Source organism: Ursus americanus, chromosome 22 (genome assembly GCF_024610735.1).
Source record: "Ursus americanus isolate L20-20 chromosome 22, mUrsAme1.1.p, whole genome shotgun sequence".
Taxonomy (NCBI): Eukaryota; Metazoa; Chordata; class Mammalia; order Carnivora; family Ursidae; genus Ursus; species Ursus americanus.
In genome coordinates, this window is record NC_142148.1 from 17947760 (window position 1) to 18177780 (window position 230021).

Consider the following 230021-nt stretch of genomic DNA (forward strand, 5'->3'; position numbering starts at 1 on the left):
TAAACTACTTGTATTCTTTTTACATGAACTATCTATTCATACTTTTGCCCATTTTTCTGATGTAGTGTTGCTCTTTTCCTTATTGGTTCATAAAAGCTCTTTATATATTAGATTTTAACCTTTTGATTGCCATATGTGTTACACATACTTTCCTAGTTTGTCATTTGTCTTTTGACTTGTTTATGGTATTTCGACTGTACAGAAGTTGAAAAATCTTTAAATGGTCAAAATCATCGAATGTTTCCTTACTAGCTTGGCAAAGAGGCTAAAGTTTCACAATACACAACATGGGAAAGGCTATCCCTTCTATGCAATTGTTGGCTTAAGTAGCATGGACTGCAACCACTTTACATTTAGATCTTTTATGTCTCACTGCTCTGATTCAAATTTTCTCATTATGTAGTGTTCCTATGTAGACTTGTCTTCCACATAGATGTAAGCCCAGGGAGACAATGCACTGATCACACAGACTTGAGTATTCTAGTCTTCTCAAAGTTGCATATCTCATTGAAAATTAATCGGGGCACCTAGGTGGCTCAGTCAGTTAAGCATCTGACATTTGATCTCGGCTCAGGTCTTGATCTCAGGTTCTTGAATTCAAGCCCAGTGTGGAGTCTACTTAAAGAAAAGAAAAAAAGAAAATTGACTGTGATCTGGTTTATACATTAGTCTAATGAGTTTGGTTAGTGTGAGTCTGCCTGAATCTCAGGGCTGACAAAATCAGGTCCCTAAACTATATGTAACTCCAAGAGTTAGACTCTAGGTTGTGTTAATTCATCCAGAACTTCCTGAGAAACTCAGTCTCACCACTTTTTCTTGGAGATAATCCCCAATGTTTCCATGGCTATGCAAGTATTTTTCTCAATAATAAGTGGTGGAGGTGAAAGTGCCAGAAACCCTATAACTAGTAATAATTAATAATCATACCTATGCCCTAATTGAGTACTTTTTAGGTGCCTGGCACTGTTGTTGGTATGTATAACGGACTATTTAACAGCTACAACATTCCAACATAATGTAAACAATGTTATTTCTGACTTACAGGTGAAGGAAAAGGGGCCCAGAGAGACGGAGTAACTTGATCTAAGTTACAAAGTCAGCAGTGCTGCTAGTATTTGAACCCTGGGCTGTCTGCTCTATGCTTGTGTTCATAATAGTTGATTATGATCCTGTCTTAAAGTCTCCCTTTAGCTTAGAGATACTCGCTTTTATCTAGTTATTCCACTAACTACACCAAAAATAAGTTGATAACCTTTTTTCTTCATTTCTTTCTGAATTTTCAAGTCTCCAGCATTTACACACATAACTGAGCACCCTGTGGGTAACACATAGGGAACTCCTGCCAAATCCCTCTTCCCGGGAAGTATGGGCATCCATTCTTCCACTATCATCATGGCTGCTGTGTCGAATTTAAAATATAAAGGATTTCTTGTGCACTGTCTTCCAGCCAGAAGAAGCGGCAATAGGCTGACACATTCCATATGAGGCCGTGGGCCTCCAGGAAAAGTGTTTTTCTTTAAAGTATTGATTTAGCTCTTTATTTTCTGACTGAGTATAGACCTTTACCAGTTTCAGGTGGCTTAGTAATGTTCAGATAACTAAAATGGACCAGTCTATAAATGAATTGAGTTATTCGGAGGATATAAAAATACAGTGCAATTTTGTTTTATGTAGTGCTATTTTTATGAGAGCTAGAAAACGTTCTGTAGACAGAACAGTGGAAAACAGAAAGGGAGACAGTATTGTGCCACAGGAAGAAACAAGAGAGAGAAACCTGGAAAGAAAGAAGGGAAATTAGTAATGATTATCATATACTATTGCCAGTTACTGTGCTAGATCCTTCCTTTATGTCATCTTGTTTAATCTCCACGCCACCCTGGAACATAGATTTATTGTATCCATTTCATGGATTAGCAAACAGGCTCAGAAAAGTTAAGTAACTTGCTCAAGGGCACACAGCTAGTTCATGCAGAGCTGGGATTTGAGTGCAGTTCTCTCAGACCCTTGGTGTGCTGGGCACAGAAAGGAAGAATAGATCACAAAACTCAAACTGAAGCCTAGCAGAGAACTGAGAAGATCAAAGTGAAACTGACAGGAGACCAGAGAAAAGTAGGATGATCACAGTGACAAGAGAGTTTGTGCTAACTGTTAGTAAGTGGTGTGGCCTCTGAAACTGCCCGCCTCGAGCTGGGCAGGAGCAGGTGGCTGGAACTGGTCCTGACGGAGGCGAGGATGGCTGGAGGGCCTCATCCAGTCAAAGAAGAGGCTGGTTCCAGGAGAGCTGAGAGTCTGAGAGACTGAAGTAAGGCAAAGAGATGGTTGGGCTGGGCCTGAGACGGGGGCCCTGGTCTCTCTAGAATGGTGGGGACACTGAGTTCAAGGGGATGGCCCCTCCCTTTGGGAGGAGCACTCTCCTTGTCAAAGTCTTACATCAGTAAATCCAGACTTAGTCACCATGGTATCAGTAATGCCCCAGCAACCCATCAAGATCTTTCCTGATGATCTGAGTGAGAAAGCCACAGGAAGGTTTCAATGCATTAAAAGAAAAAACACCACTTACAAAAAGCGTGATTCCTATGTGCCAGACATGACTTAAGTGATGGGGACCAAATGGTATGCCAAAATACTTTGATCCCTGATCTTTAGACCTAGAGTCTGGTGGGGGACACAGATACTAATCATGATTATATATTAAATTAATATAAAACTGAAATTTTAACAAGTATTTACTAGGAAAGGTACACAATACCATAAGGTATGGCTTCCCTGAGAAAGCAAAGCCTGTGCTGTGATGCAGGGAATAAGTTGAGTTCATTATTGAAGGAAGAGTATTATATTCCAGATAAAGGAATCAGTAAGTGCAAACTTCCCTTGTTTTAAATGGTTCACCCTGGAGGAGGGAGGCTCAGTATGCAATCAGGGCTTTGCACACATTTTACATTCTATCTGGACGTTTCCTTTCCTAACTGGAAACTTCCCTAATGGCCAACAAGTCCACATTTCAGGGCGAAGATGGTGCTTCTGTTTTTAGGCATAATATACTTTTCATTTATTTATGGATATGTGCAAGTACCCGTCTATCCAATCAGATCGCCAACCAAGCATCTATTTGTTTGTCTGTTCATTCATTACGCATTCATATATCCATTTAATCATCCATCATACCAATTATCAATCCATGCGTCTGTCTACCTATCCATTAGACAACCATCCATCAATCCATGGATCTATACATCTACACACATTTTATCTCTCCGTGTGTTTATACATCCATTTATCTATCACCCACCTACCTATTCATCCAGTCGTTTACCCACATATCCATCTATTCATGTATCTTTTTATTCATTTATTCCTCTGCAACATAATAAGAAATATGTTTGGTCTCTGTTCCCCGGTTCCTGACACAGAGCTCTGAAAATCCTTATAATTTCCTGAGCGATGGGGGTGATAGAACTGTCTTTCACAGAGGTCCCAAATCCCTTGGAATTTGCTGAGTGGAACGATTACTGCTTGTTCTAATGATGTGACTCTTGGTGGGCCCCTGCATAGCTTCAGGATGGGGACCAGTCACCAGATAAATCAAGCCATATTTGGAATTCCCATTCTCTGAGGAGAGGAGAGGAGCTGGAGATTGAGTTAATAATTAATCATGCCTACGTGATGAAACGTCCATAAAAATCCCTAAAGCATGAGGTTTAGACAGGCTCTGGGTTGGTGAATCCATCCATGTACTGGGAGGGTGGGCACCCTGACCACCACAGGGACAGAAACTTCTGTGCTTGAGACCCTTCCAGAACTTGCCCTATGTTCCTCTTCATGGGGTTGTTCATTTGTACCCTTTTCAATAAACTGGTAAATGTAGGTAAAGCATTTCCCTGAGTTTTATAAGCCATTATAGCAAATTCTCCAACCTGAGGAGGGGGTTGTGGGAAGCTCCGATTTATAGCTAAGTTGGACAGAAGTGTGGGTAGCCTGGGAACGCACTACTTGTGATTGGCGTCTGAAGTGGGGGGGGGGGGCAGTCTTGTGGGGATAAGCCCTTAACTTGTGGGATCCGGGCTAAGTCCAGGTAGTGTTAGAATTGTTTAATGTGAGGTAAAACTGCACATATTTGGTGTCAGAAGTGTAATGAGTGGAGAAACAAGTCTTCTTTTACCTTCCTTCCAACCAAGCAACCATTTATCTATGTATTCTTTCACCCATTCTTCCACTCATTCATCCACCCATCCATCCATCTGTATATTCACCCAATTATCATCCATTCATTTAATCATCCAAGTATTCATCCATCTTCCATCTATTTATTTACCCACTGATGTATTCATCCATTTCTATTGCTGCTGTGACCAATTACCACAAACTTAGTGGCTTAAAACAACATCTTATACAGATGGTCTCCAACTTATGATGGTTCAACTTAAGATTTTCCGATTTTACAATGGTGCAAAAGCAATATGCATTCAGTAGAAACCATACTCTGAATTGTGAATTTTGATCTTTTCCTGGCTAGCCATATGTTATACTATCCTCTCTCATGATGCTGGGTAGCAGCAGTGAGCACAGCTCCCAGTCAGCTGGGTATGACAACCAATACACTTACAACCACTCCACACCCATACAACCATTCTGTTTTTCATTTTCAGTACAAATTCATAAATTGCATGAGATATTCAACAGTTATTATAAAATAAGCTTTGTGTCAGGTGGTTTTGCCCAACTATAGGCTAATGTAAGTGTTCAACTCAGGTCTGAACGTGTTTAAGATAAGAGAGGCTAAGCTATGATATTCCGTAGGTTGGGTGTATTAAATGCATTTTAGACCTAGGGTATTTTCAACTTAACGACGGGTTTATCAGGATGTAAACCCATTCTAAGTTAAGGAAGATCTGTAGTTAGAATTCAGAAGTCCGAAATGGGTCTTAAGGGGTTAAAATTAAAATGTTGGTAGAGTTGTAGTCCTTTGGGGAGAGTTGGTTTCCTTGCCTTTTCCAGTTGCTAGAGCCCACCTGCATTCCTAATCTATTGTCTCCTTCCTCCAAGTTTAAAAGCAGCATGTACATGCATCTTCAAATTTTCAAATCTTCAGAGTTTAAAATCAGTATCTGTGTGCATCTTCAAATCTCTCTCTGATTGTGTCCCTTCTGCCTTCCTCTTATAAAAATACTAGTGATTACATTGGGTCCATCCAGATAATCCAGGATAATCTTCCCATTTCAAAGCCAGTTGATTAGCTAATTTAATTCCCCTTTGCCATGTAATCTAACATATTCACAAATTTTAGGAATTAAGACATAGACATTTTGGGGGCCATTATTCTGCTTACCATACCATTCATCCATTTATGCTTTAATCCATCTAGTTCTTTCATGAGTTCATCTTTGTGTTCATCTACCAATCCATCAATTTGGTCATCCATTCACTCATCTATGTATGTATGTATGTATGTATGTATGTATGTATGTATCTATCTATCTATCTATCTATCTATCTATCTATCTATTATCTATAAAGCTGTCCATCCATCCATCCAACCATCCAATTGTCCATTTATTTATCCATTCATCCAACCAGTCATTCACTTGCCCACCACCCATTCATCTGTCATATCAACCATCCATCCTAATTTCATTATTTCCATTTATTCATTCAACATCCATTCATCTACCAATCATTCATGCATCAGTTTATCCACCTATCTAACCATCCATCCATTCATGAGCTATCCTTATCTACCTTGCCTCTGACCTTTTATTTAACTAAACAGTATCCTTTCAAGACCCCAAACACACACACACAAACACACACACACCCCAAAATTTGGACCTAATGACCAAAACAGGTCATCCTACCTGGTAATTTATTCTCAACCACCTCTTTTTCTGATTCTAACTCCAAATGATTTGGAGTTCCTGGATCCTAAGCCTCTCTCAGTTTTGCCTGTAGTAATTTGTACTGGCTGCATGCCAGTGGGTCTTCCTGTAATCTTAGTTTATGGAACCCTGCCTGTGTTGACTCTGTGTTGACCCTGATCTGCCCTTCTCCTGGTTATGCCCAGAAGGAGTGAAGAGAATAAGCAAACCTGCAGTATGTGAGCGTGTGCATTGAGAAGGTTCTGGGTTAGAGCTGTGTGTTTCAGTGTTTTTTCTGCTCTACTATTCCTGCTCCCAAAAAGGAGGTTTGAATGAAAGTCATACTTTTCACAATCTAGGTTGATTTCCACCCCCCATGGGGAAGTAAGACAAATAGTACTGAAAACACTTGTGGTATGGTGGTCAAAAAAGCATTTTGAGGGGCACCTGGGTGGCTCAGTTGATTGAGTGTCCAACTCTTGATTTCAACTCAGGTCATGATCTTGGGGTTGTAGGGTTGAGCCCCGCATCAGTCTCCATGCTCAGTGGCGAGTCTGCTTCTCTCCATCTCCCTCTGCCCTCCCCTGCTCGTGCTCTGTTTCTCTCTAAAATAAATAAGTAATTCTTTAAAAAAAAACATTTTGAAAATATGAAGAAAGTCATTTAAAAATCTCAAAAATTGCCATTAGATAAGGACAAACTAAATAAATATGGCACACTTTATTTTTAACAAGTTTTGTTTCCCCCTCAGACTTTTCCTCCACAGATATTACTAATAAGGTGAGAAAGCACATATTACTGAAGCAAAAACATTCATAGTGGCAATAAAATAACTTCAACGTCACCACTCACTCACAAACGCCTCCATAATTTACAGTTGTCAGGCTGTTGATGGTCTCTCACCACTGGCTGAGCCACAGATAAGGTAGACTACGGGCTGTGTGACATTCCCAGCACTTAGCAAAAATGCCACCCCCTGCTCTGTTGCTCAAGAGAGCACGTCGGAATACAAATGAATAGGAGGGATACTATTATAAGAACACCCACTCCCATTTATTTGTTTTTTAAAAGGTATCTCATTAGGGACAAGACACTTGCCATGTACCTCGTCATTGGCCATGTCAAGACATGACCACTGAAGACCACGACTGAATGACTGCCAGATTCCTATAGAGTTTTAGGGTCAAAAATTGATGATGGTCATACAAGTTTAAACCAGAATGAAATTGTTTGAGCAAGTCTTGGTAGACCAGCTCCTGTCCTGCAGATACCATGAATTCGTTAAGTGAGCAGAAGGCTGGTACATCTTCATGAAGCTCAAAACTGGCCCTTTGGGGGCACAGTCTACATTTTTTCAAAACCATTCAAGGAAGGCTTCATGGAAACTGTGCTGCTATCAGAGCCTTGGCCAAAAAGAATATTTCAGAAATGAATGAAGAGGGGCAGTGCTCTGGCAATTCTCTGTGACAGACTGGCAGTCTGGTCTGGGAAGATATCACTTCTTAGCGGTTGGAAGATTCTAGGGCCCTGAATCAGAAGATTTTGAAGGCACTGACATTCCAACACTGGGAGGTCACCGGTTTATGAATAGGAGCTCTGGCCATCACCAAGACACATGCAAATTATACATAAAGGGTTTATACTTTAACATCTCGTATAAAACACTACTTGAAATCCTCAACAATAATTCTTAGGTTTATGCCAAAGCTCTTTCACATGCTACACCTCATTTGATCCTTACAACAACTCTGAGAAATTGCCTAGACGGGGCATATCACCATTTTATAGACCATCCAGAAAGTCGATGTCCAGAGATGGCCAACAGTTTTCACGCTGTGAGCCATTCCTAGTTGGCGCTGTTGAGGATGGGAGGGGGCAATATAAGGATGCCTACCATGCTTTTCCTCAGCAAAAACATGGAAACTGGTTAATTTAAAAAACTAGTGCTTTCTTCCTAGACGGTAAAACAGTGCCGCTCTTTTATTGTTAATTTGCCAGTGATCGTCTCTCTGAGTTGGTCAGTTACACTGATGGTAGAATTGTGTTCACATGGACAAGGAATCCACCACAATTTGAGGCTTGGTGAAAAGCCTCAGCTTAAGCAAGTTTTTATGGCTAAAATTATCTAACTGTCGCTGCAGGTAAGTACACTGCTGAGTGAGAATGAAGGATTTATGGAACTGTTTCAGGGTACGGTGACGGTGTTTTAAAAAAAAATCCTGCCCAAGAACATGTGAGGTATGACTTTTTATAAATCATAGTTACTAAAAGTGAGCACAATCATATGTATAAATTCAGATTAAAAAAAATAAAAACAGTAGTGTTATACATGCGTGAGAGAGCTCTGTAGCACTTTAAGAGTTAAATCAGTCAGATCAAATCCTAAAGGATGGAAGTCACTTTAAAAGGCAAAAGGTCCCCCAGGCCAAAGGCAAGAACAGAGATTGACTTCAGTTCAATCAGTGGAATTAGTATGTTTCAAAAAGAGCAAGTCAACAGAAGGGGGAAGGTCTACACAGTACAGGGGGAAATGAGGGCCAGAGGAAAGGATGTAATAATGGAGTAATTAACAATTTGGTGAGCAGTTTTCATGTGCTAAGTAGTTTGAATGAATCATTTAATCCATACAACAACCTTGTTATCAGAATCAAAAAACTTCACCGGTGGTAAATCTGGGATTTGAACCAGATCTGTTGGCCTCCAAAGCCTGTGGGCTTAACTAGTCTTACCCAGTTTTGTCCTGGGGAAGGTTGCTTTTGGCAGGCCAGGGCACTGCCATTGGCTACACACATTCTTTTATTTCTTCTTTGGAAGTTACCTCCACACACCATGGGTCACTGTTGGGGATCTCCTCAGTGGCAAGCCACAGACAAATGATTTTTGAGCTATAAGGGAGAATAGACATTGTCCACTCTCCTCCTTTTACAGATGATATCTGTAACTTTGTTTTCACAAACTGCCACGAACACCTGTCCCCCAGCTCTGGAATAAGGTTCATGACCCAGCAGGGGAATTCCGTTTTTGGCAGTGAGATGTGATTCTAAAAGAATGCAGTTGATTTTCTTATGTGATTTGTTATGTTTTTCATGGTCTAATCAGAAAACAAAAAACTCTAAGTGGTTAAAACATAAGGACTTTATTTGAGGACAAACAGGCGTAGGACTAGCACACTCATAAACTGCCTTGAAATTGTTTGCAAGGGCAGCATATTGGAAATAAGCACATGGCCTCATAGGATATTACTCTGAAAGACGAAACTCATTGGGGTGATAAGTCTTGCATACTTCTGCTTTCCTGACCTTGACTGAGGCAGATCCTTCCAGCATAGGCTCTCATGGCACCATGTGCCACTCCCTTATGGCCCTTACCACTGCTGTGATGTTACATTTGTTTGTGCGATTATTTGACTAATGCCTGTCTCTTCCATAGACCACACAGGCTCCACAAGGGCTGAATTTGTGCTGCATTTTTTTCATCATTGTATCCCTGGCACCTAATACAATGCTGTGAAAGTCAGACCTAGGCATTCAGTAAATGTTCTTTCAGTAAGTGTGTTCCATTTTAAACATCAATCTCCTTAAGTATCTTCCCAAGAGAAATGAAAACATATGTCCCCACAAAGACTTGTATGTGAATGTTCCTAGTAGTGATATTCATCACAGACCCAAACTGGCAACCATCCAAATGTCCATCAGCGGGTGAGTGGACAACAAAAGGTGGCATATCCATACAATGGAATACCATTCAGCAGTAAAAAAGAACAATGCATTCTACAACATGGATAAACCACAAAGACATCATGTTAAGTGAAATAAGCCAGACACAAAAGGCTACATATTATACTATTCCATATGTATGAAATTTCTAGAAAAGGAAAAACTACAAAGAAGAAAGCAGATCCGTGGTTGTCGGGGCCTGGGGGGTGGGAGTAGGGATTGCCTGTATATGGGACGAAGGGAACTTTAGGAGGTGATGGAAATGTTCTAAAATTGGATTGTGATGACCATTGCACAACTGTATAAATTTACTAAAAATCATCAAATTATACATTTGCAGTGGTGAACTGTATGGCATGTGAATTATGCCTCAATAAAGCTGTTAAAAAATGTTTAAAAAAATCAATCTCCTTAGTCATTTTATCCCAACTTATGTTCTATGGAATATTATCTCTGTGGGGCATTGTGCCAGAGACTGCTAGTTGAGCCTCTCAACTCTTTAGTGAGAGAACTTCAATTTTTTTTTAAAGATTTTATTTTTCTATGAGAGAGGGAGAGAGCACAAGGGGTGGGGAGGGGCAGAGAGAAGGGGAGAAACAGGCTTTTCACTCGATCCTAGCACCCTGGGATCATGACCTAAGCTGAGGGCAGACGCTTAACTGACTGAGCCGCCCAGGTGCCCTGAGAACCTCAATTTTTAATGTGGCACATAGGCAAGCAAAATAAAATGCCGTATTTTCCAGCCTCCTTTGCAGCTCCATTTGGCCATGTGACCAAGTTGTGGCCAATGAGATATAAGCAGAAGTGATGTGTAGTATTTCCAGGAAGGTTGTTTAAGAGACATAACGAGCTCCACTTTTTCCCTTTTGCCTTTCCTTTCTTCCTTCCAAGGAAATGTGGACTGGTGCTCCAGCAGATATCTTGGACCTTGGAAATGAAAGCAAAGATGGTGGAGCAAAAATATTAAAGCTTGGACTCCCGACAGTCCCATAGAACTACTATGCCATTCTTGAACTGCCTGCTTCCCGTATTTCTTTTATGCAAAACAAAAATAAATTTCAATTTTATTATGCCTTTTTTCTGTTATACATAGCCAAATCTAATCCCAATACCAGTTTTAATAGGTATTAAATGAAAAGAGGGTTCTGTGGTCAATTAATTTTGAGAATTATGAAAGTTTAACCAACTTCGTTAATGCAAGACCTCTCAGTTTTTAATATGCTAATGAGCAATGGCAACCTCCAAGATGGGCTAGAGTATGCACAACTTCCTAAACCTGAAACTTCTCTTTTTTTTTTAATCTTTTATTTTTTAAAAAATAGGCTCCATGCCCAACATGGGACTCGAACTCACAACCCCAAGATCAATAGTTGCATGCTCTACCCATTGAGCCAGGCAGGTGCCCCCTGAAACCTCTTTTTATTGGATCATCTCATGGGATGAATGACTTAGGGGCAATGGGAAATGTTGCTTTAAAAAATTTACATTTTTGCTTCTTCCTTTCTAATTCATCCCTCTTCTAGGCTGATAGATCTTTCTTAAACATAAAGTTGATGCTATCACATACGTGTTTAAAATCCTTGAACAAGTCCTATAGCATAAAATTCAAACTCCTTTGTGTAATGAATAAGACCTTTTGTGATCTGGCCTTTGCCTTCTCTCTAGCCTCACCCTAGCAGTCTCGTTTTCACATCATGAACCATTTGCACTGTTGAGAACTGTGCATGTTCTCCTCGGTCTCTTTGACTCTGCATATGCTATGCCACTGTAAGTGGAACACTTTCTATCTGCCGCCTTTACTGGTATTCTACCTCTGATCCTTTAAGACCAGGCTGAAGTATTAACTCATTCACTTCCATTCATGCTTTGAGCAATTCCTACTATCAGGCAACACACTAGTGCTTGGGTTCCAAAGCCAAACAAACAGAATCCCTACCCTGGAGGGATATCAGATCAAATGAAGTTAAACAAGTACTGTATTAGTCAAAGTCTGCTAATAGCCATAACAAACAATCCTCCCATTTCAGTGACTTGGCATTAAGACGGTTCATTTCTCACTCACAGCACAGTCCACTGCGGGTAAGCACGGGGGTTCTGCTCCATGCAGTCAGTCAGGGACCCAGGCTCATTCCATTGCCACTTTTGGGGGCTTCTAAGTCCTCCACTGGATATTTTTGCATCTGGCCAGCAGATGAGGAAAGGAGAAGAGTTTGGAGGCTCACATAGGAGGTTTGGGGGGATGCCTAAAAATGAGACGTATCTATCATTCTGCCCAGATTCTATTACCCAGATTTTAGTCACGTGGACCTGATTACTGAGAAATGTGGTTTTTCGAAGAGCCTAGAATGAATATGAAATGGGCTGGTGCAAATAGCCTTTTCTGTGACACACATATATAAACAAGAACAATAAAGAAGCTCACGGTCCAGTGGAGGAAACAGACAAGTCAATAGAGGCTGGAAGGCAAGAAAGAACATGGTCAAGCAGGATGTAACCTGTGTTTATGGAGTCACTATCAGAAAGTTCTAGGGGCGCCTGGGTGGCGCAGTCGTTAAGCGTCTGCCTATGGCTCAGGGCGTGATCCCAGCATTCTGGGTTCAAGCCCTGCATCAGGCTCCTTGGCTGGTAGCCTGCTTCTTCCTCTCCCACTCCCCCTGCTTGTGTTCCCTCTCTCGCTGGCTGTCTCTCTGTCAAATAAATAAATAAAATCTTAAAAAAAAAAAAAAAGAAAGTTCTAGAACTGCAGGAAGCCCTTCTGTGGCTCCCCTTCAGAGCCCCTAAGAATTGCTCTTCTAGGCCCTCTGTAAATATGGACACATTATATGGTCCAGAAAGTTGTGCATCATCACTGTCACCTCCATAACAGACCTTCAGGGTCTCTTAGTGCCCACCATCTCTAGTCCGAGCAGCTGCTATGGTGTCCAGCTCTGCATGGGCTCCATTTGACTTCATGAGCTGTCTCCTGATAAATCTTTGCCTCATGACCCCGCTGTAAGCCTCTTAACGCTGAGTTTTGGGACACCACAAAGCCCCACTTGGCACCTGTTCATGAACAACTGAAGTGGATCTTTACCGAGTGGGAGGTGAGCTGGTGAATACATTTCCTTCCTTTTCCTCTCCCATAGGCTATGCTATGCCTCATGTCATGTGGCTTCTCAGAGGATAATCCCTTGAGCTGAAGCCATCAGCCACACATAGTGGAGGCCAGATGAAGAAGTAGAGGCCAGATACCATCCTGGTATCAGTTCTTCTCACTTTCCTACCCTCCTCCTTTTGCCTCCTACTTCTGCCCTGTAGAGTCAAGCTCTGTGTCCTAGAGGCTAAGATATCCCCATGGATGTGCTAAAAGCCACTTAGTGGTCTCATTTCCCCTTCTAGTGCCTATCTGTAGGTCCCTGGATGCTGGAGAAATGGGGTTCCCCCCCTTTTCTAAAGATTTAATTATTTATTTATTTCTACACCCAACGTGGGGCTCGAACTCATGCCCCCGAGATCAAAAGTTGCATGCTCTACTGACTGAACCAGCAAGGTACCCCACAGCACAAGTGTTTTAAGGGTCAGATTCCACCAACCCTGTTCAGTTCTGCAGACCTGACTATGATGGTCAAGCCGCTGCCTCTCCTGAGTGTAGCCTCCAGACCTTCCCTTTGCTTGGACATGTACCACCCATTTGTGGATCCGTTGTGGACTCCTATTGATTTCTTGTTTGGTAACATAACATCTGTATCTCTATGTTTGACTTCTTATGTGCTACAGACTTTTCTCGAGTTTAAGAACAGGAATTACTGTCTGACGAGTTTGCCTCCTTCCTGCTCCCACACCTCTCATTGCTGTCTTTTGCTTCTGTGCCTTGGCATATGCGTGCTGCTCCCTCTGTCTGGAGCTCCATTCTTCCCCACCTCGTTTATGTTATTTCATCTTTTCTGAGAGAAGGACATGATTTTGTAAAGGGAGGGCCACTTGACTCCCATGTAGGATTCACCAAGTCTGTCTCTGATATAACTCTGTGCCCAGCCCCGTTCCAGAAACTGAAGTGCACAGACCTGAGCCCCATCAGCACTCTTGAGAGTTTTAGACCCTTAATCCTGTGTTGGACTGAAGGGTTGTGGCCACCAATTGCTTGGTCCTGCCTCAGCCTCTGTAGCGGCTGGTTCAGGAGGGCAAGCGTGCTGTCTCTTTGCGACGGGGGAACAAGCATCTCTCTCCATACTTACGCACCAACAGCTTGGCAGGATTGGAGATCCTCAGGATCAATGTGTCCATTTCCATCTTGATCCCAGCTAGTTTATGAGCTCCCTGAGGACAGGGTATTGTCTGCCTTTGTGTCTAGAACAATATCTGGAACACAGTTGGTGCTTAAGAAATGTGTGTGTGTGTGTATATATATATATATATATACATATATATATATGTATATATATATATATATATTTTTTTTTTTTTAAGGAAGAGAGAGGAGGAAGGAAGGACCAAGAGGTATCTTAGCCAGCCTTAAGTCCAATGAGAGAAATGTGCACAAGTGAGGTAGACAGGGGGCAGGAGGCTGCTATCTCCGTATTTTCAACCTGGAGAAATTTCTGGTGTCTCTGGTGTCTGCCAAGAACTCAAGAAGTGGTCCTCAGAAAGGAGTTAGGGTCACAGGATGAAAACCACAGGAACACTGGGGCTTCAAAAAAACTAAAAATATCCTCTCTTTGGGGGTACAGTAAGCCTTGGCTACATCATTACAGCTACTCCTGACAGAGTCAAGCCATGGTCATCTTAACTGTATCCAACAAACTGCTCTTGGAATCACCAGGACTCAGATCATTCCTACTTTGAAGAAAAATGAGTCAGAATCCAGCCATTTCTTTTAGTGGGTGCTAAGGAAACACCCACAATAGGGGCAGGCAAGGGAGGGAGGGGGACAGGTGACTATTACTGCTCGGGAGGAGGCCAGGAATGGGATGCCATAGTGTACTGGGCCAGGCAGGTGGATAACTCTCCCTCCCTTGCTCCACATATTTTCTTAACAGCATTTTTCACTACCTGTCCCTTGTATTTATTTATTGTCTTTCTTTCCCCTTAGCATGCCTCTTCCACGAGAGCCAGGCCTTTGTCCTATTGACCGCTGTATCCCCTCTCTTATATCAATGACTGACCTTTAGAGGATATTCAAAAATTAGCTGCTAACGAACGAATTAAAGAATATTAAACAATCAGTTGAATCTCTGCCATATGTTGGGCCCTGTCCTTGAGGATGCTACAAGGATGGTGGGGGAGATAGGCCCGAACATAAATACACCATAACTCGACACCTGATTCTTCGGAGGTATATCAAGGAGAAGCAGGATCCCTGGGGCTCAAAACTCCTGGGGAGTACGGGGGCCTTGGGAAGAAGCCCGTCGTGTGCCAGGAGTGTCAGGGAGCCAGGCGGAACGGCAGGAGATGCGGCTGGAGACACAGAATGAAGCTCCTTGGCTTTTTGCTTGGCTTCTCGGCATCTTTTCCTGACCTGCGGGACCCTTGCCTCTTCTCGCTTCTGTCTGCGAGACCTTGGCCCAAGCAGAATCTCTCTCTGTCGCGGGACCCCAGCCACATCCTCTCGCACCCCGGGAGACGCCAGCCCCGGGTCTTCCAGCTCGCTAGCCTGCTACCTGCGAGACCTCCACCTGCGCTCTGAGCCCCCTCCACGCCCGCGCGCGCTCCAGGTCCCCGCCTCCTGCCTGCGGTCTGCGGCGTGCAGGACCCCGGCCCCGCCCCGCCCCCGTAGCCCCGCCGCTGTGTCCCGGGGGGCGGGGCCGCGCGCAGCGGCGTCTCCGAGGCGGGGGGCGCGAGGCAGGGGGCGGGGCGGCCCCGGCGCCGGCCAATCAGAGCCTCGATCACATCCATGCAAATACGAGCACAATGGAGCGAGCCCATCACTCGCCCCTGCAAGCAAGCTTGAAATGGGCTTCCGCCTGAGCGGCAGCCAGGATGACCAATGACTCTGTGTTTTGGGCTGGCGAAGCCCAATGGCGTTGCAGGGAAGGCGGGTCCGAGCTGGGTTAGGGTGTCCTTGCAGGGTGTCTGAGCTAAACTTCACCAAATAATAGCTGTTTGTATTTTGGCTGCTGCAGGAGCCATTTTAGGTAAGTTCTTCTCTTAACTTTTTATTTTCCTCCCCGGCCTCCGCTGGCCGGCCTTGTCCGCGGGTCCCTGGCCCCGCCCCGCCGGCCGGGCTGGGGTGCCCCTATGAATGGAGCCGGGATGAGGGGCTGCGGCGGTGCGGAGGCCCGGCCGGGGTCCGAGCGGGGCCGGCGGCGGGCGGCCTGGCGGAGGGCAGGCGGCGGCCTGAGGCCTGAGGAGAGGAGCCGGCCTCCGCCGCGCCCCGCTCGCGCTCAGGCCGCGCTCGGGCCGGGCGGCCGTCCTTGGGAGTGCGCCGCTGCGGGCCGCGCGGAGGGGCGGGGGTCCGGGCAGCCCCCAGCCCCTGGCCTGGCGGGCAGGGGCGGGGCGTGTGGAGGCCCCCCCCGGGGCGGGCCGTAGAGGGACCCCCGGGCGGGCCGGGCCGTGCGGCGCGCGCGGCGGGGGTGACCGCTATTCCGCGGCCGCCCCCGCGGAGAAGTTGCTCTATTGGCGTCCTGCGTCTCTTTGCAGGGGTGGAGGAGGGTGGGCTGGTGCCAGGCTGCTGCTCCGGGAGGGGGCGGGGGCCCCGGCGCGTCCTCGGAGCGCGCTCCCCCTCCGCCCCCTTCTTACGCACTAGCGCGCACTCGCCCCGAAAATTGGAACCCTGGAGGTGTCCAGCAACCCCGCAGCCAAGTTTTGTGCATTATTAGATTGCATGCTTGAGCTTAAAAAAAAAAAAGAGTAATCTGTCCCCTTTACGGTATTTATTTTTTTCACTGTTGAGAAGTAACGGGAGTCTTTTGCTCCCAAATTTCCAGGGGCATGCTTGTCAGATGTGCAGAGGGTTGGCAGCTACTTGGTTTTTAAAAAGACGGTATTAGGAAATCCCCTCACTAGTGAGATAATTGAAATTTGAGTTTGTTTGCAGCTTCAGTTTTATTTGATCCAATTAAAAATACATAAGCAGGCACTTATATTTGTGTACATAAAGTATTCCTAGTTCCAGTTATGACCGATGTGACTGTGGTTTCGCTAGTGTGGGATCTAATAAGGCAATATAATTCAATTTTCAACTTGTAGGCCCGTGTTCTCCAAATTAGGGTTTATGGACCATTAGTAATCTGGCCAAGGTTTCTAGTGAATCCTTGGCATCTCCAGGCATCTCTGGAACTGTTGTATGTGCTTTATTCCCCACCCCTCCAAAACTGTTCATTTCTGGTGTAACAGATCCACGAACAGAGAAGATACACATTTTAAAAATTTTTATAATTTTCAGAGTGTCTGCAATATTGCTTGAGATTCAGTTATTGTTTCTCAAATGGCATATGGGAATACAATCCTGTTAGGCCCCCAGTTTTGACATACTTTATGGGGGTATGCTTTGATACTTACAAAAGTCCTGATAGGGACCACAGTACTGTGCTCCCAAGGCTGATTGTGAGCTGCCTTTCTTACTGGAGATCTGTAGTCACTGCACTATACGGTAGTTTTTTGGTAAGCTAAATTGGTAGATCATGTTGGCAACCTCAGGGAGATAGTTTTTGTGAACTTTGTGGCTCTCCCGCAGTACAAAGAAGGTTTGAGATCTATGTATGAAAAAATGATTAGGCATGAATCTTCAAGTAACATGGTTTATGCCAACCAGAACAGGTGGTTTCATATAAGCAATGCGTGACTGTAACCGAAGGCCTGGGAAAATGGGGAGTGGTAAATGATTAATTTTGGACTTCTTTCTGTCCCAGGGCAGATCTCCTAGGTGAATTGTGATAGATTATTTAAACCTTTTTCTTCATTCATGGACTACTATTAAGAGCTAATCTTTACAATTGTTTTTTTTTTCCATTTCGCTAACTTTGGAATCTCCTTTATAGTAACCAGAATATGATACTGTTTTTGCTGTAGTCTGGCCATGGGCAAAATAAATCTAGATGTGTTGTGAAATTATTTGTGTCTCCTAGTGCTATTACAGTCTGCCTGGAGTCACATCTTCTATACTGTGGTTATTCCTTTGCTTTTTTACATTTAGTTTTAATGGTGTTACAGTATGCAGTCATTCAATGTGATCACTTTTACCACAACTTTTTAATATTCTCTATCCTTATAATTATTTTTATAATTTATTGATGTAGTTGGAAGTTCTCTGAGCTCATCAGTATATTCATGCCAACCACACAAGAAGTTGAAAGACCAGTTTGGAGCGAAATGGGAGAGTCACAAGTAACACTGCTGTATTTCTGGACGATCCTTTGGCAGTTAGTTTTTTTATATTTATTGATTTACTATTCTTGTAACTATTTCAAATACCAAAGAAGATCTCAAGCACAATCATACCTCTTTAGAAACCAAATCTCAGTTGTGATTTTTGCCATTATGTTACAGAAAACTTATCAGAAACAGCAGACATTTGGAGATCTCTTTGATTTATAGAAGTTTCAAACAAGTTTTTTGGTTTTCTTGGAAGCATGGCTTTGCCTCAAGCAGGGGTTGTGGTTATGTCTTCCTGTGTTAAACCATGAGGGAAAAGGGTTCCACACTCTCAGGCTTGATTCTCACTGTAGGGGCCCACATTTTTCAGTTTTCATGGAAAGACTATGTGTTAGTAATAGCCAAACGGAGTCAAACATGTTCTGAATCCTTCTGATTTAAGGATTCTACCTGCAAAAATATTTTCGGTATGTGACAATGACTGTATCTAAATCAACTGAGGAGACTATGTTTTCACTCCCTTCCATCCCCTTTGTCCCCCCTCCCCCCAGTATAGCAAGGTTAGAAATAGTTTTTTGGTTTTGTTTTTTTTTTAAGATTTTATTTATTTATTTATTAGAGAGAGAGAGAGAGCACGCAGAGGGAGAGAGGAAGAAGCATACTCTCTGCTGAGCAGGGAGCCCAGTGGGGGGCTCAACCCCAGCACCCTGAAATCATGACCTGAGCCAAAGGCATACGCTTAACTGAGTGAACCATGCAGGTGCCCTGAAATAGTATTATTTTTAATAAATATTTGGTGGTTCACTTTATACTTCCATTCCTCATACAAAGCTTTAGTTTAATTCAGGTGAAAAGCTGCAGTGAATTCCATGGGACTGCCTGCATTCTCCTGTACCAGCTTATTATATTGAAAACTCTTTGAAATACATAAAATAATAGCTAGGGCTTAGATATCTGTTTCCTAGAGAACAGGTTTGGGTGGTTTATTTTGTTTTTGTTTTTGTTTTTTTCTTTAATAGAATGTGACATACTTGTGAGAGAAGCAAAAAGAACTAGCATTGAATAAATACCTGGTGTGTGTCCAGCACTCAGCCAGGCACGGGGCTGCAGAGAAGAAAAAATGTCTCCCATTTTCATGGTCACTCCATGAGGCTGGACCAAAGCTCAGAGAGGTGAAGTAGCTTATTTGAGGTCATAAAGCTAGTAAATGTTGGATCCAGAATTTGAACCCAGATCGTCTGAATTCAAAGCACATATCTTTTCACCAACTACCCTCTAAAGATTTCTTTAAAAGCTGGAGTGTGCTGTCATGTTTTAGTGGTATGGGACTAAGCTGACTGACAGAAGGTGTTCTACGCACTCATCTATTTTTACTTCTTCAAGAATTTGTCACTAAAGAGGCAAATTAGAATACAGTAAGGGCACCCTTAACCCCCCTTGTCTCCATAGTGTAGGAGAGGTCCTTGTAGGGCACTTAAGAGTTCAGCCTAGCCTGGTACTAAGAACCATGAAGTGCAGAGGGAGAATGCATCACTTTTCCTTGCCAAAATGTTCTTTTCTTTAGTTCATTTTGTGGAGGCGTTGATACCCTCTTGAGAAATTCTGTTACTTCCATAAAAGTCCTGAAGGTAGTAAAATGGAGTTATTTTAAAATATCCATCCCTGTTCCCATTTCTGAACTAAATTATTTGCATAAAATCCAGAGAAAAATGTTTTCTTTTTGCTTGTAGTACCTGTATTCTTTGGTTTTTATAGTCCGTAATAGTGACTCTTTACATCCTCCTACACTTATTTTTGTCATTTGCCATCATTGTACCTTTAGAATCTTTGATAATGTATATGACATTAATAGTTCCTATTCTGAGGAGTCATTTTTTTTTAAAGATTTTATTTATTTATTCGACAGAGATAGAGACAGCCAGCGAGAGAGGGAACACAAGCAGGGGGAGTGGGAGAGGAAGAAGCAGGCTCCCAGCGGAGGAGCCTGATGTGGGGCTCGATCCCATAACGCTGGGATCACACCCTGAGCTGAAGGCAGACGCTTAACTGCTGTGCCACCCAGGCGCCCCTGAGGAGTCATTTTTTTAAGTTGATGAACCTTTTTTCTTTATAGTCATAATGTAGGACTTAAAATTTTTAGCAAGGAAGAAAACCTGATATTTCAATAGATTTCTGTGGTGCTTTTATCCATTAGCTGTTCCAGAAGACTTAGCCTGCTAAGACAATATTTGAACATTTCAGGAAAACTAGGAAGTAGAATTTTAAGATAACTTCAGGACACGAATCAAAACGTAAGTTGGGTTTGAATTTTCTAAATAAATAAAGGGAGATTTCTTATTTTTCTACTCCTTTATTAATTAAAAATTCTTGTAGGGAGTATTCACTGATCTAATTTTATGGATCAAATATATTATCAGTAAATTTTAATTATATTTTGAAATTTCTTGTACATTATGTGACCAAGGTATTTTATTTTTGGAATCTCTATACTTCTTTTTAAAGATTTATTTGAGAGAGAGTGAGCATGCATGCACGTGGGGTGCAGGGGTTAGGGCACAAGAGGGAGAGAATCCCAAACTGACTCCCTGTGGAGCAGCGAGCCCAGTGCAGCTCCATCTCACAACCCTGAAATCATACCCTGAGCCAGAATCAAGCATCAGTCACTCAGCCAACTGAGCCATCCAGGCACCCCTGGAATCTCTATACTTTTTATTTATTTTATTATTTTTTAAATTTTTTTAAAAAGAGATTTTATTTATTTATTTGATAGCACAAGCAAGGGAGTGAGAGGGAGAAGCAGGTTCCCTGGGGGGGGGGGGGGCACGTGTTGATCCTGGGATCATGACCTGAGCCAAAGGCAGACACTTAACTGACTGAGCTACCCAGGCGTCCCTCTAAACTTTTTTAATTGTAAGATTGTCTTTATATATAAGGTCAGGCTTTGGCTTAAAAGAACTGTGGAAACCTTGGCCTTTAGTTCCTACCTGTTTAGGTTGATGCTTTTTGTCCTGGGATTCATGGACCCCTAGGTCTGGTCTGGTCTGTGAACTCCCCAAAATAGTATACAAAATTTGTGTGTGCACTTTTATGGGAAGTGAATCCATTCTTTTTATGATTCTCAAAGGGATCTGTGACTCCCACCCTCCTTTCCTCTACCCCACCATGTCTTCCCCTCCCCCCTTCTCTTCCCCCACCATCTCTTCCCACCTATGGGCAAAAACAATATTAAAGATCATTGATTTAGGTCATTTCAAAAACAGTTGTTTTGTATGAGCAAAATCTTTTCCTGGAGGCTGACTTTGTTGGGCTTTTTTTTGCCCCTTAGGAGGTACTCTGGTCTCAGTTTGGATCAGTTGGCCTGGGCCTGGTGAAGTACTTAGGCATCACTCCCGACAGCATCCAGGCAAAGGATTATCCCCAGAATTCTTCCCTACCTTATTTTTATACTTGGGTAGCTGCTCCATACCCTTGCTCGTGCACATTGATAAAAGAGTAAAGGTTGGAGCAGGAGCCATGAGGGCAGTTACAGAACAGTCTTAGAGGGTCCTGGGCCTCTCTGCCTCAGCCATCTGCCTCTGCAGATGGGACTGGAGGGGTGGCCACGGCAAAAGCTCCTGACATTTTCTTGCTTTGAATACTTCTTACTCATTCTGTTACTGCTTCATTCAATTTGTTAGGAGGAAAGGGGTTTTTTTCTAACATTGTAAGAGGAACAATTAAAAAACCCCTCCATTTTTATATTCCCCAGATTTTGTATGTGATACCTCGCAACTTTTCTGTTAATGTTAGTTTCAAGTTGAAATTTTCTTAATCGCTGGTTGAGCATGGGAGCTTATTTTACAGATGAGATGCGTATATGTCGAGTTCTGTTAAACCAGATGTTACCATAGGAAAAAGGATCAAATGTTAAATTCTTAGAGCCTTATTTTATAATTTGCTTAAGTAAAAGTCAAGCAACTTGGTAAAACAAAATTCTAGAGTGACAAGAAAATTCTAAAAGTAGTCTCTAGGAAGTGGCCAAACTTGAGAAATCCTGGAAATTTTCTCATAGAAGTTCATTTATTGGGCCACACCAGAAACTGAGTAGAAGAAAAATCCATTTCTTTGGTTTGATATGTAGATGAAGGAAAACACCTTAAGCGTGAGGCGGTTTGGTGAAGGGCATTGACTTCTATGAAGGACTGTTTGGTTTGTTCCTTCCCCTAAGTGTACATGAGCGAAGAAGTGTGCTTGTATTGTTTACTTTGGGTTCAAGGAAACCATCAGTATTCTGAGAAATTCTTTGAAAGATTATGTCCAGTAAGCTAGTTCAAATCATAGATTTTATTTACTGAAAGACATTTTCTATAATTTAACACAAAGACCTTATTAATGTTCATTTGCATATTTTGGCCTAACAACTCTTACGAAGTTAGCAGTCTAAATTCAACTGTAGTTTAGCCTGAAGAAGTCAAGGCACCATCCTTGCTGACCACGTGGCAGAGTCAGAGGTAATTGTAAAAATGTGAAATAAGCTCTTCTAGAGCGAGGCTACTCTTCGTATGCAGATCTGTGCAGGTCTGTGGACTATTCGTTCCCTGTCTGTGATGAGGTAAGTACAGAACTTGAAACATGTAGATGTTTTTACAGCATTTTTTATAAAATTGATTTGTCTGTTGAGTCTAAGAATACAAGATACAAGTTTCTAGTGTAGTCTTTGTTTTAAAAAATTCTTTTTCGTGGTAATTCATTTGTCTGGTATTTTATAAAAGTATTAGTCCATGATGGATTGAGAAATAACAAAAAGTAGTGTTTTTGTTTTTAAGATTTTGTTTTTATTCTTTTATTTTTTATTTTATTTTTTTAAAGATTTTATTTATTTATTTGACAGACAGCCAGCCAGCAAGAGAGGGAACACAAGCAGGGGGAGTGGAAGAGAGGAAGAAGCAGGCTCCCAGTCGAGCAGGGAGCCCGATGCGGGGCTCAATCCCAGTACCCTGGGACCACGCCCCGAGCCGAAGGCAGACGCTTAACGACTGAGCCACCCAGGAGCCTCTAAGATTTTGTTTTTAAGTAATCTGTACACCTAATGTGGGGCTCAAACCTACACCCCCAAAGTCAAGAGTTGCACACTTGCAGCGCCTGGGTGGCTCAGTTGGTTAAGCCTCTCTCTGCCTTCTGCTCTGTTCATGGTCCTGGTGTCCCAACATCAAGCCCCACATCGAGCCCGGCATCAGGCTCCCTGCTCAAAGGGGAGTCTGCTCCTCCTCTCCCTCTTCCTCCCCCCACTCCCCCCCCTTCGTGTTCTCTCTCTTGCTCGCTGACTCCCTCTCTCTCTCACTCTCTCTCAAATAAATAAATAAAATCTAAAAAAAAAAAAAAAAGAGTTGCACGCTTTGATGACTGAGCCAGCCAGGCACCCCCCAAAAGTAGTTCTTAACTCTAGGCAGCAGTACTTAAGGTGATAGGTAACATCACCATTATCATGAAGCTTGTTTAGAAATTCACATCTGGGGCCCCATTCTAGACCAACTAAAATAAATGACCTGGGGTAGGGACCCAGTAATCTTTGTTGAGCAAGCTATACTGATGATTTTTGTGCACATTTAAATTTTAAGAAGCATTGTTCTAGATCAGCACTGTCCGGTAGAAGTTTGTGCTATGATGAAAAATGTCTTACATATGTGCAGGACCTACTAGTCACACATGTGGCTTTTGAGTCCTTAAATGGTGGCTGGTATGACTGAGGAACAGAGTTTTAAATTTTATTTAATATTAGTTAATTTAAATTTAGTCACATAGTGGCACTGGCATTTGACACCATAAGTCTAGATCCTTTAGGGTCCCCCTTTCTTGGGGGGGGCAAAAGCAGATTTTTCCCCCCTTCATTTTGAAAATACAGGATAGGACAGGACTATCCTATAGCTTTAAATGAGACTGAGCAAATTATAGAATAAAAGTTGGCGTTTATTTGCACATTTATATTTACTATTTTTATCTAAAAGTTGATTTGATGTTAAGAAAATAGTAGGGTCAGAAAATAAATTTAGATCTGTCACAAAAGGTTTTGCAAACAGCAGGGTAGCTGTTTTAGTGAGGCCTTGTGACCCTTCATGGCTGTGACTAACACGCACGATGTCTTGCAGTATGACTTCTGAAGCTTTTGTCTTTCCTATAAAGATTTAAGCTTTTAAGTGCAATACTGTAGTTTTCCAGTTCTCAATAGAAAGCACTGGTCATTGGGAGTTCTCATTACTTTAGACTGGTTAATGGAGATTTTTCCTATATAAAGTATTGTTGGTTTATCACCTTACTTAGAGGACGGTTTTTCATTCTATAAAGGCAATCTTTGTTTTCAATAATATTCACCAAGGCTCCCTTGAAAAGTTAAGCTTTGTCTTCTGTCCCCTTCCAATATATTTGAAAATCGATTTGTTAAAAGGATTTCTTTTACTTATTCAGGGTTGTATATGTTTCCCTGCCTCCATCCCCATCTACTTGTACTTCATTTCTAAACTCCTAAAGATCAAGGATAACATCGACTCTAATTGATCAATATCCATTGCAGGATTGGAGATTATTTTGTGATTGATGAGTAGAAGGAAATATCGCTATAAAAGTAAATGAAGATGCACGTGTAGAATCATAGCTTTTTAAAATGCTGCCCAGACACAGTGAGTCTTTTCTAATTGTACCGTAATTTTATTAAATATATTTGCCAGGTTTTAGGTTTTCAGGCAGGAGATTGTTAGTCATATAGGCAGTGACTCTTGAAGCATGAGAGACAGTAGGGGTGTCCCATGTTGTTTATACACTCATATACTGTTAGAATGGGTAGATTCCTTAAAGACCATGGATAGGGCTGCAGGAATAGCAAAATTATTAACGTAGCAGTGTCTGTTGGCTTTGTTTATGGCATGAATTAATCTGTTGTCTTCCATTGGTGTTCATTAAAGACCAGCATCATTTCCCATTTTGTTGTAGGGACGGTCTTAATGTTCTCAGAGTGACAGGTTGCCCTGGCAGGGGCTTCTGTTTAGCTGAAAATGACACAATTATCACTGATCTGGGGACCTAACATTTTGTAAGGTGCTGCTTTGGGTTCTTTTGTTTGACTTTATCCAGAGAGTTTCAAGTTCTTGATCTCTAGGTATGTATACATTTGGATTACTGCTTTGGAGTCTCCTTATTTATTTATTTTTTTTAGAGAGAGAGTGCACACAAGCAGGGGTGGGGAGGGCGTGGGGAAGAGGAGCAGAGGGAGAGTCTGAGAGAGAATCTCAAGATGTCAAGCAGACTCCACCCCAGTGCAAAGCCGGATGCAGGGCTCAGTCTCATGACCCTGAGATCATGACCTGAGTCGAAATCAAGAGTTGTACGCTTAACCGACTGAGCCACCCAGGCACTCCTGCTTTGGAGTCTTAAGGAATTGAAAAACCTGCTCTGTTAGTACTGAGATCTGATAGTTGACAGATCCCAAATTTAAAATGTTTGTCCATTACTTGCTTCAGGGTTGTTCCCATCACTGTCAATTAGTTCCCAGAGCTGGGATTGGAATGTTGTATGAAATGTTACCAAAAGCCTGATTTCATAAGCCATGGCCAAATACCAGTCTCCTTATTTACACATAGTAGTCCTACTCTGTCCACCTTTATCCGCTCTAACGCAGCATTTCATGCAGGCAGAGAGCTCTCCCTGGGTACTGACTTTCCCTGTGTTCACTCCTGAACTAAGCTTTGTTGCTACCATTATAGCTGTGGTTGTGGCAGTTATTTCTAGTTTAAGCTTTAAGCATTATCAGGGCTTACATAATTCAGCATCTCAACTAGATTCTTCTAAACCAAAGCCTCCTTCTGGCTTCTCAGGATTGTAGAGTATTGTCGGAAGGGACTTTGGAGGCCCTCTAGTCCAGTTTCATCGTCTTATGGATGATAGAATGGATTTCTGGTCATGTAAATATTTTGTGAGGCCGTAGAGCCTGTCTATGGGCAAGTTAGGCTTAGAATTCAATTCTCATTTTACTAAGTAGGTCTCTTTCCCTGACTGATGATTGAGGTCCTAAAAACCCCCATGGGAGAATTCCCTTAAGAACTTACAGGGATAATATGGGGGAGTTGTGTTCTGAGATTAGTAGTGAATTTGTGGAAGGCTGAATAATTTTTTTTAATGTTCTCAAAGGTATCAGTGAAATTTTACATGTCTTAAATGAATAAGGATGAGCGGTACTATTTTGGTAACTCTTGTTTACTATGTCTTGTTTACTAGAAACATTTTGGCATGTCGCTCCCTTTTATATCTTGGTAAAAGGCTTGTGGTACTATTTTGGTAACTCTTGTTTACTAATTTTTGCTTACTAGAAACTTTTTGGCCTATCTCTCCATTATATCATTGTGAAATCCTTTGTAAATTTACCTTTGGGTTATTGCAAATAACGTGGATGACGGTTTTTGGGTTTTTTTTTCCACATCTGCATGGTCGTTCAGCTTTTTAATAACAGGGTTATTTGGATAGATTTTTCCCAGACCCCTCAATTATTGTGATCATAATAGCAGCTGCTAATCATTGAGCGCTTACTGTGTGCCAGGTATGGTGCTAGGCTCTTTCCTAGTGTGGTGGTTATTAGGGCTGCTCACTGATACTCTTTTTTTTTTTTTTTTCCTCTTCTGGGTACATGGTAGGATAGCACTTCTCCATCACCTTGAAGTTGAGCGTGGCCATGTGACTCAATTTGGATATTGAAATTTGAGTGCAAGTGATGTGAGACACTTCTAGGCAAATACCCCTCTTTTTCTGAAAGGATTCTGAAGTGGTTACATAGTGTAAGCAATAAGCCTATGCTTAAGCCACTGAGTTTTTTAAATGTAGTTTCAGCTGTAGTATAAACCAACCCATCCTGATGAATGTAAGTATACATGGATTCTCATTGTTGATCCTCATGGCTAAGTGCTGATATTAGCCCATTTTATAGTTGAGGCAGTGGAGACAAAGGAATTATATTTACTTGTCTAGCAGAACTGGTAGCCCAGGCACTTTGAGCCGTACATTCTTCTTTTTTCTTTTCTTTTCTTTTCTTTTCTTTTCTTTTTTCTTTTCTTTTCTTTTCTTTTCTTTTCTTTTCTTTTCTTTTCTTTTTTCTTTCTTTTCCCCCCAAAGATTTACTTATTTATTTGAGAGAGGGAGGGAGGGAGAGAATGTGACCAGGGAGTCAGGGAGTCAGAGGGAGAGAGAAGAGAATCCTCAAGCAGATTCCCCCCTAAGCGTGGAGCCCAGTGTGGGGCTTGATCCCAGGACCCTGACTGAGATCATAACCTGAGCTGAAATCAAGAGTCAGATGCTTAACCGCCTGAGCCACCCAGGCACCGCAAGCTCTACATTCTTAAGCACTACTTAAGTTTGCCGTCATTCTGTATGCTGTACCACCTCAGTATCCATAACTTCATGCTGGAGCTTATGTTTACTTCTCTCTTCCATCCCTTCTCACCGGTGCTCCTGAAGTTCCAGGTCCAGCGGTCTCTTACCAGCATTTATCCTTCCCAGTGTTGTACTGCAGAAACCTCCATTCCTTTTCTGTCATCCGTTACCTACTTTTATTGCCTTCTGGAGTTCCATCTTTCCTGTGACAGGTATAGTTCCTTGCCTTGGATATCCTTGCGTCTCTAAAGTTTTCAGAGTAAATTTCTCAGAAGGCCACATTCAGCTGTACGAGTAGGAGGCTGCCCAGCAAAGGCATTGCAGCATAGTGGTTAAGGGTTTGGCTTCTGAATCGTAGTTCTGCCACTTACTGGCTGTGTGAACCTCCCTATTCCTCAGTTTCCTCATGTGTACAATGGAGGTAATAATAATACCTATCTCATATAGTCCTTTTGAGGATTAAGTGAGTTAATTTATGTAAAACCTTGGAATAATGCCTGGCACATTGTAAGCATCATATAAGTGTTTGGTATTATGATTTTAAAGAATCAAGCATCAGGGGGCCAAGATGAGTAGAAGTAAGTCATTACTGATCTTAATCTTTCTGATGTTAACATATTAAAGGTTTAATACCACACTTAATATAATTTTTCCTTTTGCTTTAACAGGGATTGCTGAGCAACTCTACAGGGTACTCTGCTCTGGGGGAAAATGACCTAGAGCTTGCCCCCAAAGAATTTATAATAAAGGGGAGAGAAGATATACATAAATACCTGTATACAGATAATTGTGCTATTGCCAGGTAGTCCATAAAAAGTGTTCTTTGGGAGTTCAGAAAAGAAGGAGGTAGGAAATCAGAGAAGGCTTTGAGTCAGGACATTCATTCAGTTTGGAAGGGTAGGCAGGATTTGGATGTGGAGACTGGGTGTGGTAGGGAGGAAATAGCCAGGTGAAAGGAAGCCTTAGATCAGAGGCCTATAATAAACATGTTTGTTCATCCATTCAGCAAATATGCAGTGAACATTTACTATGTGCTAGGTATTGATGTAAGCCCTGGGGATGCCGCAGTAAACAAAACAAAGTTCCTGCTCTCAGGGAGCTGTGTTACAGTATTTGAACGTACAGAACCATAATGTATCAAGCAGTGATAAGGACTAAGACAAGTGTTAGGAGACAGAGTAGGTTTAGGTAACTAAGAACAGTATGATTCATTTCTAATGTTTTTCTTAGGGTATCTTTTGAGGAAACCCAAAGCCGAGCTAAATGGCTTTTTCATGTGCACCGGGCCATATCTGTGCTGTTTTCTAGTTCTCTGTTCTTTGTTCTTGGCCTGTCTAGATATATTTTAAGTCCCAGTGTCTTCATGAGGCTATCCCCCTCTGTATCTGCCAGAAGCACCCCCTTCCTTTCTGCACTTCTGGAGTCAGTTTTGGCCTATATAACTAATTTGGCATTTCCTACTTTTTAAAAAAAGATTTTATTTATTTCACAGAGAGAGAGGGAGCATGAGCAGGGGAGCGGCAGAGGGAGGAGAAGTAGGCTTCCCGCTGAGCAGGGAGCCTGAGGGGGGGCTCGATCCCAAGACTCTGGGATCATGACCTGAGCCAAAGGCAGATGCTTAACTGACTGAGCCACCCAGGCGCCCCTGGCATTTCCTATTGAACTGCCTTTGTCTTTTCTCATATTGTTCATCATTTATTCCACAAGAATGTGATGCCCATTTATTTAGTAAACAACTTATTGGACTTTGATTTTGTTTCAGCCATGACTGGGCACTGGGAACTTGAAGATAAATGCACATGGCCTATGCCCTTGAGGAATGCACAGTCTGTTAGAAGGGGAGAAATGTAAACTGCTACTACAGACGTGATAAATGTCAGATTAGAGCTGCGTCCAGAGTTTGTTGGAATGCAAGAAGAGGGAGCAACCATCTACCCAGGGGAGTTGTTTAAGAGTTTTACAAGGAAGAAACTTTTAATTTGTTCTCGAAAGTTGATTTGGAATTTAATAGTCAGAGACTGGGATTGGTGTCTGTGAGTTTGGAGAGCCTTTTATGCATGGGACATACCGTGTGAAGGGACGGAGGGGAATGGTAAGTTCCTTGTAGCTGGAGTACAGTGCAGGGTTGTGGATTTGTGGTGGGCGATAGGCCTGGAGGAGTAGATTGGAGACATTGAAAGGCTTTGAAAATGATGTACGGAGTTGAGATTTGTGTGGGCAGTGAGGAATCATCAGAGGTTTTACAGCCAGGGAGTAGTTTGTATTCTGTCCTCGGGCAGCAGAGGTTGGTTTAGATCAGTGCTGCTCAGATTGTCCTGCACATGAGAATTACTGGAGAGTTTTAGAAAATACCGGTACTAGGCCACACACAGTAAGATCCTTGTCTGAAGCAGGGACTCAGGTATTAGGTTTTTGATAACTTCCCAGGTGATTCGTGTGCCACCCAAGTTGGAGAACCTGTGGTTAGAGAGGTCTGATGACAGGTCAGTAAATGAGGAGGCTGTGGCAGTGGCCTGGCTAGGAGAGAAGTCTTTGAATTGAGGAATTGGGAACTGGGACAAGGGAAGACTGAGCCAACCATTGTTATTTTTCTTCAGTTTTCTCTGTGTTTGTTTTCAACAATATTGCGGCCCTCCGGGGGTGTAAGGTCCAGTCTTTGTGCTTTGAATTCCTCAGATATTTGTACATAGTAGGTTCTCAATAAATATTTGCCTTGATTAAAGTTCGTTTTCTTTTGTTCAAGTACTCAGAGTTGATTACTTAAGGCATTTTTATTTCATTTGCTTCTTTCCCTTTTGTTATTAAATGGAAGTTCCTTTAGGGATGCAGGGGGATGGAAATGAGACTTTTTGGTCAGTTTTACTTCCTCATAATTCCAATTAAAGATCTAGGAAGTTAAAATTCAATAATTCAACAATAAGTCTGCATATGGATTTGGTTTATCTGTATGATCTTTCCTTAGTAGTGCAACTAAGTAAGTTTAACTCTTGACATTTGTGTAAAACCCATCATTGGTGGTACACCGTTAAAAAAAAGTATTTTTTTGTACAGTTTTATTTATTTAAGTAATCTCTACATCCAGTGTGGGGCTTGAACTCACGACCCTGTGATCAAGAGTTGCACGCTCCACCGACTAAGCCAGCCAGGCACCCCAAGATTCTTAAAGTATCGTTAAGGTTCATCTTCCACAACAACATGTAGAAAGTGAGCCTTAACCCTAGATTCTGTTAATGTGTGTAACTCAGGAATTTATCCACGTGGTATAGAATCTGACTTGCCTTGTGCACTTGAAATAATTTTTCTTTGCCAAATGTATTTGTTTCTGAATGGGGATAGTATTTTAAAAATGCTGTGAATCATTTTTATGTGAACTCTTCATTCTCTAGTCTCAGAGAGGGGAATTGGAACATACAGAAATTAAAAACTTTTTTATACGTGACACCATTTATACCTCCCCTCTGCCGTTTGGTATCTTGAAAAACATCAGACCTATAGAAAGGTATGGAAATGGTACCATTAACACCCATCTCCCCTTTACCTAGATTCACCAGTTACTGTTTTGCCAGATTTTCACTTGCTTGCTCGCTTGTGCATGCACTCCCTCTTTTTGGCCATCTTCTTTGAGAGTTACTTGCAGACAGACGTTATGACACTTCACCCTAAATACTTTTGCATCTTCATCCTGAGAGAAAGGGTACACATAATTATAATATAATTACATCATTCAGGACACTTGACATAAAACCAGTACTTAGTCTGTATCAAAATCTTACCATTCATGTATTCTCCAGCTTTTTTATTTTTCTTACTTTTGAATCCAGTGAAGGACTGTGCATTGGATTAAGTTGTCATGTGTCCTTAACATTCCAGTATTGATTAGTGTGACCCAGTAGTCTCGGGATTTGAGAAATGGAATGAAAACCTCTGTTAAGGGACATGTGGCCCAGCTTCCCATCCTTCTTCCCTGCTTGCCTCCTCCACGCTCTCCCCGGCTGGCTGGGAATGGGCCCTCCGAGACTCAGAGTTCTGAAGTGGAACCTTACATACAGGGCAGACCTGCCTGTACACATCTTCCTGAGGCTAGGAGAGACTTTATCCTGAACAGGGTTATTTTTCATTTTAGGAGTAAAGCCATTCTGGTTGCCCAGGTGCTTCACTAAGGAAAAGAAAATATGATCGTGTTAATGAGACTATGAGAAAAGATTTTCATAGTTGATTCTAAATCATCTGAAACGTTAGAAGTTAGTTGTCCTCTGCTGTTTCTTGAGGACCACTGATTATCAGGATCTTGTCTTTATATAGTTCATGGGGTTTTCTTTTCTTTTCTCTTTTTTTTTTTAACTAGTAGGACCTCCCTGCCCCTGCCCCCCTTTAAATAGTCCAGTGGTTGTATGGTTTTGCCTTTTCACTCCATCCTAGGCAGACTTCTTTTGCTTTAGCTCTTCGTGCCCTACAGTCTGTTTCCATCCTCCCCGTTTGCTCCAAGCCCTCATTTCCAGCTACCTGTTCCACATGCAAAACTGAACTCAATATCTTTTTGTGTAAACCTGAGCATGGGTTTGAATATCGGATGGGGGATTCACTAGGGAAGATGGTGTTTCACTAGGGAAGTAGGAATATTAGGGCGCTGTCCCTTATCAGCCCTTCCCTCTCCCCTCTGCCTCCCCACTACCTCATGGGAATCAGGTGAGCCAAAGGCAGGGCCTTGCCGGTACCACCATTTCTGGCTCAGTGTGGAGTCTTGGAAGTTAGGCTTCATGGAATGAATTCTTTTAACCCAGTGTTTTTCTACTGTTTTTTTCATTATGATTCCAAGAAGCCCTTTAGGACAATTCTTTTTTTAGCATTAAAGCCCTCCTACCGATGACATTTTAATACCATGAATATATAGTGTATCTGTGTATATAGTGTGTGTATGTCTGTATCATACATGAACAAGTGAGATATTTTAACCCTCAAGAACCACTTTTTGTCCCCTTGGAGTGATATTGCCCCACTGAAAATACATGTTTTAACCAGACTAGAGGCAGTCTAATGCCTTAGAAACAAAGCAGGCAGAAGAGTCCATTTGCTGACTTTACTGTCCACAGAGAATTTACCTTAGGCTCGCATCTGACTGCTGAAACTGGAGTTTCATAATCCTGTTTTGACCACGACTCACAGTAATAACATCACAATATATTGTGCTCAGTATACACACATATATGTAATTCAAAGGTTTTAATACTCAGTATTTATTCTTACTACTTGTGATGCACTGTATCCACTGTATTCTTGTAAAGATAGTTTTATTAAGGTAATTTACATATCATAAAGTCACCTGTTTTTATTCTGTAAATTTTTTTAAAAGATTTTATTTACTTATTTATGAGAGAGAGAGAGCAAGTGCGTGGGGCGGGGGAGGAGCAGAGGGAGAGGGACAAGCAGATTTGAGTTGAGTGCGGGGCTCTATCTTACGACCCTGAGGTCATGACCTGAGCTGTAATCAAGAGTCAGGTGCTTAACCAACTAAGCCACCCAGGCGCACCTATTCTGTAAAATTTTTAATTTAAAAAGAAATGCTTGTTGTGATCCACTGACTCACAAAAGCATGACAGCCAGCAGGAGGAGCAATGCTGGGGAGTCTAGAGACTACTGTACGTCCACTGGAGAGGCAAGAAGAAAGGAGTGAGGGACGTCCTGAAACACTGTGTTCACTGTAGTCATTGGACTTTGTTTCAGTAAATGCCCTTGAACTTGATCAGGCTGGCAGTTTTACTTCTTGGTATGGAATGAAGGCTGGGGAGCTCATGGCAGGAAAGGGCTGCAGTGAGTTTTTTAAGCCCACAGGTAAAACTGCTCTGATGGCGACCATGGCTTGCTTCTCAGGAAGGTGAGTGACATGGACAACTTCATTCTTTGATTTGTGGTGCCCTGCTCCCCTTAAAAGAAAGGAAGGAAGAAAGAGAGGTCGGGTTGGAGGAGGGATAATAGGGGGAAGGTTGATTTAACGTTAGACAGTAGAGCCTGAAATTCTTGAAATCCTCATTATTTAGTGGGTTTATGCATAAGAATATTTGAGAGAGTGACTGTAAGGATCTGTGTATTTGATTAATTTGCTGTCATTAATCTGCTAAAAGAGTATAGAGCAGTGAGGAAATGAAATAGGAAACTACCAGTTTTTATTAGAACAGAAGGAGAGAGGGTGTAAAGAATGAGGTGTAGCTTTGCTCTGTTGGGGTGTCTTCATGGTCAGAGGAAAGCCTGGGATATAGCTACTGGGTATCAGCTGTGCAAACAAGGAAGCCAGTGCTAGAAAGGCCAAGAAGGTAGATTTTGCCCATCTAATTTTGGCCCCAGTGCCAGACAAGGCAGGAATATGATAGAACCAAATAAAGCTGAGGCATCCCATCCCAGAGAGCAGAATAATTAGAGCAAACTTGTATTGAGTGCTTCCTATATGCTAGGTATTAATCATTTTATATTCTCTCACTTAATCCTTTAAAACAGTATGGGGTTATAGATAACCTATTACTCCCTCATTTTACTAATGAGGAAACTAAGGCACAGAGAGGTAAAGAAACTAGTTCAGGGTCACATGGTTATTTGTTCTTACATGGAATAGAAATGAGCAGGGCACTGGAGACCCTGCCTTCAAGTGAGTGAGCTGGCTACTTCTCAGGCCATGTCTGCTGTGCCATACCTCTTTTCAGGAGCATGGCCTTACCTGGCGGATCCCATGATCTTCATTTGTCATTTTGTCTCCAGGTTGCCACCCTGAGGTTCATTCTTAGAGCCTGGTGACCACAATACTAAAAATAACATTGTCCTAGACAATATTTATAGTTTTTTCACTCCCTCTTGAGTACAGACTGTGCCTTATCTGGGAAATACCACTTATTTTAGGACTCTAGAGTTGGACATTTAAATGGTAAGGCTTTTCCAATTTGGTAGTCATATTTCAAGTCAGTGCAGCAGGCATTTACATGCTTCCTAAGTACCCTGCCGTACACTTGGTCCTGGAGGTAATAAATGTGGTCACAGTGTAGTAGGGGAAATAGACAAGACCAATATTCAGATTGCAGTGAAACTAAGTAAGTAGGGAGGAGAGAGAAACATAGAGGAGGGTAAGAAGATTAGGAAGAACTTCCCAGAGGAGTTAACATCCAAGCTGGGTTTTGAAGGATAAATAGGAGTTTGTCAGGTAGGTAGACAATTGCAGAATAATTAAGCGAGACTTGCTGGAGAGATGGGCAGAAGTTCCCTTCTGATATTATTGCCAATGTGTCTAGATTCTTAATGTAGTAGAAAGAACTTCCGGTTGTAAAATTCCCTTTCTTCCTCTAGTGTCTTGAAATGCCATTGGGATCCCAGGTTTCAGCAGTAGTGCTGTACAGGTAGGGATTCTGCTTTGGGCCTCTTGTAAGAAGGAGAGAGGCTTCCCAAGTAGCACATGCAGGCATGCTGCAACTTTGGACAGAAGCAAGGGCCCTGTGTGAGGGGGTGATGGTGTTCCCTGCACCCTAGCTCTAACCAAGGCTTTGATTGCAACTGCTTGGTGAACTTTTTCTTCTCTCTCTCTTTTTAAAGACTTTATTTATTTATTTATTTATTTATTTATTTATTTATTTATTTATTTATTTTAGAGAGAGAGTATGAGAGAGCACGAGAGCATGGTGAGGAGAGGGAGAGGGAGAAACTCAAGCAGACGCCTTACTGAGCATGAAGCCCGATGTGGGGCTTGATCCCATGACCAAGGGATCGCAACCTGAGCCCAAACCAGGAGTTGGATGCTTAACCGACTGCACCACCCAGGCACCCTGAGATTTCTCTTTTCTTGTGTGAAAATAGTTGATTAATTGTTGTTATTCAGAAGGAATTTAGTCATTCAGCCACAGATGTTTTCTGAGCACTAAGTTTTTGGGGGTGGAGGGTAGATGAAGACCATACATAGAATTTGGGTCTTTGAAATAGAACATTATTCATTAAAGTGTACAGATCTGAAGTGTACTCCTGGGTGGATTTTTGCATGTGAATATATCTGTGTAACTACAACATTCAGATCAAGATAGAGAACATTTCTAGCACCCCAGAAGTTTCTCTCATTGCTCTTTTCTGATAATACTTATGCCGCCCCACAAACTCCCCAGCATTAGTCTGATGTCTTTTGCCAAAAATTAGTTTTGCCTCTTTTTGAACTTTAAGTGGAATCATAGAGGATGTACTGTTTTGTATCTGGCTTCTTTCATTCAACCTTATGATTGTGAAATTTACCCACCTTTTTGGGGAGCCTTGATTATTTACTGGTCCCCTGCCAGGAGGGGCCTAGAATAATCACATGTGATTGATGCCATTGAGTACTGGCTTTCATTTGTTCAGTGGACATTTCCAAGTGCCACATAGCAGGTGCTTTGGAAGGGCCTGGTGACCAAAGATAAGTAAGTGCTTGCCATCAAGGGGCTTTCAGTCTAGTGAACGGGATGGGCACTTAATTATGAGAATAAAGAATTGGTCGCCTTTTAGGGGTGAAAGTGGTTTTTGAGAGACTTATAGAGGAGGTGAGATTTCTTCTAGTAGTCAGAGGATTACTAGAAGTTTTCCAGGTGGTCAAAAGGTGATAGCACAGGTGTGGATGTATGAAGCAGCATGGTGTCTTCAGAGTCCTTTGACTTTAGATTGATCTAGAGGTGTAAGAATGCCAAAAATATCACTTTGGGAAGACATTTTGAGGAAACCGTTGGTGTAGAAGTTTGACCTCCATCTTAGGCTGGGTCCATGGGAGATGACCACTCTAGGGAATGGTTGTAAATGTGTCATCATGGAAAAGGCAGGGAGTGGAAGTGAAATTTAGCTGTAGCTAAGGAGAAACTTCCAGCAGTGCTTCTACTGTTGTGGTAAGAAAAACTTTTATAAGGTTAGGTGAAACTACAGAGATGCTTATTATGAATGTGGTGTCTTTTCAGTAATTGAGATGACTTGAGATGTCCCATAAAGCCATCAAAAATTCCCTGAGGTGGGGTGGCTGGGTGGCTCAGTTGGTTAAGCATCTGACTCTTGGTTTTGGCTCAGGTCACGATCTCATGAGCTGGTTGAGCTCTGTGCTCAGTGGGGAGTTGGCTTGAAGATTCTCTACTTCTGCCCCTCCCCCCATTTGTGCCTGCTCTGCTCACTCTCTCAGATAAATAAATAAATCTTTCTAAAAAATTCCCTGAGGGTGGATTTAGATGCAGTTTCTGTCCTCCGTCATGGGATTTTGTAGCAAAATGTGTTCCAAATGTGTTCCCTGTTACATCAGTTTGCTGGGGCTACCGTAACAAAATACCTGGACTGGGTGACTTTCACAGAAATTCATTTTCTCACGATTCTGGAGGCTAGAAGTCCAAGATCAAGGTGGCAGTTTTGATTTCTTCTGAAGGCCCTCCTTGGCTTGTAGTCCTCCTTCTCACCATGTCCCCACATGGGCTTTTCTCTGTACTCTGTTCTAATCTCTTCTTAAAAAGGAGGCCAGCCATATTGGATTAGGGCCCACTCCAATGACCCCATTTTAACTTAATTACCTATTTAGTAGCCCTGTCTTCAAATACAGTCACATTCTGGCATACTGGGAGTTAGGGCTTCAGCATATGAATTTGGTGTGTGGAGAGGGTTACACAGTTCATTTCATAACACCAATGTTTCATAAGTTGCCATAATGTTGTCAGGCTGTACAGGGGTTGTCACCTGAGAAGAGTGGGGCGGGGGTGGCCAAGGACAGCACCAAGAAAAGCAGGTTGTAGACCAGTCTGGTGTAACCCCTCTGAGGGCTGGACTTTTTCTTCAGTGGCCATCTCGAGTTCATAGTGGCTCATCTGCACGCACAGACCTGTGAGCCTTGGCTCACCTGTGGTATTTTATCAATTAATAAAGGGTGAAAATAGGGACTAGAAAGAAAAGAACCTAAACTGAAGGCCAGGTGGACATCACAAAGAAGATAGTTTCATAGCTTTCATAACTTTTTTTTTTTTTTTTTGAAGATTTTATGTATTTGGGGCTCCTGGGTACCTCAGATGGTTACGCGTCTGCATTCAGCTCAGGTTGTCATCCCCGGGTTCTGGGATCGAGCCCCGCCTTGGGCTCCCTCCTTGGCAGGGAGCCTGCTTCTCCCTCTCCTTCTACTGCTCCCCCTGCTTGTGCTCTCTCGCTCTGTCAAATAAATACGTAAAATCTTAAAAAAAAAAAAGATTTTATGTATTTATTTGAGAGAGAGAGAGAGCGTGCATGTGAGCTTGAGCAGGGGGAGGGGCAGATGGAGAGGGAGAGGGAGGAGCACACTCCTTGCTGAGCAGGGAGCCTGTTGTAGGACTCAGTCCCAGGACCGTGAGACCATGGCCTGAGCCACAGGCAGACGTTTAACCGACTGAGCCACCCAGGTGCCCCATTACTTTCATAACTTGTAATAACCTGTTCCTCTGCTGAACAAATCATATCCCTCTGATCTGCCATCTAACCATTTTCTTTGATTGGGCTGGCATTAAACAGCCTTGACATTCTCCTTATCAAAACTTTAAATGCCGGAGAGTTGTTTCTAAATCAGATCGCCTCAATCTTCTTCCTCCTGGGGGCAGGAAATTGTTGTCTGTGGAAGGATTTTATTTTGAATTTTCTCCTATGGCCACTGAGAGGGTGGTGGGTGGGGATTTTTCTTTCTGTTGATGAAGCCTCTTGAAAGTGCTTTTCAAGAGTCACACCTTAAATTTGTTTGTTTGGAGACAGAGAGGACTCTTAGTAGGACTGCTTTTGTTGTAATCAGCATTGAAATTCTGTGGTAGCAGATGAGGCTTGTTATACCTACCTGATAACTGGAAGTTTTTGATTTTCAAGGTAATGGTGTTTATTATAATGGTATTATAATGGTCTATGTCTTAGAGTTGCTGTTCGAAGAACCTTTTCCAGAATTAGATCTTTAAAGCTTCTAGGCTATTAAGAGAACTCATGCAGAGTTGAATGAGATGTATTCACTCACACGCACTCATATTAGACCTAGCCTAATGTGAGGCAGGGATCTGGGGAAGTCCTGGCATGCCCCAAGTGTTTTCATGCTGCATCCATTAATGCCAGGGCAGTTCCACTGTCTTTTTGTTCCGTCCATTAGTGGTGGGCTGGTTGACCATGAATTCCATTTTGCCAGGATGGTTTGGGTCAGAAGTAAGCATTTAAAAATCTTTGAACAACAGTCAAAGATAGTGTGCATTGTGGCTCTAATTTCTGTTTATACTAATAGAATATTTGTGTTGTCTTTGACTTACTTAGCTGTTCACTGAGGAGTGAGGTTCTTTTAACAGATATTACGGAGTCATTGTTAATTCACTTAACAAGGAATAAGTTCATTGTTTGAAATGGGTCATAGTTCGAAAGTGTACCTAGCATTTTAGTTACTTTTTGAAGAAAATAGGACTGTTTTTCTCCAGACTTTCTCTCTTTAAGCCAGTAAACAGTATTTCTTGTAACCCCAGCAAATTAAGTATTTTAACTTTCCAAATTTTTATATTTTGTTTTCATTATCTTTTCTACCATTTCATTCTACTCTAATCTTAGATTTGACTCTGTCCACCCTTTTTTCTTTTTGTGGTTTGTGACATTTTTCTTTTGTACAAACTAGGTCAATAATACTATTCTATAAAAGTGTTTTTTAACCATAAAAGTGCTGACGGTACTAAAGCTCAGGTTATAGAAAATCTGGGACCACTGGACGGACAGCAGACTGATTTGAAACTCTGTGTACCTTGGTAGAGTGGTGTGCATGTTTTATTGGCATCTTCCATTGGTGGAAATACTTGAGCAGTTGCTGCCATATATTCTAGACATGTCTCGACTTTCTTAAGAGGTGTTTTTTTTTTTAACCCATTTAATGAGAAATATTTCAACAAAACAATTCAGATGTTTTCTGACCTCTTAAAGGGGAGAAGGGAGAGATGGAATCCATAGGTTACATTGCACTGGGGATTAGGAGCTCTCAGTGTAGCCTGTCAGTGCTCCTAGAGAATTTTCTTAATCCTTGTGTTTTAGTTAGGTCCTTTTAATTGCAAGGAACAGAGATTTAGGCCAAGTTAGTTAAGAAAAGTGGTGTGAAATGGTGTGGTAGACTGAGTCATTGGCCCCACTTACTCTTCTGTAGTAGTATTTTACATTCATACCCTTGCCATAATTCATGGATGGAATTATATCGCTATTCCTTGATTTTAGGGTTGGCTGTATGACTTGCTTTCACCCAGTAGCATGTTTCATATATTCATGAAAGCACAGGTTTGCAGCAGGTTTCTGTTGATAGGCTTGTCCTCTCATGCCTTTGCCATCACCAAGAGAAGAACCCTGAGTAGTTATAGCCTCTTTAGCATAGACCTCAGAGTGAGACAGCAGAACAGGGCAACCCCAGCAGACGTGTAGTTTAAAGCAGAGTCAACCCAACTCACATGCCTGAGGTAAAGTTAAATGCTTATTGTTGTATGCTTCCAAGATTTTGTGGTCTGTTGTTATGCAGCATTATTTTGGCAATAGATGACTTATATAGTCATCCTGCTGGATCCAGGACGGTTCCTGGGCCTTTAGTGACTGTCTCTTTTGGATGGTCTGTCCCAGTACTGTACCATTTACGGGACTCCCAGTGAATCTGCCCCATTCTTCTCTTCCCACCCACTGACTTCTTCATTCTACCTTACTGCTCTCCTTTACTTTATAGTTTCTGTTTACTTATATGTTATGTTCTCTCTTAATTTTTCCATGACCAGGGTCCCTGTGGCTCCTCCAGGGTCTCAGTCTCATGATTTCTCAACCTATCCTATTGCTTAATACCCTCTTCTTTAGATTTCAGATTTGAGAGGAAATCAGTTTTGCCTTGTAGGGTTTTTCCTCTCCCAGAAATGTCATGTCCTCACTTTTTGGTCTTTTTAGGAATTGGCTGCCCTTGGGTTAAGGGTCTGCCTCTGGCCCAATTTAGATGTGTCTGGGGGTGTGTTGGGAGGAGGAATGTGTCTGAAATACATAGGCGCCTAGTACTTGCCTTACTAACAGAGGCTGTGAATGTGTGGAAGACTTAGTGTTAAGACAAGTCTTTTACACAGTGTTATATGTCATCTGGGGATTTTAGTGAGTGTTAGAACTTGTCAGTTCCTGGGCTCATCAGTTCACCCGAGGGCAAGCTTTTAACTTGGCTCTTGAAAGCTTTTAATTTTCTGGGGCTGCATTCCATTTTTCATTTTCCTAGTTCTAAGATACCAACCTTATAGCATGAATTCACAGGATGAACCTCTTTCAAGGGAAAAGTGAGAAAAGAGATCATCTACTGGAAGAAAAGCTGACTCATGTAAAACCTTCCAGAGTTGAGAAGCAAATAAGTCCACTTATTCTGAAGTTCTGAATTTGCTGGTTCTTGAAGCTTTTTTGTAGATTCTTTGGGATTTTTTCCATTGATAGTTATGTCAAGTGCAAATAAAGACAATTTTATTTCTTTTTGTTTAATCTGTATACCTTCTTTTTCTTGTCTTATTGCACTGGCTAGGACACTGGTATGGTGTTGAATAGATGTGACGAGATTAGACATCCTTGCTTTGTTCCTGAATTTAGGGGAAATGATACAGTTCCATTAACCGTAGGTTTTTCATTAGTGCCTTTTATGGGGTTGAGGAAGTTCCCTTTTATTCTGAGTTTGCTGAGAATTTTTATCATAAATGGTTGTCAGATTTTGTCAGATACTTTTTGTGTATCTATTGAGATGATTCTGTAGGTTTTTTTCTTTAGTCTGTTGATACAGTGAATTACATTAATTGATTTTTGAATGTTGAATCCTTCTTGCATACCCAGGATAAATCCCACTTGGTCTTGATGTAGTATCCTTTTCATCTATTGCTGTATTCAGTTCATTATAGTATTTTGTTAAGGATTTTATTGTCTTTGTTTTGATCTTTGTGTTTGCCTTGTGGTTTCTTATATTACTAGATTTGGTGTCAGGGTAACATGGCCTCATAAAATGAGACAGGAAGGGTTCCCTCCTCTTGTGTCTTCTGGAAGAGTATATGTAAAATTGGAATAAATCCTTAAATATTTGTTAAAGTTCACCATTGAAGCTGTCTAGGCCTGGAGTTTTCTTTGTTGGAAGGTTTTTTGGTTTTGCTTTTATTAAAAAAAAGATTTTATTTTATTTCAGAGAGAGAGCACAAGTGAGATGGAGGGACAAAGGGAGAGGGAGAAGCAGACTCTCCTCTGAGCAGGGAACCCAGTGCAGGGACCTTGAAATCATGACCTGGGCCAAAGGCAGATGCTTAACTGAGCCACCCAGGTGGCCCTGTTGGAAGGTTTTTAACTATAAATTCAGCATCTTTAATAGATGAAGGGCTATTTAGGTTCTCTATTCTTAAGTGAGTTTTGCTAGTTTGTGTCTTTTAAGGAACTTATCTGATTGATCTAAGTTATGCAAATGTACAGGCATAAAGTTAATATTTATCCTTTTTTTTTTTTTAAATTTTATTAGAGAGAGAGAGAGAGAGAATCTGAAGCAGGCTCCACCACCAGCACGGGCCCCACACCAGGCTTGGTCTCACAACCCTGCGATCACGACCTGAGCCAAAATTAAGAGTCAGACACTTAACCAACTCAGCCCCCCAGGGGCCCCAAATATTATTATCCTTTTAATATGTGTAGACTTCCTAGAGATGTCTCCTTTTTGAGTCTTGATAATGGTAATTTGTATCTTTTGTCTTTTTTCTTGATCATTCTGGTTAGAGGTTTGTCAATTTTATTGATCTTTTTGAAGACCTGGCTTTTGGTTTCACTAATTTTTCTCTTATTTTTTTGTTCTCAATTTCATTGATTTTTATTCTCTATTATTTCTTTCCTTTTACTAGTTTCGCGTTTACTGTGGTCTCCCTTTTTAGTTTTTTAAGGTAGAAGCTTAATTTATCAGAGGGTTTTTTCTTTTATAATAATTTTTTAATGCTTATAAACATTCCTCTAGGCACTGCTTCAGCTGCATTCCATAAATTTTCATATATTATGTTTTGATGTTCATTCAGTTCAAAATATTTTCTAATTTCCCTTGTTACTTCCTTTTTGACCCAGGGTGGTTTAGAAGTATGTTTTATTTCCAAATATTTGTGGGCTTTCCAGCTATCTTCATGTTAATGATCTCAAATTTAATTACTCTGTGGTCAGAGAATATACTTTGGTGTAATTTCAGTTCTTTTAAAGTTGTTGAGATTTGTTTTATGGTCAAATAGACTGTATTGGTGAATGTTCCATGTGCACTTGAAAAGATTGTATATTAAAAAAAAGAGACTATAGATTCTGCTCTTACAGGGTGGAGTATTCTCTAAATGTTAATTAGGTCAAGTTCGTTGATAGTGTTATCCGTATCTTCTGTATGCTTACAAGTTTTTTGTCTACTCATTTTATGGATTATTGAAAGAGGAGTGTTAGCTTTCCAACTATAATATATATATAATTGTATGTTATATATTTTATTAATTATATGTAATATATGTATTTCCTTTGAGTTCTCAGTTTTTGTTGCATGTGTTTTGAAGTTCTCTTGTCAGAGGCATACAAATTAAGGATTTTTTTTTTTTTAATATTCTATTTATTTATTTGACAGACAGAGACAGCCAGCGAGAGAGGGAACACAAGCAGGGGGAGTGGGAGAGGAAGAAGCAGGCTCCTAGCGGAGGAGCCTGATGTGGGGCTCGATCCCAGAATGCTGGGATCACTCCCTGAGCCGAAGGCAGATGCTTAACGACTGCACCACCCAGGTGCCCCCCAACAAATAAAGGATTGTTATGTTTTCTTCATGAATTAATCCCTTTATCATTATGTGAATGGCTTTCTTTGTCTCTTTTAATATCCCTTCTGAAGTCTATTTTGATATTAATGCAGTGTCTCTGGCTTTCTTTTGATTAATGTTTGCATGGAATGTCTTCTTCCATCATGTTACTTTTAATCTATCTATGTCTTTAAAGTGGGTTTCTTGTGCACCTAGGTGACTCAGTCAGTTAAGCGTCTGACTCTTGATTTTGGCTCAGGTCATGATCTCAGGGTTGTGAGATTGAGCTCCATGTTGGGCTCTGCAGTCAGCGGGGAGTCTGCTTGAGATTCTCTCTCCGCTTCTCACTCTGCCCCTCCCCCCACTCTCTCTCTCTGTCTCTCTTTCAAATTAATACATAAATCTTTTAAAAAAAATAAAGTGAGACTTATGGAAAGCATGTAATTTATGTTAATCTGTGCCTTTAATTGGGGTGTTTAAACCATTTACATTTAACATCATTATTGATATGTTTAGAATGAAATCTGTCATCTTGCTAGTTGATGTCTGTTTGTCCCATCTGACCTGTTCCCCTTTCTTCTTTTTATTCCTCCTTTCAGATTGAGGGTTTGTTTGTTTGTTTGTTTTCAGATTGAGGGTTTTTTAAAATTTCATTTTATCTTTATTATCAGTGTATTAGTTATACCTCTTTAAAAAAATTTAGTGGTAACCCTAGGGTTTACAATATTCATCACAGTCTACCATCACGTAATGTACTAATTCACATTTCACTCACAGCAGAAGATCGTCACAACACAATATACTTCTAGTTTTCCCCTTACATCCATTGTGATATTTTTGCCATATATTTTACTTTTACATATTTTATAAATCCACAATACACTGTTATTATTTTTGCTTTGACATTTACCTTTTAGAATGATTAAAAATACGGGGAAAAGACTGTTAAAAAATATATATATATTTATTTATTTGAGGGGTGGGCAGAGGGAGAAGGAGAGACTCTTAAGCAAACTCCCTCTTGAGCAGGGAGCTGATGTGGAGCTCCATCCCGAGACTTGAGATCATGACCTGAGACAAAACCAAGTGTCAGATGCTCAACCTACTGAGCTAGCCAGGTGCCCCTAGAAAAAGGGTGTTTTAGATTTACTTCCCTTTTTATCATTTCTGGAACTGTTAACTTCTTTTTGTAGATCCTTATTTTTGTCTGGTATCATATGCCTTCTACTTGAAGAACTTCCTTCACCATTTCTTGTAGGGCAGGTGCACAGACATTGGATTACCTCAGCTTTTGTTTGTTTGAAAAGCCATTGTTTTGCCTTCATTTCTGAAAGACATTTTTGCTGACTATAGAATTCTGGGTCATGAAGGCCCCCCCTTCCCCTTTAATACTTAGAAGATTTCTAGGGGCACCTGGCTGGCTCAGTTGGAAGAGCATGTGACTCTCTCTTGATTTTGGGATTGTGAGTTTGAGCCCCACATTGGGTGTAGAGATTATTTAAAAAAAAAAACTTAAAAAAATAGTTTAAGAGATTTCACTCCATTATCTTCTGGGTTGTATAAATTCTGATGAGTGGTCTGCTGAAAATGTCATTTTCTTCCTCAGAAGGTAGTGTCTTTTTCCTCTGGCTGTATTTAAGATCTTCACTTTGACTTTTAGCAGTTTAACTATGAAGTATCCAGCTATGTGTTTTTTGTTATATTTATTTAGTTGCTTACTTGTTTATATTTGTTCCGTAGGGTTCTCTAAGCTTCTTGGATCAGTGGTTTGATGACTTTAATTTTGGAAAGTTCTCAGCCACTTTTTCTTCAAATGTCTTTTCTGCTATGTTCTCTTCCTCCCCTTTCTGGGACTCCAGTTGCATGTATATGGTATCATTTGATCATATCTCAAAGCTCTTCAATGTTCTTTTGGTTGTGCACATGCCCCCTACACACTTCTTTTTTTCTCTGTGTTACAGTTTGGGTGATTTCTAGTGATTTATCTTCACGTTTATTTATTCCTTTCTTATTTATGTTGAGTGTTAGGGTGAGCCCAACAAAGGAATTTTTCATTTCTGTTAACAAAAATAGCATTTCTTTTTGATGCTTTTGTACATAATCTTTCTGTTGAAATTTACAGTCTGTTCATGCATATTGTCTACTAAATTCTTTAACTTATTAATCATTGTTATTTTAAATTCCCTTAGATATAGCATCTGGGTCATCTCTCATCCTGGTTCTCTTGATCGCTTTGTCTCCACCCTCCCATCCACCCTGCTTTTTGTGTATCTTGTAATTTTTGATCGACTGCTGGACATCAGTGTTAGGAGACTGAGGTGGACATTAAATATTGCTGAGACTGCTGTTACATTAGGGGTAGGTTTTAGGGAAGAGAAGTTGCCACATTTGTATGTATAGAATATTCAGACCTGTTTTAGAACTAGAAGGTTAATTTTATTTTTTTCAGTTATTATAGAATTTTGCATTTTTATATCTTTTCCCTTTTATAGCATCTGTAGGAGTTACCTGGTCAGGACTTCCCCTTGTAATTGCTTTCTCCTTTATTTTGGCTCACACTGTATTTGAAACTCTTCCTTAGTTCTGTTGTCTTCCATACCAAATGATATTTGTTAGCAAGTTTGTCTTTCCTCACTAGACTGTAAGTTCTTAAAAGTAGGCACAGTGTCTTATTTATATTTGGATCTCTCTGGTCTTTTAACTACATTTTATCTAAAAGTCTTTTTCTGGTTACAATTGAAATTATCAAGGGGTGCCTGGGTGGTTCAGCTGGTTAAGTGTCCAACTCTTGGTTTTGGCTTAGGTCATGATCTGAGGATCATGAGATCGAACCCCACATTGGGCTCCATGCTCAGTGTGGAGTCTGCTTGAGATCCTCTCCCTCTCCCCCTCCTTTACTCAGGTGCATGCACATGCGCGCTCTCTCTCTCTCTCTGTCTGTCAAATAAAATAAATAAAATGCAAAAAGAAAATAATGCAATAAATGCTAGTTGGTGCATTCCAGTTTAATTATTATTAACAGTGCATGTTAGAAAGGCAAATCCAATTTTTAAGTTCTTAGAAGCTAAGTTCTTTCAGTAGGAGGACTTTTAATATCGTAAAACCATCTGTCTCAGTGTGGATAAATATAACCATGTCTGTATTAATAAGGGAAATAACCTTTGGTGTGAGTATTTACAGTAGAAAGGGAGCAGAACTGAGTAGTTTCTACCTTACTAGCAATAATATATTCTTTTGCCTTCTCTCTTATCCTAGGACAGTGTGCCCTATTCCTAGGGGAATAAGATCAATACAGAAATAGATTTCCCAAATCAGCCTTGCCTGGGACCAAAGGCACTTTATCTTATAGCTCATTTTCAATTATATGTTTATATTCATCTTTAGGTATTATTTATTGTTTGTTTTTATAGTGTCTTCTTCTTTACCATCATTGTTGATCAAATTACGTTCAAATAGATATATTAAGCCCAGAGAGAATCATAGAAGGGTGATGATAGCCTGGTGAGAGTTATTAAAATATTTGGCAGACAGCTATTGGGACAGACAATATTCTGGATTCACGGTTTTCCTTACCTAACAAGAAGGGGTACAAAACACAGTTGTGGATCAAAGAGGATTATTCTTTGGGTACCCTTGGTGCCTAGGTCACTGAACCCCTTTATTAGGTTAATAGTTACCACATTTAGACAGTATCCTCTTCTGTAAATGCAGTACACTACTATATGTGGGACAAGAATAATTATTTATTTTTCAAGTTTTGGAAGGAAATAGGTGATGTATTTGACCCACAGATCTGGTATAATTAGGTGATGTTTTAACTGCTCTGATAGCAAGTATGAGGTAATACTAGCACAGCATGAACATGAAGGAATGGGAGTGGGGAAAGGATTGGAAGAAGGGGGATTGAAATAACTTTTTTTTAACAATAGTGAATTTTTTTTGTAATACCAAATATTATTTCTTGAAATTGGAAAACAATATTTATTTATATGAATGTCAGAGACTGAAAAGTATAAAGAGACTAACTGCCATTAAAAAATACATTTGACCCTGAACAGTGTCGGAGTTAGGGTCCCTGACTTCTGAGAAGTCAAAAATCCATATATAACTTTTGATTCCCCAAAGACTTAACCAGTAATAGCCTACAGTTGACCAGAAGCCTTATCGATTAACATGTTTTGTATGTTACATGTATTACATACCGTGTCCTTAACAATGAAGTGAGAAAAGAAAATGTTACTAAGAAAATCATAAAGAAGACAAAATATGTTTACAGTACTGAGCTGTGTTTATGAAACAAGATATGCGTGTATGTGGACCTACACGGTTCAAACACGTGTTGTTCAAAGGTCAACTATATATGTTTTGGTAGTCAGTTTCCTTGGACAACTTTTCTCAGAGTGAAGAGGCTGAAGAGTTTGGTTTGGTATCAAGACATCTCCACACCTTGGTAATGGAACATTGTCTAATGGAAAGCACACCCCCACGGGAATGTTGTAGAATTTCTGCTGACAAAAGAAATCTGCCCGAAGTATCTCACATATTGTCTTTAGAGGTCACTACTGTCAGCTTTTTTTAGTTTGTTTTACATACAGGCTTTCTGCAAGTTTTCATGCCTCATGGATGGATGGTGGCCAAACTTAGATTTGGTTATGAATTTCTGTTCTTTCTTTCCCTTAACCTTTAAAAAATGTTTTATTATGGAAAATTTCAAATGTACAGACAAGTAGAATAATACAACAGATTCTCATACCATTCTTATTTTGTGTGTCCCTTCTCACTTTCTTTTTGACTTGTTTTAAAGAAAATCCCAGACAACCTGTCGTTCCATCTGTAATTACTTTAGCATTTGTATCTATTCAATATGGACTTCATAGAAAAGCACATTATCGTACCCAACAAATTTCTTAAAACCTAATTCCTTAATATTATCTAATACTGAATCTCTTCCCTTGATTTTTCTCAAAAATGTCTTTTTACAGTTGACTCTTTGAATCAGGTTCAAATAAGGTCCACCTAATGCATTTCATTGATATATCTCCTTAATCTTTTAAAATCTATAACACTTTTTTTTTTTGCTTATGCCATTTGTTTATCAAAGAAACTAGTTTGTTCCCTCCCCGCAACATTATGGATTTTGCTGTGTCCTTGTGTTGTATAACATGTATTATTTTTTCCATGTTACCTGTAAACAGGTAGTTAGATTGGAGGCTTAACTATTTTTTAATCATTCATATTTTTTATTATTTATACATGGTTTATTAAACTTCCTTTCACATTCGAAGACCATATTTGATTGTCCTACTTTGTATACTAAGATTGATTGGTGGGCTCATGTTGGCCTAGCCCTTTGTTGTCAACTGTTTTTTCCCATTTGACCAACAAAATCCCTGGGGTGACATTGTGACAACCTACAGATTTCCAGGTCTGTTCATCTTCCAGCTAATGGTTTTAATTTTACATTCATTGGTGATTATGGCCTGTATCATTTATTTCACTGCTATTAACATTTTAAGAAGACTTGAGAAACTTGTAGAAAAGGAAGAGAAAATTTTTGATTAAGAACTTTGGAAAAGAACTGCAAGTAAACTCTGAGGTATCTGGAAAATTAATTTATGCAAAGTATTTTTTTCTCTGATTATGGCTAGTAAAGGACATGTCGTGTAGAAAAGAATGTTTAAAAGTTGTGTGTTTAGCTAACACACAGCTTACTGCCCCTCTATTTGTTTTTTAATAAGTTGTCCTTAAAAGGTTTTATGAGAACAGATTTTGAGTTAGATTCCTGCTTTTGGATTATTATGCATTTGTGAAATATTTTTATCTACATTGGATTTTGCTCCAAGGATAATAAAATTCTAAGATTACTTTGGGGATTATCGGTCATGAATCCATACAGGTCACTTGAATCCATGTAGGTCATTTCTTCTCACTGTTGTGGTCACATGTTTTTTTTGGTAAGCCTACCTAGAAGGCTGTTCTGTAATATCAGTAGAAATAGTTGACATTATAAAGTACTTCCTGTATGTCAGACATTGTACTTTATAATTTGGGTATACTAATTTATTTAATCCTTACATGAGTATCATCCCTGTTTTTCATATGAGGAAAATGAGGCAGAGAGATTAAATGATTTGACCTGGTCATACAACTAATGAATGGCAAGGGCCCGGATTTGGACCTAGATAGTTTGGTTGTAGAATTTATGCTCTGCTATAGCAGAAAGACAGAGTGGATTAGGTAGTGTCTCTGTTACTAGAAAAATACCTCAAGTGTCTGGTTCTCTACTAGTCCTGGAGGATAATCTGTTTGTATCCATATGTAAATAATCCACATATATGTGTAGTGTGTGTGTGTGTGTGTGTGTGTGTGTGTGTGTGTGTGTGTGTGTGGAGAGAGAGAGATAACACTTATGTCCAAATGGTGGAGCAAATATGTAGAGTTTTCCCTTTAGGAAGGTCTTTCTGACTCTTAAGACCTTTTTTGAATCTCTTAACTTTTGATGGAGGTGGAAACAGCCCCCTGACTGTAGTATTATCATCTTGGATAGAGGGACTTCGGAGGTCAGAATAGATGGCAAGGTCACAAGGGAAACCTAGCAGTCTTAAGGTCACAGTCAGATTCACACAGGATACTACTCTGGCATTTGGACCCTTTTGTTCTTGAAGTTCAAGTTGCTTGCTCTCTAACCATCCATCTAGATCTTACCTATACATTTCAGGTTATTTTTGGAGCAGAAAGCCATATAGCTAGTATTCAATACCATAGGAATAATTTTTCAAACTCTCCAAATCATAATAAATAGCAGTCACAGGTATCAATTATAGAACCAAGAATCAGGAGGCACTATGTAGACTGTCTTGTCCCAAGTTTATCTTTGGTCTCTGCTAAGTGATTATTTTCTTAAATTGAGGTAATGTGTCTCTCCACCTCTTTTTCTGTCCCTCATTCTGTTTTTACTTTAGCAAGTGAATTTATTTCTACGAAATGTCATTTCAGATGAGAACAATAAATAGAGTGTCATGTTCTTTCACAAGAACATCTTTACCTTTCTTTATGTTTTTATGTTTGACCTGTGGTTGTTTTGTGTTAGTCTGGTAAGAGGTTAATCTGAATAAGAAAATGTCTAAATCCTCAAGAATCTGAATGTTGTAAAAATCTGATGGTTTGAACAGTTGGATATCATTTATAGCAATGTGTTACACAGAACTAATGAGGAAGCTTCCTCAGGTCAGGAGCCAAAAGAGATGGATTTATGTAGTGTCTTTCAATCTGTGTTCGAAGCTTCAAGCAGTTGTGTGCCAGTGGTAAAACTTAATAGGAAAGGCCTCAAGGGACTGATTCTCTAGGTATAAGAGAGAGGATGGACTTAAAGACAACATGTTTCTTAATTTTATTTATTCTGTTTACAGTTTCAAATGTTGACATTATATATTATTTTGGTAATCATTGCATCACTAACTTTTCCCGAATTTAGAGAATTTCTTAAAGTACTTAGCATGTTTTAGTGAGGATGTTCATGCCTTCTAACAGAAACATTTCCTGAATCATCTTCTTGACTTCAATGCAGCCCTTCCTTTTTAGTAAGTTTTTCTTGGGAGGTGGTGGGAAGAATTTATTACCCAGCTTTTCTAATTCCCTTGAGAATGGAAAACAGTAAAACAGAGAACATAGTAATGTTTTTGCAGGATTCACTTTCCGTTGTCTTTTTTTTCTCTTGCTATGTAGTTATTCTATGTACAGAGGTCATAGAATTATAGGATTTTAGAGCATAGGATCCTTAGGAAAGGATTTTCAAAACCTCAGGTCAAACTATTTCATTTTATAGTTGAAGAGACAGTTCTTCAGTTTCATTGGTGACTGTTCTGCATATCTTCTCTTGTTGGTTCCTGAGTGAGGGGGCCAGCTCCTTGGAGATAACAATAAACCATAAACTGAGAGGGAGAAATTTGAGAAATGGTTGAATTTGGTATAATAGAATTTCAAGATGAATATTATGTTGGGCATAAAGAATTGTGTTAATGAAGATAAGCTAAACATGCATTGTCCTTGCAGGGCCTTTTGGCTGATTGGGTCAGTTCCAGTATGGTGCTAAACTATGGGAGGTTGGCCTTTCATGTCTGGCCTGTATAAGTAGGCCTTTGCCCTGGTACTAGTCCCTCAAATGGGTAGTCAGAGGCAGAGCAGGAGAGTTGGTTTCCCTTGGTATGTAGGACATGGACAGCAGCAACTGCATACATGAAGAAAGCTTGAGGTTTCTTTCCACAAAGTTATTGATGTTTGTATAAACATATTTTTTACTGACCATTTTGTAAAATGGTCTTTTTCTTCTCATAATTTTTAAGTTGTTTCTTGGGCTTACAAGAGAAACAGTCACATCATAAATAAATGATAATTCTGTATCTTTCTCTCAAAGTTAATACATCTCATAGTTTTCCCCCGTATTCTCTAGAATGTTCAGAGCAGCTCTTGATGGATGGCATCCTTGTCTTTTTCCCGACTTCTTAATAGGAGTGCCTTGGACATTTCACCATAAGATTTGATGTGGTTTCAGATGGATATTTATAAGGGACGGTAACAACTTCAACGAGATAAAGTATATCATAGTTCCACTTTTGACTTTGCAAATTAAGGGAAATACAGAACATAGAAAACTCAGGAGATAGCCAAAAACATATCGGGTATTAAATAATATTAAATATCTGTGAAAATTTATCCTAAAGAAGTATAAAATAATAGGATGATTTCATTATCCTCAAATACAAGTAGGACCTGTGCTGGCAATTTAAAGCTTCTAGATCAACTTTGAGAATGAAAAAATAGTCTGATGCTCTGGGCGTGTGACTGGAGCAGAACACACCACCAGATGTTCCTATATACTCTCATGGGTGACCACGTGTAGGAGCAAGAACAAACAAAAGCGCTGTACTCTTGAACCTGAAAAGACAAGCTCCCTTCCTCCTGTGATGTCCCTCCAGTGCCCTCTACTGACCAAGCTTAACATCATGCTCTGTCAAGGAGAAATGCTTCAAGAGCTCTGTCTCTTATCACAGAGCAGGTACTGAAGGGTGAATTTGATGTTGAGAGGCAATATATTGATAACTAGTACTGAAGCCAGGCATAATTACTATATAATTCCAATATAATTCCACTTTTATAAGGTACAGAAACAAGGAAACTAAACTGTTAGAAGTCAGGCTTGTGGTTAACCTTGGAGAAAAGTAGTAGTGACCAGAAAAGAGCATGGATGGGCCTTTCGTGGTACTAATAATGTTCTTTTTCTGGATGTGGATGCTGGTTATGTGGGTGTGCTCAGTTTGTGCAGGGTAGTATTTTTTTTTTAAGTGCATATCTTACTTCAACAGAAGTTAAAATGTGGTATAGTTTGATTCCAAAAGTAAAAGCTTAAAAGGAAGATCCAGTCTAGAATAGGGGAAATACAAAACAATCTTGGATATCTCACCCTTTTCTTATTTTTAAAAACTGGTTTGGGGGTTGTACATCTTTTTTTTTTTTTTTTTTTTTTTTAGATTTTATTTATTTATCTGAGATATTTATCTGAGAGAGAGCAGAAGCAGGGGAGGGGCAGAGGGAGAAGCAGACTCCCTGCTGAGCAGAGCACCCCACTTGGGGCTCCATCCCAGCACCCTGGGATCATGACCTGAGCTGAAGACACACACAACCAGCTGAGCCACCCAGGCACCCCAACAGTTGTACATCTTAAAGTCGAAAAACAGGTGTCTAATTCATTCAGCAAAAATATTAAGCCAGACTACCTTTCTTTCCATTTGGAATCAAACTGTTAATAATTGAGGCCACCTGTAGAGCAGCTTCTACTTCCTTTTGTTGCCATTCTTCTTACCAAGTCTTTGAACAGCAGCTTCTTAGTTTTTTTTTTAATGGCATTTTAGATACAGTATAAATAAAATATCACTGCTGTTCTCTGTAAGCATTATCTTTGCTTTTATCTTTGTCATGATATGCCCGTCCTCTTGTAGCCACTGGCAAATCACCAGATCCCTTTTTTTTTTTTTTTCCTTCCGGTTGAGAGATTGGGAGGCCCACAGTGGTAACTTCCATGTAGGGGACTTCCCCTGACAATGGGAACCGTAGGTGGTTGGTTCAGGAATTGGTGGTGATAGCACAGACTCAGTGTGTGGCTTTTAAAAGCTCTAAACAGAAACAGCTTAGTACTGTGGTTTGTTCAGGAGCAGTAACCGAGTGTAGAGTGGAAGGAATCTACAAGTTGGGAGTCAAACCTGGATCCAAGAGGTGGATATGGAATCTAGATAGGAGTCACATTCCCAGAAAGCAAAGGTTGCTAAGAAACTCTGGCAGTACACTGTGGATAGAACTTAGACAGATTTTAAAGTGGAGCTATAGCTGTTTAAAGCCCAGCTGTTATTAAATCAAATTAAAGTGATTAATAGTAATGATTGGTATTACCACCTTTTCTGTACAGAGCTTCATATAGGATAGGAGGTTGTTTTCATGCTTTGAATGGCTGTTTATATCTTACCTAGTGAGGCTTTGACCAGGGTAAGAGTCACCACAAACCTGTAACACAGAAGGCTGAGAACCTAGAGTGACTCCCTTGCGAAATTGTTTCCTTATATTTCTTTTTTTTTTTTTTTTTAACATTTTATTTATTTATTTGACAGAGATAGAGACAGCCAGCGAGAGAGGGAACACAAGCAGGGGCAGTGGGAGAGGAAGAAGCAGGCTCATAGCAGAGGAGCCTGATGTGGGACTCGATCCCATAACGCTGGGATCACGCCCTGAGCCGAAGGCAGACGCTTAACCGCTGTGCCACCCAGGCGCCCCTGTTTCCTTATATTTCTTGACCTTACGTCATTTGAGGGTAAAGGGAATAAAATGGTGTGAATGGTGAAACTAGCCACTGGGCCTTTCATTTATAAATTTAGTACATGTATTTACCCAACTTATATGTAGCCCTGTCCTAGGCACTGGGGACTCAAAGGGGAATTTGGTGCAGTCCCTAGGCCCTCTGGAGGATTATTATTTTGTATTCTTTGAGGGCTGCCTTTATTATACTCGTCTGTGACATACGGCTTTGTCATCAACTCCTTTAGGATTCTATTGAGCCTTTAAGATTGGTACTTGGCTTTCATATCTAGGCAAATGAGTTTCCTGACTTTTATTTACTTCATTTTATTACTAATTTGGGCTTATACTATGCCACTAATAAAGGGCTTCATTTGCAAATTTAGCACCTTAAGGAAAGGGTACCCATGATTGAAGATATGAATCTCATTGTGCACATGTACTCCAGAGTGGCAGTTTGGAAATTTTCTGTCCTCCAAACTGGTCATCTGTATGTAGCGCAATGTGAAATCACATCACTATAGCTGGTTCTCAGTCCTGATGATGGAAGGGAGCATCGGAATGGTAATACAAATATAATGTAATATAAGCACGAGATGATGGGTATTAAGAAATTTATATTTCAAAACGGTTGTCCTTTGATCTGGGAATTGATACTGTTTGCCAAGTAAACCAACAGGCTCTTCTCTGCGGTTTTCTTGCTCATTCTATCATGATTCTGGCATCTCAGACCAGTCCTCCTAAAACAGTGCCGCTGAGTTTTATTTACAGGTAAGTAATTACTTAGGTGTTAGGTGTTAGAAGTCAGTAGTTTTAACAGCACAATGTTTGCTCATATGTTAATTTAAAATAGGTGACTACATCTATACCAATTTATAGTTGGGTGAACACACCTAATGTAGATGCTGTTAACAGATTTTAGTCACTTGGCTTAAATTTGCCTAAGGTGGCTTCTTGACTATTCTGCTGACTGCTTGCAATTTCTGCCCTTTGTGTCCTACTGCCAGATTCGGAGAACCAGGGCATTTTATTGGCAAGAGATTCCTTTTGCCAGCCACCTACCTCGCCATTCTGTACCTGCTTTTGCAAGAACTTGTCACATACATGTCAGTAACACAGCATCTTGCTTTCCGTATCCCCCCGCAGACTGGTCTGCATGTATCACAGAACTCTCTTCCTTTTTAGATTTTGGGGAAGGAGGACTTGAGGGTGAGAGAGGATTGGAGAACTGTTTCATCTTTTAAAAATTCATAAAATCCTTCTGAATTTCTATTAAAATTCTTAGACCCTCAGGGAAGGGTGGGAGGTGCCACTGTTGAACAGCTTTTAGGGACTGAAGTCCCCGTGGACTCCCTCAGGGTGCAGCCGCCTCCTGGTTTTGCAGCCCGTGATTTCATGTAGGATGTGCAAGTTAGGTGTCAGGATTTTTACCTTAAAACCGCAACGTAAGGAAATTTGTGTCAGATTCAGTAATCCATTGTTTGTGTTGTCTTTACATGACAGAAGAAAGCTCTTTGGAAGCATCTTGGCACATTATTTTACTTGAACATAGCAGAGTTGTAGATGTAGTGGGAAAGCCCATCTTTTTGGTGTTAGAAATTCCAAAAATGTAGGTGAAGGGATGTTTACAGATTATAGATTGGTTTGCACTTGGACTGGCTCTTTTGTTTCCTATAGAATAAAGAAAGCCGAGCCTGGATGATCATAAATATGTGATTTTCTTTTATTATTTATCCCAAAGTAAAAACTCTGCTGATGATTGTCTGTATTACAATTCTGTTAACGTGTTTACTTTGTTTCCCCGCAGTCTTGGATAGCTATCAGATAGACTTTATTCCTTACTACAAATTACTCCAAAACAATTTTGTGTAACAATTCAGAATTCAGATGGAAGGCGTATGACAATAGATAAAGAATTTAAACAGAATTACTTAACAGTTCTATATCCCTGAAGATTTTATCTATGTTTATCATAAGAATTACTTCATGAAATATTTTGTTGCCTTGTATGTAATGTTATCTGAAGGGTCCATCCGTCTTCTCTAAAAATGTGCTTAGCAGGTCTTCTTGACAGATAGCTTTATCAAGCTGTTTTAATTGCTTCCTCTTCACCCCATGGATGGATCAAAACCATGCTCTGCTGTAGCCTGCTTTTCTTTTTTTTTTTTCCCCATGCGGGCTTTCCTTTTTTTCTTTTCCAGACTGTTGTACTTTATCTATGGAATATCCGTCTGACCTCTGCCCACTCTCTGAGTACCCCAAATAGAACATCTCCAAGTCCCGACCTCTCACTTATGCTATTTTCATTTGCCTTTCATTTGCTCAAGGCAGCTCGATGTAGTGCGGAGAGCTGAATCGGAACCCCGGAAATCCAGTTCTTGTGCTTTGGAATAATTGTGAGCCTTTGGGCAATCAGACTCCTCTGACCCTTAGTTTCCTTATCTTAAGATAAAAGGGTTGCATTGCCTGAGCTTTAAGTTCCCTCCCTGTTCCTTCAAACTTAGCCTGTCCAAAATAGAACTCATCCATCTCCTCTCCCAAAAGGTGGTTTTTGTCCCTATTCTGCAAAATGAAGAAATTGAGACCCAGGGAGACTGAAAAAATTGCACAAATCATACAATCCTTGTGTTCAGAGCTTAGATATCATCACTCCCGGGTCCGCGGGTATCACTGTTCCCCCACCGAAAGGCATTAAAGTATGACGAGTCAAAAGATCTCGTTACTTGGTGAGGCCTGTTGAGAGTGAGCGTGGAGTGGTATTTGTTAAGCCCTTTGTCTTCCCCCATAAGGTTATAGCTTGAATTTTCAGGGCTCTGAACCTTGAGCTCTACTGTCAGGAGATTGGTTTCTTCAATCCTCTGTTCACTGATGGGATCATTCCTGATCTGGGTCAGTTGACATGATGGCATATGGTCTAATGATAAACAAAAAAAGTACAGTCAGGTTTTACTTTGCAATGTGATATTTGATAGAGCTCTGGTAGTGCCTGGCTTTCTTCTACTGACCTTAATGGTGATTCTTATCAAGCAAGTTGATTTTTATCAGCAGATTAGGAATTAAAATTATTTTCTCTGATTGAAGAGAGCATTTTGAGATAAGTTAGTGATTCATAAAAAACAACCCAGATTTTAAAATGTGGTACTTACTGGGGCACCTGGGTGGCTTAGTCGGTTAATTGTCTGACTCTTGGTTTCAGCTCAGGTCATGCTCACGGGATCGAGCCCTGCATGGGGCTGCCCTGTCAGGGCAGAGTCCGCTGGAGCTTCTCTCTCCCTCCCCCTCTGCACCTCTTCCCTCTCTCTCTACTGCCCCTGCCTCTGCGTGTGCATGGGCTCACTTTCTCTCTTCAAATAAAAATCTATAAAAAAATAAAATAAATAAAATGAGGTACTTACTATCTGTCGGAAAAAAAATTACACAAAAAAATTTTCTTAGCACAATATACTTCATGGCTTAGCTGTGAATTAGATATTGATTTAATAAATAATGGTGATAATAAGTATATTGGGAAGCCAATACTTCCATCTTCCATAACAAGAGGTTATCTGTTTTTGCAAGTAAAGTTTTATTGGAACACAACCAGACCCATTCATTTGCATATTGTCTGTGGCTATTTTCGTGCTGCAATGGCAGAATTCAATTGTTGCAACAGAGATCTTATGGCCTGCAGAGCGTAAAATATTTATTATCTGGCCTTTATAAAAATATTTGCCACCTCATATTCCAGGAAGAAGCCAACAGAGTAATGCTTAAACAATATTTTTTTTAAGATTTATTTATTTATTTGAGAGAGAGAGAGAGAGAGAACCTGAGCAGGAGGGAGAGAGCATCTTAAGGCGACCACGCTGAGTGCCAAGCCTGATGGGGCTCATCTCATGACCCTGAGATCATGACCTGAGCCAAAATCAAGAGTTGGACGCTTAACCAAATGAGCCACCCAGGTGCTCCTAGAATACTGTTTAAAATTGGAAAAATCGGGGCACCTGGGTGGCATAGTTGGTTAAGCATCTGCCTTTGGCCCGGGTCATGATCCCAGGGTCCTGGGATTAGGCCCCACATCAGGCTCCTTGCTCAGTGGGGAGCCAGCTTCTCTCTCCCCCACTCCCCCTGCTTGTGCGCTCTCTCTCTCTCTCTCTCTCTGATAGATAAATCTCTAAAAATAAATAAATAAAATTGGAAAAATCTAATAGCGGTATCAGCATATTTTGCAGAAGTATTATGGAAAGAAGTAGAAGGAACGGCTAAAGAGCAAATGATTTCCTCTGGGAAGAGTGACTCAGAAATGTGGATGAGTGGAGTCAGAGGAATTCTACTTGTTTTGTTTTGTTTTGTTTTAAGATTTTATTTACTTTTTTGAGAGAGAGTAAGCTAGTGAGAGAGCACAAGCTGGGGAGAGTGGAAGAGGGAGAATCAGAATCCCTTAGCAGGGAGCCTCATGTGGGGCCCAATCCCAGGACCCTGGGATCATGACCTGAGCTGAAGGCAGACGCTTAACCAACTGAGCCACCCAGGCACCCCAGATTTTTTATTTTCAGGTAATCTCTACACCCAAAGTGGGACTTGAACTTACAACTCTGAGATCAGGAGTCACATGCTCTACCAGCTGAGCCAGCCAATTCTCCAGGAATACTACTTTTTTGTGTTAAGCTTTAGATTATCGAATTCTTTTTTTTAAAGAGTTTATCTATTTTAGAGAGAGATAGCATGCCTGTGCAAGCAGTGGGAGGGGTAGAGGGAGAGAAAGAGAGAGAGAAAATCTCAAGCAGACTGTCCGCTCAGCATGGAGCCCAACACAAAGTTTGATTTAATGACCTTGAGATCATGACCTGAGCCAAAACCAAGAGTGGGACACTTAACCGGCTGAGCCACCCAGGTGCCCCTAGATCATTGAATTCTTTTTTTTTTTTTAAGATTTTATTTATTTATTTGACAGAGAGACAGCCAGTGAGAGAGGGAACACAGGCAGGGGGAGTGGGAGAGGAAGAAGCAGGCTCCCAGCGGAGGAGCCTGATGTGGGGCTCGATCCCAGGACTCTGGGATCACGCCCTGAGCTGAAGGTAGATGCTTAATGACTGAGCCACCCAGGCGCCCCTAGATTATTGAATTCTTAAGCTAAGTACTTGTATTACTTTGAAAAAGTATGAATGAAGAATACTAAGAGATTTGATTGGACTAGGAGAACAGAATAAACAGGAAAGGAAGAAAAGAGCCCACCAATTATGATGAAGAAAACAGGAGCTCAAAGCCTTTTCTTTAGTTTTCCCATTTATTCTCTCACTCATTCTGTAGATAATCATTCAGAAGTCCAAATATCAAGCTTGATATGACAGAATGGAGTTCCTTCCCAGAGAATGCTTGGGACTTAGTAGCTGATGGCACCCGCAGACAGGGAAAACGGGAAGACATGATATCGTGGTGATATAGTTACTACAATTTAGTGCTTTTCACAGGGTGTTTTCAGGGTTTAAGGAAGTTAGGTTAGACCTCCCCGAGACCATGACACCAGAGCGGAGTTTTGAAGGATGAGACTGGAGAGGAAGGGCAGTGGAAGGATTTTCCAGATGGAGATGGAGGCATAGCTTGAACAAAGATCTGAGCAAACAGTGCTGGTTTCAGAACGTGCAAGCGTTCAGAATAGCTGGATGAATGCGGGAAGGTAATGTCAGAGCAGGAGACAAGGGCCAGGGGCCAGATTGTTTATGCAGGGCCCTGTGCTGTGAGGTATTTGTATTTCTTTCTGAAGACGCTACAGAGATACAATCTAATTTTCTTTACACTTTAGGAAAGCGTACTCTTGGTGCGATGAGGGATGGGATGAGGGTAGGAGGCAGGAAGAATAAAGGCACTTGGGAGACTATTTCAAGTTAAAAAAAAAAAGAGAGAGAGCTGAAAGAGTGGGACTAAATTAAAGTCGACTGGGGAAGAACCAAGGGATTCAGGAATTTTGAAGGAGTTAGGGGAAAGGGAAGGAGTTAAGGATGAATGATTCTAGGCTGGGTGGCAGGTTGTGGGACGTTAGCTTCTTGGGGGGGGCATAGGAGCGGGTGCATATGTGTGTAAAGGTAGTACCGAGTTCGATTTGGAAAGAGTTTCGGGTTTTTTGTGCAGTCTGTAGAGCACCTAATTGGAACTGGCCAGGATATGTTCGGCTATGTCCACTTGGAAGTCAGGAGAAGGGCTTGGATTTGGGAATGTACAGTGGTCGTGGTGTAGAGGGATGAAGCTTAGGAACTGAGTAGAGAATGCAGCAAGCCCTGAGGGTGGTAACAATGTTGAGCCCTGGGGACACTGACATTTAATAGGCCTTAAAATAGGAGAAGGCTAGGGAGGAAGCTGAGCTTTGGAAGCCTGCAATCAGAGGAAAATCAGCAGAGCATGCCCTCCAAGAAACCAGTGAGATGAGAATTTTAAGAGGAGGAAATGGTCCATGGTTTAAAATGCTGCAAGGAAGTTAGAATAGAGTCTAAAAATGCCCGTTGGATTTGGCTCCTAGGGAGTCATTGCAAAGAGCGGCCTAAGGAAGTAATACGGGAAGAAGAGAAAATACAGGTGTGTGGGGGATTTGTTAGTGTAGTTACTACCCTAGGATCAAGTTTAACGGGATTCTCTGTTGAAGAGAGAACTGTAGAAGGAGAGATTTAGTGATAAGGAGCAGAAATGAGTCTTCCGTCAGCAAACGTTTATTGAGCACCTGTTACAAGCCAGGTGCTCGCTGCTCTGGACTCGGAGTACATACAGCGTGAACCGAACAGGGCTCACAGTTGGGTGCATGTGTGCACGTGTCTCACGGGAGACATATTTAGAATCACCTAGACATGATGTCAGGTAGTAACAAACAGGTGCCAGAAAGAAAGCTAAGGTAGGGTACGAGGATGGAGAGTGGGGCCGGGGGTGGGGGCAGAGGTGTGTTTCCTCTGGAGTGGTTAGGGAGGACATCACTGACAAGGTGACGTGTGAGGAGAGAGACCTGAATGAAGTGAGGAAGGACTAACTGCACAGGAGTCCAGAGTCTGCGCTCAGGCTGAGAAGTGGGAGAGGATGGATCCCAAGTACTGATGGCAGGGTTAGTTGTCCTCAAGAGAGAGCCGCCTTCCTGTGACGCAGGGCGGAAACCCGTAAGGGCAAGCGACGCCAGTGGCTGCCGTGTAGCCGCTGTTCCCCATGTGACAGACACTGGAGATCCTCATCCCTTTTAATTCTCCTGAATCCCTATGAGGTAAGGGTTGTCACCATTTTACAGGTGACGAAACAAAACTGGAAGAGGTTTTACCTGGCTCATCATTAGTAGAGCCTGGATTTACACTCTTTTTGGCACTTCACGGTCCTGCCGTCGTCCTCCTGTAGATTGCTCCAAGCCTAGCGACAGGTAAATTCGTGCAATTTATGGAGGGTGCTGAAGTTGTGAAGTGAGAAATCGAGGGGTGTCTCACCCACTGGACCCTCTTCCTGGTCCAGAATGTCTGTCAGGCCCCTTGGTAAGGGGTGCTTGGACAGGGCTGTAAGGAAGGTGGCATTACCCAAGACCTGTCTGCCCTTTTTCATAAACTCTTCCCGGGTGCGTTGTTGTTGCCCACGTTCCATTCCTTTCCCTTCTAAAACTGCCCCCGCCCTGTGGAAGTGTGGGATCGCCTTATTTGTGACTGCGGTTGTCAAAGCGGTTCTTGGGAACCAGTCTCAGGGCTGAGGGTGGGCATAATTAATTATAAAAATACATATTCACTGTGGAAACTTTGAGGTGTATCTGACTTGTAGAGTTGCTTCCCATGTACTCTTTGCTCCAAAGGGCCTGACAGAGTTCAAGGGCTAGGAGCCTGTTAACAGCAAAGGTCCTTGTTCTTCCTGCCATCAGGTGTGTCTTGTGCTGTCCTTGTGAATATGAAGGACCATGGGAGCAGTGCGCTGTATGTGCACTTGTCTGTGTGTGTCAAATCACATGTTCTTGAAATGAAATAGACCGCTGGGACCGAGCAGAGATTGTTGGAATGGCAGAGTTCTCAGGATATAGTAAATACAAATAATTTCTGAATGAATGGTGGAATAGTGTGTACCTGATGTTTTTGGGGTTTTAAGCGTCCATAACACAGCACAGAGGAGCTTGGAAATGGCACAGGCGCTCTTGCAGAGTTTTTGACCTGGAGAGAGAGAGAGTAATAAAACAGAGTAACTTTCAAAATGTTACTACTGAAACCTGGCACCCGTTTTTCTTAACAGGAGTATTGTTAGGTGGGTGAGTGTAAAAAGGAATGGGACCTTTAATATTTGCTTTTTACATTATTAGCAGCTTATCTCGTGAAGGTAATTAAATGCTATGTTCATACATAAGCACTGAAACGCAGTGAGGAGAGCAGGTGTCCCACCAGTTTTCATCTAATTCAGAAGTCATACACATTACTTTCCCCCCTGTTGATGAATTTCCTGGTTTGTACACACAGGTGTTTCAGAATATGTCTGTATTATCTTTCTAATTAAGTTGTGGGACCCTGAAGTTACTTTGTTCATTATTGAGCCCAGAGTATCTAATCACAGCTTTTGAGTGATGGCAGCACAGCAACAGAAGCTGTAAACCATTTCTGGTATTGTGTGGAAGTACATGCTTTGGGTTATATTTGTCCATTCCTGCTACATAAAATTTAGCCTTGCAAAAAGATTACATAGTTTTAGTTTTATATTTGTTAAACATGTGCCATAAAAGGGAGGTAAAAAAGTAGAGGTAACTTGAGGGAGTGCTTTGTAAATTATTAGATACTGTTTGGAGAAATGAAAGTCAATAAATGCTTACTGAACACCTACTGAGGTTGTCGATGATGTCTGCCATCTTGCAGGACGGCAGCGTGCCGGTGTGTGGCGATCCATCGGGGCTGCAGATAATTTCACGGTAATAACGTCAGGTCTGTCAAAGCTCGCTTCTAGTGAACAAGAGCAATTATTCTTGTAGTAACATCATTCCCACTCAGGTTTCACACCCACGTTCTCTCTCTCTCTCTCTTTCAGAGGGTGGGGTGGGGTCACCTATGCAGCATGAGTATCAGGGAAAGTGCTGGTAGTAGTATCTTGCTGGTGAACAAATTGGCGGCGGGGAGATTTGGTTTAGTCCTCCACCATTTCTTTTCTCCAGGCTTTCTCTTTGCTGGGTAATCAAGTTTAAGCCATATTTGGGTGAGCCCACCTCTTCCCCAGCTTGTGCTCTTCTTCCCTCTCTGACGACAGGTCCTGTGATGACACAGGCTCTAGAGCCAGTGGGCCTGTGCTCCTCGTGGCCCCCTCCATTGCCCGGGCTCTGCTGTGACAGGCATGTTCACACTTCCCACCTCCTTGAGCTTCCTCCATGGCCCAGCTTTACGTCCTACTGGCTTATTTCTTGCGATGTGTTCCTTAAAGTGGAGTCGGCAGATAAAAGGACTCAACGGTTTATGGATCTAGTGGCACCTTGCCTGAGTGCTCGTCAGAAAGCTTGAAGCAATTAGGGAAGTGCCGTCAGCAGCGATAAGTTGGACCTGTTTTCCCCACGTTCCTGGCAGTGCTGCAGCCCTGCTTATATGTGCATGCTAGTTTGTCATTTTTTTTTTTTTAAAGATTTTATTTATTTATTCGACAGAGACAGAGACAGCCAGTGAGAGAGGGAACACAAGCAGGGGGAATGGGAGAGGAAGAAGCAGGCTCATAGCGGAGGAGCCTGATGTGGGGCTCGATCCCAGAACGCCGGGATCACGCCCTGAGCCGAAGGCAGACGCTTAACCGCTGTGCCACCCAGGCGCCCCTAGTTTGTCATTCTTAATCAGAAACTGGTTTTTGATGGCTCTACTGCATTATACTTTAGATATTAAAAAATAATTTTTATTGGCATTGGTGGGGTTTTCTGTATTTTTTTTAATGATTTTCATTTTGTTGGGCAGAATTTTGAGTACTTGTGTCCAATTATTGATAATATTCCTATTTATTAGTTGGAATTTATTTTTCCAGTTTCTTTCTTCATTTCAGAATTTGTGGCCATTTATGGTGGCTGAGAATGTTGTTTTTCTAGGGTCTGATAATTTGAAGTTGACAGATAAAGGAGATAAACTTGTACTAACATAATTTACCTAGAACTGACTCCAGTATGATGAAATTAGGGGTAAAATTCTTTTAACTGCCCTGTTTAAGAGCTCTTACCATTTCTTTGGAATTCATGGTTTTCTTGAAGTGAATACTTGTTTCATCAAATGTTAATTCTCACAGCAATTCTTAGAACCATCATTTCCTAATTTGACTTTCCCTTCTGATTTGGCCAGTTCTGTTCTTCTCTGCCCTCTTCCCTTTCCCGCTGACTCTGCCCACTTTGCAGCTTATTAGCTCCTTGGATGCTATGCTGTTCGTGAACAGTAGTATCCTGGTAGCATTTTATGGTTCTTCTTACAGGAAATCCCTCTGACCCTTGGAGGAAAAAACTTAAATGGACAGACGTTAAACTGATAAACTGTAATTGTGGCCCCACAAATCCTTCATTTTTCTCAGTTTGCATCAAACATCACGAAGGCACTTAAAAAACAATCCATCACACTTTAATCTTAAAGTTCTGCTTACTGCCTACACATCATGTTCATGGGGATATAAGAAATAATTATGAACATAAGGATAATTATGTACCTCCGGGATGGTTTCCTGAGGGAGTGGTGTTTTGTAGCTCTTTGGGATGTCCAGGAAATCAAAGTACACAATAAACATGAGGCGGTGTCTACATCCGGGCTAGAGCTGGAAGCTGAAATTCTGGGATCCATCCCTTGTTTGTATATGAGGAAGGTGAGATCTTTAGACCTGAGGTGGTACTACTAGTTAGTGATTCAGGCAGCCCCAAATTCCAGATTTCTTAGACGAGGGTTCTTTCTGGTTCCCAGGATGCCCCAGAGCCCTTCTGGACCTCTAAAGCCGGGCTCTTACTATTGTGGTGCATAAAAGTCATTTACGAGAAAAAAGTTCAGTGTCATCATGGGTGTTATTTGGGGTAGAGATGGGGGCTTAAATCTGGGTACAATAAAATCAGTCATTTAAAACTCATACCAAATATTGGAATGGAACTTATTTTGTCAAATAACATATGCACATGGTTTTAAACCATCAAATAATATAAGGGGGCATGTGATGAAATGCAAGACTGACCTGTCCTATCTCACACCAGATTCCCCCTCTGGCCTTCAGGAGAACTTTAGCTCTCTTTTTTTTACTGTGTATATTTCTATTTCTTGATTTATCAATTATGACATGATTTATTGATCTCCTTCCAGAAGAAATGAGAACTTATTTTTACCCCCTCTCTTCTCCTCTCAGTATAGTCACATCATTATTTTAGGTTCCTCTTTTAGTTTCCTTTGTAATTTAATATGCCAGCATCTTTTATAACTTATTTTATCTACAAAGATAGTGTCTTTGACTCCACCCATCTGAAACAATAAATAGGGTTCAAGATAGGGTTAGGTAGGGTTAAGACCATACTCTGGGGGAGACACCTGGGTGGCTCAGTTGGTTAAGCGTCTGCCTTCGGCTCAGATCATGATCCCAGGGTCCTGGGATCGAGTCCCGCATCAGGCTCCCTGCTCCGCGGGGAGCCTGCTTCTCCTCTGCCCCTCCCCCTGCTTGTGTGCCTGCTCTTGCTCTCTCAAATAAATAAGTAAAATAAAATTTTTAAAAAAGAAAGAAAAAGACCATATTCTGGGGGCTGGCTGTTGACTATTGTTCGATGATTGTAAATGTTCTGTAGAAGCAACCTCTCTGCTGTGTTTTCCTCACGTGTCACAGTTAATCCTGAGGTCACCTTAAATTTTGGATTTTACCATAATCTTTGCCTTTTTTTATGTTTTACAGGTATAAGTATCTTCCTTCAATAGATGATAATGAAAATACAAAAGAAAGAGAAGCAGGTAAGTGATCACATATCTTTCATGTGAATGCATCCAGCATACACTCACTGGTGCTTCTTCACCAGAAACAGTTGCTGGCAGTTAGGGCTTGTCTCTGAGCCTCTGGTGGCTACCCTGCTGCTGCTTTTCCCCATTCTCCACGTGGTCACTGAGCGCTCTATTCTGAATGACTTAATTTTTACTTATGCTTAGGTCAGCTCCATCTAGGAATAAGTATAATGAAGACTGTAAGTCAAAATATTATTCAAAATCAGCTATGTGGAAGAGAAATTTTTCTTCCCCTGGAACAGCTTTCGAAGATGTGGTCAGTGCTTTATTGTTTATGTATTTATCATTTTGGATGTTTGGTTAATCTAAAAGCATTCTCATTTAGAAAATTCATACTCCTAATGATCTGCGGAGGTTTCCTCCTAAACAAAATAGTGAACTAATTGGAAGGATGTGAACACTGATTGTTTCGCATTTGATTTCTTGAAGGGGAGGGGAATTAATAAAAACATTTGGCCTGCATGCCCCATCCTGCCAAAATCTTTTCCTTAGTTGATACTTCTGTGTTCCAGGTGGTTCCATATTCAAAGGAACCCAGAGGCCCCAACCAGTGTGGCTCAGGGAGGAGAGAAGGGACCTACCTGCCTCCATCTCTTGGAAACAGGCTATCTCTGATAGGCTGGTTTTCCTTTGACAGATATGAGTGACAGTCCGGTAACTGGGGATATCTGAAGCCCTGCCCTCCACTGAGACTCTGTGCAAAGAGGTTGGGTGGGATCAGCCACTTCGCTCTCCTCTTCTAGGGAGCACTGCCTAGTCAGATACAGGGTGGCCTGGGGATGTGGTTACAAGGATTATTCTCTGTTCTGTCCCAGTGGATAGTGAAACCAAACCAAAACAAATTGTTTTAGAAAATAATCGACTCATCTGCTGCCAATTCTTAACAGGAAGAGCGATGACGAAGCACTGTCCCCACACTGGTTTCTTCCTATCCTGGCTCTCTAGCGCCATCCGCTGGTACACAGACATCGCAGAGAACGCAGTTCCATCTGCCAGGAGTTTATCCTGTGCAGATACTCAGACAAGTGTCAACTGGGTCGGAACAAAGGTTTTCACTGCTGCTTTGTTTATAGCAGCAAAACAGAAAGTGTCCATCGAAAAGGGGTGTTTAAATCATACCACCTAGTAGAATGTTAAAATCTCTGTTAAGAAGAACACATTGCCGAAGAGAACCCCAAGCCTTCAAAACTATCATCATTTATGATACATGGGCAGGTTTATATATATATATTTTTTAAGATTTTATTTATTTATTTGACAGAGAGAGAGAGTATAAGCAGGGGGAGCAGCAGTGGGAGGGGGAGAAGCAGGCTCCCCACTTAGCAGGGAGCCCAGTGTGGGATTAAGTCCCAGGACCCTGAGATCATGACCTGAGCGGAAGGCCGATGCTTAACTGATGGAGCCACCCAGGCACCCTGGACAGGTTTCTATTTCTTAAAACATTCTTTATGATAAGCTTTTATTTCAGTAAAAAAATATATATATTTTTAAGTAATCTCTATACCTAACGTGGGGCTTGAACTCAGGACCCCTTGTTCAGGACTCTCATGCTCAACCAACCGAGCCAGCCAAGTGCCCCTCTCACTAAGAGAACTATTTACCAAAATGACACCGGCATGAATTTACAGTTCTTTCTCTTGAGATTTTACTGATGCCTGTGAAGACCTTAGTCGGTCAGCCAGCTGTGGCGCTGCCTCAGTTAGATGAGTTTTCATGTAGACGGTAATAGTGACGAGCAGGGCGGGGTTGCTCCTTAGTAGGTAGCACTAGCTATGGTAGAGGAGTGGAGTCACCTTCAGGAGGAGTTGATCCTGCTTCTCTTCCAGGTACAGGTGATAGACCACACTGATGACTGAACTGCAGGGCGTGAAAATAGAAACTATGTTCATGCCCAAGCAATCCGTAGGTACTGGGATTGAGCATCTGTATAGAGGTATTGCCTGACAGAGGTCACTGTGTAACTTTGAACAGGTTCAGCCTGTTTTTCTATCGCCTGAATGGGAGCAATCATACATGGCTTACAGGGTACTGGATTAAACGGGTAGCTCATCAGTTACTTGGCATTCAGCATGTCAGTGGCAGGCAGATCATCCAGTAGAATGAGATTAACCATCACACTTTGTCCTTCCGCCTCCCGTGTTTCTAAGGTGTTGGAAGTAACAGCAGATAAAAGGTCCACTCTTTAAAAACTCTCATTCCTATGAATTCATTTTTCCTCTTCTCTGGAGGAGGAAAATGACATGTAAAATGTGTTCCAATCTCGCAAAATCCTCATTTCCTTGTCCAAAATTTTATCAAGGTAAATTAAACTGAGATGAAAGATTTTACAAGTTAATCAGAGCTTAGTAATAAATAATCATACTTCTTATTAACCAGAAAGGGCATAACAGGAGTCGTGTGCCAAGGACAAAGGGTTTAGAGATTGACTCTGTATTGCCTAAAGAAGTGTTCCAAGAAAAATAAACTTTAATAAAACATTTAAAAATTAGTCACTCAGGCGCTATAGTCTTTTATCTATATCAAAAAATAAACTTCTTCTAAGAAATATGCATTTTAATCCCTAAGACGACTAAGCAGTATTAGGCAGAAAAACATTTTGCTAGAGGAATACAATGTGAACGCTAATCACTGAAAACCTTTGTAGCACTACTGACGTGTAACAGCTGGAACTACTTCTTCGTAAGGGGACAGGTCTGTAGTTCATGTTAGCGGTAACAAACCTATGGTGAGAAAGTACTGGTTTTTATTCATCCCAGCTCCTTGCATGGTACTGAGAGAAATACAAAATGTGGTTAATATTATTTGATATATGATACAGGTAAGAGGGTTTTGGTGCACATATCCAGTTCATGAGCATGCGTGCGACAGGAATAGGTAATACCGTGAGTAGGATTAACACCTGGAGCCGTGACCCGAAGGTTAAACTAGACTTGCAGTAATTAGGAGAGAACCTTGTCTCCAAACCCCATGACCAAAAGTCGGATCAGTAGAGCCCGTCCTCCTGAGACTTCTAGAAAATGAAAAGGTGCGGGAGGGTGTGGTGGGAATCTCAAAGACCTTCGGATTAATAGACCCTGTTTCCTTCTTTAGAGTGAATATGGATATAATTTACTCACTAAACACATATTTGTTGAATTTTCCCAGCAGTTATTCATCAAAAAATGTTTGAGGGTCTGCTTGGGGCCAACTACAAAATTGACCTAAAGTTATATTTTCTTTTCTCAAGAAAGTTTAGTCTGGTTACAAACAGGCAGTTACAGTAGGACATGGCATATGCCTCAAAAGAGCCAGGGTTTCTGCATTGCGGGCGGAGGAGTGACGCTCTGGAACTGGAGAGTATGGAGGTTTGGGGCATGTCAGCCCCACCAGAGAATCTGAGAGTGTTTTAAAGAGGTGGTGTCTTCTGGGTAGAGCCAGGTTTAGTCGGGTTGTTTCTGAGGATCCAGGAGGAAAGCTTGGGAGGGAAAAGAGTAGTATATGGTTGGGTTTGGGAAGGTGAAGCATATGATAGTAAAGGAGAGTGGACAGGCCTGGAGTGTGGAGTGCTAAATTTTGGGTGGTGACCAAAGATAAACTAAGATAAGAGGCATGGTGGATTGGGGTGGCTCAGTCGGGTAAGCATCCCGACTCTTGATTTTGGCTCAGGCTGTGGTCTCTGGGTTGTGGGATTGAGCCCTGCATTGGGCTCTGCGTGCAGTGCAGAGTCTGCTTGAGGTTCTCTCTCTCCCTCTCCTTCTGTCCCGCCCCCCTCCCCCCACCCCCGCACTCTCTCTAAATAAATAAATAAAATCTTAAAAAAAAAATGTGGATTTCGCTGGCCATCAGATTCCCAAACAAACTGGTCCCAGCTGTGCTCTCCTGGGGGAAGGTGAGAACTCCCATCCCTAAGATGGTGTGTACCACCAATATGTCACCAAATCATGACACACAATTCAGAACAGTGAAAGAGGCAAAGTTGATCATGTGGATGAATAAATAATTTATTTCTTAGACTTTTCAGTGTCACACTGCAGAGGGTCTTAAGGTGAGAGCTAATACCAGTCAGACCTTCCATTTGGCAGTCATTGGAAGGCCTTTTCAGCATGCCTAAAGAGGGAGTGTTAGTATATTGCTTAGTGGAACCAAGATTTTAAACAGCCTCCTCACCCTGGAGTCATGTTTCAAAAGGACTTAGAATGGACCTTACCCAAATTCTCCCTCCTCTAAAGAAAGAAATCTGAGCATCGAATGCTTTTCTCTATCTTTTGACATACTTTGACAGATATTTTGTTGTCCTAACTCATTCTGTATTCTGAAACATACTTGAGAAGCCCAAGCACAGTGATGAGGATGGTAAAAGAATGTTGACTCATTTCATATGAAGTATGATGGATGAAACTAGGATTATGTAGCCTAAAGAAGGGAAGGTTTAAAAGCATCCTGTAAAGAAAAGAAATTAAATGTATCTGTTGCTGGACCTGTGGATGCAAATGGTCACGTGGGGAGCATTACTGGAGGGCAGGCAAGGTACCTATAAAGTATTGTTTTCTCTCTCTCCTTACTCTTCCCTGTCTGCATCTAAATTTAATAATCTACCTCCCCCCGGTTTTTGTTACTGCCTGGAATTAACAAGGTTTAGATTGACTTTGCAGATCTGGAGAAGTTGAATCTCTGAGACTCTTGAAACATCATAAGAGAAAAATGCCCCCCACTCCCTGGTTTTATTTTTTTATTTTTTATTTTTTTTATTTTTAAAGATTTTATTTATTTATTTGACAGAGATAGAGACAGCCAGCGAGAGAGGGAACACAAGCAGGGGGAGTGGGAGAGGAAGAAGCAGGCTCACAGCGGAGGAGCCTGATGTGGGGCTCGATCCCATAACGCCGGGATCACGCCCTGAGCCGAAGGCAGACGCTTAAGCTTAATGACTGAGCCACCCAGGCGCCCCCACTCCCTGGTTTTAAATACAAAAATGTGATAATAGAGGTGGGGACTAAGAATGACAGAGTCTAGGACTTTGGCAAGAGGGAGTCTGAAGCTTTCAAATCTGTCCACCGCTCTTCAGTCCTTAATCGACCAGCTTCCAGCAGCATTTGATGCCTGTAATCATTCTGTCTTGAAGTGCTCTCATCTTCTGGCTTCTGCGATACCACACTTCTCTTACTTTTCCCCCCACTGCATCACTGACCTGATTGCACCCTCTCTGTAGGTTCTCTTTCTCACCCTCTCTGTAGGTTCTTCCCCCGGGGGCCCTTAATATTAGTGCTTGTTAGGTTTTGGTCCTGTTCTTCTTCTCTCTTTGTCCATTCTTCCTGGGCAGTCTAATTCATTCTTATAGAAATGTCTTTTGGAGGGGGCGCCTGGGTGGCTCCGTCAGTTAAGCGTCTGCCTTCAGCTTAGGTCATGATCCCAGGGTCCTGGGATTGAGCCCCCGCATCGGGATTCCTGCTAGGCAGGGAGTCTGCTTCTCCCTCTCCTCTGTCCCTGCTCATGCTCTCTCAAATAAATAAATAAATAAATAAATAAATAAAATCTTAAAAAAAAAAAAAAAGAAAGAAATGTCTTTTGAAAGTATATGCGAGGGGCGCCTGGGTAGCGCAGTCGTTACGTGTCTGCCTTCGGCTCAGGGTGTGATCCCGGCGTTATGGGATCGAGCCCCACATCAGGCTCCTCTGCTAGGAGTCTGCTTCTTCCTCTCCCACTCCCCCTGCTTGTGTTCCCTTTCTCGCTGGCTGTCTCTCTCTGTCAAATAAATAAATAAAATCTTAAAAAAAAAAAAAAAGAAAGTATATGCGAGAACCTCTTGAATACCTCTACCTGCATTATCCTTAGATGCCTTGAAACTGACCTCTCCTCCTCCTGGTGCTAACCAGCTGTGACTACGTGAGGAGCCACATCAGGGTCAGAATGCCTGCTCTATCATCCAGAGCACAGGACTCCTGGGGAAAGAGGGATTGAATATTCTGAGTGGAAGAGGGAACACACACAGGGTTGGACATTGTTCCTGGGTCTTGCTCACCCAGCACAGCTTGCTTGCCAAATGACTGAACTCAGTACAATGGCAGTTAGAATGGCAAGAAAATGTGGGTTTTCACCTTTAGTCTATCCTGTGGTCAGATAACCATAGGAAATATTCTTTCAGAAGAAGGTGAAGGTGAAAGAATAAAACAGTCCTAATTTTAATTGGAAAATAACTTTTGCCACCTGCAAATGTCTACACGCCGACTCATTAATAATAGTAGTGGTTCTTATTTTCATTTGGACTTTTTTTTTTTAAGATTTTTTATTTATTCATTTGAGACAGATAGAGAGAGAGCATGAGCGGGGGAGAGGAAAAGGAGAGGGAGAAGCAGGCTCCCCGCTGAGCCAGGAGCTTGCCGTGGGGCTTGATCCCAGGACCCTGGGATCATGACCTGAGCCGAAGGCAGACGCTTAACCATCTGAGCCACCCAGGTGCCCCTTTATTTGGACTTTAAAGAAGTCAGAAGGTCTCAATTTAGATAAGCTATTCTACTCATTTTTATGTTGAGCTAATTTCTTAACATTAAGTAAGTCTAAACATAGAACATTTTCATCTTCCTGCTGGAGAAGTTGGAAGACCATGAGGCAGGCAGCAGCAGGAGCTGGGCCTTGCTTACAACTGAAGCGCTTGGGGATGGGGGGTGTGCGGGGGCCTTTCCGACGCGAGGGCAGTGAGCACTCTCTTTGCCCAGCACTCAGTTGAACGTGATCGCAGTGCTGGCGCCTTTCATATTCTGCCTTTGATTCCTGAATCGTAATTTGGAGGAGTGTGAATTGTCTGGTAAAAAAGCTTTTCCTGTTCATTATTAAAGTCTTTAAGATTTTTCTATTACATGTATGTGAAAATATTTTTATTACAAGTATTGTGAAAGTAACATCCTTGTTATCGAAAATGTAGATGTCTATAGAAAAATTAAACAACCAGATTTGCACAGCCTCCAATGATTACTGCTAACTTTTTGTCGATTTTCTTCCATTCTTTATTCTATATGCAGGAAGTTGTCATTTTTGTTTACATGTACAATTTTATAGACTTCCTTTTTCTGTTTTTCACATGGAAAATACTCATTTCATTCAATAACTGTATGATTGCATGTTACCGTAAGCCACAAAGATTGGGGAATACCTCAGTCACTGCCTTGTGAAGCTTAACATTTTAGTCATGGAGACAGATGGAAACAAATAATAACTTTCAGAAAGTTATAAAGAAAGAAGTGAATGTTACCCACAGTCCTGTCACCCAGACATATGATGGTTAACATCCAGTATGTCTCCTCAATTTATTTTATAAAGGTAGTGTTGAAAAATAGCATTTTTAAAAAACAAAAATGGGATCAGATCATAGATTTTTTTTTTCCACTTTCCAACATGTTGTGGTCTTTTTTTATGTTAACTAAAACTTTGTAATTAATAATAATATAATACAATATAATAATATAACAATGGCTGCATAATACTGTTCCATCTGATGGATGTGCTATTAATTTAAGCATTTTACTAAAGATGAATAGGTTATAGTTTTTTCCCCCTCTATTAGAAATTCTGTATCAGATATTCTAAGCCTTTGGAGAACCTTAATGTTTCCTTAATTTCTGTTGTAAAAGAGAAATCGCTCAGTTTAAAGGCATATCCATAATTAAAATTTTGGTATTGTATTGTTGCTCTACTCCCCTGCAAAAGGCTTTTTAATAGTTGATGGAGCTGTCAGCAACGTCCAAGAGGACCATTTTCGATCTGTCTTTATATTGGATTTTTAAAAATTGAGATATAATTCATGTTCTATAAATTCTATTATGCTTTTAAATTGTGCAATTCGGTGGTTTTTAGTATAGTTACAAGATTGTATAAAGATCACCACTATTTGATTCCAGAACATTTTTATCACCCCCAAAAGAAACCATATGCCCATTAGCAGGCACTCCTCATTTCCTCTTCCCTCAGGCCCTGGCAACCACTAATTTACTTCGTGTCTCTATGGATATGCCTATTCTGGGCATTTCATATAAATGGAATTATACCATATGTAGTCTTTTGTACCCGACCTCTTTCGCTTGGCATAATTTTCAAGGTGTATGCATGTTGTGCCCTGGGTGATTTTCTTAATTAGAGTCTATTTTGACTTTCAAGTACTTGAGTGATTCTTGGGGGAATAACCCTGGTTTGTCTTGGACCTGTGTTTGGGAACCATTGACCTAGGCCATAATCTCTCCATTAGTTCTTAAATCCTTTACAACTGACCCAGATCGAGTTTTCCTGGATTCATATCTTTAAGTGTCTTTTCCAGGAATATCATAGGTTGCTAAATTTGAGTCAAAGAAGTGGGTTTTATTGCTAACAGTGCGGTTTGTGAGCTAGTGTTGTGTTGTTAGGTGTTTTTGTTTTTGTTTATCAGTTGGCTTCTCCATTTCATCCTGTGTTCTATGTGCTTGTCTCTATTTAGTAAATTGTCAGTATAGTGTAAAATATTGTTGGTACTGTGGTCTGTCATTGCCAACTCTTCCCTCTAGGGCCATTTTCGAAGTGATGATTTACTATCCTTCTTGGTAGAGGCTGAAAACAGTTTATTAAGGCTCTTTGTCTCTTCTCCACTGATCTTGAGACACTTGGAAGAAATATTTTTTGTCAAATTTTTTAATCCTCATCAGGTATCTTTTCCAAGCCCCTCAACATGGTGCCTTAAAAATAAATAAATTTCTGGTGGGTTATTGACTTTGGGGATTTAATTTTATTTTTTTCAATACTAGGATCTTACTTTTGGGATACTTCTCCCCTTTTAACATTGACTAATTGTGCTGCACTTCTTGGGGTTCCCTTCTTCCTGTAGGATGTCCCCACTCTGCCATTCCTTAGGAATATAACTTTTTTAAAAAATATATTTTATTTATTTATTTGCCAGCGAGAGAGAGAGCGAGTGAGCATGAGCAGGGAGAGCAGCAGGCAGAGGGAGAAATAGACTCCCTGCTGAGCAGGGAGCCCAATGCGGGACTCAGTCCCAGGACCTCGGGATCATGACCTGAGCCAAAGGCAGATGCGTAACCAACTGAGCCACCCAGGCACCCCAGAATATAACCTTTTGACAAGTTGCTTCATCTCTCTGACCTGACTATCTTATCTGTAAAATGGGGGGTAGAGCTGATGACTATTGGTAATTCCTTAGAGTAGAATTGCTGGGATGTCAGGTAGTTTTTACATTTATAAAGAACTATCTGACCTTTTCCCAAAGTGGTTGTATAGGCCAAGTCCATTTAACATTTCTAACCAAGTCCAATCATGCTGGTCTGGTGGCCTAGCGATCATTATGGTTTCCTGGAATGTATGCCATTAAGTGCTCAGTGAAGTGAGCCCTAACTTTTGGCCAGAAGGTTCAGATCCAAGTTTTTCTACGCACTAGGTGTATGTTTCTGGGTACGTCACCTAACATCAGTAATCTTTTTCTTCATATACAAAATAGGTGTCTTTACACCAACCTTTCAGGATAGTTGTAAAGATTAGAGATATCAAGAAGCATGCTTTGCGTAATTCCGTGTATATCCATATGATACATGTCCAATAAATGTTAACTGTTACTGCATAATGATTGAATATCCAGTTTCCACCACCTACCTCCATTTGCCTCCGCTTTGGAAGGCCCTAGCCTTCAAAAGATAGACCTTGAAATGAGGTACGAATTGAAAAGAGGGTCCCACTTTTATCTACAGAGAGCTGCCTTGGTGGAATTAGGTCTTGAATATGTGGTCTTTGAAAAGCTTCTTTAATAAACTGACTTGTATCTCATGCTTTTTTAGTGTGTCCACCCTTGCATGCTAAGCAAAAACTTGTTTCCTGAGGGTCAAGTGTCCCTGGCACAGAATTCATTAATATCCCAGGGATGGCTGTATACTCTCAGGTTGAGTTTCAAGGGGGTACCAATTACTGCACTCTTGGGTTTCTTGTTGCCTTTTTTTTCTTTTTCTCTTCTTTTTTCTTTTTCTCTTCTCTTCTTTTTTTCTTTTTATTGTGGTAAAAAGTGTAACATGAAATTTACCATCTTGACCACTTTCTTGTATTTGATTTTAAATTCCTTTTAAGTTTGCTTAGCTTCTCTTTTTCCTAAGCCATCCTAAGTGCTGAATTAGCAGTGAGGTAGTCAAACTGAGTTTTCTTTTCTTTACTTTTTTCTTTTCTTTTCTTTTCTTTTCTTTTCTTTTCTTTTCTTTTCTTTTCTTTTCTTTTCTTTTCTTTTCTTTTCTTTTCTTTTCTTTTCTTTTCTTTTCTTTTCCTTCCTTCCTTCCTTCCTTCCTTCCTTCCTTCCTTCCTTCCTTCCTTCCTTCCTTCCTTCCTTCCTTCTTTCTTTCTTTCTTTCTTTCTTTCTTTCTTTCTTTCTTTCTTTCTTTCTTTCTTTCTTTCTTTCTTTCTTTCTTTCTTTCTTTCTTTCTTTCTTTCTTTCCTAGTAGCGAGTGCCGCCAGAATGACCAGTACTTTCTGGACTTAGGCTTGTTTATGACATTGGACTTTATTTACGATAAAGATCCAAAAAAATCCTTCTTTTCTTTCATCTTTTTCTCGTGGGATTTTCAGTGTTATGTTTGGGAGTATTGGACTAGGAAAGGGAGCTGCAAAACACAGAAGGGGAAACATGCAGCTGAATTTTGCACTCCATCACTCCCAGGGTGGGCCAGGAAGTCTGAGCACAGATTGGGTAACCAGAACACTGGAAGGAAGCCACGCCACCTAGGCAAGTGTCTGTGCCCTTTAGCACACACCAAGCCTCTTGTAAGGGGAGCATACTCGTCACAAGTGGTGCTGTTCCTAAGCCATCATGCAAAGATGATTGTAGCCGGCTTCCTGGAAAGCCTGCTTGTCCCTCCCAGGCTCTTCTTAAATTATTTCTTTGTTCCTTACCCAGGAGAGTATGCTGTTGCCTGAAACCAGCACCTACGTTATCGGATTATTGCCAGCCTTAGCTTGGTTATGAAATGACAGATGTACTCTGTGATACCAGACCTGAAAGTCTGAGATCTGACTTCTGCTTCCAGAGGGATGTTTCCTGAAGGCGGTCACCTTGGGAAGCTGCACCTTTATTTCATGGTGCTCAGAAAAGCTTCAGAACTTCCTTTTTAGGAAGATGCCTTCAGCTTCTGTGGCACAGTCTTTCTAACGGCATCTGTACAATAAAGCTTTCTCCTATACGGGCAGGGTGTTTTTGTTTTGTTTTGTTTTTTGTTTTTTGTTTTGTTTTGTTTGCAAGTGGCCAGAGGTTATTTGGCACTGCGTCTGGGGGCTTAGATGATCATACAGAGAGAGGAACGCCACTTTCAGTTAAAAAGGAAAGATGTAGTTTTGAGTGGTCCAGGTTTTCTTGTTGAAAATCAAATCAGCTGAATGTTGATGCAGCTTGAAGATACACGAGAGCAAAGATTTGGGGAAATCGGCACCCTGCTGAGTTTGCCCCTGCATCCTTGCCATCCAGTGATACCACTTTTATTTATGAGGACATTGGTGTAGAACTTTTGTGTACTCGCATGAGAAATGCCATTCTGGGTCAGAACAGTGTGCCTAGAATCTAAAGATGTCTTGTGGGACATCATTGTTGTTGCCTGTTCTAGATATGGGACTTCTAAGATGTTTCACATTTTGGCACATAACATGGAAATCCTTCAGAGTGGTAGGGTTTTGTTTTGTTTTGTTTTGTTTTGTTTTGTTTTGTTTGTTTTTCATTTTTACATATGAATTTTTTATATGCTAACAGTACCTTGGTTCAGGTCCACAAGGGCAAAGGCAGACACAAAGTGTGTGCTGGTTGCCACTATCTCCCCAAGACCTAGCACATGAAGAACTAACACATGGCAGGAAATGAGTAAATGTTGAACAGATCCACGCATTCAAACGTCATAGCGCTCTTTAGTATGAAGCATGCAATGGAAAAGTAATACTCTTGTTTCTCTGTCTTTTACAGTTGTCAAATTTAAAAGTTCTGAATCACTCCCCAATGTCTGATGCCTCTGTCAATTTTGACTACAAATCCCCCTCCCCGTTTGACCGCAGCACTGATCAGGAAGAGAAAATTGAAGATGTTGCCAGTCACTGTCTGCCTCAGAAGGACCTGTACGCTGCAGAAGAGGAAGCCGAGACCCTTTTTCCTAGGAAAATGACATCCCATAATGGAATGGAGGACAGTGGAGGGGGAGGCACTGGAGTAAAGAAGAAAAGGAAGAAAAAGGATCCAGGAGAGCAAGAGGGTACAACAAAGGGAAGCAAGGACAGGGAGCCCAAGCCAAAGAGGAAGCGAGAACCTAGAGAGCCAAAGGAACCCCGGAAGGCCAAGGAGCCCAAGAGAGCCAAGGAGCCCAAGGAGCCTAAGCCGAAGGATGGAGCCAAGAAAGCGCGGAAGCCCCGGGAGGCCTCGGGCACCAAGGAGGCCAAAGAGAAGAGGAGCAGCGCCGACTCCATAGCCAGGACAAAGTCCAAGAAGGCCAGGTGCGTCTCTTTCCTCCCTCTCAGCATGCTTGGCTCTGACTACACAGAATGGTTTGCCTTTGGCCTCACTGCAGCCCCTGGACGTAACTCTACTACTTTCATCCAGAATGAACCACTTTCTCACCTCCTAATGAGAAAAAGATAACCTTAATAACTGTTCCTTTTGGATTAAGAAGAATTAAAATACATTTGCACTCACAGGGTGTAAGGGAAGGGACGTCAGAGGTGACACACAGAGGGCAGTGGTTTGGGGGACAGCATCAGTGTGAAGTGGCAGAGGGGCAGCTATCAGGACGGTGCCTGGTCCTGGGAATCTGTGTGCGGGCAGTCTGGGAGAGCCATGGGCATGAGCAGACAGAAGAGGACTGCCCAGCTTCCCTCGGCCACAAGCTCTCTGGTGTGGGACCACTCCTGGTCTATTTCTCTCATTCAGCGTCTAACACAGTGCCTGACACATCAACAGGTACTCAGGAAGGGATACGTAAATGAGACCAGTGGAGACCACAGTAGAGAGCTCAGAGGGCCTGGGTATAGATTCACTGCGGGGGGGGTGGCGTTAAGGGTCCTGGCTAGAGATCCTGTCAGGATCCACATGTACTCTTCACTCCGGAAACTCTGTATAGGTCGTTGTGTACAAATGGAATGTTTTTCATTTTGTTTCTTTCTGAATTCTTTGTGCAGAACATTATATTTAAACTTTCTGAGGAAATGCAAAGCAAAAAATATATAACCCCTATATAGTTAAAAGGAACTTAAGTTTCTAAAATCTCAGCGCAGAGGCAGAATGTAGAGCGGGAGCACCATAAAAACACAGAAATTGATGTGACTGCTGACATGACAATGAGACCGTCAGACCTGTGTGAGGTCAGGCATGGAGGAGTAAGTTTTAAAGAGAAGAGAACATTTTGGGTGGTTTATGCTATGACTCAGAATTTACTATATAGTTCCATTCATTTTCAGAAGGATTTTGTTGGGACCAGATGGATGATTTCATAATCCAAGTTAAAACTGCCTTATAATATTCATTCCCTTCGACCTGGTAGGGGATTTCGTCTTTTGTCTCTCATAGAGGCTTGGCGTGTGGGGTGATCTTAGGAATGTAGTTTATAGACAGGACCTAAAATACCCTATAGATGGTCAAGAGATGTAGGTATAAAAGTCAGGATTCTCACTAACAAGAAATTTAGGGGCTCTGTTTCTTAGTGAACCTAGTGAGCATACTCTGATCTCTATGTGTCTCTGATGTAGCAGAGTGAGTCTCTGTCTTCTGCTATTAACTTTCATCTCCAGGTTACTTTGGAGAAGCTGAAGTGGTTGGTTCTTCTGGGTAATAACACATGTGAGGGAGAATCAGATGTGAGCCAATGGGGTGACTTTCAGAAAACAAAGAGGAATCCCTGAGGGTAGTGTTTTAGGGTAGTTGGAGGAGAGTTTTCACACCTCTACTAAGGATTTTGGTTTGTTTGTAGAAGGTATTAGAAAGCCATAGGTGTCCGAGCTCACTGGCCCTGGTCTCTGGCGTTGACCTGCTGAAAGCATTTCACATTTACTTGGTGTGAGCTCTGAAACAAGGAGATGAGCGTACAGACATTGCCATAAGTTCCATTTGGGGCCCATGAGGAGGCATGTCACAAAGCAACTTTAGGTGTCCTATACATGTGTAGCAATACTAAGGGAACCTGTCTGTGATCTAAGTAGGCTGTATACAATACAAGTGAACTGGAGAAGTGCTCGGTAGTGTTTCCAAGGGCTGCTAACTTCTGGCAGCAGCAGACACCCTTTGAGAGGATGCTGGCAGAGCTGGTTGTCTCTTCAGCAATGTGGGCAAGTTACGTGAGGCTTTCTGTCTTGACTCTGGGGCTATGTAAAACTGTCTTATACCATAGAATTCTATGTAGCTTGGTAGGATTTTGTACTGGTGAGCCTTTCATTTCTTGTCCTTTATATATTTAGTAAATTGCTTTGGTTCCTTTAATTAAAGATCCCACTGGTCAACAGAAGCAGTTTTAGTTATGTAAGGACATTAATTGAAAAAAAATGTTGGCAAGTGAGTCTCAGTTTTTTGTGCTCCTTGATTTACTGTCTTGTAGGTTGGCTCAAGTACATGTTTCGATTTGAGTAGTTATTGATTAGACCTGGATATTGGTAGTTGCAGATCATTCACTCAGCACTTGGATTATCGTGGGAGCTCCATAATTGATTTAAGGCTTCCAGTCTTTTTCATCTTCAGTCCATCTTGCCAGCTTTCACTGGTGAATCTTTTGGAAGCACTGTTATCTTATTTCTGTTTGTAGTTGGAAAAGGTGGATCAAATGCCTTCATCCTCTCTTCCTTCCAAATCAGTTTGCAAATAGTCAACAGAGATGGAGGTGCAGTGACCAGCTTTATTATTATGAACTGGATTGAAGAACCTCCACCAGCTTGTGGCTGAAATTGGGCTGCTTGGTACTCCCTCAGTTGAGTTTATCCCTCAGAACTGCAGGCACTGAAGCCTGGAGCACACTCTGGGCTGTGTCTGCTCTGTTCCTTTTCACAGGCTTTCCAGTCCAGTAGGTCCCTGATCAGAGACGTGGGAGGAGTTTGAAGAAGGGCTGAACATTTGTCAGTATTATTCCCTCCTTAGGAGTAAAACTGGGGGACCGGGAAATGAGATTTCCTCTAATGGTTTATGCCTGCTTTGAAACTTCCGATTGTTCCTACTGCTTCCAAGACAGTCCAGACTCCTTTCTCTGTTATTTAAACCCTTCCCCCACTTCCAGTCTCTGGCAGTAGACCTCACCAGCCAGACTGATGTCACTGGCCCTTAAAGACACTTGACTCGTTTCTCCTGGATTGCTCTTGCTGTTCCTCCCAACATGATTGCCTTGTCCTTCTCCCAGTATCCCAAGTCCTTTCCATTTCCAGCTCTGAGTGCAAGTCCCAGTTCTCCATAGAGCTTCCCCAAACCAGTGTGCTGGTGTGTTCCTTCTTCCATAACACTGGAGCCTTGCTCTGCATTGTAAATCAGAGACTTTTTCCCTGGGAAGACTGAAGGAGAGCTAGTCTGACCTGTTGTACTGCAGCCAGGAAAAGGGAGACCCGCTGGGAAGTGACTTGTGTACAGGGGTGTGTCATAAACTCAGACCTCCTGATCCCCAGCCTTGTACATTTCCCTCTGCAGAAGGTGCCTTTCAGTTATAAACTGTCATTGTCATGTGTGTATGACTTGTCTCATTAACATCAGTTAAGTGCCTGAGGTTGGGACCACTATGCTTTGTGTCTTTTATGCTCTTGGGGGTCAGTCACCAGCGAGGTTTGTCGGGTTGTTCGACACATTAAGAGTATTTATATGTTTATATATTATAATATGTAATTTATATGCTTTGCATATATATATATATTATATATTATTTATGTATTTATATGCTATATATTTGTATATTATATCTTATGTATATAATTTGTTTTCCTAGAACAAATGGGTAGAGCTCTTCTCCCTGAAAATAAGACCCATATAAGATATAAGAACTCCCATTATTTTTTTTCCATTGTTAAATAATAATAGGTGGTGTCTCAATTTTAACTAAAGAAATGAACATTTTAAAAATAACTTGTCTAAGGCACAAAGCTAATGGGCAGCACTGTTGGAATTTGACTCCGAGCTCCCACTTTCTTCTCTCACAGTTTTGCACGTGTTTATGCCTCACTGGGGAATGTCGGGAATGGAAAGTGGGGAGATTCCAGTGTCAGAGAAATTGTTTTTTTATTTGTAGGAAATGACCCTTCTGTAGATTTCAGTCCGCACACTCCATAGTGTCCTCTAGGCCTCTACAGGCTGTGGGGCGGCTCCGGCTTTCTCCCGTGCTGCCGTGCTACTTCTCATGCACTTGAGGCAGTAAGCACATAACCAAACAGGTCTCTGCTTCTAAACAGGTGACAGAGCCTCACAGATTTTCTTTTCGAGGATGACATCAATAGTGATGAATATTCATTTACTGCATAGGGGATAAAAGTCCAAAATGCCCAAGTAAGAGAAGCGAGAAGCTTTTTTTTTTTTTTTAACTACTATCTCTACCTTTCCCTTCAAATTATCTTGGAGTATGAGCTTAATTCACTTCTTTACTGTATGAAACTTAAGCAAGAAAGTTCTTCTAGGAGGCCAAATTAGGCTGTCATTTCCTGACTCTGATATGTAAATTTCACTTAGTATAGATTAATTGCTTTTACAGTTTTTTAATTACAGTACCTTTTCCCAAAGAGGAAAGGGCCACTGCTTTAAGAAGTCATACAGACAGAGATACACATGCACATGGACATCCAGACGTACACAGATGTATGCATATGTAGACACCCGGGGCCGGTATGGCTGCAGCAAGGTAGGCAGGTGTCAGGTCCGATCCTGGGGGGCCCAACATCGATAGGGCTCTGGGAGAATGCTTTGGTATTAGGAAAGCACTTCGGCACTTCCTTAGGGTGGCCAAAGAAATTTCTCACTAAGGAACCTTATAAGATGTAATAGATTCTGTGCTCAGCAGCAGTTTTAGGATCAAATGCTTCTATGTGCCTATGAATTTCATATTTCTCTTTCTTGAAATAGCCTTTAGTAAAAGTTAGCTTAGCTTCATGGCATTAAAGCATGGTTTGATGAGCAGGAAAGACGACCCATTCGAGTGTGTGTGAGGCCATCTGGTGTTCTTACTCCATATCTAGGGAGGAGTGCCTAACGCCTAGATTGATGGCCCTTTATTTATTTATTTTTTTTTTTAAAGATTTTGTTTATTTATTTGACAGAGACACAGCCAGCGAGAGAGGGAACACAAGCAGGGGGAGTGGGAGAGGAAGAGGCAGGCTCATAGCGGAGGAGCCTGATGTGGGGCTCGATCCCATAACGCCGGGATCACGCCCTGAGCTGAAGGCAGACACTTAACGACTGCGCCACCCAGGCGTCCCAATGGCCCTTTAGACTGTACTCTCTTAAATCAGTAGTTGAGCATCCTGATTCAGCTGGAGGTTGTTTTTTGTAAGCCTGGGTCTTGAGTGTTGGTGTTCATTTTGTTGAAGGCAGAGCATAAGCTTTGGAATTTCCACTCATGTCAGAATGGTTTATATTCTCTCTCTCAAAAGTCAAACTGATCAGTGGGGGCGCCAGGGTGGCTCAGTCAGTTAAGTGTCTGCCTTCGGCTCAGGTCATGATCCCAGGGTCCTGGGATCGAGCCCCTCGTTGGGCTCCGTACTCGGTGGGGAGTCTGCCTCTCCCTCAGCTCATGCTCTCTCTCACTCTCTCTCAAATAAATAAATAAAATCTTTAAAAAAAAGAGAGAAAGAAACTGATCAGTGAACTAGCCTAAGTGGAGGAACATCTACTTGGATCTCTGATGCTCAGACTTTGCTGTGCCTAAGGAATTACCTGGACAGCTTATTAGAAAAGTAGATACCAGGGGCGCCTGGGTGGCACAGCAGTTAAGCGTCTGCCTTCGGCTCAGGGCGTGATCCCGGCGTTACGGGATCAAGCCCTACATCAGGCTCCTCTGCTGGGAGCCTGCTTCTTTCTCTCCCACTCCCCTTGCTTGTGTTCCCTCTCTCGCTGACTGTCTCTATCTCTGTCAAATAAATAAATAAAATCTTTAAAAAAAAAAAAAAGAAAAGTAGATACCAGACTACATCCCCAGAGAGTGTGATTAGTGAGTGAGGTAGACCCAGGAATCTACAAATTCAAAAGCCAGATAATTAAAGTATACTTGGTTCTAAGACCATCCTTTAAGAAACAGATAAACGATCACTGGGAAAATGGAGCATATTTACATTTTTACATTTTTATATTTAACATCTCCTAGGAATGGAAAACCAAAAAGAGGAAAAGAGATGAATGGTGTGATGAGCCGTATGAAGTAATAAGAAATATACATGTTTTGGTTTCTGCCCTGGTTCCTGGCACAGAGCTCCTGAAACCTCTGTACATTCCTGAGTGATAAGAATACCCATCTTATCTCTTATTTAATATTTGGTCTTTGACCCATCCTTGACACAGGCCTCCTGAGACCATTGTAATCTCAGGGATAAGAGCACTAGGAGCATCCTTGTTCTGATTTTGTCTCTGCTCTGTTCCTGGATACGGGGCACCTAAACCCTTGCAAACTCCTAAGTGATAAGAACACTAGAAGCATCTTTTGCTCTAGTGAGGTGACTTTGGGTGGGCTCCAGGATTGGTCGTGAGAAAGACCAAGCACGATTAGAGGCTTGGAGTTTTCAGCCCCACCCCTCATTATCCAAAGGGGAGAGAGGGGCTGGAAGTGGGGTTAATAATTCATCATGCCTACCCAATAGTAGGGGGTTTGGGGAGCCTTCAGGTGGGTAAATACATCCACGTGCCAGGAGGGTGACGCACCTCAGCTCTCCAGGGACGGGAGCTGCTGTGCTCAGGATCCTCCAGACTTCGCCCCGTCTATCTCCTCATCTGGCTGTTCGTCTCTGTCTTTTGTCATATCCTTTAACAAACTGGTACATAAGTGTTTCCCTGAGTTCTGGGAGCTGCTCTAGCAAACTAATGGAACCGGGGGGGAGAGAGGGTCATTGGAACCTTTGGTGTATGGCAGTTGGTCAGAAGAACAGGTGAACCTGGGCTTGGGACTGGCGTCTGAAATGGCAGGGCAGGTGGGCGCGGCGTTGGGGCAGTGAGCCCTCAACCTGTGGAATCTGATGCTATCTCCAAGTAGACCGTGTCAGAACTGAGTTGAATTCTTGGACACCCTGCACCTGAGAATTGCTTGTTCGATGAGTTTTTCTTTTTGTTTTTTGGCTTTTTTTGGGGTTTTTCCCCCCCAAAACAGACCAAAGTTTTGGGCCTCAGCTTTTACCCTCATTTGTTTTGGCTTGTCAACCCAGAACAGAATATCTCTCTCCCAAATCCAGTAAGTTTAGTAATATCCGGTAAGAAAGGTTTTACCTTTTCTGGTTTTCTTCTTTGGGGGTTGCTTCTAGGAAGTTAAGCCCAGACCTTCTGTTATATAACCCTTAGAGCTGTGATGACGCTGTGATGCAGGAGGGCAGTAAAATCCAGTCAGCCCAGCTCCATCACTATTTGAAGGTTAATCACCTGTCTTTTTTAAGAGTGCAGATCTTTGCTGACTGAGCCTGAGCCCGGCTCCAGATGTGGAGCTCGAGAGTGTGTGTTGACGGCATTCTTTCTGTTGGGGGACTTGTTTTAATATTCTGACCAGTTATTAGAAGGAAGAAGACAAATGTGAAGACATAGGAGTTCTGAGTAGAGACCTGTGCTTGGAACCCACGGGGTTTTATGTGAAGTAGGGAGGAAATGTGAATGACAATGGCAAAGACCCCCTTCTGAAGCTTTGGACTAAGTCCCCATCCCTTTTTTTCCAGGAGTACCTGGAATGCGTATTACTCTGGAATCCCCAGGGCTTTTGAAGTTAGGCTTGGTACATAGTGGGCTTTACTGAATCTGAAAGGAAACAGTTACTAAATAATAATGCTGGATGAATACCTCCTTCTTATTTTATTCAGTGTACTTTTAGTGCCTCCTGTGTGCCTTGCTTTATTTATGAGTACTTTTGGTGGGAGTGGGATAGTGGAGGAAGGAAGGTGTCGTAGAAGTGTCATCTGTACTCCTCCCTATCTCAGAGGAGCTTTACGAGTTAGAGAAAGAGTCTTGCAAGTGTTCCAAAAACAGGCAAAAATGTAAACAAGCGAAAGAACCTAGTATAACTATATACAGAATAACTGAAAGGACTTGGCGGATTAAGAGTGTTTCAGTTGCGGTCCAGAGAGTCAGTCCCTTGGAAGTGGTGAGTACTGAGCCAGGTATTAAAGGAATTAGTAGATAAGAAAAGACTTAAAGCAAAAAGACCAAAAGACATTTAAATAAATGTTCTTGGGGAGAGGAGGGGCTTCCAGGTTTTTTTTTCCCCCTGCACTCACTTTTATTTGCATTTATTTTATGCTGAAATTATTCCCAGGCCATAAGGTTTTGTTTCTTCTGGGATATCTTTTTCTTCTGTGCAGCCTTCCCTCCTGGTTTGGGAACAGTCTGCTCTTTTTCAATAAGGATCATCTCAGTGTCCAGGGAGAGCTCATATACGAGTTAATCTGACCATGAACTGTGTAAATTCTGCACCGCATCTCGGGGACTTTGTTCACCTGGATGTGCTCAATGGCCAGAGAATCTGCATCTAGACCCTGCACATGCTTAAGCCTGTGCGGTAAAAATTCAGCACACTTTATGGGCCACCGAGCCCGTGCGCAGCCCCGCGCCGTGTCCGTTGTGGCGCTGGAGCGGCTCACACACTGCTGCCATACAGCGGCGTCCTTCAGATACTTGCGGCTTTTCGGATCTGCATACCCTAGATGGCCTGGGCACTTTCACATGTGTTCTTAAAGTGAACACGAAGATTTGAACCTCTTGATTTGCATGATTTTGTAGGGTTTTCTGGGTCAGGCGAATAGCAGATCATTTTCAGAGATCGCCGCAGGCTGCTCACGGGAAGAGGAAAGGTGGTGGCTCCTGGGAGAATTCATGGTGGGTTGCCGAAAGGGGGGGGTGGTTTTTGCTTTTGTTTTCACTTCTTAACCAAATAATAACGAAATGACAGGAAGGACAGAGGGGAATAAATCTTTAAAGATGAGAAATGTTGTGAATTTCTGGGCCAGGAAAGCCACTGTATCATACAAGTGGATAAATGCTGTGGGGGGATTCCTGTCCCAGCTGAGTATATGCAGGAGCTCTTTGTAGCAGAGATAGAAATGCTTCTTCCTCACAGTGGACCTGGCAGCCCTGGAGAAGGAGTGGGAGGCAGGCCAGAGATGGAGGTGACTGATGAAGGGACTGTCTGTAGGATGAGTGGTCCTATGGCTTGTCAGCTCCAGGCTGAAATCAGGTAGTTACTCCAAAGATATTGAGCAGTTTGCCCTGAGGGGTAGTCTGGGGCTCCCACATGGAGACTCCCATCGACAGGAAGGGGACTTAGGGCTAGTTGCTCTGCCTTTTCCTGCCAATACCCTAAAAGGGGGCAAGAAGGGCAGCTACCTAGGTGTGCAGAGTTCTAGGCCAAGCTTCTCATTCAGGATGAGGCTTGGTCTCACCAGCCACCTCTATTTTCAACCTCATTCATTTTATTTTTTAAAAAATATTTATTTGACAGAGACAGCACAAGTAGGGGGAGTGGCAGGGAGAGGGAGAAGCGGGTTCCACTCTGTGAGGAGCCCGGAGCGGGGCTCAGTGACCCTGGGATCATGACCTGAGCCAAAGGCAGATGCTTAACCAACTGAGCCACCCAGGTACCCCTCAGCCTCATTCATGTTAAATAAGAGCAATCCACCAAAGATCATGAGACTGTAGAGGAAAATTTTAAGCAGCAAAGAAGAGGAAAAAGGAATGAGCAGAACAATTGTCCTCTGAAGAAAGAGGTCCAGGAATAAAACTTGTCAAGATGTTAAGTTTGCATCCAAGATGATATTTTGTCTGCAAAACAATGATGAGTTATGAAACAGGAGCAGTCAGAGAACAAGAAAGAATTAATGGAAATTTAAAACATATTGCCTAAAATAAAAGAATTCAACAAAAATATTGAGTAGAGGGAAGAGTAGGGGAGACATATAAGATCTAAATAATCAACTTTCATATCAGGGTGTCACTAGCTTTTGCTTGATGTTGGTAAGTAAAGAACTAGAGGCGTGAACAAAAGGCAGTTCTTTCTGGAAAGCGGGAGTTGGTGCAAAGGGTTGGCTTGTCATTTGAAATCCTACATTTTTTGAATTTTCATTTGCTTTTATAACTTTTAATAAGATTGCTTATTAAAACTTTTTCATCTTATAAGTATGTAATGTTTTTTGTATCAGTTTTTACTAGGATAATATTAAGCTGGTATCATCTTTGTTTTTGATGGTGCTAATAATACAGTTAAAGGGATGGAGGACAGGGTAGATTTGCTTCTCATTTAGTCTACAGCTGCCTACATCTGTACCAAAACAATTAGTTCTGTGTATGTTTTTCTTTTTCATTAAACCAGTATTTTTGCAGTCTCTGCCCAACTCTGTTCTCTGTGTATAGACTGAACCAACATGGGCATTAAGTAAAAGTTGAATTAAGGGTGCAGAGGGGCTCTTTGGGGGTAATATCCATGTTTTCAGTATTGTCCTTCTGGGAAGAGGATCAGGGCCTGTGGCAAGGCCTGGACTGGAAGCTTCTCTGAAGGGGTTGTTCCTGGAGTGGAAGTAGTTCTTGAGCTGTGCTCCCCAGCCACGTGCACATCTGTGAAGGCAGTAACTGGCATTGTGTGCTGTTTACAGTTCTGAATTGGGAAATTACAACAATTCCCTGTGGCAATAACTGATTTTTCCGGCTGACTTCTATGGGTATTTTATAAGATTTAATTTAAAAATGGAATGATGAGTTATTGTGAAATAATGGGGTTTGATAGATAAAAAATTTTATCTGGAATCTAGGGCAGCAGAGTAATAAATAACTCGTAGTAGAACAGTGTTGTGACACATACCCAGATCTTTCTCCTCATACTCAGATCCAGCGCTCAGTTTCTAACTCTCAGTTCTATCAAAGAAACCTGGAGGTTGGGGTTTGGTGATGAAGCTGGGAGGAAAGTTTGAGAAAGTCTTGTCCATCTAGTGCTTTCATGTAGTTTTCTGTAAGTAGCTACTGTAATGTAATTTCCTCTTCAGAAGGCCCCTCAATTACTTATTTCCCTAATACATACTGCAGAAAGGAAGGATGTAGAAAACCTTCTTGGCTGGTGAAACGGTGTAGAAGACAGCTGAAGGAAGAGCTTTGGGGTGAGGCCTGCTCATCAACTGTTGTTAGTCACATGGGATAGTGGTCCTGTGTGTGTTGTACCGTTTATATATTGCAAATATCTTGCACGTCATAAATATGTGATAGATGCTTTCTCTAAATTTAATAGGTACGTTTTATTGTAAAATCAGGTTCGACTTTTGTTACTAAAACTAAGTGCTTTGAGCCTCAGAAATCTTGTCTGCCATTTTTCTTTCTGTCCTTGCAAGTTAGTTTGTTCTAACTGAAAGCTAGAAAAGAGGATTATAAAAATGAAATTGCTTTGATCCAGCCCCAAGTGCCATTAAGTGGTGAGAGTATTACATCTTTGTATTATACAGAACTCCCTTGGTTACAGATGACAAACTCAACTTGAATTAAGTTTAAAAAAAAAAAGGAACAAAGGCTTCTTGGACTTAAAGAATCAGAACCAGGCAGTATGGTTGAGGATTCCGCCAGTGTGCTTTGCCTCCAACCCTCCCCTGCATCTCTCTGGGTATCAGCTCCATCCTTTGCAACTGCTTTTCTTCTGGAGGCTGAACTGTGGCTGCCTGCAACTATGGGCTCACAGCCTAACAGCCTTATGTTGTAGGAGGAAAGAGATTCGTTTTCCTACGCTATCCTGCTGAAAATTATTTTTATTTATTTATTTATTTTAAGGAAGGACTCCCAAGTTGGCCTGGCTGGGTCATGTGTCCATCCCTGGGTCAATCACTGTGGTAAAAGGAATAGGATATCATAGCCCAGCCTGACCTTCTGCCCACTCTTGTAGTCTGGAAGGTCCATAGTGGTTATCAGCAAAAAAATGCAGAACACACACAGGATCCACTTTGGTCATGGAATAGGTATTTATCAATATAGATATTATATTCATGTTTTTTCTTGAACCATTTGAGAATATCAAATGCAGGTGCATATATCATGACTTTTATCCCTAAGTACTCCTGTGAGTCTTTCCTAAGAGTAAGGCCATTTTCTTATCTAACCATTGTCTAATTACTGCTTTTGTTCACTTGCAACAAATAAGCAATCTGTGGGGAGACACTTTAAGATCATGCAAAAAGCCTGCTCATCTTCACATTGTTCTCCCTAGATTTAGCATTCCTTGGTGGTTCTGGACTGTGCTTATGTTTCCTATAGTGGTTACAAAATGATTTTCCAACTCCGCATTTCCTCTGCATTTACCAGTTGGGCTCTTTTGTAAGCAAGAGGTCTCCCTTCTCCCTTATTTATTCATTATTTATATTTCTATCCGTTATTGGTATGGATTCCTTTTGTTCTCAGCTTCTGTAATTCATTACTGTCCTTAGTCACTTTGGTGCTCGGACGGTCCCAGTTTTGGCCCACAAGAGCTCTCCAGGTTGACTCCTATGTCTTTTCGCCATGCTGCCTCCATTTTTTTGAGCACTCCCTTACTTTCTGACATAGCAAGAATGTTTCAGGCTCATCTCATATCTTCTCTTACCTCAGCCTTAGAATCAGCTATTTCTCTAAGGAACTTTGGTATTAGAAACCAAGATGTGGGGCGCCTGGGTGGCTCAGTCGGTTAAGCATCTGCCTTCGGCTCAGTTCATGATCCTGGAGTCCCCACATCAGGCTCCCTGCTTAGTGAGGAGTCTGTTTCTCCTTCTCCCTCTCCCTCTGCCCCTACCCCTGCCCTCTTGGGCTAGTTCTCTTGCTCTCACTCTCTGTCAAATAAATAAATAAAATCCTTAAAAAAAAAAAAAACAAGATGTGAGTGCTGGGTGTGCACATGGCTAGTGGGGTATCTTCACTTTGGCTCTTTTAGTTGTCAGAGCAAGGGGAAAAACACATACACATATACATATATGTACATACACATGCATAATATATTCATAATATATGTGTGCCCATTTATATGCATGTGTTCATATATATGCTTATTTTAGAAAACCTGAGTCCATGCTGATGCCTCCAATTTAGATCCCCTATTATCACCCGCTGTTATCTTCCTTGCCTTACAACATTTCATATTTACATCTTCCCTCTTCCTTAGTGAGAACTCCAGCTCCTCATATCAACACATTTACTCATTTGCTTAATCCTATATCACATTTAAAATGGTTTCAAAATTGCTTCACCCGTATGCCTACCAAAAAGTTCAAGATTTTTTCACTGCTCCAAAAGCTGAAAGTACATAGTCAGATACAGTTGATCCTTGAACAACACAGGTTTGAACTGCATGGGTCCACTTGTATACAGATTTTGCTAATATATACAGTACAATAGTGTAAATGTATTTTCTCTTCCTTAAAATTTCATTAGTAACATTTTCTGTAGCTCACTTCGTTGTAAGAATACAGTACAAAATACATATAACATACAAAATATGTGTTAATTGACTGTTTATGTTATCAGTAAGGCTTCTGGTCAATAGTAGGCTACTGGTAGTTAAGTTTTTGAGGAGTCAAATGTTATACAAGGTTTTTTGACTCTACGGGGAGTCAGTGCCCATCCCTGTGTTGCTCAGGAGCCAGCTCTGCTGTGTTCACAAATTAATGAGATTTTCCCCCTCTGTTCAGTGTGGGGGGAGGAGGGACACACTTGGATCGATTCGTTTAAGCTTGTTTTCATCTTTAATTTTTAATTTTTTATTATGTAGAACTTCAACATGTTTCCAAAAGTCAAGTGTATAAAAAGATACTTTCAGGGAAGTATCATTCACTTCCTGTATAGGGATACAGGAACGCAACCCTTCCCTCCACCTATCCCTGTTTTTTTGGTGCATCCTTCCTGTGATTCCTTTTAATTTTTTTTAAAAGATTTTATTTATTTATTTATTTGCCAGAGAGAGACAGTGTGTGAGCGCAAGCAGGGGGAGTGGCAGGCAGAGGGAGAGGCAGGCTCCCTGCTGAGCAAGAAGCCTGATGCAGAACTCGATCCCAGAACCCTGGGATCATGACCTGGGCCGAAGGCAGACGCTTAACTGACTGAACCACCCAGGCATCCCTATTTATTTTACTTTATTTATTTTTTTTAGAGGGAAAGGGAGAGAATCTTTTTTTCTTTTTTTTTAAGATTTATTTATTTGAGAGAGGGAGCAGACATGGTGGGGAGGGGCAGAGGGAGAGAATCCTTAAGCAGACTCCCTACTGAGCACAGAGCCTGGCAGGGGCTCTGCCCCAGGACTCTGAGATCATGACCTGACCCAAAATCAAGGGTCAGCTGCTTAACTGACTGAGTTACCCAGGCACCCTGGGGGAGAGAGAGACTCTTAAGCAGGCCCCTCATCCAGCACGGAGCCTGACGCAGGCTCGAATTCACCCTGATATCATGACCTAAGCTGAAATCGAGTTGACTGCTTAACTGACTGAGCCACCCAGGTGCCCCTCTTTTAAAAATATAAATATATATATGCATGTTTTCTTATTTTCCCTTTATTCTTCCGCAAAAGGTAGCATAATATACCATTTTGCACTTCACTTTTTACACTTAGCAGTGTATCTCAGAAATCATTCCACATCAATGCGTAGGATTCTTAATTGTTTTTACAGCTGCATAGTACTCTGCTGTACGTATCTGAATTTGTTCACTTTCGTTTCTTCATGTAGGTAGTTTCTGTTAATTTGCAATTACCAAATAATACTGCAGTGAGTAACCTCACTCATATATTTTCATGTTGTCGGAGGTCTATCTTTAGAGTATATTCCTATAAATGGAATTGCTAGATCAAAGGGTATATACATATGTAGTTTTGTTACATATTATTTAACCACTATTTTTGAAGTACTTGGGGTTTCAGAGAGCAAACAAGCATCCATGGACCAAATCCATCTAGCAGTTTGGAGGTTAAATGTCTTCATTTGATAAAACTCTCAAGCATTAAGTTTTCACAAGTTATTGCAAAGAGGGAGAAAGCATATTTCATCTTATCTTCCTGGAGAATGAATTCAGTGATATTTTGTGTCCTATTTGAAAATCCCATTTATAAGCTTACAAAGAATCTTTTCTTCCTGATACTTGTCTTTATAAGAAGAGCTCCAGGAAGAATTTTTGGAACTCAAAATTGATTCTGTTGCCAAAGGTAACCTACAGAAAATCACTTTGAAGATTTCCCAGCTAGAATATCTTCTTACTTACCCACAAATAAGCAAGCAGTTTTCACCAGTCATTTTCCTATTTTACCAACATATATTTGAGAATGTGTTCCCTCTACTCCACACTGGCCCCAGCTTCTGGCTAGGAAAATCTTGTAGTGTCCCAGGCTTGACTTTGGAAGTGCCTCAGTGACTCTTCCTTACACTCATTATTTAATGTGACTATGAAAATGAAGACAAATATAAAATATATATGAGTCTTTTTTTTTTTTTAAGATTTTATTTATTTATTCGACAGAGATAGAGACAGCCAGCGAGAGAGGGAACACAAGCAGGGGGAGTGGGAGAGGAAGAAGCAGGCTCATAGCAGAAGAGCCTGATGTGGGGCTCGATCCCATCACGCTGGGATCACGCCCTGAGCCGAAGGCAGACGCTTAACCACTGTGCCACCCAGGCGCCCCAAAATATATATGAGTCTTATAGTAAAGACTCATATTTTGAGGAGATTCTATTTCTTAATTATGGCTTGAGCTTGGTTTGGTTTTGAGTTTGAGTTTGAGTGTGAGTTGAGTAGTTCTGAGTATGTATATAAATATATACATATAATGAAGACTAAACATATAGACAAAGTTTTCTAGTATAATGAAGCCGTATTTAGTAGATAGATAAATTGATTTCAGTTGTTGGGAGAAAGGATTTCAGATTCTACAGAAGATTAAACAGGACCCTGAGTGTGTGATTATTATTGTGACTCTGTATATTAATCAGCTGTCTTTAAATTCATGTCCAAAAAAATTAAGCACAAACCTTCTTTTGTTAAGAGATCCATTTTAAAAAAAACTATCAAGAACTATGGATTTGTGGATTTATTTTTTCTGTATTTGGGTCATTGGAATATTTTGTTGCTAAGTCTTTTGGTCAATATATTGAGATTCAAATACATTAAAGGAGATTTGAAGTTTTTAAAAGGGAGACTGGGGTTTAAAAAAAAAAGAAAACGCAGTATGATATTAAAAGCAACAGGCTGTAGGTCAGATGAGCTGAGTGTCGGCCTCTGCTGCTGACTTTGGGAACTTTGCCGCTTTTAAACCTGTTGCTTCTTCTGGAATATGAGGTTCATTTACCTGCCCTCACTCCCTCGCGACACTGGTTGTTAACAGTGAAATGAGACAGGGAACACACAAGTACTTGATAGAATATACATTGCTATGCAGTTTTCTTAGTGAGGAGCTATATAACATGACATAAATATCCCTGGGACAATTTAGAATCTGTATAAACTCTTCCACCCGTCTCCCATTCTGAACTGATAGTAGAACCTCTGTTTTTTCCTCTGTGTTTGAGAATACAGGTCCCTTGTTAAAATGCATAATCCTCCAAAATGGCAGGACCCCTTGAATTTCATTTCCTCAGTTTGGACCAAAGTAACTTTTCCTAAAGAACTTTCCTGGTAGGTAGGCAGGCAAGCCAGTCTTCAGCCCGGAGAATCAAGGATGTGCTGTTTGTGCTGACCTGATTGAGGGTCCGTGAGTAGTTAGGGGTGTTTAAGAGAGAGGCGGGCTGGTCTCAGCAGTCAGCACTGGTTGTTCATCATGCTGGGTCTCCCATCTCTAAACGAGGCCATCTGTTTCCCTCCCTTCCCCCACACCTTCCGATAACTCACCTGATAGAAAATGCTAGTGATTTTGGCTCTTTCCTCATCTTCCATAGTCTGTCCCTTGCTCACACTTACTGGTTGTATTTCTGCTGGATCTTTTAAATGATTTTCACCTTTGAGTTTTCATTGATTATATTTAGCCTGGGTCTTCATTTCCTCTTGCCTGGGCTTGCCATCTGGCCTTTGTCACACAGAATGAAGTCAAAACTGTCTGGCTTGGTATGTACCAATTTCTTTGCAGCTCCATTACTTAGTGCTACTGTTCACTCTCCCTGTCCTCCAGCCACGCAGACTATCCTTTAATAGATGTGCGCTTAACACTCTTCCATTCCCCAAGAATGCCAGGGTAATTAAGAGCATGCCTGGGCTCAACTCCTTTCTTCACCATTTACTAGCCATATTACCCTGGAAATTAACCATACCTCACTGTGCTTCCTGATCAAATGAGGATAGTAATACTATCTGCCTTATAAGATTGATGTGAGGGCTAAATGAGGTAATCCATGTGAGAGACTTAGAGAGCTGTGCCTGTATACAGTAAGTGCTATATAACTAGTAGCTGTAATTATTATTACTACTACTGTTACAAGTACTGTTCCATGTACATCCCTGCTGAGTTGCATTTTCCCATATCTCCCCAGTGATGAGTGATCTTGATGCACCCATCTATTCAGTAAGCTTTTATTGGATACTTACTATGTATAAGGCATAAAACTGCTCACTGTGAGGAATACAAACTTTAATCAAGTACATACTGTCCTTTAGGAACTTAGAGTCTAGTAGGAGAGATCAGAGATGTATAGAATATTTATCCACTCGCAAATGTTTGTGGAGCAACTACACAGGATCTGGGCACAGTGTCGTTCTGACACTGATGTTGTAGTTAGTGACTAACTTTGGTGAAAGATCAGAGTTTGAGTACCTTAAGCAAAGCATAGCCGAGGTGCTTTGGGAATATGGAAAAGAGATTTTATCAGCTAGGAGGGTCAGGAAAAGCTTTTTAGAGGTGTTGCCATCTTAGCAGGACCATGGAGGATGGATAGACTTCGCCTGGCTTCACCTGTCTTGGGAGGCATTCAACTATGGCCCTGCCTGGGCTATGGCTCTGGGTGGCTGGTAGGATTTTCAGAATTGTAACCTCCTCAAGGGCAGGGACAGTATTGTTTTCATTTCTGAGTTCCTGTTACTTAACTCCGAGTCTTACATAGACCATTTTCAGTAGAGGATGGTGACAGATTGGGGAAATGTCTCTTCCCATGTAACTTAAAGGGAGATTAAAATTTATTGATTCTCAATATCTTAATAACTAGCAATTTAAGTTACTAGAGAAGACATTTATATAAATTGGAAGTGAGGTTTTTGGAGATGCTCATATTATTTTATTTCTTACCACATTAATCATAGCCAAAGTAGTCATGATAGGGGTGTAAAAAAGTGAATTCTGCATCAAGCCATGTAGGTATTTCTTCCCATATTTCTGGGTAGTTCTGGGAAGAAACTCTTGTAGATTCCCCATTAAAGCCTATCCCAGGACAAGAATTCCAGCATGTGATACCATAACTTTCATCACGTGAGAACTCTTACTTTTAAAAAACTGCCCAAGAGTTTTAATTCTGAATTTCTCCTTGTAGCAAGGAGCAAGGACCAACCCCAGTGGAGAGAAAGAAGAAAGGAAAAAGGAAAAGTGACACCACAGTGGAGAGTTTAGAGCTGGATCAGGGCCTGCCGAACTCATCCCTGCGGAGTCCTGAGGAGTCCACTGAGTCTACAGACAGCCAGGTACAGCTGTGACCGGGAGCCCTGCTGGAGGTTACGGCTGCCGCACTGGTCTCGCTGACGCGGGTTTTGTTGCTTTTCTCTCTCCATCTCCAGCCCACACCCCTTGCACACAGACCTGGGCTGGGCTTTCACTGTTGGGTGGGTGAGCACCGAAGACCACAAGCTTTTTCCCCTAACATCCTGATCCTTATACTAACGGTCTCCCAAGTTTTTAGTGGTGTTTGTTTCCTTCTTGGGAAGTAGCATGGTATTAGGCTGCAGAAGGAATGAATATGGAAAATGGAATTGTGGGGCACTCTGGGTAAGGCTTGGGGGGCCTGACTTGCCATGTAGGTGAGGTTTTTAGGGCTCAGAGTGCTATGCAGTCTGCATAAGGACATTTTCATAGTCCCAGATGCTATAAAAGTCAGAGATGCATGTATTCATTTTGCCAAAATAGTCAAAGAAGTTTGACCAAACATGGAAACAAGGAGTTGCCCATCTGAATGAGATTGCTAAAACTATGCCTAAGTGAGCCCATGACTGGTAGGAATTTCCTCTCTCAGTTGAGGCGACCTGTCTTGGATAGGAGTTCTGATATTGAAAGTGCTGTTTCCTCTGACATCCACAACAGTTTCTCTGGGCTATGCTGCTGCAGGGGAACCATGTAAAATCACCCAACTACTGCACCTTCACCTGTCCTCTGAATCGTCATAGATTCCTAGATGGTTTTCATTGTAGGAAGGTGTCAGCTTCTCATGTCACGGTGGTAAGAAGTAGTAGTGTCTGGGATGTCAGAGCAGAGAGCCTCCCTCGCCGCCTGTGAACTCAGGCTAGTGGCTGTCAGGTGTCCTGATGGGCAGAGCAGCAGGCATGTCGGCTGATGGGAGTTGGCAGGGGGTTGAGTGTTTCCAGGATGGTGATCTGTACATTGGATTGGGGGGCAGGTTTTCATGTGGAATCCCTCATGGAAAATGAAATGTCATAGAAGTGACTTAGTGGAGAAACACAGTGGGAACACAGAGAGAGGCCCAGGACATATGCTTTTAAAAATAAGGAAGGTAGTGTTTGGTTTTCGTTTTTGCTCTTTAAGGTTGAAGTATTGGGGAGAGAACCAGCTGGTGAATGGTTCCCAGAAGTGTTTCTGCTGCTTGGATATGATGTGTACATGAGATGAACCATGTGCTTTTCTGTTTGAGGAAAGCCACTGGGCTGCTTTGTTGTAGAATGTTGTCTCTCTAAAAGGTCAAAGTTACTTAATTATAGATGAGTCCTCAAATGGTGACTCATGAATCTTGCTTTGTCACACTTAAGATGTCTCCTTGCATTTCAAGGAGTGGTATGAGGTTCTCAAAGTAAATCCTAATAAAATTGATAATACTTAGTTTTTTAGGGATATATGGTAAGTATGGTGAATTCGACCAAAACCAAAACAGTTCTATCTCCCTAAAATCAGAGCTTCCAGCTATGCTGGAAGGGATCTGAAAGATGACGGAGTTTACTTCCCATCCCTGTTTTACTGGAATAGAAATTGATTCCAGAAAGGAGAAAAAAAAGTCACTGTCATTGATGATCAAAAGACATCTCATTGGACCCTGAGACTATATATACCTTCTTCCCAGGGGATCTTGGCAATTTGGATCTTCTCCCTCAGCTAGATTTCAATTTGAGTGAATTTAATTCTTAAAAGAATTTGTGTTTAAGGAAGATTTCTTTAGTAAAAGTAGGAAAGGCCTCCCGTGCATGTTAGTGAGTGTAGATGAGTGTGTTCTTTTCGTGCAAGCTTTTGCCTTTGACTCAGAGCATCTCTCCAATGGGTGTGTTTGCCCTGCAGAAACGACGCTCAGGACGGCAGGTGAAGCGCAGAAAATACAACGAGGACCTGGACTTCAAAGTGGTAGATGACGATGGGGAAACGATCGCTGTTCTCGGAGCTGGCCGAACATCCGCCCTCTCGGCTTCTACACTGGCTTGGCAGGCAGAGGTACGGCCTTTGGATTGGGGTGCTGGCCTGGGCCGGACAGCCATTTTGGCCCCATGTTGGGTGTAGAGATTAGTTAAAATCTTTAGAAGGGGGGATGCACCTGGGTAGCTCAGTCAGTGAAGCGTCTGACTCTTGATTTCGGCTCAGGTCATGATCTCGGGGTGGTGAGATGGAGCCCTGTGTTGGGTTCCACACTGGGTGTGGAGCCCGCTTAAGATTCTCTCTCTCCTTCTCCCTCTACCCCTCTTCTGCTGTTGCACTCATGTTCTCTCTCAAAAAAAAAAAAGAAGAAGAAGAAGAAGAAGAACGTGCTAGATACAGTGACTACACAGAAGGGGGAGTGGACAGGAAAGGGGGGAGGTCAGGATTTTAGGAGAGGCACTTCCAACATGAACTAAAGCCCACAGCCTGAATGGTACTGTGGGTTGTGGCATGATAGACAAGCTCAGCTGGATGTTGGGGTCTGATCTGAGGAGTGGTGGGAGATGAGCTTTAAGTGGTCTGAAGAGTCACATCATGCAGGGCCAAGATATTAGCTTAAGTATTTGGCCTTTATACTGCAGATCAAATGGTAGAGGGGAGGAGGCGCTGAGGTCAGGGTTCAAGCAGGGAAGAAACAGGATGGCCCCATTTGCACTTTAGGGATTTCCATTGGCAGCAGTTTCAAGGAGGAAGAGGGACCTGATATCCAGACGCTAGAAGGAAGAGAGGTAAATGTTGAGAAGGTCTGTGCCAAGGAGCTGACAGAGAAGACATTAGAAGCAAAAGAAGAAACAGGCTGTGCATATAGGAGGGGCATCATTGCCAGCAGCACATTCTGGGACACAGCCTGGCTGTTGTTACAGAGTCACTGTCGCTGACTTGGCAGAATTCACGCTCTGCATGCGTGGCAGAGCACAAATACCTGTCCTTCCTCCCGGGCACTGGGGTGGCTTACTGAAGCCGATAAGACTTTTATCTTTTTAAACCACCTTGCCTCCAGCTTAAAGCATTTTCATATAATTTCACATATCCTTTCACTCTGTGTGTGCATGGAAAGTAGCTGGGAGCAGGGGTCATTGTCCCTATTTTAACAATCAAGAAATAGGCACAGTACCATCCAGGTCATGGAATAACCTAGCAGCAGCTGACCAGTGCCTAGTGTGTCAGAGTTGATTTCAGGTCTCTCTGCCAAGAGTTACCCAAGCAGTGAACACAACACTTAATAGGAATAGTAATTCAATGTACTGTCAGTGCAGTACTCTTCAAGCAGATTGTTCAGAGTAGTCCTTGCAAGACTGCTATGAGGCGATACGATTATATTGCTCCAGAATGGGTTTTCCTTCCTTGGAGATGTTATGGTTGGTTTGGTCATTAAAACACTGCACGGGAATTTATTTTCTCCTAGTAGCCATTTAGCCCGCCGTTAACCGTATTTCAGCTGTTGTTATGACTTCTTTCGTGGTACCTGAAGGGCAGCATTAGCTGATCTGACAAATAATTCAGGAAATTTTATGTATCTTAACAAGACTCTTTTTATCCTCTTCAGGGTGCAACAAAAAGAGAGCTAATCTATGGTGAAACATAAGATAGTATCTGAATTTGCATTAATTATGCCTCAAAAATTGTTGCTAAACTGAGGCAGAAAGAGGCCTGATATGTGGTTTGGCAAGCACAGGGGTTTGGCCCCTGTGGCCCAGGCCTCGGCCAGCAGGCAGGGCAGATAGACAGCCTGCAGGGGCATCGAGCGGGTTTCAGTGGTTGTTCCACAGAGCCCCTAGCTGCTCGCTGCTGCTCCACGTGCATCTGGTTTACATTTGGGGCTTCCTGGTGAAGTTTGAACAAAGACTTCCCAGGCTGATGCAAAGTTTGAAAGCCATGAATCTCCTCTAGGATTCCAGACAATCCTCAGTGCCCAGTGGCACAGAAAATGAGTTGAAGAAGAAGAGGGTTTTTCTTGTGTCCTTCTCCCGAGGCCTTTTGGATGAGGCCTTTTGGATGGGTGTCGCCTGCTTGCTGGCTTTGGCTTGGGGCCAAGAAGGGTGTGGTATCACCACCCAGAAAGGCCCTGCTGCTCCCTCGTTGCATTTCTGTGCAGTGTCTTATCAGCATGCTCTGCCTGATTCTGGGGCTCCTGGCCTGGCCCCAATTTGCAACCTCAGCGTTGGTTATCTAGTGGTGAATTGCTAAAAACATCTTTACACATGATGCGTTGTAGCCCAGGACTGGCATGGTAGCACAGCCCTGCTTTGGAGTCTAGAGGACAGTACCGTGACTGAGATATGGGATTCTGGGGCAGGAAATAAGTCTCCATCCTGACTGTGACTCTCTGCTTTCTTATTCATTGTCAAACGGATTTTGGTGCTTGGAACAGAGACAAACTTTTGCAGTTGGTGTACATTTACAATGTATAGATTTTTACAAGGCTGTCTCAGTTTCTGCCTCCAACAGTTTGTGCAGTTTATGTGATTTTTACCTTTTAGAACAGAATCTGAATGAGGCTTCAGTTCCCTGTGCCCTCCTGCGCCTCACTCTGTGTCTCTGTAGCCAGTGCCCTGTGTTTTGTCTGGCCTTTTGCTGTGCCTGGCAGGCTAAGCCCAGTTGTTTCCTTCCCCAGGAATCCCCCAGCTCCCCCGAGCTGTGGGGGGAGTGCTCCTGCTCTGTGCTCTAAGGTGGTTGCTTCTTAACTCCTATATTAAATCAAAATTCCTGCCTGATTTTTTTTTTAATGCCCAGCATGGAGCCCAACACGGGGCTTGAACTCAGAGCCCTGAGATTAAGACCTGAGCTGAAATCAAAAGTTGGACGGACACTTCACCGACTGAACCACCCAGGCATCCCCCTGCCTGATTTTTTTAAAAAACGTGGCCACACACTATCTGTTTACCCCCATTTATTCCCCCTCCTTATTCTGTGTAATGCTTTTGCTCTACTGAGGCTGTTTACTTAGTATTCCGTATATGCATCCTGTTTGCCTGTGGACTCATTCTTTCATCCTTTGGGTTTACTTGAGTTTTCCTTCCCACTCCTTGTCTTCTTAGGAGCCGCCATTCCTTAGGGCCCGACTAAAACCTCACCTATTCTGTGAAGGCTGTTCTTGCTTTCTGCACTCGTGCTGGACTTAGGGTTACTGTCACGCCGCTTAGCATTTACCCCGGGGCATTTCTAAGAAAAATGTTTTGTGTTGCTTTCCCTGCATGAATGTTAGCCCCTGAGACTGGCCATCTCGTTTGATGCTACTTTTGTACCCTCCATGGCACTCAGTAAATACTTGATGATTTGAAAAGTGGTTTGCTTCTTGCTAGAGTCTCTCCCATGTGCCTACCTAAATAGAAATAAATCAGGTGGTCGGTTGAGATTGGGGGCAATGTGGGTTGACAATTTTTGAAATTTTCCCTAAGGAAAAAAAAATTATATGAGTCTCTGACATGAAAGAGAATGAATTAAAATGGCCTTCTTTGAAGGATAATTTGAGAAAATTCCAAGTAGCTGAGAACAGATGGTTGTTATGGAAGTGTGTTTGGCAAGCAGATTTAGTTTATATCTGTGTGTATCTGTATACACTGAGTGTTTATACACATACGATCGTGCTTATGCACAATCTCTGTTTAGAAAAGTCCTGATTTTCTAGTTTCCTTCCTACTTTGATGTGTATTTTGGAAATGAATTCCTTTTTCCTTTTATTAGGATAGGGTAAAACCTGCTCTCAGTATTTTGATGATAACCACTGTTCTGGGTTTTTTTGTTTTTGTTTTTGTTTTTTTGACACTAGTGTTCATCCCCCTTTCTTTAACCAGTGCCAAAAGATAAATTGAAATTTTATTTCAAATTCCTTAATTTTTTACTTGAAAATTTTCTGTTGCAAAGAATGTGTGAAGCCCTCCGTCCTTTCATTACTCAGAGTAAAGTTCTGTCCTTTCTTGTCCGTGTGTTAACCTTTCCTTGTATTTGGCTGGTCCTACCTAAAAACTCCAAATAGCCATCAGAATCCTACCACTAAAAACCATCTTTTTCTGTTCTTCATGGTAGATAAGAATAAGAATGTTTGAAACAATCTGGTAGTGAGGAAGAGATCACTGTTCCCTTTCAGCATGCGTGTACATGTATGAATGCTCCCTGGCTAGTCTGGGTTATACACACTTGGGAGTGGGCAGGAAAGGTAGTCAGCAATGATGAAAGTTTAATGCTGGTTAACCAAGATCTAACGTGGTGCCCTTCTGTGTTCCCAAAGCACTTGCTTTTTGCTATTACAACCATGTTGTATTACAAAATCTCTAAACATTATTTCTTCAAAAATACTTACTGAGCACCTGCTACATGCCGAGGACTGTTTTGTGCTGGAGATAACCTCAGATAACCTCAAGGAGCAAAAGAGACAAAAATCCCCACTCTCACAGAGGGAGCCACAACAAATGGAGAGGAAGCCTGCAAACCCATGCATGTGCTCTCTCCCTCACATGTGGTACATTTTGAACCTCATGGGATAGGAGGCCATAGGGCGAAGCTCAGAGCTTCCAAAGGGTGGAAATAACGAGGGAGAGGCTAGGAACAAACCTAAAAAGTAATAAAATTGTATAGTTTTTCATGGTAGTAAGTCCTATGGAAAAAAAATCAGAAGACGAGCGATGTGGAATTGACGAATGAGGGTTGCAGTTTTAAATAGGGTGGGCCGTTTTGGCCTCACAAGGGTAACATTTGAGCAAAGAATTGAAGAAAGTAAATGGGTGAGGGAGTCATGAGGGGGAGAAGAGCATTTCAGGCAGAGGGAATAGCTGGTACAAAGTGTCTGGGGTAGACACAAGCTGCCCTTGTATATGAGGAAAACAGGCAGACCTGAAAGGTAACAAGGTGGGAGGCTTAGTGAGGCCCAGCAGAGTTTGTAGCCTTTGAAAGATCCTTGGCTTTACTGAGTTAAGAGAGAAGCCATGTAAGCAGTTTAAGGAAAAGAGGGACATAATAAAAAGGGCATTCTGAATGTTGTATTGCAAATAGACGAGTTGAGCAGGAGTGGTAGCAGGGAGACTAGTTAGAAGGCTTTTGGGAATAATCTGGGTGAGAAATGAAGGTGGTTTAGACCAGGGTAGAAGCAGTGGAGGTAGTGAGAAATGGCTGGATTCTGGACATATTTTGAAAATGGAGCCAACATGATTTCTTGGCTAATCAGACATGGTATATGGAAAGAAAAGAGGAATCAAGGATAACACCAAGATTTTTGGTTTGAACACCAAGAAGGATAGAGTTCCCTGTCACTCAGATGGGAGAAAACTGCAGGTGGAATGGGTAAGGGTGGGAGGTTGGCTAGGATAAGTTTACTTGTAGACATTTTAAGTGTGAAATACTTCTGAGGTAATCAAGTGGAGACGGCAAGTAACAAGTAGGTATATGAGTCTGTCAATTGAGGGGAGGTTCTGAGCTGGATACGTAAACTTGGCTGGTGTCATGATTTAGCCCATATTTAAAACCACGAGACTGGACAAGATCACCAGGAAAAGGAGTAGAGATAGAAAAGAGTAAAAAGTAGGCCCTAGGGAGCTCCAGAAATTAGTGTTGATATTGGAGGATTCCTACTTCCAGGGAAGATACAGTAGGTCGTAGCAGGGTTACACTCACTGCAAGGAAAAAAACAACAACAAAAACCATAAATTGCAAAGAACATATTTTTAAAGACATCTGATATCTGTGGAAGCAACAAGAATTAGATGAACTAAAATTCCAGACAGCAAAGAGCTATTCCTAGATGAGCCCGACAATTGCAGACTGTTTCTTCTCTGAAAACGTTCCTCAGTTCTGGGCATGGGTTGAGGATCAGGCTTGGCGCAAACAGACTATTCTGGGTTGAAGAGAAACTGTCTGACCCTGCTGGTGATGGATTTTACAGGGTTGTGAGATGATTGGAAACTAGAGGAATCCCCAAAGCGAGGGGCTACCCCAGGAGACTTCTGGGGTAGCCCAAGAAGTTAGTGGCTCACCCAGAAGGCAGATTGAAATCTCGACAGTCTCACAGTACTTAGAGGGAAAATCTCACTAAAAGGATGGGCCTAGTGTAGAAAAGCGGACTGTCCCTTAAGAGAGATTTTTAACCTGCTTTGGGATTGGAGACTCCAGGGCTCAGGATTAAAAAGATCTGCCAGACTCAGTTGGTAGTGACCTTGGACATTCATGCTCGAGAAATAGAGTAGAACAAGAGATGCGCTGAATTTTAATGGTAACACAAGCCTGACCCAATTCAGTCTCTGATTGGACCCAAGGGACCACCCCCTCTCATAGTGTCTAAGAGAAAATAGGAAACAGTTACGGAAAATATTGTTTGGAGCTTTATGGTGCCTTTATTCACAAGATCTACCGTAAGTAAAAAACTACTGGACATTTGAAAAGGCTGGGGAAAAGCAAGAGAATACATATATGATACAAGCAGACCCTGGATGGTCCAGATACTGGAATGAGCAGAAAAGAACTTGAGAATAACTGTGATTGATGTGTGAAAGAAAATAAAAGAAGTTGGGCAAAAAAAGTTTTAAAGTGAAGAATTCCAGTGGAGAAATGAATCTGTAAAGAGAAATCAACAGTCTGGAACTGAAAATTCTAACTTAAAAAACTTAGAACACAGTAGATGACTTTAAAAGCAGATTAGATAGAGCAGAAGATTGGTGACTTTGAAGACAATCAATAGAAAATTTCTAACCTGAAGCATAGAGAGAAAAGAGAATGCAAAGAACAGAATGAGGTGTAAGAAATGATTGGGGTACAGTGAAAAGGTGTTAATGTATATCTGATTAGAGTCCTAGGCGCGGAGGAGAGAGAGGGGCAGAGGAGTGTTTGAAGATAAAATTAATGGCCAAGACCGCCCCCCCCCCCCGCCATAAACTGATGGGGGGGTATCAACCAGTAGATTCAACATCAGGTATAACTCCCATGCAGGAAAAATACAAAAGTGAAAACCATACCCAGTAGAAACCAAAGACTGAAAAACCACAGGATAAAAACGGAGTACTAATATTGTATTAAATGGAATGATATTGAATACTTTCCCCCTGAATTTGGGAATAAGAAAAAAATTCCTCTATTATCATTATATTCAGAAATGCACTGGAGGGGGCGCCTGGGTAGCGCAGTCGTTAAAGTGTCTGCCTTCCGCTCAGGGCGTGATCCCGGCGTTCCGGGATCGAGTCCCACATCGGGCTCCTCTGCTGGGAGCCTGCTTCTTCCTCTCTCACTCGCCTGCTCTGTACCCTCTCTCGCTGGCTGTCTCTCTGTCACATAAATAAATAAAATCTTTAAAAAAAAAAAAAGAAATGCACTGGAGGTCCTGGCTACTGCAGTAAGGAAAACAAAGAAATAAAAAGTTTAAAGATTGGAAGGGAGGAAGTAATATTCATTATTTGTAGATGACATGACAATGCACAGAAAATTCAACAGAATTGACAAACCATTAGCATTAAGAAATGTGGATTTAGGTAACTTTTTGGACACAAAGACAATATATAAAACCATCTGTTTCATTTCTATAAACTAGCAACATGAAATCAGGAAAGATCATAAAATGCCGTTTGTAACATCATCAGAAATACTAGATATCCTGTAATAACTCAAAAGATACACAGGCTCTCTCTATATGAAAAACATTGCTGAAAGAAATTAAAGGAGACCTAAATAAATGGAGCAGTATATGATGTACATATATTCAGTATTGTTAAGATGTCTGTAATTCAGTCCCAATCAAAGTTTTAAGTGGGGTGTTTTTTGATAGAAATTGATAATAGAAACACAAAAGACCTAGAATAGCCAAGGCAGTCTTTAAAAAGAAGTAAGTTATAATGAAGACTTGTAATCAGGCTACAATAATGAAGACATGGTGGTGTTGCCATAAGAACAAGTAGACCAATGGAAGAAAGCAAAGCTACACTGCTCAGTAGGGCTCCTACTAGCCACATGTGGCTGTTAAGCACTTGAAGTATGTCTAGTCTGCGTTCAGGTGTGTTTTAAGTGTGAAGTACACATTGGATTTTAAAGACTTAGTATGAAAAAAGAATATAAAATACTTCATTAATAATTTGACATTGATTACATCTTGAAATGATAAGTTTTTAGATGTATTGGCTTAAGTAAAATATTTATTAAATTAATTTCATCTGCTTTTATTTTCTTAACGTGGCTACAAGAAAATTTTAAATTACTTTATGTGGCTTGATGAATGACCTTGGTGGCAGCAAAAGATTCTTTAAACAGGGCACAATAATACGTAAGAAAAAAGATTGAGATGGTGGATTATATAGAACTTCTGTTCGAGAGACACATTTACAGACTCAAAAGGCAGACCATAGATTGATAAATAATACTTGTAATCTATATAACTGACAGGACTTTATTCAGAAACGTGTAAAGAACTCTCATAAATTAAAAAAAAAAAAAAGGATGATTCTTAGAATAGGCAAATGACTTGAGCAGGAGCTTCAGAGAGGTTACCCTCATTGCCAATGTATGTGAAAAGGTGCTCGGTGTCCTTAGTTATCAGGGAGATGTGACTTAGAGAGATAATACGACATATCCACGAGAATGGCTAAAATTTTAAAGACTGACAATATCAAGTCAGCTGGAATTCCTCCCATACATTGCTGATAGGTGTAAAAATTGTTACAATCACTTTGGAAAAAATTTTGACGATACTCATTAAAACTAAACGTACAACCTACCTCATAACCTAGTAATTCCACTTTTATGTACACATCCAAGATGAATGAGTACGTTTGTCCACCAAAAGACATAAAATTTATATGAACGTTGGAAGCAACCCAAATATTCCTCAACAGTAGAATGGATAAATAAATGGTAGTATATTTTTGCAACAAAATACTATGCAGAAATACGGAAGAATGAACCACATACTATATAATTCCATTTACGTGAAGTTTAGTAATAGACAAAACTAATCAGTGGTAGAAGTCTGAATAGGGGTTACTTCCAGTGGGGGCACAAGTCTTCCAGAACATCGGAAATGTTATGTAACTTGATCTGGGTGGTATTTCTACAAGTGTATGTGTATTTATGTAAATTCATCAATTGTACACTTGAGATCTCTATATACTGTATGTATGCCATACCTCAGTAACTTTTAAAGTGTTATGTTAGCATATCTGATAGTTCCTTGCTGATGAAGACTATAGCTCATCTATTTCTGTAAGACCAGAGAATAAACATAAAAGACACTCGATAAATAATGTGGAAGAAATTTAGGAAGGAAATGAAGTAGGAAGTTAGGAAGAAAGTTGGTTCATTCATTAATCTACTTTCTCTTAACCTAGCACCTGCTCCTTTGCTCACGGCCCACTTGCCATAGTCAGAGCTCTGTTTGTTCGCTGCAGCATTGGGGTAGTAATCTTTCGGCTTAAGAAAGTACCCCTGGCTCTGGCCCTTTACTGTTAGCTGTTCTGAAGGTATTAGATAGATCTGAGTGTCTGGAGAAGGGGGAGACTTTTTAATTGTGATGTAGATTAAGAATAATAACCATTTCCAGTCTGTGACCCCAATGAGTTTGATGCTTTATTTCCTCCTTGTGTCCTCTTTCCCTCCTGCTTGTATTTAGCATTCAGCAGATATTTCTTGTCACCCACTGCTGCCATGCCTCTTCAAGGCATTAGCTATAGCAGCATATAAAACAAATGGGGATCCCTGCCCTCAGGAGGTTTATACTGTAGTGGGAGAAAACAAGCAACAGTCAACTGCCTCCTTCCCCTTTCCTTACTTACGCTTAAGAATCAAGCAGAGCTCAGTTGGTTAAGCATCCAACTCTTGATTTTGGCTCAGGTCAAGATCTCATGGTCATGAGATTGATCCCCGTGTTGGGCTCTGCGCTGAGCTGGAGCCTGCTTGGGACCCTCTCTCTTCCTCTGCCCCTCCCCCCACTTCCACTCCCACCCCCCCGCTTGTGCACATGTGTATGTGCTCTCTGTTCCTCTCTCAAAAAAACAAACAGACAAAAACCAGGCAGAACAAATACTTGAGCAGAAAAACAAAAGCTTAGTCTGTCTTCGCATCCCTTCTTCCTACTATATGGTAGGCTCAGTTCATTCGTCTTCTTGTTGAGCAGTGGGAAGAGACTCTTGTCACTTTGGATTAACTTTGGCATGGCACCTAGCACAATGCCATGTGTCTAGGGGAATGTAATAAATATTTGTAACCTTTGGGAGCATCTGTCAACGCCTGCTGATCTTCATACTTCTTTTCTACCATCTGCCCTCCTCATCTTTTTTTTTTTTTCCTTTATTACTTTTCTTTCTTTTTTTTTTTTTTAAGATTTTATTTATTTATTCGACAGAGATAGAGACAGCCAGCGAGAGAGGGAACACAAGCAGGGGGAGTGGGAGAGGAAGAAGCAGGCTCATAGCAGAAGAGCCTGATGTGGGGCTCGATCCCAGATTGCCGGGTTCACGCCCTGAGCCGAAGGCAGACGCTTAACAACTGTGCCACCCAGGCGCCCCCCTTTATTACTTTTCTAGGGGAAAGCTTGATTTAAGATCTTAGAAAATATGCTTTCTATAATGGTACAGGTCTGGGACGGCTGAGCCCTAAAATGGGTAGGACTAAAGACAGTGAGATGTAGCATAAGTCATCGTTTTGAAAAGTTCTGATCAGGAACCCAAGTTATTTTGGGAGTTAGGGCCATCGCGATGAGTGTTCTTCTCGTATACCGTTCTACTAGATCTGACACGGTCATGTAGTGCATACGAAACCTCTAAAATAGAACGGCTCAAATAAAATCCTAGGAAGAATGTCAAACACAAGAGTGTTCTGACTCAACGCACCCTTTTTAAGTTTGTCATTGTTTAATCAAATACTCTGTAGAAAGAGATTTCATAGAGCTCAGGAGCCTAGAAATGTTGATGTGTATCTGGGGTAGAAAGGAAGATATTAATTTGTTTTCAGTTAGGATTTATAGTCAAGGGATGATCAGTGAAACGACCATTTCCAGCCACAGAAGGGAAAGACGGTATCATTTAGTAGAGAATAATTATACCTTGCATTTGCATAGTGCTTACTGTTCCAAAAATATTTTCACATACCATTTTATCCTCCCAATAACCCAGTGAGATAAGTATTTTTAACTCCTATTTTAACAGATATGGAAACTAAGAGGTGTTAATTGACTTATATACAAAGTCAGTAGCTGGTAGGTGTTAGAATTAGGACTCTCTGATTCCAGGGCCCCCAGACTCCTGTGTGCTACACCTTTCTGCAAATTCTGTGCTGCAGCATGTAGGCAGGTTTGGCAGAAAAGAAAGTCCTAGGACCATTTTTAGTGATACTGAAGACAGATCTGAAATTAAGAGTCTGAGAAGCAGAGTAACTTCTCTGCTCACGTGGAAGGGGAAGGTGTTAGGGTTGTGCCCAGAGGTTAGAATGTTTATGATCTTTTGAGCACTCTGTGGACCGATAGGAGGGAGGCCTCAGTGCTCACAGGTGAGATTTCAGACAAAGTAGTATCTGCTGTAGTATTTCTTATAGGATTATTTCTTGGATTCTGTGGTGCCAGTAATTTTCCATCTTTTTAACTTTTCTGTCTCCAGGAGCCTCCAGAAGATGACGCAAACATCATTGAGAAGATCCTGGCATCTAAGACCGTCCAGGAGGTTGGTGGCTCATGTGCCAGTTTTTCTGTCACTAGCACAGGTTATACCCTCTGTGAAGAGGTATTTGGCTAAAGAACCTGGAATGGTCGTGACTGGCCAGAGTGAGAGCTAGGCAAGAACATTGTCTGACTTTTCACCCCCATGGAAGATTTTAGATCGTAAAATTCTTAAATATTTGAGAGTAGAGCCCCAATAATTTTTTTCCTCCATAGTGATCGTAGCAAAAGGTATTTGTCCCTTAGTTGCTGTAGCCCATGGAAAGTCCTCAGGGGGCCAGAAGGAAGACATGGAAAGAGTCCTGTTGAAAACCTTTGGCGGGGAGGGGGGGTTCTTCAGACACGTTGGGGCCATTGTAGGGATCCTCTAGAGAGCATGCTTGGGGTGAGGGGTATGTGTGCTGGTGAGGACACAGTTTTACCTTCAAGTATTTATGAGAACACACTTCCTTACTTTGAGAGTGAACACCACGGATGTTTCAGGGTGGTTGTTGGGGGGCATGCCAGAGACCCAGGTTTTCACTTGCATGGTCCTGACAGCTCTCAGAGCCCTGGGCCAGTTTGAGTTTCTCAGCTGAGGGCTGTCCCAGCCTGGACCCTGAAAGGACACCAGGAGGATAATTTATTTTTTGCCTTCTAGCTAGTTGTGGATTCATCCTTTGGGAAAGCTGCTCAGTAGCTGTCAGGAAAAGACTTGGGAAAATGAGAACATCCTCAAGAAACCTGTACTAAAACCAGGGACGGGTGTTGATTTACCTGTTTTCTTGTGCTGTATAAGGATGATCTGAGGGGTCTGGGCTGTTAACTCCTTGCTATTGGTTACAGGTTCACCCGGGAGAGCCCCCATTCGACTTGGAGCTATTCTACGTTAAGTATAGAAATTTGTACGTCTTTTTCCTATATTATTTGTGTTTGGATTTATATGAATAAAATTCCCTTTCCCTCATCACATCATCCTCTGTGTTTTCCAAGAATGGCCCCTGAGGCCTGATCCACAGATCTCAGTTGACTCCAAGTTCACCTTAGATAGTGGTGCTCACCTTTGGCTACACAGACAGTCACCAGAGAAGCCCTCACTCCACTCAGGACCAGCTGACTCAGACCCTGGGAGTCGGTCCCAAGGATCGGTGCTTTATTAAAACCTCCCTGTGCCATCTCATTTGCACCCAGGTTGGAGAACCATGGTCCTATAGCTCTTGCATTTTTCTTTCTTTCTCTGCTATGTGCCCACTTAACCTGATGTGTATTAATGATAACCTGCCCATGCTGCCCTGCCTGTGCTCTGAGGCAGTTCCTGTAGAAGCTGCAGAAGGACCGGTCGTGTGGAATCCCTGCACTGTTTCATGTCTAGTTTTGCCCTTAGCGCAAGGCCCTTCTGAGCCCAGTCTCTAGCGGTTTCACTACAAACCACACCTTCTGGATTAGATGGTCACCCTGTTTACTGAAACACTTTAAAGCTCAGTGATTTGGTAGTTTGCACTTGTCTCACATTTATGTGTCTTTGGATAGTTCCTACTTACATTGTAAATGGGCCACAATGGAAGAGCTGGAAAAGGATCCTCGCATCGCACAGAAGATCAAGCGATTTAGGAATAAACAAGCCCAGATGAAGCACATTTTTACTGAGGTGAAGCAGTATTTACCAACTAACTTAACCGTTGCTTTTCTTGCAGTAGTGAATGCTGAGTTTAAGTTTCTTGAAGTCGAAGTCCTGTGCAGATCCATTGCTTAAGTCTCATTGCTAAATGTGCACTGATCTGCAGCAAAACCAGTCCAGATTTAAGCCAAAGGGAAAAAATTATCCACCAAGTTATAAGGGTTGAGCCTTACAAACTGACAACTCATAAGAACGTGCGTCTTGGTCAGAATATCTATAAATAGCTAGGGCAAGAGAAATGTGCACAAAACCTTCATTCCCTCCTCCCCCCACTCCCCAAAACAGAAATCCAAAAAGATGTAAACTTTGAATGTAAAAAATAAAAAACTATTATTAAATATATTAGAGAGTAAAATATTAGAGAGTAAATAAATAAGGAAATTTATATAAGCTTGGGTATTCCTAAGTATGGTCCCTATGGTGAGAGGAAGGATTGATGGATTTGAGCATTAAATGAATCTATTTTAGATTTGGGCATTAAATGAATCTATATTAGAAAATACTACTAAACAAATCTTAAAGTAAATAATTAGGAAATACATGCATTACATACATACACGTATTTCTTAAATATATACTTATACACATATGTATATATGTGGCATACATTCTTCTTACCCAGTATGAGAACCTTCCCGTTTGTATTTATACACACATACATGCACACGACAAATAATGTTATTGATAAGAAATGCTTATTAACCATACAAAAATGTGGTCACTTTCACCAGTAGTCAAAAAAATGCAAATTAAGATAGGAATTTTCTAGTTTTTACTTACCAAATATTTGAAGGTTTTAAAAATAAGTATTACTCATTGCTGGTGAGGATGTAGGGCAGAGACAGTCTTATATCTAGCGGGGGGACCAGAACCTAGTACGACCTGTCAGAAGAGACGAATGGCAGCAGATGTGAAATATCTCAAAATGTTCACATCCTTTGTCCCAGCAATTCTAATTCTGCCATGTGTTTTAAGGAAATTGTTGAGTCCTGGTACAGAGTTAGCTGTGACATTCAGTCATTTACATTGGTGAAAAATTGCAAACACACACACTGTTAGATAACAGGCGTTTGTTAAATTATGTGTACATCCCACAGAACAGAGTACTGTGCTCTGGTAAAAGTGATATGGGAGAACAGTTGTTAATGACACAGAAAGAGGCTGTGGTGCTATATGTCAGCCTTTTTCAGTGCGGGGGGCAGTTCCATTTTGGGGGGAGTGCAGGAGAAAAGAGGCACCCTAATAATATGTGGAAAATGTCTTGAATATACATGAAAATGCGGGTGTCACTTCTCTGGTTGATGGGATCATGGCGACTTTCATTTTTTCTTTTCTATATAGCATGTAGTTTTAAAAGTTTATACAGATAACTTAAAAGAAAAGAAGCCATAAAAATTATTCTTAAAATCTAGTTGCAAGCGCTCGTCTCCAGAGTGCACTCGGGTGCCGTCAGACTGTAGTACATTGCTGCACTGCTTAACCAACTTATTCGTCACGTGGTGTGCCTGTTCCTCAAGTGACAGAAAATTACTTTAGGATGATGTCAGTAAGCGTTCTTCTCATCCCGGGGTGGGGGCCTTCATCTTTGGCCTTAGTATTTGGCCCCAGCCCTCTCCGGATTGTTTTAAAGAATGTGAAAACTCTCGTGGCGTTGTTCTTGTCATAGAGAACTGGGGAAAGAAGACGACAAGTAGAATTGGAAGACTGTCTTGAGGCCCCACTGGACACTCTCCCTCTGTTCTTGGAACATTTTATTTGCACCTCTATTTTAGCAAGTCTTTTCAGTGTAGTAACGTGTTTACCTATCTCTTTCTTCCGTTTTAAGCCCTATGAGACAGACGGGGACATGTCTTCCTTGTATTTCTGTCCTTGGTGCCAGGCACAGGGTCAGTGCTCAGTAATTATTTGGCTGCTCCCTGGTGAGGGACCGGGTTTGCCTTATGCTCTACGCCTGCTCCAGACCCTTCAGCGCTTCACATTTTCTTGAAATAAAGTCCACAGCCCTTCATGTAGCCTACAAAGCCCCATGTGTCTTTTTTCTGCTTTATTCCCAAGGGAGTGATTTTTTTTTTACTGGGTTGGGAATAGAGAGCTGAAGCTATGTTACAGTGTATAGAAAAAAATGTACCAGGAGCGCATAACTCTTGTGGAAGGAAAGGCTTTTGAAAAGACTGGAGGAGATCCTGAGATTGAGGAGGAGGAAGAGTGGGGAGTGGTTCCTGTAATACTGTCTTCAGTCTTGACCTGTTCAACATTTTTATTAATGACTTGGATAAGTAATATTCTTATGAGATCAGTAATAGCTTAGTTTTGGATAGAGCTTCTTCATATCCACTATTTCCAGCTGCGTTATGAGGTGGGCAGGGGCACCTGTGGAAGAGACTCAGGCGCGAGAGGCAGAGGCTCCCCGCCCTCTGCAGGGGTCAAGGCCGTCTACACTTGGGCCCCTGGAAACCAGACCTCATGCTGGGAGAATAGATGAGAGAATCAGAGTTCAGGTTTACTGGACAGGCTAGGATGAATGAAATGGAATGGCAGTCAGTATATGTAATGTCACACATTTGTAGTTTTTGAATCTTTGTAACTTTGGACTGGGGAAAATGACTGACTAGCAGTTCTAGGGAAAAAGATAGTGCCCGTTAAATGACAAGTTTCCGGTTGGTCAGGAGGAGCGTGTGCAGCTGCCTAAGAAGTAACCGTAATCTTAGAACATTCCCGAGTGTTGTGTTCATTTGAGTATCAGGTTCAGCAGGGACTTGGTGGGTCTGAGTGCAGCTGCAGGACTGTCAGGCCGGTAAAGGAAGCACAGCTGAGTGCTTCTCAGCAAACATGGAAATGGGACTGCGTGGTGCTAGGAGCCTGGGCTCTGCAGCCAACCTCCCAGGCTGCGGGTTTAGCTCCTGCATCCCCCCGCCCCGCCCCAACCCCACCACCACCACCACCACCACCACCACCACCACCACCACCACCACCACCACCACCACACACACACACACACACACACACAATTCAGTGCCCTTGGGCCACTTGCATAAGCTCCTTCGGACCCAGTATCTTCCGTGTAAAGCAGGACTCCTAATAGTATCAGCCTGACAGAACACCTGTGAGGATTAAATGACACAGGGCTTATAGAAGTGCTTAGCACGGTGGCCCATGGCCACTGTTCATAAGTGCTAGCTCTCTACATCACGAAGGGATCTGGAAACTTGGGCCCCCAAGAACTGTCGAACACCTTGAGTAGTTTCACCCAGATCGGGTGGAACTTGTTGAAGAGCCAGCATAGACGGAGAATGAACTTAGTTACGGCTGCTGAAGAGGAAGCAGTCGTACCAGTGAGCCCCAGTTCCAGGAAGGAAACGCGGCTATAATTTAATACGATAAAGATAAAGATCATGATGCTGCCACCGAGCAGGCAGAGGTAAAGCTGTCTGGGCAGTGGATCAGGTCTTAGAGGGTAGTAAATTCCCAAACGGAATAATGGAATCTGAGGGAGGGTTGCCAGGGATGTTATAAAAAGCATTCCTGTGTTGAAGATGAAACTAGATAGCCCCTAAAGTGCCTTCCAACCAAAGGGGCAATAAGAACATTCTAGCAGTCTGGGAGGAGGGCTTCTGGGTAAGAAAGACCTGGGTAAACCTTCCAGTTCACACAGCTCTGTGGCTTTGGTCATATTACTTATTTAACCTCTCTGAGTCAGTTTCCTCATCTGTAAAATAATTATTGTATCTAGTCCATAAAGTAATTTTGAGACTTAGAGCACTTAGCATCACCCTGGACACAGGTTAAATATTTCCATGTGATGCTTATGATTATTTCGTAAGTACACTTTTTTGGAAAGCATAATGTACACGAAGGTAAACAAATCCTAAGCGTGCAGCTCAGTGAATTCTTACAAAATAAACACACCTGCGTAGCCACCACGTAGATCAGGAAATAGAACATTATCAGTCCGCCAGAAGCTCCCCTCGTGTCTCTTAATGTTTGCTACTATTGTTGCGATATAGAAGAAAAAGGAACAAATTCTGGGTTTCCAAGGATTATCTTTGGAACGAGAAGCAGTAAGAAAAAGGGAATCCTTGTGCTGTGTTTTGTGCAGTACTATAATGACCATTAGGAGAGTCTTACTCTGGCTGTGATGTAACCTAAAAATTCAGTCATGGAGAGCAGGATTTGGGGAAGTGAAGAAATGCCTGTGCTGTGACTCTTATTCTCAAGCTACTCCTTCTATTCTGCGCTCCCTGATAAGCCCAGAGTAGGGGGTCACGTACAGGTGAACCCCTGGATGTTGGTTTCTAACCCCTCTCCTTTGTCTGCACCAGCCTGACGAAGACCTGTTCAACCCAGACTATGTAGAAGTTGACCGCGTCCTGGAGGTGGCCCACACCAAAGACGCAGAGACAGGAGAGGTGGGTGTTTCGTCATTGTGGCTCCCCTAAAGAGCCTTCCCTTCTTAGTGTGTATTTTGCTTGTTTTGTTAACGTGTGGTCTTTGTTTTAATGGCATTTATGTGTGATAGGGTGGGTTTTTCAGAGGCTGGCCAGAGTATGATTGACTCCTTTAACCTAGTAGAACATAGACTTCTCTCCTGTTTCCCACCAGGAGGTGACGCATTACCTGGTGAAGTGGTGCTCGCTGCCTTATGAAGAAAGCACGTGGGAGCTAGAGGAAGACGTAGATCCTGCAAAAGTTAAAGAATTTGAGTCTCTTCAAGTTCTCCCTGAAATTAAACATGTGGTAATGTATCCCTGTTTGGCACCTCTTGTAACAGGTCACTTTATGACCTTGGCAATCCTGGATGTCTGTGGGCCTGTGCTCAGAAGTGGTCTTTGTTGGTGTCTTAACCTTGGCTACTCTCCATTGAACTGGGAATTCAGTGCGTTTTTCTCCCCAAATCAGACTTTGCTAGCACTCTGGTCAACATTTGGTCTAGGCTCTATTTTGATGTGTGTGACATTTAAGAACCTTGAATATGAGCTTCGATTTCTTGGTATATGGTGCTCTATGGAGTCAGTAAGATAGAGCGTGTAAGAAATGCTTGGCATGGGAAAGAGGCTCAATAAATTGGTAGTATCTTTCTTGTTTCCTATTACCTCTTGCTCCATCAGTGATCTTTTTTCTTTGTTTTTATCCTCTGCCTTTGCTCACCTGGAATATTCTTAAGGGGAAGGACGATCTTCTATCTATAGATCCCTGGGATTCACAGAGAGAACATAGGTTTTCAATATATATTTATTTACTCAGTTTGTTTTTCTGATTCTGGATTATTCCCACCAAGCTGTATAAATGTCCCAGGGTACCTGACAAGTAGTTGTATATAGAGTGTCAATAATTAAAAAGATGTAGAATTAGGAGAGCCTAGTTAAGATGTGACTCACTTGGGAAGAGAATCAGAGTTGTTGAATATGGCTATAGACCGGAATGATATGTTTCTATTTTTTAAAAGTCACCGCTTTTATATGAAGAACCCTTATCCAATTCCTTATTTGTTGTTTTTACATCCCTGGAAAGTCAAGACTCAGGAGACAAGAGCTTGACATTGAACTTTGATCTCTGTCAGAGTCTACTCAAAAGCAGTGTTTTGTTTTTGTTTTTTGGCATGTGAAGTGTATGGAGGAATCTTGAGGTGCAGAACTGTGATTAGAAATCTACATAGTTTTTAATGGTGCTTCGTCTGTATGACTAGTTAATAAATTTCTCTTTCAACCCTCTCCTACAGCTGTTGTCTGTTGTTCATCAGTCACTGTTAAACATCTGCTGTTGGCTGAGTCTTGAGTGACATATAATAAGAAAGAAGGTGCACGCCCAGCCCCCAGGAGCTCACAGGTTAACGAGAGAGGCATGTGTGTGCGTGGACACACGTGGCATCACACTAATAGGGATGTGTGGCACAAGGCAGGGACAAACTCTTGTGGGGGCAGAGTGTAGAGAGCATTTCCATTCTGAAGCTAATTGTAAGTTATTATCTCTAAGTAATCAGGATTCTTACTCTGTCAGCCTGAATCCCACTTGCTTCCTCAGACTGACTACCTGCATTTGGCAAGAATATGAATTCTCAAGTGTTTTCAGGCAATTTCACTTTTCTTTACTTCTTTGATATTGCGATGCTGCTGTTTTCATCTCTCAGTGAACCACAGTATTATTTCACACTTGTCTCTTTGTTTCTGATTTATTTGTTCTCTCACTTAAAATGCAAATTTTGAAATTTTATCTCAAAAATTCTATATTGGAATGGTATATTGGAATGTGATAAATATGGCGTTTCCTTCAGTACAGAAAAGATAAATTATATTTGGAAATCAGTATTTCATACAGGAAAATATGTTTATGGGGTATTTAAGGAAATTGCAGTTTTGCTTTTACAGGCTTTTTGCCTTATACTGACTCTAGGAGCTAATCAAGAAAATATTTGACCCACTGTACTTTCCTGAGCTGCTACCACATGCACAAAGAAATAACAAAGAAAAATTATCTATAGAAGCCAAAACACCTGACTACTATTGGTTTGTAGGGAGTTGGAAGTGTAAGTGGGAGTGGCATCCAGGAGTCTGGGTAAAACAGTGTAACACTTACCAAGGTTGTAGGGGTGTCTGTTTCTCTTTTTTTTTAATTACTTGCGAATTTTATAGAGGTGTTCTTAGTTTAATCTGGTGAAATCTAGAAAATGTAGGGGCTTGCCTTATATTAGGCGTGTGTGTGTGTGTGTATACATATGTATACCTTAGTCAGATCATAGTAACTGCAGCTTGAAGCCAGCCAGCTTTAGGACAGTGTTTTGAGATTTGCCACCTACCCCATTATTATCCTGTGTCCCTGTTCATGTTATGCAACTCAAACATCATTCTCTGTGTGTTTTGTTCTGTCTGCCTTCCTACACTAGGAGAGGCCTGCTTCAGACTCCTGGCAGAAACTGGAGAAGTCTCGAGAGTATAAGAACAGTAACCAGCTCCGGGAGTACCAGCTGGAGGGGATGAACTGGCTTCTTTTTAACTGGTATAACAGGTGAGGAACCAGAGCCTGGGCTGTGTTCACAGACAGTTACCCTCCCACGTGTTTGTACCTGGAGGTAGATGTCGCCTTAGCCTGCTTAGAGCAGCAGTAGCTAGCAAGGTGGTGAGAGAGTGCAACCTAGCCATGGGTTTAGGGTGGTAATCTTTGTATATGAGGCATGCCAAGAATCTATATCAGGTGATTCTCCAACCACAAGGAATGACTTTGGACATTGTTGACTTTATGCTTATTTTTTTCTTTGCCATTCTAGCCAAGAGGTTAGGCCCAATTAGATGAAACAAAATCCAAAAGATCGTTTTCTCTAAGTCTTTAGAAGAAATTGACTCAAAAGGAAACAGATCTGGATTGTAGCCCCACCTCTGCTACTTGTTCGTGAGCCCTGGATATTCTAGATTGGGGCTGTACCACTCAGTTTTGGACTCTTCGTGCTTTAGTTCCCATCAGAATCTTGACGAAACAGATGAAGTTTGAGATTTTTGTAACATCCTAGAGTGTACTCCTAGTATGAATTCTAAAGACAGCATACTGTAGTGGAGAACACATACTACCCAGCGTAGTCTGTGCCACTTACTCATAGAGCGACTTGGAGCGCTGCTCCCCTAAGCTTTCCAGTGCCCACTCTGCAGTGAGGAGTGAGACTGGCGGGGCCACACCCTTTGAGTGTCCCAGCTCTGTGCAGTCTGGGATTCTGGATCACCAGGAGAGACCAACATTTTTACTCTGATAAGGAATTTATTGTGTGGGTTAAAAGTTCACCCTCGATGACACAAATAACGACAATGAAAATCACACAACTTTTTATTTTTGCCTTGGCTCCCATGAAGTGTGTCAGGTACAGAAATTGGCTTAGGTTTGAGGCATATTTTTTTTCTCCTTGTGTCTCACTTTATAGTATATGGACGTCTTTCCTGTATTTTCTCTCAAGTGGCTGTAATTCCTTTTTGGGAAATAGGCAGGGTGCGAATCATCATAATGAAAACTTACCTCAGTTGCATCTCTGGAAAATGCTGATAAGGCCCTTCACTGATGACCTTACAGGTCACAGTGTGCTTCTGAAGTGTCTTTTTAGTTATACCCAACCTCTATGCTTTCTTACATCGATGATGAATTATCTGTATTTCTTACTGTCTGCAGAAAAAACTGTATTTTGGCTGATGAGATGGGCCTTGGGAAAACCATCCAGTCCATCACATTTCTCTCAGAGATATTCCTCCGGGGAATCCACGGCCCATTCCTCATCATCGCCCCCCTCTCCACCATCACGAACTGGGAGCGGGAGTTCCGGACATGGACAGAGATGAATGCCATTGTGTACCATGGCAGCCAGATCAGCAGGCAGATGATCCAGCAGTATGAGATGGTGTACAGAGATGCACAGGTGAGCCTTGCACAGGTCTCAGAGACCTGGTGACAGCCTGATGTCATTGTTCAGAACAGCCTTCCTGTCACTTGCCCTCAAGAGTTTTAATACCCTGCACCTTGGGTTACCGTTGACTGACTTTGTGGAGTCTTCTATTTATTGGGGCAGACTTCTTGCTTCTCCTTGGTAGTTTAGTTTGTGATAAAACATAGGATTCGTAGGGCATGCTTTTCACTCTCTGAAATATGCCAGAGGCTCTTTTTAGGATACTGAAAGCTTGGCTTCTTGCTTGGCTTATGAAGTTGCTTTGACATGCAGAAGACTTTATCTGGCTTATTATATGCTCAGTGAAAAAAGTGAGTGGAAGAATTAGTGTACAGAGGATGAGTTCTTAGGGAGCTTGGAGAGGAGGTTAACACATTTGACAGGGAAGGATAAAGAGAAGACAGGATTTAAATTGTTGAAAGCACAATAGACTGTGGGGGTTTTGGGGGTTTTGTTACTTATAATCACTTTACTGAGTATGCTTGTAAGCTTGTCCTGGCCACTGGTTTTTATAATCAAGCAAGGTGAAAATTAAATGAATCCAACCAGAAGAGAGTCAGCGCTCTCCCCCAGGGATTTCATTAATAGCAAAAGGAGACACTTGGAAGAAATTTCAGATGTGCTGTAACATGATGCAGCTCTGCTCTTTAACGGCAACACTAAAATAGGTAAAAGATGAAGATGTGTCCTGCCCGGTAGCTCTTGTCCCGGGTGAATCAGGAACAGTACTTTGAACGTGTGCTGGGACCCCAGTTATAAGGTGAAATTAACCGTATTTGAAAAGGAGCAAAGAAGGTCTCCTTGGGTATTCAGGCTCCATGTGGTTGAGACCAGTCCTAGCTGGGAATGTGTGAATCAATACCCATCTGCTTTCCTTACTGTCACAATTAATAAATAAAAAGCTTCCTTGCTGCATCTTCCATATTTGCTCATATGTCTCACCATTGTGAGGGCCTGTGTCTCTTACTTCTGTTTCATTGATGTAATGAGGGCTCTCTCTTGTCTAAATAGCTGGTTCATCCTTATATTCTCTCTTCTCCAAAGGAGGAAGGACAGTGCTTACTGGCTTCTCTTACCGAGGCCCTAGTATTTTACACTGCTGCCTCCTGTGCCCCGCTGGGAACGCATTAGACAAATTCTGTAGTCATGGCATAAAGCTTCACCTTCCGTTGTGTCACCCTCAGGGAAACCCCCTTTCAGGAGTCTTCAAGTTCCATGTTGTCATCACAACGTTTGAGATGATCCTGGCAGACTGCCCAGAGCTGAAAAAGATTCACTGGAGCTGTGTGATAATTGACGAAGCCCACAGATTGAAGAACAGGAACTGCAAACTTCTGGAGGGTCTGAAGCTCATGGCCCTGGTGAGAGCTAGCAAGCTCTTTACATTGACACAGGTTCCACCTATGCACTATGGAAGCATTCTGTAGCCATTCTGTATGTTGCTTACTTGTGCGTAGTCTGTTTATTCTCAGTTTTCTTTCTGCCATCTCTATCTGTGATAGTGCAGGAATCAAAAGGTTTTTTGTTACAAACTGGGTCAACAATTTGACCTTTGCCACACATAGATTCCCAAGGGACCCAGGGTAAGCCTAAAATACCATGAAATTTGTGACCTGAAAACGTAAGGTGTTTCAGCTTGTTTCCAAAACCCTGAATGATCCAGTACCAAGGATGATGGCCTTGGCACAGTGCCCAGTATGTAGAGGGTAGTAAAAATGAATGAATGAATAGATGTTGCTTTCACTAACGTGAAATTGCTGCTGGAATCAGTGATGTGAAAGGGGGTTGATCTATTAGTTGACCATACCTGACCTGAAACGGTGTCATCCTATCTTTCCATAATAGCCAAACCGAATTGCCCGAAAGTGAGCACAGAATGCCCTGGCTTCAAAAGCATACTGTTGTGGTGGCTCGCACTGCTTATTGCGTACTATTAATTTGTGCAGGAACACAAAGTGCTGCTCACGGGGACACCCTTGCAGAACTCTGTGGAGGAGCTCTTCAGCTTGCTGAATTTTCTGGAGCCATCACAGTTTCCTTCAGAGACTGCTTTCTTGGAGGAATTTGGAGATCTGAAAACAGAAGAACAGGTAAATAGGGGCCTGAAAGATTGAGGAGACAATGTGATGATTACCTTCACCATCAAGGACGGAACAAGTCATTGTGAGGACAGGCATTAGTAGGTTCTCACATCCCTGCTAAAATGAGCATTAGCTCCTTTATTTAATTTGTTTATGTTGAGGAGGGTAAACTGATTATTAGGAGTTCCTTTTACTCTGGAGGTATAAATGAATCAGCATCTAAAATATCCCAGGTTAGCATATCAGGCTTCTTGCCTTCGTTGATCTCACGTGCGAGGTCAGTGATTTCATTCTATCCTGAACTCAGGAGCATGGTGCCTTCCTCTGCTTTCTTCCTCCTTCATTCTTCCTCCAACATAATCTGCAGCACATTCTCACGCTCATCTTCTTGAGTACAACAAACTACACAGATAGTAAGGAGAAGAAGGCAGTCATATACTAGAATAGTCGTAAGTCCAGTTTTGTCCAAATCAACTAGATTTCCTCGGTTTTCAAAGATGTGGCCCGGAGTCTAGCTTATTGGAGTAAAAGCTAATTCAGAACAGCCAACATTAATAAGTATCTGTCTGTGGTGGGTAGAAATCTTGACTAGAAATTACAGAAATAAGCCAGACAAGTTTAAATGCCATAGGAAGAACAAATAATAGATTTGGGGATTTTAGAAGAAAGAAACTCACCTCTGTTTGGGAATCAGGAAAGCCTTCATGGAGAGAGAACAGTTTGGAAATGGACTTTGAAAGGTGGGTATATTTTCAGTTGTGGAGAAAGAAAAGATGGTGTCTACGTTGCAGGAGAAAAAACACCTGGCATAATCAGCTATGGAATTTATTCAGTTGTAAGGAGTCGTCTGGTTGAGCTGGGAACAGGATCGATGAATTGTGGAGTATGAGGCCAGAGGGTTATACTGTGGGAAGGTCTTAGAAGATGGTTTGAAGGATTTGGGAGGTATTAGGGAAGTAATGCAAGGCTTTGACACATGCAGGAATGACATAATTAGTTCTGCTAAATTAACCTAGCAATGGTGTGAGAGTGGGTTGGCTCAGAGAACTGGGGGACTGAGAAGGTTTGGGAATTTCACTAACAGATGTCAGGAGTACACTCTGGTTCAAGTCTGTTTGTTTCTACTTCTGTGGCAAGTCAGACTTTGAGAGCAGTGAATAATCAAACTTCATTCTACTTCTCTACATTTGCAGTATCTGTTGATCTTTCAAAAGCCAGCTCCTAACCCTCTCTGCACTTTTGGACCATTAGCAATGTGTCCTCTTCTCCCGTTGCACTTATTTTGTGGTATGCATTTTTTCTTCTTCCTAGACAATGACCTCCTTGAGGACAAGGCCCACCTCTTCTCCAAAGTTGTGTTTGTTGTATTGACCAGCACAATGTCTGGCTTATAGTATACTCTAAATGATTCAAGGTATGAACCAAGTGAAGGGCAAAGCTGAACCCAGCATGTGGCAGATTGGCATTTGTCCATATCTTCATAATTACCTAGTTGTGTCTTTTCTCTTTGGGATCTTATATGGTAATTCCTAATCCACTTGGGGGATAGATTCCTGAGTACCATGGTTGGTAAAATCAAGGTCCCATGAGTGGGTTAGATTTAAGATTGGGATTAGTTAGGAGAAAACCACAAAACGGCATCAAATGTCTGTATTTTAAATCACAGGAAATAAAAGTTCCAGAATGCATCAGCTTCCAAAGCAAAGCATATTCATCGTTGTTTAAAATCTGCTCTGATAACTCTACTAAATCACCGTCTACAAGTCACTTTATATTTTTTTCAGGAAGCATTGACACTGCACACAACTTATTTATGCAGAATGTACCCCCTTTTAAAACATTTTTTTAAAGATTTTATTTATTTGAAAGAGAGTGAGAGAGAAAGCAGGAGAAGAGGGGAGGGGCAGAGGGAGAAGCAGGCTCCCCGCTAAGCAAGCAGCCCCACACGGGGCTCAGTCCCAGGACACCTGGACCATGACCTGAGCCAAAGGCAAACGCCTAACTGACTGATCCACCCACCCAGGCGCCCTAAAACAACCCTTTATGACTTGAAATTCGATCTTTTGCACTTGCCCTTCCTTATTTTATTTTCCCACCAGGATTAATCTTACTGGTATCATGTTATAGTTCAGGGTCAAGTCAGGTACCTTGATTTTGAATCCCTTGTCTGTCGTTGTCTTCTTGGGAGAGGGAGCAAGTCACCTTGCCAGTGCAGTCAGGTGAGTAGAGATCTGCTGTCCAGGTCTGGGCTGTTAGGAGAAGAACAGACAAATCATAGCAAAGACTGTCAGTTCAAAGTGCCCCTGATGTGACAGCTTGCATGATAGCATGGGAGACATGGTCTTACAACATGAACTCTCTACGTGCTGCTACTCCAGACATGTTTGCTGCCGTTACTTAGAAGCTGTAGGAGGGGTCCACTTCCAGATTGCCTCTACGTGTTTTTTGGGTTTTTTTAAATATTTTATTTATTTATTTGACAGAGAGAGAGACAGCCAGCGAGAGAGGGAACACAAGCAGGGGGAGTGGGAGAGGAAGAAGCAGGCTCCCAGCGGAGGAGCCTGATGTGGGGCTCAATCCCAGAATGCTAGGATCACGCCCTGAGCCGAAGGCAGACGCTTAACAACTGAGCCACCCAGGCGCCCCTCAACTTTTTTTTTTTAAACCTGAGATACGGTTGACATAGTCTCAGGTGTGCATGATAATGATACCATGCACATATAGTAGGTACATATTGTGAAATGATCACCATACTAAGTCTGATTAACATCTGTCACATACAGAGCTACAGATTTTTTTCTCTGGTGATGAGAACTTTTAAGATCTCCTCTCTTAGCAGCTTTTAAATGTACAGTATTATTAACTGTAGTCAGTATGGCCTAAATTACATTCCCGGGACTTACTTATTTTGTAACTGAAAGTTTTCACCCCTTTTGAGCCCCCTTCACACATTTCACCTATCCCCAGATTGCCTCTACTTTTTACTTTGTTCTCTCAGCATCTAAGACTCCCCTTTGTAATGTGTCACTTGTCCCTCCTCACATAGCTAAAGTTGTCCTCGGGTCATTGCTGCACCATGCGTGCATGATAGAGCGAGAGGGATTTATTTTCACCATCCTAGAGAGCAGGTACTGTCTCTTACATCTTTCTCTCTTGTAAGGTTGCCACCTACGTTCTCAGTGACTACTTGGGAATTAAAACCAGATCCCTTCTTTCCTTGAGGTCCAATTATAAACTCCCCATGTTCAGGGATTAGTCATGATCTTTCATTTAGTCTACTACCACAGTACTATGATCAGATGCTCAGGAGACTGTAGTGAAGGTTGGACTACCCCAGTAATCAGCTATTAAAATCAGATATGGGTAGGTGAACAGGTCTCATTTCCCCGGACAGGTGAAGAAACTGCAGTCTATCCTAAAACCCATGATGCTTCGGCGGCTAAAAGATGATGTGGAAAAGAACCTTGCTCCCAAACAAGAGACGATCATTGAAGTAGAGCTGACCAATATCCAGAAAAAGTACTACCGTGCCATTCTGGAGAAGAACTTTTCCTTCCTGACCAAGGGCGCAAATCAGCACAACATGCCCAATCTCATCAACACCATGATGGAGCTGAGAAAGTGCTGTAACCATCCCTACCTGATCAATGGTGAGTTGGGGAAGCAGGGAGCAACTCAGGCCTGCCGTGGGCCTCTGCCAAAAGCTAATGATAACCAACAGTCCTATGTATTGAGTTCCATTAAATGGTAGGATGTATGTGTGCTCGCCTTTTTCTGATGTATGAAACTGAGGCTCAGAGGTTGGTGGATCTGGGTAAGCCATCTAGTAGTGAGTGCACAGAGCTAAGTTGTCTGCCAACTCTCTGCCATCAGAAGACGGACTGCACTCATCAGTCTGCTGCCCTTTATTCACCTGCAGTCTGGCCCACATCATACCCTTGGGAACGGGGTAGTATTACTTAGCTGAGTAAATGATCATGATGCAATCCGCAGGTAAATTAACAGTTAACCGTACTAACCAGAGAACATGCAGAAGCTTTTTTTACAATAAAACTTCTGATAAAATTTTAAATCAAAATGTAGCTAGTTTTTATGTTGTCAAGAGGTGTGTCTTTTTGTCACCTTCCTGTGGAGGTTTCTTTACTCGAATGAGGCAGCTTGGTATCTAAAGTTCTTTCTTACTTGGGGTGGTTTCCCGGGAAAGCAGAGCACCTGTGTTCTCTGCACCGTGGCGCTTCCGCCGCTGCAGAGCCCCCTGCTGATGGCACAGACCGGGTGTGCACACACAGCATCGCCTCCCTGGACTGTTGGTCAGATCTAGGGGTTCGCTTCATTTTTTTTTTAGGATCTGTAGAGCAGAGAGCAGCTTTTACCCTCAGAGTTTGTTCAAGGAATAGTCTTGTTCCATTTCTTTTCAGGGGCAGAGGAGAAAATTCTGGAAGATTTCCGAAAAACCCACAGCCCTGATGCCCCTGACTTTCAGCTGCAGGCCATGATTCAAGCAGCGGGGAAGCTGGTGCTGATTGATAAACTGCTCCCTAAGCTGATTGCAGGTGGTCACAAAGTACTCATCTTCTCCCAGATGGTGCGCTGTCTCGATATCCTGGAAGATTACCTCATCCAGAGAAGGTGAGAACTTGTCTCAGAGCTGCGCGTCAGATGCTGCAGGCTGTCCTTTTGGGGGCACCTTTTTGATTCATCTAAAAATTATGCTTTATCAACAACAAAGCATTCAAACATGGAGAAAAGTAATCTCCACCTAAAGACTGACTGAAATTCAGAGTCAAATCCTGTGACCGAGTAGGCCCAATCTGAACTGCCTCAAGTGAATTTCACAGGCTATAATGTGGAGCCCTTGCTTTGCTTGAAAAGGAAATTCTACATGTTTATTTATATTCTCTTCAGTTGTAAGAAACAGAATTCAGAACAGTAGAGAAGGTTAAGATAGCAGTGCATTTGCTTTTTTTTTTCCTTCTTTTTTTTTTTCCCTTAATGATGAGAGAAATACATCCTGGAAAGCATCACTATATCAAATTGCTTAAAGAGTATAAGCTGACAGCTTACAAAAAAAGAATTGGGGATACTTTAAGTCCTTCCTCAGCAAACCCTCTAAGGTTTTATGATACACTAGCGATGGCATTCCATTCTGTTTTCTTATTCATACTCCTAGAATTCCCAGAGCCTAAGTTCCATCACTGGCACAGGTGACAAGTCTGTGGTATCACGTTACATGGGTTGTTTGAATTCTGTGTGGGCACTGCATTTGTTACTTTATACAGTGGACCTTATGTTTCCAGTCACTGGGATACATCAATGATCCAAAGATGATGAATGGGTTTTTAAGAATTTATGCAATGGTAAAAGACTTTTCAAGGTCATAGAAACTATTAGTTTAGGCACTGCTAAGTTTAAAGGAAAGCTTTGGTTCCATAAAGTAATCACAGCGAATCACAGTTGTCTTAAATATTCTGATCCTTGAAAATTCTGTTTGCTATTGTAACATGTAATTTATACAAGGAATATTGAAGGAAGTGACAGATTCAACTATGGGATATGCTGACATTTAATGTTGCATAAATAATTCTCCAAAATCAAATTAGACAATAAAAGATTTTCTCAGAGTCCTATATGGAGGTCTTTAGGTAGAGAATTCTTGAGACTTATATTATTTTTTTCTTTGAGGAAGGTATAATGAGTGAATCAAAACTAGTTAAAGCAGTTTCATATTTTATGAAGTCACTGTAGATTAGGAACTCATTGCCAGAACACTTGCTTCTTATAAATACATTATCCGACTCATCAAAATACGTACAACTACTAGTTTGCAGTTTGTTTTTGTTAAAGAACCCCCAAAATGAGTAACAATGTAATTAACAGACTCTTACTAAGTACAGATGTCTCTACTTAGCTCCCTTTTATGCTGTTTATCCTTAATCTATTCATTTTGCTTTCAAATTATTTAAGTATTAAATTTCTCTTGAAAATATAGGCATATGTAACCCCACCACTGCCTCCACGCTCCCACTCATACTCGGGGGGTTGTCTTTTTCATTTTGTGCATACAAACATTTAGTTTTGTTGTCCATTTGTTTATGTTCTACATTCTAAATTGGTAGTTCACCTTTTTATTTTATATCTTGTTTTTGTTTTTTACTCCTTTTCTACAACATAATTCTGATGATACTCCGTCTCATAGGTTGTTCCTAGTTTTTCAGAATTTTAAGGAGCTCTGTAGCTATGCCTTTAGGGTTATTGTGAATGTTTCCAGTTACTTCCTTAGGATAAATTTTGATGTACAATTTTAAAAGCACTTGATAACTCACTTCCAAAACACCTTTGGAAAGATATTGTTACTTTTATGCCTTTCATCAGTGCTCCCCCCCCCACCCCAGTACTCTGACCAGTAATGTTTTTGCCACTTAATTTTAGCTAATCCAGTGAGCCAGAATTATGGTCTCTTGTTTAAAGTTGTATTTCTGAGTAAGAATGAAAGTAATATTTTCCATATATATTAGCTGTTTCTAGTTTTATGTGCCTGAACTGCTTATTCATTGTTCTTCCTCCATTTTCTGTTGCTCTTTGCCTTTTTATTATAAGAATGATTTGTTTACTTAAGAATATAGCATAAATACTTCCCCAGTGGTGTTTTTGACTTTTTGTTTATGGGTATGGGTTTTGTTTTTTTATCTTATTTTTAGAAGTTTCAAGTTTTATAATAGTCAAAACTCATTCTCAAAACAGCTTTCAATAAACTTAGATGCTTATTTATGCTTAAATTTAAGGTTAAATGCTTTAAACTAATAGGCTTAAAAAGGCTTCCCCTATTTCTCAAACACACACTTACATAAATATTCTTAAGTATTTTCTTTACACTTTTTTTGTATGGTTTCTTCACCCCAGCTGTATCCAACAGGGCTCTTCTGGCCTGTTATTTTTCTCTTTTTAATTTAGTTTTTTTTCCCAGCAAAGTTATACACGCACATATTTTAAAGAGCCAAACTATTTTGTTAGACTTTCGAAAAAGTGCCTTTCAGATAGCACCCTTCCCACCCATTCCCAGTTTTCCCAGCCCCAGAAACTATTACTGTAACTCTTTCTGCGCTGTTTCTTTGGGTATTTATAGCTATACTTCAGTAACATTAGTAGTTGTCATTTCTTGATGATTTTTAGTTTTAGGTATTACCTGTTCCCACTGTGGAAGAGCTCATTTGTCTTCTCTCATTGCCCCTCATCACCGCCACATATTTACCCAAATGCTAAGCGACAGCCCGGCCATCTAGTATGCTGTTCACAATTTTTTTTTCTCACATGATTTTTTTTTTCTTTTTTAGTTTCGGGGAAACTAAAAATTATCTTTGTATTTGATTGCCTGTTTTTCTGTTTCCTTACAATTTCAGCTCCGAATGTACCCTGGTTGTCTCAGTCTCTCTCTTGTTATGGTCAGGCATGTCCACGGCATCTGCTCAGGGCCGCCTCTGGTGGGGCTGCCCACGCTGCCCTCTCCGGCCAGGTGCTCTTCTCCCCTGGTCCACGCCGCCACCTGTGCTCTCCCTGCCGTCATCACACTGACGGGTGTCTTCCCTTCCCTCTTGAATGAAATCTTGGTGGATGCCATGGACGACTTCAGGGAGCTTCTGAGGAAGGGTGGATGATAAGTGAATGTGGACACTCCATGGAATGTTTTCAGTCTGCTCTCATTTTTGAGTAACAGTTTGGCTGGGTTTGGGATTCTAGGTTAGAAATAATTCCTCACAGAATTTTGAGGGTTTGGTCCACTGTCTTCCAGCTTCCATGGTTGGTGCTTAGAAGTTCAAAGCCCTTGTGCTTCCTGGTCTGTGTATGTGACATGTTTTTCTGTTCAGAAGCTTTGATTCATCCTCTTTGTCCCAGTGCCGTGGAGTTAAACACTGAACTGTCCTTTGTATGGGACCCATTGAACTGGATACTGAGCAGGTCTTTCTCATCTGAAATCTGGGTTTCTTCAGTTCTGGGGAATTTGTATTTTATGTTCCATTTAAAAACTTTTGTTCTGTTTTCTCTTTGTGGAACTCCTGTTATTTATATGTCAGACCTTCTGGATCCGTCACCTGATTTTCTTTCCTTTCCATCTCACTGTTTTGCTACCCCTCTGATGGAATTTTTTCTTGTACTCTGTCCTCCCACTTAAACCCCTAGGTTTTCATTACATAATTATATTTGCAGTTTCCCAGAACATTTTCTTCTCTAATTTTTCAATTTTCGTAGCATCCACCTGGTTGTTTCACAGGTGCATTGTCTGCCTTTCTGAGATGAATCATTACAGAGGTGTTCGGTTTTTTTTTAATCTTCCAACAGTGTCAGATTTTTTTCTTTTTGTTTGCTTGTATCCCTTTCACGTTAGAATTCTAGGTTGGCCTTTTTTCTCCTTTCAGCACTTTGAAATGTTACTCCACTGTGTTCTGGCCCCGTGGTTTCTGACAAGAAGGTCTGCAGTCAGTTATGTCCCTCTTTCCCCTGTATGTAGTGTGTTGTTTTACTAAGATTTTATTTTAATTTTTGATTTTCAGCAGTTTACTGTGATGTGGGGCATTCATTCTGTACAGATTTCACTGAGCCTCTTAAATTTGTATGTGTTTATCTTTCGTCCAACTTTGAAGTGCTTGGTCAATATTCCTTCTGTTTCTTTTTTCCTTTTGCCCCATTCTTTTGTTTCTTTGTGGGATTCCAATCACCTGTATGTTTGACCTTCTCGTATTGTTCCACTTTCCATTGGTTCTATTCTTTTATTTGTTTCAGTGTTTTTTCTTTCATCTTCTGTTTTATCTGTCTTCCGGCACTCTGACTCTTTTCTCAGTCATTTCCACCGTGCGTATTACCCCATTCAGTGCTTTCCATATTTTAGAGAATGTATTCTAGTTCTAAGCTATCCATGTGATTCTTACTTTTGTGTTCCTTTGCTGTGATTTCCTGTCTTTTCTTTATTACATACATTCCTTCACTGAGCATAATTATAATAGCTGCTCTAATTATAACATTTTAGATGTGACACCTGTTGATTGTCTTTTCCCTTAATAATGGGTCACATTTCTCCTGTTTCTTCACACAATTTTGTTGCATAATTTTGGGGTTTCCCCTGAACATTGTATTTTGTTGTGGAGATCAGGATTCTGTTCTGTGGCTGTGAAGATGGCAAGTTTCATTTGGAGGCAGTTAACTAGGTGAGACTCAGAATGCACTTCCTGTCAGTGTCTGGTCAGCAACAGCTCCGGGCTGAGCTGAGGCTGCCTTCAGTCTCCCCAAGTGTGTGTGAATTGGAGAGGTCAGGAAGTCGTCAGTAGTCTATAGACGGAGTTTGGGGTTCACTGTCTCCGTGTCTCTACTTTCTATGGATCCCTTCTCACCCTCTGGCGGTCCTGGTTGTCCCAGACTCCTTCCTGTGGTGCTTCTGGTCCTAAAGACAGTGTCTTCTTGTCAGATCTGTAGCTGCTCTATACCCCTGTCGCCATGGCGGTGGCTTCCCCTCTGGCCAGAACTGCAAATTTCTGTTCCTCTCCAAAATCTGCCTTCTTTCCTCAACTCTCCAGTGCCCTCAGATTGGTTTTTCTCTTCATTCGTGGGTTTTTTGTTTTGTTTTTTTTTGTGTTTTGTCCATTTTGTGGTTGTTGCTTGCTAGAGGGTTGGTGTGTGAGGACCTTCCCACTCCGTACTAGAAGCAGAGCCCCTGTGACTCAAGTCAGAGGCTTTCCTCCTGTGTGTGAACATTATCCATTGAGCTGGGGAACGTCCTGTGTCTATATTTCAGGGTGTCTCTCTTCCTCTCTTGTGCCTAGGGGTTGGGAACTTGATTGTACTGGGAATCGATTGTGGAGAAGGGCTGGAGAGAAATAACTGTGGTTCGTATCTCCTGGGGTAGATCACAGTGCAGGTCTTCTCTTTTACCCTCGTCAAGGCTGGGGCGGGTGATCTATAGGCTGACACTTTCCCAGATAGCCAACCCGTTCCTCTGTTTTAGACTCTGCGCATCCCCATTTTCAGTGTTACCTGGTGCCACCAATGCCTCATCCCTTTGGATATTCTGCAGTATTGAATTCTTTCTTTCTTTTTCGTTCTCTTCTTTTCTCTTTTCTTCCTTTTTCTAGAGTGGGCTCCCTGTGAGCCCCACACGGGGCTTGAACTCACGACCCTGAGATCAAGAGTCAGATGCTTAACCGACTGAGCCAGCCAAGCATCCCTTGAGTTAGGTTATTTCTCACCTGAGAATCTTTAACTGGATTTTTTTGATTTTTTTCTTTTTAATTTTACATTTGAATCTTTAGTCTTTCTGTAATTTTGGTAAATGGCATATAATGGTGATCTAATTTATTTCCAAAGGTGTCTGATTTTTTGTTTATTAAATAGTACATCTTTTCCTCCATTCAAATAAAACATTGTCCATAAAATATACTTATTATCTATGCTGGTATGTGTTTACCTTTCGTATTCTTTTGATCAGTATTTCTATTCCTTTGCTCATGTATTATTGTGGATAAACTTCAGAATTGTTCTTTTTTAATCTGTCCCTGACTACAGTAAAAATATATATCCATATAAGTGTATGTGTATACACACCTATGCATATTTGTATTTATGCATATATATCCATTTGTTGGGATTTTGATTGGCTTTTCCACATTTAGTAGGACAGGACTGATATCTTTGTAAAACTGGAGAACCTGATACTGACTGCACGTATTCAGGTCTTTTATATACACTGCTGATTTAGTAAATATTTATGAAGTACCTGCCTTGTGCTAGAACGTTGTAGGTGTTAGGGTCATGGTGAACCAGCCAACATGGCACCTGGAGTCATGTTGCCGAGTCCTGCATATGTCTGACTCTGAGCCTATTCCTAAGTATTCTGTATGTGTATGGCTATTGTGAATGGGATTTTATTTGTTTAATTCTTTACGTTTTCCAGCTAGTTATTGCTGAGAGATGAGAAAGCTTTTCATTTCCCTTCAGGCCTTCTGAGGTCAGCACTTCCTGTTGTGCCAAAAACGCGCCACCGCCCCCCTCCCTAAAACAAAGCACACAGGTTTTCCAGACTGCCACCTGCTTCTTGTTGAAATTTGACAGTGACTGAGAATTACAGTTTGATGAGCCACATAAACTCCTAGGGACTTTGTTCAAAATATAGTTGACGTAGAGGGTTAATTGCTGCACTGATGTGTGGTGTGGAAAATTTTTTGATGTCTGATTTCTTCATTCAGACTTACTAGTCCTCAAGATTTTCTTTGTTCTCCAGCCTCGTTGCCTCTCCAGCTGTCAGTTTGGTTTTGTTCCCGTTTAATTTCATGCCATATTCTCGTACAGGGGTGAGGGCATAGCCAAGGGATCTGGCTCAGAAGAGAGGGGGTGAGGAACAGTTTAAAAGAACTCACATAATGGGATGGATCTTTAGTTTTGTGTTGAGAGCACTCCCTCAAAACTGAACAACAGAAGTGAGAATTAGTGTCCCAGTCATCCTGCACAATTTCTAAAATTGTGTCATAGCTGGCAAAATACTACGATCGAATGGGAATTTTTTCCATGGGTGACAGTTGAGCTCTCGCATCGCATTTATTGATCTCTCCTCGTCCTTAAAGCTGTGTGGATTCCCTGCCTCCCTCAGTCCATGGGCATCCAGCTCGTCTCTGATGGCTGGGGTGTCCTCTGTGCCTTCAGCATTAATTGTTCACATATGTGGCGATGGGGGTGTTGGCAGCTCCTGTTTAATTGAATCTCTACCTTGTCCCCTGACTCCAAATCCTGTGCTTCGTCCATCCCCTCACCCACATGTCCAGACTTCTGAGTACCCAGTACAGATCTGAGTGCACTGGTTTACCAAAACCATGTCAGTGCCTAGAGTTCCTGCCAGCTTCCACTAGAGTTATCAGCTTCCTAAATTTACCGGTGTCTCTTATTTATCTTTAATTTTCTATTTTAAGTTTTTAGGGCAGCCTTTTCATCCTCCTGCATTGAAGTGTAGGCTGCAATATGTAGGCCATACAGCAAACTGGTTAAGAATGTGGACTTTGAGTCAAGTGGGTCTCAGTTCAACTCACCTGCTCAGTGACTGAGCAAGTTAGTTTTCTTGTGGGGGTTTGTTTTTGTTTTTGAAGTTTCCTCAAATGTACAATGGGGATGACAGTAAAACCAGCCCTTAGGATTATCATGAGACGTAACTGTGATGGTGCATATCAAGCGTGTATCACAGCGCCTGGCCCAGAGCTTGGTGCCGAAGAGCTTGCTGCTAATATTACTGCTGTGGCTATTATTAATGATAATGACCATTATATCTAACTGCCTTCTGGTTTTATAGAATCCAGACATACAGCCCTTCACTTTCATCTTAGGACACGAGCTCGTCCTAGTCTGCCTTTCTGAGTCACCACTTCCTGCTTTATTTGCTACTGTAGTCCCACATAGTATGCTTAAGTTTCTTACATTAAAAAAGAAGAAAAAGGGAAAATCTACACCTGTAATTCCAGGTGTTGATGCACTGTAGCTTTGTAAAAGGAAGACAGTGTTTTCAGACTTGGTTTTTTGCTTTGTATGTGTCTCTTTTGAGCCTGAGTTGGTCTGGTTTCTCTACATGTTACTTTCTTGGATGGTTTCTTTACGTGGATTTTCCTTTTCTTCAAGGAAGTCAGGATTGTATTGCCACACTCCGTTTTCTAGAGCCATTCCCACACAGAGTCATCTACCCCTAGAGTGTCTATCCTTATTCTCTTACCAGTTATTTTTCTGAAGTTTTAAAGATCTGATTTCCCAAACTGTGGGCTACTGATAAGGTTTTTGTCAGAATCCATGTTCTTGGCTGTTGTTGGGTCCAGGACGACTTGGTCCTTTTGTCACAAGGTTCCTTTTAATTCTACTTTACCAGCCAGTTCCTGCTTGGTGGTTAGAATTGGGCCCAGGGTAACATCCCCTTGTGAATTTATTATTGTTAGGGTAAATAAGAAAAGAGTAAGATGTCAGCAGCTGTCCACATTGCTACCCTATGTTAATTCTGTATTAACCACATGATTCCATCATAAAGATACCTTCTGTGTACTTTAATTGAATGGACAGATAGTAACACGCTCCCACAGCAGTTTTAATTTAATTTTTCTTCCTTTTACCCTCTCCCCCACTGTGCTTTTCGCCCTTGTTTCCACACAGGTATGTGCCTTCTTACGATAGCTTCACTTCCCCATTTTATTTCCCTCTCAAAAGTCCTCAGTTGTGGTCCCCCTGCCCCCGACACAGCTCAGAAACCTTCCTGTGGTTTCCGTGCGTGGCGGCGGGCTGCCGGGGAGAACGGATAGGCCGGAAATGACCAGCACAGGCACACAAGGACTGCCTGTCGGTACGGTCTGCTTACCATTTTCAGGTTCCCCAGAGCAGCTGCACACTGATTTGAACCTTGACTCCTCATTAAGAGCACTACTTTAAGTAGACGTTTGAGGCCCTTGCTTTTCCTGGTCTTATGATTAGGTTCAGTGCAAGTAAAAACGGGGAAATACTGGAGAATAAGTTGCTCAGGCTGTGGGGGTTGATATTTTATGTTTACAATTCTTCTGGTCCTTAGTTCGTGGCTGATATTTTTGTTTTGGTTTGGTTTTTGCTTGCTTGTTTTGGGGGGTACGTTTTGCAGTGCAGTCTTAGGCGTCTGCCCTGCTGCCTATGTGGATGGGAGGGACTCCTCACAGACTGCTCTCGGTTGGTCCAGATTTAGAAGTGAGGGATGTAAGACCGCGGGTCAACAGCTTCCTGCGTTGTTTGCTGCTCTCCATTGAAGTATGATTAACACCTGGGCTTTCGTTCGTTTGGGTCCCCTCAGATACACCTATGAGCGAATTGATGGGCGAGTACGGGGAAACCTGCGCCAGGCAGCCATCGACCGGTTCTGTAAGCCAGACTCAGACCGCTTTGTCTTTCTTCTGTGCACCAGAGCGGGAGGCCTGGGCATCAATCTCACAGCCGCCGATACCTGCATCATATTTGATTCAGACTGGAACCCACAAAATGACTTGCAGGTAACCACTAGGATGATTGCTGTTTGCCTTAGCTGCCCCTGCGTCTGAGAACATCACGGAGGGGCCCGGCTTGCTGTAGGGCGTCTGCCCTGCTCGTGCTGTGCTGTCAGCTGGATGGCAGGCTTAGGGCCTCGGGCAGGAGTCAACTGAATGAAAAGTCAATGTCGCCCTTTCCCACTAATCAGGGACTGGTTCTTTCTTTTTGCTTTAAACCGAATGGTTTTTCACAGTGGTGGCCTCCAAATATAGACTAGAAGTATTGTTCATTTTTGTTATCCAACATAAAGAAAAATATTAAGCTTTACTAGTTCTCTAATTTTTGATAATACAGAGTGATTCAGGCATTTTCACTGGTTGGTTTCTTAGATGGTCATATGTCATGTATAGTAAAGGAGACAGATAACCCAGAATTCCATTGTGTGGCCAAGGGGACAGGCACCCTCCCCCTAGTTCATTTGCTCTCGACTTAATGCTGCATATTCGAGTTTGTACATGTCCAATCGAGTGAATTTGCTGACATTTTTTTTTAGTTTTAGCCAAATTAAATATTTGGTGGCTTGCAAACATTATTATAAAGATTGGAGTTAATACAGTTTTAAGGTTAAGCATAAACAAACAAGAAAATGACAGAGCTAACAGTTCCTTCTACCCTCCTTCAAAATAAAAACAATGGCACTCTGGCCACATTGGACAATATGTCAGCCAAAAAGATTCTGACTTGTCAAGAATACCATTTCTAGATTTATATCCAGTTTTATGAACGATAAACTTCACCCTAAGTATATATTGTATCGTGGGATATTTGCCAATACCAGGATTGTGAGTATGTAGTGGGGAGGGTGCTGGGTAGCTCAAAACCTTTTTCATGATACAGGTGATGGATAAAAGAAGTTTAGAGGCTGCTGTGTCACAAACCTGAAGGAGGTCCCCTTAGGGGACCCTGCAAGGGACGGCAAGCCTGGAAGGGAGCTCAGCTGTGGGCGTTTGAGCTGCTGCCTGACCCACCACTTCACACAGTCATTCTGCTTTGCCTTTTTCATTTAATGAGTTTCCAAATAAGATTTTGTTTGAAGAAAGCAGTCCGCTAGTTGAAAAAATAGCCCACTTTAAATTATTAAATTGGTGACAATTGGCCAGAATTCAGGGGGAAAAATCATTTGTAAAACAAACTGCGTGGCACTGTGTTCAACGTCCAGCTTCAGAGAAAATCAGTGGACATGACTAGTTCCCCATCAGGCCTCTTTCCTGGTGAAGGGATATTTGGGTCAAAGGTGAGTTACTAGATATAATGAATAACCACTTTTTAAAAGAATAATGTGCTTGACACTGGCATGAAAATAAGCAAAGACTAGGGGCGCCTGGGTGGCTCAGTCATTAAGCGTCTGCCTTCGACTCAGGGCGTGATCCCAGAGTTCTGGGATCGAGCCCCACATCAGCCTTCTCTGCTGGGAGCCTGCTTCTTCCTCTCCCACTCCCCCTGCTTGTGTTCCCTCTCTCGCTGGCTGTCTCTCTCTGTCAAATAAATAAATAAAATCTTTAAAAAAAGAAAAAAGAAAATAAGCAAAGACTAATATTTGATTAAGTAACTAGCAAGAATGTAATTAGGATAGTGATACAATCAGGTGGTGGGAAGCTGGTGCCTGTTGGCTGGCTAGTCGGCTTGAAGTAGTTTTATTGGAATACAGCCACACCCATCGGTAGACATACCATCTCCGGTGCTGTCATGTTACCGTGGCAGAGTTGAGTATCACAACAGAGCCCATAGCCCACAGCATCTAAAATACTTACTATCATAGCAGAAGTTTGCTGACCCCGATACAGATGATCCCTTAAGTCCTTGACAACTGTGAAGTTCTGTGCTCCTTTGCAGTGCTTACCTGACTATGAGCCTTGGTACCTGGGAGAATGATGGTATAAGAAGCCAAAATTAGGTGGCCAGTTTGAGCCCATGGATGGCGAGGCATGTCTGGAGGAATTTCCAGGAGGGAAATTGGAAGCATGAGGCTGGCATTTGGAGGCAGGTCATGGTCAAGACAAGGATTTGGGGATCACCATGCTTCTAGGTGAAATCCTGGACATGACCAATTGCGAATAGGTGCTGATACCAAGAGATGGAACTAGCAAGAATAAGAGTGGTGGAGCCTGGTGGGGAAGGTGAAGTCATCTGAGGTGATTGATTTGTATGCGTAGCAGCCAGAGAGGGTGGGTGGGGCTGTCTGGAATTGGGGTCCAGCGAGAAGGGAGAAGCTTTGGAGAAGCTGTTTTTAATGTCCGCTGCTGGGGAGCTGGCAAGAGATGAATGAAAGGAATAGCAGCAAAGTCAAAGGGAAATTGGACCATGTGAAACTTTTAGTCTGCTGAGTCAGTTTGTGAACTTGCTGTAATACTCAGGCCCAGTGGAGAAATAAGGACCACCAGCACTCCGGGCCATCCAGGGTGGGAACCTGAACCAGGAATGTAGCAGAAGGTAAATGAGTGAGGGTGGCAGCAGCAGTGGCAGTCCCAGGTCCAAGTTAGAGTGAAAATTCCTCAACTCGTGGGCCCCCAGATTGGCCACTGTGTCTTCTAGATCTGTTGTTGTTGTTGTTGTTGTTGTTTTTATGTAAAAGTTTTGAAGCTTAGAGGGAACTGTCCTTTATTTTTTGAAATGTCAGCCAGACTGGGTAGAAAGGGAAGAAGAGTAGTGTTAGGGCAAGGAAATCAGATCAGTGCAGTGTTATTGGGGAGTGGGATTGGTGGGCTGTAAGAAGACATGACAGAGGAAGGAAAGTGTAGTTCTGAGTGGCCCACAGAGATGGAGCAAGGTTGTGTACTTGCTTGGTGTGGGGAGGAGCGTGAGGGCTGCAGGCTGCCCACGGAGCAGTGCACACTCGGTACAGAAGCTCTCCCTGCCACATGACCCATGCTGTGTGCCATAAATACAATGTGGGGGAGAGTCTGGACACTGGGACCCTGAGACCATCATGTGGTTCCCAGGACTACAGCTAAGTTCAGCTGTGAACATCGGTGAAATGCATTCCTAACCCTAACAGTAGAAAACTTAACCAGAATTTTCCCTGGTACTATCCTTGCTAGTTACACCATGTTAACTTACACATACTCGTTCACACATATGTACGTAATCTAATATTTTTTGTAAAATGAGTGAAAGCTTTCAATCATCTGTAGTTCTTTATGGTTATTGAAGAATCACAATTCCTGCTCTGATAGAACATGATTGTATTTCTTTTGGAAGATGGCCTTGACACAGAACATTTATCTGTGTGTGGATTGAGATGTGTTCTCCCTGATGTAAATATCAGGGCCACAGAAAAAAGAATCTCATTATGGACAGGGTCTTACGCCCTATCCTAGTGGGATTTCAGCATGGCTTCAGAGGTCTGAGTTCAGATGGTAGAAAATGTGAGTGTTCCCTCTGGTCTCAAATAGTCTGGAAAGATCTGGTGCAATCCATGGTTATCCCCAGGCAGGCCAGCATGGGAAAGCAGTGCCAATGCTGGGAAGCTGTTTCTTGACTGATTGAAGGCAGACCCTCTCAGAGCCTTGAAAGTGAAACCAACCTGATTAGGGGAGGCTGGGCTCAGCTAAGTAGGCCTGAGTCCCTGAGGCAGGGACAAACCAGCTTCCATAGTTGGAGAACATAGCTCCTTCTCTGAGAAGTCGGCTGAAAGTCGGAGTGCACTATTATTTTTCTGGTGCTTTTTCATCATCATTATATTATTATTGTTGTTGTTATTATTAAACACTCATTCATCGTTTTCTTCTGATCATGTGGCTGGGATTTTCTATGCTTTGGGGATAGAATTGGGCTTAGGAATCACTAGAGATGTTTTTTTAAATCTAGGTCTTTATAAAACAAATAACATGAGGTATCATATGCTGTTTTCCTTGGTCTTGTTAGAGCCTGAGGACTCCAGCAAATTCTATCCCTCTCCCATGTCTGATCTGAACCAATTAAGAAACAGACACAGAAGTACAATGGAGGATCAAAAGATGAGCGTTAAGGGGTGCCTGGGTGGCTCAGTCGGTTAAGCGTCTGACTCTTGATTTCGGTTCAGGTCGTGATCTTAGGGTAGTGAGATCGATTGATCGAGCCCTGCATCGGGCTCCATGCTCAGTGCAGAGTCTGCGTGAGATTCTCTCTCTCCCTCCTCCTCTCTCTCTTAAATAAATAAATAAATAAACACTTAAAAAAAAAAAAGCAAGCTTTAATAGATCGTGAAGGTGGATTAGATGACACAGCTTGACCTATAGCCAGAATTAGGCTCCCTCAGACTCCTGTACTTACACACCCTCATCCCATGGTTGACCTTACCCACAGAGAACAGTCGTCTGCGGAGCAGAGGCTGCCCCAGCAGGGCTGCCAGTAATAGAAGAGACTCTGTGCTCCTGAACAGAGGAGGGGAAGGGGCGAGTCTACAGGAGCTCAGGTTAGGTTTCACTGATCAGACAGTCTCCTCCGTTTGGAATACGGACGAAGAGGAGGGTAGAGAGCAGACACTCCCTCTGGAAGCATGAGGATGGGGAGCTAGGACTCTTGCTCTAGTCTCTACTCTGTGAGCCTGGCAGCACTTCCCTCCCAAAGCTCCCTTGCTCCTGCTTCCAGAACAGTGAGGTTCATTAGGACCCAGGATAGGGACCAGGCACTACTTAGGGTTAGAGAATGAAGTGGCACCAAAGGACCGCACCTGTCTCAGAGGCAGACCAACTCAAGGTCCCTTGAACAGGCACAGCTTACCTAGAGGTATCAGGTAAATGCCACATCCTCTCTCAGTACCTTGAATGTGTCTGTGTTAGCTTCAGTGTGTATAAGAAAATCGAGAGTGTAAAGCCACCCTTTCTTACCTTCATTCGGGAGGCACAGCTGTGGGCCCCAGTCCTGGTACATCAGGTTTTCCAGAACACCGAGGGTAAGAAATGGCAAAAGGTATTGTCAGTAGCCTGAGAATGGAAATGAGCAGTGAAAACTGCGCTTCTTTTCTTCTGGTTTGCAGGAAGCCAGCTGTGCTGCTAGCTCTGAGGGCAGAAACAGGTAGCAGGGTACCACGCGCCCCCTCACAGAGGCCACCAGCGCCTTGCTTTCTCATTGCCCTGTGACACCTCAGATGCTCCCCGGGGAGCCTTTTGCTCTTCCGGGCCAGAGTTCCTGAGGGTCAGACAGGGCTAGGGGTCACCGCGGTAAGGCCACACGGTTCCTTGTCCCTCCTGTTGATAAGGTCGCTGGAGTGAGGGTTCAGAAAGCATGGGAGCAGGGCTGCTGGCAGAGGGCACAGCCACAGGGGAATGCGACAGCTGCTGCACGTCTACAGCATTTGGGAAGGGAGAGGGAACCCAGCCTGAGGAGCCGGAGCCCTTTCCATGGTCCATTCCCGGGGGCCTGATGCACTGCTCCAAGAAAGGAGAGGTGGTGGTCCCCTTGGCTTCTTCCTCCACTGCCACGCATTCATGGCACCAACTCTGTTGACAATATGTAGGCCCAGACCTCGGAGGGTAGACTCCACTGGCTTTACTTTTCTTTGCTGGAAGAAAGTTGGAAATTTGTGAATGTTCCATTACATGGTCTATTCACTCAGTATTCACTGAACACTGGGACGTGCCAGGAGCTGTTCAAAGGGCTGGAGACACAGCAGTCAGCAAGACTGGTGGTCCGTGCTCTCATAGAGCTTGCATTTTAGTGGGCTGACAAGGAAAACTGAATGAGGTAGTTGCAGATCACATCCTAGTTCCAAAGAAGTTAAACAAACTCAGAGGATAAGAATGGTGGCTGTTGGTGTCCTGTCCTAGAATGTGGTCTAAGAAGGCTTCTTGAAGAAGGTGATATCACCTAAGTGAGGGGCAGGATCTCAAATCTGAGATCAGAAGGAAGAATGTTCCAGACCAAGAGAACACGAGGTGGGAGTGAGCATAGGTGGCGCCCCCGAGGCAGCTGGAATGGGCCCCTACTGTACAGCATCAGCCACAAGCAAAGTGAGTCCGGTTTTTGAGTACACTCCTTCCTCTCCTTCCAGCATCCTCTCCTTTTCACTCTCCACTTCTTTTTTCACTGCCCCAAAGCACCCTTTTTCCATGCTACTAACTCTTCTCTCCTTCCTGTACTCAGCCAGCTCTTGATTGACTTACTGACACATTTCTTGAGCCCTAGACAGCAAGCCAGGCCCTGGGGAGACAAGAGTACTCAGGACTTTTGGTTTGGGTAATAAGTTCAGTCACACGGCAGAAAGAGAGTGTGTGGGTATCTGTGCTATTTCCCAAAAATGTTTACATTTTGAGAGGGGATGAGACCTTTCCCAAAGGAACACATTTGGAGCCCAGAAACTTCCTATTCCAAACCAGGGCTGCAAAGGAGATGGTTACAGGAGGGCAGCGTCCAGCACATCCTGATTCCTGCTGCAGGGAGAGCCCGTGAGTCCTCTTTTGCACAAGTAGTTGGCCGGCGGATGCAGACTTTTATTTTATTTTTTTTTTTTTTTAAAGATTTTATTTATTTATTTGACAGAGATAGAGACAGCCAGCGAGAGAGGGAACACAAGCAGGGGGAGTGGGAGAGGAAGAAGCAGGCTCATAGTGGAAGAGCCTGATGTGGGGCTCGATCCCAGATCGCCGGGATCACGCCCTGAGCTGAAGGCAGACGCTCAACCGCTGTGCCACCCAGGTGCCCCCGGATGCAGACTTTTAGAGTGCCAGAAGGGATGTAAAATTGCTGGACCTGAAATACAATATTCGGGCAAGGAAAGTGGGTTGGGAAGCTATACCAGCACACTAGATGGGGTCGGGCTCAAGTACGACCAGAGGCAGTTGTTTCTGTCTTCTCTGAGATGCCGATTTTCACTGAGGAGCAAGTAGCATTGTAAAGCATTAAAGAAAACGTACTTTTAAAATGTAGGTAATGAATTGAAAAAGTAGATAAGGGTCAAGAGAGGAGTCAACATTTTGCGTGGTTCTTTGTACCAGCTATTTAATTTTTACGTGATTGTAAAGATGTGGTACAAGGTTGTGCCAAATTCTGGATTTGAAACTGACAATAGTTAAATCGAGGGCTGGTATCAATTTGAAATCTGTCACTGTTGTTCAGTTAAGCTGCTCCCCGGGACTTCTTCCCATCGCAGCCACTGGGATCTGTGCCTGGTTGTTTGTTTGTTTCTGATTTTCTGAACGTCACTGCTTGTTTCCTGTAGGCCTGTCTTTGTTCACCTCAAATGTATTAAAAAGTAAAAAGCAAGCCCTGAGCCTGCACATCCTGTGAGCATGAGAGCTCTAGAATTTTCCCATGGTGCTCCCCGCCCCCTCCTTGGGGCCTGCTCTAGAGGTTCTGTATTTACGCCTTTGCTGAGGGTCTTGTTTGGACTTCCTCCCGGTCGCTGCCCTAGTTCTCAGCTGTTCTCCATTTACCATGTTGTTTTGTGTATGAGTTCTGATTAGGGAAATAAGGACTGTCGTTGAGATTTAATTGTAAAAGGCTGAGTATCTTAAGTGTGACAGGACTCATCCTGTTATCTTTCAGGTTAAGTCATCTTGGGAGAGCATACCTCTGTCTTCTGGTGTCATTTAGCTGCTTGTGACAGTGTCCCCGCCCCCACCCCCTGAAACAGGCTTGCTTTTCTCCATTAACGGGAAGTCTGGAGATGGGTAGTCCAAGGTGAGGTGCCTTTATGGTGTCGTCAGAGCCCCAGATTCCTTCTGTCTTTCTGCTCCACCATCCTCAGGGAATGTGATTTATATCCTCTTTGTTCCAAAACCAATACTTCAGACCCCAGGCGGGAAAGATAAGGAAGGAAGGTATGATGTGTTTCTCAGGAGAGCAGAACTTTTCCAGATATCCCCAGTAGACTTCTGCTGCATCTCACTGTCCAGACTGTAATCCCTCGTCATCCCTGGGAGGCTGGAGATGGTTTCACGTGGACACATGGCTGCCCTCTACAAGTATCAGGGTTCTGGGAGTGAGGGATAAGGGGAATGTGGATACCAGGAAGGTATTTAGCGGTGTCTGTAGTGCTCCTGTATTGGACCTTTGCTGAGAACATGTCTTAAACTCCCTCTTGTAATTTACCTTCAATGTCAGATGAGCCAGAGAAAGAAAATCAGTGTCAGTACTTATAGCCACATATTAATAATGCTTTATAGGTTCCATAAACCATATTAGTTACCTTGATCACTTCCTTTGTTTACCAGTTATCCATCAAATCTTCTTCTCATAAATCTTCTGCCACTAAAGATAATAAAAGGAGATGTGGCAACTAATTGTAATAGCCAGAGGCTCAGCAGCTTAGCCGTCTAGCGGTAGAAGACTGACTGAGACTGACTGACTAAGCCGTGGTATTTTCAACTTTGATACAGAACGAGGAATGTCTCTATATACTGCTACAGAGTCGTCTCTTGAGTGTATTGTTGGGTGGGGGGAAAAAGGATAAGGGGGAAAAAGTGTGTATAGTATGTTAGCATTTATCTTAAAAAAAGCTATGTGTGTGTGTCTTGTCTCTTCCTGCCCTGCCCCCCAGATGAAAGATAAAACAAACAAAAAACACTTTATTTTTAAATTGTTACCTATAGGGGGAGTGAGGAAACAGGATGGAAGTGACAGGGATAAAAGCTGCTTTTTTCAAACATGCCTTTTTGTATATTTGACCATGGAACCACCCTCAGTATTTTATAACATTATAAAATAAAATTAATTTTTAAAAACTTTTTATTCCCTGGAATGCCTGGGTGGTTCAGTCACTTGAGCATCTGACTCTTGATCTCAGCTCAGGTCTTGATCTCAGGGTAGTGAGTTCAGACCCCGTGTTGAGCTCCATGCTGGGTGTGGAGCCTACTTTAAAAAAAAAAAAAAGAATGCTAAAAACTTTTTATTCTGAAATCATTTTAAACTTTAAAAAAGTTGCAGAATATTGCAGAGTTTTAGGCCCCTTCACCAAACATTTCATATAACCATAGTCTAATTATTGAAACCAGAACATTAACATTGACACGATAATCTGTAGACCATATTCATATTCCTTCAGTTTCCTACAAATGTTCTTTTTCTGGTCGGGGATCCAATGCACGTTCTCATATTCCTTTAGAAATCCTGACTCCTAAGCCTCATTCAGTTTGCGGCAGAGCCTGTCCTTCCGTATTTTTCATGACGTTGACACTTTTGAAGGGTACTGACCAGCTAGCTGTCTTTCAGTTTGTGTCTGCCTGATGTTTTCTCATGATCAGATTTGAGGTTATGCATTTTCAGCAAGAATATCATAGAAGTGATGTTATGTCCTCCTCAGTGCATCATTTCAGGAGGTACATGGGTTAATAAACTTTATTGCTTGTGATGTTAACCTTGATTTCTTGGTCAAGGTGGTGTCTGCCAGATTTCTTCACTGTAAAGTAACTATTTTATTTTTACCTTTAAACTCCATCAGTATCTTGGGAGGAGATATCTTGAGACTCTATAAATATCCTGTTTCTCACCATACTTTCGCCTGTTAATTTTAGCATCCATTAGTGGTTCTTGCCTTCAAACGATTACTACTGTGGGGTTTAGTTCCTCGTAATTTTCTATTTCAGTCATTTCCTTTACACTTATTAATTGGAATTCTACTATAGAGAACAGCTTCTTTTTCCCCATTTATTTCTTTATACCAGTATGGACTCGTTTTATTTATGAGTTATAATCTCTTACTCTCATTATTTATTTTGTTGTTCATACTTGGTCATTAGGAGGTCTTTCGGGTTGGCTCCTTCGGTTTGACATGCTTCCAGCAGTTTTTAAGCAGTTCCTTTCTAGCACCACGAGATGTTCAGGTTCATGTTGCATTTTTCCTGCCACAGCCATAGAATTGACAGTTCTTCCAAGGATCCTTGGTTCCTTTCATTCAAGAATGGCATTTAGGGGTGCCTGGGTGGCTCAGTCAGTTAAGTGTCCGACTCCGGTCATGATCTCGGGGTCCTGGGATCGAGCCCCACGTCGGGGTGAGTGTCCCGCTCAGCAGAGCAGAGAGTCTGCTTGTCTCCTTCACCCTGCTCGCTTGCTCGCTCTCAAATAAATAAATCTTTAAAAAAAAAAATGACATTTAGCCACCAAGATCTGGCTGCTGGGAGTGCTCATTGCTGCTAGAATATTATGACTCGTAGACCCTCTGAGCAGATAGAGCTAGGAAATGTATGTATGTCTGTGTACTTGACACAAGCACTCATACCGCACGTCTGTTTCCCCTATCTGTCCACCCACAGTGAGTTGCTGATTCCAGTCCAACAACACAGGATTCACTCCAGCCTTCCCCTCTTCCTTCTTTTTAACTCCTTTCTCTGGCTGTGAGAAGTTTCAGTCTCATGATAATACAGTATATTTACTCATTTGTTCAATCCTAGTATGTACATAAAGTCGCTGCAGAATTCCTAACCCATATTCTATAAAACATAAATAAATTTACCAGCATATAATATTGGACTGCAGTAGTGGGTTGGTTTTTTGTTTGTTCGTCATTAGTCTTGCAGTATATAATCAGAATACCATTTTCCAAAGTTAACTTGGTTTGGTTTTCTCCCTTCATTATGGTTAAATTAATGTGTGGGGAAAAGAATCAATCCCTAAAAATGCAGACGCGAAATGAAACCATTGAATCTAGCTGTATATCAAGTGGACAACGTAGCCCCAAGGGAGAAATTATTTCAAATGTTTGTATTTAATATTTTTGACATTTTCATTTTGATATAATTTTCAGTTTGCAATTCCAGTATAGCCTTTATCCAGATTGACCAACTCTTTACATTTTGCCCCATTTACTTTATCATTTTTCCTTCTAGCTCCCCTACCTCTCTGAGTACATACATAGACTTAGACACATGTGTGCACACGCCATTTTTTTGTCTAAACCATTTTAGAGTAAGTTGCCCCCAAGTTCTTTAGTGTGTATTTCCTAAGTGCAAGAACATTCTCTTCTATAACCACAGTTTAGTTCTCAGAATCAGGACATACGAAAACGGTCTTCAATCCACAGTCCATATTCAGATTTATCATTTATTTCAGCATCCTTTATAGCCGCTCTTTCCCTGGTCTAAAATCCATCCAGTCCAGGAGCACCCATCACCTTACTGCCCATACCTCTTCAGTCTTCTTGAGTCAGAAGAGTTCCTCAGTCTTACTTTTTCTTTTATGACCTTGTGTTTTTAAGGAGTACAGGCCAGTTATACAGATTATCCCTCAGTCTGTGTTTGTACTTCCTCAGGATTGGATTCAGGCTTAGTAATACCATTGAAGTGATATATCCTTCTCAGTATATCACATCAGGAGAAACATGATGTCTATTTGTGTGATAATAGGTACTCGGATATCTTAGTTAATGGGTAATTGCCAGATGTCTCCACTATAAAATTGCTGTTTTTCCCTTTGAAATTAATAAGCAGTTTTGGAGAGATACTCTGAGACTGTGTAAGTAAAAACCCTATTCCTCAACAAAGTCTCACCCACTGGTTTTAGTTTCCTTTGATTGTTTTTGCCTGAATCAGCCAGCACTGTGATGGTTGCAAAGGGGTGATTTTTAAGCTTTGTTACTTGAACTCTACTATGTTCTATTCTGCCATAAGAAAGAGTTTTCCTTCTTTTCTCCCATTTATTCATGTCATTGTGTACTCATGGGTTCTTTTTTTTATTCAGTGGGTTATATTCCAGTACTATATTTATTTTGATATTCAGATCATCCTGGACATAGCCAGTGGTAGACCTCTTCAAGTTGGAAGTGTTATTTGGGTATGTCTCCATCCTTCTTTGCGTACTTCCTTACGTTATGGCATAATAATTTGTTTGGGGCTCATTCTGTACTTTTTCTGCCCCCAGCCCTGGGATTAACTATTTCTCTAACATGCCTTGATTTTGTCCTAATGGAGAATATATTTAGAAATCAAGATCTGAGAGTGAGTTATGGCCTTTGCTACTGGGATCCCGTTGCTTCTAGGCCCATTCAGTGGACATAGCTAGAATACATTCACACAGAGTATATAAATACACAGAGATACATAATATGCATTCATTTGTATGGGTATATATATACATGTATAATAAACCTATAAATATGAATACATTTGTATCTGTTTCTGTACCTGTATGTATGTGTATGTTTGTATTCACACAGGCACACACCTAACCACAGGTTAATACTGAAACTTCCAAATCCATTCTAATACCACAGTTATTCTAGTTTTTTTTCTTTATAGATTTGTAACTTCCTTCTTCAACAGTGAAAACACAACTCCTGTTTTCTTCAGTATATTTACCCATTTCCTCAATCCTGTATTACATAGAAAGTAGTTTCAGATTTTCTGACCGTACCACTGGGAAAGAAAAAGAAACCTACCTGCCACTGTGTATTTAAAACACTATAATTCGAGTATATATACTTAGTGGGCTAGAGCCCTGAGAGGAGGAAAGCAAAAATCTTGCAATCCACTATAGTCTATGTGTGGAAATTTCTTTCTAGTAAAATGCAAAAGTGGTGTTGCCAGCTCTGAGGCATTTGCCCAGAGAGCAGGACAGCATCCTGGGAATGAGTGCCTATTCTCAGACCGCAAGCTGGGGAGGGTAGGAAGCCATGACCTTCTCATCACTTTATCCTGGCATATGGTAGTCACTCAATAAATAATGGTGTGAAGAAATGAGTGAGTTTGAAGGAGCAGCCAACATCTGGGTGAATTTTGTTCCAAAATTGGTCCCATGACACTCAACTGTGAGAGCTGGCCACTCACACCACATGGTATTTAAGCATTTCCCTGTTCCTTGGGAATTTAAGCATTTCCCTGTTCCATAGAATCCCCATTCTATGATGATATGATGTGTATGACCTTCCTTCCTTCCTTCCCAGGCTCAGGCCCGATGTCACCGGATAGGCCAGAGCAAGGCTGTGAAGGTGTATCGTCTCATTACTCGGAACTCCTACGAGCGGGAAATGTTTGACAAGGCCAGCCTAAAGCTGGGCCTGGACAAGGCTGTTCTTCAGGACATAAACCGAAAGGGCAGCACCAATGGAGTGAGTATGATAGTACCTGCCCAGGGTCCCCAAGAAACACTCATCACATAGCCTGGGCCTCTCTGGAGTCTTCCTTCCGAAAGCTGTTCTGAGATTGACTTTCACTAAATTGAGTCAGGTTGCACGTCTTCGTTGAGTCATTCCCCACAGCAGAGGGATAATTCAGGGTCAGGTCTCTGCCTTTTACAGATGCATAAAGGAAATCTGTAGGCGCAGTTATGGGGTAGGATTGCCCAGCATGCAGCAGTGTTTCAGTAAGCAGAGTTTTTAACAGTGCCCGTTAGAAGTCAGTAGATCTTAACACTCTAAATATCTGCTGTCACCATGCCTTATCTTGTACTCCAGACTTTGAGCTTCCTGAGGGTATAATGGAACCTATTTTATCTGTATCACCATGGCCCTTAACAGTAGTTGGCATATTAAAGATGTTCCGTGCATGATGGTCAGTGAAAAAAAGAATGAATAAACTAGCAGCTTGCAATATGGCAGTTAATAAAATCTTTTCCCCCCTCCACAGGGATGAAAAATTGCAGCTAGGATTCCTAAATCGTCTTAAATTATAGGCCAACAAACCAGAGTATCTCCTTAATCTCTGGACTCAGGGCATCAAAGGTTGGGAATTAAAACCTCGTAAATGAGTTGTCTTCAGTCCAGATGTTCTATATCCGCTTAGCTCTGCATATGTTGCTAAGTATCCTACTTCAAGTTACCAGTGCTGGGAGTCATGGAATTCCCTCTTGTGATTGATAGAAAGAGAACCAGATTCTTAATTAGAACCAGGAAAGGGTGTTTTGAACTCCCATTTCCTGTTTTCAACAAGCAGTTGAGAAGATCACACTTGGCACAGGATCCTTTCTTTAGTTGAGAAATGACATCATTTCCAATACTCATGTATTTATTTAATAATGAATAAGTCATCATTCTTTAGCTCATTTAGTACATCTGGAGGTTTTTAAAGATACAGACTCAAACTAAAACATTAAATATATCGTCTTCAATAGTGCATAGTTTCAATGGCTTGTGACATTTGATAGTAATCAATGTCCTGAGGAATGTTAGGGCCATTGGGTCATGTGCTGGCTTTTATTCCAGAGCTTCCTGTAGGGGATTATCTGCCTGCCCTTCCCATAGTTTTCTTGAGTGTCTGTGTCTGGACTTTACTAAAACTTGTGGCCCATACCTTTATTCTTCTGACATGTACAGTTAATGAAGGACGGTGTACTGAATCATGAAGGCCAGATTTGAGGCTGTTTTTCTCCTGTGCATTTTCCACTTTGTGAGTAGCCTTTGGTGACCTGTCCAGGTACAACAGCTCTCAAAAATGGAGGTAGAGGACTTGCTCCGGAAAGGTGCTTATGGAGCCTTAATGGATGAGGAAGATGAGGGCTCCAAGTTCTGTGAAGAAGACATAGACCAGATTCTGCAGAGAAGAACCCACACCATCACCATCCAGTCCGAAGGGAAAGGGTCTACTTTCGCCAAGGTATGGCACCATTTCTCCAGAGTCCGTGTTGGAGCGGGAGCAGAAAGAAAACTGTTCTTTGACCTTCACTGCCCAGGCTTTGTTTTTCTCTCTATGCAAACCGTTGAGATTGTCTACACACTTGTTTTGTGTGAGACTAAAAGTGCAGGTTCTTGGGGGGATTCTGCATAATGAGCCAGAAGCTATACAGAAAGAGCACAGCACTCCTGACTTGTGAACACAGCACAGACACTTTGGTTCACAGCCTGCACTGTTCACTGTTCACAAACACTGCTCTGCCGTCTTTGAGTGGTCATCTGGATCTCCTTGTAGAGCACTCCTTGACCACTGTCCAAGCCCTGAAATTCCAGTGAACATTCCAGTCCTCAAACTGAAGCAAGTGTTTTTGCTCATTTCATGAGAAAAGTGATGTTAGTCTAGATTCCCAGCTGCTAGTCTAGGTGCCCCTTTCCTCTGCCCTTCAGCTCACTGGATTTCAAATTCAACTAATGAAACCACTTACCAGATCACTTCCAGGTGTCCCTGACCACAGGCTCTGGGAGCTTTGTGGCCTGTTTGATTGACTTACGTAGGACTTCTTCAGTACTACATCCTGTGTTTTATGGACGCTGCTCATCTCCTTATCCCTCGTGTAGCCCAACTCAGTGCCTTTCCTATAGCAGACATTTGGAAAGTGGTGAGCGGAAAGAAAAACTCCATCTAGGGAAGTTGGAAGAAGCAACCCTTTCGCAGGGAACTAGACATCAGGTGACACGTGCCATTGTGTTCCAAGGGCTTTCTTCCTGCTTCCAAGTTTCAGTTCCAAAAAATGATCCTATACATTGAAGTTGTAATTTCCTTACCCAGTCTTTAGGAAAGAACAGTCTTGAGATTTTCACCTTCATTTGGGAGGCTCTGTTAGGGGTTTTGGTTGAGATTCTGGGACATTTGAAATAACATATGTGTTATTACCAGTTGTCCTGTGTTAAGTGCAGTTCATTGACTTTCATCTTCTCCATAGGCTAGCTTTGTGGCTTCAGGAAACAGGACAGATATTTCCTTAGATGACCCAAACTTTTGGCAGAAATGGGCTAAAATAGCTGAATTGGACACCGAAGCAAAGAATGAAAAGGTACGGTACCTGAGAATGTTCTATTCCATCGCAATTTCTCTGTGTCTCATAGGACTATAAATTCCCACACAGCTCAAGTCATTATTCACTCCTGAGCCTTAGTTTTTAAGTGCGCTTCAATATGTAACATACTTAAAATACGCCTGACACATAGACAGAGCTTGATGAATGTTCGCTGTTTCAATTTCAAAATGACCTAATGGGACATGCAGTCTGCTGGACACCTGGGAAATTTGACAAAGGCAGTTAGAACTGGAACTGGCCACATACGGGTTAAGTTCAGCCCTCTGACCCAAACCAGCATCCCATCCTTGGCATGTGACTATTTTTCCTCTGCTTCAACACTTCCTATGAAAGAAACATCACCTGTGACAATACTCCAGGGGAGACAAAGCAGGATGAAGGGGTTTGTTGGTCTCCCCTCCATTCTTCAGTATCTTGAGTTCTTCTACTTCTGAACATGAGAAAGAGAATAGCCGTGGAACGAAACCAGAGTCTGATGTCAGTCTGCCTCTGACTGTATGCCTCTGGGCAAGGCAGTTGACCCCACCAAGATAAGTGAGCAAGACATGTGACAAAAGGAGGAGGTGATGCCCCCTCGCAGAGCTGGCGATAATATTTTTGAATAAACCTGCCTATCCTGTGGGGAGGCACCCCTTAAATGTTCATCTCATCCCTTCCCTCCATCTGTGGCCCTGTCACCTCACACCAGGATGCACACACATCACTTCCTACTTGTCTTCTCTGGTGGCTGTTGGACTGTGGACCCACAAGCCCAGGAGACAGTCCCGGTGCGTATCTAGCTGATTCAGTAACCAGCACCCAGCCTTAACTCTCCTGTGGGATCACCAGAGCTTTATCATTCCACCCTCTTTTCTTCCATAGGAAGAGTCTGAAGTCGCTTGAGTAACCTGTTTAGTAAAACCTGTTTTACAAGGTCACAGTCAAGAAGTTACTCTGTGTGCTGCACAGTGGGTGAGGGTGGGGAGAAAAAGCTCTTGTCCTGGAGACATTTAGAAGCAGCTGGAGCTTGCAAGGCGTGGAGCAAGGTGACTGAAGCAGGGGGGACGCCACAGTATATCTGGGCTATACAGACAGGTGTTAGGAGCTGAGCTGAGCTTTGGAAAGAGGTATGGGGAGAGGGGGGAGTATAAGAAGCAGGAGCTTATGGGGACTGTTAAAGAGGTGATGGTTCTGGCAGGGAATCTGTGAGAGTGAGCAGAGCATCTGCTGGGGATCTTGTCTTCAGTGAAAGACAAAAGGTTAGCAGTTAGTGCCCATGGAAGACAGAAAGGAAGCAAGAAATGTGTGTGTTCTCAGAAAGTTGCTGAGCAGATGGATTTGTCCAAATCCTCCTGTCTCTAGAGCACAGGCTGCCTCTGCATGCTGGGCAGAACAGCTGGGGTGTGCCACTCCAGCCTTTCTTGGCAAGAGCGGACTGCCACACTGGGCACTGGGGGGCCTTGCTCACCATACCTGCTCTGCTAGCAGGACTGCAGAAACAGCAGATGGTGGTGGACAGTGCTGGGGGCTTGGGGGAACATGCCATCTCCAGTGAGTCTCCAAGAATCCCCTCTGCTTGTCGTGGACATGGCAGGTGTACTGGGAAGAACCTTTCCTGCTAGAGGATGAGGCCGCGTGTAGTTTTTTACCAGATGTGTCCTCAGGACCGAAGACCAGCCACAGGATATGTGTGTGCACTGTGATGGGGGTAGAGCAAAGAGGGGCTCTCTCCCCAACCGACCTCTCTGTTTCTAGGAGAGCTTAGTGATCGACCGGCCTCGAGTGAGAAAGCAGACCAAACACTACAATTCCTTTGAGGAGGATGAGCTCATGGAATTCTCGGAGCTAGACAGTGACTCGGATGAAAGGCCCACGAGGTCCAGACGCCTCAACGACAAAACCAGGCGCTACCTCCGAGCTGAGTGCTTCCGGGTAGAGAAGAACCTACTCATCTTTGGGTGGGTATTGGCTTTGCCTGTGTGTTACTGTTTTCCAGTCCCGTTTGTCTCTCCAGTCACCTCTAAGAGCTCTGGCTGATGGAGGGTCTGTTAGAGCAGGAGAGAACTGTGCTTTTTGCCCATGGCCCCCTCAGTCATTGTACGCTCTGCTGCCATATTGTAGACGTGCCATGGTTTTCTCATGTTCTTGTCACAGCAAATCTCTGTTACTAATTTGCTGCCTGGTACTGAGTTCCTGCTTTTTCCCCCCAGGGACGTATGAGGAGTCCACGCAACAGATGTTAGAGTTAGGGCATGATTCGTGCAGGGCTCTGGTTCTGGTAGAAGTAGAAGGTTTAGCTTCTGGGAGCTCACCATTGCTTTTGAATACTGCAGCTGGACTCTCTTAATTCCAAATTTATTCCTTGCTCCAAATAGTTTCATCCCTCCCTTGTTAACATTCTGGTGGCTATAGGAAGCTCTCGATGTCCAGGTCACCTTAGTGACATTTGGTGTGCTACAGCATGTGGTCCTTGAAGGCCTTTCAGGGCAAAGCCCTGAGGGTGATTAGTAGACCCAACAGAGGACGAGAAGCACTCTTGGCTCCCGTTTGTCCTGCAGTGTCGAGGGCACGCGTGGCCCTTTCTCCCTCCAACGCCCTTCTGTATTTCCACTCTCAGCTGGGGCCGGTGGAAGGACATCCTGACTCATGGGCGATTCAAGTGGCATCTGAATGAGAAGGACATGGAGATGATTTGCCGGGCCCTGCTGGTATACTGTGTCAAGCATTACAAGGGGGACGAGAAGATCAAGAGTTTCATTTGGGAATTGATCACACCTACCAAAGATGGGCAGGCCCAGACCCTCCAGAACCACTCAGGTGAGCAGTGGTGGCAGGGCCGTGCCTGAGAAGCGGGAGCTCCTGTTTGCTTCCGCCCCTCCTGTGTTGCCCCAGGTCACTGTGCTTTGGGAGACATCTATTCCTCAGATACACTGGAGAATGTTAGCTGTGGGAGAAGGAGATGATTCCTTCAGTTCTCCCTCAGAATCATCCGGTGTTACCTCTGCCATTTTGTGGAAGTACAGTGGGGCCCTCTTGAGGTTTCCCACCTGCCCGTCCTGTGCACTGACCTGAGCATCACAGGGGTTCCTCCTCTGAACTAGAGTCACACCATATGTGCTGTGGTTTTTCTTTTGCATTTCACCGTTCTGTCCCAGTCCTACCTGTGTGTGCCTTTTCTTGCGCTGTGCTTCTCCTTCCCTGTGCTTGGCCGTAGCTTACCTTCACGTTTCAGGTCAAGTGTGCCTTTTTTCCTGGCCAGGTTCTGAGTTCCCCAAGGGGCACAGGTGATGTTCCTGATCTGCGTGGGTACATTCTTACTGACTGACTGAACGGTCCTGGAGTTGACTGAGGGGGGGTGTCAGGCGTATCTCCTCACTCTTAGCCCTGCTTGGTGGACTGAGGAGTGGGATCTGTCATCCAGGGCCACCTCGCACAGCCTGGTAGCCTCTTTGCAACCCCAGCCCAGCTCTGTCCTGCCCCCCATGTTTAAGCTGCCTAGGCTCATCTGCCTGCCTTTCTGTTTCAGGGTTGTCTGCTCCAGTCCCCAGAGGGAGGAAGGGGAAGAAGACAAAGAACCAGCTGCTGCTCCCAGAGTTAAAGAATGCAGACTGGCTGGCCACCTGCAACCCTGAGGTGGTCCTCCATGATGACGGCTATAAGAAACACCTCAAACAGCACTGCAACAAGTGAGTGTGCCCCTCCCCATCCCTGGGGGCGGCTGCAGTCAGACTGTCCAGGCTGCTGGGGTCCCCACGGGGCTGTGGGAGACTGCCTAATGCTCCTTACCACCGTGCAAGGTCTGGAAAGGCAGGATGTGTGGTCTAAGCCGGGTCAGGATCCCTTCACTTAAAGCCTGTCTTACTCCTTTAGCAACACTTCCTCTCCCCCCAGAACCTGGATTCTCTACTAATGCAGCCTATACCCCTGACCTGACTCTAAATCTAGTTAGGACACTGGTGATTTAATTGTTCTCTCTCCTTCTGCCCCTGAGGTCACACGAGGGAGAGCAGAAGACGGACCTTAGTGGCCAGTGCTCTCTGCCTTCCCCCCTCCCCCATCCCAAGTCGCTTCCACTTCCAATTCACTGTTGCTGCTCGTGGCCTCCAGGTGTTTGACAGACGCACATTTGAGATGTATCCCTTATATCCCTGGGCCCTAGGCTAGCTTCGTGTAGGGGGAAGGACGCGAGGAAACAGTGACAGAAACTGAAGCTGCAATTGTGCAGTTGAGTTTGGGGAGGTGGGGCACCTCCTGGATACTTGCGTCACGGTGAGGGGGATCTAGCAGAACTTAAAGGACCCTTGGAGACCCCCGCCAATCCAGCTTCCTAGGCCTGGCGAGGGTGATCTCACCAGCACTCCTGCTCGGCAGTGAGCAGGCCTCTGCTGCCACATCTCTGGTTACAACCGTAGAGTTTAAGTAATAAGTAAGAGTTTGGTAACTTCTAAATTAGCATGTTTTGATAGGTTTTTCTTTCCTCCCCATGACATCAGCCTAATGGTTCTGTGGTTGTTGTAGGGTTGTATTCTTTATCTTTTATGGATAAGTCTGATCCTTTCCCTTCGTCTCTCCAAACCTTTGAAGAGAGGCCTCATGTCCAAAACTGTAGTAAAAACTGCACAGAAGTACAGGCTGTTTGGGACAGAGAATCGCTGGGTGGTAGAACCTGCCTGGGGTGGGACCTGGTAGCATCCTCCGTGTGACTGACTCAGAGTCACCACAGAGGGGACACGCAGAGGAGGCGGCCTCGGTAAGAGGACTCATAGGAGACCTCGCACTGCAAGCTAACTGAGGATTCTCTTGTACGTTATGCAGCCATCTTTCTTGAACAAGTGAGACATGTGGTAAAAAAATGATGTTTGAGGAGAAAAATTAATCTGGCAACAACAAGATGGAGTAGGTCAGCCTAGAGCTGAATGGCCATCTAGGAGAGTTCTGTCCTAATTTAAGTATTGATCATGAGGACCTAGAGGAGGGTGCTGACCGTAGAGTTGGGGAGAAAGGGTCAACTGCGAGAGACATGACCAGGGACTAATGCATAACGTGTGATGAGGAATACCTAGGCAGCTAACTCCATGATTGTGAGCCTCACCAGCTGGGAGGCTAACAGTGCTTGGGCCAGGACAGAATCAGAATCCTTACATTCACTGGGCGATGAAGAGCAAAACGAAGGACTCAGGTTTTGCCCCTTGAAGTCACAGCAGCAGCACTTGGCTGTTGCGTTCACAACTGCACGTGTGGGTGTGGAGCGCTGGAGAGGTTGACGTGGAACCTCCCTTGACACCTGCAGAGGTGATCACAGATGATGCCCAGAACCATCTCGGACCTTTGAGGAAGGCCTGAACGTTTCTAACCACCACCCCCAAGACTTTTTCTGAGTGCGTGCCTGACCCTGGGAATTGAAGAATGCAGTAGGGACGCCTGGTGGGGCATGTGACCTTGATCTTGGGGTTGTGAGTTCGAGCCCCATGTTGGGTGTAGATTACTTTAAAAAAAAAGGATGCAGTAAATCATTTCTCTGAGTTCAGAGGTGCTGACTACTGTTTGTTATCCTGAATCTTATGGAGACTACTGTCCTCCTTAGGTTCGGCTCAGGAAGAGCCAGAGACTCCGAGCCAGCAGGGACCTCACAGCTCTTCCCACCCGGCGTGGGAGTTCTGTGGGCAGAATCTTCAGCCTGTTCTTGAGCCTTCCTGCTGATGGGAGCTTACCATTTCTCAGCAAGGCTCATTTAATTACCAGATGATTCTAATTAATCGTCCTTCTGTATATTGAATCTAAAAATTTGCTTCCTTGAAACTTCCACCCATTGATCTTGGGTCCTGGTTCTGCCCTGAGGCACATGGAGAACAGGCAGACTTTTTCAGCAAAACTGGACTGTGAGCTTTTAGAATTGTAGGCTCTGTTAGCAAATGTGTTGCCTTTCCAATATCAGATAACAGTTAAGGCAGGCTGAGAGGTCAGGACTGCCTGGATTTAAATCCCAGCCCTCTTACCTGTCAGCAGGTGCGTTACTTAACCTCTTTCATCTAGAAAATGAAGATGGTAACAGTCCCATCTCTTAGCGCTGCCGTTTGGATTAAGGGAGCTAACACGCTGCCAGTAATAAGCGCTCGAAGCATTGTTCAGCGGTAGTGGTAGTATAGTATTCAGGGACAGGATTGTCATCAAAAGAATTTTAAAAAGTTTAAAAAAAACAACTGCTTCAGATCCAAGCTGTAAGTCAGGAGAGTGGTCATCCATTGAGGGCGGGAGTAGTGACTGGAAGGGGACCCAGGGAGCCTTCTGCTGACATGTTCTGCTTCCTGATCAGGCTCCTGGATTCGCAGGTGTGTTCAGTTGGTGGAAATTCATCAAGCTGTACATTTATCTAAAGTGCACTTTCTGGAAATATAGTTCATGTCAACAAAGTGTTGTGAAGTTTTTGTTTTTTTCAAGAAAGAGATAAAGGAAAGAGCAATGATGCCACCCAAATATTAATGGGTTTTGTTTGGCTAAAGTACGGGTATTAAAGACCTACTCCAGTTCTCCTTCTCTTTAAGTCCTCTGGGATTATCCTCTCATTCAAGGAGGGTTGCCCATCTATCCTCTGAATTGATTTGCTTCTCCTTTGGAGAAAAGTGAACACTATTCACTTTAAATTCTGTTCTCTAGTGCTATAGATATTACCAAGTATCAACACATCTCTGTTTAGAGAAATAGAGACAGCTCTTTCATTTTTAGGAGAGCCTTCCTCCATTTGGGCTAGACCTCACCAGGCAGGAATTGCATACCGAAGGCGGCCTCGTTCCAGTTCTTACTGAGGAGGCCAGCAGCTACTGTCAGCCAGGTAGAAGGTACAGTGACCATTGTAAATTCTTAGAGTTCTTATTGTCTGAGCTTTAAAAAAAATAAATCTCAAAATTATTCGAGTTGATTGACAGATGAGGTAAGGAATGGCATACCAGAAAAATAAGTGTGTTTTTTCCATTCTGAAAATTCTAACTTTGTGTGTTGCCACCTACTACTCAAGCCCACAGTAGCGTTTTATGTGTTTTTAAAAAATAGTCAAAAATAGCCTCCCCACCTCCAATTCCCATTTCCCCCTCTGGAGGCGACCACTGCTAACCTGGTTGTGCCAGAGATATTCTGGGCATGGACCAGCTTAGGTGAATATACAGCCTCCTTTTATCGTCCCTGAAATAACATACACTTTACATACTATTTGTGCTCTGTACTCTCTTTATCTCTCTTTTTAAAATAACTTACATGGAGGTCAGTTCCTGTGTATGTAAATGGGCCTTTATTTTTAATAGCTGGCCTTTACTCTTGCCTGGTTTTGAGCAAGTTACAAGTCCTCTTCGAAGCCTCTTTGCGGCTCTGCTGCGAATATGAAGCATCTCCGTGACCGTGGTCGACTTCTCTGTGCCTACCCTTACCCTGTTTCTGTGCACATTGAGCCTTCCCCACCCTCAGACACCGCCCCTCCCCCCCCCGCCCGTCCTCTTCTGTACTGTAATTCTTTCCTGGTTGGGTTCATTCCACAATGAGATGCTGTAGGCTCCTCAAGAACAGGGCTAAATAGCTTACTTTCATCATGTGCCTCACAGTCCCCAGCGCGGTGCAGGGCACCCAGTAGTTGCCCAACAAATACTTGCTTAACTGCCTTGTCTAGAACATGCTCGGTGCCTGTCCTTGGAGCTTAAGTGTGCCCCATGCAGAAGCCAGGGAACTGGGCCCCTCAGGAGAGAAGACGTGATTATATCCTGGCAGTACTGCCATGAGGAAGACTCATGAATACCCATTTTAACTGTGTGCAAGTGAAACAGAAAACAGCAGCATTCAACATGATCTTCAGTCAATCAGTAAACTGGTAACCAGCCTCTTGGAGGGCAGCGCTGGCCTAGAGGTCACTGTGGGAGGGTTGAGTACTCCTTTATAGACCAGGAGGAACGGTTTTTCTGCTGCTGCCCAGGGCTAACAGGGTGACCTAAGAGATGATGGTGAGATACATTTTTCCGTGTAAAGTGGGGGTAATCACAGTAGCATCTGTCACCAGTGCCTTGGGTTTTGTTTGTCTAGTGCTTTCTCATATATCACTTCATGTCACTCATAACGTGGGAACGCCCGAAATTTCCCTGTGTCCACGTGGGGGAGCGCAGCTTGCGGACAGCTCATGGTTCTGATACCTTCGCGTCAATGTGTTCACCTTTCACAGGGTACTTTTGAGAGTCCGGATGCTGTACTACCTAAAAGCTGAAATACTGGGAGAGGCAGCTGAGAAAGCGTTCGAAGGAACCCCTGCCAGGTAAACCAAGTCAGCTATCGCTCTCAGAGCTCTCAGTGCAAGAGAGCTGCCGCACAGTGCCGACGCGTGGAGACGGACGAAGCTGCCTGTGCGCCTGGAGGCCCGTGTTGGCACCCAGCCCGGGGTCAGTTAGCTCCACGGTAGAGCAGGCATGTCCACTGCACGTGAAGTGAAGGAGAAACCCGTTTCTCCGCAGCACAGCTTCTGGTGAGGTTTTGAGTTAGTTTGCTTTTCCTAATGGTGTTAACGTTGGTTTGAACAGTCATTTCTCTGCCTTAGCTAGTCGTTGTGGGATGAGTATTCCCACTCTGATACGTTTAGTCCGACGGGTGTGCAATGAGCGTTTGGCTCAGAATCCCACTCTTGGCCACAGTGCTTTTCCACATGTGAGCAGTTCTCTGTATTTGCTAATCACACTAACAATACTTGGTGCCCTGTTTGATTGTTTGCACCTTAGTTTTGTAAATTAGTGTTTCCAAAGCTGTAGAATCCTGTGGGAATCTCCTAAGATTTCAGAGAATGAGGCCGCCATGCTCCCAGCCATCACTTAATGAAGTCAGACAGCCCCCTTCGCCTTCCCCAGATACGCTGTTTGCGCTAGTCCTCTACAATGCCTGTCATTCCCAGAGAAAACCAGAAGGAGTGGTATTTCAGCTTTGCTTTGAGATTACCTGTGGCCATGGTTTCTTCTTCCTCTTTCTTTCCATTGGGCAATGCTAATAGCTTTCATGGTCACGGGGGTGGGGGGACACTAAAGAAGGAGAGGGGTAAAGGACATTGACCATCCTACCTGTGGGGCAGTTTGTAATCAGGAGCAACCGTTCCAATGACTTATTACTTGATAACGTTTTCTGTGGTTACTGTAGTCATTTCTAATGGGTATAGGGAGGTTGAGTGCTTTGGTAAAGAAGTCAGTTTATGAATCTTAGAAGTGCAGCAGAATTCAACCTGATCTGGCAGAAGTCATCTACCTGAACTTTCTCATCCCACTGTGCCTTTTTAGAACATGTAGATGGAAAGAGCTAGATAGAACACACAGAGTCCATTACCCACGCCTTTCCCTCCTTTCCTCTGCTCTCCTCAATCGTGGCTGTCACTGGCCCTTATTGTGCCATGAGGAATGAATAGCAGTTCATCCCAGAAAAGTCATTTAGCTCAGGGCACCACGCTGGCAGAGCAGTGGGCCCTACAATGGAGTCAGATGCTGAGCACTGCCTGGAAAGGTAGGGCCGTGGACCACCATTCCCCCAGAGGGAGCTGGGCCCGGGGAGGGGCAGTTAGCCGTGTGTCACACGAAGAAGAGCCTGATGGAAGAAGAAACTTCAGATGCTATAGAGGAGCCATCCCAGACTACTGGGAGGTGGGAGAGAGCAGCCATCAGGTGGATTTTTCTCCCCCAGACCCAAAGTCTTAAGGCGTAAGGACTGTGCTCAAATGAAGACAGTGAGCTAGGGGTCCATGTGAACTTTCAGAACATGGACAACAGTAAGGGGCTGATGGTACAGGCCTGCTAGTCCTATATGCCTTCTCCTTAGGGCAAGTTATGTTCATCCCTTTGGCCAGGAGCAGTGCAGTTGATCAGTTTTGACCCAGCAGACCGCTGCCAGGAGGTGCCACCTTCTGTGGGACCTGTCCTCTGAAAGGCTGTCTTCATATCCCAGCATGTACCAGTGCTGACTGTCCTGTTCTCAAACAGTGCTTGAGATCTTTACATGTTGAACCAAGATGATTCGGGGACTTTTCAGCATAAAAAATGTATGAATTTGACCATGGGGAGGATGTTCTACCTTCAGCTGACCAGTATATTGTTGGCTTTTTGCTGTGGTTCTCAACTGAAGATGGGTATCTCCATCTTACATGTGGATCCCAAGGCCCCACTCTAGACCCACTGATGCATTCTCCAAGAGGTGCTTCAGAATTCTGTGTCAGTCAGTCAAAGGTGAAGCCTGGAAATCAAGTACATATGTGGAAATAGCTCACTGGAGAAGCGTGATGGAAAGTCCTGGTTAGGAAACCTTGGCCCACAGCCTTCTAAGTCCTTAGAACTTCAGCCTCTTAGCATGCGACTAGGGATGTGGCTTAATACCAGGGTTCAGCCAGTAGTTCTTGCATTGTTTTCTGTCTGCGTTGAAGGAACTCTGAGTCCACGCCCTTCCTTCCACAGGGAACTAGAAGTGCCTCTGCCTGACATTGACTACGTGGAGATCCCAGTGGATTGGTGGGACGCTGACGCCGATAAGTCCCTTCTGATAGGCGTGTTCAAACATGGTGTGTATTTCAGTGAACGCTCTCCCTTTCCTGAGAAACCTCACAACTTGCTGCACATCTCTAGTAGAAAGTAGCCTCACTTCTGTCCTCTCAGATGAATGTGTGAGTCATGAAAATACGGTGAATGTTCATAATACTGGTGAGGAGCCTCACAAGGGCTGCTGTGGTTACAAAGAGTCTGCCCGCACTGTCAGACCTTGGGCTGCCTCACTCTTCTTCACTCTTAGAGTCCCAGCATCTGGCTCGGTTCCTGGCACACAATAGGCACATAGCATTTCTTGAGTGAAGGAATAAATAAATGGGGAAAATGTTAGGTGTTAGTGTTTCATATATATGTGGGATTCGAAGATCATTCTAGATAATCAACATGTTCCTAGTATGTATCTTTTTGCCCCATTGGTATAGAAATTTAAGAATACGAGATGCTATGAACATCTTTTTAAAAATGTGGTAACCAGCAGTCCAGGGGACTGAGAGAGGTTTGGAATAGCTTGGAAAAACTGAAATAAGTACCCCCTTTCTTCACTTCTGGCACTGTCCTAACCACCTGCCCTTGCCCTCGGCCAGCGGTCAAGGTGAATGACGAAAGCACCACATGATAGTCACTGTAATGTGCCTGGTAGATACTCTCCCTGCTCGGTGAATTAACCAAAATCTTAAACTGGAGAGCAGGATTCAAAGTGGAAAGAGTTGGTCATACCTGACTTTCATTGTCAGCTCTGCCACTTACTAAATTTAAGACCTTGAACAAATCATAAATTTCTCTGACCAGGTTCCTTACCTGTACCGTGGGGATAGTATCGAAACAGCCTACCGGGAGGGTTGTTTGAAGATTCAATGAGACCATGTATGTGGGCTTCCTAGGGCAGGGCTAGGCAGCAGATAGAAGTGTGGGAGATGTTTAGTGCTGTTCTGCTGTTACTTACTGCCCTCCCTTTGGAAAGTTAACTTTCTCAGATATGCCTGCTCAGTAGAATTCAACATTTGGAGGCCAACCAATCATGTTTACTTAAAAACTATGCCTGTACTCATTTTAATGAGGAATCCCCTCAATACTTGGATTCTGGTGTTACAGTGGGAGGTCCAGTGCTGCCGAGAGCCCTTTGTCAAACCACTGGGGTTAGGATGAGCAGTGCTGTCCATTAGAACTACCTGTGATGATGGAAGAAATGTCCTATCTCTGCACTGTCCACTGTGGAATCCACCAGCCACATGTGACTATTGAATACTTGAGATACGATTGGTACATCCGAGCAACTCTAATTTTATGTCATTTTCATTATTTGAAATTTAACCATATGTGGTTCCTCTTTTGGGCAGTGCAGGGCTGGAACTCAGCTCTGAAGTGAGAAGAAACACATGACCTCTCTGTTAAGCACAAGGAACCACAGTGCAGCTAAAACTTGATTTAATCTAATTTGGGAAAGAATCCAAAGACAAGTTGCTAGAAGCAGCCAACTTCAGAGCATCTGAACTTGGTGTGCAAAAAAGTCTATTGACCCTGTGTCTCATTTCAGTGGTAGTTTTAAGGCACATGGCCACATCCTTGGAGGAAAGAATGTGATGTGGAAAGGGGACACAACGTGAAGTCCCAGCAGTATGGCAGACAATCTACATGCTTCCCCTCTGTCCCTCCTCCGACCAGCGCACACACACCGCAAACATACAGAAAGTCTGGGTGGGTTAGGACAATAATGTGAAACTACCTAGCTGCACATGAAGCAAATAAAGGAAAATCCCCGAGTGAAGAGGTCAGTTAAAGCCAGAGGTGAAAGCTCACTGATAGGGGAGCAAACCAGAGGAACTGCGTTTTTAATGCGCACACAGAAAAAGGAAACAAGCCCCTCCAGGAAAGGAGGGCAAGAAAAGCCTCTTTGGCTGCCCAGGGAAGCTAGATGGAAGAACATACCCCTGAGAGATAGATGGAGACATGAAAGAAAAGATGAGGTGGAAGAGAGAAGGCGGTTGCCATGTAAGGAGTAAAGCAGGATGTGCCAGGCAAATACTAACAACAACCAGAAACAAAACACATAAGACCCATAAGACCTGGTATGGCAAAGTCCTACAAAAGGTCTTTAAGGCAAGAAGGATAGTTTGGGATAAAGAGGGTCTTTATACAATGATGATGGGTGTAATTCATCAGGAAGATGTGGCTGTGTGGCCTCAGAATATGTCAGAGGACAGGACTCTAAGGGAGCTGAGGACCCTTTCTCTCCTAGGAAAGGCAAATTAACACTGGCACCATACCTACTAGCTTTTTCATCCCTGAGCAAGGTTTAGGGTAATGGCATTAAGCAGTTGATCTCTCTTAGTCTTATATTAGGAATGTTCAAGGGTCAGCCAGATGGTGTCTAAGATCACTTCTGTATCTAAAACTCCCCTGCTGTACAAAGCAGTTCGGGGGGGTATAATTTAATCATTCCTACGTGTTTTCCTGAGTCCCGTGAAGTCTTAAGATGACGCAACACCTTCTATTCAGATTCCCCCAAATTGCCAGCTGAGGTGAACTCAGTAGTCAGTCAGAGTCAGGGCTAAGGGCATGTGCATGATGCCTGAAGTGGCTGATTGTGGCATGTGATGACTTCAGACACACTGTAAAGTGCAGCCAGTGCTAGGGAACTGGACCTAAACTACACACGTACACCCACCCAGCTCACTCTTGCACAGAACCAGCCCTGTTTAATTGGGTGTTAACATTGGATCTACCCAGACTGCATTGGACAGACGCCTGTGGCTGGCTTCATGGACTCATCCTTTTTGGAGTCTTCCAGAATCCAGATCAGATCCTCCCCTGACTGGATGCTGCCCGTCAGACATTCCATGAGGGTCGGCTTAGACCCATCCTCATTTAGGTAACACACCTGACCACCCCTGTGTAACTTAGCCCACACAACAGGTCTTATTACCAGGTGACGGTCAAGCTCCCAGATACCCAGCAACTGGTAGAGATACGACATTTCAGAAAGCCAAGCTATCTGCTGTTCACTTTTCAGTAACTTGTGTCAGGAAGCCCTCTGCCTCACCCCCTCCATCCCGTGGAGGCCTAAGTATGAGCTGTGACGCTGCCACCACTTTCTTTGTGAAGAAACACGGCCATCCATTGTGTGAAGTTCTCTGGCTCCTGCAGGCCACCCCACACATAGGCTGCTAGAGTCCTGCTTAGACCAGAAGGGTAGACCCATGTTCTGTCTCCGAGCTGACCCATGGGAGAATTGCCTGCACCTTTGGTTGTTGGCAGAAAGAAGGGCCCTGTAGCAAACCTATTCTAAATGATGCTCTCAATAGCTGTCTGTTGCATTGACTGACTACGGCCCTCTAAGGCAGCCTGGACTTAATGCAATTTTTATTAAGATATGAAGTTTAGTATTTTTGTTGACATTCTTAGAAAGGAGCTTCTGGACTGAAGAGGCAAGCAGTCCATGCCCCTCAAAGCCTGTAATCTACTATGTATTTACTGGCATTGCTCTTAGAGCGCCTATAACTCTCAGGGCAATTGTTGGGGTTTTCTAGGGGACTGAGTCAGTCACTCTTCCTTGCCTCCAGGTTCACAGCTCAGTGAGAACTAGGAATGCAGAATCTGTCTAGACTTCAGACCGACATGAGACGAGAAAGTCTGCAGAGTAGAAGCATAGCCATGTAGTAGGCTGCCAGTAGAAACCGGCCCGCTTCATGCCCTTGTCAAGCACAGAGCACCTGAGGGCAGGACACGTGGACAGTGAGCCTCTCAGGAGTAAAGGGCTGTGGAGAAAGCTTTGAGCCTCTCACCTATCAGATGAAGCACCCCTCTTTTCCTGGGGAGCAGCAGGTGGAAATACCAGGAATTTTCTTAAGGCAGCAGGAACATTGAGGATGTTTCTGTTTTGCCGTGAACTATGGTAGAACACGGAGAGGGCAAAAATGGCTCTTTCTACAATGATTATTGGAAAAGAATCTGGGCAAAACTGACTCATCTGATGTTTTGTTGTGCATGTATGGTGTTAGGCCCCACACTAGATGCCGAACGTGTAATGATGAGGAAAAACAGGCCCAGATTCTTTTCCTAAGGAGCTCACCCTCTCATGAAAGAGACACAATGATCAAATAATCGCCCCGAGGAATGGCAAATAAAGAAGAACACAAGGCCTCACAGTTTCTCCTGCCATATGCCTCCTGCGGGCAGCACCTGTCATTGAGATGGCAGAAGAGTCACTTTGGATTAGAAGGTAAAGTTCCTGCAGCTCCTCAGAGAGAGTACCAAGTGCTGCCTGCAGGGTGGAGGACAGAACTACATCCACAGTGACGACGGAACAGAGACCCAGCAAAATCAAATCACGCCTCTTATTAGCACCCACGCTGGTTCTCCGTCACCTGTGATGGGCCCTCTCTCTACATACTGCAGAGCTGGAAATGGACCTTGTTTCCTGGGAGCAACGTGGAAAGGGTGTTGACCATCTTGAAATGGTTTCCCCCAAGATAGTTTGCTGTGACAGGAGATTCGGAACTTTTCTGTGAACAAATCCTGTCTCGTTATCAAATTGCATTCGATTCAAAAAAAAAAACAAAACAAATTCTCATGCCTGGGATTATCAAAGTAAAAGTGATGTTATTTCATTGTTTTGGCTCCCTTTCAAGGGTCTCTTCTGAGTCAAACATGCTCATTCTCTGTGTGACTTTGGGGATGTGGTGAGGGGTAATTCCAAAGCCCTGGCCGGTGGATTACGGTTTCATACCAAGTTGGTGAATATGGAGGCAATAAATTGTTTTTAATCTGATTAACAAACATAGTAGTCCTCCTTGTATTTTATCCCCTGCATCCATCACTTGGCTCAGTTTCTGTGTCTAAGACATGGGATAAAATTGGACTATCAGAAAACTAGACCCATTCAGGAGGTAACAAGGTGTCCAGAGTTGGGTGTTGAGAGGAAGAAGTTGCAAAAACAACTTGCCTGATTCCCTTTGCTGTCCAAAAGAAGTAAACAAGTGAGCATTGTATCTGTACCTTGTGTCTCTTTGCGGACACAGAATATTTATGTCAGCTTCCATTTGTGGTCAAACGCTTACTCTTAGGTATCTACTTTAGCTCAAGGATCTTCCTCTGATAGGACATCTTGTAGGATTCAACTAATCTTAAATAGTGTTTTTGATTGTTTTATTTTTCACTTAATAAGGGGAACAAAATGATTGTTCAGGGCCTAGGGTAGATTTGTGAGTTCTGACATGACTTCTGACATTTCTCATTACCCCTGATCAGGGTATGAGAGGTACAATGCCATGCGAGCAGACCCAGCTCTTTGCTTCCTGGAGAAAGTCGGGATGCCAGATGAGAAGTCCCTTTCTGCGGAACAGGGTGTTACGGATGGGACCTCAGACATTCCTGAAAGGTGAGCTGTCTGTGATTGACGTGTTACACTGAGAATCTCTGACCCCCTCCATGTATATCCAGCATTCCCACAGTCTCTTCCTCACAGCCCAGCATCTCCCTTAAGTCTGGCCATGCTGGAACCACTTTCCAGAATTGCTGCATTAGTTATATCCTGTTACGCCTCAGGCCTTTTCTTTGACTTCTAAGCACTTTGAACTAGTTCCTCTTCTTCATGGGTTCTCCTTTTTTTTTTCTTTTTTTAATAATTTTTTATTATGTTATGTTAGTCACCATACTTCATGGGTTCTTCAAGTTGTCCACCATCCTATCCTACTCATCTCTTGTCTGGTCAGAGGATTCTTGAGGAAGAATTCAAACCTCTCATACCTGGCGGAAAGCTAAGAGGCCCTGCAAGGACAGGCTTCGTGACTTGAAATTCCTCAGAGGAAATTCAGGCATTATTTAAGAGTGCGTTGTCCATGAGTAAGGTGAATTTAGGGGCCACTGCTTAATGGCTGTGGCATCTAGGCCTTGTGTATGGGTTGTGTGCAAAAAAGTGTGGAAGCATCTCCTTCGGCTGAGTTTTACTTACTGTTGGCATAACCCCCAAATGTGTAAATTCATTGGAAAGCTAAATAAGTGGCCAGAAACTGTGGTGCACCAAATACACACACACACACACACACACACACACACACACACACACATATACATATATATTTTTTTTTTTTTAAGAAAACATTATATGTATCTCTTAGCTTGTGTTTGGTAAGCTTTGAACTGATCTTCTCCCCAAAAGTTGCAGATACTGCTTTGCATTGCCTCGGGCTGTGGCCAGGCACAGCCAGGAGGGCCTGCACTGCCAGGAGCTCCTAACCACCTGCTAAGGCCAAGAAAAGGGTGAAATGAATTTTCCATCTGTCCTTAACCTGTGATGAACACTTTAGCTACCGTAACATTCTCTGCTCTGAAGAGAAATTTCCTCTGTGCAGATAATAAAGACTCATTTGGAGAGACATTAACAGAAGCCCAAGTGAGTGGTGATGCTAATGGTAGATGTGAGGGGAAACGCTCCGTGGGTGAGGTACCTGAACATGGCAGAAAGCTTACATTTTTGTCGGGTGTCTGTTCTTTCTGCGGTTAAGCAGTGAGAGGTAGTTCAGGTAGGAGGGATTCTACTGCCTCCAGGACCTGAGTGGCCTCGATAGGAATAGTTGAGACAGGAACACTTCAAAGTCATCGTAAGACAAATCATGAAAAAGATCGGCATCAGCAGTAGTTAAGCTCACAAGACAAGACTTGAGGCAGCTAAGCTCGAGGTAGGTGTCTGCTGGTAAAGAGGGCAAAATGTCCTTCTTCCTAGCAGTAGCAGCCCCGCTCCCTCCTGAGGAAGTGACTGCCACCAAATAAGGGATTCTGCCTGAAGCTTCACCCCACTGTTGGGGAGCTGAGTTGGGGATGCCTCGGGACTCACTAGATTTGCACAGGCCTCAGTCTCTGGGGTCTGTTCTTTTATTAAAGGTGCATGTTCATGTAACTCTCAGTGGGCAGTAATGACCCTGTTTGTGACAGTATCACTGTTGGACAGCTGGCCTCTGAACTCGTCTGGGTACATTGTCTCATGCTGGAGTCTCAATTGAGTGGATGTCCTTGCCCGTAGAAGTTATGACAGTGGTAAAAACCAAGATTTTGAGGCCTGCGGGCAAAGGGATCCCCTAACTTTCCTTTCAGTCGGCGATTTAGGGGGTTTTCTTGCAAGCATTCTGGTTGCAGAATAGCTCCTAGGTGGTGCATGATGCTTTTTATTTTACTTTTATTCAGAGGCAACATGGATAAAGAAGACAACACTGAAGACAAGTTAGATGGCCTGCAGAAGCAAACGGTGAGTCACATGGGCTGTGTTGGTAGTCCACACAACCCTCAGTGTCGAGAAGCATCCCCATTTTGGCAGTGGGCTTGGGGCGCTTGATTGCAGTGCTGAAATTGCATTGCATTTTGCCCAGCGTTTTAGCTTAAAAATTATCAACCTAAACACTGCCTTGCACTTTTATTCTAGTGAGAGTTTCGATTTTGATACAACTGTAGATTTTAGATGCATCATAAGATACAATACAGAGTGACCCCGTGTACCTTTTATCCAGTCTCCCCCCATGGGAACATCTTGCAAAACTGTAGTACAGTATCACAACCAGGGTGCTGACGCTGTTAGAGTCAAGATGCAGGACATTTCTGTGCCCACAGAGATCCATCGTGTTGCCCTTTATAGCCACATCCCCTTCCCTCCTGCCTTCACCTCCTTTGTATTGGTGGTGACCACTAACCTGTTCTCCATTTCTATAATTTGTTATTTTACGATTATTTCTTAAGATACGTACTAAGAATTTAAGAACATATGTTATTAATGGAATCATAACAGTAAGGGGCCCTTGGGGATTAGCTTTTGTCGCTCTGTGTAATTCCCTGGAGACTGCTGCAGGTTGTTTTCTGTAACAGTAATGCCGTCTTACATTGCTGTGTCGCAGTCCTTGGTGTGGATGTCCAGGTTTGCTTTACCATTCACTCACGTGCAGGATATGTGCATTGTCTTCAGTTTTTGACTATTACAAATACCTCTATAAACGTTTGCTTACAGATTTCACGTGACCATACATTCCCATTTCTGTGGGATAAATGTCCTTAAGTACAGTTGCTGGGTGATACAGTTACTACATGTTTAGTTTTGGGTTTTCTTTAAACTGCCAAGCTGTTTCCAGCGTGGCCATACCCCTTCACATCGCCCCAGCCCCGTAGGAGCAGTCCACTTTCTCCTTATGTTTTGTTAGCTTTTGGTGTCGTCACCGTTGTAATTGAGCCACTCTGATAAGTGTATAGTGATAATCTAGTTGTAGTTTTAATTTAATTTCCCTAATAGCTAATGATGTTTGACATCTTTTTGTAGGTTTAATTGCCATCTGTAAGCCTCTTCAGTGAAATGTTTCTTCTTGTCTTTAGCCCATTTTCTATTTGCATTGTTTGTTTCTTTGTTTTCCTGTTGGTATTTGAGAGTCCTTCATATATTCCAGATACCAGTCTTTTGTCAGATATGTGGTTGGCAAGTATTTTCTCCCACCTGTAGTTTGTCTTTTTATCCTATTCACATTGTCTGTCGCAGAATAACAGTTTTTAATTTTGAGGAAGTCCAGCTTACCAATTTTTCCTTTTTATGGATCATGCTTTTGGTTTTAAGTGTAGGAATTCTGCCTATCTGTGGATCTCTGAGGTTTTCTTCTATGTTTTCTATTAAAAGTTCTTTAGTTTAATATGTAAGTCTGTGGTCCATGTTAAGTTAGTTTTCATATAAATGGAGAGAATTAGATTCAGGTCCTTTTTTTAACCTGTTGCTGTAGAACCATTTGTTATGAGGAGCTGTTTTTTCTACATTGCATTGCTTTTCACCTTTGTCAGAGTATCAGTGGAGCATATTCGTGGGGATGTTTCTGGGTTCTCGATTCTGTTCCATTCTTCTATTTGTCTGCTCCTCTGCCAGTTAGCATGTAGTATCGATTATTGTAGCTGTTTCATAAATCTTAACATTGGATAGACTGAATCTGCCCACTTCTTTTTTTTTTTAAGATATAAATACTTAACATTTTATTTTTTCATTTAAATTCATGTAGCCAAGGTATAGTACATCAATAGCTTTTGATATAATGTTCAATGATTCATTCGTTGAGTGTATCACCCAGTGCTCCTCACATCACCTGCCCTCTTTAATCTTAGAGAAAATGTACACTTCCATTTCCTTAGACTTTGGGTAGTTGGGCATTTCACAATAGCATTTGTTGTTTTGTGCTCTTCTGAAGGCAGTGCAGGGAAAGCAGCAGCAGTATTTAATGTGATCTGCGTTTGTCCCTGCAAACTTCTAGGAAGACCACCTCAGAGAGACTCACCCAGCCTCCTCCTGTAAGATGCTGCAGTCATCTGGAGGTTGAAAGAATTAAAGCAGCTTCAAAAACACTTCATTGTACCAGGAAATAGGATCTCTGATTCCTCATTCTATAGTTCATATCCTAAATGCTGTTTGAAACCAGTGTTTCATTAAGAGCACCATGATAAGTAGTTTATTCAGATTAAGCTTCTGAATTATTTTCATTCACATTCATAGGAAGAGCAAGGTAAAACTTGAACTCAATTTTTAAGAATCCATTTCTGTACCATGCAGTTTTATTCACCCTGTTATGGAGATGTTGAGCTCGTGATGCAACAACACAAATGTCTTTTTACCTGCTGCTTGAAAATGATGCATTGCTCTCACTTTTCACACAAAAATATGAAGTGTACTTTTCCTTGTCATTTTTGAAATCTCATGCTATGGAGTTTTTTAGCTTATTTGTTTGGCTGGTTGTTTTACATGCTTATTTTTTCAAGTTCAGATTTAGATCTAATGAGGCTGGACTCAACAGCCAGATTTCTTTCCTAGATATTCAAATGTCAGAAGATATGGTGACCTTTATTTGACTCTTTTGGTGGACACTGAATTAGAAACAGGGAATGGAGAGTAGCTATTTTGCTGGGGTTTTAATTAGCTAACATAATATAATAAAAAAATATTAAAAAAATAAATTAGATGGCATTTAATTATTAAGACAAGTAGGGAACTAATGTGCTGCTAATGAATCTGCCCACTTCTTTTTTGGAATTGTTTTATTGCTGGGAATTGCATTAAATCCATGTGTCATTTTGAGAATTGACCTCTACTATATTGAGTCTTACGACGTATCTCTCCACTGATTTCGATCTCTGATTTCTTTCATCACTATTTTATAGTTTTTCAGAGAACAATTTCTGTACATGTTTGTGGATTTACATCTAAGTATTTCGTTTCCTTTGGTGTGATTGTGAATGGGATATTTATGTTTTTCTGGTATCCTACAAACTTGATCAACACAATTTCAATTTAAGGTGTTTTGGAATTTTCTGCATCAACAATCCTGTCATCTGCGAATGGGGGTGGTGTTAGTTCTTCTTTCCTGATCTGTATACCTTGTATTTCTCTTTCTTGCTATATTGCACTGTCTGGAACTGCCAGGACTGTGTTGAATGAATGCTGAGAGCAGACATTTTTGCCTTGTTCCTCATATTAGGAGGAAGACATTCAGTCTTTCATCATTAAGTACAATGCTAGGTCTAGGTTTTTGGAGGTGGTCTTTATCAAATATGAGGCATTCCCCTGTATCCCTAGTTTTCTGAAAATTTTTATCATGAATAGATGTTGAGTTTTGTCAAATGCATTTTTTGTACCGATTAATATGATTGTGTGATTTTTCTTATTTAGCTATTAATATGGTAGATTACATTGATTGATTTTCAAATATTGAATCAGCTTTGCATCCCTGCATAAACTGGGATAAATGCCACTCAGTCATGGTGTATAATTCTTATTGTTAAATTCTATTTGCTAATATTTTGTTAAGGATTTTTGCATCTGTATTCATGAGGGATAGTGGTCTATAGTTGTCTTCCAATACTATCTTTGTCTGCTTTTGATATTAGGGCAATGTTAGCTTTATAAACGAATTGGATGTTTCCTTCAACTACTTTCTGATAGAGGTTGTCTGGAATTGGTATTAATTTTTTTTAACGTTTGTAGAATTCTCCCATGAAACCAGGCTAGAGATTCCTTTTTGAGAGAGTTTTAAAATTATGAATCCAACTCTATTTTATGTTGAGTAAATTGTGATAGTTTGTGTTTTTTAGGGAATTTGGCCTAGTTCATCCCAAGTTGTCAAATGTGTGTGTTGAGTTTTTCATTGTATTCTCTTATCCTTTTGAATTGTCGTTCAGTTCCCTGTTTCATTCCTGATACTGGTGATTTGTATCTTCTCTCTTTTTTTCTTCATCTATCTTACTAGAGATTAGTCTACTTTATCTTCTTAAATAATCAACTCTTTGTTTCAGCTCTTTGTCTTCTCTTTTAAACTTCATTGATTTCTGAGCATCTGGGTGGCTCAGTTGGTTGAGTATCTGCCTTCAGCTCGGGTCATGATCCCAGGGTCCTGGGATTAAGCCCTATGTCAGGCTCCCTGAGCTGGCTTTTCCCTCTTCCCCTGCCTCTCCTCCATGCTTGTGCTCTCTTGTGCTGTCTCTCAAATAAATAAATAAAATCTTGAAAAAATTAATAAATTTCATTGACTTCTACTCTTTATTATTCCCTTCCTTCTGCTTGCCCTGGTTTTATTTTCCTTTTCTTTTTCTAGATTTTTGGAGTGGAGCTTAAATTACCGTCTTGAGACTTTCCTGCTTGTTTCATGTATGCATTCAGTGCTATAAATTTCCCTTTCAGCATTATTTTAACTATATCCCACAAATTTTGCTATGTTGTATTTTCATTTTCATTCAATTTAATGTATTTTTAAAAATTTTCTCTTGAGACTTCCTCTTTGATCTGTGGATCATTAAACATGTATTATTTCGTTTCCAAGTGTTTGTGGAGATTTTCCTATTATCTTTCTGTTTTTTATTTCTAGTTTGATCCTGTTGTGTTCAGAGTACAAAGTATTATTTCAGTTGTTTTAAATTTGTTAAGGTTTGTTTTATGGCCCAGGACATGGTCTGTCATGGTGTATGTTCCATGGGCACTTGAAAAACAATGTGTATTGTGCTGTTGTTGGGTGCAGTTATGCTGACATAATTGTGTAAATGTCAGTTAGATCATGTTAGTTGATAATGTTGTTGAGTTCTTCTGTATCCTTGCTGATTTTGTCTGGTTATTTCATTAGTTGCTGAGAGAGGAGTATTGAAGTCTCCAATATAATTATCAATTTGTTTCTCCTTTCATTTGTATCAGTCTCTGCTTCACATATTTTGCAGCTCTGTTGTTTGGTGCATGCATATTTTGGTTTGTCTTCCTAGGTACATTGACTCTAATATCATTATGTAATGTCCATCTCTACCTCTGATAGTTGGCTGTGCTCTGAAGTGTACTTTATCTGACATTAATATAACTATTCCTGATTTCCTTTGATTAATGTTTGCATCTTACAACTTTTACTTTCAGCCTGCTTTTATTGTCACGCTTGAAGTGCGTTTCCTGTAGATAACATAGAGTGGGGTCATAACTTTTTAATGCATTATGCCAATCTCTGTCATTGAGTTGGTGTATTCAGCCCTTAATATTTAATGTAATTATTCAGACAGTAAGGCTTAAGTCCAATATTTTATTATTTTCTCCGATATTTGATTCTCTGTTTTCTTTTTTCTGCCTTTCTCTGGGTTACTTGAACACGTCTATGATTGCTCTTTTATTTATCTCTATTATCTATATTGGTTTTTTAACAGCTTTTTGATGGTTCTTCTAGATATTTTATTATATATACATAAAGTATCACACTCCACTAGTATGATCATTCACCAGTAGTGTAGGAACCTTACTACTAGTTTTGTCTCTTTACCCTCCCCCCGTTTTTAATATAATGATCTTAAATATTTCTTCCACATACATTTAGAACCATATCAGATGATATCACAACTTTTGCTGCAACTGTCAGTATAATTTAGAAAATGGAAGAGGAGGGGCGCCTGGGTGGCACAGCGGTTAAGCGTCTGCCTTCGGCTCAGGACATGATCCCGGCGTTATGGGATCGAGCCCCACATCAGGCTCCTCCGCTATGAGCCTGCTTCTTCCTCTCCCACTCCCCCTGCTTGTGTTCCCTCTCTCACTGGCTGTCTCTATCTCTGTCGAATAAATAGATGAAATCTTTTTTAAAAAAAAATGGAAGAGGAGAAGAAGAGTCTGTGGTATTTAGTTGTATTTTTTGTTTACTGGATTCCTCCTTCTTTATAGTGTTCCAACGTTTCTTCTTTCCATTTAGAGAAATTCCTTCAGCCATTCTTTTAGGGTATGTCTGGTTGACATTTCTCGTAGCTTTTCTTTGAGAATGTCTTAATATCCCCTTCATTCCAGAAGGATATTTGCACTGGGTATAGGATTCTGGGTTGACAGTTCTTTTCTTCCAGCTCTTGAAAAATGTTGTGGCACTTTCTTCTGGCCTCCATGGTTTCTGATGAGAAATTTGCTGTCATTCAGGTTGTTTTTCTCCTATAGGTAAGGCATCCATTTCTCCCTTCCTGCTTTCAGGATTTTTTTCTTTGTCTTTAGTTTTCAGAAGCGCAACCATGATTTTTGTGTGTGTGTGGATTTCTTTGATTTCATCCTGTTTGGGATTTTCTCTGCTTCTTGAATCTGTAGGTTTATGTCTTTTGCCAAATTTGGAGAGTTTTCAGCTATTATTTCTTCACACCCTTTCTTTCCCCCCTTCCCTCCTCCTCTGATGATATGAACATTAGAACTTTTGTTACAGGGGCGCCTGGGTGGCACAGTCAAGCATGTGCCTTCTGCTCAGGTCATGATCCCAGGGTCCTGGGATCGAGCCCTGCATTGGGCACCCTGCTCAGCTGGGGGTCTGCTTCTCCCTCCCTCTGTGTGCTTGCTTTCTCTCTCCCTTTCTCTCTCTCTCAAATAAATGAACAAATAAATCTTTTAAAAAAAAAACAAAACTTTTGTTACAGTCCCACAGGTCCCTGATGCTGTATTTATTTATTTTTAAATCTATTTTTCTGTTTTTCACATCAGGTACTTTCTATTTTTCTGTCTTTAAGTTCCCTGATTTTTTTCTTTTTCTCCTGCATTCTGCTGTTGAGACTGTCCATTGAGATTGAGTTGTTGTTTGTTTTGTTTTTTAGGATTCTTGTTGGTTATTGTATTTTTCAAATCTAACATTTCTTTTTGGTTCTTCTTTGGATCTTTGTTTCTTTGCTGAGATTTTGGTTTTTTATTTGTGGCAAGCATTTTCAGAATTGTTCATTTGATGACTGCTTTAAATTCTTATGTCAGGGGCGCCTGGGTGGCTCAGTCGGTTAAGTGTCTGCCTTTGGCTCAGGTCATGATCCCAGGGTTCTGGGATTGAGCCCCACATCGGGCTCCCTGCTTGGCAGGGAGCCTGCTTCTCCCTCTCCCTCTACCTGTGGCTCCCCCTGCTTGTGCTCTGTCAAATAAATAAATAAAATCTTTAAAAAATAAAAAAATAAATTCTTACATCAAATTCTAAGATTTGTGTCATCTCAGTGGTAGCATTTATTGTCCTTTTTTCATTCAGTTTGAGATCTTCCTGTTTCTTGGTATGATATGATAAGATTTTTCACTGAAATCTGGACATTTTGGTATTATAAGGCTCAGGATCTTATTTAAAACTTCTGTTTTAATTGACTCCTTCTGATGCTTCTCTTTCAGGGGAGTGGGGTGTGGGATGGGTACTACCTTGTTGCTACCAGGTAGGAGTAGACGTTCACATTCCCAGCTGGCCCCCAGTGAAACCTGGAGGGGGGATGTTTCTCATTACTGCTGGACAGGAGTGAAAGTTCAGCTCTGCCATGGTCTTTGCCAACATTGTGGGTGGGGATGAGGACCTCATTACTCCTTCTCAGAGATGAAAGTCCCAGCTCCCTACTTGGCTTTTTGACACCACCCCAGCGGGAGCATGGGGTGCCCTGTTAACAGTCTGGTGAAGGTGGAAGTCACGATTCTCCGCTTGGCCTTTGGATGTGTTTGGCCATGGATGTGTTGAGCCAGTGTTTTGTGTTCTTGGGCTGGAGGATAGCAGGTATTGTCTTAACATTTTGTGTATTCCTAACCTGCTTTTGTTGGGGCTTTTTTTTTTTTTTTGTCTGCACCCTTTGGCATTTCCAGGTAGTCAGCTTCTTTCCCTCCAAATCTAGGATATATAAGGTCAAAAAGAAAACCGTGGAACTCACCACTGTGTTATTCCTTGGGTCCCAAAGTCCCTAGTTGGTTTGCCTTCTCTCACCTTTCAGAGTTTTCTTGTTTGTTTCATGTATAATGTCCAGGGGTTTTCACAGTGCTTAGAGTAAGGAATAGGGAAATATGCATTTTCCCAGAAGCAAAAGTCTGCGCTGCATTTTACAAATGAGTTTCTGGGGCTTTGCATAAGCACACTGAAACCTTACCAGCGCCCCAGCACCATTTGACCATACATGTTCTCTGGCTTTGAGTTACAGAGCAAATGAATCTGGTAGAATTTCATGGATTCTGAATCCCAGAGGTTATGTACAGTTGTCCCCAGCTGAGTCCATTGCCAGGATAATCTCTTATCTTTTCTTCATCACCACCCAAAAGTTATCAGTTCTTTTCTTTTGGTTCTAGTTGGAAGAATGTGTGGTATTTACTTTGGCTTCCATCAGATCTGATTCCTATAACAATAACAATGACATCAGTTCCCCAAAGTAGGAAATAATTATTGTTCAAAGATATGTTTCCATATCTCCCCATGGTTTGAGAAGCAGTGGATTGAAGCAGATCAGCATGAAACTTCTGACCCTGACCTAAAGGAAGTTGGGTTCTGATGTCAACAGTTGAAATCCAGGTTCTGCCATTCCGGTCCCTTGCTCTGGTCCCTTGCTTATCTTGTTACTCCTTTTGTCTGGAATTTGGGATGTGTTTTTCCTTAGAAGCAATTCAAGTACCAGAGAAAAGCAAGTAATACCTTATACTTCATGGAACTTTACGTTTTCCATTTGTTTCCATCGCTCCTCACCTCCGCTGAGAACAGTAAGCACCTCGTTGGAGGGCTGCAGGCAGTTAGGCCTGGAAACTTTAAAAGACTTTGCCAAGGGGCACCTGGGTGGCACAGCGGTTAAGCGTCTGCCTTCGGCTCAGTGCGTGATCCTGGCGTTATGGGATCGAGCCCCACATCAGGCTCCTCTGCTATGAGCCTGCTTCTTCCTCTCCCACTCTCCCTGCTTGTGTTCCCTCTCTCACTGGCTGTTTCTATCTCTGTCGAATAAATAAATAAAATCTTTAAAAAAAAAAGAAAGACTTTGCCAAATTCTTAAAGCTACCAGAGGATAGAGTTCAGACTAGATATTTTCTAGATATTCTTGTGTTATGTTCTCTAATCAAGCATTGTTTTCATAGTCAAGAAAGTAGAAAGTATTTCAGCAGCACGTCCATGCTACTTCTATGGAAAGACAGCCACAGCCACCCAGCTCTGAAAGCTGTTCACAGTCAAGATTATACACTTAGCTGATCCCATCTTTGATCTTGGAGACATCTGGGCACCGAAGGGGCTGTGGCAGAATTATAAAATAACTCAAGTTTCCTTACAGCAGGGTTAAACTCCTCCGGAACTACATTTTACTCATTTATGAAATTAATGACTGTATTATTTATTTTGCTTTTGAAATCCCTAAAACCTGGGCTGTAGAATATAATCAAAAGCAGATAGAATGGGGCGTGGCTTCTCCCAGATTTTGAGGTGGACAGATTATAAATAGATTAAGCTTGACTTCTAGTCCATGTGCTACAGTAACAGTTGTAGAGGAACAGCCAACATCTGAACCCAGTCTGCTGCCCGCCCCTGCTTCCCTCCCATCCCAAACCTCCTGCCCCAACCCCAAAGACGCTGGGTGGGTGTTTCCCTCGCCCAGTTCTGTTCGCATGGAGATTGGCAGGCAGGGCTAAAGATGCCCAAAGAGCCTATATTGTCTGTAGCGAGGCGAATTCCTCTGAATTAAACAGACCCGGGCGCAGACAGAGGGATAGTTAGTAGATTGGCACAATCCCAGTATTGCAAGGAGCCCTAACACACGTCTGAGTGGTGTCTGAATGTTCTATCCCCTCTGCAGCCTTGCCGTGAGAGGTCATTCCAGGTAGGTTTAGGTAATTCCGGGAGTCCATGGGAAGAAGAAAAAAATGTGCTGGCTTTCAAGGAAATTTCCTTATACTGTCCCAGAAATCTGACTCCCGGTTAGTTCCCTGGATTTTGTTTAGTTTTCATCTGGTGCTGCAAAGAACAAAACTGTTCTTTCTCTCCTCTCTGTTAGGATTTTAAATTCTTGAGGCCAGCTAGCTACCTTCATGTCTTTAAATGTCTCTTCAGGTGAAGTGCCCCTAGTTCCTCTGTCTTTCTTTATGTTGCATCATCTCCAGACCCTCGCTATTCTGGTGCCTTCCAGAGCACACTATGGCTGTTGTCCTCTTAAAATGTGTGAGTCAGAGAATCAGAATGTCAGAGTTAGAAGGGACATTTGAGATGATCTAGTTTAGTCCCTTCCTTCACCCTCTCTCTGTTTTAATACCAGTAGAACTTTGATTGGTAAACAGTAACAGATTTCACATGCAGCTGGAGTCAGAGAATATGCAGAGACTTTCTACAGCAGTTAGTCTGAAAGTTTACTTGTATTTGCCATGGTCTGGAGCCTCGAATTGTAAACAGAATCTCTCAATATCAAACCTCATATGATATAGGGAGAGTAATGGCTCTTTTCACTGAAACCGTGGTAAGCAGTGGCCGACTAATACAGTCACATCTTCTAAGCAGCGTGTCTTGTCCTTGCTCTGCAGCTGTGCCTGCTACAGGTGCTCTCTGAAACAGAAGGTCTGTAAAATGGAAGATGAAGTCATAGCCAGAGTGAGCTTGGAAAAACTCTCCTGAGAAACTTAATGTCTAAAATGGTCAAAATCCCATCATAAGAAAAATTCAATTAGGAAGTGAACAATTATTCTATTCTTACAAGTTCAGAGTCTGAGGGTTCTCTAAAGTCAAATAGTAATATTTGAATGTGGAGTACTTCCAAGCTTACAAAGCACGGTTCCCCTTCAGTTAGGCGTTAGGCGTACCCATTCTAGAGAGGAGGAAACTGAAGTCGTTTTCATCAGCTTCAAAAAAAAGGCCTACTGGCTAAAGGACACAAGAGTTGTGTCTCCCCTACTCAATCTTTTTCTACACCCTGCAGTCTTTCCCTAATAAAATCCTTGAGTTATGTTAATGACATTTGTTGTGTATTTACTTTCTACATGAAGTTTATGCAAGAGTAGAATGCTTGATTTTTTTTTTTCCTGCAAAATGAAAGCCACAGTGGGATCTTTTTAATTCTGCCTCTGTAATCCTGTTACCTCTCACAGAGAGCTCTTAACTTCTCCTGGCCGACTCCTCTTTGTGTCCTTCAGTAGGAAGCTCAGAAGTCACCTCATGGATGTCTTTCCCCGCTATTTGATTTGGGTCTGGCAGAGTTGGTGACTCTGTCTTATTTTCCCACTGTGTTTAGAAGCACTGATCACAGATCACGGCCAATATTTTTCAGCATATGTCTCTCATGACCACCAGACTATGGGCTCTGGAAGGACAAGGGTTCTATTTTTTCCACTGTTAACAGCCCTTGAATCCAGTCCAGTTCCTGGCACTCAGGAGACACTCATTTCCTCAATATAAGAGGACAGCTCCTTGCCTGTTGTGTTGATCCTAGGGTTTTGTTAGAACACAGAAGAAATTCCCTGGGTCTGCAGGTCCCACTGGGCCTGCGCTGCTGCTGCCACCGCCTCCATCCATATCAAGACCAAATAGGGCAGGCAGCCAGGCCCAAAGGGGCCAGCCACAAACAAGGGAGACTCGACCTTCTGTGTTCAGTAACTAAGAGTCCGTGTATGTCACTACCCCCATTGGAGAAGTGACATGTTTGGACTTAGTTAGTGAACGCTGCTCTGGATTCGGCCTCCTGTGTCTTCCACCTGCTAGAAGCAATATGGCACAGTGGTTAGAGCTCATCCTCTGAAGTCAGATCTTCTGGGTTTTAATTCCACCTTCACCACTTCATAACTAGGTGTGATCTTAGATGAGGTGATCATCCTCCCCATTCCAGTTTCCTCCTGTCTAAATGGAATCATGAATAACTGATGAATAAATGGGAACTACATCGAAAGTACTCGGTATAGTATCTGGCGACTTGCTGACCCGGGTCCCAGGAGACCTCTGTTTTTGCTGTTGAACTGTTTCCTTGCGCTCTAAAGCCTGCCTTACAGCACCCAGTGCAGGTGAAAGATAGGACCAGGGAGGGACTGGTAGTTGGGACTGTTTATTAGCATTCCCATAGTCCCCACCACCATTTGTAAGGTGTTTGCTTCGGGCCAGCATTTGGTTAAACACTTGACATAATCGACTCATTTGTGCCCCACAATCACCCTATAAAGTATTATTACCTCCATTTTGCGAATGAAGAAATGAGCTCGAGAGATTGAAACAGCTTGCCCAAAGCCAGAGCGCCACGGACTGTCAGACTGCAAACCACATGCACGCTCCAGCTGGGAATATTGCACAGTGTAATCAGTCAGTTTCCTTTGTGTTGGTGGTAGTGGTTGTTGTTGTTGTTGTTGTTGTTGTGTTTTCTGTTTCCTTTGTTTTGTGGTTCTTGTGGTCAGCACTCTCTGGGACCCTTCCCACTGAGATGAAAGAGTCACACCTCCTCGAAGATGAATATTTCTTTCAGATCAGTTCACAGTCTGAGAGAGCAAACCTTGAAATACTCAACGTTAAACTGTACTTCAGACGCAGGGCTCTCGCTGTTCTTCCTGTGACCCCAGCCTGCCATCGCAGCCGCACAGAACACACTGTACGTCAGTTATTAACTGAGGTTATGACATCTTTTCCACTTGGGCTAGGTCTTCTCCATTCTGTCATTTCCAGAGAGAGGAAGTGCCTCCCAGAAAGGGCAGGGTGCAGAGAAAGGCACTTGCCAGTACCAGAGTCTTGCCTACTCAAGAGTCTGCCTAAGGTTGTTCATGTTACTGACTGTGCACGAACAGAAACTGTGAGAGGGACCAGAAGGGAAACATGCATGTCATGCATGTCTGCCGCACACCAAGCTGGGAGCCACTGTGTGGATCTGGGGTGTGGGGACGCCTGAGTGAGCCACCCATCAGCGTAATAAGGAGCATGGTAGCTCTGGCACCTCACTCCGACGTTTGTAGGCTGTAGGACGTTTCTCAGTCTGGAAGTGTCTATAATTAGAAATTTCAGCCTTCGGAGGATCTTTGTGGATACTGTGAGGATACTCAAGAATTCTCGGTGGCAGGAAAGGATATAGGGCATGGTTGGTAGTTTTTCGCTTATTTGGCAACTACCCACGTAGTGGGAGAGGATGGGTGGCATATTTAAGCCCCACTCCAAAATGGCACAGTAGATGAGCCTGAGGTTGCCATCTCTTCGCTTAGATGGCAAGCAACATTTTGGGCCAAGGAAGAGAGATTGGACTGGTGTTCTCCAATTCTAAATATGCGTCACTCTCCAAACAGAGCTTCAACCCAGGCTCTCATTTTGCCCTTTTTTGGATGGTTGGAGTGGTTGAAAGTGTAGGCTGTCATCAGACTACTGTGTTTGAAACCCAGCTGTGTGACCTTGGACAAGTTACTGAACCTTTCTGTAGGGCTTGTTTTCTGCATCTGTAGAATGAGGAGAGTTGTAGTTTCTACCTCGTGAAGCAGTTCTGAGAACTAAAGGGGATTAGCCACGTAAAGGGTTTCACACGTTCCCCGTGTTGTTAGCTATCACCACTACCTTGTAAGAGAGAACGTGCCCCTGCTCCTCTCTGCCTTTTCACAGTTTTCTCTTTGAGCCTGTTCCATGGTAGTAGGGACCTAAGAGAATGGTTAGAATTTTTACTGTTGCCAGTCATAGGTGTCACTCCTTTCCTCCTGAACCTAGATTCCTGGTCTGTGCTGTGTGCACTCTTCCAGGAGGTAGCAGACATTTTCTGTAAAGGACCACATAGTGAATATCTTAGGCCTGGGGGCCACATACAGTCTGTTGCTTATTCTTCTGCCTCTCCTACTTCCCCGTTTTCTTCTTCTCCTTTACCTTCCTCTTCCTTTTCTTCTTCCCTTCAAAGGTGTAAAAACTCTTCTTAGCTTGAGGGCCACACAAACACAGTCTGCAGACCACAGATTGCCGACCCTTACTCTGATCTGACCCTCCCTAACATGGCCAAAGTCCTAAATCCTGGGTTATTCTCTTCCATCATTCAAGTCAAAAGATGCTAATCAAAAGACAGGAAGTTTTCATGTTAAGAAATGGGGTCCAGTCAAAAAATAGCACTCTCTCTTCTCCCACCCTCAAACTCTCCCACACACCTTATACGTACAGAACTTTCAGAGGTCCCTTCGGAGACCAAGAAAGGGTTTAGAAAGGAATCCATTAGAGCCAGTTTATCAAACGCTCCAACTTGGATAAGCTCTGTGCCTGTGAAATTACTCCAGATTCACTTGGAGCCTCAGTTGTGATTTTAATTTTAAATTCCTGGGGGTTTTGCACCATCAGGTCTCATGTCTAGAGCAGTCACGTTTTAGGACAAGAGCATCTGTTGCTGTGAAGCAAGCTAACCATAATGAACATGAACATGATACTTTTTCACAGCAAAAGAAAAAGAAAAAAGCAAAAAAGAAACCAAAATGCAGGCACAACCTTTGTGAAATGACAGTATTAAATTGCAAGAGATGATGGTAACGCAAATATTTAAATTCACAGCTAAAATAGTGCTTGTAAAATGTAATTGCCAGGGAGAACATGCCAGCTCATCGTTCTTTCAGCTAATTCTCTGCAGACAGAATCATTTGTACAGTTCTAGTTAAAAATGCTTATTTTAAATAAAGTGCTTTCTGGTTCTTTTAAAACCGCATAAGTAAGCTTTATTGACGGGGGACGATTCAGGTCTTTGAGGTGTCCGTGGGCAGAAGAGCTCTCCTGCTGTATGGGGGCTGTCTGAGCTGGTGTGTCCTGGGCTGCAGCTTTGCTGATGGTGTGGCTTCCTTTATCCCTAGGAGAGTTCCAGTGATGGAGGTGATGGCATTTTTGGTGAAAAGAAGGATGACGGCCGGGCAGGTGAGACTGTGTCCTTCTGAAGTGAAAGAAAAGTAAGGTCCCAGTTTGTAGTTATTCTGGAGTTCACATGTAATAAAAATGAGTTTTTAAGGACGCCCCCTTAAAAAGCCAAGTTCAGGGGCGCCTGGGTGGCTCAGTCGTTAAGCGTCTGCCTTCGGCTCAGGGCGTGATCCCGGCGTTCTGGGATCGAGCCCCACATCGGGCTCCTCCGCTAGGAGCCTGCTTCTTCCTCTCCCATTCCCCCTGCTTGTGTTCCCTCTCTCGCTGGCTGTCTCTCTCTGTCAAATAAATAAATAAAATCTTTAAAAAAAAAAAAAAGCCAAGTTCAACTTCATCACACTCTCCTAGAGTCCCACACGCAGCGTTAATGTGGCTCTGGCCGGCTTCTGCCACCTGTTGTTGAAATTCAGAAGTGAGATCGGTGATATCTGAGGTCAGGATGGAGTCAGGGAGAGAAAAAGGAATGGTGGTTTCATTGATTTATGATCTCTTTAATTAATTTGAGGGGAGAAACATTGGGGAGGGTTGGTTTGATGTGGTTTGTTTTTTTTTTACTTGTTTTTTCTGAATTCGAACTTCATAAAGTCTTTGGCAGTTGGAAGGCCAGCTACACCAAAGCCCCTAGTTCTATGTGGAGAAGGCCCCAGAGGGCCTGCTTCTTCCCATGCCTTAGAGCACGGTCCTCAGGTGGATTCTGCCCCAGGGACAGGCGCATCTGTATGTGAGTGATGACAGAGCCAACCACAGCCTACAGCTGTTTCTAAAACAGAATCGCAGCCCTGCCAGCTTGGCCTGGCTCCTGTCCTTGAGTCAGCTGTGTTTTTAAAACAACAAAAATAGCCACCTTGATTTTGGTTCTGTTTGTAAATACTAATATCCTCACTGATGTTTGAAGCCCAGGATGGCTCCGACCCAGACAAATCACCCTGGCCAGTTTCCTCTGCTCTCACGGCTCGCCTCCGACGTCTGGTCACTGTGTACCAGCGCTGTAACCGCAAAGAACTCTGCCGACCGGAAATCCTGGGACCAGGTAACCAAGGATACTGGGTCCAGGAAGAGATGTTCAGGAGAACCTCAGAAATGGATCTCATCAACAAGGAAGCTCAAAAGAGGTAAAAAAATCAGTGACCAAAAGGGCATATGGAGCTGCTCGTGAGTTAAGGTGACAAAGGAATGCTGATAATTAGAGACCAAGTGCATTTAAGGTTCTCATTGTGAAGTTAGGTGGTCTCCAGAATTAATTCACTCCAGCCTCCAGTGATGGTGTTGTCATGCTGGCTGGGGAGTTGATGAGATCTAGGAAACCATTCTGTTCACAATTCCCAGACCTTTATGATTTTCCAACGTGACCCTCTTCCTTAAGTTGGACCCCAATCCCTGGAAATGTGATTTAAAATTAGCATATATCAGACCGTGTTCTTTTAGCAGCAAAGTGAATAGTGTGCACTGAAGCTGCATATTATAGCTACCAATCCTTATCAAGCCTTTGAGAGTAGTGAGTCCTATAAAATGCCAGCCCAGAAGGAGAGGGGATCAATTATCAGAAGTTACTTGCCCATTTAAGAGTTACACCAAAAATGGCTACAGAAGGCCAGCACAGGCTAGGAATGATGGCACCAGAAAAAATCAACAAAGCTGTAGTTCTTTGAGTCTTTCTATCCACCCTTCTGATGTAACATCCAGTGAATTAAAAGAATACCAAGTAGAAAAAATAGCAAATCTACTTCTGTGTACACCTTCTGACTTTATAAAATTTGGTAATTCAGGGAAAATATGTCTCCCATCTTTCACAACTCTAAAGAGAAGCACTCTTTCCCTGCTTCTCACTCCCCCACTGAACCCCTCACCCCACTCCTAGCCTGACACCCTCTGGGGATGAGAGTACCATGCCCAAGAGCCCCTCATAAAGACTATGGACAGCCACCTTCTGTCATTATCTTACCCCTGCAGGATGTAGAGGCTGGAGAACCTTAGTGTCCTAGATAAGAGTTACCTACGTACGTGAAACCTGGAAGAAGGCCGACGTGAAATAGCAATCAGGGGAGTTGTGTGGCTGGCGGAGTCGCTTCCCTTCTCTGGACCAATCTCCTCAGCAGGAAAAGAAAGGGGGTGAATTTCAGGTCCATCCAGGATTCTGTGATTCTGTGTTGACATACAGGGGGGATAATCAGGAAAAATATTTAAGCATACATAGTATTTTAAAATCTTCATCTCCCATCAGCGGAAACAAACTAGGTAATCTCTAAAATTAACGAATCAAGAGATAGCAAGTCTGCACACGTGACTTAGAAATAGATAAATACCAGAAGAAAAAGTTGAGAGATTTGAAAGTGGTGGTAGGATAATAGGCTGTTTTCATTATAAGCCTCTCAGCCCAATTTAACTTAAATAAAAATAATAAAATAGGCAAACCAGGCCTACCTGTTTCTTGACTCCATGCACTCTCCTAGTAGGCACTCAGTAGGTAGTTGTTGGCTTTTCTTTTGTCTCGTTTTTCCTTAAGGGAAAACAGCTCACTCTCCCTTTTTGATTAAATCCCAAGGTGGACTAGGAGAGAGCAAGCAGACTTCTACAGAGCGGTGTCCTCCTTCGGGGTTGTTTATGATCAAGAAAAGAAAACTTTTGACTGGACACAGTTCCGCATCATTTCCCGTTTGGACAAGAAGTCGGATGAGAGCCTGGAACACTACTTCTATAGCTTTGTGGCCATGTGCCGGAACGTCTGTCGTCTGCCCACATGGAAGGATGGTGGTGAGAAAGCTCTCTGTCCGTATGTCCCTGATGAGACAGGGAAAGGGCATGTTTATTTTCAAGGTACAGAATCACTTCAGGTTATCTTTTTTTTTTTTTTTTAAGATTTTATTTTTTATTTATTTATTTGACAGAGAGAGACAGCCAGGGAGATAGGGAACACAAGCAGGGGGAGTGGGAGAGGAAGAAGCAGGCTCCTAGCGGAGGAGCCTGATGTGGGGCTCGATCCCAGAACGCCGGGATCACGCCCTGAGCCGAAGGCAGACGCTTAACTGCTGTGCCACCCAGGCGCCCCCACTTCAGGTTATCTTGATTATACAAGTAGAGTCTACCTGAAGAATTCAGGTGAAGACAAGTGGGTTTTCACAAATTCATGACTTGCTCATTGGGTCCACCCTCATAAAATGAAATCTCTCTCGAAAACGATGCAGCATCAACAAAAATTGAAATTCAGATCAACACCTCACAGAAGTATTGCGAGGCTGCTGTTAACTACCCTCTCCAACAAGTCTCAGAGATTTATTCCATGGTGAACTTTGCTCCTTCCTTAGATTATATCGTAGTAACTTCAGCTATTTTCCCACGTATTGCCTTGTAACTATAGGAAATAAGCAGCTGCCTTTTAAACATGCCCTGATCCAGTAGAGACCCCTTCTGAGAAATTGCTTCCTGGTTGGGATGCAGCAGCTTCCTCCTCGTCCCTCTCCTGCCTCATACTTGTAGATACACTAGATGTGGCCCATCTGACTATATTGTAGAAAAGCTAAAACAAACATGGAGTCCACCCAGTGTGGGTCCTGGGCTGACAGCAGCATCCCCCGTGTGGCATGGTTAGGGTGTTTTCATTAAAACCAGGGAGCTGGATAGATAGTAAGGAGCTGGCCCTCGCAGTCCCACTGACAAGACCTGGCCTCGAATCCTGGTTCTGCCAGCCTGAGCAAGTCAGCATATCTGACGGGGATAACGATGCTATAGCCTAGCATTGTCCTGAGAACTCAGTGACACGTATACAATACTTGGGGTAGAGGGCACAGAGTACGTGCTTACTGAATGAGAGCTTATTTTCTAGAACCGAAGTTATCGTGCTCCCCTTTCACCCTCACTGGGTCTGTCCTTGTTTCATAGAAACCTTCCATTCTCGTAGCTTTTCATGGTATCGGGCACACACCCCTAAGACTGCGTGCTGGGGAACCAGGGAGTTAAGCTGTTAGACCAGAGACACGGGCTCAGGTGAGTGGCGGGTGTCCTGGGGCTGCCTTCAGTGATGGGCTCCATGTTCGCCTTTCCAGGTCCCCCAGATCCCAGCATCTACGTGGAACCCATCACTGAGGAACGGGCCGCGAGAACTCTGTACCGCATCGAACTGCTGCGGAAGGTCCGAGAGCAAGTGCTGAGGTGTCCGCAGCTGCACGAGCGCCTCCAGCTCTGCAGGCCCAGCCTCTACCTCCCGGTCTGGTGGGAGTGTGGGAAGCACGACCGAGACCTGCTCGTCGGCACTGCCAAACATGGGCTGAACCGCACCGACTATTACATCATGACCGACCCCCAGCTGTCCTTCCTGGACGCCTACAGAAACTACGCGCAGCATAAGAGAACGGACACCCAGGCACCAGAAAGTCTGTGTTGCCTTTACCAGACCAACTCCAAACTCTACAAATCTCTCACATACACTCAGATGAGCAGGACTTCAGAGCCCCTTGAAAATGAGCCTGAGAACCTAGTGAAAATAGAAGGTAGAGATGACCATCCCACTCCACCTGGGGCCAGTTTATCTGACATGACTTGTGAAAACTTTATTTCTAAAGTTCAGGATGTCATTTCCATCACCCACGATGAAAGTCTGCTGCCTGAGTCCTTGGAGGGCATGATGTATGGTAAGAAAGCCCTGAGTCAGGAGCCAGGCTCTTTTCAGGAGAGCCCCACTACCAGGACAGAACCCAGAAAGGATTATCTGGCCATCTCGGCAAACGAGGATGGGAACTGCCAGCTTGGTGGCCGCGAGGCAGAAATACCTGCAGGCCCCTCTTTTATGGGCAGTTTGGAAGCAGGAGTAGCTCAGATGAACATCAAAAATGGAAAACACCTGTTGCTGTCTCTTTCAGGGGAAGGGGAGCTCTGCAGTGAGACAGGGCCAAGGCCTGAAAGCATCGGGCAGCTAGAAGCCAAATGCTTAGCTTCCCCTTCCTTGGATCAAGGAAATGAAAGTGGGTTTGTCGATATGTGCAATCTTAGTGTCTGTGACTCCAGAAGAAGCCTGTCATCAGATCACCAATTAATTGATTTATTAGAAAACAAAAGTTTAGAAAGTAAATTGGTTTTGAGTCAGAACCACAGCGATGAGGAGGAGGAAGAGGAGGAGAATGAAGAGGAGAACGTAGGCGTGGCTGCAGGCTTGAGGGAAAGGCCTAAGGTTGTGCATCTGGCCGAGCCCACTGCTGATATCCTAAGGGAAAAGAGCCGAGGCTTGCACGTGGAAGAGGCCAAGAGAGGAAGCCTGGAGGCCGTGAGCCAGAACCCTGGACCGCAGGGGGCGTTTCCTCAAGCAGCCTGTCAGTGTCACTGCAAGCACACGGACAGGTGGACGCGTGGCCTCGAGAATGAGGAGTTTGAAGTGGAGAAACCCAAGGGTTATAACCCAGACGTATACAGAAGCAAAACCAACAGTATCACAGTGGAGGGTGAGCCCACTGCTGCTCCGGCAGAGCCCTCTCAGGGGAAGCACGAGCTGTCCAAAGAGCCTTGGAAGGACAGTGCAGAGGGAAAGAAAGGTTTTCCTGTGTATCCGGAAGCCAGTGAGCTCAAGTCTGAAGACATGGATTTTGAGAGTAAAGATGATTATGACAGAGATGGGAACGGCCATGCTCAAGGTACAGTGTGTGGGGTCTGTGGTATTTTAGATGAGCCAGTCCTCCCATGGCGGGGGCGCAGAGGGAGTGTCAGGGGATGCATGGCTTCTGAGTCACACCTGCCCACGTTCCCTGTGGTTTAAAACCAAAGGTCACAGGCCTTGTCTGAAAGTGAAACTAGCTTAACTCTGATCATTCTAGAACACTGGGGATGATCCTAAACCATCGTAGCACCTTTGCCGCGTCAGCCGTGTGATTTGGGCAGGGCTTACACTGCTTTGTCTATGGTAGATGCTGAATGTGGCCTCGAGGGGAAGGAGCTTTTCTTCCTCTAGGTGAGCTCCTTCAAACTGGTTAAAGTAGGAAAGCCTGGGAACGTCAGGAACCTGCGGTTTTTTATAGGGTTAGTTAATTTTTCAGGAACTCCGCAAAAATACAAATTGATGTGATCTTTATTAAGGTGAACAAAGCTAGTGCTGTTTATTCATGTCATTGTCTAAACCTTGTGATTCGCTGTTGGCGCATGTGGCTCAGATTCATTTTTAATAACTCAACAGGAGTAAAAAGAACAAAATTACAAGTAACTCAACAGAAATACAAATAGATTTGAGCTTTTTAAATAGGGAAGTCTTAGATAAGGCTTTAAGTTAGGAGGACTTTTTAAATGTTAAGAGTCTAAATGACTCAGGTATTTCTGTGCCTTGAAGGGATATAAATACATTGATTAGAGATTCTGAGCAAAAAGAAATGGTTTTTAACTTTTTTACTGTTGTTTTTACTTCTTCAGACCCAAGAGGGCATATTGGAGTGAACAAAAATCATTCTATTTCCTTGTTGTTGTCCAAAAAACCCAAAAAGACAAAATCCCTATTCATGTCTGACCTGATGCCGGGTGTGGTACTCGGGATTTAGACAGACAAGCCTCCTCCTTCTGCGACAGTGACTTTTATATCACAGAGGGAAAGAGGGAGGGGAGCTCAGTGAAGCTCCCCTGCACGATCTAGCTTCCCTCTTTTTGTAAGCTCCCTCACCTTTGGTTTCGGTCATTGTGATTAGTGACTTCCTTGAGACTGGTTCCAAACTCAAGTTAAAATTTACACGCTAGCTAGGATGACAGAGAGGCTACTAAAAGTAGTTTATTCGACTTGTAGCCCCAGCTGACCCGGGAGGAGCCCATCTCTGACCTTGTCCTTCCTCAGCCTAGGCCACAAAGGATCGCTGCCATGTGTTAGACTATAAAACCCACATTGTTTTTTGAACCTTGTTGTGGGGGAGATCACCAAATAGTCCACGGAAATCCAGGCAGTGAAATGAGTACAGAGCGTGGAAGAGTATGGTTCAGAGGAGAAGCATCTGTCCACCAACGCCCTCTGTTGCAGTGGCCCCTTGATGAGCTTGGATGAGCGGCGCACACACTCAAGGGCGGGCCTCCTTGCACCAGTGCTTTTCCCAATGCTTTTGCAAACCTCAGAAGGGGTCCTCCACACACAGGAGACATGGGACAGGTGGGGCAGAGAGGGTCGGTCTGTTTCTGCACCTGGAAGTCTACCATAAAGGAGCAGTAATTGGTACGGCTGTCAGGGCCAGCCCCCAGATCTCCTGGCTTTTTTTTCCAGGGTTTTCTCTCACACATCATTAATTTTTCTTAAAACTCAAGTCCAGTTTCTCTGCTTAAAACCTTCCAGTGATGCTTCCCATCAGATCTAGAATAAAATTCGAATTTTCTATCATGACCTACAGAATTCAGCATTATCTAAGTGATTCTTCCCCTCTACCCACATCTTTGTACTTTCCTCCTGGAAGTGTCTCTTTAGTTCCTCAGCACGTCCAGAGTAACCTTTGTCCTCCTCTTCTTGGGTGTTCTCTCCTTCGAAAAGCCCTCTCTGCCAGCCCTCCCTTCCGCGGGCTCTTACTCCCTATCATGACAGCTTGTTTCTTTTTATAGCACTTGCCACTGTCTGTAGTTGTATTCATTTATTATTACTGTTTTCCTGACTGTCTTTCCCCCACGAAACCGTAAGAGTCTGAGGGTCAGGGCCACATCTGTCTTGTATATCCTTGAATCCACTGGCCTAGCAAGGTCCTGTTCATGGTGAGAGGTCCCTGAAGCTCCCTAGACTTGGTGCACAGTCACAAGTGAAATCTCCACATTTCAGAGGATCGACATTCCTTGTCAGTTCACAAGAAAAGAGGCTCACAATTTTTCCTGCACTGTACATTTTGCTACCCTGTGTTCATTCCTTGTCATTCCCTCCCTTACTGGTAAGTGGGTCTTTAAAGGTCCATTTCACATTGATATCAATAAACTTTCACCACTGAAACTTAAAAGAATGAATTGCATTTCCATTTCTTTCCATTAATGAAGTAATTTAAATGTTCTAGGTTTCTTTGCATCATTTTGGACATGAAGCAAGTCTGTTTTACCTTTGTTGTAAGTTTCAGGGCTTTTCATCCATCATTATTAACATCAGCATTTTGCTGTGTTACATTTCAAAGACTGCCTTCAAATGTATAAGAGTATTAATAATGTTCAGTTTCTTCTTGTCAGCTGCTCTCAGTGCTCATTCCACTCTCACTGTTGGATACACAGGACAGTCTCCTCTCTCCTCCTTTCTTTTGTTGTTTTTGTTGGTGTGTGGATGCAGAGTTATCACATGACTTGCATGGATAGCGCTAGAGAAAGGATCTGCTTTTATGGCTTAACTGACAGGGTTCTTCTGGAAATAGCATGGGAATTAATGTTCAATTTCAAATAAGCACAGAATGGGCTGATTTTTTGAAAAGACGGATTGGGTGTCCTAATCGTTCAGATCATTACTGTCTCCCAATACCGGATTAATTGTTTAAACCCTTCTTTGCAGATTACCCAGGGAAATACTCGGAAGAGGAGAGCAAAAGCTCGACCTCAGGTGTCGCAGGAGACCTTGGGGATGACCTGCAGGAGGCTCGGGCTCCCACCATTGCTCAGCTGCTCCAGGAGAAGACCCTCTTTTCCTTCTCCGAGTGGCCAAAGGTACTCCCCAGAGCATGCATTCTGTACCCAAAGCATTCTCAGCTTGTAGAGTATTTCTGAGTATAAACTCAGAAATGTGTAATACCTTGAAAAGGTATTAATAATGTCACATCTGAACATTAAAGAAATACATGCTCGACTAATTAGACCATAAGATAAAACTGTCTTCGTATTTGAAGCACTGTGGCTTTAATTTTCATTGTCCAGACCATAGAACTTATTTTAAGACTTGTAAAGTGAGTACATCTGAGTGTTCGTTTTTTTCTAATCAACTCCTTCTGGTTAGAAAACGTGACACATGATCTCTAGGGACTTTGTGAATTTGGGTAGCTTGGTGCTTACTCCTCAGAACTTTTGGTCTTCTTTATAGGATCGCGTGATAATCAACCGCCTGGATAATATCTGCCACGTGGTGTTAAAGGGGAAGTGGCCTTCCAGCCAGCAGTACGAGCCCGCGGGCACACTGCCCACGCCGGTGTTAAGCAGCAGCGCGGGTTCTCGGAGCAGCCTCTCGGAGCCAGAGGCATCAGAACACTGCTTCAGCGGCAGTGCAGCGCTGGTGGCCCAGATCCAGAAGGTGAGGCCCTGAGTGTGGGGTCGGCTGTGAAACAAACAGTGAGGGACACTTTGCACTTCTCAGTTGAGTCATTCATTCAGCAAATACTTACTGAATGGATAGGATTTTTTTTTCTTCTTTCTCTCTTCTTTATTTCTTTCTCTCTTTCTGCTTTTGGTTTTTCTCTTTGGTTTTTTTTTTGTTCTCTTTCTGTAAAGTCACTGGTATTAATTGAAAAAATTTAGATTTTATCCTGTAGGCAGCAGGGAGCTACTAAAATTTTGGAGCAGGGAAGTGCCTGATGAAAGCAGGGTTTTACAGCTCGGCTGGAGTGGTGTGCAGGTTCTTGGGAAAGAGGAGGGCGGAGGCTGGGAGGCCGAGGGGGGATCTGATGAAGAGATGAGGTCCTAGACCAGGTTAGTGGCAGAGTGGGTACAAACAAAGGAGTGGATGTTGGCAGGCATGACCTGATGACTAATAAACATACTAGGAGAGGGAAGTGTGAATGGATCAGTGTGTTCCATACTTGGAAGACCGCAAGAATGGCAGCTGATAGAAATTAGGGAAACCAGGGGCGCCTGGGGGCACGGCAGTTAAGCGTCTGCCTTCGGCTCAGGGCGTGATCCCGGCGTTCTGGGATCGAGCCCCACATGAGGCTCTTTTGCTATGAGCCTGCTTCTTCCTCTCCCACTCCCCCTGCTTGTGTTCCCTCTCTCGCTGGCTGCCTCTTTCTCTGTCGAATAAATAAATAAAATCTTTAAAAAAAAAAAAAAAAAGAAGAAATTAGGGAAACCAGAGAATGGGTTTTATAAACTCAGGCTCGTGACTCAAGTTCAATTTGAGGTACATTGTGAATACACTGGCTCTCACTCTCCAGGTGCACATGGGAACCTGCTAGGGACCTTGAAAAGCTGTTGGTTCTGATTTAATTGGTCAGAGCTGTAGACTGAGTTGTGGAATTTTTCTTAATTTTCCAGTGGATTCTGATGTATAGCTGAGGTCGAGGTTCCCTGGATTACGGTCTTGCAGCTCCAGGCGTAGTTCATGGGTTAGTAGCATTAGCAGCACCTGGAAACCTGTTAGACACACACAACCTCAGGCCCACTGGAGTAGAATTGACGTTTTAACAAGCTATCCAGGTGGGGGCACGTGGGTGGCTGAGTCGGTTAAGCATCCGACTTCGGCTCAGGTCATGATATCCGGGTACTGGGATCAAGCCCCGTGTCAAGCCCCATGTCGGGCTCCATGCTCAGAGAGGAGTCTGCTTCTCCTCCCTCTGCCCTGCCCATCACTCATGCTCTCTCTCTCTCAAATAAATAAGATTTTTTAAAAAAACAACTAAACAGAAACAAACTATTATCCAGGTTATTTGGTGCTAAAGTTTGAGAAGCCAAAGAACTTCTAAGAAATTGATTAGGAATCCTACTAGGCCCGAAGAAATCAGTCCTAGAGAAAGAGCTGCCATTCAGCCACCAAAGTGGCATTCAAACCTCTCTCGCCACATGTGTGTGTTTGCAGGAGAGCTTCCTGGCCCCAGTATTCACAAAGGATGAACAAAAGCACAGACGTCCCTACGAGTTTGAGGTGGAGAGGGATGCAAAGGCCCGGAGCCTGGAACAGTTCTCTGCCACCCACGGGCACCCCCCCATCGTTCTCAATGGCTGGCATGGGGAGTCTGCAATAGATCTCTCCTGCACATCAGAGGGGTCCCCGGGAGCCACGTCTCCTTTCCCAGTGAGCGCCAGCACCCCTAAGATCGGGGCTGTCGGTTCACTTCAAGGAGCCCTTGGCATGGACTTGTCTGGGATTCTGCAAGCTGGCCTGATCCATCCAGTGACGGGACAGATTGTCAATGGAAGCCTCAGAAGAGATGATGCTGCCACGAGGAGGCGGAGGGGGAGACGGAAACATGTTGAAGGAGGGATGGACCTCATCTTTTTGAAAGAGCAGACACTTCAGGCAGGAATCTTGGTGGGTATATGAGACCATTAAGTAAAAACATTGACCTTTCCACCCTGAGTAATAAGCACTTCCTCAGACACACGATTTTTAATTTGTGGATCTTTTATCCCTATTTCAACTGTCCTGCTTAGTTTCTCTTGTTATAAGTTGCCCTCAGTCTTTTCTAGAAACATATTTAATCCATTGTGGACCCTCTACCTCCATGCAACCTGAAGATATGAGCCAGGGGTCTTGCCATTTCACATATAAACAGCCCAGACCCTCCAGTGTTTTGGAAGAGCTGCTGGTGATGGAGTAAAGCAAAACAGCAGGGTTGAGTTTGTGGCAGTGGTGCTCCGGGTTAGCGGGCTTTCCAGGAGCTGGGGTTCAGGAGAAGGGAGAGGGGTCAGGATCCTGAACGTTGATCCTGGCTCTGCTGCTGGACCTACTAGGCTCACTGTGCTCCTCTATGAAGTGGTCCTGTAGCATCTCCCACAGAGGGCTGCTGTGAGGGTTCACCAGCATCACACCAAGACGCCCTAAACCCAGAAGAGATCACTGTAAGCAACAGACAAGGTTAGAAGCTGTATGCCTGGCCAAGAGAGGTCCCTTGGACTTTGCTTAATGTGTCAAAGACAACTGACTTCCCTTTGTGTTTTGGTTTTTCCCATTTATTGAATTGCAAGCTCCAAAACAAGAATCACATTTCATATGTTCTTATTTTAAAAATAATAATAAAAACCAGTATTCATTGAGTGCTTGCTGTGTGCCAGGCATTGTGTTCAGGTTTTAGCGTGACTGTCCTTTTTGACCTTCACAACTCTGCAAAGGTGATGTTGTTATTCCCATTTTATAGATCAGGAAACTGAGGCCAACAAGCATTGACTAATTTGCCCAAGATTACCCAGTAAAGTGGTGGGTCAGGGAACCAAGCCAAGGACTTTGTTCACTAGCACCTAAGAGCTTTATTATTAAGCTCTGTTGTTTGGCATATTTTAAAGTTTTGTCTTCCTTTTAGACTTTGTATATAACTTGGGAGGCTGAAGTGACAGTTTCTTTCCTGGCCCAATCCTGCAAGGTTTTAAGACAGTTGTCTCATTTTTTAGAGGTGCAAAGCCATAGTTTCTCTGTAGTGATCATAGAGTATTTTTTAAAATGTATTATGCAAACATTTATTTAGCACCACGTTGTACTTTGTAGACCCCGATCTAGGCATTGGGAATACAGAGATGAGTAAGACAGGCATTCCACCTAGAGAGAGAGAAACAGGTAAGTAAATTGCAGTGTGGCATTTCCTGGTGTTGGAAAACCTGTGAAGGGTGCTTGTTGGGGGGGGGGGCAGTGTGCAGGAAGCGGAGTGGCCTGGGACTATCAGTGATGGTGACAAAGGAGGTAACACAGCCTGAGCAGACAGGATGGAATTAAAGGTCACCAAGTAGACAAGAAGGAGAGGAGCATTGGGTAGAGGGAACGCCAACACATGCAGGAGCCCATGTGTGGGTGAGTAGTTGGAGGATTCTTACTCAAGCACCCCAGCACAGGAACACTCAGGTGGAAATGGATGGGAAGATACAAAGAACACCGTATGTGTTTTCCTTTCAGAAACCGGTCTTCATTCCGTCATGCTTAACTGCACATACTTGTTTCTCCTTCATCCAGGAAGTCCATGAAGACCCAGGGCAGGCCCCCCCGAGCACCTCACACCCTGAAGGGCCCGTGCCTGCCTCTTCGGCTCCCGAGCCAGCCCCAGCAGCCGGCAGCCAGGCCGAGAAAGCCATTCCCAGCAAGAGTCTGCTTGACTGGCTGAGGCAGCAGGCTGACTACTCCTTAGAGGTTCCTGGCTTTGGAGCAGTAAGTGTTGTTGGTGCTACCTGCCACTGCCATTTCCTTCCTGCTGACTTGCTGCTGTGCTTGATAAGGAGTGTGCTCAAGGAGACCAGGAGGTTCGACAGAGATCTGTATCAACTGAGAACATCATTTTCAAGTTTGGGGTTTTGTTTTTTAAGTTTAAATTTTGATTGCACTTTCTAGTAACAGAAATCACAGCCCATGTCAGAATGCTGTGCCAAGTCGTTGTGCAAAATCTTATGCGGACAGGACTTGCCTGAGCTCAGCCCCCTCTTTTCCCCCAGAGTTACCACACAAGATCCTAAGTGCACAGAGACACCCTTAGGTTGCAGAAACACTGCCACTTCAGGAACACGTTCCTGCGTGCTCTTTCCAGGTTAATACCTTACCACTTTGTAGGGAGGGGTGTCTGTTCTTAGTTTGAGTTACAGCTTTGCGACTCTTCCTTCAAGTCTTCTTACTGCCTTTGCCTGAGATCCTTCAGATTAGAAATCTGTAGGAGAGGGCTCCCGAGCACTGATGTCTCTTCTTGGAGTTTCTCTTCTCATGTGCTTGCCTGCCCCACCACCATCTTTGTCCTGCGTACATCTAACTAATGAGATGTGGAGGTAGAGAGCTCACGAGGAGAGGAGGAGAACACAGTCACAGGTGCACACCCCCCAAAGAGAGACGAAGCCCTCCAGATAGGTCGCAGTGGAGAGAATCTGGGGAATGAGGAGGAGGGGGAGGCTAGGGAGTAAGCAGTACTCTGAGAGGCTGCTGGGCCAGCTCTGGTCTGACCCAAGAGGCCCACACAGCCCGTCTCCAGCTTGCTGCAGGGACGCCATTGTTTCAAAGAAAGCCCAGGTGAGGGCCCAGTAGCTCTTTCCTTCGTCAGCCTCACCTGACGGGGTCCTGTACAGAGAGCCATTAATGAGAGAAGAGCAAAACCAGCTGAAAAGCACCACCCTCATCAGAAGAATCTGTGACAGAATGTTTTGTAATGTTGGTTTCCATTTGCCTCCTAGAATTTTTCAGACAAACCAAAGCAGAGGAGGCCACGCTGTAAGGAACCTGGAAAATTAGACGTCAACTCCCTGAGTGGAGAAGAGAGGGTTCCCACTGTCCCCAAGGAGCCAGGACTAAGGGTAAGGAAGGGGGATGTGTCCCAGTGAGGCCAAGCCTTGCAGACTTGGGGAAAGCTCTAGCTGGGCAGTGGGGAGCCAGGTGACGTCTTCCCAGAGGACAAGAGGCCAGCACGGGAGGTTGATAAGTAGTGATAAGTGGTACTGGGGCCTCTTGAGCAGCGGTAGGACTTGCCGTGCTCATTTGTTTTCAACCTTTACCACCAAAACTTTTCGTTTAAATTTGTACTTAAACCATTTCCAGAACTTGATATCTGCCATCTCCCCCATCCCCTGTCCCGTTACAGTGTAGAGAGTTCAGGGTAATACACCTTAACCCCTGTCAGGAGTCTGTTTCTAGTGTTAACAAATGTCATTATTGGAAATTTCCATTTAAGACACTTCCTCCTAGTCCATTCTCACTGGTAATGAAAAACAGCTGACTCCAAGCACTGCCTTTTTCCTCATATAGAATCCTGAGCCTGGAAGAGACTTCAAAAGACATCTGTGAAATAGTTGTACTCTAACGCAACCGAGTTAATTATAGTTCACAGAGGAGGACAGATTTGGAATAGAAAAGTCATAACCTCTAGGGGGCAGTAATAACATTTCAACCTGAAAATGTGTCAGGCTTGGGCAAATTATACGTAAATATGCTTTTAACCTCCTAAAAGTGCATCCTCCCCAAACAGGGAGCCTCTGAAGGGCCTCGTGGGCATTGCTCTTCTCAGGTTGTCCCCCCAAACACACAGGCTTTCCTGAATGCCTTCTCCTCGAGCCTCTGCCAGCTGCAGCTTTCCTTGGGTATGAATTCCCTTCTTAGTGGTATTGCCTGGATGTGATTTCTTCTTTCAGCTCCAGAAGACCACCCACCCTACTCATTTCCTCCTTTTGCAGAAGCAAGTTGTAGCTTAATGTTTTCAAGGAGTCTGTGACTGATGTTGTCACCTGGTAGATTGTTCTAGCAGCTCTGCAGACGAAACTGTTCTCCCTCATCTCCATCCCCCACTGCAGCTGCCCCAGGAGTGGGACTGGGGCCCCGTCCCAAGGTTGGCTGCTTGTTAGAAAGCTCTTCACACTGGAAGAGCTGCCCTTTTGCCCCTCTCTTGCTTTATTGTCAGAGAGTGTCTCTACCACCCCTTTCCTTGGACCCGCTGTGCTGCGCATGCTGCTGCCACTGTAGTCCTTAGCCCGGCTGTCTTTCTCCGGCCCTCATGCCGCCTCCCCACATTCTCCCCAAGTTTCCGCCCACGGCGTCATGGGAAAGTCATCCAGGAGAGACTCTGGTCCTTGCTTTGTTGTAGCCTCCGAGCTCTTGCTGTAGAGACAGGTCAGAAAAACCACATGGTTTCCTCCTTGGCTTTCTCATTTCTTTCTACATGTCTAACAATTTCCTTCATGTTCTCTGGAAATTAATGTTCACTCTCCTGCAGCTGCTGATCCCTTGCCAGAAAACCCATTTCTAAGCTGTTCTTGCAAGCCACCCTTTTACCCGAGATGCACTTTCCCTCCTTTGTTAAATAAACACAGTCCCTGCCTCGAAGGCCCTTTTCCTACAGTAAGGCAAGACGGGGAAGCCCTTGTCCACCTGGTCCTCAGGGCTGCCCGGCCTCCACAGTGGGGAAAAGCCAGCACGGCGCAGACCTCGACATTCTGCTTGACTGCAGTAGGGCCCGTCTCCCGACAGCTCCTGCTGGGACAGGAGCCCTCTCGGGTATCCTGCACTAGTTCTTTCCCATGAAGACACCCTCCCTCCCCTCCCCCCACCCTTGGAACCAGATTCAGATCAAGAAACTCTTCCTTCCCTCAGCCCCTTCTGCCGTGTGTGCTGTGGCTCGGCTGGGCGAGCTCCACGGGCTGCAGTAACGCCGTGGGATTCGGCTTCCAGGATGGCCAGTACATAGTGGTGGCTCGGGAGATGTGTGTGGACACATGCACATGTAGATGGAAGTTATATTTGGTTCATAGATGTGTGTGTAGGGTTTTTTGTTTCTTGTTGAGCCATTGGACAGTAACTTGCAGAGATGACCCGTCACCCCTAAATAGTTCAGCGTGTGTCTCCTAAGAATATTTTCCTACATAACTATTACCGTTATCACCCATGGGAATGGTAATAATATTTAATATTTAGTCTACATTCAGATTTCCCTAGTTGTCCCAAAAAAATGTCTTTTTTTTTTTTTTAAGATTTTATTCATTTATTTGAGAGAGTGAGCGAGAGAGAGAGAGTATGAGAGGGGGGAGGAGTGGAGGGAGAAGCAGACTCCCCACTGAGCAGGGAACCCAACACGAGGCTCAGTCCTGGGACTCCAGGATCGTGACCCAAGCTGAAGGCAGACGCTCAACCAACTGAGCCACTCAGGCGTCCCCCCAAAAAAATGTCTTTTAGGGCTAGTTTTCGTTTTGTTTTATTTTGTGTTCGGGAATTTTAACTTCGTTTCCACACACACCTCCTTCTTTGGTTGTTAGGTCTCTCTTCACTCAGTTCATGTTTGTTGGCTAAGTCTCAGCCTTCCTGGGAAGAGTAGGGAAGTTTTGGTCACCACTTTCTTCTCCACCTCTACCCAGGAGTTAAGTTTGAGAGCTGGAATCCATAGGCTTTGGAATAAATGCTACCATGTATTGGTGAAGATGTCTTCTTGAGTTGGAATGCCCATGTAATCATCTGGAAAAGCAGATTTGCCTCCAGTTGCTTAACATCTGACTCTCCTTTTCCTTGCTCTCCCTGCCTTCTCCCCCGGCTTCCCTTGGAAGAGGAAGCAGGTTTGTTCTCAGGGTATAATTACCAGGAGGGAGAGCTGCCAAATCCCAACTTGGCCGCTGTGTGTGGTCGCTGAGCTGCTGGGAGGGGCACCTGACTGGGGTGGGCAGCAGCTGGGCGGCCGGAGGGACTCTCGCTCCCACAGGAAGTGGTGAGATCCGACTTCCTCTGCCAGCACCCCTCTTGGCGTTGCTGTGGATGAGGAGCTGTTCTCTTCACCCCTGGGACCTTTCTGCTGCTGCTCTTCCAATCTGAAGGGGAGAAGGCAGCCCGACCATGCCTTCTTGGCAGGTTCCCGGTTCTGAGAGGGCTCAGCACTCTCCCTACATCAGAGGCTCACAATAAGGGCAGGGAAGGGATACTTCTGGACATCCTGATACCTGAGGAGCATGTCGAAGATTCCTGCAAGATGCAGGCTGGTCTTGAGGAGCTGTTTAGCCCTAGATGCCCTGTTGAACTCAAAGTATGTTAAAGAACATCTGATTTATAGCAAGCTCTAGGTTTGCTTCCCAACAGAAAGACTTCCAAACACACCCTCCCCACTGGAGAGTTACGAGGGAACGTTGTGGGTATAAAGGAAAAAGACACACCCCGGCACCTCTCCCTGGCTGTGGGCTGTGGGTGGGCTGCAGGGAAGAGGTCTTGAAAATGCCCAGTGGTCCTGTTGTGGCTCCCGTGGCCAGGGCCCTTGGCTGAGGTGGTGGGCATCAGAAGTTCCACTTTTAGTATGGCCCCAGTCCATCAAGCCCTACTGTCTGTCTCCAGAAATAGGAACAGGCCGGAATTGCTCCCCAGGTGATCATCGCCAGAGCCAGAGTGAGCAGCTGCCCCACAAAGAGCAGGCACCGGTTGTCCCATGTGGGGACGAGAGACGGTGTGGTGCGGTGCGCGCAGCAGCCCAGGCCGGAGCCACAGGCTCTACTCTTCCCTGCCCAGCTGTGCCCCGGGGCAGGTCCCTGCTTCTCTCTCTTTGTGAGAAGGAAGGGGCGCAAAACATGACAGAATCACATTTCCCTCAATTCTGCTATTCTAAGCCAAGGCACTTTGAGAAGAGTTTTCCTAGAGCCGACCATCATACAGCTTTTTGCTCGTGATCTGGTGTTTCTTGGATATTCTTTAGAACATTGAAGGACAGATGTAGAACTTCAAAAATAACATAATTCCTGGGGAATTGGGAACATTCAAATACACATTTTTCATATGTCTACAAATCTTTAAATTCTTTATAAAATGGCTGTGATGCTTGTACTGACTCCACAGCGTTGGTGGGATTGCTGATTGAGATAGTGCAGACGTAGCCCTCAGCATCTGTCTGAGCCAGGGTAGAAGCATATTGAGCAGTTCTGTTGTCACTCCGGCTGCTCTTCCTGTCCCCACCGCCCCTGCTGTGATGGCGGTTTCCCATACTGCCCACGCCGCCACGACCACGGGCCCCACGCCACCCTTCCCAGCTGCCACCCCACAACGTGTGCTCACAGAGAGCCTGGACCCATGTTACCCACTAACCCCATCTCTACAGGTGCCCATTTAAGCAGAGAGGTGCTGGATTTTCTAGGGATTTGACCTCTTTAACAGTTAGGGAGAAGAGAGGCAGTGAACTGAAGGGAGACACCAGAGTTCCTGGATTACAGTCCAAAGTGGGTGTCCTTAGGAAGGATGTCAAGAGCCGTCTTACCTGTTCTCATGCCTGGCTGCCAGTCTCAGCCCTTAAGTATCCATGGACTCCCTGACTTCTTTTCCTGTCTCCTTTCGCACTCCAGCCCTAATAAAAGTGTTTTTCTGGCCCTCTGGTGTCTCGTGGTGTGACCCGCACCCGCCTTCTTGCTCCTGTATGCTCCGTTGAGGACTGCAGCTGGCTCCCTGCGTCTGTGCCTCCAAGTAGATTGCTGGAGTCTCAGCTGTGTCTTGCCACATCCCCACTCGCCACTCCAGACTTGCAGGAAGGGAAGGTGTTTGTACAAATGGCTGAGAATCCCAAAAAGGCAGCAGAGGCAGCTGTAGAGAAGCGTGGGCTCCTCCAGCACCAGCACCGCCAGGGAGCCTCACTGGTGGGCCCTCCCACCTCCTGCTTCTGTGTAGGGGCCCGTCCCCGTTCCACATTCCAGCCCCAATGGCGGCGTGCATCCCCAGGGCAAACCCAGGGTTACGGATCCCTCGTGGCCACTCTGAGTGTCTTGGGCCTCATCATTGCTGTGATCAAAGAGAAGGTGGTAGAATAACACCAGCTTTGTAACAGGAGCCACGCGGAGGAGAAGAGATGACTTCCAGGGACCCACGGGGAAGGGCTTTTTCTTTATGCTCCTCTGTACAAAGAAGACCCAGATTGCACAACAACAGCAGTTATGATAATGCGCCTCTGGTCCCGAACACATACCACCGTGATGAGCCGAATGCCAGCAGGGAGGAGTGGAGGGCAGCAGAAGGGAAGGGGGTGGGCTTTCGGGCACAGGACGCCTGCGAGAAATCGCTCCCTTTCCCCGCAGAAAACGTTTCTCTTGATACAGAGATTATTCATGCCATTTTGGAAACAAATTCAGAGTTAGATACGTTGTAATTGCAATGGTGTGTTTCATTCTCTGGCTGCAAGCAGGCGGTAAGCTCTGGTAAGCTCTGGCAGAGTGGGTTCTCCAGCAGCTTCTGGGGCGTCCTCATTGCCCTGCAGAGCCCCTGAGCCACAGTCATGAAGGAAAGAGCCTGTACGGCTGCAGCAGACCCCCTGCCGGGCTGGCTGCTCCCCCACCACGCAGCCTACGGCTCACAGATGCTGTGAAGGCCGCAGGCTCCCCAACTCTCTGTAGTGCGCCGTCCACACAGGCGGCGGTGGTGCCAGCATGGCTGTATGTCCCGAGCACATCACAGTTCAGGCCACATGGTGCTTGGCCCTGGAGGTTTTCGCCACGCAGGAAAACAAGCGCAACACAGCCCTCTGAGCAGAGCAAAACTAGATTGTCTCCCTTGAGGGAACCCAGAACGTCACTTACTGGGATGCATTCCTCCAACAACGTTCCAGAGTGCCCTCCTCTCCTCGGCGCACACCTAGGCACCCTGTCTAGTGTCTGAGTTGTTGTCCAGGAGCTTAGGACCTAGAGGGAGCGGGATGCGCACGGTTACCAGCATGCCTTCCGTGAGCACCACTTCCCATGGGCCGGATAGTGTCTCACACGCTTCGTTGTCAGTAATTGCCAGATAGGTGGCATGGCCCCTTCTCACTAGAACTCTGAGAGGCTGACTGACGTGGCCCAAGTCCCACAGCTAGTTACAGAGTTGGGACCAAGATTCAGGTCCGACGGCTGCGAAGCCCTGTCTCCCCTATTCTGCTTTGTTGCTTCCATTGAAAAACTTCCCGTGTCACGAGGGAGGGGAATGCTCAGTTTGGTCAAGGGCTCACAGCCACAAGTCTCAACTAAGACCTGGGTGTCCTTAGCGGGGCTCCAGCTCCCAGTGCTCTGACAGGCTTCCCCGGAATGGTTGCCACTTGCGTGTGGCGGTTGGTGGCTCTGGGCCTTCGAGAGAGTGACTTCAGGCAGTCAGGCAAGAGCCGGCTAGGCAAGGGGCTCCCACTCGGGTCCTTCGTGCAACAGGGACAGGATAAGCCAGTGCAGAACGCTGGTCTTCATCCCCAGCCCATCACCCGCCATCCAGTAACCTTCAGCATCTTGTGTTTCTTTGTCCTTTTTCAGGGGTTTCTCCCAGAAAACAAGTTCAATCACACCCTGGCCGAGCCTGTTCTTCGAGATGCTGGCCCCCGCAGAAGGGGGAGACGGCCTCGGAGCGAGCTCCTGAAGGCTCCTGCCATCGTGGCGGACTCTCCCTCGGGGATGGGGCCACTGTTCATGAACGGACTGATCGCTGGGATGGACCTGGTAGGACTCCAGAACATGAGAAATATGCCAGGTATCCCCCTCACGGGCCTGGTGGGGTTCCCGGCCGGCTTTGCCACGATGCCCACAGGCGAGGAGGTCAAAAGCACCTTGAGCATGCTGCCCATGATGCTGCCAGGGATGGCCGCAGTGCCCCAGATGTTTGGCGTTGGGGGCCTCCTCAACGCGCCCATGGCAACCACCTGCACCTCTCCCGCTCCAGCGCCTCTGTCAAGCACAACAAAAAGTGGTACCTCGGCGACCGAGAAGACTGTAGAGGACAAGCCAAGTAGCCATGATGTAAAAGTGGACACGTTGGCTGAAGACAAGCCTGGTCCTGGTCCATTTTCTGATCAGTCTGAACCTGCAATAACTACCAGTAGTCCTGTGGCTTTTAACCCATTTCTCATCCCAGGAGTGTCTCCTGGACTCATTTACCCATCCATGTTTCTCTCCCCTGGCATGGGCATGGCTCTGCCAGCGATGCAGCAGGCCAGACACTCCGAAGTGATCGGTCTGGAGAGCCAGAAGAGGAAGAAGAAGAAAACAAAAGGGGACAGCCTGAACCCCAACCCAGAGCCCGTTCCCGGGTCCGAAAAGGAGCCAGGCAGCGATCAGAACTGCCCCGAATCCAGGGCCCCTGGGCCCCCGGATAGAGAACATGAGGCCCAGGCCAGGGAAGGGTGCCTCAAAGACTCTAACAGTGACACCAATTAGAACTTTTTCATTTAAGAAATGATTGTGACTTGTAAGTTTCTTATCCCATAAAGGTTTGTTACTTCCTCACTTCACCTTCATATGAACCTGTGTTTCCATAAGTAATATTACCTACCTAATTTTCTGAGAACTGTGGTCACAGATGTTAATAGTCGCAGGGTCTTGCCACTTCATTAGCTGAGTGTCGTCGACCTAGTGTAGGAGGCACAGAATTCTCATTCTGTTACCAGTTGTTCATTCCAGCAGCCGTAGCTGATACAGTACTTGGTGACACGCCCCCCCCCTCCAAGTTTCCCACTGATTTGAGGAGGGACAATGGCAAAAGAAAGCTGTCTAGGGATTTACCATCGGCCGAAGAACAGAGACCGAGAGGAGCTCTTTTTTTCCATGAGCTGTGTTGAATGGGAAGCATGTAATGGGGAAACCAAAAAGCACAGAAAAAGGAAGTGCTGGTGCATATTTTTTAGTTCAGATATTTCCCTATTTTATCATGATGACTAAGTGAGTAGTATAGACAGAAATATATAACTAATGGTTGAAAATGCATATATTCATTTCTTTGTAAAACAAAAACCTTACTGGTAGTAACAGGACATCCCCCTTCATGGTTTTTCAGACTCGTGCAGCAAGAAGAAATACTGACTAGGCATTATTTTATACATATGTTGCTCTCTCCCCCAAGTTAAAGGATCACTCTCAGTATGAAAATGCTTTGCACACCCGGAGTTCTTGCCGGCAGTGGGGGCGGGCGCGGGGCTCGCCCTCCGTGGGGCCGCACACTGCTCATAAGCACACGGCTGGCATCTGTTCACCTCGTTCTCAAGAACCGCTCCGGCCACTACCAGGGCCCTTACGGGTTTTCACCTTGTGCTTCCCTTCACCAAGAATAAGGCTCTTTCTGGAGCCTGGGAGAGTATCGTCACTCAACACTTTTACACTTTGCTAGGTCCCTTCGCCAGAATTATTTGAGGTTGTCAGAACATGTGTGTGCCACCTTTTATAAGACGACTGTGAACGTTTGTTTCTTCTCTCCGTTTTTTTCTCTCTTTGGTTTTCGTTTTGCAGTTGGACCCAGATTCCAAATCAAGTTAGCCGAGACCGTTGCAAATTGACATCATTTTTCCCTTCTTCCTCACTCGGGAAGCACCTGCCTGAGGGGCGCTCATCCCGCTTTCTGTCCCTTCCCACTTGTGTTCCATCCCTCCCGAGGGTCTTATTCTTTATCGACAGTTCACACTCTTGAGACTTGAAATAAGCTCATGGTTCAGGACTCTGGGGGCACAGGGCTGTGCAGGACCGTTGGAAATGTTGGAAGTGTTACGAGTACCAGTTTCACTTTATGTTGTCACAATTTACTGTATTTTTTACTTTTTCTGTTACAGTTTTGCTAATTTATCAGAAGGTCCAAAAGTTTGACATAACTATTTCAGTTTGCATTATTTATTTATGATGCTTTTGTCATTGTCTTTTATACATTTGGGATTATAAATTATGTAAATGTTAAAATGAGCATCTCAAAGAAGTCTGTTAAATTGTGACCGAAAAAAAATCAGTCAGATGTATTTTCAAACAGTGGAGTCCGGCATGATGAATCAGAGATAAAAATCAGAAATTCTATAACTGATCATATAAGTATGAAGAAAGAATCCAGTGATTGAGCAAATCCTATTTAATGACATCTTTGTAGCATAGATGGTCTATAATGCTGACAACAGATTTCTTAGAAATGCTGCTCTCTATTTAACTAACATTTTGTTCAGTTTTGCCTCCAGTGGAAGCAGAAAGGGTTTTTTCAGCTGTTAAATCCTAAAAATCAATATAATTTATTTATGTAAAAAAAAATCACTCAATCGATATATTTTTGAACCTTTTAAGTACTAATTTTCTTTTTATCAAGTAGAAAAAAAATGTATTTGCCCTAAATCCTTAAAATACAAATGCTATAAAAATTCATGTATCTTGAAAGCCTTACTGCAAATGAGTATTATAGACATCCAGCAGAGCCTGGGTTTCCCCTTGTTGTCGTCGTTGTTGTTTTGTATGGAAAAGCTGCTTTCCCCAGGTTCCACTTAGAACCTCCAGTAGGTCACAGGGTTCAATATGGATTTGATTTAAAAACCCACCAGCATGCTAAACCCCTTGTTATATCTCACCGAACCTGTATGTTACCTCTCTGGGTGTTTAGGCTTCTATTTGACTGCTATTGTGTCCCTGTTTGCGAAATGAAAATGACACTCTGTGGATTATTTGCTCTGTAAGGCAGAAGTGCTGCTTATGATTATTTTGACGTTTCCAAGAGCAAAAGCCAAATTTAAACTCTCTTCAGCAAACGTGAGCCTTTTCATCTAAATTCCATGTCACTCACAGCCATAACTTTCCTTGGTCATTCTTCACCCCATGTCTCACATAATAAATTGTCTGTGGTCTTGATCCTGGATTTAAAAAAAAACAATTTTAAAAGTCAAATTCAGTGGCACTTGGATGTCTCTTGCTGCCTGGGCCTTGTATGACTATATCCTCTGCACACAGCAGTCCACGGTCTCTCCGACGGGCCCCGTCTGCTCTGGACACACTGTTGGGGGCTTGTTAAATACTCATTCATGGGGATGGATTGGCCGGATCTCTTAGCCTACCAGAACACCTGGTTAAGACACGTGCCACAGGAGGGAGCGCAGCAGAGGACCTGCTTCCCGGACTGGGGCCTGAACATACAGCTGATGCCTCAACTGCGCCACGTTCTTAATCCCCTTCCAGAAACCGCCCCCCCCCCCCGATCAAATCACACACCTGGGACTCAGGGGAGGGTACCTCCGTGGGATCGGAACAGGTCTGAAAACAGGAATGCCTCAGTAGCTGGAGTTCTTAAGGCTTGTTAAGGATTTGGTGGTCCTTAGCTTTGGGAAGCATGGCTTCTGGAGGACTGTGAAGTTATCAACGAGGCTGGCAGGAGAGTGTTGAAGCCTCCGTGAGACTGAGAGCAGGAGACCCACCAGTTTCACCCTTGCCGGGTCCCTAGGAGGTGCCTACCACCAGTAGACGGTGTCTGAATACCCCAGAGGATGCCTGAGGCACTGTTCACGAAGGCCTCAGAGTCCTCCACTGCAGTTTTTCAAGTAAGGATGTACTGTCTGTCTAGACCTCCAGTCCAGATGTGGGGGCCCTCATTCCAGGCAGAGTAATGATGTAAGCAGAATGAGCAGTGAAGAGGCGTGGTTTCCCTCTTGACCTCAGAGCCTGCCCCAGTAGAGTCTACTTCTGTGAGGGCAGAGGAGTGCAATTAGTTTGGTATATTGGGCTAGTGTCGTGGTGTTTTGTGTGTCTTTGCCATAAGTGACCTCACTTGTCTTCAGAGCGTCTTGGTTGCCGTGTAGAGGGACGCTGGCATCCAGGCTGCCAGTGAAAGCCAACAGAAGGCTGCAAAGCCATGTCATCAATCACAGAGAACAGAGCTGGGGCTGGAGCCCTTGGTCCCACCGGCTGAGGTTGGAACAGTCCAGCCTTTGTGATGCCCGTCTGGGACCCCCTCCACCTCGGAGACCAGATCTGACTGACTGACACTCACCCGGGAAAACGGAGCAGTTGTGCCACACCGTCTGGAAAACCTTAGGCTGGATTCATTTATGGCACATTCCTTAAAATGGTTTCTTACCAGAATCACTATTCATTGGCCTGGTATGGAAACCAGAGAAGGATCTCTTTCCTAGGTCAGCAGTGGGGTTCACCGAGCCCAGGGATGAGCACCTTGGTTCCAGACCGTGGCTGCTCAGAACCCCAGCTCACACTGCCCGGTGGCCGGTCCCGGGCCCTCCTCGTAGTCCAGACTCAGCGGGGTCTGTGGGATGAGCTGGGGAGTAAGGGAGAGGAGTGGACTAAGTACAGCCCCCGCGAGGAAGGTTTCTGGACGATCGGTCTGGCTGTCACTGAAGCTGGCCCTGTGGGGACTGTCCTGTTGTCAGTTCTGGCTCAGCCCTTGCCTGAGGTCGAAGGGACCCCCAGAATGGAGAGAGGGGGCAAAGGGGAGAGAGATGTGGATGGGGGCCACATCCCTACCTTCTCCAAGCCTGTTTCCTCCTCTGTAGAACAGGGAGAAGTCTAACGCCTAAAGGGTAGTTGACGGGGTTGATGGCAATGACCAACGTCCAGTGCTGGAAAGTAGGCTTGTACCCAAGTCGTGTGTCTTTACTGCTTTTGAGTAGCTGGTGAGGGGAGGAGCACCAGTCCCCTGGAAAGAGGGGACTCAAACAAGGATGTAGCAGGTAAATCAAGGGTAAGGAAGGTCTTGTGCCAAGCCCCAGGATCCTTCTGGATCTGTGGGGCCTCCTTGAGTCTAGAGTTGCCAGACGGAGGAGGGAGAAGAACACCCAGTTAACTTTAATTTCAGATACACTGATTTTCTTGGTATAAGTATATCCCATGCAGTATTCGGTACGTACTTTGAAAAAATTTGTATTTGAAATGAATTTAACTAGCCATCCTGTATTTTCTTCGATAACCTCCCTCAGTGTAATAGTGAGCATTTACTAGGCCCTTCCTCGAGTTGGGGCTTATTCTAAGTGCTTTCTGGCCATACTCTCAACCCCCTCGATAATTCAAAAATCCCCAATTTACAGATGAGAGCACTGAGGCCCAGAGAAGTGAAATAACTTGTCCAGTCACCCAACCGGTACCTGGTAGAACTGGGATTTGGGGACCCAGGAAGATTCCAGAGCCATTAGCTGAGCAGGGGATCGGGATCTAGTCTGAGACCTGGAGCAAGCCACCCCCTAAGGCAGCTTTGGGAAATAGGGTGAAAGGAACGATGAGCAGGGGAAGGGGCCATTCTGGTGCCAGCCACCCTGAGCCGGTTACCCCTGGGGAAGGGGTCGCCTTCCCATCTGGCTGTGCTAGCCTTGTGGCGTTCTTGGAGTGTAATTCTTGGCGCTCGGACTCACCAGCCCAGGTGGAAGGGCCCACGTGAGAAGCAGCATCCAGTCTTAGAAGGAAATGGCAGGGGCTGTGTAACTTCTCAGCTGGAAGAGCCAGAGGAAGTCCGGGACTGAGAGGAGGGGCAACTCGCCAATGACAGGAACCCAGCTTCCCTGACAGCAGCCCGTCGCAAAAGGCTGGAACCGAATGTCTGCGACAAGGTTTGAGTAAGCAGGTCCAGAAATCCCAACGGGGAGAGCTTTGATCCAGCTTTTCGGTGTGGAGTCTGCTCACCCCTCACCCCAGGATGTCCATGGGTTGCCCACCACTACTGCACTGGGGGCAGCAGGAACCTCCTGGGAAGGGGGAGGGGCACAGCTCCCGGCCCACCGGGCCCCGGCCGTGACCCCCCAGCCCAGGGAGGCTCCAGCACTGCCTCCTGGGTGCCCATTCATTTCTGTCCACCGTGCTTGGCCTTGACACACAGGACCTCCTCCCACGTCACGTCCTCCACGTGACGACAAGGCTCAGGCAGGCTGTCACCTGCCTTCAGCCGGGATTTAGAGGTGGGTCTGATGGCAGAACCCCAGGCCCAACACTGTGGCAGCATGGGGTCCGCGGAGCACGGCCATCGTCTGTTTCTGCGTAGCCCACGGGCCAAGAGCGGACTCGATGTTTTTCAGTAATGGAAAAATCCAACGATGAAGACTATTTCACGACATGTGAACATCACACCAAATTCCAATTTCAGAGACCAGAGCACAGCCACACGTAAAGCCGTTCCTTTATATCCTACCTGTGGCGGCTTGTTGAGAATCGACACAGAACCACATGGCCTGCAGAGCCAGAAGTGTGTGCCGTCTGGCCCGTCACGGAAATCGTTGGCGGACCCCTGTCCTACGGCACCAGTTTTATTTGTGGATTCGGTGCAAAAACTAAGTCATTTAAAATACATTTATTTGAACATGGCTTTGCCTAAATATGAATCCTACAGTAGTTTGTAAGAGTGATATCTACTTTTAAGATAAAACAGACTTCAAAGTAGCACCGGACTGTGGGCGTGCCTCCTGAGAGGCCGCCTCCCCCTCGACAGTGCCAGAGGACAGACTCGAAGCCAGGCAGTTTTGAGAGAGAGGACCCAGAAAGGGCAGGAGGGCCGGAGTCAGGAGGACACGGCCAGAGTGAGACGCATGACATGGGTCTAAGGACCACGAGGCCACACCACCTGTGCCTTGGGAAGGGGCCAGTGACACAGGCCTCAGCCGGTGGCCGTGAACTGAGTACCTGCCGAGTGGCCAGAGGGGAGGCTTCCCAGGACGACAGGCCTAGGGGAGGAGCCCACGTTGGTCACATTCCCACCTGGAGCCAGGCAACCGGAAGGCCGGCCGTGGGAACGCGGAGTGCAAGGCAGTGGTGGCTGGGAGCCCTCCGTGGCTCCTGTGGCCCAGGCTGACTTGCAGCCACATCTTGGAAGCAGAGTTGAGAGGAACACAGGTAAGAGTTGCTGGGACCAAATCTGTGCAGGGACAAGTGAGTTTCCATCTCTCCCCCTCCCACACTCGTGACTAAGGGCAGCAGACACACCTCACCAGGCCCCAACCCACGGCCAGCTCAACCTTCACTTGATGGACAGCTGGTGGGCCCCTGAACGCTGCCTGGGGACTCCCGGCCTCGTGCGCCGTGCACCGAGCGAGGCGGGGCTCGGGGAGACAGATCAGACGGCATTCTGCGGTTGGGGACCTCAGAGTCTGGTTGGGAGGACAGCACTGGCCCAAGGAACCACTGTATCTGCCAGACATCGCGGTGTCCGGGCCGCCAGAGGAGCCGTGACGGGCCGGCTGGCGCTGTGTCCCGGCAGTCGTGGTGGTGGCAGAGGTGTGGGAGACGAGAGGGAGGAAGTGCCGCCATTTTCAGGAAGGGAAGGTGGGCGGTCAGCTAACTCCAGCCTCGTACGTTTGACAGCAGCCGTCCCGGGCACCATCGTAGAGGGATTTTTACAGCTGTGCCAGGGGTTCATCGAGAGCAAGTCAAGCCACACTCCTCTCCATCCGCTTTGGGTGAGGAGAGCAGCTCGGTGTGTTTTTCACAGTGACGGGCGAAACGCGGAGCTGCGGGCATGTCTGTCCCTGCCCGAATGGCCAGACCCAAGGAGAACTGCGGGACGGTCTGTGTCCATCTCAGGAGGCGTCCGTGGCTCGTGGATGACGTACATAAGGGACGTGGGCCAGATAGCAGGCAATAGGAGGGGGGGTATGCAAACTAGAAACCTCTTGTCCTGACTAAAAGGGACAGCTGCGACCAGGGACAGCCAAACGATGTCGTGCGGGAAGGTGGCTGTGTGTTCCCCGATACCCTGTTCTTTTTTTTCAACAGAGGATGGAAATTCAGATGTTTAAAAATCCCTGATTTTTAAATGGATGCAGTAAGTTCGGTTTTCAGAAAGCAGAAGCCCCCGGGCAGACGAAGTCCGTGTGCAGGTTGGATCCAGGGCCCAGAGCGCGCGTTTGCCACTTGAGGACCTGCAGGCTGCTGGGCCCCGGCAGGCTCCCCACGCGACCAGCAGCTGACCTGCGAGAACACAGAGTGGGGAGGCATTTTAGGGAGGTGACTGTCGTGTCTCCCCCAGAGGCAGGACGCCAGGAAAGGTTCAGGAGCCCAGGTCCGTGCAGTGCCGGCGGCCAGCAGCCCCCAGAGGGGAGAGCTGTCCACCTGGGGGGTGTCCCACATGGGGGAGACGCCAGGCGCTTGCCAACAGCAGACAGGAGGCCCGACTGAAGCAGCCTTGCAAAACCCCCTCAGTCTCATTATTAGGCCCCTTGACTCTCTGGTCTTGCTGGGTGTTTGTGTCTGTGGTACGCCGCCCCCTCAGGATGACGCTTGGGCCCCCCCTTCTCTATCCCCAGCACATTTGGGTTCACCACGAGTCCTCAGGGACTTCCAAAGAGTGGGTGACAGCACCTAGAGCCACCCTGCAGGTGTGAGTAGAGGGAGGCAGGGGTGAGGGTGGTCCGGGTTAAGTAGGGCAGGCAGTGACTCAGGACTGCTGAGGTGTTAAGCCTCTTTCCTGGCTCTGACCAGGAGGAGGCCAGACCAGGAAAACTCTAGACACCACTCCCACCCACCCACCCCCCCTTACCCCATCCCCACTCCAGCCTCTGATCCAGGCTTTTCCATTCACAGATCCCAAACTTTCCAGGCCAGCAAAGAGCCAGAGGGACTGCCAAGGCCCTGGGTGAGTGCCTTTGGGGAGGGGGGGTCACACATGCAGCTTGTCAGGTGGATCACAGGGGCCTGAGGAAGGCCCCAACCCTGGTTCCTGGGGCCCCTGGGGCCCCCAGGTTGGAGGTTCATCCTCCTCTGACTCAGTCCCTTGTCAAATGTCCCCGACAGGAAGCAGGATATATGCATATAAGGAAGAGGGCCTCAACTCTGGTCGTCCAAGTGTTGGTGTGCATCTGAGACAGGGACAGATGGAGAGACGGGTGGAGGACAGTGGCCCGGGAGCAGGCAGTCTTGCTGACTAAGTCCCTGCAGCCACTTCCTTCCCTCCCCCAGACAAGTTGGCGATAATTAGCATCCCATGCATCCCATGGAGCAAGGGGGTGGAGAGGGCACAACCCAGCACCCCAAGCAAGCCCAGGGCACAGGCGCCATGTTCTACTGCCTGGACCCCAGTGGGACTGGAAAGACCTAAAACCTCCATCCAAAGTGGTACTTTCTCTGCAGAGTCACCTGGGGATGCACAATGTTCTCGAAACCTGACCTTGTTGTTTTTAGTTTGCAGTTACCCCTGTATCCTTCGTGCCACTCCCCCCGGCGCTAAGCTAGGCAGCCGGTCTGTGCTCGTTTCTCGGAGATGAGATGTGGCAACGAGCAGCTCTGCCTGGCTTTTGAGTTCCAAACGTAGTCCCTGGCCTGGACATATGACAGGTAAGAGCAAAGCTTCCCAATACTGCCCCCCTCCCCACTCTAGAGGAAGATTCCTGAAAGCAAGAGGAGAGGGGCCGCTGAGAGTAAGGGGCAGTGGGGACTGGACAAAGCAGCCAGCCTCCTCAAGCACGTCCTGTCTGATTCCAGGACCTGGGAGCCTCCTGGAGCCGAGTCCACAGCACGGACGTCTGGGAGCGCTTCTGGGTCCCTCTTCTGGGTGGCCCCAGCCTGCCCTTCCCCTGTGCCTATGCTGCCTCCTTCAGCACCAGCTCACCTGTCCCCACAGACAGCCAGGGAGCGTGACTGCCCTCTGCACTCTGCACTTCACTCGGGATCAGCGCTTACCCCATCGGACAGCCCCCCTTCCAACGTCCTAGGGCCCCCAGGACCCCTGTGCCATTGGAGGGTGGCACCCCCCCATATCAGTGTGGGGAGAGCGGAGCAGAAGCTCCCACCCCTGCACTTTGGTGGGCCTGGGAGAAACCAGCCCAGGCCAGTGGGTGCTGGGTAAAGCCCACCCTAAGAGAGCAGCACTGTACAAACACTGAGTTTCTGGTTTGGGGTCCGGAGGCCCTGCGGGCCAGGAGCAAGGGGCAGCCAGGCCTTGGAGCCCCCCATCAAGGCTGTGAGAGACTGGCAGCAGCACCCACCTCCCTGAAGGTGGACAGACCCAGGGTTATCCCCAGAAGGCTCAGCATGGACCCGGCCAACAGGATGCTGGGAAGGGGCTCTGCTCTCTGGACGGTCTGGGTACCTCTCTTACCTTCTCCATGCTCCGCCCCCTCTGCCAGCCTGGCCCTGAGACCCTGAGTTGCTGAGTTGCTCTCTCCTTGAGAGCGGAGTGTCCACAGACCAAGCTCGACTCAGGACCTGGGGTCCCCTCTCTTGCCGAAGCTCAGCTGCCTGATGCTCCCATTTCATCTTGGGGGTAGGCGCGGGGGTCCTGAGCCCCCTCGTGAGGTCCCCACCTTCCTGTTAGGCTATTCCCCACAAGCCTTTTTGTAAAGAATCGGCTGGGAGCCAGGGAACTTTTGGAAAGTGTATGGGCCAAGCCAAGCTGTACAAACCTGTCTTCCTCCCAGAGCTGAAAGGGGCCAGGTTGTTCCCAGACAAATGCAGAGGCGGGGGCGGAGGGGAGGGGAGAAGGAAGGGGACTACTTTAGGAGGCCTTGCACACTGCAGAGCCACAGCCAGGGATGGGGCAGGGTGAGGAGGCACAGCCAGAGGCGGCAGGGCCGGGGGGCTGGTACCCGGTGTCTCCTATAGACCCACGCAGAGACCTACACACGCCCCAAAGCGCCGGGGTGCGGACTCGGTTGCACAGATACATGGGCCTGGAAGCACGTACAGATGCATGCTGGTGTCTACAGAAATCCGCACAGGTAGAGAGCCGAGGCAGGCGCACATGGAGCGGTGGAGACGCGCTCACGCGTACACACCCACCCCGCGCGTCTGCACGGGAACACACAGCTGAAGATGCGTACAAAGGACGCGGAGAGAAGCACCAAGCCCGGCCCGGGAGGCCAAGAGGGGCTCGACCAGCCTCACGACCCAGCTCCCTCGGGCCCACACACCCATCCACCCGCACATACACACACACACATACACACACACACACACACACACACACACACACACACACACACCCTGGGAGGGAATCACTTACTTCATAGGAACTTTTGGATCCCAGGCAGCACGCAATCAGGACCTTGTGCTGGGAAAGAAAGCGCCTTTGTCTGCTGGGACCGGGGCTGCGGGAGCAGCTGCAGCCCCCTCCAGGACGCGGGCCAGGCCAGTTCCTGGCTTCTGGGTAGGAAGGTCAGGCGGGGCCGGGGCCGGGGGGTGAGTGCGCCGGGGGCTCCAGCAGGCCCTGCCGTAGCTCCAGGACACTGTCTTCTGCTGGCTGCACAGTCATTCCCGGCCCTGGCCTGGCCCTGTCCCCAGAGTGACCTGTGCTTCTAACCCTGGCTCTGGGGCTCCATGGATCCAGACTGAGGCCTGACGCTGGTCCTGGGGCTCCATGCCCGCCTTGGGCCAGCGGCCTCGCCTTTTTTTAGCAGAGTGAAAAAAGGTCAGGCTCTGGAATTAGAAAGATGTGACATCGAATCCTGGCTCTGTCGCTAGCTGGGTGACTTTGAGAACAGACCTGACCTTTCTGAGCCCTGTGTTCATTGGAGCCCCCATGACAGCACTCCAAGCCCGGACGGAGGCACACCTCTTTACTGAGCCCACAGTGGTCTGCCTTCTGAGCGGGCTGTCCCCGGGCCTGGTAAAGCTGGTCGAGCGCCCTGCTGTCTCCAGCTGCTCTGGCCACAGGGAGGAGGGGGGAGCCCAGACCCCATTCATCTGCCACCTCTGCAACTCCCCTCTTAGCTTTGGTCCCTTTCCTCCCTTGGAGTCCCTGTTCTGGTGCCCCATGTGGCCCTCCCCGCACCGACCCTCTCCTGCACCAGGCCCGGCCCACCCTTGGCTCCCTCTGAGCCGCGTCCTCTGCTGGCCAAACCACCAGGGAGAACAGTCCCGTGTTCGAGCTCAAGAGGATGCAGTCTGGGGAGACGCTGCCGAGGTGACTTCTGCGCCACCCCGGACAGCTCCAGGACCGTTTCCAGCCATTCAGTCAACACATCTACCGAAGGCCTGCTGTGCATTAGACACAATTCCCGATGCTGGACGTTCAGCAGGGAACCAGCAGACCAATACCTCTGCCTGTGTGGGCTCCTGTCCCCGTTGCCACACCACACGCTGTTGGGGGGTCGTGCACATCCTTACACGTGGTTCCCCACATCAGCATCCTGCAAGCACGGGCAACACTTCCCTCATGGGGTCGCCACAAAGCCTGCGAATGTCACTCTCGTAGCTCTTTCTCCCTTCCCCCCTTGGGTATCTCTCCAGGGAAGGGCATGCCTGGTACAGCGCCTGATATAAGGCCGTGACTGCCAGACCCAGCGGTGGCTCTCAGAAGTTCAAGTGCATTCAGCCACCACCGCCCCTCGGGTGGTGGTTTGCTCTTACTGCGACTTGGCACCTCTCTTTTCACATATTTCTCATAATCTCATGACAGTCCAATAACTCATATCCTTACTGTTAATAAAACTGTACTTTTAGGAAGTACTTTGTTTGACCCTGAAGCCCCACCAAGCAAGGGCGGGGGGGTCAGTTCAAGTGCTCTGCTCTGTCACTCAACTGTACATGTGTCATCTTGGTGGCACACCTGCTCCCTGTCAGACCTGGAACGGTGGGGGGGGGGATCCCACCGAGAGCCCTGAGAGATCCAGAAGAGGAGTCCAGAGGGGGACCAGGACAGGTAAGCGGAAAGGTGTGGTTTGGTGGCCAGAAGACTGGGCACTGCGAGAGCCTGAGGGGAGTTCCTTGGGGCACAGGTGGCTCAAAGATGGTTTTGCGCAACAAGGGACATTTGAGCTGAGCTTTCAGAGAGCAGCTGGATTTTTTTTTCCTGGTAGAGATGAGAGAGGGTGAGCCAGGCAGAGGGACCGGCATTTAGAAAAGTCATGGGAATGGGAAGTGTCTGATGGGTGTGAAGGAATGGGAAATGTTAGCTGTGCCGGGGCGGGGTGTGTGTCGGGCTGGGCTGGAGAAGCTGGCAGCAGATGGGACTGTGGATGCCAGGGAGACGGGGGAACCCCTGCCACATGGAGGGCACCCAGCCCTGGAGCTGCCCCACTGAGCTCTTCGCTCCCATTCTGAACCCTCTGGCTCAGCCCCACCCGCCCCACCTGCAGCCTGCCCTAAGAATCTCAGCTTTCCTTGTGCTCACATTCCCCTCTGTTCTTGGCTTAGGAAAAAAACTGTGGGCAGGAATTTTTGTAAGAGCTTTTTATATATAGAAATTCTTGATTCTTTGTTACATAGCTATCTTGTCTTTCTCCTCTCTCTCTCTTTCTCTCTCTCATTTTGCAGTTTGACCTTAATTGTATTTTGTTTTGATGGAAAGGAGCCTTAATATATTTTTGTTGTCTGATTCTACCCATCTGTTCATTTGACGTTTTCTTAGAAAATTGTTGCTTATCATAAAATTGTACAGGCATTGCGATTCCTCATGGTTTAATTTCTAACATGTAAACATTTAAGCCATCTTAGGGTTATTTTGGTGTAAGGCAGGACCCTAACTTTATTTTTTCCAAATTGTGAGCCAGTTGTCCAGTCCCATTCAGTGAGTAATGCATCATTTCCGCACTGGTTTGTTTATTTTGTTCAAAATTCATTCCTCATCTTTTCAATTTTAAAATCATACCTGCAACCTAAACAAAAAAGAGGGAGAGAGAGAAGGAGAGGAAGAAGAAGAAAGAGAAGCAGACGCAGGAGCAGGACGAGGAGGGAGAAGAAATCCCTTGTCATAGGAGTCCGTGACTCAGAGGTGAGAGCCCCTCCCGGCCCCTCCCTGAGATAACGCCCACCGGCAGCTTGCTCCGCAGGCTTTCATCGTTAGTGTCACCGCATGTACTAGGGTTCTCGCAAATACAGAGGTGCACAAAGACGGAAAACCCAAAAGGAATCGAGATCTCTAGAAGACACATCATTGACATAAAAATATGTTCACACACACACACACACACACACACACACACAGGAATACATATCTAGTGTCAGCAAAGTCAATAGTCCTGGAAGAGACAACATGAAAACCAAGCCCTCCTCTCTCTCTGGCAAGTCCTTCTCCCCAAAGGGAACCGGGCGACACTTCGCACTGACTTCGATCTGAAATGCATTTCTTCACCACGTTCCACATCCGGGGCTGTAGATGGGCCTGTTTCTGGACTTTCAGTTTGCTGTGCCATTTCTCTGCCTGCCGTCCTGGTGCTGGTACCGTCAGTACCGGGGCCAGTCCTGGGTGAAGTATTAGAGTTTGACCCTATGTTTGAACAGCTTGCTGGAGGCAAGTCCTCCCTTACTGTTCATTTGCAGAGAGGCCGTGACTGTCTCTGTTCGGGCCCGGTGACAGTACCGCAGACAGGCCGGTGTATAAACGGTACAAGTGTGTTTCTCGTGGCGTCTGAGATCAGGGTGCCAGCACGGTTGGCTCCGGACAGGGCCCCCCTCCAGGTGGCAGACTGCTGGCTCCCCGCTGTGTCCTCTCGCAACAGAAGAGGGGCAGAGTGCCCTCTGGGTCCCTTCCACGAGGGCTTGAATCCCATGCATGCGGGCTCTGCCCTCTGACCTCGTTGCTTCCCAAAGGCCTCAACTCCTAATACCATCCCTTTGGGGGTTAGGAGTCCAACATATGAATTTGGGGGGACACAAACATTCAGTCCATAGCAATTATTATTCTATACTTATTTTCCATTTCAACTTTATATTGTACTCCCCCCAAGTTTGATTGGAATTTTGTTGGACTCACAGTATTTTTATGGATTAATTTGGAGACGATTATCTTCTTCATGGTAGTGAGTTTTTCTCTTGTGGATAAAGGCATGTGTGTCTCCTGTGACTTCCTCAAGGTTCTGTGATCTCTCTTGTCCGGGATCTTGGACACCTCTCCTCAGGGCCCCTAAACCTGAACCCATCTCGTGTGATAGCTGCAGCCACCCGAGAGGAGAGGGGTTGGGGGTCTGAGGCCCTGTCTTCTGGCACCCAAGGGCCATCAAGTACACAAGGGAGTGACGTACTCCGCAAGGCTCCAGAGAGCCAAACTCACACCTCGGAAAGAATAGCTGCAGGGCAACGAACCAAGCCACAAGGGGAGGTGGTGAGAGCCCTACCAGTGGTACTTTTCCAGTGTTCTAGGGGTGGGGGGAAATGTCGCTGGTGCTGGCCAGGAGTTTCCCGGCTTGGTGGGAGAGTGGGGGAGTACTGGGTTACAAGGGCCCGGTCCTTGCACTGTGACTAAGGGAAAAGGCCCAAGGCTTCCCTGTATCTCCTCTGTGCCCTTTCCCCCCCCCTCCCCTTTGACCCTGAGGGTGGAGTGATGCTGACCCACTTTACATCGGAAGACAGTGAAGCTCAGCAAAGCCAAGGTACCCAACCGGGGTCACCCAGCAGCTCCGGGGCACCTCAAATGCCAAGGCACACACCCCTCAGGCTGCGTTTCTGTGATTGTCCCCTGGAAGCCCCTGTTCAGGGACGGGCCTGGCCAACAGGCAGGTGGATGGACCAGGACCACCCTCTGCACTGCCTGGTTAGGGGGCAGCCGCTAGGCAGGTGAATGGCCCAGTAGGCGCAGGAAGGCACTGCCAGCTCCTCTCCCGTGCCTGGTTCCGCACGTACGTCTGTCTCTCCCCCTCCCCGGGCAGCTCTCGGCTTGGCTCATGCTGTCCTCAGGGGGCCAATGGGCTTCTTGATTCCAGGCTGCACATCTGGAAGTTGACGCTATTAAAACAAACCCCATTATATAACAAATGGACATCTGGAACCCGTTAGCGCGGAGTTTTTAGAAAAAGAAATTGTTTTGGATGTGCTCTCTCCTAAGAATGTGGCAAAGCGCCCTCACTCTGGCTGTCCAGGAACCCAGAGACCAGGCCACCTCTCCTGGGCCCATTTGTCGAGGTGACTCGGGCCAGGCCAGAGGTGGGCCAGGCCAGAGGCAGGGACAGACTCCCTTTACCAGACAGGAGACTTCACCGTCTCCCGAGGGCCACGTGCTTAGAAGGCCCCTTTCCAATGTCATTCAAATATTTATTCAGCACTTGTGCACCTACTGTGTGCTACCAACTCTTTATCATTCATATGCCCACTCCCACCCATTATGGCTTAATTACTCCATTGTGGCTTGAGAAAACAGGTCACCATCTGTCCTGGATTCTAAACAACAAAGCTTGAACAACTTTTTGTTCTTCTGACACCTTAGTCGGTCTCTGGAATGCCTTAGGATCCTCAGACCTCTCTCTGAATTATCTTCCTATCCTCCCCCCACACCCCATCATAGGCATATGGGGGCTAAAAACACTGGAGGTCACTGACCTACCAATGACTTTGGCATGATGTCGTGGTGGTTCTCTCTGTGGGTGGACCTTGATCTAGCACTGAAGAGGCTTTAGGAGAAATGCCTGGCTAACATTTTGAAATGGAATTTTTAAATATATATATATATTTCCCCCAACATTTTATGATGAAAAATTTCAAGCTTACAGAGAAGTTGAAAGAATTGTACAGTGAACACCCATATAAACCCAACACCTAGATACTGTATTATCAACACGCTGCTGTATCAATCCATCTATTCACCCATCAATCAGTTCAAGAGCAATTTGTAGACATGACTATATTTCACCCCTAAACACTATGCATGCAAATCATTAACTAGAGTTCAATATTTGTTTCTGATCTTTCAGGTGAAATTGACATATAATGAAACATAGAAGTTTTAAGTGTACTATTCTGGTAAATATGATACCTCTGTGACCTGTACCCCCATCACTGAGTACAATTTACCATCAACCTCAGAAAGTTCACCACGCTCCTTCCTAGTTATCCCCCACCACCCACTACTCCCAGAGGCAACCGCCATTCTGGTTATTTTCACCATACGCTAGGTGGTATGGGCTGAGTAGTGTTCTCCCAAGATTCATATGTTGAAGTCCTGATCCCAGGACCACAGAATGTGACTGTATGTGGAGACAGTTTCCTTGAAGAGGTAAGTAAGTTAAAATGAGGTCATATGCGTGGGCCCTAATCCAGTATGACTGGTCTTCTCATAAGAAGAGATTGGCACACGGATATGTACACACGGGAGGAAAGACCACGTGAAGACACAGGGAGAAGACAGCCGTCTACAAGCCAAAGAGAGAGACCCCTGCTGACCCCTCAAGCTCAGACTTCTGGCCTCCAGAGCTGTGAGAAAGTGAGTTTCCGCTGTTCAAGCCACTTCGTCTGTGGCCACTGTAGCCAATGAATAGCCCAGGCTTCCCTTTACTAAAATCTCATACCAATAAGATCGTACACTAGGTATTCCTTTGTGTCTGGCTTCATTTGCCCAGCACGAGGCTTGGGGGTTCATCTGGGTTGCATCGGTACTGGGTTCCTTTTTCACAGCCGCGTAGTATTCCACGATAGAAATATCGCAGTCTGTTTAGCCAGGGCAATTTATTTTATTTTTTATTTTTTTATTTTTTTAAAGATTTTATTTATTTATTTGACAGAGATAGAGACAGCCAGCGAGAGAGGGAACACAAGCAGGGGGAGTGGGACAGGAAGAAGCAGGCTCATAGTGGAGGAGCCTGACGTGGGGCTCGATCCCATAACGCCGGGATCACGCCCTGAGCCGAAGGCAGACGCTTAACCGCTGTGCCACCCAGGCGCCCCAGGGCAATTTATTTTTTAACGGGAGAATTGTTTCAGAACATTTCCCTCTAACATATGTCTTTCGTGTCATCCCAGCAACAGAGCGGACAGGCAGCCCTACTCAGCAGGCAGCTTCAGAACCATACTCGAACGTCTGATCACCCTAAAATGTGTAGAGACACATCACATTGCCGGAAACAAGTTCTTAAGTATGAGATTAAAGTAGTAGCACATTCTTTTTATCTCAGCAGATGCAGGCAAACCTGTGATGTCACAGGGATCTCATCCATTTGGTTACAAATAACATAGTGATTATACTGGCTCTGGTGTCAGGGGCTCTGGATTTGAGTCTCACTTGCTGTGTGACCTTGGGCAAGTCACTAGAACTCTCTGAGCCTCATTTTCTTCACCCGGGAAGTGAGGCTAACAATCCCTTCCCCAAGGGTTGCTTGAAGACTGAATGAACTCGTGAGTTCAGCATGTTCCCAGCGGCTGGAAAAAGTGAGGACTCAGGAAGCATTCACTTCTGTGATCTGTCTCACCCGGCACCCACCACAGCAAGAACCGCTCGTGATAGGACAGCAAAAGTGGATTTCTAGGCCACAGAGAGTAGCAAACGAGCTTTCTGTCCTGCCCGGCGTGAGAGCTGAGACCAAGGGGCGGGGCGGCCAAGACCATGTTGAATCAACAAGCCTCCAAGATCAATTAGCCCAGTGCGATCCCAACAGAAGGAGGGGTGCGGGGGGTTCATAAAACACGTTCTGAATTGAGGGATCCGAAGTGCTCCGGGGCTAAACAAGTCTTGCACATGTTTGACCATTTCGTTTTGTTAGTTCGTTCCGTCTGAGTGGGGAAGAGCAGTTTTTTCACTTCGATCACTTCTAGGAAAGGCTCCATTTCATCTCATAATCTAGGAGCGCCTCCTTCATAATAGATACTAATTTAATACTTTTCCTCTAAGGAAGCCGAAGAAATGAACAATGCGAATCATCACCATTCACTTTCTTTCAGCGTTCCTTCTGAAAGGAGTACTTTTCAACTTTGAAGTCCTTAGGAATTGTTTTTTGGCATAATTTATCCACTCTGTCCCAAGCGGCTTTGAAATGTTCCTAATTTCTCTCAGATGATGATCTCTTTTGGATTTTAAAGACAAAGAAAGCATCTATAGTTTCACTTTGAAGCTCTTCAGAAAAAAATTCCTAGGACACTTACCATGTGGTAAAGAAATTTAAAACACCAGATAAGTTCAAATTCAGGAACAGGAACTATCCGTTGGACCCACCGAGAGCCGCAGGACAAGAAGGGCCATTTAAGACCACGGGCCGTGGCCTCGCGGCCTCCGAGCGTTGTTCTCCTGGCCACCAGTGTTCTAGAGAAATCACCTCGCCTCCTGCACGCTTCATCTGCACCCCCACTTCTAAAGCCCTGGGAAATTCCTTCAGGACATACACTGTGTTGTGCCAAGAACATAACGGAAGCCATTTGAGGTCGTTCCTTTCCTTACAGAACTTCATTATTACCAGAACCAAAAGACATGCCCAACTCCTCAAACTCCCTTCAGTGCCACTCAGCATGCCGTACCTTCCAGATGCATTGTCATAGACGTGGTAACACATTCCACTCAATTCCACTTTGCTGCCTTTTTTTCCCCCAGGTATATTTTTATTACCCTGCAAGAGACTGTCGAACCCAGGTGGCCCATCAACATCCATGAGACCCAAGAACCTCTTTTTTATTAAACCTCCTGTTGGAGAGCGGCCCTCCCTGCTTCCCAGGTGAGTGCCCACAGCAAGGCTTCCTGCAGGGTGGGCCGCAGCCAGGCGTGGCCGGGGGGGGGGGGGGGGCAGGACCTGAGACAGAGGTCGCTGGTTCCCTCTGGCCAGACAGGCGGGGTCGGCAGCAGACAGCGTCTTGGGTGAGACTCAGATCTCCCCAGTTCCAGGGGAGAGCTTGGTGCAGGGAGCCCCAGAGAGCTGGAGCCAGCAGCCGTGGGTGGTCTGGGAGGAATTGCGGAATCCTTCCCTGTGCCCGGGAGTTGGGGACACAGAGCGCACCCTCATGGGGCACCTGCAGGTACCGCCGGCCTGTCCGCTGGACCTGAGCCTCGGGGCGGTTAGAGCTGCAAGAACACGTAGGGACAGACTGCCCTCTCGGCACGGCTTTGGCTGTGTCCCCTAAGATTTGGTGCGTTGTGTTTTTGTTTTCATTGGTCTCGGGATGTTCTTCAAATTCCCTTCCGATTTCCTGTTTGACCCAGCGGCTGTTCATGAGCGGCCTAGCTCATCTCCACATATTTGTGAATTTTTCTCATTTTCTTCCTGTTACTGATTTCTAGCTCCATTTCACTGTGCTTGGAAAAGATACTTGCAATGAGTTCAGATGAGTGGATCAAAAAAACGTGGTATGTGTATATACGATGGTATATCACTCAGCCCTGAAAATGGAGCAAATCCTGCCATTTGCAACGACACGGATGAGCCCCGAGAGCATTACGCCAAGTGAAATAAGCCAGACAGACACAGCACGGTTTCACCTAGACGTGGAATCGAAAATAAGTCGAACTCCTCAAAGCCGAGAGGAGAGTAGTGCTTGCCAGGGGCTGGGGGCAGGGGGAGAGGCTGGTCAAAGGGTACAAATCTTCGGTCACACGGCACGGATAAGCTCCGCAGACCTGACACCCGGCATGGCGGCTGTGGCTAACGATACCGTATCTACGCTTGGCGGCGGCAGAGGGTCGATCCCGCGTGCTGTCACACAAACACCCGCGAACAACTGTGACGCGATGGACGTGTTAATCAGCCTGATTGCGGCGATCACTCCGCCACAACCAGAGCATCACCTTGAGCACTTAAATTTATACCATTCTTATCAGGGGCAGGGATGGGAACGTAATAAAATGCATATGGACATTCGGGGGGGCGGAAGGCAAAGAGAAGAGAGTGAGCACCCGAGAGAACCAGCAGTCTGGAGAAAGCCCGAGATCCAGTCAGAGCTGTAAGAGGAGACAGACCACAGCCTCACACAATGGCACAAAGAAAACAACAAGGACATTAAAAAAAAATCAGATGCAAAAGAAAATACTTCTCTGAACAAGGAAGCATGATTTTAAATTTAACATGAACTGGAGGAGAGGATGGGGAGTTGGGAGCAGGTGAACGAGATCACGCAAAACCCAAGGCAAAAAAATGGAAGAAGACAGAACTCCTGTGGAGGAAAACCAGAGCCTAGGAGGGGAGAGACCCAGGAGACATGCTATGTGAAGCCTAAAAAGCCTACAGGGGGAGAGAAAACCCAGGCAACAGAGGAGAAGCAATAACTTTAAAACAAGATAGAAAATTTTCCGTGGTTCAAAGAAAGACTCTGGTTTGCAAGGGCTCGTTGAGTTCCAGGCAGGAGTGATGGAAAAACGCAGACATCTAGGCACGGCCTGGGAAGAGTCCTGAATTCCATGATTAAAGGGAAAACTCTTACAAGCTTCTCGAAGGAGGGAACAAGTTACACGGGAGGAAAAGAGAATCAGACGGAAACCACACATGTCCTTGGCAAAGCGAGAAAAGAGGAAAGCAGCCTATGCCAGCCAAGGTGCCATTCGCCTCATGGGGCCATAAAAGACACCGGGCTCCAGGGAGGCCCCCTGGACAGGGGGAAACACCAGAGAAAGGAACCTAATCGGGCAATAATCAAATCCGATTGCAGACAAGGGGGATGAAGAAAAGAGGAAGCCATCACCCAACAGTGAGCCGAGAGCCTACCAGTTCCTGTGTAGTTAGTTCCAAATGGGTCAGGAGAGATGAGATGGAATTTGTAGTGTAAGCACCAAATAAGCTTTAAAACAAAACAAAACAAAACCAGAAGAGAGATGTAATAACACTGACTGGTAGCTTGCAACTAGAAGTGCTAAATAGAACTTTTGGAAATTCCAGAAAAACCAGAAAACAGGAAGGTCAGCACGAGTGGAGTACGACCTAGAATGGAGCTTCCAAAATGGGAAGGGAAAAGAGGAGTGACCGGTACCTATTGTCACTTGTTCCATCCTTGTCTTTCTTTTTAATTAAAAAAAAAAAAACTTTTATTACGGAAACTTCTCAACACACACTGCAAGAGAGGGAACACAAGGAATCTCTGTGGACCCAAAGCTAAGGTTCGTTACTCATTTTTTTCCCTCCAAAAAAGCCAGGAAAACCTTATTGTCTCAAAAGTCTGTGACCTTTCAGCTTTTATTTTTCCTAGCAATTTATTTAGAATTGGCACACTTTTGTAGATCTCAGCACTCATCCTTACTGATGAAAAGACTTCTCCCTGAGTTCTTCCGATCTCCAGCAGCCCCGGCCGGATGCCTTCACAAGGCAAAGAGAAGAGAGTGAGCAGCTTTCCTACAGCTCATTTTTTTTTATGGTCACCAAACTGGCAGAAGTCACAAAATGTGAAATCTCTCTCATTACCAAGACTCTTGCAGATCTTATAATTTGCACAAAACTTGTGTTTTTTGATGGGTCATAGCAGCCAGCGTTCACTCAGGAAGCGGCACCTGGCTCAGAAAGCGGCAGGCTCTCACGCGGTCGGGTTTGGGCGCCAGGTGTCGGGGATTCTGGAAAAGTGCACACCGTCACTTCATCAGCTGCACAGCCTCGAGATTCCTGGGGGGAAATGACGACAGGCTGTATTTAAATAATCACAATTACTAAGAAAGAACCCACAGCCAACTTGGGTCAAGACGTTGGAAGCTGAAGAGGAGGAGCTGTTTGCCAGCACGGCGAGAAACAAGCCGGCCAGGTGGGCAGGGCACAGGGAAACACCGGTCGGGCTGTTCCCAAACATTCATGTTTTCCTCCGTTGTTCCTTTTCTATCTCATTGAAAATGGATGATTTTTATTTATTTATTTATTTTTTACATTTCCACAAGACAAACAGGAGAGCCATGTTTTATGGTCTACATAACCCGGAGAGGTAATTTTGGAAGCCACTGTCATGCTTTGTTCATCCTAAATTTCTTTTCCTCCAGGAACCTGGGTCCAGGAGCACCCAATCCCTGCTCCGTCCGGTCCTCCCCTCCCTCCCCCGATCCGCACTTACAGCCCTGGATAAACCCTATGAGCCATGGTTTTGCCCCCACCTTCAAACTACGATGTCTCTGCCACAGACGCTGTGGTCGAGCCTCTGCCTTTCTCCCTGGCCTCATCTAAGTACCCTTCCATCCCCACCCACCTCTCAACCTCACCTGCCATGTGGCACCAGAGGCCCAGAGCAGCAGGTGGAAGCCCTTTCTGCTTCCTGCCCCCACCCACACCCCCACCACACCTACAGGTGCTCAGCTTCCAGGGCCTTCTGGGCCATCTCCCTCCTCCCACCCCTCATCCCTTGGGCCTGGGTACCAGACCCCCAGCCCTCTTTGGAACTCACTCCTTCATCTGCCTTTGTTTCCTCCCTGCCCTCCTCCCTCCCACCCACCGTCCTCCTACTCCCCGCTCCCCCTGTTTCAGCCCAGCTTGGTTGGCCCCAGTAAAGGGCGTCCTGCCTTCTCTCTGGGTCAGGAAAGCCAAGGCCTCCCCTATGGCTTCCCTGAGTCTCCTGGATACATCCTCTCCCTTGTCTTGGCTGGTGTCTCTCTCTCCCTCTCCCCCACCCCCTGCCCACCTCCCCCCACCCCCCTCTGCCTTCCCAGCCCTGCTGCTCCTCTGAGCACATCTTTCTGCTCTCCTTCACTGCCTCTTCCTTGGTTCTCACCTTAAATGTCCCCAGCTTCCTTCTTACACCACACAGTCTTCTTGGGCCACCTCTTCGTTCCCATGGCCTTAGCTTTGGCCAATGAATTAACTTCTAAATTCAGATAAACCAGACAGGGCAGGTTTTGAACTTCCCATTTGTTTTTGGCACAAAAAATTCTTTTTTGGTCTTTATTTCCCCTTGAATTAAGAGTCATTCAGCCCATTCTGGGGAGAGTCACCCTCTCCAGGGCAGAATGTAGACATCTCCCACCTCTTCCTGGGAGTGGCACGTGCCTGGCCCTGGAATGTCTAAGTCCGAGCTCTTGAGGCAGGGAAAATGACTTTTTCTCTTGCTGCCAATTTGAGTCCTGTATACAGAGGGCCCTGACGAGGCTCTTCCTAATTATGGGAAAAGGAGGAGGAGGTTTGGGGGAGGAGAGGGGGAGGGCACCTGGGCTGGAAGCCTGGAGAGACCAGGGAGAGAGGAGGAAGGATGACACGCCAGAGACCCACAGCTAAGAGGGGGTTTGGTGGTGGAGCGGTTTCCTGGGAGGTGCCAGGAGGGGGAACAAGGGGCGGCAGGGGCACCCAGGGCCTCCGCCAGCTGCGCAGACAAAACCTGGGCCTCTGGGAGGAAAGAGGCGACCAGGACCATGAGTCGGTCCCTTCCCCGTGGCTCTGGTAGGAACCTTAGACCCCAGTGGAGTGGTATGTGCGAGGCAGACCTCCTGACCTTGCACTCAAGGGCCCGCAGAGCATGCCCCAGCCCCCCAAGCTGGGAAGGGGCAGAGGACAAATGAGACACCCCAAATACATGCATATTGTGGACATCCATCTCCCCCGGGGTATCTGCAGGCACCTCCAATTCAGCATGGCTTCCCTCCAAACTTGTGCCTCCCCTCTTTCTTGTCTCTGAATAAAGGACCCCCACACTGGAAAGCTAGAGGCATCCTGTAGCCCCTCGAAAGCCACCAGGTTCCCCCATTCTCCTCATGTTTCTGGACGCTTTCCACTCCCTTCCCTCTTCACTTCCACAGCAGCAGTCCCGACATGCACCCCAGGCACCAGCATAGCCTCCTAACCAGCACTGAGGTCCCTTTCCTTGGCCCCCACCCTCCCCATCACCCACCCAGGCACTCCACGGCACTCCATGAGGTGGCTGAAGGGACAATGGGGCCCTTGGCCAGAGAGAGACACAGGAGGAGGAGGTGTGAGGGAAAGAGGAGCTGGGGTTGCAGATGCATTCAGTGGGCAGTGATAGGCCCTGGGATGACACAGCGGGGGTGGAGGGTGCCCTCCTCCCAGCTCAGCCCTGGGGCGGGGAGGAAAGGGAGGGATAAAGTCCCACCGTGGGAGCCTCCTGCCTGCCCTTTCCCAAAGGAACTGAGGCCAACGCCAGTGTAGCCA

The 230021-nt window shown here is 44.1% G+C and overlaps 1 protein-coding gene and 1 long non-coding RNA gene across 7 annotated transcripts; one reads left to right on the forward strand and one right to left on the reverse strand.

Moving 5' to 3' along the window:
• Positions 1-15582: 15582 nt before the first annotated feature.
• CHD6 (chromodomain helicase DNA binding protein 6) lies at positions 15583-207792 on the forward strand. 6 transcript variants are annotated; one of them, XM_087853574.1, is made up of 37 exons: positions 15583-15678; positions 65691-65746; positions 77730-78250; positions 96374-96521; positions 98335-98484; positions 110025-110087; positions 110909-110967; positions 111593-111710; positions 116060-116146; positions 116340-116474; positions 118618-118739; positions 119883-120126; positions 121338-121514; positions 122100-122243; positions 125629-125884; positions 126653-126863; positions 136057-136252; positions 149083-149247; positions 150551-150730; positions 151731-151841; positions 153600-153802; positions 154462-154661; positions 155371-155530; positions 160042-160131; positions 162296-162399; positions 167630-167759; positions 169562-169622; positions 184383-184443; positions 185339-185555; positions 186986-187257; positions 188484-190061; positions 192902-193053; positions 193424-193630; positions 195128-195580; positions 197210-197401; positions 198406-198525; positions 204943-207792. In XM_087853574.1, the coding sequence occupies exons 2-37, from the start codon at positions 65714-65716 to the stop codon at positions 205837-205839; spliced, it is 8217 nt and encodes a 2738-aa protein (XP_087709700.1). In that variant the 5' UTR covers positions 15583-15678; positions 65691-65713; the 3' UTR covers positions 205840-207792. The 6 variants fall into 6 exon arrangements, with proteins under 6 accessions (XP_087709700.1, XP_045660599.2, XP_045660600.2 ...); XM_045804643.2 differs by having other exon boundaries at positions 186986-187194; XM_045804642.2 differs by lacking the exon at positions 15583-15678 and adding an exon at positions 16178-20148.
• Positions 207793-208444: 652 nt separating this feature from the next.
• LOC148108029 (uncharacterized) lies at positions 208445-216681 on the reverse strand. Its single transcript, XR_015720907.1, has 3 exons — positions 216341-216681; positions 210771-213312; positions 208445-209683 (listed from the first exon to the last, which is right to left on the reverse strand). It is a non-coding gene; the product is annotated as an uncharacterized LOC148108029 (long non-coding RNA).
• Positions 216682-230021: the final 13340 nt, after the last annotated feature.

Excerpts from the sequence above, each read along its gene's own strand:
- CHD6 (XM_087853574.1), top strand. The coding sequence starts at position 65,714 with ATGATAATGAAAATACAAAAGAAAGAGAAGCAG. Across the intron at positions 116,475-118,617 it reads TCCCTGAAATTAAACATGTG|GAGAGGCCTGCTTCAGACTC; the intron begins GTAATGTATCCC and ends TTCCTACACTAG. Across the intron at positions 125,885-126,652 it reads CCATCCCTACCTGATCAATG|GGGCAGAGGAGAAAATTCTG; the intron begins GTGAGTTGGGGA and ends ATTTCTTTTCAG.